This window comes from Solenopsis invicta, chromosome 13, assembly GCF_016802725.1.
Source record: "Solenopsis invicta isolate M01_SB chromosome 13, UNIL_Sinv_3.0, whole genome shotgun sequence".
Lineage (NCBI taxonomy): Eukaryota > Metazoa > Arthropoda > Insecta > Hymenoptera > Formicidae > Solenopsis > Solenopsis invicta.
Genome location: NC_052676.1, coordinates 13,217,531 through 13,505,888, shown reverse-complemented (window position 1 = coordinate 13,505,888; position 288,358 = coordinate 13,217,531). Strand labels below are relative to the sequence as shown.

Below are 288,358 nucleotides of genomic sequence, written 5' to 3'. Positions count from 1 at the left end.
AGCTGATTGGGAAAAATTCCAAAAAACTTTAGCAGAAAAATATAATTCTGACATCCCTAATAATAAAAATCTGAATAACGCGGAAATTGATAAGGCTCTAACTGAATTAGATAATAGTATACTAACAGCTATGGACCAATCTATCCCTAAGATCAAAAATCAAAACTCAACAGATAAATATTTGAATCCAAAGATTAAAAAACTTCAAAAAGACAAAAACTATATTCTCACACTGATACACAGATATAAAAAGAAAAATTATCCTGATATAACAATCACTTTTTTGAAGCAAGCTTTAAACGATTTGAGGCAAAAAATAAAAAAAGAAATCTCCAGCTCGATGAACAGTTTTTGGGAAAATAAAGTGAAAAGAATTACCCATTCCGACTCATCCCATATGTTTCCGGAGGTTAATAAAATCTTCAGGAGCAAAAAAACATCCATGCTACCAACAATAAAAATAGCAGCAAATAACGTTGAGCTTCTTCAAAAAGCGAATATTAAAAATAATGCAAATAACATAGACAGCTCTGGAAATATATTAATACAAGATAATATGCAGAAGCTAGACGTGCTGGGCGCACACTTTGCTCTCATAAACGAACAAAATAACAACTTAGGAAATAACAAACTTAGTTCTATAATAGAGAGAGATGCCAACATTATCAAAAAGGAAGCAATGATTGATAATCTCATGCACAACACAATCACTCAATTTAATAAAAATAATACAGCGGATACTCCTCAAATAATTAAGGACATGAATCTTTTTACCAACAAACTAAGTTTAGCAAAAAAATTTAAAAAATTAAATAACAAAAAATCTGCAGGCCACGACAAAATACCAAATATAGTACTAAAACACATTCCTTTTTCAGTTATTATCAAAATCACGATACTCTTTAACAATATGTTAAACAATATGTATTTCCCTCAAAAATGGAAAGAGGCAAAAACAATAGCCATCCTCAAAAAGGATAAAGACAGTTCCTCCCCCTCTAATTACAGACCAATCAGTCTGTTGCCAAACCTTGGCAAAGTTTACGAAATGGTTATTAATGACGCGATAATCTCAGCATGCATTGATAATAACATTATCCCAGAAAACCAGTATGGATTTCGTGCAAGACACTCCACCTTGCACGCAATCAATAAATTGGTCTCAGATGCACACTGGGCATTAAATGATGATAAATGCATGGGAGCATGCCTAATTGATCTCGAAAAAGCTTTTGATACAGTCTGGCTAGATGGACTAATCTTTAAACTTAAGATGAAAAAATTTTCCCCAAAACTAATTAAATTAATTTGGAATATGATTAGTAACAGATCCTTTTTCACATTCCATGGTAACGAAAAATCCACAAAAACATATATAATTAAGAACGGACTCCAACAGGGCACTATAAACTCGCCGATATTATTCAATATATACACTTGTGATATTCTGAGATTATTTGGTCCTCTTAATACTGAATGTTCTCTCATAGCGTATGCAGATGATTTAATAGTTTATACCTCAGGGCAGTCACCAAAAATTGTTCAAAAAAAGTTACAAGCCGCCTTAGAAAAGTTATTCGGATATTATCATGCGTGGAAACTGAAAGTAAACACCGATAAATGTGAATCCATCCTATTTAGACAATCAATTAGAAAAGCAAGATATTCTATCCCGCGACAATATAAAACCTTCAAACTCAAAGAAAATGCTAACGGAAATAAGGAAATCCAACATAACAGGCTAGTAAGATATCTGGGATTATGGCTAGATGAAAGACTACTATTTAACATTCACGTAGAAACACAATTAAATAAAGCAAAAAAAATCTTTTTCAGTCACGGAAAGTTGTTTTACTCTAAATTCTTAAACAGTAAAGTGAAATTAATCTGTTATCAAGCACTAGTAAGACCGATCATTACTTATGGCTGCCAAATCTGGTACAATATTGGCTCATCAGTAATGGAAAAAATTAGAATGTTCGAGAGAAAATGTATCCGTGTATGCCTAGGAAAATACAGATCCGCAAAATCTAACTATCAGAAATACTTAAGTAACAAAACAATATACAATTTAGCCAACATCCCACGAATAGACAACTTTATAATTAAGCTAATTAGAGACTACTTTGCCTACTCAGCAGAGATATCAGAAAACAGCTTGATATTCCCGATAGCATTTCCCGATCCCGAATACATAAAAAGAACACTAATCTCAGGCCACGTACCACCTGAGGCGTTCTTATATCTAGACACAAACGGCTTTATACAAGACAAACATAAAGTTCCTATCATATATCATGTTCCTAGAAATAAGACAAATAAAAGCTTTATGTATCAGAGCCACATCGATAGTAAAATCGATGTAGCGCTTCTAAGTGGCAATACAGCGATACCCGACAGAGATTACAAAGACAGGTCACACAAAGAGAACGAAAAATATTGGTGGCTTCTTGAATAATTTAAGACACCCCCCAAAGCAAGGAAACCAAGATCAGTGAGCGTAATATAACTAATTATAGCTTAATTAAGAGAAAAGATAAGCCCAACAATATCTTAAGTTTTTTTATTATATTGTATCATTACGATTTTTAGAAGTTCGAAAAATAAGCATAAAAATGTATTAACTTACCTACGTCTTGCCAAGCGATGATTACGGAAATCATAAGAGACTTAAGACTGATCCTACACACAGTCTTCATATCAATATATATTGCGTTTAGAATTACAATACCGTCTACTGTCTTCCCAACGATTATAAAGATCTCAGTATAGTTAACCTTCCACTAAGCTAGTTTTAAGCTCATACATATTTATTATTCATCTATAGTTACCCAATTCATGTTACTCTTGTTATAGTTTTAGATATTCTATCCCTCGTTAGTCCTTAATGATCCATAACATAAAATCAGTTGGTGTTTTTTATATATTTTTCACCTACAACCTAAGTGCGCCTTATGTAAGATATAGAACTATCCGATTATACGAACAAACGATTATTATCCAAATAAACACGGACTATGGCCGCGAGTGCTCCACGAAGCCGTACAGCCTAGGTTAAGATATTAATCTGTAAGTGAAATCTTCGTTTATTGGGATTGTATTTTTCACATTGTTCAAAATTTGCAATAAACATTTAAAAAAAAAAAAGGTCATCATGAGGGATCAATTCGCAGCGATCACGGAAGTCAAGCAACGTTCACCAGAGTCGCGACTTGGATGGGTGACCGCTTTGAAATTTCCGAAAAAGATTCGCAAAATTTTTTTTTTTGCAAAAAATGTTTTTTTAAAATGGTGCGCAAATATTGGTTTGTTCATTGGAATTATGTGGTGTAATAATATTTATGTGAATATTTTAGAAAAATGGGATGTTTCAATGCAATATTTCAAAAAGCGGACATCTTAATGTTGCTGCAATCTTCCAACAATGTTGCAGCAATGTTTCGCAATCAAAATGCAATATTACAATGTTTCAATGAAATCATTCTGCAATGTTTCTGGAATCTCTCTGTGCTGTATGGGCAGTTACTCCATCCGGTAGAGATTCCATAACATCACGTGAAAATCTTTTGTAGGCATATATTATTAAAAAATTAATAGATTCTCCAGTGGCAGAAACTGTACACACTTTTGCATTGTTTTTCTTGGCTAATATATATTGATTCTTTTCTCTTTTCTTTGCAAGAATTTTTAGGACATAATGACATTCCTGATTCATCTATGTTACAAATTCTCGAAGAATTTTCTAAAATATTATGTGCATCTTCTTCAATCAAATACGGCCTTAAACAAGCAAACTATTCACGTATGCCTTCTTTTGTAACAGATGCTCTGGCGTTTGATAATACTTCAGTATTCCTTAAACTAATTTCAAGATGTCTTTTCAAAAATAAATTTATCCATTTTTTACCAGGTCTATTGTTTATAAATAGATTTTCTCGTTTACTTTTTTCTAAAACAGATTTTACTGCATTTTGTACCTCACTTGTATGCATTGGGAATCCTAACTTTGCTTTGTGAATAATCCATGTTTTAATTCGTTTTTTTACTTTTGGGTAAAGAATAGGCAAAAGCCCTATTTTTCGTTCAATAGGGCTTTTTTAGGTATTTTATCGTGTAACTTATGAAAAAGGGTACCTTTTGGTATTTTATACAGCTGCAATGCTTTATTTATGCTTATTTCATCAATACGTACACTTTTAATAGCATTTTGCAATGCTTCTTGTGAATAAGTAAACCTACAATATTTTTTCTTTTAATTTTTTTTCTGATTATTTGACATCGTATTCAAGAATCTATAAAGAATGATGAAAAAAGGAAGTTAACATCACTCTCACTTTGTTTATATTTATAATAAATCTTTCGTTTTAACCATATACTTAATAATAGCTTTATAATCACAATAATTAAATTTTTAAAGTATACCAATATATAATAACAATTAAAAAGACTAATATTTACCTCTATGTATATAAATATACAAAATAACTTCTAATTTATTGATATCTGTTTGGCACTTGACATAACTGATCGTTCACTGGTACAACCGTTTCGCGTTTGGTTTGCTAGTTAATGACTGATATAGTGTTTATTGGTACAAATAAAAAAAGAATACACCAATATTTGACCTACAAAAAATATAAATAAAAACAAATAAAAAACAATAATAAATAGACAAGAAATACAATTTTAGTATTATGCTATCCTAAAACAATCGATTTTAATTTCTTTGATAATAAATATTAAATATAAAAATGTTTTCCTGTACATTCAACTTTGCTTATAATAAATTTCTGTTATAGATACATTCTTAAAGTAAGATACATATTTTCCAGTATTACTTAATATTATTACATGTTTAAATAAAAAATGATGTTTTAATCAAATCTGAATAAAAATTAGATTAAAAAAAAATATCAATTAATCTACAATTTATTATTCTGAAAATTTATTATTTTAACATATTTCTTAAATAGTTATTTATTGGTGACTATGTTTAGCGACTGATGCAGTGATTCTATATGACTATCGTATATTTGTTTTAGAAGTCGAATAATTATTGATCGAGATTGTATTTTCATGACTCACCCATTTGAACTGATGACAACTAATGAAGCCTTAGATAAATTTTTGTCCATTAATTGAAAATGAATTTCTCCTGTCGAAGTATACACTCAAACGTTTATCGTTCAACAACAACATGTGCACACAGTTTCAAGTAAGAATATATGTACTAACTACTCGGATTATCACATCTTACTTTAACGCCACATAGAAAGTCAAGCGGAATGTATAAATCATGAATAAATACATGTATACGAATATGGAAATAGTATATATAAGACAACGAAAGTCGTGTTAAGTAAAATTATAAATAAATGAGAAATAATTAGAAATAAAAGACGTAGAACTAAATAGGCGGCAAGTTAACTATTACAATTACAATGTCACAAATTGTCATGTTAAATAAAAATATAAATAAATAAATATAAATAAAAATGATCAGCGGCGAGACAACTATTACATTTAAAGCTTGTCACAATTTGTTGTGTTAGGTAAAAATATAATATAAATAAATCAATATAAATAAGAATAAATTAACAGTGAGTCGTCTATTCTCAGCAAACACAGTTGCATAACAGCAATGTTAATAGAATAAAATCGGAAGTAACACGCAATATAACATGCGCGTTACATGTAATGTCCATGTTAGTTGTAATTTCCCACTCATGAGAAAAATAACAATTACATAACAGTTGTATCATATTTGTTATACAGGAGTGATATTAATAATTCAGTTTTATAACAGTTATATTATTAAAATAAAATGTTTGTTATATAAACCTAATAAATGGCAGTTATATGACTGTTATAAGTTGTGATGTAATATCAAGAATTCAATTTTACATAACTATAATATTGCTAGAATGTAAAAATTTGTTATATACCCTTACAAAAAAAAACTACAAGAATGCGAAAAAATTATTGATATACTATATAAAAACTACAGTTTTTCAACAGTATTCTAGTAATTTTTTCGTATTTTTGTAGTTTTTTTCCGTAAGGGTAACATGATACACACAAGTTATATAACTATTATTTTCTGTGTTTGCTGGGTTACAATGAAAATTAGTCACAATTTATTATCGTATATCGTTTCGGATTATTTCTATTACAATTTATTCAATAACGAGAGATAAGCATGATGCAAACATTTAATGTCTGTTTGTAAATTAAGACTGTTATCTTGTAATTGAATATGTAGCATTTCAAATATCAACCGCCTGTCCAAGTAATATTCATTATCTAAAATTTTGGTGTTTTCCCAATCAAAATCATGATTATAATTAATTCTGTGTTCTGTAATGACAGAGTAATTATACGTATTCCAATTAATATGGTTATAATGTTCAATAATTCTTGTTTCCAATTTCCTACTAGTTTGGCCTACGTATGATGCATCGCAATCTTTACACAGAATTTTATAAACAACATTCTTTTTTAAGTTATTTGGGGAAACATCTTTCTGTACTTTGACAACCTTGCTTAATTTATTAAGACTAAAGAATGCCAATTTTATATTTAAATTGTTTGTGATAGTCTTAAATTTTTCTGAGATTGTGGGAATATATGGTAACAAAAACCACTGAGTCTTTTCATTTGTTGTCGATATCACTAACTGTTGTTTAAATGTGTTTTTGTAAAGGATTTTAAGCGGCTATTAATTGTCTCAAAAATAAATTCAGCAGGGTAGTCATTGGTTAAAAGAATATCTACAATAAACTCAATGTTCTTTCTATGGAATTTTGGGTCAGATAATAAAAATGCTCTAACAATCATTTCCATGACGGTTCCTTTTTTTTGTGACAAGGGTTTAGCCGATAAAAAATTCAAATATTTGCCTGAAAACGTAGACTTATGATACCAGTCAATAGTTAAAAAATGGTCATCCTTAATAATTATGATATCCGAAATGTTTATCTTGTCACCCTCTATTTCTACTGTGAACTGCATTCTCGGATGGAAAGAGTTAAAAGTCATTAAAATAGAATCAATTGAAATCGTTTGGGACAGCCATCATTATATCATCCACGTATCTAAAATAAATTATTTTATTATTTTAAATTTCAAATTCTTTAATTACCCTATTAAAAATCGGAAGAATTTAATTTATGTAATGCAAGCAAATTTTAAGCAGATACATTACAAACAATTATGTACTTAATGTAAAATTATTGCCGTCAAAAGTGCATTAAATTTTATGTACATAATTTTCAATTACAGATACAATAATTTTAATATGTCATTTAAAAACATTTTGAAAACGTGACGGTAGAATTCACTCGACGTCGGTACTGCAGATTGTTGCAGATTTTTCTTCGACGACTTGAGGTAAAGATAGGGGGAATAGGCTAGCACTCTTTGTCAAACGCACTTATCTGTCATTGTTATTTTGACTTTAACACCTTTAATGCAAGATCTTCGAACTACCGTCTTAAAGGCGATACTGGACCGGTCCTTATAGCCATGCATATTTTTGGACAACCATTTTTCTTAGTTAGCTTTACAAATAACAAAATCCTTTTCCACAATTAAAGTAGTAACAAAAATATATACCGGAAACTATAATTTAGTACGAAAAACGAAACTAAATTAAAAAATTATAGTTTAATTATACAGCTATATAAAAAAGTGTCATGCGCGATAGATTAGACCTATGTTTCTCTATGTATTTTGACGCTCTAAAACCGAATATGATCTCAGAATTGCGCCATCAGGTCAAGATTTCTTTTTATCTTCAAAAATAGTGTAATTTAAAGGAATTTTCGCCATTTTTTGAGGAGCGTTACCAATCCACGTGAGTGTTTGTCCAAACACTCACCAAACAGCAAAAATAAGGCATAAAGCGCCGATAATATTTTCTAATAGCGTTTTCGATTGGGTTGCACTGGCTGCACTCAGTGTCAGGCGCGTGTCTGATTGGTGGGTGACACTCTTTTGGACACAGCACGATTGGACACCAATCATCTTGACTTATCTAACCAAACCAACGGAAAAACTCTAGGTATCGGCCGCTGTGAGTGGTGGTGTCCAATCGTGCGGTGTCCAATCGTGCGCACCCCTGATTGGTAGTGCCAATGCGCACTTGGCTAGGGTCACATGTTCGTTTGAACGCATGACACTCGCATAGTGCGCACTGAATGCGCACTAAGTGGCACGACGGTGGCGACGGTGCCAGTTTAGTGCACTGGATGCATGCAAACATCAGTGCATTATTTTGAACGATAACGAAGTTTTAAATTCGACAAAATGAGCAATTCGGATTTGGCTCTCTTTAATATTTTTGGATCTTCTTTTAGTTCAAGTGAAGAAAAAATGATTACAACTCTCCAAACTAGAAAAATAATTCTAAAAACTAAATTATGTAGCGTGTGTGAAAAAAAATGGATGATGACACCATCAGTGTTATATCTTTTCATATCTCGAGATCGGATATATAAACCCGGCGATACCGAACATCACGGGTTCTTCTTTCCAAACCGTTTGTCCGCTAAGAAGTCTCCGATCTCGAACAAAGTCAAGGCTTCTGCCTTAAAGATATCAAGATGTTAAAATTCATAGGAGTACATAGGTTTAATTTTTCGGACATGCCACTTGTTAATTTTACCTTCAAAAAATGGCAAAAATTCCTTCAAATTACATTATTTTTGAAGGTAAAAAAATTCTGAGCTGATGGCGCAATTCTGAGGTCATATTCGGTTTCAGAGCGTCAAAATACATAGGGATACATAGGTCTAATTTCTCGCGCATGACACTTTTTGTGTGGCTGTGTCGGCTTCTGTAGCCAACTCGTGAAAACATGTGCTTCATATAAAAGTTTTAGACATTGAGTGTACGAAATAAGTAGCTAGCGGGATGTGAATTTAATGAAAAAACAATTCGGCGCTCGCAGAATGATCTTAGAAGCTTTAGTATAAGAGATATAAATGTTTGAAAATTGTTTATATAATTTTTACCTGTATTGGTGCGAAGAACAGAAATTGTGTTCATGGCAATTTAAAGATCTTGCATTAAAGGCGCTGAAGTCAAAAGAATAATGACAGATGAGTGCGATTGCCAAAGAGCGCTAGCCTATTCCCCTTACTCTTCATCTGAAGCGCGACCCTTAGTCCGTCAAAGAAAAATCTGCAACAGCAGTACCGCCGTCAAGTGAGTTTCACTGTCAGTCCATCATCCTTCAGTGTAGAGAAAAAGTGCAAATTACTTAAGTATTAATATCTTAAAACTTACTTCTTGAAATAAAAATTTACAAATAACTGTTATTTAAATTTTTTTAAATTTTCTTGTTATAATATTTTAAATGTTGCATTTCCTATTATCTTGTATTAACATAGATTTTACATACAATTGAGGTTAATGTATATCATTATACGTGTCAAGTATATTGGATTTCACATCGGATATCATACGATTTTGAATATGCAAAAGCATTACGCAAGCAGATAACAATGTAGATTAAATCAATATACTTTTGCATATTGGACGTACTGACACATGATTTATACAGAAAAAGACACATATGATTTAAACATATGATTAAAACACATTACAAAACATATGATTAAATATTTTAAAAACAACGTCTCAAAGAATTGTTCAAAATAAATTTGTATTTATTGTAAGTCTGAAGGACAAATAAAAAGACGGTAAAATAAGTATTCGAAAAAAATCAGTTGTCATATGAAAGTTTCCATATTTTTTAAATAAAATTATATGAATTTTTTTACATGACATAATGCCTCTAATTATTCTGCGTATAAAAGTATTTAATATACAAGGTAGGGAAAAAGTACAGGAATAGCAAAATATCTTAAAAACTAAGCATTTTAGAAAAAAGTGTTTCAGATAAAAGTTGTAGAGTTTCAAAAAATCTATTTATTAATATTATTAGTTTGACCTTGGATGGCGTTGCCAAGGTCAGATCGAAATCATATTAACTTTTTAAAATGGAACACTCTATTTTTGATTCCAGAATCTAATAGCTGGTGTCAAGACCTTTCCAAAACCATTCAAGAAAGTTTATTTTTGTTAAGTATTTTCCGAATTGTGAGGTTTGAAACTATAGTGTACTGTAACTTTCAAACGTCATAACTCGGAAAGTACTTAATGAAAAATAACTTCTGATTGAAATTTATAGGGTTACAATGGTATCACAATCTACATATAACTTCAAAAACGCTCATTTTGCCATCTCTGGGGGGTGAGGGAAGGGGGAAGAGCAAAAAAATCTTAAATGCAATGTGGAATCATGTGAGGGTTTGTTTGAAAGGATTTTTTGAGAGCTGTCTCATACTTGCAATGCGTATTAAGAGTAGTTGTCGCGGTTCGTCTAACTCAAGGAGTAGCATCCACCTTTGATGATTCGTGCTCGCTTCCCATACAGCACAGAAAATTCTAGCAACGTTGCAATGTTGCAGATTGCAATGCAATATTACGGAGACATTGCAGAAACATAAATTAACAATATGCCTGCAACATCGCATAGCATATGCCAGTAATATTCCGGAAACATTGCAATATCATAACTTTTTAATAAAGTAGTGGCAATAAAAAGCCAAAGCAGAATATTCGCGTATAATAATATATTAATTTAACTCATCCATAATTATTCATCCGCATTTAGCAAACTATTGTCGGGCGACGTTACTAAATTTTCCGCTGAATCTCTACATTCCCTAAGAGTACAACCGTCCATATATCGACTGTGAGTCGACTCATCCAAGTCAGGCTTTTAAAGCTGATTGCAAATCGACTTTGTATAGACGTTTGCAGACATCCTTCAAATGTTGATTCTAAGAAAAAGGCATGCGGTCCCGTGGTGCTGTGTGCGTCATAGTATTGTTAAGAAACATAAATATTTATATCAATAGATGAAATAGGTTCATATATGAAGAAACCTCGATCTACAGCCTAATAAACAAACAATATTTTTTAATTGTTTTCTTAATAAAAATTTTTTTATATTTAATTTAATTATTGTATTATATTGATATATATTTTCTAATTGGATCTTATTTAAACAAATAACAGAAAAGTTATTCCAGATGCTATTCTGCATTTGCAAAATTAGTAAAAAAAACTATAATTTTATATTTATTTATATAAATATTGTGCTTTAATTATACATATTTCATTTTTTCGATAACGTATATTGACCTGAACTACCAGTTACATACACATATCAGCATAAAGTGTACACAGGACATCATGAGGAATCAGTTCGCAGCGATCACGGAGGTCAAGCAACATTCACCAGAGTCGCGACTTGGATGGGTGATCGCTTGGAAATTTCCGAAAAAATATTCCCGAGATTTTTTTTTGCAAAAAATGTTTTTAAAATGTTACACAAATATTGTTTTGTTTATTGAAATTATGTGATGTAATAATATTTATGTAAATATTTTGGAAAAATGGGATGTTTCAATGCAATATTTCAAAAAGCGGACATCTTAATGTTACTGCAATCTTCCAGCAATGTTGCAGCAGTGTTTTGCAATCAAAATGCAATATTACAATATTTCAATGAAATCATTCTGCAATGTTCCTGCAATCTCTCTGTGCTGTATGGATTAATTGGTCAACCGATAAATCAAAGCATAAAATACTTTTTTCTAAAATGCTTAGTTTTCGAAATATTTTGCTGTTTCGATACTTTTCTCCCACCTTGTATGTGTGTGTGTGTGTGTGTGTGTGTATGTATGTATGTATATATATGTACCCACATAGAACAAAAACTTCTATTGGACGTCTACCGTGGAGGTTTGGACCTTCCAGTGGCCGTCCCATGGACATCCAATGGACGGCCACTAGATATCCACACTTTCGTATGGCGCACGTTCATTGGACGTCCCTTAGACATCAATGAAAGTCTATTAGACGTTACGTGGATCATTAACCCTTAAACACATAAGTGGGTCTGGGAGACCTTCCCAAAAAGATTTTACTTTAATGCTATTTTATTTTAGTTAAACAATGAAGTTGGTTGATCATAGTAGTTGATAGAGAAGACTTCAAACTTTTTTTCCACCTAGCCCTAATCTTTTTTCTCATTTCGTCTTCACACAGTAAGCAATCGAAAATCTAGGGGAATTTTCAATATGTGTTTAAGGGTTAATAAAAGGTTCATGGAGGGACGGGATCGCGCACGGTGTGATAGCCAACCAACCAATCATTTTGACTTATCTAACCCAACCAACAGAAAAACTCCTGGCATCGGCCGCTGTGAGTGGTGGTGTGCTATCGATCTCGTGTGCTATTGGGATCCGCCCTTCATGGAGACTTAGGGTAATTTTACATGAAGCGCGGAAACGCGGAAACGCGGAAATAACTAAATTCCGCGTTTCCGCGTTCCGTCGTTTCTTTCCGCGTGTTTGAGCGGAAAAGCGGAATCCAACGGAATCACACTGGTGTGTGCCGATGTACACGTGTAAAATAATTCAAGTTTGTAATGGACGGCCCTGTAAATATAATTTAAATAATTATTAATACTCAATAAACATAAAAGTGCTATTATTTTGATAGAAAAATTTTTGTAATTTCTCACCTCTTTCGACATAGATATAATTAACACGTAAAATCTAAACTAAAATCTTAGATTTTGTATACGGATTAAATACGTAAATTTTTGTAAAAAAAATTGTGCTGATATTAATTATACAAATACACGTCAATTTACATAAACAAAGTTCAATTATACATTTGACATAAGTTTTTGACCTCCAAGTTGACCATCTTTAGTAAACATAATAAATATTATAATAAAGTTGAACAGCACAAATGTTTAAAATTATATCTATTAACGATTGATACTCAATCTCTGAATTAATAAAATAATTGTAAATATTTTTGTTCACAGGCAACGAAATGTGGCTACTGCGGTTTCAATCGCATTTCCACAAGTAAATTGTCGCTATCATCTTGCAGAAGTCTTCTTCTCTCAGTAAAAATAGGCCGTATCCATATACTACGGTTTTTTCTGGTTTTTTTACAATTTTTTGTAACGCAAGTACAAATAAAACATTGGAATAACTTTTTTCTTAGTTATCTCTGCATATTTTAATTATTGGTTTATCCCTTGCTTGCATGAGATACTTCATAATAATCATCAACATGATGTTTGGATCCATATTATATACACTATTAAAACATTAAAATAATTGGAGTATGTAGAAATATACTTTCTTCTTCAATCGACTCCGGATAAAATACTACAGCTGTTGGAGCCGCATTGACAACGGATTTTTGTGTTTGTTCCGCGAATTTTTCCTCCTTGTATTACATGGAGCACGATTTGCGCGGAAAAGCGGAACGGAATGGTGAAAACTAGACATTTGTATTCGTTTCTTAAAATAATATTCACTTAATTTATTACAATTTTTAATAATATACTTATCTTTTTAGCTTATTTATTGAATACAATCATTTAAATTAATTAACACCGTTAAAAATTAATAATTTATAATTCCCCGTTCCGCTTTTTCGCTCGAAATATGCTTCATGTAATACAAGGCATCCAAAATAGACGGAACAGAACGCGCGGAAATGCGGAAATCTTAGTAAGTCTAGTTATTTTTGTCTTCCGCGTTTCCGCGCTTCATGTAAAATCACCCTTAGTGGATGACAAATTGATGTCACGTGGATCATTCGTAGAGAAACATATATCCCAGCAAACACACTAATATAACATATACATCTTATATACATAACAGTAAGTTATTCATTAGGTAACGAGTTATGTAGCAAGTAACATACATGTATTTTACATGTACTATTAAATGTTAGCAACAAAATTACGTCTCTGATCTATTTCAGATATGTAGCAGAACACTTTAAATGTTATATCTATGATATATGCCAATACTGTGATGTAACATATATTTGTCTTTAAAACATATATGTTACATCAATGGAAAATTTTGGTTCTTTTTGCTGTTCTTTTATTCGGTGTTTGTAGAATGCAAATTATATTCCGATATATACTGCTGATACACTGAGAGAAGTGAATGGTTGTAATTACCATAATTCAATTTTATATTTTTTATGTTTATATGGTTAAAATATTGGAAATTTAAAAACATTAGGTTTAATCATTATTAAATCAAAACATCTTTCACTTGATTTCATTTTCAAGGAGACTGCGCTTTATGCATAATGCACATGACGTAATCTACCTGACTTCTATAATGGAAGTAAAATTTTATGGAGCTATGGAGGTTTTATAGATTTCTAATGGACGTCCATCTGATTTCCATGATGGAAATAAAATCTCAGAGCTGTGGAAACAAACTCTGGAGCTACCCACACAACACAGAATGTCTTCAGAATATCGCTAGAATATTACATTTAAAATTTGAAATATTTTGATAAATATTTCAGAGACATTTTGTCGACGTCATCAGAATGTCTCATATCCGCACTTGATAATATTCTGGAGATATTATGTAATATTCTGGAAATATATGCACAGAATGTCTTCAGAATGTCGTTAGAATATTACATTTAAAATTTAAATTGGTGATTATCTCAGAGATATTCTGACGATGTCAGCAAAATGTCTTATGTCTGCCGCAAATTTACTTTAGAACACTATAAAAAAAATGTTTATAGTTCTGAATGTGTTTTTTGAAACAGGCATTACATATATGGAATGGGGTTTTACTTTATACCGACTTTCATAATTTTTAATAAGGTAATAAACACACGTATGGTAGTAACATGATGGCAACTGTTGCCATCGGTTTGCTATCCGCGTTTAACAACATATTGACGGCATGTTGTAAAAATGTGAAATTTTATATGGAACATCATTCCGCACACATGTCACATTTGAAAAAAATGAGAGCGAGTATTCGTATCAAGGTTATAACAAGCAGCTCCTAATTAAGATTCTCACTGAAGTTTGAGCTGGTGAGTCGGTCGCGGTGGCGCCTAGATATAACGCCTGTGGCCGCATTCGACTCACGAGATCTTCCACGGCGTGGCGCATGAAACATTCGGAAAGATTTGAAACAAAACGTCTCCAGAATATTTAGAGAATATTGCGAATGTAATATTTAAAATAGAATGTCTCTAAAATATTTAATTCGCAACATTCTAAAACATTTCAAATAAAATGTTGCCAGATTATTTTATATAAAACAATTGGAAAGATTTAAAGCGAAATGTCTCCAAAATATTAAAAAAATATTGCAAATATAATATTTAAAGTAGAGTGTCTCTAAAATATTTTATTTGCAACATTCTGAAACATTTTGAATAGAATATTTTATATGAAACGTTTGGAAAAATTTAAAGTGAAATGTCTTCAGAATATTAAGAGAATATTGCAAATGTAATATTTAAAGTAGAATGTTCCTAAAATATTTCAAATAAAATATCCTATTTGTAATATTTTTATAAGTTTACAGAAATATTTCAAATGAGATATTCTGTAAAAAGCATTTGAAATATTTTTGCAATATTCTGATGATGTTCCGTGCTGTATGGGTATGGATGTCTAATGAAAATGTCTGACTTTCATGATAAAAGTAAAATCTCATGGAGCTATGGAGATTAAGTGGATGTTTAATGGAAATCTATCTGACTTTCATGATGGAAGTAAAATTCCATGAAGCTATGGAGATTAGATGGATGTTTAATGGAAATCTATCTGACTTTCATGATAAAAGTAAAATTCCATAGAGTTATGGAGGTTTCATGGACTTCTAATGGACGACCATCTGACTTCCATGATGGAAATAAAATCCCATGTAGCTATGGAAGTTTCATGGACTTTTAATAGAGGTCTGTCTGCCTTCCATGATAGAAGTAAAATTCCATGGAGCTATGGAAGTTTTATGGTTTCTAATGGACGTCCACAATGGAAATAAAGTCCCATGGAGCTATGGAGGTCGAATGTATGTTCAATGGAAATCTGTCTGACTTTTATGGTGAAAGTAAAATCTCATGGAGCTATGCAGATTAAATGGATGTCTAATGGAGATTTATCTGACTTTCATGATGGAAGTAAACTTCCATGGAGCTAAGGAGATTAGTTGGATGTTTAATGGAGATTTAGCTGACTTCCATGATGGAAGTAAAATCCCATGGAGCTATGAAGGTTTAATGGACTTTTAATGAACGTCCATCTGCCTTCCACCGTGGAGATGGAACTATGGAAGGGCGATGGACATCCACTGGAGGTCAATTTTTATGTGGGTATGTACATATGTGTACACATATATAATTACAATAATTTATCTTTTTTCCAATAGTAGATATACATGTTACATATATTTTTATATAGTAAAAGCATTTTTTTTATTTTTTTTAAATTACCCTACCGTAAATTTGGTATGTGAATCATATATCAATAGTATACGAACGATATATGAATCATATCTGATCGATAAGAATTATATGTGAATCCTATATAAATCGTATGCGATCACATGCTAATCGCATGATTAGACATATGTTGGTATACGAATTACACCGTCGGACATTTGTTTCGGAATCACATGTGACATGTTTGACGTATGTTCCGAATCATATAAGATTGCGCATAAGGTACATACAATTTTTATATGACTCGTATGCGACCACATGGCAATCGCATTATTAGACATACGATCGTTATGCGATCACATACAAATTACATATCATGGGCGGAAATTATATTGAATCACGTGTTTAACATGCGGATTTATCGTATAAGAATCATATATGATTCTATACAATAGCACATCTATCATATACGATATACATCTCATACGAAATACATGAATATTTTGCCAAGCGTAACTCTAATTAAATCATTGAAGTCGTCATTGAAAAAGTCTTCTGAAATCGAGTTTTTTCTCGCATAACAACAATAAATGTTAACTCAATTTATAAATTATTTTACATTTGTTTATTTATTTGCAATAATTATAATTATATACATTCTAAATAAATAATTATTTTATTTTGGCTGTTACACATTGGATAATATACATATATTGTCGATGTATTTAAAATCAGTTTATTTTTTGTAATCTATGCAGTATTTGAATCTTTGTACAGATTATTAATGATATTAATAATGAAAAATATATAATTATATATATACTTTTAGACGAAATAGGTTCATAAATAAAGAAAACTTGATTTATATCGTAATGAGCAGACAATTGTTAAATGTTTTTTAATAAAAATTTTTTTATATTTAATTTAATTATTGTATTATATTAACACATATTTTTTAAAGTAGTAGATAGATATTTTGACCGTTACTGTATCAATACAAATTGAACAAGAATGCCTTCAACGGTTGCAGCTAAATCTTCGTGCTTGTATTGTTTGTGTAATTTTTATATACTTTACTTAAATCTTGTTCAATTTAGAACTGTGTTATGACTAAAAATTAACTCGGCACGCCGTTCATTGAATTTGAGTATTTTGTATATATTTTTTAGTTGCATTCTTATTTAAACAAATAACAAAAGTTATTTTAGATGCTATTTCGCATTTGTGAAAATAGTAAAAAAACTATTTTATTAACTAATAAAATTAATAATAATTTTATATATTGTATGATAAATATAAATATTATGCTTTAATTATACATATTTCATTTTTTTGATAACGTATATTGCTCTGATTTATCAGTTATATACACATAAAGTGTTCACAGGTCATCGTGAAGGATCAGTTTGCAGCGATCTTGGAAGTCGAGCAACGTTCACCGGAGTCGCGACTTGGATGGGTGACCGCTCAGGAATTTCCGAAAAAAATTCCTAAGAATGGATTTTTTTGCAAAAATTGTTTTTTAAAATATTATAAAAATATTGTGTTGCTCATTGGGATTATGTAGTGTAATATAACATATTTATGTAAATATTTCAAAGAAATTTTGCGCTGTTTTTTGTATGCGATAGATATATGAATCGTATATTATGCACATACGATCGCATCCCAAAAACACATGTGACAATATCATATACGACCGTATATGATTTCATCACATACGACTTTTACGGTAGGGTAGGTTCAAATAATTATGTACTTAAAACTACTTACTGTAATTTCATTCATTTCTGTTCATTTGTTGTGTTTTTGTTTATAGTTTTTGTATAATCTGTACTTATTGGTCTTTATCTTTGTTTTTCTATGATTAACACTTTTGAAGGGATAGAACATTTTTTAGCCCTTTTAATTGTTTAGCAGGCACATTATTTGAATGTGGTTTCATCCATTGCATTTCAAAGCAATTAACTTCAAAATGAAACTCGCATATGTTTGCTACAAATTTTATTTTATGATATATTTATTAATATAAAAAAATATTTTATATGATAATTTTTAATATATTTTTCATAATATTAGGCCTTGCATATGATGAAAGAATATTAGACATTAAAAATTAGATTAAAGGAACACTACAGATAATTAATGAGTTATGTTGTGTCATCAATAGCGCACAATATTTTGAAAATATTTTTTTTATATTTATTTAATATTAATTATTTATTGTACAATTCATTATAACAATAATATTTATTTATTAAATATTTATTTCATATTAATTATTTATTTAAAATAATAATTTGGAGAAAATATTAATTTAACATTTATTTAACGTTTATTTAATATTTACTTTTTATTAATTACTTATTTAAAACAATAATTTAAAAAAAATTTATTAAACATTAATTTAATATTTATTTTATTTTACTTTTTTTTTAATAAACGTTTTTAAACGTTTATTTAATATTGTTTAAGTATTTATTTTTCATGAATTATTTAATTGAAAAAATGATTTTAGTAAGTATTTTTTAAATATTTATTTAATTAACTTTTTACTTATTTTTTTATCTATGTAAAATTATGTTTATTTATTGTTTATTTAACATTTAACTTATTTATTTTTTAATTGTTATTGACATTAAAATTTGTTTAAAATATGTTTCAATAATATCTATGAAAATCAGTAAAAAATTAACTTAATTATATATAATTATAATAGTTTAATTTTTTATATTTTATTTTTTCGATAACATATATTGATCTGATCTATCGGTGATGTACATGTATTAATACAAAGTGTTTACAGATCATCAGGATGGATCAGTTTGCAACAGTCGCCGAGGTCAAGCATCGTTTACCGCGGTTATGACTTGGATGGGTGACAACGTTGAAATTTCCGAAAAAAATTGAAAAGAAAAAATCTCAATATTAAACAAAAATTTTTTTAATGTAAAAAGGGATATATTTCCATTCATTTTAATTTCCATTTGTTTTCGAAAAAATGTTTTATTACAAAAAATGTTTTTAAAATGTTTTTTTAAAATATTGTGTTGCTCACTTATGCTGCGTTAAAAAAAACGTTTTTTAACGTTTAACAAACATTTTCTTTAAATGTTTAAGAAACGTTTCTATAATATTTAAAAAACATTTTTTTTACATTAAAATAAACATTTTTTAAAACCCATTATTTTTAACGTTTATATAAATGTTTTTAAAAATCTTTTCTAAATGATTAATAAAAATTTTTTAAAAACATTAAATTGCTGATTGGGTCTGTGACATATTTATTTATTTATTAATTCATAAATTATACTTAACCGAATCAACTTTTGTATTTATTTCATTTCTTTGGCAAGCTTCAAGCCATTGCTTACAAAAGTCAGATTTTTTGGGGAATCTAAAAAATTTTATTTATTTGTTTTTTTATATATACCGTCTGTGCGACTTATAATTCTCGACGTAACACGTCGACACAATGAAAACTCTCTGTGGCAACTTAAAAAAAAAAATTCAAAATTCAAAATTGTAATCCTAACTTATGGAACTGGACTTAGCAACGGCTGTTAGTAGCAATATTGCTTTTTAACATTTGTGACTAATTCTGATTGCTTAATTCTATTCCATACATCAGAATTTCATGTATCAGAATTTGTGCACACCGCAAACGCTGAAAAACTGCTATGAGAATTAATAAACATTTACCGCTAATTACTTACTTAGTTTTTATAGTAATTAAGCGATAATGAATGGAATATTTAAAGTAAGGCTAAAATATTCTGTATGTACATTTCAAGCAAAAATGTTTATTAATTCAGAAGATAATTGACAGCTGTGATACATTATTAATCAAAATATCAAGAATTTATGCGCCCTGTTACGGATTCCCCCTGCTCTGGTATATAACCTCTCCAAATTCGTCGGTCTCGGTCATTATGTGCGAGTTATTCGTGGTTAATTATTCACAGAGTCATTCGCACTTAAAGTTTTGTTTTGTTTAACAATTTTGTTTGATACTTCAAACGCATGCTTAAAATTTGATTTTAATTGTAAATTTTCTTTTTTATTTTTCGGCAAAAGTGAATTGGGTAAGTAAAATTAAACATCGCCCAAGGAGAGTGATATCACGCCAGAGCGAGAAGGTTTGCTTGAATAAGTGGATACTGGGTTGCATCATTGAAAAAAAAGAGTATTTAGAAGTAACGTGCTAGTAATTGCGCATCAACTTCTGCAAGAAAATTAATTTATTACTTTTCGTGTTACAAGTTTAGTTTGTCGGTCTTAATAATTCAATAATAATTAACGTAGTGTAATTCTCCATCTTCCGCGATTTGCCTTGTTGCGTTGTAGCCATCCGAGTTCTCTGCGCATCCAAATAAGAAAACATGAATTAATTATATTTAATTAATTGTTACCGTTAACAAAAGTGGTGCTTTGTTTTTTCTTGCAGCCTCTTCCGATCACTTGAACCTTATGCGACTTTAACTAATTGGTCCGAATTCATAAATGTTTCTCAAATCTGTCTTTGTCTTGCTTGCTATGTTACCATGCACGAGACAAAAACAGATTTCAGATCTGAGATCGGAGAAACGTCTATGAATTCGGACCTAAAATTTTGCGTTTTGCGATCGTGAGTTTGTTTCCTTGCCCGCGTATTTCTTTTTTTTTTTGAGGAACGAGAGCTTATGCTTTCCGTGTTATTTTTCGTCTTATTTGCATTTCGGAGTAGGAAAGTATGGACATAATTCCTGTAATTATTTCCTGTGGCGGGTTTTGAGAGCTTTCTATAACGATGATCTTCTGTTAATTGTTTTCATTTCTTCCGATCATTCATTGTTGCTAGTTTTCTTCTTTTATTTGTTTTCCTTTGCACTGAAAAAAATGCATGCACTCCAGAGAAGAATTACTTGGTTTATATAACTAATTTGGTTACATAGTATTAATGACCAATTAATTGAATCAAATTAAAATATTATTTAGAATAATTTGCTGTTCCCTAAAAAATAAAAAATTACTTAGATTTGATATATGCAAAGTGAAATGTAGAAAATGTTTATTTACAGAACTATTTCATTAACAGTATTATTTTTAAATTAAATTTTGGTAAAATTGTGTAACTATTTATCAAATTTCAATAAAATCTTAATTTAAGTAATTTATAGTTTAAATCTTAATAAACTCTTACAAATATATCAAAATATATACTTGAATTTAATTAATCCTTTCATGAAATGTTTTATAGATTTCAAATTAACTAAACGTATTTACTTCGGAATTAAGTATCTATAGCAAAAATAAGAAAGCATTATCTTATTTCAAATTAATTTATTTTTTTAAACATAAAAAGAAAATTGAATTCAATATCTATTTCAAACTTATTAGATATTTATTGAAATGTACATAATACATTGCTTATTTAAAATAATTAAAAATGACTAAAAATTGATTTTATACTGATTTCATTTTATTTATTAAATCTCAAATTGAATGAAATATTGTTCCAAACAAAACAAAAAATCATTACAACATGAAAATAAAGTCAACGTAGCTGCAAAATGATTATTAACCCTTAACCAACTAGTGGGGTACAAATGTACCCCAAGCAATTTTATGGGGTAGAATTGTTTGAAGTAAGTTTATCAACAATTAATTTTAAGCTAATTTTAATTATTTACTTTTTGATCAATCATGATTAACTTTAATGTCAGTTTGATGTTATTGTGACTTGTTGTTCTGCTTGAGTATCATGGAATTCAGACAAGTAATGTATCCAAAAGTAACGAGCACTCAAAATCATTCAATGATTATTAATAGTCATTTAATGCAAAAAAGTACACTTTAAAATCATGTGCTGAATATGCGGTGCACAGTTTAAGTTGGAAATTGTAAAAATTAAAAACTATTATTCGGCAGTAAGAACCGCCGTGATTGATAGCGTTTTCCTAATTTTATGCTTTAAATACAAAATATAGAATAACATTTTTATTTTAAACTTAAAGTCAACTTCTTTTGCTTATATGCTAACAAAAAAATATGCATGGAATATAATTTCTTTCATAAGAAACGTTTTTTATAAACTTTATAGTTTACGAGTACACTTTATTGCAATATAATTCAATTCTTATTTTGTTTTACTTCAAACGTTTCATAATTATTGCAATAACAAACATTTTAGTATGTTTGACATAGAAAATAAATTTCTTTCAGAGAATTTACCAATATATACTTTAACTATATTTTTGCTAACGAAAAATAATAGTTATTATTTGTATAATATTATAATATTATTGCTTACGTAGAATGTACCATTGACTATAATTCATGAAACTGAATCATTATAATACAACTTATAATTATAATACAACTCGGAAAGTAAAATTTGCTTAATGTTCAAAATTTTTAATTAAAAATAATTTTAATTGCGCTGTTTCTTCAATCACTTGTAATGGAAAATCTTTGTCATTAATAACTCTATTACTAAAATACAATTAATGTTTAAGAGCAAAAGTATATAGTGGGTTTTTGCGCGAGGTAACTACTTTATTATTAGTCTTAAACATTTTACGTTTGGCTTCGAAACAAATAAGACATACTTTAACAGGCCAAATTTACGCATAAGCTGACCATTAAGGAAGTAAATTATGATGTTCTATTCTGAGTTTACTCTCGAAAATCTTCAAGTATTATAAATTCAAATATTACTAAACGATGGATGAAAAAATATCGAATGAAACAATATTAGTGATTTGACGCATCATGAGATATAATTATCATATTAGATTATCTCTAGAGACTAAATTGCCAACAAAAATATTCAAATTATGAAGATAATGGAATTTTGAAGCAATAGGAGTAACTTTATTATTTTTTATTATTTTATGTTTTTTTTTTAAACAGGAGTTAGTTTTTATCACAATTTGTACGAACAGTACACATTTTTCTGTTTAATATTTTTATAATAAAGAATTTATGTTTATCAATGAGGTTTCAAAACATTAGCCATATTGGCTCAAATATATCGTGCATAGGATCGATTGATGCGTTGCTTATTATATGATGTTCAGAGTTGTCATTAAAAATGTATTTTTCTATTATACCAAAAAAATGTTTAGAAACATGTTCTGAATAATCAAGTGTCTTTAAAATTTTCAAAATTTTTAATGTCATAGATTGTATTACTTTTTAGTAACTAGACTACAACAATATTCCACAACAATACGGTTCATTAAAAATTCTGCTGTATCCAAGAATGGTATTTAAACCTAAATTATCTTTTAATGTAACATAATTTGAAAAAAATCTTTTTCTCTTTACCATTTTTATTTATAACAATCTCATGACTTACAAGCTCTTGAATTTCATTAATAATGAAATTGTTAATAAAAATTTTGTTATTGTCCAATAATTTATGATTCTTAATTTATGCAATTAAACTAAAAATGTGTTTTCTAATCTATTTGCGTATTTGGCTGTAAACATGGAATACAGCACTGCTCCAAGTTTATTTTTACATTTTTGAGAATCCAACATATTTCGATTAAATAATTCGTTGATTTCAAAATTGTCAAAATAAATTGTTAAAGAAAGAATATATTCTTTTTCCCATTTAAAGCAAACTCCCAATACTGCCCTTGACAAATTGACCGAAAGTCTTTACTTACTTTACATTTTACAATAAATGAATTTATTGCATCAAGTACATTAGAAAGTTCCAAGAAATGTTTTAAAACAAGTTTTAAAGAAAAGAAATATACTTTACTGCAATAAATTTTGTTTTGGGAAATTTTTTGATTTTTCCGCATATTCAGGTATGTTCAAACAACTATATTTTTAGGCAAAAAGAGAAGACAATTTATTTATTCTAAATACTTGAAAGCCTTTGTCTCTAATTTCAGAAATGTAAAACCATTTTCAATTATATTATAAAATGTTTCAGTTATTGTTGTCTTTACATTGCGGTTAAATTCGTATATACATTGTTAAATAAGTTTTACTTATAATTATAATAATTATAAGTATTGCTCCTCTACTTAATGTCAATAAATTATTATACATTTTTACTACAGTAGAAAGATCAAATCTAAAAACAGTTGATTGATAAATATGAATGTCAAACTTTCCATTATTTGTAAAATTATTTGTTTCAATCAAGTTATACATTTTTTCTTAAAATTATTAAAAATGTTTACATCAAAATTATGGAATAGTTGAAGTCGCATTAGAAAAATGAAAAACACTTGTATAAAAAATACTATCATTTATTCGTTTTGAAGTAACATTTGATGCTTTCGTTTGTGATATGTAATGTTTAGTAAGCACGTGTCTTCGAAAAGAATAAATATTAGTAAACTAATCATTACAGTTGTCAAACTTATACGTAATAGTAGAATTTAACATAAATTTATATTTTAATCGTATATAGATATATTGCATGACAAGGTTTATGGTTATAAATTTATTTTTGAAAAGAAACAATTTCCCAGTCAGAAATAATTCCTCGAAATGATTTCGTTTCGGCATTCTTAAGATCGATTAAAAATTTGCATCGAAATTACATTTTTGAGTAACCAAAAGTTGCGTATATAAAGAGTAGATGAAAGTTTCATAAATTATTTATTAATATTTTTGGAATACACAGGGTGATTATTAATGAATGTCTCCACTTTTTACCATAGAAACACACATTTGTAATTTTTAATATAATAATATGTTAGAAATACGTATCCGTCGGTAAATCATGCTCCCATAGTAAAAAGTGAGGACAGTGATTAATAATTATCCTGTGTATGTAATAAATAATCTTATATTCTGAAAAAATTTGTTTAAAATCGAATTGACATCTATTTGACATCGATTCGACGATGCAATGATGTAAAAAGAAAATTAATTGCATTTCTACTTTTGTATCGTTTATTTTTATCATTTATTACATGAAAACAAATAGAATGATTTCCGTATGTAATGATTTGTAGAATCGATATTATTCAATATAGATTAACACAATAATTATTGGTTATTTGAAAACTTTTTTCAGAATTTTTATACACATTGAAATACTTCAGAAATATTGAAAAATTTATATTTTTTCTCTGAATTTTTTTATATAATATTGTTACGTTTGGGGCCTTAAAATTTCTCGGTACACCTCAACCTGAGGATATAAATACTAAACTCGGAGCAATTTTATTCCTATGGAATCAACCAATCTGGCTGAGCAATCGATAAGGCGCCCATCATTGGCAACAAACCACCGTTAAGATTGCTAAGCAAGATCACGGGCGGGAAATTTAAACTCACTATTCTATCATGGAATTCCACCAAAATCAGTTTAACATTAAATTCTATTTTCCCTCTACATACTTAATATTCCAGATTAATTTTCTCTTTCTCTAAAATTATTATACCAAAATTATTATCTCTCAATCATGTTCTCTCTGCGAAAAGAACCTATTTAAAATAACTAGAGTCAATTTCTAAAGATGAAAATAAAACAATTTTTGAAAAAATAAATTCAATTGAAAACGTTATTATCTTAAATGAACAAAAGCAAAAAAAATACCTTCAACAATAATCCTAATTTGAACCAATATCGAAAAAATCTTGATTTTTAAATCATTTTACCTAGTCAGAAATAAATCTTTGAAAAGAAAAAAAATGAATAATTTTTTCGTTCTTGATGGGATGTTCTCGGAAAACATCAAAATAACTCCTCGAAACGATGTTATCTCGATATCGAATAAAAGTCGAAAATTTTCAAAATTAACGAAAATTTTTGACTTACATTTTCGACATCGAAACGACATTGTTTCAAGGAACTATTTCTGACTGGATTATTTTGAACAAAAAACTAAAAATCTAATTTTTAAATACTTAGAAAGTAACTATTAATTTAAATTCAAAATAAAAAAAAACTTTATAAAACATAATAAACATACAGTATGGGGATCTAGACTAATTACCTCAAAAAAAGGGCTTTATATGAAGCAATTAATAATTGTACTGCTATACAAGGATTGTCTTAAAAAGCGCCCATTAATATATAACGTTATTCCTTCTTAAAAACTGAATCGAAAAGTCCTGAACCATTTTTTTCTATAATGCTTAATAAAGCAGTAATTATTAAGTAAAACTAATCCAATCAGCGTCGTCCTTTAAAAAGATATACGTCGCTGAATCGCACACCTAGTAGTGTGTGTGAGCGCTTGCCCAGCTTGCTGCATGCTAGTTGTCTGTGCACCTTTGCACTGCCAACATATGTCTTTTCAAAGGACGGCGCTTTTCGACTCAATTTTTAGCAAGGAATAAATCTATATAATTAGTGGGCACTTTTTAAGATACACCCTGTATACCATTCATGGCGTAGACGAACAATTAAAATGTTACAAATTGTCATGTTAAATAAAAATATAAATAAATAAATATAAATAAAAATAAATAGCGGCGAATTTATTATTATATACTATTATACGAGCAATTATTACATTTAAAGTTTGTCAATTTATCATGTTAGGTAAAAATATAAATAAATAAATAAAAATAAAAATAAATTAATAGCGCGCGAGTCGACTATTACAATGAAAACTAGTCACAACTTGCATATTGTTTTAAATTATTTCAATTACAATTTATTCAATAACGAGAGATAAGCATGATGCAAACATTCAGTGTCTGTATGTAAATTGAGACTGTTATTTTGTAACAGAGAATGTAGCATTTCAGATATCAATGTCTAAGTAACATTCATTATCTAAAATTTTGATGTACTCTTAATTAAAATTATGATTACAATTAATTTCGTGTTCTGTAATGACAGAGTGACTATTCGTATTCCAATTAATATGGTTACAATGTTCAGTAATTCTTGTTTTCAATTTTCTACTAGTTTGCCCTATGTATGACATATCGCAGTTTTTACACAGAATTTTATAAACAATATTTTTCTTTAAGTTATTTGAGAGAACATCTTCTTGTTCTTTAATAACTCTGCTTAATTTATTGAGACTGAAGAATGCCAATTTTACATTTAAATTGTTTGTGATAATCTTAAATTTTTCTGAGATTATGGGAATATATGGTAACAAAAATTATCGAGTTCTTTTATTTGTTGTGTTATTGTCGATATTATTGTTTGTTTAAATGCGAATAAGGGATTTTATGTGACTATTGATTGTCTCAAAAATAAATTCAGCAGGGTCATTGGTTAAAAAAATGTCAACAATAAACTCAATATTCTTTCTACAGAATTTTGGGTCAAATAATAAAAATGCTCTATCAACCATTCCCATAACCGTCCCTCTTTTTTATAGCAAGGGGTGAGCCGATAAGAAATTCAAGTATTTGCCTGAAAATGTAGGCTTATGATATCAGTCAACAGTTAAAAAATTGTCATTCTTAATAATTGTGACATCCAAAAAGTTTATCTTGTCACCCGCTATTTCTACCATGAATTGCATTTTCGGATGGAAAGAGTTAAACGTCATCAACAAATTATTTAATTAGCCTGTTAAAAATCGGCAGCAGAATTTAATGTATGTAACGGAAACAAAATTCAAGCAAATACATTACAAACATTTAATATATACCTAATGTAAAATTATTGTTGTCAAAAATGCACTAAATGTCATGCACATAATAATTTTCAGTTATAGATACAATAATTTTAATACGTAATTTAAAAACTTTTTGAATTTTGTATCATTAACAGTGTAGAAAAAAAGTGCAATATACTTAAGTATTAATATATCTTAAAACCTACTTCTTGAAATATAAATCTACAAATAACTGTTATTGAATTTTTTGAAAATTTTCTTGCTATAATATTTTAAATGTTGAATTTCCTATTGTCTTGTATTAACATAGATTATGCAACGTCTCGTCCGATTTTACATACAATTGTGGTTAATGTATATTATCATTATACGTTAAGTAAACCGGATGTCAAACCGGATACCGTACAATTTTGAATATGTGAAAGCATTACGCAAGCAGATAATAATGTAGATTAAATCTTAAACTTTTGCATATTGGGTGTGCGGACATATGATTTATACAGAGAGAGTTCCATTACAAAAAATATGATTAAATATTTAAAAAATAACGTTTGATAGAATTGTGCAAAACACATTTGTATCTATTGCAAGTCTGAAGAAGGACAAATAAAAAAAAACGATAAAAAAATTTGGCGTTTATTCTGGTTGAATTCAAAGAAGTATATAAAATCACACAAATAAATACTTGTATAGGCACTAAGAGCTAGCTGCAATCGAAGAAGGCTTTCTTACTATAATTGTGTTGTTACACTATTGGTCTAAAAACATTTGTAACAATAAAATAAATATTCGAAAAAAATCAGTTGTCATATCCGCATTTTTTAAATGAAATTATATGAATTTTTTTAAATAATATAATTCCTCTGATTATTCTGCGTATAAAAATATATAGTTAAATTAATAAAAAAATAGTTTATGACATGTCTTATTTTATTATCCCACATCATATAAAATATCTTGTAAACTTGTAATAACTTTATGAACTGTACCTTAATACTTTTCAACACAGAATAATGAGATGAGTCAATTGTAAAGAAAATAAATTGTTTTTCAAAAAAATATGTCGTTGCATATTGCAAATTGCATAACATTTTTTGAAACTAACACAGTGTATTTTTTCCTTATAACAATTGATTCATTTTAACACCGTTGCTTACAATTATTAAGGTACAATTATTCAAAATTGTTACAAGTTTAGCAGATATTTTATGTAATATGGAATAATAAAATAAGTAAGATATCTCGAAAAGAATTAAATTGTATTTACTTAAATACTTTTATAAGTAAAATCAAAAGAATTATACATTCAAAAAATTCATATAATTCCATTTACAAACAATATAAAACAAAAGTTGAGGCTCATATAAATAAATTAAAAATAGGAAATAATGAGCTCAAGAGCCATGCAGGATGACAAACGCCAATGAATAAATCCAAGTAAAAATCTTTGATAAAGCAAACGTTTTGACCTTTAATGACAGTCTTCTTCAGTACAGATTTTAACAGTCTATAAAACAAACATAACAATCGCATAATTACAATATGAACTTTTTGAAATATACAAATAAAAATAAAAATAAAATCGAGTTACCAAATAAATAGAAACTATAAGATACCGCGATGCATGGGCGGCGACTTTTGTGGGGTGTGTGTGGAGTACTCCACATGAGAATTTTTCATGTGAGGAATTCCACACATAAAAAAAAACTAAAACTAAAAACTTATAATATTGATGCATTTATGGATGAGTTTATTATAAAAAATAAAATTTGGAGTACAACGTTTGTTCTACAAAATTAAATATTTTATCAAATTTTCTTCATTAATTTTTGTTTCATGAGTTTAAGTATGTTTCAAGGTAAACTACAAATATTTATAAAATATTTACAATTTCGTTACTCATTATTGTGTATAATTTCTTATGATAAAGAGATTTTAATAAAAATTAAATAAATTCTGAAAACTTTTTGTTCCCCCCCCCTTCCCTTACTCCCAATTAAGTTGTCCAACTTCACACATGGCGAGCCGACAAGTCGCCGTCCCTGCCGTGATGTACATCTTCCTTCACGGTCTTATCATATTAAATAGCTTCGCGGAACATGTCCAAAGACAAGAATTTTGGAAAATTGGCATGACTTGATTGCTAACCAATAAATAAAAAGTAATTTTAAAATGATAAATAATAAAATTGTAACTAACAATAATAAGAAATAAATAATTTAAAGAGATAAAAGAAAATAAATAAGAATAAAATAATAAAGAGCTGTACAAATCATAAATTAAAAATGTAAAAGAGAACAATAAAAAATCAATAAAATCAAATTGAAAATACCTCTAAGCTCCAAACCCATTGTAATTCCATTAACAAAATGATGAAAGCCTTCATATGACTTAAAAAATTGAGAAATTACTTGAGAACTCTTAAATAGTTCAGCTTTTTTGAAACATTTTAAATCATTTAATGTAAGAAAAATGAGCTAGATTTGAATATTATGATTTGTTTTAAAGAGTTCATAAGTAACATTTTCAATAAAGTCTTTGTGAATTTTTCCTGGACTACAATGCCATCTGGGTTATTTATTCAATATTTTTGAATAAAAAGACAATTTAATAATAATTATTTCATTACATGTTATTATTTATTACATACACAAATTTTTGGCTTTTTGTTTTATAAAAAAAAAGGATATATTAAAATACGCATTTTTATTTAAAACTTTTAAATTAAATCTAAATTTGAATATAATATTTTAATAAAATAAAACATGTAAAATAAATAAATAATTATTATAAAATTTTTTATTTGGACACATTTTTAATTTCAAATTTCAAGTTTCTTCTACTTTACGGTTTTGTATAAATTTTTCTCATTCCATCTGTATCGATTCGATTTTCTTTTATTACTTCTATGCATCTTCACGTAACTAGAAAAATTGTTAAAAAACAAGAAATTGTTAAAAATGAAAAAAGATATGAAATATTTTTTAAATAAGAATAAATATATAAGTAGTAAAATATATAAATTGATCCATTTTACCCCATTTAAATTAGCTTTTTATTGTACGTACATAAAAACATTAATATTTTTATTTTTATTTACCTGTATTAAAATTATTTGGTAATTATGCATAATAAAGCACACCGCGCCAATAAACTTGACATATATCATAGAGGCAAGTGCATGCTATCTGCGATATTATTATTTCAAAAAAATTATGCAATTGCATATTTTTTTTTAAGCAACTATCTGTTTTTCTTTAAAATAGATTTATTTTATTACTGTGTGCAAGTAAAAGTATTGTATTTGTAGCACGTGTATCTTTATTAGCGTTAGAGGAATGCTCGTCGTTGTTACAGTCTTGTGTACGTATTATGGAATTTTTTGGAATGGATTTCGAAATTATTCTGTTTTCCCTACAAAACACAATAAAAATTTAGGGAAAAACGGAATAATTCCGATTGAAATCGATTCCGAACAAATGCATAATACGTGCCCTGCTTGCTATATCGTTCGACCTATCGAGAGCGACACGTCTCTCTGCGCGACATCTTATAGCGTTTTTCATTGGGAAAACTAGTGCGCACTGAGTGTGCACTCGCCGCTGGCAATTGGACGTTTCGGTTCGCGCGATGACGGTGCCAACGGAAACGCCCAATTACCTGCAGCAAGTGCACATTCAGTGCGCACTAATTTTCCCAATGAAAAACGCTATTACAAGATCAATAGTCGACTAGATCGATAACGGCGCGATATTCGGCTCAGTGTGCCACATATTTGCATTGTCTATAATATATATTGTAATATACGTCATTTTGTAATTTGCATTTAATTCTTTTCTTTATATCTTATATTTATGTTTATTTCTTTTAAAAATTAATAATTGCATTTTGTTCTAGAATTATCTGCTTTGATAAAATATGGATACCGTGGATAGACCTAGCTTGTATATCAACAATAATGCTGAAGAAGAAATTGTTATTTCTGGTATTGCTGGACGATTTCCTAATTCTAATAATCTCAAGGAATTTCAAGAAAATCTTTTAAACAAGAAGGATCTGGGTTCTAATAATCATGGACGATGGAATAGATGTAATGTTTTTCTCTTAAAATTGAGATGTATTTTTCTATTTTTCTATTTTAAAAATTTGTTTTTTATAAGAAAATTTATCATAATTAAAATTTAAGGATTTGAAATATTCAGTTCAATTGTTTTTAAAAATAACGTAACAATTAAAAGTACGTAATATAAAACAATATGTTAATAATTTCTTGTGATTTTTTCAAACATTTTATCATTTCTGATATCATAACTCAATGAAGACATGTTTCCAACATTTTATTATATAATATATATCAGGGTGATTATTAATGATTGTTACAACGTTTTACCCTGAAAGCATTCATACCGACAGAACTTGTAATGTATTAAGCGCTCGTTAGATGACAACTGCTCTGGCCGACACGCGCGCGCGCGTCCCGAGCAGTGCCGAGTGATACGTATAAGACCCTGCTGAAAAATTGTTCTCAGATAACTTTTATATAATTTTTTAGAATATTTGTACAATTTTATAGTTTTTTTAGATATTTTTATAAGAATTGTATTACTTTTTATAAATACTTTGAATGTCTACATCTCTTCTCAAAATTTTGAAATGTGTTAACTATGAAGTATCCTAAGATTTCTATTATTTTTTGTTCTATTATTTTTAATAAAATGTTATAAAATGTAAAACTGTTAAAAGTATTTTATAAAAATTGTAGAATAAGAAATCTCAGAACATTTCAGAATTCACACGTATGAAAAGTTTAAAGAGAAGATGTACACTTTCCAAGTAATTCTAATTATTTCCGAAAAATGTTCCAATTTGTATAAAGATTACGAGAAAAACTTTTATCAGGGATGTTTTTGGAAAAAATATGAAACATTCTCATAATTAAGACTAAATTTGCTATTTTTATTAATTTATAACTCGTTAACTATTGCGAAAATCGCAAAGTGGTATAGGACTTTATGACTCGGTTCGATCCATTTTACCTATATGCGAGAGTTGTATTAATTACTAGACACCCTGTATAATTAAAGAAATAAAATCACATAGTTTACTTTTTCAACATTTTTTCTGTATAACATCTGCTGAAAATAAATTTTTGAATTCAAAAATGAAATTTCCACGTTTTTTTTTGCAAATTTGGATAGTGAGTAGTAAACAATAGTGAGTATATTATTGATATTAGGTCATTTTACATAGGTATTACGTGCGTAGTTTCCTAAAATTGTTTTGTTTATATTTTTCTTTTCATATTTTTTTCATAATTCGGTTTGAAACATAAAATCACTGTAAATTGGTACCTCTCCGTGAGAATAAAGAATATCTGCAAAACTTTTGATGTTAAATTTGCAATGTTGTTAGGTGTTGTCAGAACTTTTTTCAGCAAATCACGCGCAAAAGGGATTCCTACAACGCAAGCAAAACCTTATCCAACTGCGTCGTCATAGCGCTAGCAAAACACTAGCACACTTTGTGCGCAATTTCAATAAGCGATATGCACGCAAAACGCTAGCACACTTTGCGCGCGATCTCAATAAGCGATATGCACGCAAAACGCTAGCACATTTTGCGCGCGATCTCAATAAGCTATACCCTGCCGAAAATGTGCTATTAAAACCAATTTAAAAAAAGTTAATTTGAATTGATCGGAATTTCCGCACCGAAAATATGGTATTAAGACCGATTGAAAAATAAGATCCAAACCCAGATAGATTTATTAAAACAGAATACATTAATGTAAACGTAATAAATGTTTAGTTTACAAAAAAAATATTTCTTGTATTCTTTTTGTTAAAAAAGATTTAAAAAAAGATTAAATTTGAATTAAACATTTAATTTATGTACAAGATTAAATAACAATACAAATTGTTATTTACTTGTAAAAATATAAAATTTTATGTGGAACAGCGTTTTCACACATACGCTATGTTTGAAAAGAATGAGAGCGAATGTTCGTCTCGAGGTTACAAAAAGCAGCTCCTCAAAGTGTCACTAAAGTATATGAGCTGACGAGTTAGCGGCGGTGGCGCCTAGATATAACGCCTGTGGCCGCACTCAACTCACGAGAAAATCTCCTGCGGCGTGGCCGCCTAGCGGTGGCGTTAGCACTCACTTGTTAAACCCATTTCAATCTGAAATTACAGAATTTCAACTTGCTGGCAAAAGTCACGCAAATCGCGTACACAGTTTACATGCATAAGACGCGCAAACTTTGCGCGCAAAGGATGTTATCTGGGTGCAAGCAACTTACGAGCAAATATAATTATCCAATACACCAGTAAATCACATGCAAAATGGTATCCATTTGCATGTGATATGCTGGTGTATTGGACAATACATGAGCTAGCCACTTGTAAGCAATATACACGATGTAACACGTTCTACGAACAAAACGCATGCAAATCTGTTACATAAGTTCGGTTTGAAACATAAAATCACTGTAAATTGGTACCTCTCCGTGAGAATAAAGAATATCTGCAAAACTTTTGATGTTAAATTTGCAATGTTGTTAGGTGTTGTCATGAACTTTTTTCATCTTTTTTTTAATATCTTAAGGTAGGAAATTACTTGTCAAAATCGGCAACTAGTAGTTGGTGGGTTTTTCTAGTAAGATGCACATATCGTATGTAAATATAGCCAAAAGATATCCTAAAAATAGCGACTATTAATTCTGAATTTGTACTCCACTCTTCTTAAAGTCTTTCTAAAAAAAAGAATATACATTGTATATCTTATAAATCTTCCTGCATAACTTTTTTTTTGCTCTAAATATGTATATGTAACATATATTTTTTAATAAAATATTTTAATTTTTAATAATAAAATAGGTTATAATATGCCTCATCGAATCGGTAATGTCAACAACATAGAGAAGTTTGATACACAATTTTTTAATATATCAGCCGTGGAAGCCCTTATGATTGATCCTGGAACTAGAATGTTCCTTGAACACACTTACGAAGCAATTATTGATGCGGGTGTGAATCCCAAAGAATTAAGGGGAACAAGAACTGGTGTTTTTACGGCAACTAGCTTATGTGATACGCTGTGTCTTTTCTGCTTTTCTAAACCTCAGGTTTGATACATTCTATATATCTAAATAATTTAACATTATTAATAGAAGAGAAGATGATAATACGGTTTCCATTTACATTTTGTACAATAACTTTGTTAATCATCAATATTTTAAATTAAAAACTTGATGATTACATTCATCATGTTGCTCAATCGATTTTAAACTTCAAAGTGTGTGCAAATGTATGAACATACACATAACCCTTTTGCATACAGACTGTAGCACTGGAAATTTATAATCCATGATGTATATAAACCACAAATTTATAGTATAACTATAAACAACTCATCAAGTGTGAAAATTTTGATATGAAAACTTTAGAGAAATGACCATTAGATCTATTAAGATATCAGTATGCTTAAAAAGAATTAACAAAAATCCTATGCTACTGATTATCTTTGCATAACTCAAAATAGGTATAATACAGCCAAATATAAAATCTCAAATAACAGAAAAAGTGTGTGTGTGTGTGTGTGTGTGTGTGTGTGTGTGTGTGTGTGTGTGTATAAGTATATGTATATATATACGAGGTGTGTTCAAAAAGTATCGCGAATTTTGAATTTTCGCGGGTTACGTATATTCGAATTTCGATCTTTTTGTGGCGTTATGTTGGTACTCATGTCTCTCACTTATGCCGACAAGCTCGGCCATTTTGAATGTTCACTTAATTGTTGACAGCTGCTTTGCTTGCACGTGTTTTGGATCGTCTTCGATTTTTACCTTTTCAAAAAAATGGATCAAAGAACCTGTATCAAATTTTGTGTGAAAAACGAAATTAAGTGCGCGGATGCATTCCGAATGTTGACTGTGGCATACGGAGAAGCTACCTTGGACCGAAGCAACGTTTATCGGTGGTACAAAATGTTCTCAGAAGGCCGAGAAGATGTGAACGACGAAGAGCGTGCCGGACGCCCGAGCACTTCAACAACAGACGAAAAAATTAATGAAGTGGAGAAAATGGTATTGGCCAATCGTCGAATCACCGTTAGAGAAGTTGCTGAGGACCTAAACATATCGATTGGCTCGTGCCATTCGATTTTTATCAATGATTTGGGCATGAGACGGGTCGCCGCGAAATTCGTACCAAAATTGCTCAATTGCGACCAAAAACAGCATCGCATGAACATTGCTAATGAGATGTTGGACTCTGTCCGCGACGACCCAAATTTGCTCCAGAGGGTCATAACTGGTGACGAATCGTGGGTTTATGGTTATGACGTGGAAACCAAAGCTCAATCATCTCAATGGAAGCTGCCGCACGAACCAAGACCGAAAAAAGCGCGCCAAGTTCGGTCGAATGTGAAAGTTTTGCTGACAGTTTTCTTCGATTGCAGGGGCGTGGTGCATCATGAGTTCTTGCCACAGGGTAGAACGGTCAATAAGGAATATTACCTGCAAGTTATGCGCAATTTGCGCGAAGCAATCCGCCAGAAACGCCCGGATTTGTGGAAGAACAAAAATTGGCTTTTGCACCACGATAACGCCCCTGCTCACACATCGTTGCTTGTGCGCGACTTTTTGGCCAAAAACAACACACTAATGATGCCGCAGCCACCGTATTCCCCAGATCTGGCCCCCTGTGACTTTTTCTTGTTCCCTAAACTGAAGAGGCCCATGAAAGGACGACGTTACGCTACGCTTGACGAGATAAAGACGGAATCGAAGGAGGAGCTGAACAAGATTAAAAAAAGTGATTTTTTGAAGTGCTTCGAAGATTGGAAAAACCGTTGGCACAAGTGTATAATATCTCATGGGGATTACTTTGAAGGGGACAAAATAGATATTCATGAATAAATAAATAATTTTTGAAAAAACACAAAATTCGCGATACTTTTTGAACACACCTCGATATATATATATATATATATATATATATATATATATATATATATGGGACGTTTCGCATTAAACGGGCCACCCCCTCCTTTCAAAAATTAACGCAACGGAAAAAAACGTTTAAGGTCTCAAAATATTCGTATACTTGTATAGTTTCGAATGGAACGTGGCGATTTGAAAAATTCAATATGGCGGCTGAAATATGGCGCCTGAAATCCACAAAAGTCACGAATGATCTTACATTATCTTCGATTAAAATGCGAAAACTTGACAAATCGGCTTGAAAATGATTACTATAAGGTTTTCGAGGTCGTTGATTACGAATCTGGAGACAAAATTACAAAATTCAAAATGGCGGATTTAAAATGGCCGGATTTGGAATCAGTACATAAAGGTGAGTATTATAAAGTGAGTTATGTATTATCGATTCTAATACTCTACAATGACCATTGGTTCAATGGCACCAGAGTATCGCATTACTTGCATTTTTTTTCCTTTAATGACAAGGAAAGCATGCCCACTTTGGATTTTCATTACTCGCGGAGCTTCAGAAAATTGTTTCGCAAGAAATTTCTGAATTTTTATATGTTTCTCTTTGCTGTAATAGAAAAATTTGATATTGATAAATTTCTTTTTTGCCCATTCAAAAAGATCTGCTGAGTTTAAGATGGCTTCTGTTGATTTAGCCTGAAGACTTGCACGGGTAGCTTTCCTCTTAAAAATGGCGCCAACACCGTCACAAGCTCCTTTGCCATGGGCTGTGGCATAACAGTGCCATTCTGCTTCTATTCCAAAATCTTCTTTATGATGGATGAGATTACTCATCTGATATTTATTTTTATAGTGCTGCTTTGCACCATCAGTAACGTAAATAATTTTTTTGACATTTGGACAGACTTTTCTGATTTCGGGAATAAGTATTTCTTGCATCACGTACACAGCAGCAGTGTCATGTGTTGTACAATTCGATAACAGTACAATGCTTTTGTGTGAAACTTCTTTTTCATTTGTATAATAAAACAACACAGGATGAACAGTACATTGATCATTATTATAATGAAATGCTTGAGCAGCATCTTGAGCGACATAAGCGTAATTTTCTGAGAAATCACATTGGACTAGTACTTTCTCTGGTCGCAAGCTATTTTTCCGCTCTGACACATACTTCGATTGATTTTTTGAAATAAAATGATGAGGTACTAATTTCTCTAAACGAGTACATAATTGAGAGACGAAATCTGTAGAGAGGCATTCTTTTATCAGAGTGCACCTATCAGTCGATTGCCACGTGCTGAAGATGATTTCTGAGACGCCTCTTTGTTGTAAAAATTTAGTAATGTAATCAGAGAATCTTCCAATATCAGGGCAAGACTCGCAATCTCTTAAATAGCAGGCAGGTGTTGGTGTTTTACATACGACAAATGGAAAACAATCTTTGAAGTTATTTACTGGATTTTTCAAGTTATTTGTCAATCTTTTTATATCAATAGCATCAAGCATCGCTTTAAAGTTTTGATGATCGGTACAAACACATACACTGTGTGTACATCTTGCCCCTGCGAGTACACAGTATTTGGGTCTAAGCTCTGAAAATCTAATCAAGCCGATTGGATGCTCAGGATTCAGTTTTTTAAATTCGATATGCAGAGATTTCACATCACTAAATAGTAATCGTTTCTGTATCTTTTTTTTGTGGTCATCAATCTTAATAGTAACTGTCTCTTTTTTATGTGGCATAATTCGGCTGTTAATATCATTCTCGTAGAAGTCGATAACTTTCTTTACAGTATTTTCGGGTAAACATTTTCTTTGTCTCAAAGCTGGCATCGCTAAAATACCTTCCGATGCCCTCAATTCCTTAGCGTTTTTTGCCATTCTCCGAGATGTTCCAAATTCCTCAGCTATTTTACGGATACTCCAACATTCAGGAGCAATCGTAAGTATTGCGACACAACATGGATCATTTTTATCTAAGTTAGAAAACTTTTCTTTAAGTCCATTCAGCATCTCTTCCAGTTCTTCTTCTCTAGACGAACATTTTTTTTTTGCTTGGAGATACATCTTCCAGTTCATCTTCTATAGACGAACATTTATTTTTGCTTGGAGATACATCTTCCAGTTCATCTTCTCTAGACAAACATTTTTTTTTTGCTTGGAGATACATCAACATCTTTACCAAGCATTATTCTACACTTTGCACAAATTTTTGCACCCTCCCGTAAATCTGGAAATTTTTGTACCATATTTTTTGAAATTGTCCGCTAATTTTTACCAACATGCTCATTACCTTTGAAAGAATTTATGCATCTATCCGATCGCACCCCGCTTTCTTGAAAAATCAAGGCCTTCTTAATTCTGGACATGTTATTTTAATAAGACAGATGGTAAAAAAAGGAATATTTGAAAGTGATATAAATCAAACATTATCAATTAATCAAATAACTAAAAATAACATAGGACTACAAAAACAAAAGATTTTAATACATTTAATACAAATAGCTCTAAAAAGGACTGATTGATAAGGTAAGAAAAAATCACCGACGCGAAAATAGAATAAACATATCCGTAATTTTAAGTTACATAGTTACTAATATTTTAGGTTGCAATGTTGTAACTTTTCTTACGAGAAAGCTCGCCTCCTAGCGGACTTGAGCGTAACTATAGCTATTTACTATAGTTATGAATCAACAGAAGCCATCTTGAACTCAGCAGATCTTTTTGAATGGGTAAAAAAGAAATTTATCAATATCAAATTTTTCTATTACAGCAAAGAGAAACATATAAAAATTCAGAAATTTCTTGCAAAACGATTTTCTGAAGCTCCGCGAGTAATGAAAATCCAAAGTGGGCATGCTTTCCTTGTCATTAAAGGAACAAAATTGCAAGTAATGCGATACTCTGGTGCCGTTTTTGACTCGATAATACACAACAATAATTATAATACTCGTGTTTTATGTACTGATTCCAAATCCGGCCATTTTGAATCCGCCATTTTGAATTTTGTAATTCGGTCTCCAGATTCGTAATCAACAACCTCGAAAACCTTATAGTAATCATTTTCAAGCCGATTTGTCAAGTTTTCGCATTTTAATCAAAGATAATGTAAAATCATTCGTGACTTTTGTGGAGTTTAGGCGCCATATTTCAGCCGCCATATTGAATTTTTCAAATCGCCACGTTCCATTCAAAACTACACAAGTATACGAATATTTTGAGACCTTAAACGTTTTTTTCCGTTGCGTTAATTTTTGGAAGAAGGGGGTGGCCCGTTTAACGCCCATATATATATATATATATATATATATATATTTATGTGCTCAACCCATATGAAAAAGTATTATTGCCGAGAAATTACAAATAAAAAATTACAAACAGAATCTGCCATTTTTTATGATTTCCTTAGATTAGCAATAATACAATTATTGCCGTATTAGATGCCAATCTAAAGAAATCACAGAAAATAGCAGATTCTATGTGTAATTTTTCGGCAGTAATACTTTTTCATAAAAGAATTAAGTTAAAAAAAAGAGAAATATATATAATATTAAATTCTGAAGTAAATCTTCGAAAGTTTTAAAATGCTTAAAAATGCCTTAAACAAGTGTTGGCTATTGTGAACCAACGCCACTAATAAACGGCAATTAAATAAATGATTCTATAATCACTAGAATTCATCACCTAGTTACAGAAACATTACGATAATACTTAGGAAGGCCATACTACCATCTTCTCTTCCAATTTACTTGAGACAATGCTGTCAGTTTTAAACAATAAGCTCAACTTTCACACGATTTATTAGGTATACATACGTATGATTTACAAAATATCAACAGATCCCTACGTACTACTACGAGATCTCACATACACATATACACAATTTGTCAAACACTATATTCTTTTAAATTAGGTTTTCCGACTCAATTTTATTAATTCAACATCCTTCATTCATTTAGTTTACAGCTGGCTCTGCTTTTATTTTGCATAAATAAGCTGCACACCGTTTTCACGAGGAAAACGTTATTTGTGAATGGACGATTTTGGTCGCCACATTAAAATAAAAGTCAATAAAAAAATATAATTTAAAAATTTTTCCTGTTTTTGGTAAAAAATAGACCAAAGCCGTATACACTCAGATAGCACATAGACGTCCATCGGACATCTATCGAACGTCCGTGTGTGGACATTGGGATGTCCAATGGATGTCCAATTATGGTCCGGACATCTATTCGAGGTACGTTTGCAAATCCGCTGGACGTCTATATAACGTCCACTGAACATCCAAAAGGACCTAAAATGGACATAATTTTCAGTACCCTTCCGAAACAAAAATTTATTTATAACAATTTATTTTAATATTGTAAAAAACCGTTTTCTTCATGTTAAATAAAATAAAAATGTTATTTAAAGTAAAAGAAATTGGAAATTTTTCTTAAGAATTTTTTTTTCGGAAATTTTCAAGCGGCTACCCCATCCAAGTCGTAACTTCGCCGAACGTTGCTTGACCTGTAAGACTACTGCAAACTGAGGCCTGGTGATGATCTGTGAACACTTTGTGTAAACATATGTATATCAAATCAATATATGTTGTTAAAAAGATGAAACATATTATATAATTAAAGCATATTATTTGTATAAGCATATACAAAATTATGTTTTTTTACGATTACGACTTGAATGGGTGACCGCTTAGAAAATTTCGGAAAAAAATCTTGAGAAAGATTCTCGATCCTTTTTACTTCAAAAGCATTGTTATTTTATTTAATGTAAAACAAACGCTTTTTTATAATATTAAAATAAGTATTTATAAATTTTTTTTTGTAAAAAAATTGTTAAGTCAGCCAAAGCAACACGTCGCTAGCAGACTTAGAAAATTTTTTAAATAAGATGGACATTTTTTAAATGTCTAAATGTAAACATAATTTGTACTTGCGACAAAAGATGCATGAAGCATTATGTCTGCGCGGTAATAGCGCGCCGATTGAACCAAATACGAATATCTTATGGACGTCCAAAAATTGGCCATTAATAAACGTCCAAAATCGGACGTACAATGGTTATCCATTTCATATCCATGGACGTGTGGACCTAAGACAGATGTCCATAAGATGTCCTGTGCTATCTGGGCATTAGTGTGTGTATTTTAATTTTGTAAAAAGAATTTTATTTCTGTAAAAGAAATACAAAGTATAATTTGTTTAATAAGAAAGTGGTATTTTTGTCGGTAATACAAACAATTCCATCATCGCTTTAAGATAGGTATTATTTCATATAAAATTTTGAATCGGAAAAATTGTAATTCTTGAGAATTTATATACGTGAAACTACCCTAGAAATAAAAAAGTTGTTAACTCGACTAAATTTTTTAAGAGAATTAAATTTTTTTCAGTTTAATGACTTATGCATTTAACTTAAATATACATAATGTTTAAATTTCAGTTTAAACATTTATATATTTAACTTATAACTATATATATATATATATATATATATATATATATATATATATGATCTAATTTACGTAAATGCTGAAGAAATTCAATTAAGAAAAATTTAGTTCAGTGACTACAACTCTTTTTCAGTGTACTATATATACTTAATACGTACAAAATGTCTAAATTGTATCTCAATATTTTTAAATATAGATATATAATTTATCTATTTTAAATTTGAATATTATAATAATATTTAAAAAATTGCGTTACTAGGTGGCTGGATTACCATGGATTGGATGTAACAAAAGTTCTTTCGCACACAGAATTTCTCATTGGCTCGGCGTTACTGGACCATCGTATAATATTGATACTGCATGCAGCTCGAGTCATTTTGCTATAAATGAGGCTTATAGACATATTCGATCCGGAGACTGTGATGCAGCTATTGTCGCTACTGCTAATCTATGTCTTCATCCTAACATACAATTTGGATTTCATTGTCTTGGTATTTTTACTTTCAATATTGTAATCTTATACTGATACGCACACATATTTATTTATTTTCATCTATTAATCTGATAGTAATTAACTAATTAATATTGAAATAAAAAGCTTCGGCCAAAATATGAAAACACAATATAAACGAAATGCCTTGAAAGGATGCTAAAGTAACAGAAGAACTTCCTCGACGTTGGTTCTGCAGATCGCTGTAGATTATTTTTCAAGAGAGACCAGGCCACGTATTACACATTTGTTCGGAATCAATTCTAATCGGAATTATTCCGTTTTCCATAGAAAATACAATAGAAATTTAGGGAAAAACGAAATAATTTACGTGCCTCGGCTATCGCTCTTTGTCCATCGCATAGATCTGTCCTTGTTTTTCTATTATTTTGCCGTCTGCGAAAAGATCTATCAACTACTGTTAAGACTCCTGACTCCTCAGCTGAGAACTCCGCGTTGACGGTAGCGACACTTCATCGCGGACAAAATTAGAACTAATACATGTGAAACGTGACAGATTGACTATGAAATGTTATCGTGCATGTCATTTTGTTATGATGTGTTTTATTGTAAAAATATGACTTGTCTCGTATTTACCAAATTCATAAAAATGGACCGCGAGTAAAGTTTCTTTGAATTTTATACATAAAAGTACATTTTTCACTCCTTTTAATAGCTATCCGTGTGTTTTCCTGTCTGAATAGACGTCACTTTACGTGCTTTTTACGACTATTTACTGACTGCTAGGCGAAAAAAGGATAGTCGTGACCAATAATTAGAAGTGTTTTAAAGCCATCTGATTAGTCTGTTTTATCCAAATTGGCATTATTTAGAAATGGCATGTCGGACAAAATTACGTGCCCATGTGTTTTCCTGTTTCAATTGCTTCACTTTACATGCTTTTTATAACTATTTACTGATTGTTAGGCGGAAAAAGGATAGTCGTGACCGATATTTAGAAGAGTTTTAAAGTCATCTGCTTAGTCTGTTTTATCCAAATTGGTTTTATTTACAAATGGCATGTCGGACAAAATTACGTGTCATTTCACGCAATTTCTCGCTTCTGATGTCACAACTTCAATATGGCCGCGGCAAGTACTCAGGAGCCTTAAGGATCACATTGCTCTGTTTATGACAGTTTAGCTTTGCTGAGCAAAATATGTATGTGGTAAAAACACATTAAAATATCTTTTTTGTTAGGTGTTTAGTTGTAATTTCACGCGATCAGTGTTCTTCGTGCATGTTTTCTGAAGTGCGCTCTATTATCATTTTGTACGTATGTCTATACAGGCTACACAATTTCTATATTAAGGTAAAGTTAACTTCAGGTGACAGCCATACGAGTGAATTTTTAATGATTGATAAATTTTTGTTCAATTTTCTTGTAAAATTGACTACGGCGCACTTTCTTTTTACGCGTATTTCAATTATAAAAAAAAATTTGTGATTCTGTAACGCCAATTCGAAGATATTTAGTGCACTGTAAATGTCAATAATTTATGGTATTTTAACATTCTCCTAAGGATCATAAAAGTTAGATCTTAATGCTAATAAATATATATGTAATTGTTATACAATTTGAAAATTCACTAAACCCAATAAATTTCAGAAACATTTCTATTACAACATTTCATGTCACAAAATTTTAGAAATATTTCTGTTGTAACATTTCGTATATTTTATAAAATCTTTCCAGAAGTATTGCACATAAAATGTAAAGGAATATAACCTTTCTGAAAGCTGTCAATAATGTAGCTATATGGGTGGTCATTAAAATAACTCCGAAAGTAAAAAATATCCACTTTTAGACAAGTGGAAAACATTTATACAATTCTTGTACTAAAAATAATAAAAAAAATATAAAAACATGCTTTATTATCTCATACGTTAAATGATTGAGTCATGTCATTTTTCAATTTTATTTTCAAAGATAAAAAAAGTCTGTAATGACAGGCTCTGGATTGGTAAAAATCCTAATTCTATCTAAAACTATACACAACATACGCATTAATACACATTTTATTTTTATTGAGTCGACCACAATAAGATTATACTTTATGCACTCTTGTGTACGTATGTGTCAAAGTGTTAAGAAATTAAAAAACATTATGTTTTTAAACTAATTCAAACTGAATATCTTATCGATAACGTTTAATAAAAACTCAATCGATCCAATTGTTTATGAGATTTGATAATCTCCTATAAAACGTAGATTTCCAAGGAATGTTTTAAAGATGTTTAGAAAACTAAAGACATTCAGACTTTTTAAAGATGTTCCTTTCAGGATAATGTGTGCTGTATAAGCTCAGGTACAACTGGATAGTTCGTGTATCATGTATTTATAAATACACGAGTCAATTTTATATTGCGCACATATTTCGCAAGATTTTGATTTGCCAAAGTATACTAAAATAGATTAAATACTTCTCGTACTTTAAAAAAATTAAAATTAAGACTTAAAGAATTTAATAGATGAATTAATAAATATAATATCGTTATTATATTTATTATATCCCGTTTAACTTAATTTATTGAATTTAATTTATTTTTTCAGGAGTTTTGTCTTTTGATGGTTATTGTAAACCTTTTGATAAGGAAGGTTCCGGATATATGCGCAGTGATACGGTTGCAGTAGTGTATTTGCAAAAGGCAAAAGACGCAAGAAGAGTATACGCAAACTTTGTACATAGTAAAACAAACTGCGATGGTTTTAAAGAAGAAGGTGTTACTTTCCCATCATACGAAACACAAAAAATGTTATTAGAAGAATTTTATGAGGAATGTGGTGTCTCGCCTGCAGAATTATCTTACGTAGAGGCTCATGCAACTGGTACTCTTGCCGGTGATCCCGTAGAAGTTAAGTCCATTGACCATGCTGTGTGCAGTAAAAGGAAAACTCCTTTATTGATGGGTTCGGTAAAATCAAATCTTGGACACTCCGAAGCAGCCAGTAGCCTTTGCCAAATTGCAAAAGTATATTTATAATAAAATAATAAGTTTTATTTTGTATGTAATTACAGCAACTTATGTTTGTATTATTATTAAACAATATCCTGATGAAAATTTTTCTCTGAGTGGGTAATAACTTTTGAATTTCGGTGTACAATCTGTTAAAAGTTCCTTGAGGTCCAATGAAGTCTGCGAAGTCTGTGAAGTCCAATAAAGTCCGGTGAAATCCGTCGAAGTCTTGAAGTTCGGTGTAGCTTTATTTTCCGAGTAGTTATCTCCTCGTTACTTTTATAATTTTTGTATGAATTGGAACATTTTTCAGAAATACTTAGAAACACTTAAAAATTTTACTTTTTTTCTCAGGAATTTTTAATACATGTGAATTTTGAAATATTTTGAGATATCTCCCCTTACGAAAAAGACGCATGGATTAGGAATTGTAATCTCTGTGATTATTGTAATATTTTTGTGTAATCCATCCTGTGATAGTACAAAAAAACTACACAAATTTATTGTAATATTTATATATTATTGTAATATTTGTGTGTGGTCATTGTAGTATTTTTCTGTATTTATTGTAGTATAAGATTACAATTTCTAGTTTGTGCGTTTTTTTCGTAAAAGGATCATCCCATAATTTCAAAAAAATACTTTAAACTTTTAGATTTTATAACATTTTATCAGAAATGATAGAATAAAAGAACTGTCACGGGTGTCTGGCGCTGATTTGATTCTCCTTGAAATATGTTGTTAAATACGAAAATTTAAGAAAGTCGTATTTTTTTATATGGGCGGAATTTCATGTTTAGGGGATAAAACACCCCTTTGAAAAAAAAAACGGTAAAGGAGAAGAGGGTATTATGACTACTATTGATAATATGGCTACTCCTATTATTTTCGTTATTAGGTGATGTATTCTAACAATTGCTTATGGAATTATTTGTTTACTAGCCCGCCGTTTCTTAGTGATGCTAATATACCAATACATAATAACTGACAAATGTTATGAGGCATTTTTACTTCTGAGCACTTTAAAATTTTTTTAAGGTACACTTTTAACCTTTAATAACATACACTTCTTCCTCTTAAACTTGACTGTATTTTCACACGAATGTACATACACTCTAGTATTTTTTTGTTATTTAATTTTTTATTTGGCCGTATACATTTTGAGTTATACAAAGTTAAAACAATAACATAGAATTTTATTAATATGGTTTTTTAAGCGAAATTTTTATATCAAAATATTTCTTGAATAAATCGATTGTTATTCTAAAAAGCGATGTTTAAAAGCATTAGAGACATCATTTTATGCTTGTTGTTTAATGTTAAACAGGGATAAAATAATATTTTTAATAAAATTTTAAATGGTATTTCTAAAGTTTTTGAACGCAGGAAAATTCTAAATTAGAAAAATTTTAAACAATAGAAAATTAAAAATATATAATTTTGTAACAAGGCACTGTTTCTTTTAAACTAAACTAATTTTTTTAAATTATTTTTATGGATAGCCATATTACAACCACTTTTTTTCTTCCACCGATTATACAGTGTATTAGATTTTTATAGTCACGTCCTAATAATAAATATTTCATTACTTTGAGTCTAGAATTTGTCAAACAACATTCTGAAGAATGTAATCGTTCAAGTTTCAATAGAAATGTTAATTATAAACAAAGTTATTTAATAAAATGGAAATGAGTGCTATATTACTCTCTTATCCTCTATTTCTTTTGGGGCGAATATTGTCGAAAATATAAGAGATAAAAAAAATTTCTTAACGAAAGTTGTACGGTTTAAAGTGTACTTTAAAGTTGTAAAAAAAAATCTTTTTGTTTTGTTTAACAAAATACTCTCACCCATAGATTTTTCAATTTTTTTTTTAGTCAAATTTGTATTGCAGCCAGCTTATTTTATTCCAAATCCAACCGTATATAACAAAAGTATATCTTACAAAATATAATGTTTGAGAATTAATTATAAACGACTTCGTATACGCTATCCGTGCTCATAGGCGTAAGTCATTACTTCGAATTGTTGAACAGTAAGACATAATTCAATAAACAAGGAAATTGTTGCGCCCATATAAAGAGATTCCGCCCATATAAAAAAATCTGGGTTCCTTAAAGTTTAACAACATATTGCAAGGAAAATCATGTATATAATTCATATATAAAATCAGATCGGCGCCGTACACCCGTAACAGTTTTCTTGTTAGAAATCTTAAAATATTTCATAATTAACATATATGAAAAATTATGAGAAAAAATGCAGATATTCTGAGTTTTATTTGAGTATTTCTGAAAAATGTTCTAATTCTAATTCTCTATAAAATCTGAGAAAACTTACAAAATTATATAGATATTTTGAAAAATTCTAAAAGAAGTTATACAAAAGAATCTGAGAAAAATTTTTACCAGGTCGTCGGTTCATACGTTGTCAGTTTAAAAAGTTATAGAATTTCCAAATAACGCACCAAGATAATCAATCATGCTATTTTATTAATGCTATTGCTTTTAATAGGATCCTTTAGCATAATACACCGTTTGGAGTATCACTCTATGGCCAGTATTCATAGTCAATTCTTATAATATTTAAGATCTCATTGATGTAGCAAGCATAATCATTTAAAAAATTCCGTTTCTTTTGAACAAACAATGTAACCATATAATGATCGTATAACGATTATTAATTATGACTGCTTTAAGATCATTAATTTATTAATCATTAATTTTTTTACTGCTTGTAAAAAGGTATGATTTCTTAAAGGTGTTAATTGCAATGGAAACTGGTATACTTACGCCTACAATATATTTCAATAGTCCACGAAAAGAGTTATCTGCTATTATCGAAGGAAGAATAAAGATTATCACCGAACCAACAGAATGGCAAGTGGGTTATGTAGCTGTTAATTCCTTTGGATTTGGCGGCGCTAATTGCCACGTATTACTAAAAGCGAATCCTAAACAAAAAATTAACAATGGAGCATCGAATGATGACTTACCTAGGCTTGTAGCCGTATCTGGACGTACGGAGGAAGCAGTTAGAATTATTTTAGATGATGTAAGCCGATATTAGTTATTTTATTTATATTTATTTCAGGGTTTTGTTTTTATGACATTTACTCTTATGTGATATAAATATAAATACGAATACAAATATAAATATAAATCATTAAAAGAGTGAGGCCAAGTTTCTATAGGCAGTTAATCCCTTTTTTTTTAACCCTTAAACGTGAACTTAGTGTTTGGTTTAATCGATTGAGTTTTTCAAGCTTATTCCGAATGTATAAGTCTCTATGCCATGCACCGTTTCAGAGAAAATGTGCATCAAAGTTTAAATTTCGTGTCTCAACTTTTTAAGGCTCATTTTCTCTGGAATGGCAAATTGCATCAACTAGAGATCTACATATTTGGAATCAGCGTGAAAAAACTCTATTGATCCATCCAATCGAGTTCACTTTCAAGGGTAAAAATAAGAGGACAAACTGTCTATAAAAACTTGGCATGCTAAAGAAAATGGGCCTCAAAAAATTGAGATTTTGTGAGATGGCGCCTCTATTACAGTGGCCTACAGACCAAAACGTTGTTTTGGCAAAACAAATAGCAAAACAATCAACAATCGATTGCTCTGCGGGTGAGTACATTGAAAACAATCAATTTTCTGACTTTTGTTTGGTGCATATTTTCTCTGGATTGGTACATGGCATCAACTAGATCATTATATATTCGGAATCAGCGTGAAAAACTTTATCGATTAAACCAAACACCGAGTTTATTTTCAAGAGTTAAAAAAGAGGGCTAACCTTAGCCTCACTCTTTTTCACGGAGATATTAGTGACCATTATATCAATAAGAATTATAATATCACCTTCTTTAACTTTAGCTCCTTACATATGGGTCTGACAGACCTCGTGTGAGTATTTATTTCTTACGATTTTGTATAACACAAAAAAAAAATTATAATTATTTGAGAGTAAAATAGTTTTGATTCGGGTTTTGCTTATCGTCTTTATCACACTCTCAGGTATCAATTTCACATATTATAAGCTAAAAAATATGCTTTCTGTTTAGAAATATAGCAAAGTTAATTTTTCCGTTCAGAGATATAGCCAAAGTTACAGGGTCGCATATACCCATATGTGGGAAGGAAGATAACTAAACATATGTGTAGGGAGCTCTAGGATTAATAATAACATTTATGAGAAATACTTATTGAATCATGTAGAGCAATAAACTCTATCTTTATTTATACACAGTTATTCTAAGAAAAATGGTGAATATAAATATACATTTTTATTAATGCAGTTACGAAGTCGACCAGTAGACACAGAGTACATATCTCTGCTACATCATATTCATAGCGCTAACATAGATGGCCATCATTTTAGAGGATATCTAATAACTGGATCTAAAACATCTTGTAATACAATTAATAAAGTGGAAAACTTTTTGCATGTAAGAAGGCCAATTTGTTTTATATTTTCTGGACTAGGATTTCAAAGGTCTCGAATAAGTAAGTAAATATATTTGATTAATTATTTTGAATGTTACAAAACATTAAGATATTTTAAAATTTATTTCTAAAAAGCTTCTTAAAATTCTAAATTTTAGTCCTGATTATTAATAGGACATTATTTTAAGATGTGTGTAAGATGTCTCATTTAAAATCATTTTAGAAATTTTAATGAAATAAAAATTAGTTACGCAAAGTGCATTAACGAGAAAAAAGCACGAAAACAGAGGATTTAATTGATTTTTTATTCTTTTGGTATGGAGTAAGCAGAAATGCGTCAATAAAAATCAAGAATTGAAAACAGTGCTTATCGCATTTTTTTATTTGCGAGGCCGGATTTATGAAATTGTGTCTCTATGGACTAAACTGATGAAAGAAAATTTGATATTTTAGAAAATTTGAAATGACTTTTACGATTGGGTCTCGGGAATTAAAAATGCATTGTCTTCATTCTTGATTTTTTGACAGATAAACTGCCTTTTTGTTTGCAAATTGTATGTGAAACACTATTTGCTATCAATTATAATTGTTTAAAGAATTTTTTCTTGATTCACGCTTTTCCCATTATAAAATTAAAACCACAGAAAAAACGTTCTTATTATCTAACTACTATTTTGGCAACGACGAAACTTATACAGGGTTTCAGAAATAGTTGGCTAAACCTTAAAAGCACATTTCTCTCATTGTAAGGATGAAAAAAAGTCATATAAACATGGGTTTGGAAATGCTTCCTTTCTAAGTTATAAACATTTTTAATTGACTTTAGAGAAATTGCTGGAAATGATTTCCTTCCGCATCAATGCATGCTTTGCATCGATTGTCGCATGGATTGTCGAAGACGTTCAAAAATTTCTGAAGTATTTCGTATTTTTTACACGCAGCGATAATATGATTTCGGAGTACTTCTACAGTAGCAATAGGATTATCATACACGAGAGTTTTAAGATATTTTTGACAATCTATGCGACGTCGATGCAAAGCATGCATTGATGCGGAAGGAAATCATTTCCAGCAATTTCTGTAAAATCTAAAAATGTTTATAACTTGGAAAAAAACCATTTCCAATTCTATATTTACATGACTTTTTTCATTCCTACAATGAGTAAAATATACTCTTAAAGTTTGGCCAACTATTTCTGAAACACCCTGTACATGTTGAACATAAGGTTTTATACTAATTTGGCTGATATACATTCAGTGTTACTTGCCTTTCTATAAGAAAGGGAACTTTTTAGCAAACTTATCGAATTTTTCTTTTACGTATATATACATTAGGTGTACAACTTTGCTTCCACCGTTTTTCTTTTCGACATTTGAGGCTTTATTGTAAAAAATTGGTTATACATTTACGATTCAAAATATTGTCTTTTGCGGGCCACTACATTCTCCCATCTTTTGGGCAGCGTACGAATCCCGCGTCGAAAAAACTGGTCATTTTTTGAGGCGATCCACGTATCGTTCCAATGCTTGACTGCTTCATAAGATCGTAAGTGCTGGTCAGTCAGGCCATGTGCCATGATCGAAACAAGTAATAGTAAGAGGGAACAATGTCTGGAGAATACGGCGGGGGTAGGACTTCTTATTTTAACGTTTCCAAGTATGTTTTGATCGATTGTGCGACATGGGGTCGAACATTGTCATGCTGCAAAATTACTTTATCGTGTCTCTCATTGTATTGTGGCTGTTTGTCTTTTAATGCTCGGCTTAAACGCATTAATTGCTTTTGATACAGATCGCTTGTGATTGTTTCAGACAGTTTTAGCAGCTCATAATACACTACGCCGAGCTGGTCTCACCAAATACAGAGCATGACTTTTGAACTGTGAATATTCGATTTGGCCGTCGACGTGGAAGCTTGGCCGGAAAGTCCCCATGATTTTCTGCTTATGTTATCGTAATAAACCCATTTTTTGTCCCTATGCGTCACAATGCGATGCAGAAATCCTTTCCGCGCAGAAGTCTTTCAAGCAGCTGTTCACAAGCAAACAAACGCCGTTCAACGTCTCTCGGCTTCAAGTTGTACGGCACCCAATTTTCTTGTTTCTGAATCATTCTCAAGGCTTTCAGGCGTTTTGAAATGACTCGTTGAGTCACTTCCAATGATCTTGCCAATTCTTCTTCCGTTTGACTTCATGAAACAATTTCTCAAATTCTGCATTTTTGAGAACCTTCACTCTTCCATCGTCATGCCGGTCCTCGATGTCAAAATCACCGTTCTTGAAGCGTTGAAATCACTCACGACACGTTCTTTTACTAATAGCAATCTCGCCATAAGTATTTGAGACCATCAGCCGCAGATTTCTTTATATTGAAGCAGAAAATTAAAACCTTCCGCAAATGATGAGAATTTGGCTCGTAAACTCACATTTTCAATCGAGAATAACTTTACGATGCGGACCCAAATTGCCTAACGTTTTGATGGGGTTATGTGATAAATATCCAAGCTTATTGTATGACGTCTACGTATGTTTATTTCCACCACCACGTATATACCGCTAGTCATTTATTGAAAAATGGTAGAAGCAAAGTTGTACACCTAATATGTATTGCTTGCATGTGCGTTAGTACACAATATAAAAAAAAATTACTCTATTTTAATAGGTGGAGCTTTAATGAAATTTTCAACGTTTGCTAGGGCAATTAACAAATGTAATACTGTTTTGAAACCTTATGGTATATATCTCACAGATATCTTGATAAATGAAAATAATGTTTCCGAAAATATCGTGAATTTATTCTTAGGCCTCGTTGGACTACAGGTAAGGAAAACTTTGGATTTTTGTAAATGTATTCTGTTTTTGATCACTTTAGCTTCAAGCGGGGAGTCATCACGACGTCAAAATGATGTCAAAGTGACTGCAAAATGATCATTAAAAGTTACTTTTTGGTTGATTTCGATTCACTTTGATGTCATTTTGACATTATTGGACTCATTGTTCTGCTTGGGTAAGGGGATGCCGGACTGACTCAATTACAGACATTTCTTTTCAAAGCAATTTCGTTGAATTGGGTTTACTGAATTAAAAATTTTTTTACATATTTAGAGCACACATATTAATTTTAAATGAAAAGGTCAATAGCATGTCAATAACAAAAAATTTAAAAGTTACATTAATAATTATTTATACGCACTTATCTACACCGTAGAGCTGTTCAGTCACGACAATGTCAGGTTAATTTGACAGTTCTACAGGTTTCCTGGACAAGATAAAACATTACCACTCTTCGGACAACGTGCTAGAATAACATTAAATTATCGAGTCTTAAATCAAAAGCTTAGAAAAGAATATATGTAATTATGATAAAATTATGTGCGTAAGTGTACGCAAAATATAAGTGCAGAATGGTAAATAGAACGCTTGTATCTATACTTGATTCACTGCAGGATTGTATCCAAGTCTGTGTATACGGACAGAATAGTAAAGAGAGCATAGCGTATTCACAATAGTACCGTGTACTTAAATACTTGTATATGGTTCGCACTTATACTCGTATATATTTATGTTAAAGAACCAAACAGGTGAAATAATCTTTATATTTCAATGTTATTATTTCACAATTGTAATGTATTTAAATTACACAACTGATCTATTTACAAAATAGTTAAATCTATAATATAAACATATTTTTTATTAAAGATTGTTTTTATTGAGTATTACAGTAATAATGATACACAAAGCAATAGTATGAAAAATAAAATTTTATGAATAAATAATTAAAAATTAAAAAAGAAGCATAAAAAACTTTATTACAAGTTAAATAATATAAAATAACAAAATAAATCTTATTTTCATAATTTTATTACAAGAGTCATTAATGGACTAATAACAAAAAAATGAAAAATTATTATAAAATAAAAAAAACGTTTAAATCTGTCATGTTATAATATTTGTTGAAAATAGAGTAAACACAAACAAGAAACGTCGAGACACTTAATGTCCTTTTGCAAATTCGATTTATTAAATATGTAGCATTTCAGAATATTAATTTTGAATATTATTTCTGATTTCTAATTAATAATTAAAAATTAATATGTCAAGTCGATTCTCTTATGTTAGCCTTTAAAGAAGCAAATATGCAAACCTGAGCAAGAAACTTCTTCTCTGGGGAAATATGCGCATAACGCGGATAAATTTTTGTCCGCGCTGAGTATAATCTTGCAATGAATCGAGTATATAAAAATAGAAGATTAGTTTCTGGGTGCCGTGATAGATGGCATTAAAATCGAAGAATAAGGACAGATGATATATTTACATTCATGAGTATGCTGAACAATTAGTATTATTTTATTCAGTTGGCCTTAGGGCTATTTCTTTTCCCCGCGTGTTGCTTGATTCTCGCTTAAAAAAAGAATTTTGTAATATAGACGTCGAGAAAGCTCGGCCTTAGGTCCAATATTCCCTTAAGTTTTTATTAATATATTGTGTCATATACATAAAATAAACCAACAATTTATTTTATAATATTAATTTTTGTTAAAAATAAAGATGACTTAAAATAAAAAGCATTTTCTTTACATGTCTTACAGATTGGAATAGTTGATCTTCTATCATCTGTTGGTATTGTTCCCGACCTTATAATTGGTCATTCCATTGGTGAATTAATCTGTGGATACGCCGATGGATGTTTGACAGCTGAAGAAACAATTCTGTTGGCATATTTTATCGGTTTAGCGCTTTATGAATCAAAAATAATCAACGGTTCCATGGCAGAAATTAATTGTGATTATGAAACTATAAAAAATATGTGTCCTTTGGATATTGATGTAGCTTGTTACAATAGTTCATCTAATTTTATCGTGAGCGGGCCAACAGAATCTATGAGAACATTTCTTGCTGATTTACGGGTACATTATTATTTAAGCAACAATGCAGTACTTGGAATTAGTTGCACATTTCAGATCAATTTCTAAGATTAATGCTTCCTTTCCCTCACCATTATCATTTACGATTTGATAATCGAGCTGCCGATTGTGCATGTAACCTCAAGAGTGTCCCGATGTGAAAAGTATACCAGAGTTATACCTTTCGTATGAAATGTGCAATTATTTCCGAGCACTGACATAATTAAAAAGTTGAATGAACTTATTAAGTGAAGTTCGACTATAATTGTGCTGTCTTGTCCAGATGGATATAGTGTAGTGTGCTTCTTAGCGCATCAACAAGAGATTTTAAGCTCGAAGAGCGCGCATGTGTCGCGCTACTGCCGTGCGCGGGGCCCCCGCCGCGTGCGCGCTTCATGTCTTTATGACATTCCGATTAATCAGAAAAGAAATGTGTTAATTCCTCTATCCGGTATACGGAACTGAGATGTTCATACACACCTGAGACCTGAGTGTGGATCTCATAGCCTTTCTTGATCTATCGAAATGGCTTTCGCTCGATTGTCGCCCTTATTCCTAGCGTTGACCCTTAAACTTGTTTGTCACCTATCTCTCACACCTCCTGGAATGTTTGCTCTACCTGCACAGATGAAAAAAGGGGAAAGGGCATAGGATCATAACCATACTTTTGAGAAAAACCTCAATAAGCTGTGATAACTTATCTTCCAGGCCCGCGAGATAATCTCAGATAGACTCAGATCGCTTCCTTTTTCTTGATTTTTGATTGGATTTACCTATCTAGTTTCTATAATTTACTACATGGAAGGACCGAAAATTAACGCACTGTTGATGCTACGCACAACAGTAAAACAATGAAGCGCGCGTGCGGCGGGAGCCCCGCGCACGGTAGTAGCGCGGCACACGCGCGCTTTTCAAACTTTAAAATCGCCTGTTGATGCTTGCGCCACCGACGAGAGACTATTAAAGATCGCTAACCTTACGGGAGTTTGTGTGACTGTTAAATTTTAATGATAAACTGACAATACAGTACTAATTTTATAATTTACTGTTATCCTAAAGTTTCATAGATATGCTTATGTATTTGTAACCCGAAAATTCTCGATTTTTATTAAAAATTGCAGTTTTGATGTTATCATCTAAGTTTGATTATTGATAAAGATAATAACTGATCAAAAAGATTTACAATTTTAAAACAATATACAATGATGTTATTAAATATAAGTATGCATACTTGCTTATGAAGTATTTGTATAATAAAAAAATCAAGATTTTAATAATATATTACTCAAATATTTGTATTAACAATAATATAGTCGATAACGTCATTGCTCTTCAATTACCGCCGGGCCTCTGGGGTCCCATTGACGGCCCCAAAAATTTATCTAGGGTTGACGGCCTTTAATAATCTTTCGTCGGTGCTTGTGCTAAGGAGCAAACTACACTGCATCTATCCGGACGAGACGTTGCATAATCAGTGCTCTGCAATTATGTATACAAGCGGTATTATGTAACACAGTGTACAACTCAGTAGATTCCAACTATAGCACAAGTCAACAAGATTGCATGCTTGTCAAATGTAGCTCTGATTTTTTTTATTCAGGCCTTGTCCAGTAATTGTACAAATAATTCTTGTGAAGCCAGTACACACATACAAGGACACACCGCGTAATAAAAGACTCGATGATATCAATACGATGTTTGCCATAAAATTCGAAGTTGGCTCACGTCGTACTTTTCTTAAAAAAATTCAAAGAAGTCCTCGCACTATTTCAAAGAGTATAAAAGACTGCATATAGGAGAAAATTACGTTACAATATCCGCACGCGTATTTGTGCTCCGATTCGGCTCCAATTATTCTGAATTCAATTATGCTTTTTTGCCTACTCTAGCGCCAGCGGTAAACACCATCTTTTAACTACATTTGCCTGTTGCTTCAATCGATCAATCGATCATAAGATTAATGATCAATCGATAATAGGATCTAGTAGAATTTTACAAAATCATATACATATAATTAAAACACTATGTAGTTTTATGTCACTTTGTGGATACCAACATTTTTATATTTGATATCACTAAACGGATATTACATTTAATATTACTGGAATGAATAGCCGTTTTTCCTAGTAAATATTCTTAACCTTCAGTTTCTGCGTGATTTTGAAAACTACGTCAAATGATTGATATTTATTAACAGACGGTTGAATACTAGCTTCAACAGAAACAGTGTTTCAACAACAAGTCGCCACTGTGTAACACTGTGTGACATGACTGTGTTACATTACTGGAAAGCACTTAATGTTTTCAATTTAATTTCTCTAAATCTGTTAAATTAAATAAATAATAATATTTCCTTGAATAATAATATATTTTTGTATATTTTTTCAGACTAACAATATTTCTGTAAAAGAAATTTTTTGTGGCTACATACCTTTTCACAGTCGTTACATTAAACCTGCAATAGTCAAGTGTAGCGAGTATTTGAAAGGAATGATACCACAAAGAATATTTTGTAGCTCAAAATGGCTAACTACATTTGCTCACGAATATTTGAATAAACCCTTTTTATGTTCAGAATACTATATAAACAATTTATCATCTTCGGCACTATTTGCAGAGACATTAAGTTTAATTCCAAAAAACACGGTGACGATTGAAATATCACCTGAGAATATTCTTCAATGTATTTTAAACGATTCTTTATATTCTACAATAACAAATATAGCGTTATTTGAACGTACAGAGAATCACAGTGATGAAAAATTTTTAGAAACAATTGGAAAACTCTATAATACAGGATTGCAACCACAGATTGCAAATCTGTACCCGACAGTAGAATTTCCTGTAAGTCGCGGCACACCAATGATTTCTTCTCTTATAAGGTATAGTATGTATATATTATATCCAGATATAAATGGGCAAATTACTTGTTGGAATTATTTAGAATTTGAACTTGCGCGTGCTTGAGCCTTAGTGACCTGCGGATGCCATCTCTAGGCTATTGTGCTTAACGCTTTTTTATATGTGTTTCTCCGTTTATTTTCGTCAGTTGAACACCGACCCGTGCAAGTAACGGCTACGTATAAGCAACGTGTTACACGTTATAATTAAACCTAATTGTTGAATAAATATCCTGATAATATTAACTTCTAACTTTTATAAACAATTGGTGTTTGATGTTGTATTTCGGATAAAACTAAATATTTTTCCTGTGTACGTGTCGTGTGAAACACATGGTCAAGCTTAAGATAGCTAGTGAAAAGATTTCGCTATGTAACATCGTAAAGTTCAACAAAACGAATTTTCAGTCGTGGAAATTTCAAATGAAAACATTGTTCTATTACAATAATTTATTGGCTATCGTCGAGGGAAGTGAGATGCTTCCTGAAGAAGCTACGGACGTGAATGCAGCGGTGAGAAATTCCAAGCGCATGGCCTGGAAAAAAAGATACGCAAAGACGCGCTTCCTCATAATTACGGCGTGAGATATAAATGGAATATATTACAGTGTGATACTGCCTATGATATGTGGAAAAAATTATCGATGATCTACGAACAGCGATCATCAACGAATAAGGTGTCGTTATTACAGTATTTTCATGGGTACGCGATAGAGCCGGACTGCACTACGGCGTAGCACGTGGCAAAATCTTGCCTTCCGATTATGTGATTTTGGGAAGAAGATCGATGACGACACGATCATGACCAAAATTACGTCAACGCTGCCGTCAAAATATCGTGCTTTTAAAATTACATGCCAATGTTCCGGAGAGTGCGTAAACTATCTCAAATTTGTTTCATAAATTATTACAAAAAAAAAAGAATATACTCAAGGAGAAACAAATCAGTGAAGAGCTCGCGGCTATGGTGGTCAATCCAGCAAAAGGCACAAGGGGCAATGTGGAAAATAGAGGCGGAAATAAGGGTAAGCAATTCAAGTAACCCGAGAAGAAAAAAAATGCTAGATGTTTTTGATGCTCTGAAAAGGGACATTTTGCATGGGAATGTCCGACGAAACCAAAGAAGAAGCCTGCTGAAAATGGCGGTGTTTCAGGTAGTGCGACAAGTGGCTCTGGTGCAGCGTGTGCGTTCACGTTCCCAGCCATGTTTAATCATGAGAATGTGGCGTTGGTAAACACGTGGTTTTTGGACAATTGTGCATCACTACATTCCACGTTTCGTCGAGAGTGGATTAGAGACTATAAAAGTAAAGCACTTGAGAACATAAAAATGGTCAACAACGGAATTTGTCCTGCGAAGGGATGTGGATAGGTCAAAACAATAAAATGCGTCGATAGAAAATACGAAAAGGTTTGCATCGATAATGTATTTTTTATGTCAATTTTACGTAGAAACGTTTGTCTGCAAGACGTTTAACAGACAAAAACATACGCATGACTCTCACGGAAAGGAAGGCAGAACTAATGCACAATGGCTTCAAGGTAACTGAAGATGTGAAAACGTCGAATAATGTGTATCGCTTAGCATTTAAAACTATACCTTGCAACAAGGCGAATGCTGCGGAGTATGACTCACAAGGGGAGCACCAGACATTGTCCCCTCCGATTTCGTTGAACTTTATATATGTTATAAACCTATCCTCCCACTAATTCATCTTAAAGTAATAGGACCCGCCTCTCAAGCATTCGCGAGAAAAACGCGTTTAAAGATTTACGTGTGCGTAATGTATCGTGTAATAAGAACAGATTGACACCTAAGCAGCGTAGCCTAGTCGGTAAGGCGCCTGACTACATATTACTGGTTCGAATCTTACTTTTTCCATTTTTTTTTGTTTTTAATTTCCTCGCAACGTACTATTGTGTGTGATGTATGTTTTTAAATACACTACTCAAAAAAAAATAGGGAACACTTTCCAGACACCAAAAATTAGGCTACTTTCAAATGACTGTAACTCGGTGAAAAATCATCGTAGGTAAAAAATAAAAAAAGCATTTTGAAGCTTGAAGATCGAGCTTTAACGTTCTACTAGCAGATTTTCAAAATTCTTTTAACTTCCTTGTCTTACGCAGTAAAAAAACACACCTTGTTTTGTTCGTTAAAATTTTGTATTTTTGACACTTTGCAGATCGACCAACAAATTTTTTTCGAATAATTCAAGTAAAATTTCATAAACTACAACATTTTACCTACAAAATGCTTTTTCAAAAATTTCTCTACGATTTGTTTTGACCGAGTTACGCTACTTTGAAGCTAAACCTGCATTTTTTACAAATGATATCCGTACTCCGTGAAAAATCATCGTAGACAAAAAATCAAAAAACCATTTTAAAGCTCGAAGTTTCAGCTTTAACATGCTATTAATGGTTTTCAAAAATTTTCTCAATTTCTTAGTACTATGCCCCAAAAAAGATACACTGTTTTTTCCTTAAAATAACATATTTTTAACAGCCTGTAGCTAAAAAAAAAAATTTTTCTCGACAAATCCAATGCAAGTGCCATAAAGTATGACATTTTCTCTACAAAATGCTTTTTTTAAAGTTTTTTTACGATTTTTTTTGACCGAATTACAAGACTTTGAAGATATACATTTTTTACAGTACATTTTTCCGAAAAATGACGTCTACCGCCGACATTAGCATTACCCAATGTGCACCACGTGGAGATTGTCGGTCGGATTTTTGCACATCGTGTGTGTGAGTGAGTGAGTGAGTGAGTGTGTGTGTGTGTGTGTGTATGTGTGTGTGTGTGTGTGTGTGTGTGTGTGTGTGTGTGTGTGTGTGTATCACAGCAGAGATAAGGATCCCGCAGTTCGTCACTTCTGCAGTATTTAATGACTCCAAACCCTCTCTGCTGTGTGTGTGTGTGTGTGTGTGTATGCGTGCGCGTGCATGAGTGTTCAATAGTGTGTATTTCCTCCTCTCTGATCAATTACTGCTTGCAAGCGTTCTCGCATATTTATACATCTTGCAATACGATCTTGCGGAATGTTGTGCCAAATTTCCGTTAAAATTTCTCCCAATTCTTCTAAATTTCGCGGCTGTTCCTCGCGACGCCTTAATCGTCGTTCCATTTTATCCCAAATGTGCTCGATTGGATTTAAGTCCGGGCTATTGGCGGGATGATTTAACAGTCTAATTGCGTGTCGTTGAAAAAAACGTCGCGTTATATTCGCTGTATGAGGTCGAGCGTTGTCTTGCATAAAAATAAAGTTCCGACAGATTCGATTTAATAGCAAAACGTGTGGTCGTAGAATATCATTGATATAACGAACACCCGTCATTGCCGGAGGTGGTAGGATCACTAGATCACTTCGTCTTGTAAGTGATATACACCCCCACACCATCACGGAACCGCCGTTGTAGGATCGTATTGGCATAACGCAACGTCGATCATAGCGTTTATTTCGTCGACGCTAAGTACGTATACGAGCATCATTGCCATAAAGGCAAAAACGTGATTCGTCGAAGAAATATACATTTCTCCAATCCCTAGCGGTCCAATTTATGTGATCGCGCGCAAATTGATAACGTACTTGGCGATGTACGAGTGTGAGTCTTGGTACTTGTGCACGAACACGAGAACGAAGACCGGCTTCTCTCAAACGGTTGCAAATTGTTTGTTCGCACACATGGCGCAAATGAATGTCATCGCGAATGTTTCTTGCGGTAATTATTCGTCTTTTTAATGCATAACGAACAATGGCTCGATCTTGTCTATTTGTCGTTAATTGAGAACGACCACTACCTTCACGTCTCGTGTAATTTCCTGTGTCTTGATATCGTAACCAAGCTCTACTCACTACGGACACGGATGCACCAATATCTTGCGCCACATAACGCATACTAAAACCTTGTTGCAAAAGCGCAATTATGCGTGCAACTTCTACGGCCGATAAATGTCTACGCGGCATTTTGAAAATTCCGTGTCGCTTATCACACTGCGAGAATCGCCGGCGTACTAAACAAAATTTTATTGTATTGAGCATGCAATGTTTACATATGGTCATCTTTGTCTAAAAAGAGATTTTTTTTAGACTAAGACGACTGTAAACATATAGTCGTCTTAGTCTAAAAAAAAAAAACGACAAATAGACAAGATCGAGCCATTGTTCGTTATGCATTAAAAAGACGAATAATTACCGCAAGAAACATTCGCGATGACATTCATTTGCGCCATGTGTGCGAACAAACAATTCGCAACCGTTTGAGAGAAGCCGGTCTTCGTTCTCGTGTTCGTGCACAAGTACCAAGACTCACACTCGTACATCGCCAAATACGTTATCAATTTGCGCGCGATCACATAAATTGGACCGCTAGGGATTGGAGAAATGTATATTTCTTCGACGAATCACGTTTTTGCCTTTATGGCAATGATGCTCGTATACGTACTTGGCGTCGACGAAATGAACGCTATGATCGACGTTGCGTTATGCCAATACGATCCTACAACGGCGGTTCCGTGATGGTGTGGGGGTGTATATCACTTACAAGACGAAGTGATCTAGTGATCCTGCCACCTCCGGCAATGACGGGTGTTCGTTATATCAACGATATTCTACGACCACACGTTTTGCTATTAAATCGAACTTGTAGGAACTTTATTTTTATGCAGGACAACGCTCGACCTCATACGGCGAATATAACGCGACGTTTTTTTCAACGACACGCAATTAGACTGTTAAATCATCCCGCCAATAGCCCGGACTTAAATCCAATCGAGCACATTTGGGATAAAATGGAACGACGATTAAGGCGTCGCGAGGAACAGCCGCGAAATTTAGAAGAATTGGGAGAAATTTTAACGGAAATTTGGCACAACATTCCGCAAGATCGTATTGCAAGATGTATAAATATGCGAGAACGCTTGCAAGCAGTAATTGATCAGAGAGGAGGAAATACACACTATTGAACACTCATGCACGCGCACGCATACACACACACACACACACACACACACACACACACAGCAGAGAGGGTTTGGAGTCATTAAATACTGCAGAAGTGACGAACTGCGGGATCCTTATCTCTGCTGTGATACACACACACACACACACACACACATACACACACACACACACACACACACACACACACTCACTCACTCACTCACTCACACACACGATGTGCAAAAATCCGACCGACAATCTCCACGTGGTGCACATTGGGTAATGCTAATGTCGGCGGTAGACGTCATTTTTCGGAAAAATGTACTGTAAAAAATGTATATCTTCAAAGTCTTGTAATTCGGTCAAAAAAAATCGTAAAAAAAACTTTAAAAAAAGCATTTTGTAGAGAAAATGTCATACTTTATGGCACTTGCATTGGATTTGTCGAGAAAAATTTTTTTTTTTAGCTACAGGCTGTTAAAAATATGTTATTTTAAGGAAAAAACAGTGTATCTTTTTTGGGGCAAAGTACTAAGAAATTGAGAAAATTTTTGAAAACCATTAATAGCATGTTAAAGCTGAAACTTCGAACTTTAAAATGGTTTTTTGATTTTTTGTCTACGATGATTTTTCACGGAGTACGGATATCATTTGTAAAAAATGCAGGTTTAGCTTCAAAGTTGCGTAACTCGGTCAAAAAAAATCGTAGAGAAATTTTTAATAAAGCATTTTGTAGGTAAAATGTTGTAGTTTATGAAAGTTTACTTGAATTATTCAAATATCATTCGAAAAAAATTTGTTGGTCGATCTGCAAAGTGTCAAAAATACAAAATTTTAACGAACAAAACAAGGTGTGCTTTTTTACTGCGTAAGACAAGGAAGTTAAAAGAATTTTGGAAATCTGCTAGTAGAACGTTAAAGCTCGATCTTCAAGCTTCAAAATGCTTTTTTTATTTTTTACCTACGATGATTTTTCACCGAGTTACAGTCATTTGAAAGTAGCCTAATTTTTGGTGTCTGGAAAGTGTTCCCTATTTTTTTTTGAGTAGTGTATTTAACCTATAAAATAACTGTTTTAATTATACAATTAATTATATTTCAGAAATTATGAAATTCATTTATTTATTAATGTTTTTAAGGTTTGGTGAATAAAAAATAATATAATTTTATTATATAATTTTATGTGTCGGTATGTGTCCCTCAAACCATGCAATTGCGTTGGTTAAAATTTAAGCTTCAATTGTCAGAATTAAACATTTTACAGATTTTGCGGTGCATAAAATTTACCGCTGAGCTGCAACTCGTGCAGATACTTGAGTTCTGTGACATCAGCGAACGTGCTTACGGCGTGTGTATTTACGTCTGAACGGAGGACGCCAATGAATATTGTATTGAACTCCTATTCTTAATATCTCGTATTGCACCTCTTACGGCCGTCTCGTTACCGAGACTAGAATTATCTGCTGTGCTATTCTTAGCACAGTTATTAGAAAAGGGGGAATCTATTGACTTATCGCGAATGAACATTTTTCTTTGACCAGATTCTACAATTGCCATTAAACCGGTTGACATCTCCTTCTCAAAAGTGGTCGGCTTTTGTCGCCAATTGGGTCGGCAAGATCCAACACCTAACAAAACTAGAAAATTGGCGACATATCTTATCTTCAAATAATCCCGCGGACATGTTGTCGCGTGGACTCGATCCTTGCAAATTTACAAACGCAACCCTGTGATGGCATAGTCCTACATTCTTGCAATCTGAGCAAAAGCATTGGCCCAGTGGAAAATTTTCTCAGCTAGGAGATGACATTCCCGAAGGACGGGAAGTTTTCGTAGCCATTGCCACTTTTGACTGTTCAGCAATGGACAAATTGATGAGTAGAGTCTCTGGCTTAAACAAAGGGAGGATCCCGATAGCGCACGGGATCGATAGTCCACCACCACTCACAACAACCAATGCCTAGAATTTTTTCGTTGTTTGGGTTAGATAAATTAAAATAATTAGTTGGTGGGCTATCGCATCATGCGCTATCGAATCCCCTCCTTAAGCAAAATGTGTCCCATTTTGGTCTATTGGCAACCTCTAGTTCCTTCTTGCCAGACATGTTCTGATGCGGATACTTCGAAAATCTTCCGAGGAGGGATCACCGCAAGCCTCGTCTACACGGACAGACACCACGGCACTTCTTTCCCCGGCAAGGCGTTGAGAGAGCGGTCCAACTAGTATGCGGAGCTGCCCCTGCCCCCCCCTTCCTTCTTCCTCGACCCCACGTCAAGTGGAGTCGGTCGCGTCTGCTTTACTATAAGTTTGGGCAAAAGTGCTCAGCAAGAGCCGCCCACTTCCATCCTTTGTTTTGAGCAGATAAGCCGGAGTTAAAGAGGGACGCTAACGCCCTCCGTCACCGGCCTCCGCTCTCTGGGCCCTAGTTTGAGCTCCAACAACCGCCGCCCTTTTCATCCCGCTACGCGTCCCAAACGCGAGTTAGTCCATCTGAACGCAGCCTTATAAGAATTGATAGGCGAAATTGTAAGGAAAAAACAAGTGCAATTATTAAGAGAGCTAAGTTCAGAATCAAAGAACAGATATATGTATCGATACAAGTATCAAACAATAAAAATGTGTGTTCCTAAGCAAGGCAGCTGTGACTGAATCACTTTTATGTCTTAGGAAGCATGGTTTGTCAATAAGCTCTCTTTATATCTTTTTACATTTATGGGCCTTGTACTCGTTTTTTTGCGCGTGTCTCTTGAAACTGCGTATCTTGCTTGCTCTTTTATTTTGTCGGTTGCTTTTTTGTCCTCCCTTGTCACTCTCGATCAACTATTTATTGAGATATCAATAGGCCTTTGACACGATTGTAGGCAAGCGCCCATTACATCGAAAATGTGAAAGGGAGAATTCTCGAGGCAATGACTATTACTGTAGACAATAACGTGTTTTACATAAAAATTTTGAGACTTAAGCCTGGTTTATGCAGAACGTCATTGTAAGAAATTAACCAATAATCGATTATTCTTCTGTAAATCAATTATGATTGTCCAATTTTTTACGATTACAGCCTGCATAAACCAGGCTTTAGACTTCTTAAGATATCTTGTAAGACACGGAAAAAAATACTTTTTTAATACAGTACTTATCCAAGTTATCGATTAAAACTACTCAAAACATTATCAATTGAGCTGTTACTAAAATTCGATAATCTCGAGTGCTTGGAAATTGCTGGTTTGGGTAAAGTGACGTGCATTTCTCGTGCTATGCGTTTATTTGGTGCGAGACACTATCGTGTTACATAAAATCAAGTTTTTGATAATTAATTTTATTATTCTTTATCTCTCTTTAGAACATGCAATTTTTATCTAAAGTGTTTATCTATGTCTTCTATATTTGTTGAAAAATTTTTTTAAGAAAATAAATTATATATTATATATACAATAATAAATCTTAATGTTTGTAGGTGGGATCATTCCGAACATTTACCTTTAATACAAAATAGAGGAGAAAAAGTACTTTACAAAAGAGAAATAAGTGTTGATATTGATGTAATTGATGAAGTATTTGCATACTTAGCAGGTCATGTTGTCAATGAAAAAAATTTGTTTCCAGCTATGGGATATCTTTTTCTTATTTGGGAAATGGTCTCATCGTTGAGAAAACAAGTCGTTAACAATGTACCAATTGTATTTGAAGATGTTAATTTTATTCGTGCTATAATGCTATCACCAAACAATAATATCAATTTAATCCTTTCTCTTCAAAAGGGTAATATTATTATATAATTAATTAGTTTCTTTAGTTTCTTATTTAAAGTTTAAAATTTTTTTTTAATTAAAAAATTAATTTTATGTCTCTTATATAGTATTTAAAAAGTCGGAAATATCATGTAAAGATAATTAGAAACTCAAACCTTTTCTTTTTAATTACTTTAATTTGTTACCCATATTGGTGTTTTCTTGTCCGCTAAATGTATTACAAATGTTACGTAAAATATTTAAATAGATTATATTTGTACTTAGGTAGTAACAGGTTTGAAATAATCGAAGGAGATAATGCTGTTGTTACCGGAACAGTACGAATTCCAAATAATATTGAAAATGAAAAAGATTTGTCTAATTCTATTGAATACATTGATGAAAAAGAAGATATGAATATGAAAGATATCTATAAAGAATTAAGGCTTCGTGGTTATCAATACACTGGCGTATTTCGTGGATTAAAAAGTGCATCAGTTACGGGATCAAACGGCCATATTGCGTGGACAACTAATTGGGTGGCATTTATGGACAATATGTTACAGATTATGATTTTAGGGGAGACTTCAAGAAGCCTTTCGGTTCCGACAAGAATTCGTAAATTAATAATCGATCCAAAGTATCATATGCAGCAAATTCAGAATGGTCAAATTGAAGAAATACGTGAGTAATTGTTGAAGAATGACATTTCTTACGGAAAATAAGTATTAAGGTTTTACTACTTAGTTAACATTACTAGCCAATTTAGCAATACTAAATTGACCAATTCTTTTTTGGCCAATCCTTAGTATGTGAAAATGCTCCGCACTTGGGCACAAACCTATTGGTAGTCTGTTGAAACAGAAGCATCTGCATGGCGTAATAAATGTGGTGATGAGGTGGCAACATTGACATAAAGATATTTGATAGTACCTTTTATTTGCATCCAAGGGCGAGAACCATTGATCTTCTCATAATCAAGCGAGATTTTCCTCCACGCTAGGCATAATATGGCGGTTTTGTACAATGCTCTTGTTGATTTCTGTGTTTACACAAATTCGTACATCTTTTTTATTAAATTTCAGTACAGCATCGGCGCGCACCATTCTGTTGGTTCAAAAACTCGCCAAATGACTCCTATTTTTTCCAACCGCCTCAATTCTTTTTTTATTTTTATTTTTTTATTTTTTTTTACTAGGTGCAGCAAAATTCTGCGAGGCGCTAAAACTGCATATGGCTTGACATTATCTTTGAGACAGATATGATATAGCTTACCTTTTTTGAAACATCCTAGCCTTTAAAACATCTGGACAAATCCACCTTCAGGATCAATGTTTATTGATAATGATGTCTTTTCTTCCAGTCTAACATGCTCAATGCTTTGATGGCAGGTCGACCGAGTAACGGTTGAATTGGTTGCATGTTCTCTTTTACAACATACACCTGATCAATGATTGCTTCTTTCTTTCACTCAATTTTCGCTTGCGCCACACCCAGCACTTTGAGCGGTATAGAGTCTCCTACTCGCAATTCTTTTCGTGCTTTTGTTAATGCTGTACCTTCTAAATATTGCTTGTAGAGCTTTTTACTTACTACAGTAACGTTAGCTCCTGTATCTATTTTAATAGTCATCTTTGTTCCATTGATGCTTATATAGACTAACCACGGAGGTTTAGAATACACTGTCTTTAATTCTCCTTCTAATATTTGTCGATGCTCATCTGTGATCTTTTGTCAGTTATACCACCACTCTTCTTTTTATTTTTATTTATTCATAGCTCGCACACCGTCTAAGTAGAGATCTTCCTTCTCATTGTCTTTTTCTTTTTTATTGTTAGCCTTCTTTATTTTGTGCACAACTTTTTTTTGCACATTGCTGCCCCGTGCCCTTTTTTCTTACACTTATGGCATTCAGACTCCTTAGCTGGGCACGAGAAAAATGCATGTTGCAGTGTCATGCCGCACCGGTTGCAGCACTTCATTCTTGCTGTTCTTTCCTTGGTTCGTTGTCGTGGTACACCATATGACTGCTGTCGACCACGACCTCTTTGTAGACTTTAACTGTAGACTTTAACTGTGGATTCTATCAAGATTACTTGACGTCTCTGCTCCTTGCAGGACTGTTTGTTGGCTTCTGATTTCTTCCTTTGTTCTTACCTTTGTTATTGCTTTTTCCAACGTAAGGTCAGGATCACACTGTAATGTTTCTGACAGTATCTGCTCTCGACTATCTGCTACAACACAGTCTCTAATAAGTTCGTCTTTTAATGCACCGAAATTACATGTCTCTGCCAACCGATAGAGATCCGCAATAAAATCTTCTACTGTTGTTTTATTCTGCTGTACGCGCCTATTAAATAGTGCTTTTTCTAAAACTACGTTCACTTGAGCCCCAAAATGCTTTTCCAATTTTCTCTTTATTACGTTATAACTCTTAGCTTCTTTATCGTTCAACTTAAACGATAACAAAATGTTTTCTGCTTGCGGCCCCATTAAATACACAAATTGATTGGCTTGTGTCTCTTCAAGCTGACTTACCAATCCGCTTCCTTATAGGTAACGCTCCCATTTGGTGGACTACCGTTGCCATTCTTCTGAATTTGAAAGCTAAAATTCGGTGGCGGAGATAATTGCGCAATTGTTGCCATGCACTGAGAGGGTTTTTGACTGCCGTCGTTGTCTTCCGGCATCGTGCTCGCTTAACCTTACTTTTTCGTTCTTGCACTTGCTGCGTTGCACCTTTTATTATTATGCCTCAAATTACTTGTAATGGGTTCTTTACCACGCTTCCATCATGTTGTGGTATTAGGTCTCCACAAACGACGTCTCGTGTACTTTAATCAAGTGCTTTAATAAGTACGAACAACATACGTGTTATGGGCCTTGAACAAGAGTGCGCGCGCGCGCGTGTGTGTATGTCGGTAACGACTAGGCAGACTACTGCCATCTCTAACGGCTCCTTCAGCCTTGCGCAACACTATACGATTATTAACGAAACATTAAGTTGATTCAATTGTTATTTAGTTTCACAAAAAAGATATATTTTATCCATGTCAACTATTCAAATATTCAACCAAGATTTAAACAAATTCAATATATTGTTATACATATCGGACTAATATTTTAGTTTCTTAACCAATTTTTATAAAAATTATGTGCCTACAATGCTTTAAAAAATAAAGGTTAAAAATAAAATAGAAAAGAGTAGAAACGATCAACGATAATTTGTATTATTTGTTTACATTATTACTTGATTGTTTAAAAAATTACGAGGTTTCAGCAATCAGCAAAGTCGCGAATTTCATCTAATTTCTCAAAGAATTAGTCATATTATATTTCTAATCCTTTTAATACGTATTGGCGCCTCTACATTATTATGATTATTAATTAAAGTATTCACCAGAACTAATTGTCAATTATTCAGTATTTACCAATACTTAACTATTCCTAATACATAAGTATTGATCAATTTCTAATGACCTCAATTTCTAATTACTAGTTTCTAATATTTAGTATTCACAAAAACTAACAGTTAATACTTAACCTTTATCAATATTTACGTATTCATCAATACTGACTTTCAATACTCACAATCAGTATTACAACTTAAATACTAACAAAAGACATGTCACAAGTGGCCGGCGCCAATTTGATTCCCCTTGAAATATGTTGGTAAACCGAAAATTTCAGAGACTTGTATTTTTTTATATGTGCAAAATCTCAAATTTAGGAGGTAAAACCTCTTTGAAGAAGAACGAAATTTCTCTTTCAAGGCGAATATCATCGAAAGTATAAGAGATACAAAAAAATTTTTTTAACAAAATTTATTCTGTTTAAAGAGTATTCTAAAGTTGTAAAAAAAATACTTTTGAAAAATTTTCTTTAACAAAATACTCCCTCAATCCAGTTCTTTTTACATTAAAAAATTTCTTTTAAGACAATTTAAAGATTATTTTTTTCCAAATTCAATCATAGGGTGTTGAAAAAGGGTCACATATTTCGATAGCAAGTAATGTTGATCAAAACAAGAAGAAAAAGTCTAATTAACATGGGTCCTAAGACTAATATTTTCACAGATATAAGCTATTTTGTTATTTGAGCTCTTTGTCATTTTTTTATCAGTCGTGTCATCTTTAGAATATAATGAACAAAGGAGTTGGCTTGTCTATTGCGAACAAAACGTAAATATCAGGAGAAAGAAATAAAGTTAGAATGCCTGATTTGAAAGAGTGCGTGATTCTCTATGACGTAGGGCTGAAACATGCGTGAGAGTAAATGGCAACCACACATAGCAACTCCACTAATGCCAAGTCAGCATTAAATCTTTTTGTTTAAAAAAAAAATTTTTTTTTATTTTGTCATCGTACATTTAGTTTTTTTACTACAGTTTTTTTATGGAAGATAAATAATTACATTTCATATTAAAATAAAAATTGTTTTTTTATCTCTCTTTGTTTATTTTTTATTTGTCAGGGCATCTAGCAAAAAGACATTCTCATTTTACCTTACTCCTTTGTTCATAACATTCTAAAGATAACACGACTAATAAGAAAATAACAAAGAATTCAAATAACAAAATAGCTTGTATCTTTGAAAATATAAGTCTTAGGACTCATGTTAATTAGACATTTTCTTCTTGTTTTGATCAATACTACTTACTATTATAATATGTGACCTTTTTTTTCAATACCCTGTCTAATAAAAGTATCTTACAATATAGCATTTTTGAGAATTAATTATAAATGCCTCTACACACACACGCACGCACGCACGCACGCACGCACGCACGCACGCACGCACGCACGCACGCACGCACGCACGCACGCACGCACGCACGCACGCACACACACACACACACACACACACACACACACACACACACACACTGGCAATGGAATAAAAAGTTACAATGGCAATGGTCTATTAATGTTTGGGCTGGTATGGTAGGAAGATTAGTTTATTAGTCCATATTTCTTCAAGCAAACATTAAAGCGCAAAATTATTTAATTTTTTTGCAAAATCAGTTACCGATCCTTTTAGAAACTATTGATCTTTAGACCCATAATAGAATGTGGTTTATGCAAGACGGGGCGCCCGCTCACAGAGCACGCAACGTCAGGGACTATTTAAATAATGTTTTCGGAAGACAATGTATTGGTTTCAAACTCAGGAGTGGCCTCTTAGATCTCCTGATCTGACGTTATTGGATTTTTTTCTCTAGAGATATGTTAAAGAAAAAGTGTACAAGACTGAGCCGACGACTATTGAAAATGTGCAATACGTATTCGTAACGTTTTCAGAAGCATAATACCAACTGTTCTTAATAGAGCGTAACAATTTTCATAACAAATTGTGTTTATGTATTTAACAAGGTGAATGTGTTTTCAAACACCTTCAATAAAATACCTAATTATTTTTAAATACTTTCCTCCCTTCATACACACACACATACACACACACACACACACACACAGCAGAGAAGATTTGGAATCATTAAATACCACGGGAGTGACGAATTGTGGAGTCCTTATCTCTGTTGACACCCGCACGCACGCACGCACGCACGCACGCACGCGCGCGCGCACACACACACACACACACACACACACACACACACACACACAAGAGATGTAAATCTGACCGTGCAACCTCCAGTAGCTTTGGAAAAAATTCAAAATAAACTACAAAATATGCAATAAGAGATACAATGTTAGAGTATTGGTAGTTCCCTAATTAAAGGGTATCGGTACTTCCCTAACATTCTATATTTTTTTATTGCATTGTCTTGTAGTCGATTTCGAAACGGAAATATTTGGGGTGATAGATTAAAATGGGACACCCTGTATATGGTTTGATTTGGAAAAAGATAACCAATAAATTTGGCTGAAAAAAAATTTTTTTAAATTGAAGAAAACGTTGAGTGGTGCGGGTATTTTGTTTAACAAAACAAAAAAATTTTTTTTTTTCACAACTTTAAAGAATCCTTTAAACTATACAACTTTTGTTAAAAAAGTTTTCTTCTACCTCTTATACTTTTGACGATATCTCCGAAAGAAAAATACCGTTTTTTTTTCAAAGTTTTATTTCCTAAATATGAGATTCCGTCCATATAAAAAAATACGAGTCTCTTTAATTTTCGTGTTTAACAACATATTTCAAGGAGAATATCGGCGTCGGACATCCGTGACAGTTTCCTTGTAAGTATTGAGCATCAATATTTATTTTCCGTAAGAAATAGGTAAATGTAACAGTATGCGATTGTATAATATTATAATTGTACGACAAATCAATTCTATTTAATACGTTGTAGAATTTCCTGTTCGTTATTATAAATCATTGGACGCTGTAATATCCGGAGGAATACAAATTTTTGGTACCGTAACTACTCCTATAATTCACCGACAGAAAGCAGTTAATGTCGTTCTTGAAGAATACAAGTTTATTGACCATCATGATTTAGAAACTATGTCGTTATGCGATGCAATAAGAATGTCGATACATATTGCACTCGAATGTTGTAATATAATAAATATTAAAATAATTGAATATATCGATGATAGTGATAAAATAACACCAGAAGACCTAAATTATCCAATTGTTAATGATGTATTAAGTGATTTACCTCAGATTCGACATCATACTAAGTTAGTAACAAATCATGGAAGATTCAAAAATATCTCTTTGTCAAACAACGTTTCTACAACAGAGATTACTAAATTGTCAAAAGACGAAAACTGTTTAATGATCATTGGTTATGATATTTTGACTAAAAATAACAAGAAATTATATAGACAATTATTGTCTCTATTAATGTCGCAAGGTTTTCTACTTACTTTGGAGAAATCCGATTCAATCTATGATTATTCATGCCTGAAAACATACGGGTTGGATGTTATACTGAAAAAACAAGTAAATAAAAAGACACTTTTATTGTTAAGAAAAACACAAAATATTGTTAGAAAGCAGTACCAGATTGTACACGTAAATAATTACGAATTTACATGGATAGATAAACTGAAATCAATCATGAATGTGGAAAATCAGACTAATGTGAATACAAGAATAATACTTGTCGCAGAAAAAGACTTTGAATGCGGATTACTAGGTCTTATTAATTGTTTACGAAAGGAATTGGGCGGTGAAGTAATCAGAGGTGTATTTATTCAAGATGACAAAGTGCCAGCTTTTTCTTTGCAAGAACCATTATACGCGAATCAACTGCAGTTGGACCTACCTATCAATGTTATACGTTCAGATAACGTTTGGGGATCCTACAGGCATTTTTCATTGCCATCGTTGGAACCAAAACTTGTACAACGTGCTTTCGTTCAACAGAAGGTGCGTCAAAAAGTTTTTTTATAAACTTTATTATAGGTAAACATTTATACACAACTAATTAGAGAGTGAATTTTATTCAGTCAAAGGTGGATCTTATAACTAGAACTTAATATTTTTTGTATAATTTTATATACATCTCCGAGTTCATTAAACTGTGAATAAATGTTTTAGCTAAAACGCCTGTCCCGCAAAGTAGGGAGGTTTTCAGAGTGATTCAGAATAACCTTATGTCCTTGAAGAGACATATTCCTGAGATTATTCTGAAACAACTTTTTATTTGGCAAAGTTTGTCCAAAGCTTAATTTTTAAATTATAAAAAGAAATAGTTATCCAATAACCAGGCGCGTATAGCGGTGAGACAGGGCCGGTACAATTCATTGTTCGTTATGGGCAATTACGTGAGGCGATCACAATGATCAGCTGATCAAACACTGCTTTCCCTCCCTCCCGGCCTTCACTCTCTTTCTCTCTCTTTCTCTTTCTCCTGCTCACTCAAAACCTCTCTCCCATTTTCATTATCATTTTTTTCTTATTTATTTATGAATTCATGCATTGACACTAAAATAATGCTAGAATTAGAAACCATATTAATTATTTGACGTCTTTTAATAATTTTGTACAAGTAAAAAAATATTCTTTTTAAGTCAAAAATAGCATATTTAAAATGCGGGATTAAAAAATTAAAATGCAGAGTGAAAGAGAAAAAAAGAGAAAGAGAGAGAGACGAGTTCAATCAAATTTGAACGTGTATACTCACTTATCATCTTGCACAGCAATCAGTTTTATCTTCACAAAGACAGAATATTCATATTAAACTTAAGATTTTCTTCTTTTCTTCTTAAATCACATCACTTGTTACATTCACTGCAATCATTTTTTCGATTAAAAATTACTAGCGCATCACTTTATACAAATCACTATCGTCAATCACTATTATTCGCTACTAATAACGTGTAACAATTAAAAAAAAGGAACACGTGTTTACACGACGAACACACGACACGTGTTCATAACAGAGGTTAGGTTATATCCTCTTTGCTTTACGAGCGAGCAGTCGACTCGTTTTATTGTTCGCGGTATCACTGTGTAATCAACGTTCTAAATGTCAGAAGGCAATAATTAAAAATTAAAAATACTATTGCACTTGTGACCATGAACTCGAAGATTTCACGGTCATCCTGGACGAGCCAAACGTAGCACTCGCGGCGCATTCACGGCTCACGTTTCTCAAGCGACTGTCTCTTGTTTCATATCAAAACTCAGTCATTCAGCCGTCAAAAACAGGAATGACCTTGAAATCTTTGAAATCATGGTCACATGCACGTGTTTCATTTTTTGAGTAATTCTCATGCGTGATTACTAGTGAGATTAATAGTAATTGACAATAGTGATTTGTATAAAGTAATGCGTTAGTATTTTTCGATCAAAAGAATGATTGCAGTGTATGTGAGAAATGATGTAATTTAAGAAGAAAAGAGAAAAATCTTGAGTTTAATATGGATATTTTGTTTTCGTGAAGATAAAGGCTGATTGCTGTGTAGGATGATAAGTGAGTATACACGTTCAAATTTGATCGAACTTGTCTCTCTCTCTCTCTCTCTCTCTCTCTCTCTCTCTCTCTTCTTTCACTCTGCATTTTTATTTTTCAATCAGGCATTTTAAATATTTTTGACTAAAAAAAAATATTTTTTACACTACAGAATTATTAAAAGCAAGACGTCAAATAATTAAATATCGTTTTTAATTCTAGCATTATTTCAGTGTTAGCGTATGAATTGATAAATAAATAAAAAAAGAATGAGAATGAGAATGGGATAGACCAGGGGTCGGCAACCTGCGGCTCGCGAGCCACATGCGGCTCTTTGGATGTGAAGCTGCGGCTCTTTAGTTCCATACGCAAATATTATTTATTTTATCAAAAAAAAACATTTAAAAATTGTTCTGAATCGATTAACGAAGATTAGGCACCGATTCTATCTCTCAGCCACTTATACTCGCTTTTCACCGCACCTCTCCCCTGTGACACGCGTCGTCACTGTCGCCAGTCCGTCGGAAGCTCTCGAATGACGCCGTCGTTGGATGTTTCTATGTAGGTTTTAATTCGCTTTCGACGCAAGACAATTTGGCGTCTTCAACAGTGCTTTGGCTGTGACGTATAGTTTGTTGTTTCAAGTAAAAGAGTTAGAAGCAAATTATCTTCTCAAAGTTATGTATGTACATATATATATATATATATATATATAATAACAATAAAAAAACCGAAGTAAAGGTAGGTAACATATTATACAGGGTGTTCAAAAAGTCCCGGATCAGCAAAATATCTCGAAAACTAAGCATTAAAAAAAAATATATTTCAGATAAAAGTTATAGGGTTTCAAAAGATCTATTTACTGATCTTATCAGTTTGACCTTGGATGGCGTCGCCAAGGTCAGATCAAAATCACATTAACTTTTTTAAATGGAACTGCCTACTTTTTATTGCATATTCTTGTAGCTTATCTCAAGACCTTTCCAAAACACTATAAACAAATGTATTTTCGTTAAGTATTTTTCGAGTTGTAAAGCTTGAAAGTTACAGTACATTACAGCTTTCAAGCCTCACAACTCGGAAAATACTCAACCAAAATAAACTTTCTTGTAGTGTTTTGGAAAGGTCTCGAAATCGATTACAAGAAAATGCAATAAAAATGTATTTTTAAAATAAATATTATACATATTTTTTTCCAAATAAGATACCTAACTACTTTTTTGAAGTTAATAAGAATTGTCAAAAAAGAAACAAAGTACTACTGTTGGATATTACCGCGAAAGTGTTTTTATTAAAATATATATTTAATAAATTACTTATTTTATTATTTATCTATTTTATAGCTTTTATTATTTAAAAATTAGCGTTAAAATAATAATTATAAGTGTAAGTACCTGTAAACTGTTATTTAATAAACTTATTTTCGAACTCTGAGGATCAAAGTAGGTAGATATTTGCAGTTTTAGATTGTTTATATGTTTGGCAATTTTCATTGATTTCGGCATAGCTGGGCATAACACCTTTACTCGTAAACTAAGTATCTAATATTTGCCAAAATTAAAAAAAAAAACTAAAATGTGCAGGCTGCGTCGTGATAAACACGTTCTGACAAGTCCGTTCGGCGATCACCGCACACGGGAAGCGACCACAAATGCGGCGAAATTATGTACTTAAGTCAATCAGTACGTGAGAAAGTGAGACAAACAGTGTTTTGTGTCTAAATTATTTATTTTAATAATTAAATTATTAGAGAATTATTTATTTTATTTAGGTAAGTATTTTTAATTGGGAAATATCGTTGTAAAATGTTTTTTGATAAATTATATTTCATTATGCACAGCTTCTCGTATGTATTTACTTAGGTATACGTTGACATAGTAAATAATTGCAAAACTTGTCATCTGCTGTTTTGGATACCTAAATAATAATTTAAAAAATTTTTTATTACAGCTTCACCGCAAGCATGGCACCTACAAAAAAAAGGGGAAGAACTGAAGAAGAGCATCGAGAATTCAATCGGGATTGGACGGAGTCGTTCGCTTTCATATGCAACTCAGATGGCCTTTCGATTTGTCTCATTTGCTACGAAAAACTTGCACACAATAAGAAATCAAATTTAGAGAGACACTTCACTAAAAAAACATACTCAGTTTGCTAGTAAATATCCAGCCGGCAAAGAACGAAAAAAAGCTGTCGACAAGCTCCAAAAACAAAAACAGCAATCAAGTTCCATGTTAAATAACTGGACGCAATCTACAAGTAATGTTAATCTGGCAAGCTTCGCGGTGTCACTAGAAATTGCAAAAAAAGGCAAACCATTCACAGATGGTGAGTATGTCAAAGATTGCTTCATACATGCATCTGACGAACTGTTTCGTGATTTCTAAAACAAACCAGAAATCTTGAAAAAAATTAAAGATTTGCCACTATCCGCTAAAACAGTACAAGATAGAATAGCTAAAACAGTACAAGATAGAATAGCTAATATGTCTTCAAATGTAACATATTTGCAGGTGGAAGATATTCAACTTTCTTTTGCCTTATCACTTGCTATTGATGAGTTTTGCGACATAAAAGACACGGCACAAGTTGCCCTTTTTGTCAGGTATATGTCTTCCCAAGGTCCAAAAGAAGAACTTCTAGGATTGCTACCGCTCTCGGGACAAACTAGAGAAGATATAGCGAATGCCGTGAAAAAATGCCTTGAAAACAATAAAATCGATTTAAATAAAATTGTTTCAATAGCAACTGATAGAGCTAGATGTATGACAGGAAAAAATAAAAGGGCAACAACGATTCTTCAGAGCAAAATAACCACGAAATTCTTACGTTTCACTGCATAATACACCAAGAAGCGCTTTGTGCCCAAACATTTCCGGCCAAAATAGTTGAGGTCATGAATTTGCTAATCAAGATTGTTAACAGCATCTTGTCAAAAGCACTCTACCATCGTCAGTTTAAAGAATTCTTAAACAAAATGGAGGCTCAGTATTCTGACCTCCTTCTTCACAATAAAGTGCGATGGCTTTCCAAAGGTAAGGTGTTGAAACGTTTTGTTTTGTGCTTGAATGAAATAAATATATTCCTAAATGAAAAAGGCATTAATCACTCTGAATTAGAGAACGACAAATGGTTGCAAAAATTTTAGTTTATGGTGGATATCACAGCAAAATTAAATGAGCTAAATCTAAAACTGTAAGAAAAAGAAAACTCAGCCTATGTTTTGGTAGAAGAATTGGTTTGTTTTAAAGAAAAATTAATTCTTTTTGCAGAAGATATTCAGAGCGGTAAATTACTTCATTTTCAATTTCTAAAGCAATATCGCGATAAAACCAGTGCAACTGTTGACACGAATTACTTCAGCACAATTATAAAAAAAATTAAAGATGAATTTGCTGACAGATTTGAGCAATTTAAAACCAACAAAACCACTGTAGCATTCATAGTAAATCCTCTCAACACAAATAGTAACGAAATCCACATTGAGCCATTTGAAATTGATACTGGATCTCTAGAAATGCAATTGATCAATTTAAAAAGTAAAGCTTGTGGAGTGGAAAATTTACAGAGTTGAAAAGCAAGTTGGAAGAGTTGGAGGTCCAGAAATGTATGTACGTAACGCAACAAAAGTGGACAGCTTTAAAAAAAATGCCGCGAGTTGAAGCACTTATATTCGACGCATGGAATAGTCTTTCAGATTGCTACAGTGAAGTGAAAAAGTTGGCATTTGGAGTGCTGACTATCTTCGGATCGACATATTTGTGCGAGCAAGCGTTCTCTTGCATAAATATAATTAAAAGTAAAGTAAGAAGTCAACTAAAAAATAAAAATTTTGAGTCGTGTTTGAAACTTAAAACAACAAGTTATGAGCCAAATTTATCCAAACTTTCTAAAACCATGCAAAGCCAACGCTTCCATTGAATTTGTTTGCTCAAATGTATGTTATTGTTTTTTTTATTTTAAGTACAAGTTACATTGTTTAATAAAGTTTAATTTAATAAAATATGTATGTTAAATGCGTAATACATGTCAAAACATTTTTTTGAAGAATATGTTCAACAAACTATTTGTTATACAATTTATTTTGTTAATGTTTTTATCTAATAATCTTCTTTTATACCCATGACAAACATCTCGTAGTTAATTTTTCCCCATCGCTACGAGGTTAGCCATGGAAATTAAATAACTGAATGAACAAATAGATTAAATAATTGAATTAAACAAACGAATAAATAAATAAATAATAAAAAGAATCAAAAATATTCAAAAATTAGATAAATTTGCAAATTATTTTTACTCATTTACCTATTTATTTAATTATTTACCTACTTATTTATCGATTTATTTATTTATTTATTTATTAATATAAAAAATTAGAATAACATTTTAATCGGGAGCATGTTTACAGTAAGCGCGAGGAGTCCCACGGCACGCTACGCTTCTGGGCGCTTCGGCTGAGCGCAATCTGATTGATCAACTTTAACCATTAATAAGTCGGTAAATAATAATCTGAGCCAAAATGGGCAAAGAAACTTTTAGTTCAAAATTTCATCCTTTTTCGATCCCTGAAATATTTATGAAGCATTACGGGAAATCCAATATACATATATTATCTAATTTGTTGTAAGAAACACTACTTATATATGAATAAATAGATATTTTTTCTTATGAATAAATAGATTAGTTTTTTTTATTAAAAAACTTTATTTATGCGAGTACTATTTATTGTTGGCAAAAAAAAATTTTGTAGCTCTTTAAAAACTTTGAAATTTTGTAAATTGTAATTTTTGACTCTTCCGACTCAAAAGGTTGCCGACCCCTGAGATAGACGCTTTGAAAGAGCGGGAGAGAGAATGAAAGAGAGAGAGAAAAGGGAGAGAAAGCAGTGTTCTAGCTATCAGCTTATAACTGCGATCGCCTCATGCAATCGCCCGTATCGAACGGTGAGTTACGCCGGCCCTGCTTCACTGCTATAAGCACCCGGTTATTGGATAACTATTTCCTTTTATTATTTATATTGGTAATATTAATTAATATGCGATCTCGAGAAACACTTTATATCAACGATAAGTTGTTAGATATACAAGAAGTAATGTCTTCTGTTTAAGTGTTTAATTTCATGTAATTTATGTATTACTTAGCAACGTTGTTGTTTCTCTGTATCTTTTCTCTTACAAGATTAAAAGGTTATTATCTCTTATTCAAGTAATTCTTTAATTCTTAATATCTCGCGACAGGAACGCTAAAACTCAATTTAATTTACCAACATTGGTTATGGGCCCAGATTGGTCAGTTCGCGAGTAAATTACTTGTTATTTTTTGAAAGTAAAAATATTAAGTGACAACCATGAGTAAGATGTCAGAAGCGTTTCTTCCTGTTACCAAATTACGAGGCAGAGAGAATTATACAACATGGAAAATAGACATGGAGTAATTCTTTAATTCTTAATATCTTGCGACAGGAACGCTAAAACTCAATTTAATTTACCAACAATTTAAAAACTACGCTTCAGAGAAATTTTTGTCAAAAGAAAAGTTGTTTCAGAATAACCTTAGGAATATGTCTCTTTAAGGACATAAGGTTATTCTGAATCACCCTGTATATTCTATCTTAGCTAAAGTAAAATTTTTTACAGGAGTTTAAGGGATGAGGGTTTTTATTGTGGCATCATTAACATAGATGCTTATTAGCATCATTAATATAAAATTGATTATTATTTTAACTTTTGGAGTAAATTTATTTTTAAAATTTTACAACTTTTCTTTACGTAACATTCATTGTAATTTATTGTATTATTTGCTTTGAAACATGACATTGTTTCGCTATACCTATTGACTTTCTCTAATGTTTGATATTTAAAAATTGATAAATTATCTGAAGATTTGTTATTAGTTTTTTTGTTAAATTTAATATTTTAAAAGAAGGTAATGCAAATTTTTCAATTACGTTTGCCGTTTTTTTCTATAATATTAAGGCATTTTTTTAAGGCATCTCAGAAAATTGTTGTGTCTTTAAATATGATAAAATCGTCAAATTACAATTTTTGAATTTTATTCACTAAATGAAATTGCGTGTCAGAAATGTTTGCAGAAATATTACAATGGGAACGTTTTGAAAGATGATCCTATAGACATTGTCAACACGATTGAAAAATTGAAATGTCTCTGCAATATCACTGAAATCTTTTGATATCATGATTTTTATACTTTGGTCAATAATTTTTTATTGTAATTATTTATTGTAAATATTTATATTTATTATAACAGGTACGAGGAGATTTGAGTACTTTATATTGGGTGCAAAAAAATATATCTTTTCATGTTAAGTACGAAGACCTTATTAATGTACTTTATGCGCCACTAAATTTTAAAGATATTATGATGGCTACTGGTAAAATCCAAATTACAGAATCATGTCTTCAAAACAATTCATCATGTGGTTTAATCGGCATGGAATTTGTTGGATTTGATATGCGTGGAGAAAGAGTAATGGGAATGTGCTCACATGGGTAAAATAGTTTTTATAAATATACAATTAATGAAAAAAAAAATTATTTATATTTATTATTATTAATTTAATATTTTATTTCAAAATCAAATTAAATTTTGTATTAAGGAAACATATACAGGGTGTTCGATAACGATTACATTTTTCGTGGACTGATAGAGAACGTTAAACTGAGCAGAAAAGTCATCTGCAATTTTCAAAATTTGTAATTAACGAAATATTAATTACTAAAAATCATTATTTAGTTTCATCTACCGCCAAATATAAGCTTGCAAAAAGATATGGCCATTATTATAATAAATATATTATTATTGATAACATTATTAATTTTTATTTTCTTAAACACTTAAATTTTGAATGTTTTGTAAGGAAACGTAAGGCAACATTTATGCAATATGAAATTATATATTTTTTAAAATTATTATATTTAGTGGATTGGCGAACATTTGTGTGGCCGATAAATATCTCAGTTGGAATGTACCCGACAATTGGACAATGGAAGACGCAGCAACAGTTCCGTGTGTATATAGTACGTGCTACTATGCATTGTACTTTCAGGGTAAAATAAAAAAGGGAAACAAAGTGTTGATCCATTCTGGTACTGGAGGTATTGGTCAAGCTGCGATTCATCTTGCACTTTATGAAGGTTGCGAAATATTCACGACAGTTGGTACTAAAGAAAAACGACAGTTTATAAGAGAAACGTTTCCTTCTATTCCTGAAGATCATATAGGAAACTCTCGAGATACAAGCTTCGAAGAAATGATTATGCAGTGTACAAAAGGTCGCGGAGTGGATATTGTATTGAATTCCTTAGCCGAAGAAAAATTACAAGCATCTGTTCGCTGCTTAGCAAATGGTGGACGTTTTCTAGAAATAGGAAAATATGATATGTTTTCCAATAATTTATTAAACGTACATGCTTTTTCCAAAGGCATAAGTTTTTACGGAATTATATTAGACAACTTATTGACTCGAGACTCAGAACAAAAGATAAAACTGTGGAAGAAAATAACAACAGTTTTAAAAATGAATGTTATTAAACCACTGTGTAGAAAAGTCTTTAAACGAAACGAGATAGAAGCTGCTTTTAGATACATGGCTACTGGAAAACATATTGGCAAGGTATGACTTTTTTTTAATTTATAAGGTGTGTGTGCACATGTGTGCGTGCATGTGAAAGACTTAGGCAACTTTGAAAAATTATAATTTTGGTTCTACCTTTTAATATATACAACAAAACTTTGTTTAAATTTTTCAAAATTTATAATCTTAGAAATGTCACTGAATAAACGACATATCCAAAAAATGATATAATATGAAATTAGAGGATAGAAGGGGATCAAATATCATTTAGTTTTTTTTAAATAACTCAATAAAAGTTAAAACACTACACAATTCTTATCAGCACCAGTTTATTAGAGTTCTAACAATCACCTTATAAGTAAAAGTTTATTGGGTAGAACAAACGTAATTTACAATTTACTAAAAAGGAAAAAAAGGATGCGTTTCCTCTTTTGCCATTCTTTTTTCACGGAGCAAAACATTAAAACTTTGTATAGGTCTTGCAGATTCATATATTATGTTCTAAGATTAATAGAACTTGTTTCATCAAAACATTGTTCAGTACAAATAATAGTCGATTTAGATATATTATTGTTCTCATTTCTAAGAGTTTGATTGAAAACTTTATTCACTTGTACTTAAGATATACGCAACTATTTAGTAAGCATTAGTTTTTAATAAAAATTCCCAGTCAGAAAGGATAACAAAATTGTAATATTAATCCTATAAGAAGCATGTATAATATCCTCGCTTTTCGGAAAAACTGTAGTATTACTATTCCTGCTTCAAGTCCGATGAATATGCGGAGCGCAGTTCAAATAGCCTGGAGTCAGTAAAAATTAAAAATTTTTATTTGGTGCCAAGAACCGCTGTGACAGACATAGGCTTTCTATTTTTGTGTTTTATAAAAATAATAATAAATAATTAGTAAAATACAAAACAATATTAATAAGAAAATAAAAGAAAAATACAATTGAATCTATTCAATTCTAATTTATAGTGACAAATGTATATTAATTAAATGTTTAGATAATAATAAAAATTCATGAAGACGATCAGACCTTGGATACTCCTCTACTCGCTTACCCACAATATTACTGCTTGGATTATAAATGTTACATTATTTTGGGTGGACTGGGCGGTTTTGGTTTAGAGTTAGCAAACTGGTTGATTCTTAGAGGTGCAAAAAATTTGATATTGACATCACGATCTGGGATAAGAACCGGTTATCAACAATCAAGAATAAAGTTGTGGCAATCTTTTGGTGTAAATGTACAGATTATTACAGTCAATGATACTTTAAAACATGAAGATTGTGAATCTATATTAAAATTGGCTGAAGGAATAGGGCCAGTAGATGCCATATTTAATCTTGCAGTTGTGCTTAAAGATTGTTTATTCGAGAATCAGTCACTGCAATCGTTTGAGGATTCATTCAAATCAAAAGCATGGATGACGAAGAAAATGGACGAATTGTCGAGAACGATCTGTCCCCAACTTCGACATTTTGTCGTGTTTTCTTCCGTTTCGTGTGGGCGAGGAAATGCGGGCCAAACAAATTATGGAATGGCTAATTCCGTAATGGAGAGAATCTGTGAAAAAAGAATGAAAGAAGGATTACACGGTTTAGCAATACAATGGGGTGCTATTGGTGATGTGGGACTCGTCGCAGATATGCAGGAGGATAACAAAGAGCTTATTATTGGAGGAACATTACAACAAGGAATATCTTCTTGCTTGGATACATTAGACACATTCTTGCTGCAAGATGGAGCTATTGTAAGCAGTATGGTTGTTGCTAAAAAAGCAAGTATTAGCGGATCAATGAATATTTATGAAACAATTGCTCATATTATGGGTAAGTAAACTTCTAAGACAATGTCTTAGCCCAGATAACCAAACGTGATATAGCGTGCTAAACAGCATAAAGTTGATTGTTAGCCAACTATCAACCAGGATAAGAAGTATGAAGTTAATTTCAAAGTTACACTAAAATTTGTATATAATGACTTTCTGATTTAAATTTTAAAGTTTCAAAAAAAGTAATAAGACAGTTTCCTAATATATTTTATTATTTGAGCATTTGAAAGTTATCTATACTTCTTTAACCTATTCTTCTCAAAAATTACTTAAAGAAATCTACACTTTACTGTATAAATTTCATTTTTGTTACTTTTATTATATATTTATCATATATCTTTATTAGGTAATTCTTTTAATCTTTTATATCAAGTAACTAAATTCTAAAGAGCTATTTAAAAAATTTAAATAATGTAACATACAGTTTACTAAAATATCTTTCTTAATTTGCAATAGGATTGAAAAATTTGAACACAGTGGCGCATAACACATCACTAGCCGAACTGGGTATGGATTCGATGATGGCAGTAGAAATTAAACAAACATTAGAGAAAGAGTTTGATATTTTCTTGACAGCACAGGATATTAGAAATCTTAATTTCGATAAAATTAGACAAATGACAGATACAACCGAAAAAGAAAACACGCATGACATAAATAAAATTAGTACGACTGTTTCGGAAGGTTTAAACATGATATTTCGAATGATTAACAATTCAGACTTGGTTCCAGATGTTCTTGTAGAACTTGATACAAAAAAAGAAGTTGATAAAGGCAATGTATTTTTCTTACCAGGAATTGAAGGATGTTCAAGCATATTTAATTCAATAGCATCGGGAATTAAATATTCGGCAATCTGTTTGCAACACAATGTACTTAATATTCCGAACCAAAGTCATTCAGTAACTAATTCAGCTGTTTATTTGCTGCCTGTATGTAATTTTAAATTATTTTAAATGTTTTATATTTTAATTAAATAATTCGTATATGTGTGTACTCTATGAATAATATATATTATAATAATTATGATATACAATAATTATATCCATAGCTTCAGGACAAAAGAGTAAAAAATTTTGTCATTAATTATTTCAGAGGTTACTTAAAGAAAATGTATTACTTAATTAAAGATTATCTATACTTATGTAGCAACAACAGAATAAGTGATACTTTAATTTTTTTAGTGTAATGTATACGTGGGCTGTTCAAAAAATACATAACTTTTATAATATCAGGCCAACATGACCTATGTTCCTTATTGCTAATAATAAATACATGTTGCTTAAGGTCAACAGTTTCACAAATGCCACTAAGAGCCGACACAGGATAAACATGTGTGAAATCCAATTTATTAATTGAAGTAATTAACAAACATTTCGATCCTCGTTTAGGTTATCTTCAGTGTCTGCAATTATTAATAAGAAAAAAGAAAGTACTGAAGTCGCAAAATTAGAAATGGTGCTTCGTCAAAATTTGACAATCAGACAAATAAAAACAAGTCAAGTAACGTGTATCCACATCAAAGATCGTCGCTCCAATTAATAAATTGGATTTCACACACGTCCATCCTACGTCGGCTCTCATTGGCATTTGTGAAACTGTTGACCTTAAGCAACATGTATTTATTGTTAACAATGTTACATTGTATTAATGCTAAGAGACTAAACAGTGTCACTAGAATATATAATTAAGTTATTATTAGTGCGCTAATTCAAAACATTCTAGAAAGTTTTGGACAGATTACGTATACAAGTAGTATTTTGATTCGTGAATTACGGAATAGCTTATATGTTTATGTTTGTATTTTTAGTATATATTGGAAAAAATAAAAAATCAAAGAGAATTTCTAATAGTGGGATATTCGTTTGGATCCTTAATTGCTATCGAATTAGCGAGACTATTAGAGGCTAAGAATTTTTCAGGACGCTTAATACTTATAGACGGAGCTCCTGATCAATTGAAATTTTGGATGGACCAATATTTGTTCTCTACTTCTCAACAGAAGTTACAAAATATTATATTAATTAGTTTGATGGATATATATAATACAGTTGACAAAGAAACGGTTAGTAAATTATAAAATCACTATAAATTTTTATTATAAAAATTATTTATATGAACATAATCTTATATACAATAAGTAAATTGAAATGATATATATCAAATAATTTTACAGTTTTCATTAGAACTGGATAAATGTGATACTTGGGAGGAAAAGCTAGAAGTATTTCATTCTTACTTTCCTGAGAAATTAAATATATTAACCACAAAAAATCAGAAATTCACATGTTCTACAATTTACGATCATATAATTGCTGTACAGAATTATAATGTGACTTCATTACCTCGTCTCAAATCATCCATAACTTTACTGAAACCTACGCTTGCAATTATTCGTTTTGCAGAAGAGGATTATGGTTTACATAAGGTAAATCTAATTTAAATATTGTAAAACTTTTTCTCTTGGAATAGTCAAAGCACATTGTTCAAAATTTTGGGATCAACTCTCATTGCTCTTACTCTTTCTATATATGTATTGTATATACACACACGCATATGCACACGCACATATATTATGGAAAGAAACACAAGAGAGCAAAAACTTTGTTTAATACGACTTCTAAACAAACTATATGGGCTGAGTCTCAAAATTCACTGCGCTAAAAGTCTATTGCGTTGTAATTTGCGTTGTATACATTATTTATTTTTCGTGCTGGCAGTGAATTTTGGAAAGCGGTTAAGAAAATATGAGATAGATATTGTTGTCTTTTTTAATTAATTCCGCCATTTTTAGGTCACGTCTGCAATATGCATATGTGTAAATTATGTTTTTAACATCTATAATATATGTATACTTATAGTATAAATATAGATACATACATCTACAAGGTGGGGAAAAAGTTAGTATTTCTGAACAACTCGCGAAATGTAAATTTTATAGAAAAATGTTACAAACAAAAGTTGTTGGTCTTGAAAAAATCTATTAAAAGCTTGTCAAAACATTATAATAAAGTACATTTTTATTAGGTACTTTTCGTGTTGTAATGCTTGAATGTATGCTTGTTATTAGTATTGTACCATGCGGAGGGTGTCCTATAGAGTTATACTTCTTTTGTATCCAGTGAGAAATGATATGTTGAAAAGACGTCTATTCGACGTCAATGTCGTCGATGGTCGATATTAATAAGTTAAAAAAACGTCAATGTCGTTGATGGTCAATATTAATAAATATTTCAACTACTTTTCAACCACTCGGAAATTTTTTTTTTATTAGACGTAGTTTTGCAAATATATAATTAACAAAAATAATTAACGTCACTTTTTTCTTCTCTTATCTAGATAACATAAAATTGAAAACTGTGTCATGTAAGACGTCTTTTATTAACCCGACTTCCTAACTGTTTTTTGTATTTAATTTAATTATTGTATTATATTGACACATAATTTCTAGTTGCATTCTTATTTAAACAAATAACAGAAAAGATATTATTCCAGATGTTATTCCGCATTTGTGAAAATAGTAAAAAACAATAATTTTATATATTTTTATATAAATAATATTCTTTAATTACATGTTTCATCTTTTCGATACAATATATTGACCTGATTTACAAGTATCAGTACAAAGTGTTCACAAGTCGTCACGGAGGGATCAGTTTACGATATTGGAAATCAAGCAACGTTCACCGCGGTCACAACTTGGATGGGTGGTTACTCGGAAATTTCCCGAAAAAAATACCTGAGAATTGTTTCTTTACGAAATGTTTTTTGAAATATTACAAAAATGTTGATTTGCTCGTTGAGATTATGTGGTGCAATAATATAATAGTTATGCGGATATTTCAAAGAAATTATTAGAAGACGTCTAATAATTGTCCAATTTTGATGACACAAATGCGTGTAATTGACCAAATTGTTTATATCAACTGATATTAGACGTTTACGATGATTTAACATCTTTTTAACCTGTCATTTCTCACTGGGATATTATTTGTGTAAATCCGATACAAAAGAGGTATAAATTACACCGGGCAATTTTCACGCCTTAGATAATGGTAATGTAACGATATTGTAAGTTTCAAACGCTTTATAATCCAAAAATTATTTAATGAAAATAAACTTCTTTACTGTGTATTGAAAAACTCTCAAATTAAACTATAAAAATGTGTAATAAAATTTAGATGGTTTATTTTAAAATTTCAAGATGACTTTGTTCTGACTTTTGTAATGCTACACTCGGAAAAAAAATTATAGTGATGGCAACTATAAAGGGACAATCATACAAATTTTGTTAATAGAATTATAATATATAGTTAAGTAAATGTTATAGTTACCGCAACTAAATTTGTGGGTAAAAGAATTAAAAAAACATTGTTATAATAACTATATAAGAAGAACAATCTAGATTATATATTTTTAATATAAGTATTTTTTTAATTATGCAATTATAGTATACAAATATCACATACTTTTTTTCTTTGCATACTAGTATAAAAAACCGTCATTTATGGCGTTTTATTTTTTGTAAGAAAGGAAACACATAAATGGTATAAAAGGAGCATTATGAGATTTTTCACCATTGCTGTATTTTAATAAAGTATATTTTTTGATGAATTCCCTTAAAAATGAAATCAAGTGAAAGATGTTTTGATTTACTAATATGATAAAAACTAATTTTTTTAAACTTCCAAAATTGAAACCATATAAACATAATAAATGTAACTAATTATACAAAAGAGGTAGAATATTATAATTCTCTTCTCTCAGTGTATAAAAATGTATAGTTTTGGTAATAAATCATGAAATTAATTAGTGCAACTATATATGTATATATATAATTGTACTAATCATAGCATTTAATATGTGTGATAATATTTCTATACTTGCATTAACTACAGTATCATAATTTCTATAACCTATAAAAAATAGTTGAGGTGCGTTCACATTTTTAGTTGTTGCAACTATTTTTTTTCTGAGTGCATCCAAGGTCAAACTGATAGTATTAAGAAATGGATTTTTTTACACGCTACAACTTTTGTTTGAAACATTTTTCGATAAAATATATTTTTCGTATTTTTCAGAGGTATCCACATTTTTTTTCTCACCTTGTTTATAGTATTTTATTATGATGTACATACAGGATAGGCCAAAAATCTTGAATAATAGAATAACTCGTAAAGAAGAAAAATACTTTGTACAAAAGTTGTAGGATTTTAAGTGGCATGTCACATTACAATTTTGAATAGCATTGTTAAGGTCACATAAAAATTACTTTGAATATTTTACATAGTAACTACTATTTTTGGGTACTATTCTTGTAGCTTGTGTCTAATTTTGGGAACATTTCAAAATATGTAGTATAATAAAGTTTCTTTTATTTAGTATTTTCCGAGTTACGGTCAGATTTACAGTTCTTGTGCGTGCCTGCGTGCGTACGTCACAGAGATAAAACTCCACGGTTCGTCAGTTTCACAGTATTCAATGACTTTAAATCCTTTCGTGTGTGTGCGTGCATACACACAAAAATATTTTGAGTCATTACTCTAATTTTGTACATTGCATTCATATTTTCAGTGTTTCTTTAGAAAAAAATGTAATGTGCTATTTAAAATCCTACAACTTTTGTATAAAACAAACTGGGCAAATAAAATACTGAATAAAAAATATCATTATAAAACGTCATCGGCGGAATCAGATTTTTAATTGCCTGTGTCGAAACAAAATTTTGTATAAAACATTCTCAAAAATGCTTTCTTCATGAAATATTTGATTGTATCCAGACTTTTGGACCACCCTTAATGTAAAACCATAATGGACTTACAGTGAATTCGTTCCACTTTTCTTATAGTCACTACAATGGTTTTTATTACGTAAATTTCAACAGTTCTGATCTTTCCAGTAAGATTCTAACATTTAATAATAACTTTATAAGAAATATTACTTTCAGATTACCGAAGGTAAAGTGCAAATTCAGTACGTGGAAGGTACTCATATCACAATAATGGACAACGATAAAATTACATTAGTTATTAACGAAGCATAGTTGAAACAATGATATTTTTACTTCAATATATATTTCAATATATATTTAAACCCATACATATATTTTAATACATTCGTCAACAAAAAATAGTGAATACTTTCCAGACATCAAAAATTAGGCTATTTTCAAATAGCTGTAACTCGGCAAAAAATCATCGCAAATAAAAATAAAGAGAGCATTTTGAAGCTTGAAGTTTCAACTTTAATGCTACATCAACAGATTTTTAACGTTTTTTTTAACTTTTTTGTCTAATGCAGTAAAAAAGCACATCTTGTTTTGTTTCTTAAAATTTTGTATTTTTGACACTTTCCAGCTTGACAAACGAATTTTTTTCAAACAATTTAAGTAAAGCTTCATAAACTACATTTTGCCTACAAAATGCCTTTTTAAAAATTTTTGATGTTTTTTTGACCGAGTTACGCAGCTTTAAAGCTAAACCTGCATTGTTTACAAATGATATTTGTACGCCGTGAAAAATCATCATACACAAAAAATAAAAAAGCATTTTAAAGGTCGAAATTTCAGCTTTAACATGCTTTCAATGGTTTTTAAAAATGTTCTTAATTTTTCATTTTTATGCCCCAAAAAAGATACACTGTTTTGCGGGGTCCTTATCTTTGCTGTGACATACACACACGTACGCACGCACGCACGCACACACACGATGTGCAATAATCCGTCTGACAACCTCCACGTGGTGCACATGAAGTAATGCTAATGTCGGCGATAAACGTCAGTTTTCGGAAAAATGTACTGTAAAAAATGTGTTTCTTTGAAGTCGTGTAACATGAAAGAAATCATAGAAAAATTAAAAAAAAAACATTTTATAAAAAAAATGTCACACTTTATGGTACTTGCTCTGCATTTATGGAGAAAAAATTGTTTTATTGAATTACAGACTGTCAAAAATACGTAATTTTATGGAAAAAACAGTGTATCTTTTTTGGGGCATAGCACTGAAAAATTAAAAAAATTTTTGAAAACCATTGATAGCTTGTTAGAGCTGAAACTTCGAGCTTTAAAATGTTTTTTTTATTTTATGTCTACAATGATTTTTTACGGAGTAGAAATATCATTTGCGGAAAATGTAGATTTAACGTTTAAACTTTAAAGTTGCGTAACTCGGTAAAAAAAAAATCGTACAAAAATTTAAAAAAAAGCATTTTATAAGCAAAATGTTGTAATTCATGAAGCTTTGTTTGAATTGTTTGTAAAAAATTCTTTGGTGTCTGGAAAATGTTCCCTATTTCTTGTTGACAAGTATGTATATCCACATGCTTATATTTTATATAATAATAATCCAGCAATAAAAGATAAAGTTAAGTTAATAAGTTAAATGATTTTAACTTAACTTAGTTATCTTTCAAACATCTAACTTTATTTAATTACTTTTTATCGGTAACTATTAACTGTCAACTTAATTTTCTTGAAGTTAAATATGCCACAAAGAAAGACTGTCTTATAAGTAAAGCCGAGAACACTTTTGTATAACGCATAATTCGTATGCATAATAGAATTTATCAATTAGAGTTCTATTTCTATACTAACAATAAGAAGAGAAATATAACACATTGTATTTTAGAAAAGCACGTGCAAATGCATAAAAGAAATCTTTCTGCCGCAAATGTATCAGTCAATAAGAAAGTTTGAATAATATCGATCAGTTATAATCAAGTTTTTGTTTCAATTTTGCTCTGGTGTTTTATTATTAAATATAAAAAAACTCGTGGGTTTTATATAAAACAAGTTTTCTGGATGTATGTACTTGAACTGCATGATTTTACTATAATACCACCAATCACGTCACACAGAATGGTCTATTTCGCATGCAAACAAATTCGTACGAGTTCAAGAATCAAGTTCTCTACAATATAAGGTTAAGCCAGCAGTATAGACATTTACATAACACGTAATGTATAACGCATAAGAAAATGTATCAATCAGAATTTTTTATTTTTCTTTTTAGTATAGAAATAGAAATCTCTAATTGATAAATTCTAATATACGTATGAATTATGCGTTATACAAAAGTGTTTTCGGCTTTACTTATAAGACAGCTTTTCTTTGTGGCATATATATTTAACTTCAAGACAATTAAGTTGACAGTTAATAGCTACCGATAAAATGTAATTAAATAAAGTTAAATATCTGAAAGATAACTAAGATAAGTTAAAATCATTTAACTTTTTAGCTTAACTTTTATCTTTTATTGCTGAATTATTATATAAAATATAACCATGTGGATATATACACTTGTCAATTTTGAAATTATCTTCACTCATATTGAATGGCTATTCAATGCATAAAGTCTCGTTTTTGACAATCTTCAAAGAAAAATGTCCGATAAAAACTTCGAAATGGCTTTATTACTTAAATTTAACAAGTATAGATAACAAAATATATGTATAGAGTTTGTCTATAATTAAAGATTACAATTGTTATTTCCGTTATTAATAAGACTAAAATAACACAAATTAACGTTTAATTCTTTAACGACATTTCTTATTAACTTAATTTTAATTCAATTAATTTCATTATGGGTTATATAATGTAAATTAAAATTTCAATGTTAACTTGATTACAAAAATTAATTCACAAACCTGTAAATAATATTATTATTGTAAATAATAATATTATTGTAAATAATAATATTATTATTGTGAATAGAGGTAATATTGGACATTTGTATAACAATTTCTGGATTTGAAGTATCTTAAAAAAAATTTGTCAAAATTCTATAAAAGAAATGTTAATATAATCGAGATTCATATTTGATTCTTTATTTTCAAATTTCTTATGTTATTATTTATATGTAAATTGTGTATTATGTATCATCTCACATTTTATTAAAAGAAAAATAAAGAAAATATATAATACATAAGATGTATATTATTTCTGATCATCTTTTCTTATGTTAATTCTATCTTACAAGGAAACACAGAGAAGTGTCCGCCTCAGATTAAAACGAGTTTTTAATATGTTGTACAGATAAAAATAAGGGACACGTATTTTTTTATACATACGCACATACGCACTTTAAGGGGGTGAAACACCTCTTTGAAGAAAATCGGTTTTTTTCTCTTGAAGCGTACGCCGTCGAAACTATAAGATAGAAAAAAATGTTTTAAATGAAAGTTAAATGGCTCGAAGAGTAATTTATAACAAAAAAAAATAAAAGCAAAAAAAAATATAAAAAAATTTTTTTTAATACTTTCCCCCATCACTTACCTACTTTTTTTCAAAATTTTTCATTTTTTTATAAGCAAAATAAAGCTTATTTTATTACGAATTTAACGGTATATGATAAAGTTACGATACATTCCCATTTTCCAAAAATAATTAAAAACCTCTCTATACGCACGGTACGCGCACCCGTCCGCGCGTTCGTGCACTACGGAAGTGACTCCCTCCGATTTCGATGTGCCTTTAACATGTTGTACAGATTAAAATATGAGACACGTATTTTTTACACATGTCCTAATACACTTTTAAGGGTGAAACACCCTTTTGAAGAAAATCGGGTTTTTTCTTTCGAAGCGTGTATCGTCGAAACTATAAGAGATAAAGAAAAATGTTCTCAATGAAAGTTGAATGCATGTTTTTTTCGCATAAGATGACAAAAACATTTTGAGGACAGTCTGTGTCTAACATGAAAACGCAGACATTGAGAAAAACATTTACTACAAAATAAAACGATACTACACTAAAGAATAACAACAATTACGGTATTGTAAGACATTAATTTCTTGTTTAGAAAATAATATGTAATTAATATAAGTTAAACATTTATTTACTGGTCTACATGATTCGATTAGAATATTTGTTCTCTTCAACATTTTATAAAGTGTAGATTAGTGTAGAAATATGCATAACCACGCTACTGGCGCGTGCACTTTGGGTCATTTCCTTACATACGTAACTCTTGAATCTATACATGTCAATACTGCCGAGACGTAAATATTCAATTTCAAGATAGGAAATGACCCTAAGTGCGCGCACCAGTAGCGTGGTTATGCATATTTCTACACTAATGGAATTTAATAAACACTTTAATTGAATTGTATAAATGCAGTATAAAAAATGAAAGTTCTAACTAATTTTTTAATTAGTTTTATGTTAGTTCTCTTGTTGTTAGTTGATGAGCTGGCGTTAGATAGTGAAGGTATGGAATGTGTGAGTAATAATTTTTTGTAATCCAAGTCTCCTTATTTATAAAATGTTGAAGAGAACAAATATTTTAGTCAAATTATGAAGACCAGTAAATAAATGTTTAACTTATATTAATTACATATTATTTTCTAAACAAAAAATTAATGTCTTACAACACCGTAATTGTTGTTATTCTTTAGTGTAGTGTCGTTTTATTTTGTAGTAAATGTTTTTCTCAATGTCTGCGTTTTCATGTTAGACAAAGACTGTCCTCAAAATGTCCTTTTTGTCATCTTATACGAGAAAAACATGCATTCAATTTTCATTGAGAACATTCTTCTTTATCTCTTATAGTTTTGACGATACACGCTTCAAAAGAAAAAATCCGATTTTCTTCAAAGGAGTGTTTCACCCTTAAAAGTGTTTTAGGACACGTGTAAAAAATACGTGTCCCTTATTTTAATCTGTACAACATATTAAAGGCACGTCGAAATCGGAGGGAGTCACTTCCGTAGCGCACGAACGCGCGGATGGGTGCGCGTACCGTGCGTATAGAGAGGTTTTTAATTATTTTTGGAAAATGGGAATGTTGTATCTAACTTTATCATATACCGTTGAATTCGTAATAAAATAAGCTTTATTTTGCTTATAAAAAAAAATAAAAATTTTGACATAGGTAAGTGGTGGGGGAAAGTATTAAAAAAAATAAAAAGAAAAAATTTTTTTTTCGCTGTCATAAATTACTCTTCGAGCCATTCAACTTTCATTTAAAATATTTTTTTCTATCTTTTATAGTTTCGACGGCATACGCTTCGAAAGAAAAAAACCGATTTTCTTCAAAGGGGTGTTTCACCCCCTTAAAGTGCGTATGGGCACGTATAAAAAAATACATGTCCCTTATTTTTATCTGTACTACAACATATTAAAAACTCGTTTTAATCTGAGGCGGACACTTCCCTGTGTTTCCTTGTAAGTAACATTCATTATCTAAAATTTTGATGTTTTCTTAATCAAAATCATGATTACAATTAATTCTGTGTTCTGTAATGACAGAGTGACTATTCGTATGTCAATCAATATGGTTACAATGTTCAGTAATTCTTGTTTTTAATTTCCTACTAGTTTGCCCTATGTATGACGCATCGCAGTTTTTACACAGAATTTTATAAACAATATTTTTCGTTATTTGGGAGTACATCTTTCTGTTCTTTAATAACTCTGCTTAATTTATTGAAATTAAAGAATGACAATTTTACATTTAAATTGTTTGTGATATTCTTAAATTTTTCTGAGATTGTGGGAATATAATTGGTATGGTAACAAAATTTACCGAGTTCTTTCATTTGTTGTGTTACTGTCGATATCATTGACTGTTTGTTTAAGTGCAAATAAGGGATTTTAAGCGGCTATTGATTGTCTCAAAAATAAATTCAGCAGGTCATTGGTTAAAAGAATGTCAACAATAAACTCAATGGTCTTTCTACGGAATTTTGGGTCAAATATTATAATAAAAGTGCTCTATCAACCATTCCTATAACCGTCCCTCTTTCTTATGGCAAGTGGTGAGCTCATAAAAAATTCAAGTATTTGGCTGAAAACGTAGGCTTGATATCAGTCAATAGTTAAAAAATTGTTATTCTTAATAATTGTGACATCCAAAAAGTTTATCTTGTCACCCTCTATTTCTACCATGAATTGTGTGGGATAGCTTATGGTATCAGAAGGTTCCACAAATAAATGAACGTTATATGTTCACGTGTTCTTTAATAAGGTTGCTCTTTGTTACAAATGTACTTTGCGTAAGTGTGATCTTTCTCTTTGGTAGTGGCTTAGGCGGCGCCCGGAGCCGCCTAAAAAAGTCGGTCAGTTGCCAAATAAATTGCATATTAGTTTGTCCTTCTTCTTTTTCTCCCGCTTTTCTGTGGGGAGAGATCGCCCTCACGTAATAGGACGCGGAGAACGCGGCGATGGAGCGACCGGGACGATGACGACGCTTCTGGGCCTCGGCGAAGTGCTCGTGGCAGGCGTAGGGAACGTCTGGATACCGCTGGACGTAGTCGAAGCGGGTGGAGACGTTTGTGTCCCTTGACTCCTCGTCACGGTGCACCGGCGTCGAGGATCGTCTTGACGTGGTAGCTCTACTCCCACTTCCAGGGAAGGAAGCTACTCCTTGGTCGGGTATGGAAGTACCCTGACAACCGTCGGGACAGATGCAGCCCGGACAGTCCGGATGCGGGTAGGGACCGGGACGGTCCCGTCGAAAACGTCGACGAGGCAGTTTGGCGTGCCACGAATCTCTTCGACCAAAAAACTGAGGGCCCTGGAGGAGCGCACCTCGTGTTACACCAAGAGAGAGGGCTCGTCAAGGAGCGCACGTCGGGTTATACCAAGAGAGAGGGCCCGGAAAGGAGCGCACCTCTGAGTACACCAAGAAAGAGGGCCCGTAAAGGATCGCATCTCAAGTGACGATTCTCGAGATCGAAGGGACCAAAGGGAGCTCAGCCTCGATCGGAGGATGCGTGCTTGACGGGTTGCGGTCGCGTATTATATGCGCTCGGTGGATGCATTTGACTCCCGAGAAAGCAGCCGCCTAGCGGCGGCGCCTGAACTAACGCCGGCGCTCACGCCCGGCTGGCGTCCGCGGCTTGCCTGCGCGCTCGCTCGCGCGCGTATGTTGGTGGCGGATTTTGGTTCGCCACAAATTGCATTCTCGGATAGGAAGAGTTAAAAGTCATTAACACAGTACTAATTAAATCATTTGGGATAACCATCATATCATGCACATATCTAAAATCAATTATTTTATTATTTTAAATTTCAAATTATTTAATTACCTTATTAAAAATCGGCATCAGAATTTAATGTACGTAACAAAAACAAATTTCAAGCAGAAACATTACAAACATTTAATATATACTTAATGTAAAATTATTGTTGTCAAAAGTGCACTAAATTTCATGCACATAATTTTCAGTTACAGATACAATAATTTTAATACGTAATTTAAAAACTTTTTGAATTTTGTGACATTTAACAGTGTAGAGAAAAAATGCAATATACTTAAGTATTAATATATCTTAAAACCTATTTCTTGAAATATAAATCTACAAATAACTGTTATTGAATTTTTTGAAAACTTTCTTGCTATAATATTTTAGCATTATTATATAATGTTGAATTCCTATTATCTTGTATAACATAGAATTTTGAATTTTCGCGGGTTACGTATATTCGAATTTCGATCTTTTTGTGGCGTTATGTTGGTACTCATGTCTCTCACTTATGCCGACAAGCTCGGCCATTTTGAATGTTCACTTAATTGTTGACAGCTGCTATGCTTGCACGTGTTTTGGATCGTCTTCGATTTTTACCTATTCAAAAAAATGGATCAAAGAACCTGTATCAAATTTTGTGTGAAAAACGAAATTAAGTGCGCGGATGCATTCCGAATGTTGACTGTGGCATACGGAGAAGCTACCTTGGACCGAAGCAACGTTTATCGGTGGTACAAAATGTTCTCAGAAGGCCGAGAAGATGTGAACGACGAAGAGCGTGCCGGACGCCCGAGCACTTCAACAACAGACGAAAAAATTAATGAAGTGGAGAAAATGGTATTGGCCAATCGTCGAATCACCGTTAGAGAAGTTGCTGAGGACCTAAACATATCGATTGGCTCGTGCCATTCGATTTTTATCAATGATTTGGGCATGAGACGGGTCGCCGCGAAATTCGTACCAAAATTGCTCAATTGCGACCAAAAACAGCATCGCATGAACATTGCTAATGAGATGTTGGACTCTGTCCGCGACGACCCAAATTTGCTCCAGAGGGTCATAACTGGTGACGAATCGTGGGTTTATGGTTATGACGTGGAAACCAAAGCTCAATCATCTCAATGGAAGCTGCCGCACGAACCAAGACCGAAAAAAGCGCGCCAAGTTCGGTCGAATGTGAAAGTTTTGCTGACAGTTTTCTTCGATTGCAGGGGCGTGGTGCATCATGAGTTCTTGCCACAGGGTAGAACGGTCAATAAGGAATATTACCTGCAAGTTATGCGCAATTTGCGCGAAGCAATCCGCCAGAAACGCCCGGATTTGTGGAAGAACAAAAATTGGCTTTTGCACCACGATAACGCCCCTGCTCACACATCGTTGCTTGTGCGCGACTTATTGGCCAAAAACAACACACTAATGATGCCGCAGCCACCGTATTCCCCAGATCTGGCCCCCTGTGACTTTTTCTTGTTCCCTAAACTGAAGAGGCCCATGAAAGGACGACGTTACGCTACGCTTGACGAGATAAAGACGGCATCGAAGGAGGAGCTGAACAAGATAAAAAAAAATGATTTTTTGAAGTGCTTCGAAGATTGGAAAAACCGTTGGCACAAGTGTATAATATCTCATGGGGATTACTTTGAAGGGGACAAAATAGATATTCATGAATAAATAAATAATTTTTGAAAAAACACAGTTATTGAATTTTTTGACAACTTTCTTGCTATAATATTTTAGCATTATTATATAATGTTGAATTTCCTATTATCTTGTATTAACATAGATTTTACATATAATTGAGGTTAATGTATATTATCTCTCTACGTATCAAGTAGGGGAGACCGGGGCAAATCGTTAGACCTTTTTATCTTTTGTGTCTCCTGAGTCCTATATTAATTAAAAAAAAAAAAAAAAAAACATGAGCCGGTTTGAAAGGTTGAACCTTTCCCTTCACAATGCCAATATAAATAAAACATGCAAATGTACTTGCTTTAAAGTACATATAAAAATGTCGACCAATGTCAAGAATTAAGAATTGCCCCAAGCCCGGGGTAATTCGTAACTAGTCCGGGAATATTCTGAAATTTGTATTTTAAGTTGAAAGTCTGTAAAAAACTGTTGTTAAGACTTTCTTTTATTTTAAAAAGGATGTAGGTATACAAAAAACAAATGCAAACATACACGTTCGCATGTTCTTTTATGCCATCGGTGTGACCGATTTTCTAACCTCACAAGTGTCAATCTTTAACGCTTTATAACTTTTTACCTGCTTAAGAGCGACGATTTTATATTCATATGCATGTACTAAAAGACACAATATTATCATGTTTGAACTAAATCAATGAAGAACTTTACCTCTGTTGTTTAACTCTGCGTAGCGCAGACGTTTGTAACACAGCCGAAGGGTTAGAGTTACCCAACTTAGGTTAGGCGCTGCAATCAGTATTAACCAATCGGTGCTCGGTATTACGAATAACCCCAGCATCAACTGTGCGCATTATTGCGTATAATCGACAAAAATAGACTTTACACAGCAAAAAGTATACACGAAATGTTTCAAATACGTTCAACTGAACACGATATATTCAAAGTTTTCAAAAAACCTTATTATCTTATTTAAATTTCGAAGAAATGCCGACTATCAAAAATTACTTTGACTATCGCAAAGCACTTTTTTCACTACTACGACTTCAATATGACGCCGTTATCAACAAATCTTTGTTAGCAACATCGTTACATTAGCACGTGTTTACAGTGTTTAAAGTAAATTTTTAATATGTAGCCATGAAAAGATATTTCCAATTATCGAATTACCCCGTCTAACGATTTGCCCCGGTCTCCCCTATACCGAATGTCACACAGGATATCATACGATTTTGAATATACAAAAGCATTATTCAAGCAAATAACAATGTAGATTAAATCAATATACTTTTGCATATTGGGTGTACTAAAACATGATTTATACAGAGAAAGACCCTTTACAAAACATAAGATTAAATATTTTAAAAATAACGTTTGATAGAATTGTGCAAAACAAATTGGTATCTATTGCAAGTCTGAAGAAGGACAAAAATATATATGTAAATAATAAAAAAATTTATTTATAAAAATTATATAAAAAAAAAATTTTTTTGACAAATTACTCAAATGGTACGCTACCAGCGTGTTTTTCACTCAGAGACGCTCCTGATGTAGAGCGCCAGCCGCGTGATCATCGGTTCGATCGTCAAGCGGCGAGCGGTAGTGAGGGAATAGTGGGCGACTCTTTAGGAATTAGCTCGAAATGAGCAACTAACTCCGAGCATTGACTTACAAGATCAGTAGTTGACTAGATTGATAACAGTGGGATATTCGGCTCAGCGTGCGACATATTTTACATTGTCTGTATTATATATTGTAATCTATATATATACAGGGTGTCTAAAAGAAAGGGTCACATATTTTGATAGCAAGTAGTATTGATCAAAACAAAAAGAAAAGGTCTAATTAACATGGGTCCTAAAACTAATATCTTCAAAGATACAAGCTATTTTGTTATTCGAGCTCTTTGTCATTTTCTTATTAGTCGTGTCATCTTTAGAATGTCTCCTGATATTTACATTTGCAATAGATACTACAAGTCAAATGACATTGCGTAGGGCTTGACGAATGTGAGCAGCCATAGTAAACAAAAGAGTGTTTACTACTGTTGCTATACGAGAGTTCGTCAGTACGAAATTAATCGTCTCAGTCAGCATTAAAATTTTTTCTTTTTTGTAAAAAAGGGAGTTTTTATTTTGTTATCATATGTACATACATTTAATTTCTTTATTTCAGTTTTTTTTATAGAAGATTATAGATTACATTTCATATTAAAATAAAAATGATTTCTTTATCTCTTTTTGTTTTTCATTTTTTATTTTTTAAGGCACCTAGAAAAAAGATATCCCCATTGTACCCCACTTTTGGACCCATGTTAATTAGACTTTTCTCTAGTAGCACAGTACATTGGCTTTACATTGGTTAACATTGGCGAAACATTGGTTATGTTGGGAGTACATTGGCCAATATTTCCCAATAAAAAGCCAATATTGGTCATAGCATCAATTGCACATGTACTTGTAATATTGCTCGCCAATTAATAAACAATATTGCATTTACATTGGAGGTGCATTGGCCAAGATTTGCCAATGTAAAGCGAATATTGTTTATTAAAGAAATGGCAATGTGTTGCCAATATTACGAGTCAACAATTTTACAATATTGCTTTTACATTGGAGGTGCATTGGCCAAGATTTGCCAATGTAAAGCGAATATTGTTTATTAAAGAAATAGTAATGTACTGCCAATATTACAAGTCAACAATTTTATAATATTGCTCTTACATTGGAGGTGCATTGGCCAAAATTTGCCAATGTAAAGCGAATATTGTTTATTGAAGAAACGGTAATGTGCTGCCAATTTTACGAGTTAACAATGGTACAATATTGCACTTACATTAGAAGTGCATTGGCCAATATTTGCCAATCAAAAGCGAATATTGTTTATTGAAGAAACGGTAATGTGCTGCCAATTTTACGAGTTAACAATGGTACAATATTGCACTTATATTGGAAGCGCATTATTGGTCAAGATTTCCAAATCTAAAGCGAATATTGGTTATAAAAGAAATATTAATGTGCTGCCAATGTTACGAGTCAATAATTGTATTGTAAATATCAATAAACGAAATAGGTCCATAAATGAAGAAACCTTAATCTACATTCCAATAAGCAAACAATATTTTTCAATTGTTTAAAAATTTTTTTTTTTTATAAAAATTTTTTATAAAAATTTTTTATATTTAATTTGTATTATATTGACATATATTTTCTAATTGCATTCTTATTCAAACAAATAACAGAAAAGTTATTCCAGATACTATTCCGCATTTGTCAAATTAGTAAAAAAACTATAATTTTATATTTGTTAATGTAAATAATGTGCTTTAATTATACATATTCCATTTTTTTGATAACGTATATTGACCTGATCTACCAGTTATATACAAGTATCAGCACAAAGCGTTCACAGTTCATCACGAAGGATCAGTTCGCAGCGATCACACAGGTCAAACAACGTTCACCGGAGTCGCGACTTGGATGGGTGACCTCTTGGGTTAAAAAAAAATTGGACTAATATTGGTTAAAGTGTCAACTTTCTAATATTGGACCAATGTTGAAAACCCAATGCACAACCAATATATAATATCGTTTTTTTTTTTTCAATATTGGTTAAATAAGGGTCGATATCATACTTTGCAATATTGGACCAATATTGAAAATCAATTCATATCCAATAGATAATATTGGGTTGACATGATTTTTCAATATTGGACCAATATTGCAACTTCAAGATTGGTTAAATAAGAGTCGATATCATACTCTGCAATATTGGACCAATACTGAAAATCAATTCATACCCAATATAGAATATTGGGTTTACATTATTTCCCAATATTTTGTGCTACCAGAGTTTCTTCTTGTTTTGATCAATACTACCTGCTATCAAAATATGTGACCCTTTTTTTTAGACACCCTGTATATACATATATTTTGTAATTTACATTTAATTTTTTTCCTTATATCTTATATTTATATTTATTTCTTTTAAAAATTAATAATTACATTCTGTTATAAAATTATCTGCTTTGATAAAGTATGGATACCATGGATGACTTGTATATCAACAATAATGCTGAAGAAGAAATTGTTATTTCTGGTATTGCTGGACGATTTCCTAATTCTAATAATCTAAAGGAACTTCAAGAAAATCTTTTTAACAAGAAGGATCTGGGTTCTGATAATCATGGACGATGGGATTCATGTAATGTTTTTCTCTTAAGATTGAGATGTATTTTTATATTTTAAAAATTTGTTTTTTATGACAAAATTTATCGTAATTAAAATTTCAAGATTTGCAATATTCAGTTCAATTATTTTTAAAAATAACGCAACAATTAAAATTACATAATATGAAGCAATATATGAATAATTTCTCATGATTTTTTCAAACATTTTATCATTTTTTATATCATAACTTAATAAAGACATAATTTCAACTTCGATCTTTTTGTGGCGTTATGTTGGTACTCATGTCTCTCACTTATGCCGACAAGCTCAGCCATTTTGAATGTTCACTTAATTGTTGACAGCTGCTTTGCTTGCACGTGTTTTGGATCGTCTTCGATTTTTACCTATTCAAAAAAATGGATCAAAGAACCTGTATCAAATTTTGTGTGAAAAACGAAATTAAGTGCGCGGATGCATTCCGAATGTTGACTGTGGCATACGAAGAAGCTACCTTGGACCGAAGCAACGTTTATCGGTGGTACAAAATGTTCTCAGAAGGCCGAGAAGATGTGAACGACGAAGAGCGTGCCGGACGCCCGAGCACTTCAACAACAGACGAAAAAATTAATGAAGTGGAGAAAATGGTATTGGCCAATCGTCGAATCACCGTTAGAGAAGTTGCTGAGGACCTAAACATATCGATTGGCTCGTGCCATTCGATTTTTATCAATGATTTGGGCATGAGACGGGTCGCCGCGAAATTCGTACCAAAATTGCTCAATTGCGACCAAAAACAGCATCGCATGAACATTGCTAATGAGATGTTGGACTCTGTCCGCGACGACCCAAATTTGCTCCAGAGGGTCATAACTGGTGACGAATCGTGGGTTTATGGTTATGACGTGGAAACCAAAGCTCAATCATCTCAATGGAAGCTGCCGCACGAACCAAGACCGAAAAAAGCGCGCCAAGTTCGGTCGAATGTGAAAGTTTTGCTGACAGTTTTCTTCGATTGCAGGGGCGTGGTGCATCATGAGTTCTTGCCACAGGGTAGAACGGTCAATAAGGAATATTACCTGCAAGTTATGCGCAATTTGCGCGAAGCAATCCGCCAGAAACGCCCGGATTTGTGGAAGAACAAAAATTGGCTTTTGCACCACGATAACGCCCCTGTTCACACATCGTTGCTTGTGCGCGACTTTTTGGCCAAAAACAACACACTAATGATGCCGCAGCCACCGTATTCCCCAGATCTGGCCCCCTGTGACTTTTTCTTGTTCCCTAAACTGAAGAGGCCCATGAAAGGACGACGTTACGCTACGCTTGACGAGATAAAGACGGCATCGAAGGAGGAGCTGAACAAGATAAAAAAAAATGATTTTTTGAAGTGCTTCGAAGATTGGAAAAACCTTTGGCACAAGTGTATAATATCTCATGGGGATTACTTTGAAGGGGACAAAATAGATATTCATGAATAAATAAATAATTTTTGAAAAAAAATAACGTAACAATTAAAATTACATAATATGAAGCAATATGTGAATAATTTCTTATGATTTTTTCAAACATTTTATCATTTTTGATATCATAACTCAATAAAGACATAATTTCAACTTCTTATTATATAATATACAGGGTGTTCATTAATGTTGTCCCCACATTTTACATAGGAGCACGCATTTATTATTTCTAATATAATAATGTTAGAAATACATATCTGTCGGTAAATCATATTCCTGTGATAAAAAGTGGGTACAACTATTAATGAACGCCCTATATATACAGGGTGATTATTAATGACTGTTACAACGTTTTACCCTGTTAGCATTTGTATTGACAGAACTTGTAATATACTAAGCGTTTATTAGATGACAGATGCTTCAGCCGGTACGCGCGCGTCCCGAGTGATACGTAGATATAAGGCCTTGCTGAAAAATTTTTCTCACATTACTTTTATGTAATTTTTTAGAATATCTGTATAATTTTATAGTTTTTTCAGATATTTTTATAAGAATTGGATTACTTTTTATAAATACTTTGAATGTCTACGTCTTTTCTCAAAATTTTGAAATGCTTTAACTATGAAGTATCATAAAATTTCTATTATTTTTTGTTCTATAATTTCAAATAAAATGTTATCAAATGTAAAAGAGTTAAAAATATTTTATAAAAATTGTAGGATGAGAAATCTCAGAACATTTTAGAATTTACACATATGAAAAGTTTAAACAGAAGATGTAGATTTTTCAAGTAATTCTAATTATTTCCATAAAAGTTCCAATTCGTATAAAGATTACGAACAAAACATTACGAACATAACATCAGGGATGTTTTCGAGAAAAATATGAAAAATTCTCATAATTATGGAATTGTTCTAAAAAATTAAAGTATTTTTTATTTTGTGTTGGAGAAAGATTTAAGAAAGTGTTAGAAAATTTGAAAAATTTCAAATAAATTTTCAGAACAATTCCATAATTATAAGAATTTTTCATATTTTTCCCGAAAACATCCTTGATAAAAGTTTTTCTCGTAATCTTTATACAAATTGGAACATTTTTCGGAAATAATTAAAATTATTTGTAAAGTGTACATCTTCTCTTTAAACTTTTCATACCTGTGAATTCTGAAATGCTCTGAGATTTCTCATCCTACAACTTTTAGAAAATACTTTTAACTGTTTTACATTTTATAACATTTTATTTGAAATTATAGAACAAAAAATAATAAAAATCTTAGTATACTTCATAATTTACACAATTCAAAATTTTGAGAAAAGCTGTAGACATTTAAAGTATTTATGAAAAGTAATCCAAATTTTACAAAAATATCTAAAAAAAAACTATAGAATTATACAAATATTCTAAAAAATTATATAAAAGTAATGTGAGAAAAATTTTTCAGCAGGCTTTTATACGTATCACTCGACACTGCTCGGGACGCACGCGTGTCGGCCGAAGTAGCTGTCATCTAACAAGCGCTTAGTATATTACAAGTTCTGTCGGTATAAATGCTCTCAGGGTAAAACGTTGTAACAGTCATTAATAATCATCCTGTATATATAAAGTAAATGTACTGAATTACGCCACTTTAAACAAAGACTAATTTTGAACGAATTATAAAAAAAAAGTTAGGTAGGACTTCAAATTTTATTCAAAGTTAGTATTATAAATTAACGAGACCATATACAAGGGGCAATCCAAAAGTAAAGTTACATAGCCTGCAGTGAAGAGGGAACGTTTTATTCAGAAAAACTAATGTATCTACATTGAATTATATCTCTAACATTATTTTTCGACATAGTCGTCAAAGCTGTTTAAGCATTTGTCGCTTCGTAAAATGAGGTTAAAAATTTCTTTCTCATAAAATTTGGGCCCTTGCTCTTTCAGCCAAGTTTTTGCGAAATCTTTCATCTCCTTGTTCAAAGTAAATTGTCGGCTTCTTAAGTGCTCTTTGAAGTGAGGGAACAGCTGAAAGGATCGGGCTGTAAAGAGGGTTGATGATATCCCAGCGGAACTGCTTCAACAGCGTCGTAGTTTGCTGGGACGTCATCTATCACCCTCCTTACAGTCCAGATCTCACTCCAAGTGATTTTCACCTGTTCCCTCACTTCAAGGAGCACGTAGGAGGCCGACGATTCACTTCGAATAAGGAGGTGAAAGACTTCGCAAAAACTTGGCTGAAAGAGCAAAGGCCCAAATTTATGAGAAGGTAATTTTTAACCTCATCTCACAAAGCAACAAATGCTTAAACAGCTATTACGACTATGTCAAAAAATAATGTTAGAGATATAATTCTGTTACGTCCTGTGGAGTAACGATTCTTTTCCTCCATGAACTGCGGATGTACTAATAAACGAGGCCGAGCAACAATGATTTATTTAGTATTTACTCTCGCCTTAATTCTAAGAATACATAGGATGTCATAAATTAAGAAACCATAAATTCAGTAATTTCCGGGGAGTTTGAGATGACACCGTTGCTCGACGCCGGAGTTCATTGTTAAACCTATTGCTTTCTCGGGATAACAATTACCGAGAAATATAAAAATGTCATAAAACCGAATATTGCACGTGGGAGTATTAATAAGTAAATTGATGCACACGGCCCTTCATAGGACAAAGAAAATCATAGACAAAAGCGGTATAAATAGACGAGTTTTCTAGCAAAAAGCGCAGTTCTTATTCTATCTTAATCCGACTCACAGTCCGTGACATCTTGTATGTCCAAGTCTGTGTCTTTTGGATCCGCGGTCTTCAACTTCAATCCGTAACTCGCGGTCGACAGGTAAAAACCGACTTTGGGTTTTGTAAATTATGCATTGCACCCGAAGCCCACTGGACCAGCCGTCTCCCGCTGGGACACGGACCAGATTCTAGACCTACGGGCCAAGGGTCACACATTATCAGTTCCAACACCATTAACACCAACACTACAACCACCAAGTAGTAAGTTCCAAATTACCCGTTTATTTCTTATTTTTGTTCTTGTTTTCTGACCACTTTTTCTCTCTCTTGCGAACAACTTTGTTATAAACATATATATATAATAAATTCATTACCCTTTTTCTCTTAACTCTCTCTCTTTCTCTCTCTCTCTCTCTCTCTCTCCCTCTCTCCCTTTCTCACCCTTTCTCTCCACAATCTTTCTCTGGATTCACTCAAACTCTGTTTAAATTAATCCGAAAGAATCTTTTATATCATTCTCTTTCTTTCTTTGGATTTAATCGAACTCTGTTCGAGTTAATCCAAAAAAATCTTTCATTTTATTTTCTTCCTTTCTTTGAATTCAATCAAACTCCGTTCGATTTAATCCGAAAGAATCTTTTATTTTCAATTTCTGCCTTTCTTTGGATTCACTTGAATTCTGTTCGAGTTAATCCGAAAGAATCTTTTATTTCATTCTTTCCCTTTCTCTGTATTTATTCGAACTCTGTTCGAGTTAATCCGAAAAAATTTTTATTTCAATTTCTGGATTCAATCGAACTCTGTTCAATTTGATTCAAAAGAACCTTTTAATTTTAATATAATCCTTCGCAAAACCAGAGAAAAAGTTATTTTTATTTTATTTTAGTGAATAACCTAAAAGTATCTAAAGAACACAAATAATTCGCGAGTAGCCAACAAACACCGTCGAAACCGTCGCCATCGTCGAGACGAGAAACCCCGGAAGCTTACCGTGTCATTAATTCAATCGCTAGAACAAAATATAACTCACTCCTCACCACTCAAGTTTTCTCAAAAAAATACACCCTCCTTCCCTCCAGCTTCCCCCGAAGACGCAGAAAATTTTGTTAATAATCTGTCATTAGAACTTCTCGAAGAAGTAGCGAAAGTTTTTTCCTCCTTTCGATAAAAAGAATAATCCTAATTGCATATATGCACCACTCACACATACACATACACATATTTATATATACTTTGTAACAATTGTTTAATAACCTATAAAATTATAATTAATTGATTAATATTGTAACAATCAAATAATATTATTTAGAGTATATGTTTAAATTATAAATTATCAAATATATAACGTTCGCAAATCATCTATTTTATTTACAATTTAATGAGAAAAATTAACGTTAAACCAATACATCCCTAGCAATAAATAAATGCAGTAAATCGAATTCTCAAATGTAAAATCTTCTTTTCTCATTTATAATATATAATAATTATTCCATTATGTAAGATAGTTTTAAAAAATATGTTATACTAATTTTTATAAAGAAACTTAATTATTAAAACTTATTTTATTTTCTCCTCAAATTAACCCGTCTCGTTCAACCCCTCTCCTGGTAAAAGATCACGCGAGGTCCGATCCCGAGTTAAAGAAATTAGATTCTCTGACTCAAATCAGGACCGACAATCGCACGACTCTCGGAAGGGTGTTAAAGCTTGTCGTGACACGTTGACCCAATTTCCAGAGTCATAAAAGTGCCTTCGCCCTCGTGTCGTACGTCTGTCTAGTACGACCACGAATAAAAGGATTTTGTTGCGTCCTTCCCTGCTTTCTCTAAATTCCAGATGGCCTTTCCTTAACCATCTTTCCTTTAAGGCTAGACATTTCAATGTAGATACAATGTAACAATTCAATGTAGATACATTGGTTTTTCTGGAATAATACGTTCCCACTTTACTGAAAGCTTTGTAACCTTACTTTTGGATTGCCCCTCCTATATAAAAATTGAGAATATACAGAAATATTTTTATGTACGTGTTAAATATGGACTGCAAATGTCCTGAATTACGCCAAGTTATTCCAATTTACGCCAGTAATATGTACAAATCACGCCAGCCTAGCTGTGTGTTGACAACCAGTATTATATTTTACAAAAACTATATAATTATGTGATTCTTTATTATTTTATCATTTTTTAAAATAGATTACTCATGATAAACTAACATTTTGTATTATAATTCAAAATTATTTTATTTTATTATTTTATAAGTTACATTGTCATAATAACAATTTAAGAATGAATTTAGCCAGGAATAGTTAAAAGTGATAGATTCTTGATATGAGTTTTTGAAAACCACTTTTCACAAAAATCACATTGTGTGCGTTTATTTATTTCAATAGAGCCATTTGATACTTTGACTACTGCTTTCCGATAATGTATAGTTACTTTTAATCAGCTGTGTTTTATTATGAACACAAAACAAATTATGGTGACGTCATGCGAGTCAGTGGCGTAATTTGGTACATTTATTTTGTATATATTTTTTATGTATTATAATTAATAAGGATATATCATATATACAATCCCTGAAAAGTCAATTGGAAATGTGTGTTAATTTATAAGAAGCTTACACATTAGCGCATATTTAATGATGTCAAAACTCAACATTGCAAATTTTTTATCAAGAAACGAAAGAGATAATAAGTAAGATGTTTAAGATTTAATTGTAGAAATTACAGTTTATATTACTTTCACATTTAAATATGATTAAAAATAATAGAAGAAAGTCGCCAATATTGGCATAGCCCTTTTAAATCGACACTTCCTTATTTCTCGGAAACTAAACATTTTACATTAATTGTAAGTATATTGATAGAAACGTTATCTGCTTATACAGGGTTTCTGATAATTAATACGACAACTCTCGCATATATTATAGGTAGAATGGATCAAACCAAGTCGTAAAGTCCTATACCACTTTGCGATTTTTGCAATAATTAACGAGTTATAAATTAATAAAAATAGCGGATTTAATCCCGCCTGTCGCCAAATCCAACCGCGCGATCATGGTTACCAAGCGCGAGGAGAGTTGTTTTTTTCTAACAGCGATGGCTGCGCAAGAACGGCGCGTAACGCTTGGCCCCCATTCTGCGTCGTTAACGTACTCTGTCATTTTTATCAAAACGAAATCTTTTAACCGTATAGAAAAACTTTTGTGCGTATATGTAGGCGCGCCATATTATTTAATGTTAAATAATGTTTTAATTAATATACTATAATGTAAAATCATTTAAATTAATATTATGTTGAATAGTATTTTCAAAATGTTAATGTAAATATGTATTTTCTTAAAATAAAATTAAGTTTACGTACAAAATGGAGTACGTAAAATACGTTTCGTACCACAAAAAAAAGAGTTTAAATGTACCATTTATTATTATTATTATAATTGTATAAAGAAACATTTATTACTTTAAATCTCAAAACTATAAGAATATTTTTATAATATTACATTAATGAATATTAAAGTAATACATCAAGAATATGTAAATGAACATGTAACATGAATAGAATAGAATATTTCTGTGATACTAAAAAGTATTAAATAATATTTGTGGAATATTTATAGTAATATTATTTTAATTTTTAATAATATTTATATAATATTCTAGGAATAATAATTCTATGAACGCTTGTTTTTCTGCAACGCAAAATATAAAGAAAGAAACAGCAAATTTACGAGCAAATTAATTGAACTTATAATTTACATAAATATTAACTGATAAAATAGTGTTGTGTCATCTTCGGAACACAGTGCAATGTACAAAGACATTTCTGACAATACTATTTCATCAGTTTAATTTTTTCTGACATTGTATTAATTACTTTAAAATGCCTAAAAAACCAGTTATAATTTCTATTGAAATTTATTGGTTTTACTTTTTAACGTACGTACTATCTTGATTTAACGAAATTGTCGCCTCCGATCGACGAATAATATTACGGGAAATTTTTATCTCTTGAACCCTGTTGACGACTTCTAACAACCCGTGCTAAATCTATGTGTTGTCATATATGTTTCAGCACGCTCGATATACGCAGCTCAAAGTTGTTATTCCATTATGCGGGTTGAAATAATTTCTGATGAAAACTGATGAAAACTTGTATAGTTGAAACGTCCGTGTAATACTTTGCAGAAGAATAAATTCTTAGCTTATGTAATTTACAAGATCAATTAATTTGTTCCTAAATTTGGCTGTTTTTTACATTTTTCTTTGCAAAACAACAAAAATTCATACAGCCATTATTTTTAGAATATTATATCAATATTATTAAAAATTAAAATATCAGTATAAATATTACAAAAATATTTTTTAATACTTTTTAGTATCACAGAAATATTCTGTTAATTTTAGATGTTTATTTACACGTTCTTGACGTGTTACTTCAATATTCATGTAATATTATAAAAATATTCTTATATAATAGTTTTGAGATTTAAAGTAATAAATGTTTCTTTATACAATTATTATAATAATAATAAATGGTACATTAATTTTTTTTTGTGTGGTACGAAATTTTATGTACTCTATTTTATACGTAAATTTTATTTTATTTTAAGAAAGTACATTAATATTTCGAAAATACTATTTAACATAATCTTAATTTAATTAATTTTACATTATAGTATATTAATTAGAATATTATTTAACATTAAATAATGCGCGCCTACATATACGCACAAAAGTTTTTCTATACGGTTAAAAGATTTCGTTTTGATAAGAATGACGGAGAACATTCATGACGCAGAATGGGGGCGTTACGCGCCGTTCTTGCGCAGCCATCGCTGTTAGAAAAAAAAAACAACTCTCCACGCGCTTGGTAACTACAATTGCGCGGTTGGATTTGGTAGCAGGCGGGACTAAATCCGCTATTTTTATTAATTTATAATTCGTTAACTATTGCGAAAATCGCAAAGTGGTAGTTACTTTTTGACTCGGTTTGATCCATTTTACCTATATGCGAGAGTTGTATTAATTACCAGACACCCTGTACAATTAAAGAAGTAAAATCACATAGTTAATATATTCAAAATTTTTTCTGTATAACATCTGTTAAAAACAAATTCTTGAAAAACGAAAATAAAATTTGCACGTTTTTTTTTGCAAATTTGGATAGTGAGTATTAACAATAGTGAGTATATTATTAATATTAGGTCATTTTACATAGGTATTACGTGCATAGTTTCCTAAAATTGTTTTATTTATATTTTTCTTTTAATATTTTTTTCATAGTTTAGTTTGAAACATAAAATCACTGTAAATTGGTATCTCTCCGTGAGAATAAAGAATATCTGCAAAACTTTTGATGTTAAATTTGCAATGTTGTGAGGTTTTATGAATTTTTTTTATTTTATTTTTTTTAATATTTTAAGATAGGAAATTACTTGTCAAAATCGGCAATTAGCAATTGGTGGATTTTTGTAATAAGATGCACATATGTAAATATAGTCAAAAGATATCCTAAAAATAGCGACTTTTAATTCTGAATTCGTACTTCACTCTTCTTGAAGTCTTTCTAAAAAAAGAATATACATTGTATATCTTATAAATCTTCCTACATAACTTTGTTTTTGCTCTAAATATGTTTATGTAACATATATTTTCTAATAAAATATTTTAATTTTTAATAATAAAATAGGTTATAATATGCCTCATCGAATCGGTAATGTCAATAACATAGAGAAGTTTGATACACAATTTTTTAATATATCAGCCGTGGAAGCCCTTACGATTGATCCTGGAACTAGAATGTTCCTTGAACACACTTACGAAGCAATTATTGATGCGGGTATGAATCCCAAAGAATTAAGGGGAACAAGAACTGGTGTTTTTACGGCAACTAGCTTCGGTGAAACGCTGTGTTGTTTCTGCTTTTCTAAACCTCAGGTTTGATACATTTTATGAATCTAAATGATTTAACATTATTAATAAAAGAGAAGATGATAATACGGTTTCCATTTACATTTTGTACAATAACTTTGTTCATCAATATTTTAAATTAGAAACGGTTTACCAAAGGGGAACAGCCTCTGACGACATTAACCTTGATATATGTTATCAATCAAAAGGTACTCAGTGACATACAAAAGGTTTTGAGTAATGCTTATCTCTTATTAAAAAAAATATCAGAGAAAGAAGAAACAGTTTTTCTTAATTATTTCAAAAAGTATTTATTTTATGGAAAAATGTATCAAATAAAAAATGAAGCTTGCAATAAGCTCTATAAAAAAGGTCATATACATATTTTATTTAACTTTAATACTTTAGTCGTTATAGTAGAAAAACTGTTTTAAAGTTTTTTAAATTCTCAATATTGCGCGAAAAATAGATGCTTGGGCGGAGGAGAGGCTCCGCCTTCCACTGCACCCTCTCTTCTATTTTTTCTAACCTAACCCATTCTGTCTCAGTCGGTGCACTAATGTCGGGGTGCGGGATGGGGCAGACCGTTACATGTGTATGTACTTGTTTTGCTCCCCAAACAAGGGGGGAGGGTGGACCTTGCTTTGTGTGGCCATTTAGTACAAGCATTTAGGAAAGTCTATAAATAAATAAATATTAGGTTGTAATATAATAAATAGAAAATTTAGGGTTGAATTGGGTTGTACACACATACATCTAACGGTCCACCTCCGTATCCACTCCGACATTAGTGGACCGACTGAGACGGGGTGGATTAGGTTAGAAAAAATACGAGAGACAGTGCAGTGGAAGGGGCAAAGCCCCCCCCCCCCGCCCAAACATCAACTTTTTACGCAAAACAGTTTTTCTATTATAACGACTAAAGTATTGAAGTTAGATAAAATATGTGTATGACCTTTTTTATAGAGCTAATTTCAAACTTTATTTTTTGTTTGACACATTTTTCCGTAAAATAAATACTTTCTGAAACAATTAAGAAAAACTGTTTTTTTTTCTCTAATATTTTTTTAATAAAAGGTGAGCATTATTCAAAATCTTTTGCATGTCACTTAGTACTTTCCCATTCATAACATATATCAAGGTTAAAGTTGTCAGAGGCTGCTCCCCTTTTGTAAAATTTTACCTTAACAACTTAATGATTACATTTATCATGTTGCTCAATCGATTTTAAACTTAAAAGTGTATGCAAATGTATGGACATACACATAACCCTTTTGCATACAGACTGTAGTACTGAAAATTTATAATCCATGATGTATATAAACCACAAATTTATAGTATAACTACAAACAGCTTATTGAATGTGAAAATTTTGATATAAAAACTTTAAAGAAATGACCACATTAAATTTATTAATATATCAGTATGCTTAAAAGGAATTAACAAAAATCCTATGCAATTGATTACCTTTGCATAAATCAAAATATGTATAATACAACCGAATATAAAATCTCAAATAACAAAAAAAGTATATATACATATATTTATGTGCCCAATCCCTATGAAAAAGTATTGTTGCCAAAAAATTACACGTAAAAAATTATAAACAGAATCTGCCATTTTTTGTGATTTCCTTAGATTGGCAATAATATGATTACTGCCGTATTAATGTCAATCTAAAGAAATCACAGAAAATAGCAGATTCTATGTGTAATTTTTTCAGCACTAATACTTTTTCATAAGGGAATTAAATTAAAAAAATATATATATTGCGATCGCACTCACGAGCGTGGTGCAACTACGTTAATTGCTCGTGGCGCTAGTTAGGTAGCCAGGGGGTTCGCGAAGTCGCTCACATCAAGTGCACGAAATTAGACGATACGATTGGGCGCCAGGCACGAGCGAGCGTGCCGCTCTGACATCGGGACGTGACCGATCTCTCGATTCACGCCCGAAAAGAAACGCGAAAACACTCTACTTCGTCACGAGCAATAACGAGCTCCCTTAATCGGTAGCTCAGCGACGGAATTGGCAGAGGGGGGTGGTTTGCGACGGACGGGGTGACTGAGGAGAGCGAGGGAACTTAGAGAAAACGCTTCAGTCCGATAGAGAAATGAACAATATATTTCCGAGAGATAACGCTACTGACAAGGTTCTGCGATGGGGCCTCGCGATCCGGACGCGAGCGGAAAATCTCACGCGGTCGTCGGTACGAGCTCACCGAACGGAGAGAGTCACAATTCTATTCTGAGCAGCGGCAGACAAACACCGTGCACTCTCGCCACTCTACACACGCACTCTCAGTTCACGCAAAATTATGGCGATTCGGCACGAAGCAAGCGTTCGGAAGTACGCTGAACAAAACGGACATCGCCCAACAAAAACGCATACATACGCTACTACAGACGACATACAAGAATGTATCACAATTAACGCGACTTGGCTGTGGTGTCGGCGACGCTCTCAATAAACGGAACCGAACGAATCCCGACGTGACTTAATCGGATGAGGCGCACGGCGGCCGAGCACGCGGACAGCACGCGATCACTGGCGTGTTCCCGGCGGAGGATTTTACGGCGAACGATAACTCTAACGGCAGCTACCGCGCGCGCGACTCATCCGACCGGCGAAATCGGTGGCTTTACACAAAAATCGTTCGTCTCACCACGACGCTGGCCTGGCTCGCAAATCGTCCTCGCACGGGGAAGTGGCACGTCCTCGGCTCCCGTCGTCTCGGCTCGTGGCGGCGCACTCGCGACGATCCACAGCGAAGTGATCGATAGCGCGAGGAAATTCGGCAGGCGGCACGCAGGATCTCTCGCCCCACGCACGGGGGTTCGTCGCGCCGCGCTATTGGTTCCGCCTTATAACGCGGTCCTCGCGACCCTCTAATCAGGCTGTCGCGCTGCGGCGCGCAATTCGAGGTAGGTCGGTCTCTTTGGGCAGCTCGCGACTCTTCCCGTGGTTTTCCCGAGGCCGGATGGCTATCCCTACGGACTCTTCGACGTCCGGTGCCCCCGCGCTCGGGACCACGTCAGGAACTTTCTCTCGCAGCTCCTCGTTCGGGGTCTCCTACGCGATGATCGGCGTGGAGTGTCGACATCCCCTACGCCGGACCTTCCCTCTTTGTGTCCTGCAATTTCAGCGGCTTTACTGTTGCGTACAGGCGCGACGGTAAGAGATAACGTAATTAAAATGAAGAGAGATCACCTGTCGTGCGCGCTACTGCGATCCTGCGCACGGTCCGGAAGGTCTCAAGTGGCGGAAGGTCCTCCTTCTTGTAGTCTGCTCGCCGGGTGAGATTTCGTCGATACAAAAATTGAACATTCGCTAGCCGCCGATCCGCAAAACGTCGCTAAAATTAACGGACGGACACACGCACACAAAACAAAGACGCGAAATTGCAAGCGCACTCGCCGACACGTCCGACTCCGAGCCGAGAGGACATAAAGCCGCAGCGTGCGCTCCCCGTTCGGATCCCACGATCCCTGTGACGGACAGCCAAACGGGATGTCACGTCACAATATATAATTAAATTCTAAAGTAAATCTTTGAAAGTTTTAAAATGCTCAAAAATGCTTTGAACAAATGTTGGCTATTGTCAACTGACGTTACTGATAAACGGCAATTAAATAAATAATTTTATAATTATTAGAATTTATCACCTAGTTTTGGAAACATTACGATACTACTTAGGAAGGTTATACTACCATCTTCTCTTCTAATTTACTTAAGACAATGCTGTCAGTTTTAATCAATAAACTGTAACAATACGACTTTTCTCGTGGTCGCGGATTAGCTCGTTGGCGCCAGGGTCGAAAAAAGAAGGAACTCCGATTTGAAAAGGAATTAACAAAAATATTTATTTTAAACAAATATTTCCCCACACTCCGTGATACAAAATAAAAATTTGATTATAAAGGGAGGAAGTTGACACCTTCGGAACTCGTATTCCCCGGAACGTTAGTTACACGCGGAGAGAACTTAAAACTAAATTACAACGCTCGCGATGTCAATTGAAATCTTAAGTCTAAATACAAAACGCGGATCTTACAAACTAACGCATGGAAAATATTACAAGAAAACGTGGACTTAATGCTAACGCAACTAGTTTCGCTCGCCTGAGAAAAGGGTCAAGATACGCTCGCTTTGCTAGGAGGGCGCTTGTTTGGACGGTTCCGTCCGTTCGCTCGGGACGGAGGATATCCGAGGAAAATCCGGCGAGGAAGTTGGAACTCCGGGTAAACGCGTCGTCGCCGACCAAGTAGAATTATTTTAAATTTGCTCTGAAAATAAAACAAAAATTAAGAGTCATAATTACAGGATAGATAACAAGTAAAGAAACGGGTAACCGTTTCTTTACCTGTTATCTATCCTGTAATTATGACTCTTAATTTTTGTATAACAGGTAAAGAAACGGGTAACAGTACGCCCGGTATCAGGAAGCCGAGAACGCCCGGCACAGGAAACCGAAAACGGCTGGTTTCAGGAAGCCGAGAACACCCGGCGCAGGAGTGCGGTATGGAATAACCGAGTACACCCGGTATCAGAGGGGCCGTGAACGGTTACTGGGCCGTGAACTGTGTTGTCGGTTCCATCAAGGGCCTGGGCCTGAGGGTGGCCTCGGAAAAAACGGAGGCCGTCTTCTTTTACGACGGCCCCGCCAAGGCACCGCTCCGGGCTTTCATACGGGTGGATGGAACCCGAATCCAAGTGGGGACAACCCTAAAGTATTTGGGTTGCTACTGGACGGTTGCTGGGCCTTTGTCAAACATTTCGACAAACTGGCCCAGCAGTTGGGCTTAAGGACAAACGCCCTCTTGGGGTTGATGCCCAATCTCTGGGGTCCGAGGGTCGGTGCGAGACGCGCGTACGCCTACGCGGTGATGGCTGGGGCTCTATATGGAACCCCAGTCTGGTTCCGCGAGGCACTGGCCGGCCGCCGCATACGCGAGATGTTGCACGCTGTGCAGCGGCGGCTGGCACGTAGAATAGTGCTCGCGTATTGCACCGCCCCTAGCGCGGCGACCATGGTCCTGGCGGGACTCCCCCCGGCGGAATTTACGACCGACGCTCTGGCCTGGTGCTACGCCAGAGAGAATGCCGTCCGCCTGCAGGGGGGAGAGGTTACCCCCAGGGTCGCCGCGCTATTACGGAAAAGGGCACGCCGGCGGGTGATGAGAGCTTGGCAAGAGAGTCTCGTCAACGACCCGCCGGCGGCAGGATTTCGGATCTTGGAGGCCGTCCTATCCCATTTGGACGAATGGGTGGGCCGCCCTTGGGGCGGCTTGTCCTACCGGACGACACAGGTGCTCACCGGACATGGCTGCTTTGGTGAGTACCTGTGCAGGATACGTAAGGAGACGACGACGCAGTGCCATCACTACGACGCCGACAGGGACTCCGCGCAGCACACGCTGGAAGACTGTCCAGCGTGGGAGAAGCTGCGTGGAGTCCTGAAAGAAGAAATTGGCGAAAACCTCTCCCTGCGGGCCATCATTAGCCAGATGGTTAGCAGGGAGAGAGCATGGGTCTTCTCCGTCTGCGAGCAAGTAATGCGGCAGAAGGAGGAGGCTGAAACAGCAAGAGAGAGGAGGCCGGGGGGACGAATGCTCCCCGGCAAAGACAACGAAGACAGGGGCGGCCGGGAGCCATGACCCCCTTGGCTCCCTCCCCGGCCGCCCCGAAGAAGAAGGCCTGGCCCCCCGCCCCCGGGCCATCGCGGCCCGTCGGCTAAAAGGCGGCGGGGGGGCAATAGATCAGCCGCGGTCGCCCCCTCTCTCCCCACTATTGAGGAGGAGGAGAGCGACAACGCCTCCATGGAGAGGAGGCGACCCCTCTCCCCTGCGGCTGCTGGCCGCGCCTTCGGGACACGCAGTCGCGGGAGGAGAGCCCCTCACATTAGCGAGCCCGGCGAAGCAGATCCGACCTGACAGTTCGGGGGGAGCGACCCTGCGACGTAACACAAAGTCGCTGCCCTCACTGCCTCGCCGGGGTGGGGGGAGAGGGAAGGATTTTCTCCCCCCCCCAGGGTAGGAAGTAGGGTCGCGCCGCCGTCAGTGCGGCGCGAAGAGGCCCGGGGTTACGGCGGAGGCCGGATACCCCGGGCTTTACCCCCAAAACACTAGGGAAAGTGGCGGGGGGAGATTTCCACGAAGTAAACGTTATCTGCGAATAGATGATTTCGGTCGCGACATTAAAATAAAAGAAAATGTAATTTAAAAATTTTTCCTGTTTTTGGCAAAAAATAGACCAGAGCCGTATATAGTACATCCAGAGAGCACATGGACGTCCATCGGACATCCGTCAAACGTCCGTCTATGGACATTGGGATGTCCAATAGATGCCCAATTAGGGTCAGACGTTAGGGATGGACGTCTATTCGAGGTACGTTTGCAAATCCGCTAGACGTCTATAGAACGCCAATTGAACATCCAAAGGACCTAAAATGGACATTGTGGGGTAGCTTATTGCGTCAGAAGGTTCCACAAATAAATGAACGTTTTATGTTCACGTGTTCTTTAATAAAATTGCTCTTTGGTACAAGTGTATTTTATGTAAGTGTGATTTTTATTCTCTTTGGTAGTGGCTTAGGCGGCGCCCGGAGGCGCCTAAAAAAGTCGGTCAGTTGCCGAATAGGTTACGGATAAGCTTGTCCTTTTTCTTCCTCTTCTTCTCTCGTTTCTCCGTGTGGAGAGATCGCCCTGGCGTGTTAGGACGCAGAGAACGCGGTAACGGAGCGATAGGAACGACGACGACGCTCTTGGGCCTCGGCGGAGTGCTCGTGGCAGGCGTAGGAGACGTCTGTGTGCCGCTGGACGTGGTCGAAGCGGGTGTAGACATCTGGGTTCCTTGACTTCTCGTGGCAGTTGCGGTGAACCGTCGTTGAGGATTGTCGTGTCGTCGTAGCGCAAATTCCACTAGCGTCTAGGGAAGGAACGCTACTCCTTGATCGGATATCGGAATACCCTGGCAATCGTCAAGGCAGATGCAGCCCGGACAGTCCGGATGCGGATATGAACCGGGACGGTCCCGTCGAAGACGTCGACGAGGCAGTTTAGCATGCCACGGAGCTCTTTGACCAAAAACTGAGGGTCCTGGAGGGAGCCCTCGGGTTACACCAAGAGAGAGGGCCCGTACAGGAGCGCACCTCTAGTTACACCAAGTTAGAGGGCCCGATAAGGAGTGCACCTCTGATGACGATTCCCGTGATTGAAGGGCCCAGAAGGAGCTCAGCCTCGATTGGAAGATGCGTGCTTGACGGGTTGCGGTCGCGTATTATATGCGCTCGGTGGATGCATTTGACTCCCGAGAAAGCGGCTGCCTAGCGGCAGCGCCTGAACTAGCGCCGGCGCTTACGCCCTGGCAGGCGCCCGCGGCTTGCCTGCGCGCTTGCGCGCGCTCGCACGTTGGTGGCGGATTTCGCTTCGCCACAGACATAATTTTCAGTACCCTATCAAAACAAAAACTTATTTATAACAATTTATTTTAATATTGTAAAAAATTGTTTTCTTAATGTTAAATAAAATAAAAATGTTTTAAAGTTAAACAAATTAGAAATTTTTCTCAAGAATTTTTTTCGGAAATTTTCAAGCGGCTACCGATCCAAGTTGTAATTTTGCCGAACGTTGCTTGACTAGTAAGACTGCTGCGAGCTGATGCCTGGTGATGATCTGTGAACACAAAAAAATAAAACATTATATAATTAAAGCATATTATTTGTATAAACATTTTTAAAATTGTTTTTTTACGATTACGACTTGGATGGGTGACCGTTTGGAAAATTTCGGAAAAAATTCTTGAGAAAAATTTTCGATCTTTTTTACTTTAAAAGCATTGTTATTTTATTTAATGTTAAGAAAACGTTTTTTTACAATATTAGAATAAATGTTTATAAATAAATGCTTTCTTTTGTAAAAAAAATTCTTAAGTCAGCCAAAACAACACGTCGCTAGCAAACTTAGAAAATTTTTAAAATAAAAATTAAATATTTTTAAAAGTTCTAAATATAAACATACTTTGTATTTGCGACAAAAGACACATGAAGCATTATGTTTGCGCGGTAATAGCGCGCTTTCCAAATGACATCCAAATACGAATATTCCATGGACGTCCAACAATTAGCCTTTAATAAACGTCCAAAATCGCCCGTACGATGGATATCCATGGACGTGTGGACCTAATACAAATATCCATAGGATGTCCTGTGCTATCTGGGCATTAGCGTGTGTATTTTTATTCTGTGAAAAAAATTATATTTCTGTGAAAGAAACACAAAGTATAATTTGTTTAATAAGAAAATGATATTTTTGTCGGTAATACAGATAATTCTAATATTGCTTTAAAATAGGTATTATTTCATATAAAATTTTGAATCGGAAAAATTTTAATTCTTAAAAATTTATATACATAAGTAGTATGACTATGCCGGTTCTAACTACGGAGCAACGAGGGGGGGTGAGGTGCGCGGGGGAAATGTAGGTGCGGCGGGACTTACCCTTATCTGTTTACATAATCAGTGATAACCGTTATCTATTTATGTAGATAACCGTTATTTGTTTATGTAAGTAGATAGGGGGGGGGACCCTCATTGCTTCCGAGTTAGAACCGACATAATATATATAATTCGCGGGCCTGACGTCACCGCAGGGCAATATCGCGGGCCTGACGTCACCCTTGAAATTCGCGGTGATTATTCGCGGAACTGTCCTTTGCCGCCACCGCCGCGCGAGACAAAGGATATATATATAAAAATATTTTTGAGACTCACCTTCTTCACTTGCCTCCACCCCCATCGATAGCGCAGCGGCCCGCCGTCACCTTTCTGCCGCCGCCGCCACCACCACCACCCCACCACCACTCCACCACCGCCACCACCACTAATTATATCTTTCGTCTTTCGTCTTTGTCCTCCTTCCCGCCACCACCACTAATAGTCCTCTTCCCCCTCCTCCTCGTGGAGGATGAGTTGTACCGTTGAAATTATATGTATTAATATAAAATCTGGTAGAAAAGAGAAGATCTCGTAGAGGTTATTTGCGTAAAGTTGGGCTCCTTCCTCTTCTTCTTCAGCTTCCTCTTCTTCAGCTTCCTCTTCTTCCTCGCTTTCCTCTTCTTCCTCGCTTTCCTCATTGTATACAGGAGGAGGAGGAGAGGGATGTCCGTTCAGGACAGCTCGTGCTGTTTCAAGCACTTCGCGTAGAATATCGTTGGGAAAGTGGGAGAAGAGATTGTGCAGGTACTCCTGCATTGATTCTTCTCCAAATTCCATATTTATTATTATTACTTTATATTACGCACTTAAGATCACTCACTTGCGGCGAAGTACCTTACGGATTGAGAGCACGGCTACGACTGAGGAACAAAGGGCTGTGCGAGAGCGTCCTCCGTCGCAGCGCGTATTTACAATTGCGGCGTACGTTTCATCTTAATCTTTGACCGTCATTCAATACTTTTGAGAGTAGACGCAACTGTATGCTGATTAATGCAATATATATCGTTGCCTTTTTACCGACACCGCCGCCACCACCACCGCCACCATCACCACCACCACCACCACCACCACCACCACCACCACTATTGTCATTGTTGTCCCCGTCCGCGACTTCCCCGTCCGCGACTTCCCCGTCCGCGGCTTCCTCGTCCTCGTCCTCGTCCTCGTCCTCGTCCTCGTCCTCGTCCTCGTCCTCGGGGGGAAGAGGATAGAAAAAATATTGGATTGTCATCCCCCTCCTCCATCATGTCTACTTCTTCCTCCACTTCTACCATCACCACTTTCTCCTCTTCTCGCACCACATTTTCTACCCGGATCTGTTGGGCTTCCTCCGCATCCTCTATCAAGATGCGTCGGGATATGTCCCAAAACATCATCACAATAAATGATGGGAGTAAGGTGAAAATGTTAAATAAATTTCTAATATATATATCGTCTTGAGGAGGAGGATGTCTGTGAAGGACGGATTCCGCGGCAGCGATAATTCTGTCCAATGTATGGACGGGGAGAAGACAAAGAACTCTGTGCAGGTAATCCTGCATCAACTCAAGTCCATTGCAGAGTTCTGAATTCATTTTTAACTCACTTATCACTCCCGATAGTACTGAAGCGAGAGCGCGATCAAAACTGAAAAGCAAAGGGCTGTGCGAGAGCATCTTCCGTCGCAGTGCGTATTTACAGTTGCGTCTAATCTCGAAAGTATTGTATGACGGTCAAAGAAATAAGATGAAACATACGCCGCAACTGTATGCTGGCTAATGTATATAATATCGTCGCCAGCACAACTCACCACCGTTTGTCACTCGTCGTTCCGAAAAGTATCTATTTTTTTTATATTATATTTTATATTATATTTTATATTATATACTGTCTCTCGATAGAGAAGCCTGACGTCACTTGACGCGAGTCCATCGTTTTATAATGTGGAAATGATGAGAGAAAGTAATTTCTGAGCGTATGTTTAAATGCATTTATTTTATTCAGTGTACTCGTACAATGCATCGTGTACAATAATATCAATAGCATAAGCAATTAATTCACACTCGATCTGCGAACTCTTATCGTAAGATTTGCGCAACATATGTATAGCTTCGCGTTTATTGACGACACAATTTTGACGCAAAAAGTTTACGAAATATTTAAATTTCTCAGTCACGATAGCGATGCTTTGATATAACGTAGAATATACATGTTCAATGCAATGCTCTAGCTCGTATAAGAATAGCACGGTTGCAGGCTTGAGATAAATACATACATTGTGCAACGTTAATTTAACAATACTTTGTTCGTTCAGTTTAACAAGTTGCATGGTAAGGTCGTGTATCGTTAACGATGATGTTGTCTCCGTTGACTGGACGAATCGCTCGATGTCAACACGTTTCTCGATCAGAGTTCTCCATGTTCTGTATGGTAGAATAATCCGGTTGCCGCGTGTATCGCCGAGCGATATCTCCACAGAGCATGAAACTGATGTCACGCTGATGTCGATATCAATCCATTTGTAGGATGTTAAGGTTAACGAGAACCTTCTGCCTAGAATGCGCGGCGTATACCGCGAATCTGAAGACGTGCTGAAAAGAAATGGAGATGAGTGAAACGTACAATAAAAAGTAATTGAATAAAAAAATATAATTTGTATGTATACAATGATACTTACGGTTTATCACACGCTTCAATCGGAACGTAATAAAGTGCCATTGCGCTTATTTCAAGAGCGTTGTCTGAACCGTTCGAACGAGCAACTGATGCAAGACTGATTGCAAATTGTGACGCGTCTTTTTTGCGATTAATGTTACTGAAAGTTTTGAAGAAGGAGAAGGGGAAGTCCCTCCCCTCTTTTCAGTAATTTTTTTTGTTATCACTAGAACATGTCACGACACGTTTTTTCACGGTCCGTTGCACATGACGTTTTTTTTGTGATTAATGTTACTGGAATTTTCTAAGAAGGAGAAGGGGAAGTTTCCCCTCTTTCCAATAATATCATTGTTATCACTCGAACATGTCACGACACGTTTTCGCGGTCTGACAACGTGAAAGAAACGTATAAGAACGTAGATGAAATAAATATGATCTGTTTTTCAAATACATGATCCCCGATATGTGGGGGTAGATTGTTTTTCGCAAAACGATAATGATTCAAGACAGGTATCAACTGTAGTTGGATGATGCAAGCTTAGACAAAGAAGTCGCAAACGCCGGTGCAAACATCCCCGATATGTGAGGTAGATTTTCATGAAACAATGATTCAAGACAGGCACCGACAGGTTGCAATAAACAAATCGCGAGGCAATGACGATGCTTCCCCTAGATGAATAAAGGGACAAAGGAATTGCATATGAAGTATATAATAAGTCAATTAGCGCTCAGACCTCAGTAGATGTCTCGGAAGCATACCGAATCGATCGCAATATGCAGCCGTAAAAGAAAATGGCCAACCATATTGATGACATAGACTCGGACGATAGTATGGATATTGAGTTTGAAGATTTAGATCAGAATTTAGTGGACGAAGACGAAGAGGTCATATTATCTGACGATAGTGGATGCAACTCTGTTCAAAGTGAGCACTCTGAGGATCTCGTGGAAAGAGTTTTATCAAATGCACAATATAATGCATTAAATATAAATACAAGGTGTTGTATGATGCAATTTTATTACACGTTCGACGATTATTCTCAAATAATATGTGTATCATGCATGTTTGACGGTGGGCCCGTGGACTTGGGAGTAGTGCGCACCGTTCGACATCACGAAACTGATACATTCATTGTTCTTCAAGGCAAGTATTGCGACTATTGCCGAAGACCAACATTTATGTACATTCCATGCAACATGTGCCCAATCTGTGTGTTCACACAATAATAATAAAAATGGCTAATCATATCGCGGATGAAGTTCTTGAAGTTTCGTCTGACGAAGAGTTACCTGGGGATAGCGGATGTGACAGTGATCTAAGTGAGCATCCTGAGATTCGTGTTGTATCAATTGCTGAACTACGCGCTTTGAATCGCACGAAACATTGCATGATACAATTTTACTACTCGACGGGTGGCGCCCTTGCCGTTTGCGCATCATGCATGATTGAACTTTCTGACATCGAATTGGACTCAATGGACGCCGTTCAAATGCACGAAACAAATTTCCTCGAACAACTTGACGGACGTATCTGCTCTAAATGCCGCCAACCCATGTTTGTATATATTCCAGCTAACATGTGCAGAGTGTGCTTACATTGAACAATTATTTTTTTAATACGCTCAGTGAAAAAGAGCATGGAAACCACTAATCATTCTTGTTTGTTAGTGCATCTCCTTCGTGGTCGAGAATTTGGATTTGATAACGCGCTTGCCTCTGATACAAGTAAATACTGTGCTACCTTAACACGTCAACATGAAAATAGATTGTTTCGTTGTTCTCTACATGGCAGATACCATTATCGTACATTTATTGATATATCAAATTATAATGGTAATTGTGGTGATGAAATAATCTCAAAGCTTTATACGTGCAATCACATGATTCGTGGCAAGCTTTCTGACGAACATAGTGAAACTTCACCACTGGAACTTCGTTATGATACTATACTTCCTTAACATGAAAATATTGTGATAGACATTTTTGAAAATTGAAAAAATGGAGAACATTGAACGTGAATTACTCGAGCAATGCTCACAGGTTGCAAATTTAGCGGAATGGTTCACGTGGTTGCAACGATGCGACGAGTGCCTCGTGCAGCTCGAAGAATTTTGTAGTGTCAAACGTCCACGACTCACCGTCGGCTCTAGACAATCCATAGTGGCGAGAATCGCGCGACTCGCGGGTGCAAAAGCGCAGTTAGAAAGGCGTTTTGTGCACGTTGGTGGTGGTGCGCACGCTGGTATTAGCGCCGGTGACAAAAAATCGCTCGTGTGGCGCGAGATCGACGCTGCGTTTGAGTCACGTATTCTTACGGGTGCTGTAATAAACGCGGATTATATTGAGCCGCGACATTTCTTGGAAGACGCTAGTGATTTAGTGATCGAACAAGTGCGAGACGCTATCGCGAAACATGGAAGTGTAAAAGTGAACACTGTATTCAACGGTGAATTTGTAAACATTCGTGATGACCGCGATAATAAAAGTCTGGCGACGAAAAACTACAACTGAATTGTATAGAGCATCAAATTTGCGCGAGTGGTATGAACGACGCGTTATTGAAGTAATATTAGCGATGCTCGATGAGTTTCAGGAACGCGATAGTGGTTGGGCGTTACACCGAATACAGAACTTGATGGTGAATATAAACAAACTTAATCCCATGCACGCGGGGTGTTACTTTGAAGTGCCGCTGTCGGTAAGTGACAAACGTGCGGTAATTAATGTGCAATCGAAAGACAATGCTTGCTTCGCGTGGTCAGTGGTGGCTGCCCTGTACCCAGCTGAAAGAAATGCATCCCTGGAGTCGTCGTATCCGCATTATTCGACTGTTTTAAAGTTTGACGATATACAATTTCCAATGAAAGTGAAAGACATTGGAAAATTTGAACGATTAAACGATGTGTCGGTGAACGTGTACGGTACCGAACTTGATAGAAAAGAAAAGATACAGTACGTTGTACCGTTACGCCTGACTGAAGATAAAAAGGAGAAACACGTTAATCTTTTCTACGTGGAAGATAAACATGACGTCACCCACAACCACTTTGCGTGGATTAAGAACCTGTCGCGACTGGTCAGTTCACAGCTGAGCAAAAACGAACACAAGAAATTCATCTGTGATCGGTAAGTGTAATAATAATAATAATAATAATAATATATAATATAAGATAATATTAATAATACATGTATTAAAAATATTTATTACAGATGCCTGCATTACTTCCACTCTGAAGAAAAATTGCAGTCGCATGTAGTGGAGTGCAAGAAAATAAATGACTGCGCCATCATTCTACCGAGAGAGGACCAGAAATGGCTAGAATTCGACTCATACAACAACAAGGAGCGCGTCCCCTTTGTAATTTACGCCGATTTGGAGTGCGTATTGAGGAAGATGGAGAATGAAACAGAGAACACGTTGAGTTTCGCGTATCAACATCACAAGGTATTTAGCATAGCTTACTATGTTAAATGCTCGTTCGACGACGCGTTATCAAAGTATCGCTTTCGCCGCGATAAGGACTGTATCGCGTGGTTCGCGAAAGAATTAGAAAATTTGGCGCATGACATGAAAGCCCGAATATCCGCCAATGTTCCAATGGAACAATTAACTATACAGCAACAAGAGGCATTCTTGAACGCGACGAAGTGCCATATATGCGAAAAACCGTTTGTATCAGATAAGCGCCTTATCCGTAACGAGTGGCTTGATAATCAACGGGTGCACGATCATTGTCATCTGACCGGCAAGTACCGTGGTCCCGCTCATAATAAATGTAATCTGAATTATAAGAATACGTACGTTATTCCAATCGTTTTTCATAATTTGAGCGGTTACGACGCGCATTTTATAATAAAAGAAATTTCTACCGCGTTCGAAGGCAAGATTGATCTACTACCGGTAAATAAAGAAAAATATATTTCTTTTACTAAACATGTCGCAGCTACTGGCGTGGGAACAAAATCAGGCGAAGTACGAAATTGTATACGATTTCGATTCATTGATTCATATAAATTCTTAAGTTCGAGTCTCGAAAAATTGGCGTCATTTCTAAATATTGAACAATTAAAAATTACTCGTTCTGAATTTTCATCGTTATCGAACGAGGATTTCGAATTGCTCACACGCAAAGGTGTCTTTCCGTACGAGTACGTTGATAATGTCGACAAACTTTTAGAAACGCGTTTACCTCCGCGTGAATCGTTCTACAGTTCACTCACCGAGCAGACGGTATCAGAGCATGATTACGCTCATGCCGAGAACGTATGGCAGCGGTTCGCAATTGAAACCCTGGGCGAATACAGCGATTTATATTTGAAAACGGATGTTTTATTATTAGCCGACATTTTCGAAAACTTTCGTGATAAAAGCATGCAGAGTTACGGTCTGGACCCTGCGCATTACTATACATTACCAGGCTATACATGGGATGCAATGTTGAAAAAAACTGGTATAAGATTCGAATTGCTTACGGACATAGAAATGGTACTTTACGTGGAACGTGGGATCCGTGGCGGATTAAGTCAATGTTCGGGCAGATATGCAAAGGCCAATAATAAGTACATGAAATCGTACGATCCGTCAAAACCATCAATATATTGTCAATATTACGATGTGAATAATCTTTATGGATGGGCAATGTGCCAGCCGTTGCCATACGGTGAATTTAAATGGGTCGAAAACGTTGAAAATTTTGATGTAAACGCGATCGCATTGGACTCTAACACCGGGTATATATTGGAAGTCGACCTTGCATATGAGAATCATCTGCACGATCGACACAGTGACCTACCGTTCTGTCCTTCGAGCGATAAGCCTCCAGGGTCAAGGCAAAGTAAGCTTTTAGCGACAGTGCATGATAAAGAGCGTTACGTCATCCACTACCGCAATCTTCAACAGTGCACGCGTCATGGGCTTCGAATCGTAAAAATACATCGCGTACTTCAATTCGCTCAATCCACTTGGCTCAGAAATTATATAGAACTAAATACAGAATTTCGAACAAACGCGAAAAACGATTTCGAGAAAAATTTATATAAATTAATGAATAATGCAGTTTTCGGTAAAACAATGGAAAATGTACGTAATCATGCTGATATTAAATTAGTAACGCAATGGGAAGGCCGTTACGGGGCAGAGGCCATGATCGCTGCTCCGAATTTTCATAGCCGCAGCGTTTTCACAGAAAATCTGGTTGCCATAGAAATGCGTAAACTCTCGGTAAAATTTAACAAACCCATATATGTCGGCATGTGTATTCTCGACATTTCAAAAACCTGCCTTTACGAATTTTACTACGATTATATGCTACCATTGTATCAAGATAAATGTCAGATACTCTACACAGACACAGACAGCATGGTGATGGCCATCGAGTGCGATGATGTGTACATGGACATGAAACGTGATATCGCGAGATACGACACAAGCGATTATCCCGCGGACAATGTATACAATATGCCTCTCGTTAATAAGAAGGTTCCCGGGCTAATGAAGGATGAGAATTGCGGCATGATTATGACTGAATTTGTAGGGCTAAGAGCGAAAATGTATGCTGTGAGAGTAGAAGGGAAAAGAGATACGAAAAAGGCTAAAGGTGTAAAGAATAATGTAGTGGCGCGAACTATTACTTTTGAAGATTATAAGCGATGCTTGCACGACGATATAGAATTAACTCGCCGCCAAACATGTATACGTTCAAAATTACATGAGGTGTATACTATTAATGAGAAGAAAGTTGCGCTTAATTCAAAAGACGATAAGCGATACGTTATCCATGATTCAACAAAAACATTACCGTGGGGACATTGGCGTATACCATTGTAATATATATTTAATGTGCCACGTTTTATTATAAGTTGTATCAGTATCAGTATTATACGATGTATTGTTATATGTTTTTATATTTAGAAGTAGTATTTACTATTTTTTTTTCATTAAACCTATTTTAATACGTTTCTTTATATTGAATGTACGTATGCCTCACGTTGTATGTGTGTGTGTGTGTGTGTGTGTGTGTGTGTGTGTGTGTGTGTGTGTGTGTGTGTGTGTGTGTGTGTGTGTGTGTGTGATATCTTCTAATTCATGTGTAATAATTGTATTAAACGAGGACAAAGAGAGAAAATAAAAAAGTATAATCATATATTTTTTTCATGTATTTATTGTTCACAATATATATGTTTCTTACAAAATTAAATAACATCATTTTTATTTATCCACGAATTATGCGATGCATCGAATCCCAGCCATTTCACGTAAACTTTGTTTCCTTTCTTCTTTAAAATTTTCTGCACTAAATAAACATCAGGATATTTCGCTTGATGTAATTCATGTTCATAAAATGCACCCGCGACGCTTTTTCCGCGATAATCTTCCAATAAATACGTGATGGGATTTGTATGCTGCACTTTAACGATCGTAAACACCTCGGTTGTCCAATTTGGAGTATAGTTTTTTTCAAAAATTGTCTTGTGTTTGCTCACGCGTACCTTAGCTCCAACCTTGAATTTCGCAGGTGCAGGGATCTTAACGTGGCTATACACCGTGTCGAGGAGCTTTTTAGCCAATTCTGGCGTTACATCCACGGGTCGCATGCTTATCGTACGATGAAACGCGCGGTTGTAATCTGAAACCAGACGCGGTAGTTCGTCGACCCACTTGTAAGATCCTTGCAACGTAAACATTTTCCACATCTTCTCCTTCAAAGTTCTATTGAAGCGCTCAATTATCGATGCTTTCATCACCGAATACGTGGAATAATGATTAATGTTGTGCTTTTTCAAAAGTTTCTGCACATCGACGTTGTAAAACTCCTTGCCCATATCCGTTTGCAAGTTGCGTGGACATCTTCCGCTCTTCCGAATTATCTCAGCGATGACGTCAGCTGTCTCTTTTCCGCTCTTGCTCTTCATCGCTACTGCCCATGCGAATTTGCTCAACGCATCAATGACCGTTAGTATATAATGATGACCTTTGTTAATATTTGAATATGGACGCATCTCGACGATATCAGCTTGCCACAGATCGTCGAATCCTTTGATTATAACACGTCTTCTTGGAAAATGTCGTCTCGCTGGAGCGTGTAATTCCTCGACGAGACGTCGTCTTTCGGAGCTAATTTTCTTTGATGAACTCATGTTTTTGTAAACTCGCGATGTAATGTAAAATCAGCTTCGTTTATTTTCTATCACCCTTCAGTAACCATTCTTTGTCCTCCGGTTTCTGTCGATTAGATAATTTTTCATACTCATTCTTCCGATTTACGCTCGTTCGATAACCATCTAATACTCGATCTCGAGATTTTTCACAACAATCCTGAGCCGCGTGATAATTATCCGTCAATCGTTCCCCAACCGTCCGATTTTTATTTAAGAACCGTTCAAAGTCATTCGTTAGACGTTCGTACCCGTCTTTTCGGCGTTCATTGCCGCTCATTTTTTTTTTTATCGCACGTCCTTTTCGGACAAAGTCAGCCTCCTGTCTGACTCGTTTCGCGGGATATGCGTTTAATTTATAATTATACCGGCTTCGCGAAGTTCCTCGATGATAGACAACATCTCGTTGCCGTGAGCATCGTTGCCGGCTCTATATGAAGCGTCAAGCAATCGGAGTCGATCCACCAACTCATTGGGATCGTCCCAGTGCACGTAATCGATCTTATTATCGTTCAGTATCATAGCGCGAGGTATTCCCTTTCCGGATTTATTCTTTCTCTTTGGTGTAGATTCAATTGACATCAATGGCGCAATCACGTATTTATACTTGTATCCTCTGTTGCCCCGTAGTCGACTCTGCGCGGTGAAATTTTTTCTATGTACGTTTGTAGCCAACAATATGCTCTTGTACTTTTGCAAATCGTCCTCCTTATAGAGAAAATCATCGGGCAATCTTTTAAAAATCAACTCATAAAGACCGGGTGTGCCAACGTATCGCACGCCGTCGATAATGATGTTATCATCGATGTCCACGTCAAACTTTTTATTACCAAGCATCATTTCGTCCCTGTCGAGACGAACGCCATATATGGTGTCTATACTTTTCTCCGATCCACCACCACCGCTGAGGAACTCGCCGATGTACTTTTGACCGAGCGGACCCAAATGTTGCGACAACGTTTTTCGACCTTCCAACGTTTGCATCTGATGTTGAACAGTTGTTCCGAATGAATCGTCTGTGGTTTCGAAGACATCCTCGAGAACCTTATTCGTTCATTTTGCCGCTCCAATCGTAGGTGTTTTCGTCGACGGTCCTGGCGATTCTATCATTGTAGAATGAAGCACAGGTGAATCCAACGCGACGTTAGAACGTTTCCTTTCTCCCGATGGTAATTTTGAATATTTGTGAGATGCTCCATCATCGTCGTCGTCGTCGTTGTCGTCGTCGTTATCCCTGTGTTTTTTCTTAGTATGTTTCGACTTTTCCTCTTTGATATCTTTAACCTCTTTCTTAATCGGCTGGGATTCCTCAACAATCTGTTTCAGAGGTTCAACGATAGGCTTGAAACGTCTCTCCATAGCGATCTCTTCCTCAATTCGACCAGTTTTCAGAGCGCGATGTTTCTTGCGGATCGCCTCGCTCGTTTTTTCAATCTCCATCGCGAGTTTTTCGCGATTACGCACATTAGCCATGATGAACGTCTCTGTTCAAGATATCGAGAACAACTAATCGTTTCACGGTACCGCGAACTTGTTAAATCCTTTTCTGTATCGTCCATTAGTGAGCGAACTATCCTTGTCTATCACTAGAAATCCGTACTCACGCTGCCAACAAGCACGACATAATGCGCAAAATTCGTCGTACGACATGTCGTTGTTCACGTGATCGTTGTAAATATGTTTCAGGTTAGTACCATCCTGTTTAAACAGGATTAGGAGATTGGCATTATCGCGTATCAGATGTTTCGGTATCCTCGCGTACGTTTGACACAGCAGTAAAAGCAGTCGACATTCGAATGACGACCCATCGAAAAGTATTCTCTGATCGCATCCTGCTTATCGCATGCAACGTCGTCGAAGACAAAGATCGAATTCGGACGCGACTCGCTCGGCGGAACGACATCGCTGTTATTTGAGAATGTAAAGTATCCGATTTCATCGATCGATGTCAACAGATTTTCGAGATATCGATATTTTGGTTGCATTAGCGACTTGGAATAAATATAAACATTTTCAAAACGTACACCGTGCGGACTTTCGAGCAGGCTTATAAGAACATTAGTCTTGCCGCACGAGGATGGCCCCGCAATTATAGCGCGGATGGTACTCGGCAACAATTCACCGTGCTTCCTCAACGGCGCGCTGCCCCCAATCATTTGCAATTTTTCGTCACAGTTTGTGACGCGTATCGTACGCGACTGCCGCACGAATTTCATGATTCACACTAAACTCGCGTGACACGTCGAGCGCCTATTTATAGGCGCGCGGAACCGCGAGTTGCTCAGTAGTAAAAATATTTCTCACGCTGTCACATCCCTGTGATATTTTAGATTTGAGCGCTGAGCAGTTGGAATATATACCGAAAGTCGTATTGTTACACGTATACGGCAACTACGTCGATCACGTGTGGGACAGGCTTCCGAAGCATATAAGAGCGGACCCGGAGGTTGGAACGTATCGTCGCTGCGACGAGCATCACAATCAGCCGTGGCAGAGAACGCACATTGACGGTCCCGCGCCGAGAATTAAAGATTGCGGCGAATGTCAGCGTCGAGCAAAGGTTGCGTCGGAGGTCTGCTGAATCGAGCGATAAACGCGCTTCCTTTCGAATTACATATTCCCGGCTATCAATTTTGCGGTCCGGGCACTCGGTTGAAGAAACGATTAGCTAGAGGCGACAGAGGCGTAAATCCATTGGACGCGGCGTGCCGCGAACACGATATTGCGTACTCTCTTAGCAACAAACTCGTCGATAGACACGCGGCGGATAAGGTGCTCGCCGATAAAGCGCTGGGACGCGTCATCGCAGGAGATTCGACTATCGGCGAAAAAGCCGCCGCTGCAGCCGTTTGGACAGCGATGAAGGCCAAGACCAAGATCGGCATGGGTATGAAGGCGAGAAAGAAGAAAGCAACGACAAAGAAAACGATGAAAAAACGAATACTTCCGTCGGCGAAACGAGGCGGTGTGTTACCGATCCTGCCAATGTTAGGCGTGCTCGGATCTTTAATCGGTGGTGCAGCCGGTGTAGCGAAAGCGGTAAACAACAGCAAAGCCGCGCGACGTCAGCTCGAAGAGCTGCAACGTCACAATCGCGCAATGGAACAAGGTCGTGGGCTTTATCTTGTTCCGTACAAGCATGGACGAGGATTGTATCTTGGACCATATAAACGCGGACAAGGAGTATCGGCGAAGAAAAAAAAAACGTCGAAAAAACGGTAAAAATACCCGAGGGAGTGACCACCGATGTGCAATTAAACTGTCTGGCGAAACGTATGCGCATACCATATTTTAGAGGAGTGTACATGCGTAATGCTTTACCGACCAGTGGCGTACGAAGAAACGAAAGCGGTATTGTCAATCTAGACGATATCGCGGGCCCTGGGACTCATTGGGTCGCATACGTAAAAAGGAGCAACCGCGTAATTTATTTCGATAGTTTTGGTAATCTTCGACCGCCTCGAGAACTGGTGCGATATTTCGGAAGCAATGTTACGATTGAGTACAATCGAACGTCCTATCAGACGTACGATCAAAGTTTCTGCGGACAAATGTGCTTGCGGTTTCTTCAGACTGTCGACCTTTAAAAGACCGACGAGATACCGCAAAGTCTCAGTATTCGTCGAGCGCTTTTTCCATCATGTCGTTTACCCTAACGCTGAGCGGAAAGAGCAACGTTCTCGCTGCAAATTACTCTCCGGCGATAGATTTAACCGATGCCGAATACGAACTCGGTCTAACGCTTTTTGAAACTTACAACACGATACCGAACGTGAACGCCTCGAACAATAAATTCTATTTCGGCAAAGACGATGCGGAGATTACGATACCCGAAGGATCGTACGAGCTGCCGGCCATAAACAAATTTTTGAAACGCGCAATTTCGCAGAAACGTCCACGACGCAACGCACCCGATACCGGTGACGTTGTCCGCGGCGATATCGGCGTGTTCAATGATGACAACGAGGAAGAAGAGTTCCCGATAGTGATTCGCGCAAATTATAACACAATGAAGTGCGAGATTAAATGTTCATACACAATAAACTTTAATAAACCAAACAGCATTGGATCGCTGCTGGGATTCTCGAAGCGCGTACTGCAACCGCGTAGATGGTATGAATCGGACCAGTCGATCAACATAATTAACGTAAATATAATTCGTATTGAATGCAGTGTAACTGCAGGTGCATACAACAACGGTGCGCGTGTGCATACGATTCATGAATTTTCGCCGAGTGTGCCTTCAGGATATAAGCTCAGTGAAAAGCCAAATCAGATCATTTACCTTCCAGTAATCGTACGGAGCATTACGACTCTCACCATACGAGTTGTCGATCAAAACGGACGATTGTTGGACTTTCGCGGAGAAGAGATTACAGTTAGGTTGCACGTTCGAAAGCGAGCGTGACACATGAGATGCTTGTGTTGAGTGGAGCCGAGCGCGCACGGAGAGATATCGCATTCTTTACAAGGACGGTGACATCATCGATTGATAATCCGACTCGGTCAACTGAGAAGAAAAAGCTCAGCGCATCAAACGTTAAATTTTTACAATCACTGGGATTCGCGGTACGAAAATCTTAAAAATGACTGATATTCTAAACGTCAGAGACGAGCCGATCTTTGACGATCGAATCGTCAAGATTGAAACCCACGCTTATTCGCCGTATGCAAACACAACGTACGGGCACAGCGATGAGATAAGAATACCCATACAACAACAAGATTTGTATACATTGCCGTACGAGAGTTTCCTATACGTCGAGGGGAGAATTACGAAACAGAATAGACCTGAAGGGGCCAGCGGTGACGTGGTATTGGGAAATAATTGTGTTGCGTTTATGTTCGACGAGATAAGATACGAGTTGAACGGCGTCGAAATTGATCGTAATAGAAACGTGGGCATAACCAGCACGCTGAAAAACTATGTAACGCTGTCATCCGACAAAAGCGTGATTCTGCGAAATGCCGGCTGGGAAACGCAGATGACTACCGCTGACGGGTATTTCAATTTCTGTGTCCCGCTCTACGTGCTGTTGGGATTCTGCGAAGATTATAAACGCATAGTGATCAATGCTCGTCACGAGTTGATCTTGATACGAGCGCGCAACGATAACAATTGTCTGAAGGGTAATTCGGCGTTGGAGCCCGTTCTCGAGTTGTTTAAAATTCAGTGGCGAATGCCGCATGTGCTCTTGAGTGATATAAATAATTTTCGATGCTGCGCACTTTGGAGAGCGGACGATATCTCAGCATGGCTTTTCGCTCGTGGGATCTTTACGAGTATCCACTATTGCAATGCACTACCAAGCATTCGTGGGCTATCAAGACCGCTACTCAGCTCGAGAAACCGCGTTACGTCATTTTCGCTATGCAAACCGGCCGAAAAAATAACATGTCTGAGGACACGAGCCGATTCGACCATTGCAATTTGACCAACGTGAAACTTTATCTGAATTCTGAATCTTATCCCTACATCGAAATGGATCTTGATTTTACCAAAAACAAATGGGCTATTCTATACGAGATGTACGCGCGTTTCTGCAAAAACTACCTCGGATACGAGTATCTCGAGCCGAATCTCACCGTCACCAACTTTCTAAACAGAAGTCCGTTCTGCATAATTGATTGCAGTCGGCAAGTCGAATCGATTAAGAGCGCAACCGTTGACGTGCGAATAGAATTCGAAACTAAAGATAACGTGCCGGAGAACACCGGCGCATATGCACTCATAATATACGATCGCGTGATTCAATATAACCCGTTGACAAACATTGTGCGCAAAATCACCTAATTCTGCGCATATATATTATACGATACATCGACATGAACCACAGTCTTCGTTTCGACCGCGACATGTCCGTGCCGACGTTCGTGGATCTGCAAGGTTTTCCCCTTGGACGATTGAGAGGTTTCATCGTAAAAGAATTTGCGGCGTTAAGAGGGGGAAACGTTCTCGCGCATTATATCTTTGACAGTCCCCAGCCATGGGATTGGTTGATGAAATCTGAAAGATCCTGTGCTTCCTGGCTCACTGCCTGTCATCATGGACTAAGATGGGGCACCGACGGGGTGGTTCCGTACCGGAAAGCGAGACAAGTGATTACGACTGCAGTACTGGGTGCTGAAAATCCTGACGACAAGGAGATTGTGTACGTCAAAGCGCACGAGAAACGAGAATGGCTGGGAGAATTACTTCTGGACAGTCGACGAGAATACGCATACATCGAGAGACTGGATGTGGATTACGAAGACGTGGATAATTTAAATAATCTAGATGATGCTAATACTTTTCATCAATGTGGACAACACCGTACGAATAAACATTGTGCAATGCAAAATGTATTCAAACTTTTCAATTGGTGGACACAATTACATGAATAAACATATGTAATATACGAGATACGTTTTATTCCTTTCCCTCCATTACATCAACGTTATTTTATGTTTTGTTCATTTCATTTACATTCTTATACGTTTCTTTCACGTTGTTAGAGCGCGAAAAAACGTGTTGTAACACGTTCGTGTGATAACAAAGAAATTATAAGAGGAACTTCCCCTTTTCCTTCTTAAAAAAGTTCCAGAAACGTTAATCGCAAAAAGCGTCACAATTTGCAATCCGTATTACATCAGGCGGCGGTGTCGGTAAAAAGGCAACGATATATATTGCATTAATCAGCATACAGTTGCGTCTACTCTCAAAAGTATTGAATGACGGTCAAAGATTAAGATGAAACGTACGCCGCAATTGTAAATACGCGCTGCGACGGAGGACGCTCTCGCACAGCCCTTTGTTCCTCAGTCGTAGCCGTGCTCTCAATCCGTGAGGTACTTCGCCGCAAGTGAGTGATCTTAAGTGCGTAATATAAAGTAATAATAATAAATATGGAATTTGAAGAAGAATCAATGCAGGAGTACCTGCACAATCTCTTCTCCCACTTTCCCAACGATATTCTACGCGAAGTGCTTGAAACAGCACAAGCTGTCCTGAACGGACATCCCCCTCCTCCTCCTCCTGTATACAATGAGGAAAGCGAGGAAGAAGAGGAAAGCGAGGAAGAAGAGGAAGCTGAAGAAGAGAAAGCTGAAGAAGAAGAGGAAGGAGCCCAACTTTACGCAAATAACCTCTACGAGATCTTCTCTTTTCTACCAGATTTTATATTAATACATATAATTTCAACGGTACAACTCATCCTCCACGAGGAGGAGGGGGAAGAGGACTATTAGTGGTGGTGGCGGGAAGGAGGACAAAGACGAAAGACGAAAGACATAATTAGTGGTGGTGGCGGTGGTGGAGTGGTGGTGGGGTGGTGGTGGTGGCGGCGGCGGGGTGGCGGCGGCGGCAGAAAGGTGACGGCGGGCCGCTGCGCTATCGATGGGGGTGGAGGCAAGTGAAGAAGGTGAGTCTCAAAAATATTTTTATATATATATCCTTTGTCTCGCGCGGCGGTGGCGGCGGCGACAAAGGACAGTTCCGCGAATAATCACCGCGAATTTCAAGGGTGACGTCAGGCCCGCGATATTGCCCTGCGGTGACGTCAGGCCCGCGAATTATATATATTATGTCGGTTCTAACTCGGAAGCAATGAGGGTCCCCCCCCCCTATCTACTTACATAAACAAATAACGGTTATCTACATAAATAGATAACGGTTATCACTGTTTATGTAAACAGATAAGGGTAAGTCCCGCCGCACCTACATTTTCCCTCGCGCACCTCACCCCCCCCTCGTTGCTCCGTAGTTAGAACCGGCATAGTCATACTACTTACGTAAAACTATCTTTGTTGCGGACGCGATTTAAAAAATCTCGTGATGTCCGCGTACGCCGGCTTCGCTTAGTAAAGCGCCAAAGATGCTGTGCGTGTCAAACGACACGTCGAGATTCAGCCGAGTTGATCGTCAGAAGGACCGTGATGCCAATTGAGCACGGTCGCGCTCTGGCTCATACCGTCGTATCGAGACGAGCACCGAAGTTATCCTTTCAGTCTCAATATCAGCAGGGTCAGAAGGCGTAGTCGTCCAAGAAGAACTCTCGCATAATTTGCCGATCGGACGCTTGTACTCGGACGACGCCGTTTTGACAGTCACAACGCGAACCAAATCGTCGAGACCCGGGTGACACCGCACAACGCGGCCGAGCTCCCACTTGCAAGGGGGCTGTGGGTTGCGAAGCAAAACCAGCTGCCCCACCCGAAGGTTCGGCTGCTGACGTCGCCATTTTTCCCGTTGCTGCAGCGTGTTAATATAGTCGCTCTGCCACAACTTCCAAATGCGCTCAGTGAGCTGCCGAACCAGCTGCCACCGAGATAGGCGATTCTCTTTTACCTGCAGCAGGGACGGTTCCGGACTCGCGTTGAGCGCAGCTCCAATGAGAAAGTGCCCTGGAGTCAGCGGATCAAAAGAGTCAATCGAATCGAAGAGCGGCGCTATCGGTCTGGAATTGAGGCATGCCTCGATATTGCAAAGGAGCGTGCAAAACTCCTCGAATGTCAGCGTGTGCGCTCCCACCACTCGGCAAATATGGTATTTTACGCTTCTCACACCAGCCTCCCATAAGCCGCCGAAATGAGGGGCAGAAGGAGGCAGAAAATGCCACTCGACATTGTCCGAGGCCGTCTTGTTCAAGAAGGTGGGATCGCGAAGTGCCGCCCGAAACGCGGCGGCCAGCTCGCGATCAGCTCCGACGAAGGTGGTCCCGTTGTCGGAATACATCGACGTCGGGAGACCCCTTCGAGCCACAAATCGCGAGTAGGCCCCCAAAAATGCCGGAGTGGCATATCCTTCGACCAACTCTAGATGTATCGCGCGCGTTGCTAGACACACGAATATGGCGATATATGCTTTTCGGGAAGTTACTCCGCGGCCAGACCTTGCTTTGATAAGTATCGGACCGGCGTAATCCACTCCGCTGTGAAGAAATGCACGCGCGGGAGGAGAGACTCTTACTTGAGGGAGGGTCCCCATTTGCTGTGTCGGGACGGCAGCTCGCTCGCGAGTGCACGCCACACACTGATGGATGACCGCTCTGACTGCACTGCGAGCTCGGATTACCCAGAAATTTCGCCGTAAGGTAGCCAACGTAAGCTGAATGCCGGCGTGGAGATATCTCATATGGATATCTTGTATGAGAAGTCGGACGAGGGGATGAGAAGCGAGGACGATCGGGTGCCTCGCGCGGGTCGGGATGGACGCCCGCGACAACCGCCCGCCAACACGAATTATTCTGTCTTCGTCCAAATACGGAGCGAGAGGCAGAAGTGTACTTTTCACCGGAAGTGCGTCTCCTTTTTGAAGCGCGGCCAGCTCGCTCGCGAATAGCGCCGATTGAATGGTTGTCACCCAAAATTTCGTCGCACGCCGAAGCTCGCGGACTGTCAGGGACGAAGGAGTCTCAACGTTCTCAGCCGGTACAGCCCCATGTCCGCGAGCACGCGAGATAAATCGCATGACGTATGCGGTAATGCGCATTAGCCTCGACCAAGACGAGTAGCGCGCGGCGAGGTCCCACACTCCACTGTCGTCCGGCATCGCGACGAGAGCACACGTCCTCAGATTATGCTCCATTGAGGTCTCAGGGGGGGGACCGACAATCATGGGCCACTCGGAGCTCGGAAGCCTAAGCCACGCCGGACCATGCCACCACAGGGGATGTGATGCGAGCCGGTGTCCGGGAATTCCGCGAGACGCGCAGTCGGCGGAGTTATCGGTGGTAGGCAGGTGCCGCCAAATAGCGGAGGGAAGTCGGGTCTGAATTTCCGCGACGCGATTGGCAACGAACGTTCGCTACCTCGATGGATGTTGTGCAATCCACGCAAGGACGACCGTAGAATCCGTCCAGCAGTAGCACGGAACCTCCGGAACATGAAGAGACGCGATCACGAAGTTCATCAATCTGGAGAGCAGTACCGCCGCTGCGAGCTCCAAGCGTGGAACACTCAGTGTTTTGACGGGCGCGACCTTGGACTTTCCGACGAGGAGCATCGAAGAGACCTCGCCGGAGATCGAAAGGATCCGCAGATAAACTACGGTTGCATACGCCTGGGAGGACGCGTCCGCGAATCTGTGCAGCTCGTAAGCCGTCGTCTCCGATCCGCGTCGTACCCATCGATCCAGCTGAAGGCCGTCAAGCGCCAGAAGCGACGCTCGAACAACCTCCCATTCCTTCGCAAGGTCGGCGGGAAATTGGTCATCCCAATCGAGCCGCGATTGCCATAGTCGTTGAAGAAATAATTTTGCCGTAATTGTGACCGGAGCACTCCATCCCAGCGGATCGAAAATCCGCGCGACATTCGAGAGAATCGATCTCTTCGTTATCGAGACAGAGGGAGGACAGGATACGCGGAACTTAAACACGTCCTCTGCGGGATGCCAGCAGATTCCGAGGACTTTCACCTTCTCGCCAGGTTGCAGGTCTTTGCTGCAGGCCAGGCCGTGGTCGCGGTCGTCAATGTCGCTCAGAAGAGCCGACGAATTGCTGGACCACTTGCGCAAATTGAATTGGCCATAGCGGAGTAACGAGCACACTTGGTCGCGCACCTGTCGAAGAAGAGGGACATCGTCGGCGCCGAACAGGACGTCGTCAACATACATGTTATCCGTCAGGACCGGGACGGCTAAGAATGGGACGGAAAAGAATGTCCTTCGTTGCGAACTAACTGGCGCAGCACTCGCAGCGCTAAAAACGGCGCCGACGCTGTGCCATACGTCACGGTCAGGAGCTGATAATCCTGCACGCGCTCCGTCTTACCGTCCATCCATAAGATGCGCTGATAATCGACGTCACGCGAATCAACGACGATCTGCCTATACATCTTGGCGACGTCGGCCGAGTGCACGTAGCGAAACTGTCGCCATCGCATTACAACCGCCGCCAGATCCGTCTGCAATTTCGGTCCGGGAAGCAGATGGTCATTGAGCGATTTCCCGCTCGACGTAAGACTCGACGCATTGAATACCACGCGCAAATGCGTGGTCGCACTGCCGTCGCGAAAGACGGGATGGTGGGGGATATACACGCACTGAGAAGACTCTGAGAGGGGCAATGCTTTTCGCATGTGTCCCAGCGCTTCGTATTCCCGCATGAAATTTGAATATTCTTGTTTGAGAGCGGCGTTAACTTTAAAACGTCGAAATAAACCTTTTAAGCATCGTTCAGCGATATCGCGAGACCGACCGACAGTGATGGGAGGACCACTCTTGAATGGAAGGCGCACAGTGTATCGGCCGTCGGAACAACGCGAATGAGTAGTAACAAAGTGATCCTCGCATCGTTGCTCTTCCGAGCTGAGCACAGTCTGTCGCGGAACCTCCTCGATCTCCCAAAATCTTCTCAATTCGCGATCGAGCGCAAGCGACGTTGAGTCCGAACAATGTTGAACAGTAATTGCTCGGCGGGCCGGATTCGACACCTGTGTAGGGCCGGATAAGGCCCATCCAAAAATAGTCTTCAACGCATAGGGCTGCCCGCGTGCTCCCCTCCGCATCTCGCCAAGAAATATCTCGCCATAGATATCGGCGCCGATGAGAAGCTCAATGGGATCAGAGTTAGTGAAATGCGGATCTGCTAACGCGAGATCCGCTAGATGGTCCCAGTTGAACTCAGCTCGATCGAGCCTCGACGAGTAATCAGCGAGAGACGGTAAGATTGACGCGATGACCGCTAGACGCGGCTCAGTTTGACGTGGCGGCAAGATTATAATATGAGCGGCAAACTTGCAGTTGCCGGCCTTGAGGCCTCCGATGGCTGAGAGCGACAATGGATCGCGGAAGCGACGCAGTCTTAAAGTTTGCGCGAGCCGGGCGGAAATGAAGGTGATTTCAGATCCCGTGTCGAGCAACGCTCGGACGTTTGCGTCGCGGCCCGCTGGTGAACGAACTGTAACGTGCTGTCGCCAGACTCACCGGAGCTCGAGGCGATAATTTGTTTGAGGCAACCAACGCGACCGCCTCGCGACCATCCCTCGTTTCCGCCGGCGGAGTCGGTTCAGTCGATGTTGCCGTTGTGGCAGCGCATGAGACCGAGTCAACATGGAGCAACGAATGATGCCGTTTCTGGCATTGACGACAAGTGTACTGACTTGGACATGAAGACAGAGCGTGTTTCGCACTGAGGCAATTAATGCACCTGTGGTGCTGCTTAATAAACTCCATGCGTTGACTCGGGTCCTTCTTAACAAATTGCGGACATTTAGTCAGGTAATGGAGCGCTTTACAGATCGGACACGAGACTTGAGACGTGGTGGCGGCGTTTATAGACGCGGATTTCGAAGACCGTGCGGGCCTGGCGGAGTTATGAGGCGTGAGTTCTTCCAAGGCTCGCACGCGCGCGGAGAGAAATCGATCTAAGTCTTCGTACCTCGGAATCGCGGACTCATCGCCTCCTTTCAATCGCCACGCTTTGTGCGTAGCGTGATCAAGCCGCTGAGTGACGAGATGCACTAAGACGTCACTCAAAATTTCGTCCGATGAACGGAGATTCCGAAGCGATGCAATAGCTCGATTGGCTTTATCCTGCAACTCGCGAAGTTCGATAGCTGATTCGCGCGTGACGCTCGGCAAGTTACACAGCGCGGAGACATGCACGCCGACCAATCGCCTTTTATTATCGTACCGCGAGACCAGCAATCGCCAAGCTACTTCAAAATTGTCTGCGGTGACTGGAACCGTTCGTATCGACTCAAGAGCACGCCCGGAGAGACTAGACGCTAAGTAATGCATGCGTGAAAATGGAGTTAACTCCTGGTTTTTAATTATGAGCGACGTGAATCGATCGCGAAAGCTCTCCCAATCCTCATGGTTTCCCGAGAACGGCGGTATATTGATAGGCGGTAAGTGCGACAAGGAAAGTAACGCAGACGGATTACCGTACGCCGGAGGACTTGCCAATGGTGTTGAGTTGAGAGGGGGCTCCAGCTCCTCGACGCATTCCGTCATGTAGTCCGCTGCCCTCTGGAAGATCTCCTCGTGATCGTCGAACTCCGTGTTGTCGAAGTAGCTGAGGCCCGTCCGTTTAGCCGTTGGAACTGCATGTAGCAGCGCAGCGTGGGAGGCCGCGCACAGTGACCAGGCTTCCTTCAATCCAGTTAATCGCGCTCGAATCAGCGCTGGCGTGTAGTTGTTCTTGCCAACCTTTTTGAAGTTCGAGAGCGCTCGAGCCACTGAGTGTAGCTGCATCTGCTGCGTGGCCAGTAATTGATCGGTCATGATGCATTCAGGTCTATGCCCCTGTGGTCACCTCTGAATGGTCGCTGAGCGCACACAATTCCTTAGATCCGGCTCGAAGGACCAACAATGTTGCGGACGCGATTTTAAAAATCTCGTGATGTCCGCGGACGCCGGCTTCGCTTAGTAAAGCGCCAAGGATGCTGTGCGTGTCAAACGACACGTCGAGATTCAGCCGAGTTGATCGTCAGAGGGACCGTGATGCCAATTGAGCACGGTCGCGCTCTGGCTCATACCGTCGTATCGAGACGAGCACCGAAGTTATCCTTTCAGTCTCAATATCAGCAGGGTCAGAAGGCGTAGTCGTCCAAGAAGAACTCTCGATTTGATGGAGTCAAACACTGATACTTTTATTTAGACTTTACAATGGGTTTTGTTACAAACTCCCGCTTCCGACACTCCGTGGCACTGTGGCGATGGAGCCGTGAGCCGTCGCGCTGCGCTTGAGTCAAAAGAGCGGTAACACTCGACCCGTGATTCCGAAGGTTCGATGTCGCTCGTTCTACGGTGCTCCGGTGAATCTCCCGACTATATCGCGCGTACTTCGGTGGTGCCCGAAAATCGGATCGAACAGGCCCCGTTGGAGGGGACGGGATTATTGGCGCAAAATTCTGTCCAAGGGTCAATATTGTTCTGACCTCGGTACGGAGAGATTAACGTGCTATTTTGAAAATAAGCACGCTTGACATATTAAGCTATGACATCTAATATCTAAACTTACAAACTAGTTGAACGAAAACAAGCTCCAATATTGATACAGTTATGTGTCCGCTTTTCCAGATTTTGAATTACGAACTGCCTGTTTCTCAACAATCTTATAAATAAAAAAATTATTAACTTGACTAAATTTTTCAAGAAAATTAAATTTTTTTAGTTCAATAACTTATGCATTTGACTTAAATATACATAATGCTTGAATTTCACTTTAAGCATTTATATATTTAACTTATATATACATAATGCTTGAATTTCACTTTAAGCATTTATATATTTAACTTATAACTATATATATATATATGATTTAATATATATATGATTTAATTTACGCAAATGCTGAAGAAATTCAATTAAGAAAAATTTAGTTCAGTGACAACAACTCTTCTTCAGTGTATATACTTAATATGTGCAAAATGTCTAAAAAAATGTATCTCAATATTTTTAAATATAGATATATAATTTATCAATTCTATATTTTAATATTATAATAATGTTAAAAAAATCGCATTACTAGTTGGCTGGATTACCATGGATTGGATGTAGCAAAAGTACTTTTGCATACAGAATTTCTCATTTGCTCGGCGTTACTGGACCATCATATAATATTGATAGTGCATGCAGCTCGAGTCAGTTTGCTATACATGAGGCTTATAGACATATTCGATCCGGAGACTGTGATGCAGCTATTGTCGCTACTGTTAATCTATGTCTTCAACCTAACGTACAATTTGGATTTCATTGTCTTGGTATTTTTACTTTCAATATTGTAATCTTATACTGATAGGTACATACAAAACACATGTTTATTTATTTTCATCTATCAATCTGATAGTAATTAACTAATTATTATTGAAATAAAAAGCTTCGGCCAAAATATGAAAACAGAATATAAACGAAATACCTTGAAAGAATGCTAAAGTAACAGAAGAACTTTCTCGACGTCGGTTCTGCAGATCGCTGTAGACTATTTTTCAAGCAAGACTAGGACACGTATTACGCATTTGTTCGGAATCGATTCCGAACGGAATTATTCCGTTTTCCCTAGAAAACACAATAGAAATTTAGGAAAAAACGGAATAATTCCGATCGGAATCGATTCCGAATAAATGCGTAATACGTGCCCCAGCTATCGCTCTTTGTCCATTGCTTAGATCTATCTTTGTTTTTCGATTATTTTGCCATCTGCGAAAAGATCTATCAACTATTGTTGAAGACCATATTGCTCTGTTTTTGACAGTTTAGCTTCGTTGAGCAAAATATATATGTGGTAAGAACACATTAAGATATCTTTTTTGTTAGGTATTCAGTCGTAATTTCACGCGATCAGTGTTATTCGTGCATATTTTCTGAAGTGCGCTCTACTGACATTTTGTGCGTACGAGCTACACAACTTCTGTATTAAGGTAAAGATAACCTCAGGTGACAGGTATATGAGTGAATTTTTAATAATTTATAAATTTTTGTTCACTTTTCTTGTAAAATTGACTACAGCGCACTTTCTTTTTACGCGTATTTCAATTATAAAAAAAATTTTTTGTGATTCTATAACGCCAATTCGAAGATATTTAGTGCACTGTATATGTCAATAATTCACGGTATTTTAGCATCCTCTTAAGGTCATAAGATCATAAAGATCATTAGGTCTTAATGCTAATAAATATGTATGTAATTTTTATATAATTTGAAAATTTATTGAACCCAATAGATTTCAGAAACATTTCTATTGCAACAGTTCATATCACAAGATTTTAGAAATATTTTTGTTGTAACATTTCATATATTTTATAAAATCTTTTCAGAAGTATTGCACATAAAATGTTAAGGAATATAACCTTTCTAAAAGCTGTCAATAATGCAGCTATATAGGTGGTCATTAAAGCAACTCGGAAAGTAAAAAGTATCACTTTTAGACAAGTGAAAAACATTTATACAATTCTTGTACAAAAATAAATAAAAAAATGCTTTATTATCTCATACGTTAAATGGTTGAGTCATGTCACTTTTCAATTTTATTTTCAAAGATAAAAAAGTCTGTAATGACAGACTTTTGATTGGTAAAAATCCTAATTCTATCTGAAACTATACACAACGTACGCATTAATACATATTTTATTTTGAGTCGACCACAATAAGATTATACTTTATGCACTCTTATGTACATATGTGTAAAAGTGTTAAGAAGTTAAAAAGCATTATGTTTTTAAACTAATTCAAACTGAATATCTTATCGATTACGTTTAATAAAAACTCAATCAATCCAGTTGTTCATGAGATTTGATAATCTCCCATAAAACATAGATCTTCAAGGAAAGATTTAAAGATGTTTAGAAAACTAAAGATATTCATACTATTTAAAGATGTTCCCAGAACGTTCTTTCAGGATAATATGTGCTGTATAAGCTCAGATACTCACAACTGGGTAGTTCGTGTATCTTGTATTTATAAATACATGAGTCAATCTTATATTGCGCACATATTTCGCGTAAGATGGTATCATCGAGTCTTTTAATTTGCCAAAGTATACTAAAATAGACTAAATACTTCTCGTACTTTTAACCAAATAAAAATTGAGAATTAAAGAATTTAATGGATTAATTAATAATTATAATATCGTTATTACATTTATTATATCCCATTTAATTTAATTTATTGAATTTAATTTATCCCTTCAGGAGTTTTGGCTTCTGATGGTTATTGTAAACCCTTTGATAAGGAAGGTACCGGATATATGCGCAGTGATACGGTTGCAGTAGTGTATTTGCAAAAGGCAAAGGACGCAAGAAGAGTATACGCAACCGTTGTATATAGTAAAACAAACTGCGATGGTTTTAAAGAAGAAGGTGTTACTTTCCCATCATTCGAAAAACAAAAAATGTTATTAGAAGAATTTTATGAGGAATGTGGCGTCTCGCCTGCCGAATTATCTTACATAGAGGCTCATGGAACTGGTACTCCTGCCGGTGATCCCGTAGAAGTTAAGTCCATTGACCATGCTGTGTGCAGTAAAAGGAAAACTCCTTAATTGATGGGTTCGGTAAAATCAAATCTTGGACACTCCGAACCAGCCAGTAGCCTTTGCCAAATTGCAAAAGTATATATATAATAAAATAATAAGTTTTATTTTGTATGTAATTACAGCAACTTATATTTGTATTATTATTAAACAATATCCTGATGAAAATTTTTCTCCGAGTGGGTAATAACTTTTGAATTCCGGTGTACAATCTGTTAAAAGTTCTTTGAGGTTCAATGAAGTCTGCGGAGTCTGTGAAGTCCGATAAAGTTCGATGAAGTCTATGTAGACCGGTGAAATCCGTCGAAGTCTTGAAGTTCGGTGTATAGCTTTATTTTCCGAGTAGTTACCTTCTCGTTACTTTTATAATTTTTGTACGAATTGGAACATTTTTCAAAAATACTTAGAAATTTTACTTCTTTTCTCAGGAATTTTTAATACATGTGAATTTTGAAATATTTTGAAATATCTCCCCTTACGAAAAAGACGAATGGATTAGGAATTGTAATCTCTGTGATTATTGTAATATTTTCCTGTAATCCATCCTGTGATAGTACAAAAAAACTACACAAATTTATTGTAATATTTACATATTATTGTAATATTTGTGTGTGGTTATTGTAGTATTTTTCTGTAGTTATTGTAGTATAAGATTTCTAGTTTGTGCGTTTTTTGTAAAAGGATCATCCCATAATTTCAAAAAAATACTTTAAACTTTTAGATTTTATAACATTTTTCAGAAATTATAGAATAAAAAAAAAGGAACTGTCACGGATGTCAGGCGCTAATTTGATTCTCCTTGAAATATGTTGTTAAATACGAAAATTTAAGAGACTCGTATTTTTTTTATATGGGCAGAATTTCATGTTTAAGGGATAAAACACCCCTTTGAAAACAAAAAAAACGGCAGAGGAGAAGAGGGTACTATGGCTGCTGTCGATAATATGGCTACTCCTATTATTTCCGTTATTAGGTGTATTCTAACAATTGCTTATGGAATTATTTGTTTACTATCCCGCCGTTTTTTAGTGATGCTAATATGCCAATAATGACTAACAATTGTTATGAGGCATTTTTACTTGTGAGCACTTTTAAATTTTTCTAAGGTACACTTTTAACCTTTAATAATATACATTTCCTCCTCTTAAACTTGAGTATACTATCACACGAATGTACATACACTCGAGTGTTTTTTTGTTATTTAACTTTTTATTCGGCCGTATACATTTTGAGTTATACAAAGTTAAAACAATAACAGGAAATTTTATTAATATGATTTTTTAAGCAAAATTTTTATATCAAAATATTTCTTGAATAAATCGATTGTTATTCTAAAAAGCAGTATTTAGAAACATTAAAGACATCATTTTATGCTTGTTGTTTAATGTTAAACAGGGATAAAATGATATTTTTAATAAAATTTTAAATGGTATTTTAAAAGTTTCTGAACAAGGAAAATTCTAAATTAGTAAAATTTTAAACAATGGAAAATTAAAAATATGTAATTTTGTAACAAGGTACTGTGTTTCTTTTAAACTAAACTAATTTTTTTTAATTATTTTTATGCATAGCTATATTATAACCACTTTTTTTCTTCCACCGATTATGCAGTGTATTAAATTTTTATAAGTCACTTCCTAAATAACAAATATTTTATTACTTTGAGTTTAAAATTTGTTAAACAACACTTTGAAAAATGTAATCGTTCAAGTTTCAATAGAAAATATTAATTATAAACAAAGTTATTTAATAAAATAAAAATGATTGCTATATTACTCTCTTATCCTCTATTTTTTTCGGGGCAAATATTGTCGAAAATATAAGAAATGAAAAAAAATTTTTTAATGAAAGTCGTACGGCTTAAAGCGTATTTTAAAGTTGTAAAAAAAACATTTTTTTTGTTTTGTTTAACAAAATATTCCCACCTAGAGGTTTTAAAAAAATTTGTTTTTTCAGCCAGCTTATTTTATTCCAAATCCAACCGTATATAACAAAAGTATCTTACGAAATATCATGTTTGAGAATTAATTATGATCGACTACGTATACGTGCTCATATGCGTAAGTTTCATTACTTCGAATTGTTGGACAATAAGACATAATTCACTAAATAAGGAAATTGTTGCGCCTATATAAGGAAATTCCGCCTATATAAAAAAATACGAGTTCCTTAAATTTTCATGTTTAACAACTTATTTCAAGGAAAATCAGATTGGCGCCGTACACCCGTGACAGTTTCCTTGTTAGAAATCTTAAAATATCTCATAATTAACATATATAAAAAATTCTGAGAAAAATGCAGATATTCTGAGTTTTGTCTGAGTATTTCTGAAAAATGTTCCAATTTATATATAAAATCTGAGAAAGCTTACAAAATTATATAGATATTTTGAAAAATTCTGAAAAAAAGTTATACAAAAGAATCTGAGAAAAATTTTTACCAGGTCGTCGGTTCATAGATTGTCCCGGTTCAAAAAGTTACAGAACTTCCAAACAACGCGCCAAGATAGTCAATCATGCTACTTTATTAGTGCCATTGCTTTTAATAGGATCCCTTAACATAATATACCGTTTGGAGTCACTCTATGGCCAATATTCATAGACAATTCTTATAATATTTAAGATTTCATTGATGTAGCAAGCATAACCATTTAAAAAATTCCATTTCTTTTGAACAAACAATGTAACCATATAATGATCATATAACGATTATTAGTTATGACTGCTTTAAGATCATTAATATATTAATCATTAATTTTTTTACTGCTTGTAAAGAGATATGATTTCTTAAAGGTATTAATTGCAATGGAAACTGGTATACTTGCGCCTGTAATACATTTTAATAGTCCACGAAAAGAGTTATCTGCTATTATCGAAGGAAGAATAAAGATTAACACGGAACCAACAGAATGGCAAGTGGGTTATGTAGCTATTAATTCCTTTGGATTTGGCGGCGGTAATTCTCACATATTACTAAAACCGAATCCTAAACAAAAAATTAACAATGGAGCACCGAATGATGACTTACCTAGGCTTGTAGCCGTATCTGGATGTACAGAGGAAGCAGTTAGAATTATTTTAGATGATGTAAGCCGATATTAGCTTATTTTATCTATATTTATCTTAGGGTTCTGTTTTTATGACATTTACTCTTTTGTGATATAAATATAAATACGAATACGAATACGAATACAAATATAAATATAAATTATCAAAAGAGTGAGGCCAAGTTTCTATAGGCAGTTAGCGCCTTTTTTTTAACCCTCAAAAATGAATTTAGTGTTTGGTTTGATCGATTGAGTTTTTCAAGCTTATTCAGAATATATAAATCTCTAGTTGATGCCATGCGCCGTTTCAGAGAAAATGTGCACCAAAGTTTCTATTTCGTGTCTCAACTTTTTAAGGCTTATTTTCTCTGGAATGGCAAATTGCATCAACTAGTGACCTACATATTCGGAATCAGCGTGAAAAAACTCATCCAAACGAGTTCACTTTCAAGGGTGAAAATAAGAAGACAATCTGTCTATAAAAACTTGGCATGCTAAGGAGAATGGGCCTCAAAAAATTGAGATTTTGTGAGATGGCGCCTCTATTACAGTGGCCCACAGACCAAAACATTGTTTTGGCAAAACAAATAGCAAAACAATCGACAATCGATTGCTCTGGGGGTGAGTACATTAAAAACAATCAATTTTCTGACCTCTGTTTGGTGCACATTTTCTCTGGAACGGTGCATGGTATCAACTAGAGACTTATATATTCGGAATCAGCGTAAAAAACTTTATCGATTAAACCAAACACCAAGTTTATTTTTGAGGGTTAAAAAAGGGGGCTAACCTTGGCCTCACCCTTTGTCACGGAGATATTAGTGACCATTATATCAATAAAAATTATAATATCATCTTCTTTAACTTTAGCTCCTCACATATGGGTCTGACAGACCTCATGTGAGTATTTATTTCTTATGATTTTGTGTAACACAAAAAAAGATTATAATTATTTGAGAGTAAAATATTTTTTATTCGGGTCTCGCTTATCGTCTTTATCACACTCTCAGGTATCAATTTTACATATTATGAGCTAAAAAATATGCTTTCTGTTCAGAGATATAGCAAAGTTAATCTTTTCGTTCAGAGATATAGCCAAAGTTACAGGGTCGCATAAACCCATAAGTAGGAAGGAAGATAACTAAACATATATGTGGGGAACTCTAAGATTAATAATAAAATTTATGAGAAATACTTATTGAATTATATAAAGCAATAATCTCTATCTTTATTTATACACAGTTATTCTAAGAAAAATGATGAATATAAATATACATTTTTATTAATGCAGTTACGAAGTCGACCAGTAGACACAGAGTACATATCTCTGCTACATCATATTCATAGCGCTAACATAGATGGCCATCATTTTAGAGGATATCTAATAACTGGATCTAAAACGTCTTGTAATACAATTAATAAAGTGGAACACTTTTTGCATGTAAGAAGGCCAATTTGTTTTATATTTTCTGGACTAGGATTTCAAAGGTCTCGAATAAGTAAGTAAATATATTTGATTAATTATTTTGAATGTTACAAAACATTAAGATATTTTAAAATTTATTTCTAAAAAGCTTCTTAAAATTCTAAATTTTAGTCCTGATTATTAATAGGACATTATTTTAAGATGTGTGTAAGATGTCTCATTTAAAATCATTTTAGAAATTTTAATGAAATAAAAATTTGTTACGCAAAGTGCATTAAAGAGAAAAAAAGCACGAAAACAGAGGATTTAATTGATTTTTTATTCTTCTGGTATGGAGTAAGCAGAAATGCGTCAATAAAAATCAAGAATTGAAAACAGTGCTTATCGCATTTTTTTATTTCCGAGGCCGGATTTATGAAATTGTGTCTCTATGGACTAAACTGATGAAAGAAAATTTGATATTTTAGAAAATTTGAAATGACTTTTAAAACGATTGGGTCTCGGGAATTAAAAATGCATTGTCTTCATTCTTGATTTTTTGACAGATAAACTGCCTTTTTGTTTGCAAATTGTATGTGAAACACTATTTGCTATCAATTATAATTGTTTAAAGAATTTTTTCTTGATTCACGCTTTTCCCATTATAAAATTAAAACCACAGAAAAAACGTTCTTATTATCTACTACTATTTTGGCAACGACGAAACTTATACAGGGTTTCAGAAATAGTTGGCTAAACCTTAAAAGCACATTTCTCTCATTGTAAGGATGAAAAAAAGTCATATAAACATGGGTTTGGAAATGCTTCCTTTCTAAGTTATAAATATTTTTAATTGACTTTAGAGAAATTGCTGGAAATGATTTCCTTCCGCATCAATGCATGCTTTGCATCGATTGTCGCATGGATTGTCGAAGACGTTCAAAAATTTCTGAAGTATTTCGTATTTTTTACACGCAGCGATAATATGATTTCGGAGTACTTCTACAGTAGCAATAGGATTATCATACACGAGAGTTTTAAGATATTTTTGACAATCTATGCGACGTCGATGCAAAGCATGCATTGATGCGGAAGGAAATCATTTCCAGCAATTTCTGTAAAATCTAAAAATGTTTATAACTTGGAAAAAAACCATTTCCAATTATATATTTACATGACTTTTTTCATTCCTACAATGAGTAAAATATACTCTTAAAGTTTGGCCAACTATTTCTGAAACACCCTGTACATGTTGAACATAAGGTTTTATACTAATTTGGCTGATATACATTCAATGTTACTTGCCTTTCTATAAGAAAGGGAACTTTTTAGCAAACTTATCGAATTTTTCTTTTACGTATATATACATTAGGTGTACAACTTTGTTTCCACCGTTTTTCTTTTCGACATTTGAGGCTTTATTGTAAAAAATTGGTTATACATTTACGATTCAAAATATCGTCTTTTGCGGGCCACTACATTCTCCCATCTTTTGGGCAGCGTATCCCGCGACGAATCCCGCGTCGAAAAAACTGGTCATTTTTTGAGGCGATCCACGTATCGTTCCAATGCTTGACTGCTTCATAAGATCGTAAGTGCTGGTCAGTCAGGCCATGTGCCATGATCGAAACAAGTAATAGTAAGAGGGAACAATGTCTGGAGAATACGGCGGGGGTAGGACTTCTTATTTTAACGTTTCCAAGTATGTTTTGATCGATTGTGCGACATGGGGTCGAACATTGTCATGCTGCAAAATTACTTTATCGTGTCTCTCATTGTATTGTGGCTGTTTGTCTTTTAATGCTCGGCTTAAACGCATTAATTGCTTTCGATACAGATCGCTTGTGATTGTTTCAGATTTTCAGCAGCTCATAATACACTACGCCGAGCTAGTCTCACCATAGCATGACCTTTAAACTGTGCATATTTGATTTGGTCTTCGACGTGGAAGCTTGGCCGGAAAGTCCCCATGATTTTCTACGCTTGAAGTTATTGTAGTAAACCCATTTTTTGTCCCCAGTCACAATACGATGCAGAAATCTTTTTCGTGCAGAAGCCTTTCACGCAACTGTTCACAAGCAAACAAACGCCGTTCAACGTCTCTCGGCTTCAAGTGGTACGGCACCCAATTTTCTTGTTTCTGAATCATTCCTATGGCTTTCATGCGTTTTGAAATAACACGTTGAGTCACTCCCAATGATCCTGTCAATTTTTCTTGTGTTTGACACAAGTCTTCATGAAGTAATACCTTCAATTCTGCATCTTTGAGAACCTTCTCTCTTCTATCGCCATGCCGATTCTCGATGTCAAAATCACCGTTCTTGAAGCGTTGAAACCACTCACAACACGTTTTTTCACTAATAGCGATATCGCCGTAAGTATTTGAGAACATCAGCCGCAGATTTTTTTATATTGAAGCAGTAAATTAAAACCTCCCGCAAATGACGACAATTTGGCTCGTAAACTGACATTTTCAATCGAGAATAACTTTACGATGCGGACATAAATTGCCTAATGTTTCTGGGGTTATGTTAACAAATGCCCAAGCTTATTGTATGACGTCTACATCTGTTTATTTCCACCACCACGTATATACCGCTAAAGTCATCTATTAAAAAACGGCGGAAGCAAAGTTGTACACCTAATATGTATATTGCTCGCATATGCGTTAGTACACAATATAAAAAAAAATTACGATATTTTAATAGGTGGAGCTCTAATGAAATGTTCAACGTTTGCTAAAGCAATTAACAAATGTAATACTGTTTTGAAACCTTATGGTATATACCTCACAGATATCTTGATAAATGAAAATAATATTTCCAAAAATATCGTGAATTTAATCTTAGGCCTTGTTGGACTACAGGTAAGGAAAACTTTGGTTTTTTGTAAATGCATTCTGTTTTTGATGATTACCCAAGCAGAACAGGAAGTCATCATGATGTCAAAGTGACTGCAAAATGGTCATTAAATTTACTTTTCCATCGATCTCGATTTACTTTCATGTCACTTTGACATTATTGGGACTCATTGTTCTGCTTGGGTAAGGGGATGGACCGACTCAATTACAAACATTTCTTCTTAAAGTAATTTTGTTAAATTGGGTTTACTGAATTAAAAATTCTTTACTTAGAGCACACATATTAATTTTGGATGAGAAGGTCAATAGCATGTCAATAACAAAAAATTTAAAAGTTACTTTAATAATTATTTATATGCACTCATCTACATCGTAGAGCTGTCCAGTCACGACAGTGTCAGGTTAATTTGACAGTTCTACAGGTTTCCTGGGCAAGATGAAATATTACCACTCTTCGGACAATGTGATAGAATAACACTAAATTATCGAGTCTTAAACCAAAAGCTTAGAAAAGAAGATATGTAATTATGATAAAATTATGTGCGTAAGTGTACGCGGAATATAAGTGCAGAATGGTAAACAGAACGCTTGTATCTATACTCGGTTCACTATAAGATTGTATCCAAGTGTATACGGACGGAATAGTGAAGAAAGCGTAGCGTGCTCACAATAATACTGTGTACTTAAATACTTGTATATGGCCCGCACTTATTGTTAAAGAATCGAACAGGTGAAATAATCTCTACATTTCAATGTTATTAAGACACAATTGTAATGTATTTAAATTACACAACTGATCTATTTACAAAATAGTTAAATCCATAATATAAACATACGAGAGTCATTTTTAAAGTAAGAACCGATTGTGTATCGCGTCCATGACGGCTGTTACGCGACGTCCGTTTAAGGTTAGCCACTCTTGATCAGTCCCTCACTATGCCTCTATTAAGTTTTACATCTCTGCCGATGTTGGTTATACTAATTTGTTATTGTTATACTAATTTGTTTGTCGCCATGTCAGTTAGTAATTCCGTTGATTGTGAAGTGCGCTCTGTTATTCATTGAGAATTATTGGACATCCACCATATAGCCCTGATTTAGCACCATCGGACTTTCATCTTTTTCCAAAACTTAAGGAATTTTTTGATGGAAAGCAATTGGAAAATGACCGATTAAAAAAAATTATTACTAACTGGTTTAGTAATAATTTCTGTCAGGCGGCAGAGTTCTTTGATGAGGGGATTCAAAAGCTGGTGTCACGACTTAATAAATGTTTAAATATTAATGGCGATTATGTTGAAAAGTGTAAAAATGTTCATATTTTAGGTTGTGATATAATTTACGTTCATAATTAAAGTTTCTCTTACTCCATTATAAAACGGTTCTTACTTTAAAAATGATCCTCGTATTTTTATTGAAGATTGTTTTTATAATTGAGTATTACAATAATAATGATACACAACGCAATAGTATAAAAAATAAAATTTTATGAATAAATAATTAAAGATTAAAAAAGAAGCATAAGAAACTTTATTACAAGTTAAATAATATAAAATAACAAAATAAATCTTATTTTCATAACACTATTACAAGAGTTTTTATGGATTAATAACAGAAAAATTAAAAATTATTATAAAATAAAAAAAACGTTTTAATCTGTCATGTTATAGTATTTGTTGAAAATAAAATAAACACAAACAAGAAACGTCGAGATATTCAATGTCCTTTTGCGAATTTAATTTATTAAATATGTAGCATTTCAGAATATTAATTTTGAATATTACTTCTGATTTCTAATTAATAATTAAAAAATTAATATGTCAAATCGATGCTCTTATGTTAGCCTATAAAGAAGCAAGTATGCGAACTTGAACGGAAAGTGTTCTTTTGTGGGGAAATATGGGCATAACGCGGACGAATTTTTGTCCGCGCTGAATATAATCTTGCAATGAATCGAGTATAAAATAGAAGATTAATTTTTGGGTGCCGTCATAGATGGCGTTAAAATCGAAGAATAAGGACAGATGATATATTCACATTCATGCGTATGCTGAACAAATAGTATTATTCTACTCATCTGGCCTTAGGGTTATCTCTTGTCCCCGCGTGCTGCTTGATTCTCGCTTAAAAAAAGAATTTTGCAATATAGACGTCGAGGAAGCTCGGTTTTAGGTCCAATATTCCCTTAATTTTTTATTAATATATTGCGTCATATACATAAAATAAACCAACAGTTCTTTTATAATATTAATTTTTGTTAAAAATAAAGATGATTTAAAATAAAAAAACATTTTCTTCACATGTTTTACAGATTGGAATAGTTGATCTTCTAACATCTATTGGTATTGTTCCCGACCTTATAATTGGTCATTCTATTGGTGAATTAATCTGTGGATACGCCGATGGATGTTTGACAGCTGAAGAAACGATTCTGTTGGCATATTTTATCGGTTTAGCGCTTTATGAATCAAAAATAATCAACGGTTCCATGGCAGAAATTAATCTCGATTATGAAACTATAAAAAATATGTGTCCTTTGGATATTGATGTAGCTTGTTACAATAGTTCATCTAATTTTATCGTGAGCGGGCCAACAGAATCTATGAGAACATTTCTTGCTGATCTACGGGTACATTATTATTTAAGCAACAATGCAGTACTTGAAATTAGTTGCACATTTCAGATCAATTTCTAAGATTAATGCCTCCTTTCCCTCACCATTATCATTCACGATTTGATAATCGAGCCGCCGATTGTGCATGTAACCTGTACCTCAAGAGTGTCCCGATGTGAAAAGTATACCAGAGTTATACCTTTCGTATGAAATGTGCAATTATTTCCGAGCACTGACATAATTAAAAAGTTGAATGAACTTATTAAGTGAAGTTCGACTATAATTGTGCTGTCTTGTCCGGATGGATATAGTGTAGTGTGCTTCTTAGCGCATCAACAAGAGATTTTAAGCTCGAAGAGCGCGCATGTGTCGCGCTACTGCCGTGCGCGGGGCCCCCGCCGCGTGTGCACTTCATGTCTTTATGACATTTCGATTAATGAGAAAAAATTGTGTTGATTTCTCTGTCCGGTATACGGAACTGGGATGTTCATACACACCTGAGACCTGAGTATGGATCTCATGGCCTTTCTTGATCCATCGAAATGGCTTTCGCTCGATTGTCGTCCTTATTTCTAGCGTTGACCCTTAAACTTTTTTCGTTACTTATGTTTTGCACCTCCTGGATCATTTGCCCTACCTGCACAGATAAAAAAAATGGAAGGGGCATGGGATCATAACGTTACTTTTGAGAAATACCTCGATACGCTGTGATAACTTGTCTTCCAAGTCCGCGAGATAATCCCTGGACTCAGATCTTTTTCTCTTTTTTGATTTTTGATTAGATTTACTCATCTGGTTACTATAGTTTACTACAAGGAAAGACCGAAAATCACCGCAATGCTACGCACAACAGGAAAACATTGAAACGCCCGCGCGGCGGGAGTCCCGCGCACGGCAGGCACATGCGCGCTTTTAGAACTTTAAAATCGCCTGTTGATGCTTGCGCTCAGGGGGGAAGGAGCTCACTGCACTGCATGAATCCGGACAAGACGTTGCATAATTAGTGCTCTGCAATTACGTATACAAGCGACATTGTGTAACACAGTGTACAACTCAGTAGTTTCCAACTATAACACGAGTCGACAAGATTGCATGTTTGTCAAATGTAACTCTGGTTTTCATTATTCAGGCCTTGTCCAGTAATTGCATAATTAACACTTCTGGAGCCAGTACACACATACAAGGACACATCGCGTAATAAAAAACTCAATAATATCAACGTTATACAATGTTTCGTTATACGATGTTTGCCATAAAATTCAAGGTTCGCTCACCTTGTACTTTCCTTAAGAAATTTAAAGAAGTCCTCGCACTATTTCAAAGAGTATAAAAGACCGCTTATAAGAGAAAGTCGCGTTACAACATTCGCACGCGTGTTTGTGCTCCGATCCGGCCCCAACCATTCTGAATTCAATTATGCCCTTTCATTTCTTGCCTACTCTAGCGCCAGCGGTAAACACCATTTTTTAACAAAATTTACCTGTTTCTACGATCAATCGATAATAAGATCCAGTAGAATCTTACAAAATCACATATAATTAAAACGCTATGTAGTTGTTTTGTGTCATTTCCCCGAAACCAACATTTTTATAATTGATATCACTAAATGGATATTACATTTAATATTACTGGAATGAATAGTCGTTTTTCCTAGTAAATATTTTTAACCTTCAGTTTCTGTGTAATTTTGAAAACTATGTCAAATGATTGATATTTATCAACGGACTGTTTGCGCCAACAGTGCGATCTAAGTAAAGCCCGAACGGGTCCGTAAAAAGACCTGCGAGATGGCGCTACACGTCAGCGGAGAGAGAACTAGGAGAAGTACGAGAGTATGTTTAAATTCGTCAATGTATAACTATACAAGATTACAATAAAATATCAGAGTGAAATCGATCAACGAGAGTTTTCAATATCACGCTGAAACAGGACGGTTGAACACTAGTTTCGACAGAAAGAGTGTTTCAACAATAAGTCGCCACTGTGCAACACTGTGTTACATGACTGTGTTACGTTACTGGCAAGCACTCAAAGTTTTCAACTTAGTTTCTCTAAATCTGTTAAATTAAATAATTAATAATATTTCCGTGAATAATAATATATTTTTGTATATTCTTTCAGACTAACAATATTTCTGTAAAAGAAATTTTTTGTGGTTATATACCTTTTCATAGTCGTTATATTAAACCAGCAATAATCAAGTGTGAAGAGTATTTGAAAGGAATGATACCACAAAGAATATTTCCTAGCTCAAAATGGCTAACTACATCCGCTTACGAATATTTAAATAAATCCTTTTTATGTTCAGAATACTATATAAATAATTTATCATCTTTGGCACTATTTGCAGAAACGTTAAGTTTAATTCCAAAAAACACGGTGACGATTGAAATATCGCCTGAGAATATTCTTCAATGTATTTTAAACGATCTTTTATATTCTACAGTAACAAATGTAGCGTTATTTGAACGTACAGAGAATTACAGTGACAAAAAATTTTTAGAAACAATTGGAAAACTCTATAATACAGGATTGCAACCACAGATTGCAAATTTGTATCCGACAGCAGAATTTCCTGTAAGTCGTGGCACACCAATGATTTCTTCTCTTATAAGGTATAGTATGTATCTAGAGACGCGGTCACGTCTCGCGCCAAGTCCACGCTTTAACAAGACCGACCCTCTTTTACGCGAGTCAGCGAGTTCAAGCATAACGAGATTATCAGATCTTAGTAATGGCTGAATCGATCAAGTTCTGATTAGTCTCAATCGATAGCTTGGGAGCGAATTGTATAAGAAAAGTGTTTTTGTTTTTTCTCTCCATGCTCTACGTGCGGAGGTATCGCGACGCAAAGTCCAAATCTTGGCATCTTTTTTTCAAGATACGTCATCATCGCCAAGCGAATTTTGTCCAGTACATCTTTTCGACACGAGTAACGAGTGGCGCTCGTTACTACACTATCAGCCCACATGCGACCATGTGATACATCACGTGGCCGCGACCATGATTGCTGTGATATTCGATATGATGGGTTTCCTAACCTGTAAACTCAATCATCAATAATATTTCGGTTCGCGAGGCAGACGACACATTTTTTCTGCCGAATTCGTTCGTGTGGTGTAAAAACGCGTTGAATGGGCCTATAATAAATACGTGCAGAAAAAAATATACATTTTGCATTAAATAGAGTCAATATTATACTCTTACGAGTGCTGTGCATTAAATTTTCTAAGTGTTATACGCATGATTAACAAGTGCATATGAATGAAGATAACAAAACAAAGCTAATTAGACCGAATGCTCATTATTAAATCTGGTTTTCTCTTCCTACCTTCCTCCAATGCGTATCTCATTTCCCAGATCTGTCTCAAAGTCATAGGCCTAGTTTACACCGAGCACTTGATACGCGTACTAACTCGTAACTTTCTATTAATTTATCTTACTGTCGACAATGCGTGTATACATAATACATATATTTAATTATCTTGATTCATATTACCAATTTAATATACTATTTTTTAAATTTATTGCCAAAATTAAGATAATTTAATAGAAAATTACTAGTTAGTACGCGTATCAAGTGCTCGGTGTAAACAAGGTCATAATTTTTTAACTCTAGCGTTAATGTAAATGTATATTTTGAATGAATTGACGTTTGAAACAAGTGTCAAATGATTGAATAAAGATATGAAAATAATTCTAATGCCTGTTGTACATGTAATTTTACAAGTTGAGTTTTAGAAGTCTTAACGCTGTGTGTTCTCTCTGGTTTTAGAAATTTGTGACTGTAATAATTTGTAACGCTGGTACTTTCTCGGTGTCGGTTACGGGAATTTAGTTCAGGATCGGTTGCTCGGATGTGCTCGCCGGATGTCCGGGTTCGTATCAAATGATAACGTCGTGATTTGGTAGTGAAAACGATATAGTGTAAATATATTTTGAGACGTTGGTCTAATACAAAAATAATCATACAGTTCCGATATCGTTATCGGATAATACTGAACTCCTCGAATAGCATTACGGCACTCAATTGCGCGGTCGTCGGTCCGCGTGAAACCAAGAGAACGATCACAATGTATTCGAATAGTATTACGGCACTCCATTGCGCGGTCGTCGGCCGGCGTGAAATCAAGAGAACGGTCACAATGTATTCGCGCGGTACTTAATATCTAAACACTTAGAAGAAACGGTCTCGACAGCTAGGTAAACGACTGACGAGTACTTAATATCTAAACGGAACGGACTTTAGAAATTCCGGAAACGGACGGACAGTGACTATGCGCTCTGCACTCGGAGGTAGCAATCGAGGTTGCTCGGTTAACAATCGCGGACAAGAAAAATATAATTCGCGGTATCACTTAGTGTTAGGGAACGGACTCGGATAGTTTAGAAACGGACGGACTTGGGTGCGTCGTGCGATCTACGGACGGATTCGGCTTACGCTCTACGCGTATAGTCTCCGTATTTAGAGTGGTCGCGCGGCGCCCAACTCTAATGCCGTGCTCGGGGCGTGATTGGCCCGTGCGGTTGACCGGTTACGGTCTCGGATGCGACGGCTCGCGGCGCGGCGGACAGTTTCCGCGCTGCGCGAGGGTCGTCGCCGGTGTCGGCCTGGGCGGCCTCATCTCGCGGGGAAAACTCCCCGCGAGGTACGGTAGGCGGACACAGGAACGGTGTCGGCGCGGACAGTCCCCGAGAATTCCCGGGGACACTCGGAACGGTCTGGTCGGAATAGCTTGACGACGAGAATGCCCGTCGTCCGGCTGAACGGAACGGATAAGCCGTGCGGTGAGAATTCCCGCCGCACGGTGTAATGGATGCGGATTGGACCTGACCGGACGTACGAGAATACCCGTCGTCCGGCGGAACGGTCTGATTGGCCGCGCGACGAGAATGCCCGTCGCGCGTCGGAGCGGATCGGAGCGGCCGAGCATACCCGGCCTCGGGGACGACGGTTATACCCGTCGCGGGAAGGCAGGAACGAGTATGCCCGTTCCCGAGGAGGTGCTCGAGAATCCCCGAGCTAGGAGGCGCCGAGTATGCCCAGCGCTGGAGATGATCCGGGGAGATCGGTTGTTCGGAGGGATCTCTCTTACGTTGCCCACTGCCGGCTTATATATCGTTCCGCGCGGCTGGACGCACCAATCAGCGCGCGCGGACGGTCCGGCTAGAGTGGGAGCGCTTTCGGAACGCGGCGCGTAGCGCGTCGGTCGCGCGCGGTAGCACGCGGTGGTCTTACGTAAGCCGATCGTACGCGCGTGGGTCTTACGTAAGATGCACGTGCTCGGCTGCGATGCGTCCGACGGTTGGTCGGTCTGGAGTGACGGCACGGTGGAGGGGCGTATTGTTACAAATTAATAAGTATGGTAAGTACATTTTGAATCCTGTTTATTAAAGTTAACAAAATAAGTGTAACTTTTACAATGTATATAGAGTTCACTAAACTAATTAAAATAATATATGATATTAAATATGATCACTCGTGTTACAAAATGAACTATCTTTTATAAGAGAGAATACCTTTTATAAAACGCTTAGTAACATTATTAAATATCAGATAACATAGCGAGATTAACAAACATATTATCATATTAATTTACAATTAACATTCACTTTGTAACAGCGAGCATATTTAATATCATGTATTATTTTAACTAGTTCAATGACTTCTATATACATTGTAAAAGCAACATTTAATTTTTTTATTAATTTTAATAAACAGGATTTAAAATGTACTTGCCATACTCATTAATTAATCCAGTCACAAATTTCTGAAACCAGCGTGAACATGCTGCGTTGAAACCTCCAAAACTCAACTTGTAAAATTACACGTACAACAAGCAATAGAATTATTTTTATATTTTTCATTTAATCAGTTGATACTTGTTACAAACGTCAATTCATTCAAAATATACATGTACATTAATGTTAGAGCCAAAAAATAATGATTTAGAGGCAGATCTGAGAAAGCAAAGCACATTTTCCTTGAGAAAAGTAAGAAGATACCCAAGAAAAGTAGGAAGACAAAAACAGATTAAATAATGCACATTTGATTTAATTAGTTTTGTTTACCATATTCATATGCACTTTGTCAATCATATATTAGCTCAATATATGTCACTCAATAAGCTCTCTTTATATCTTTTTACATTTATGGGCCATGCATAAATGTAATTTGTTTTTTTGCGCGTGTCTCTTGAAACTGCGTATCTTGCTTGCTCTTTTATTTTGTCGGCTGCTTTTTTGTTCTCTCTCGTCACTCTCTCTCGATCAACTATGTATCAAGATATTGATAGGCCCTCGACACGACTGTAGGCAAGCGCCCATTACATCGAAAATGTGAAAGAGAGAATTCCCGAGGCAATGACTATTACTGTGGATGATGACGTGTTTTACATGAAAATTTTGAGATTTAAGCCTGGTTTATGCAAGCCGTAACCGTAAGAAATTAACTAATAATCGATTATTCTTTTGTAAATCGATTATGATTGGCTAATTTCTTACGATTATGGCCTGCATAAACCAGGCTTTAAACTTCTTAAAATATCTTGTAACGATACGACCCTCCACCGTCCGTGCGCCTCCGTTCCGTCCACCGAACGACGAACGCCAAGCGTCGCAGGGGACCACGTGCGCGCACGACCGAACTTCGCCGTGCGACCACGCGGCGACCAGTGTTGCCAGATGTTTATCGTAAAAAGTCGCCGAACGATGGCGCTCAAGTAGCCCAAAGTAGCCGATTTTGAAATGTAAACGCCTGAAAAGTAGCCAACACAAGTTTCTAATAAATTTAAAGACAAAAAATTTTATAGTCTTATCTGAAAAATAAAATTCCTGAAAAATTGGAAATTTTTGTACAAAATTTGAATAAACATTTTGCTTAAGAATTATATTTAAAAAAAACTCTTATTATTTTAGATTTATATTATTTTAACAGTTTTTTTTAAAGACTCTCAACTGCTGGTGCTAGCAACTAGCGCTGTTAAACGAACAATAAATCGAGCGTTACTAATATTAATTAGAGTTGAGATTTAAAACAGAAAATACTTGTTTCCATAAGAGAACTATCATAAGAGAGAAAAATACAAGAGAATTATAAAAAATTTAACACTCTTAACATGTGTTCAGTTGTACCATCACAAGCACACTCTTCCTAATAATCTTAATATAAAATGTATTATTACAAATATAATATAAAATACACAGAAATACACCCAAAAAACAAAAAGGTTTATATTCAAAATGTACGTTTACAAATATCACTTATAAAATACTGAATAATTTTTTTGTCTGTACATTCGATGTGTGCCCAACTTGCACATTTAACACACTGTATTATACTCAATCTTCGTTGAATGACTTTTTCAAATGTTGTATTTAAAGACTTGATCAAAGTCTAGTTTACTCTTTATTAAATTTTTTTCTTATTTACTTTTTGCCCTAATTTCCTTCTGCTTTGATTTGTTTGACTTTTCATTAATTTCTTCTCAGCTTCTCTTTTATCTATCTTTTCTCATTGCTATCACTTTCTTTTATTCTTTCTCATTTCTTCTTTTTTCTGTATTCAACTTTTTTTCTTTAATCAGTTTCTTTTTTTCTAAAATCTAAGAAAGTTGTTGATGTTAGAATCTCAGATGATCTCAAATTGACATTATATTAATAACTTTTCCGTTTTTTGGAAGAAAAAATTTTACCCATTACTGTTTTTTATGAATCAATTGTTGATTCTGCTGATTCGATAAGATTTAATGACTCTAAAAGATCACAGTCATCGGAATTGTTGGAAGATTCTGTTTGTTTACAATCTACTATATACATGTTGCTGTTAAATAATTGTAACATATATGGTGTTGGACAGTAACTTTTACAGCACAGATTAAGAACGTTCGTGTGTATGCGAATGCGCATAAGAGCAACCAGCATAGGCATCGACAAACGATTTCTTAATTTTGTTTTAATCACTGCCATTATGCTGAAAACACGTTCTACGACTGCATTGCTGATTGGCAAAGAAAGAGCACGAAAAGCAAGTTCTGCCAAGTCCTTAAAACATTTTACGCCATTTGAATTAGTCATTCTTCTAACAGCTACCCAAAAATCTACGATTTCAATATTTCCTATTTCAACATTATTGAAAATTGGAGAAATTTCGTGGATTCTTAAAGTCTGCAATCGACGAAATTGAGACTCGATGGCATCTCGATCAAGATCTTTTCCTGAAAAATAATATTTAACAATGTATATAGACTTAATTTATAGATGTATAATAATTATAATAATCATAAATGTATATCAATATCATAAACAAAATATACCTGCTAATTCCCATGGTAAATTTTTGTATGTATTTATTTGGTTTAGACACATTTCAGGTGTCAGGTAACGCAAACTTTCTACTATCGGAAGATTCCGTGGTAATCTTTTTACAAGTTCGTTGCAAAGGCGAATCGTGTAGGCTACACATCTTTCTTGAATAAGTCTTAAAGACGCTTGTGAAATAGTCTTCTTTGTAGCATACGATTCAAATCGATGTCCAAAGTCTACCGATTCGAGGGGAAGAAGAGAATTTTCAAAATCTTGATGCACCTTTTCCAATGCGCTCTGTACATTATTTATGTCTGCTTGATGCAGCATAGAATAAGAAGCCATTTCACGATGTTTTAAATAAGAAGGTTTTATGATCCTCTTTACCAACGACATTAACAGCATGTGTAAATCGGTATACAATTTTGTGATGTCAGCATTCGTTTGTTGAAATGCAAGATTTAAATTGGTAATGTCTTTTAAAATTCCATCTAAAAAAAGCAAGTATAGTAAATTACTGTCATCTTCGTACATTTGTACAAGCGTTCTTGCTGTATAACATTTATCATCTTGAGATTTTGCAGCCAATTGAAAGTGTTGTTTCAGCTCTTGCCATTGCTTAATATTTGTAGAAACAGCTTCACTCCAAGCAAGCCAACGCGTCGAAGATAACTGAATCAATTTAGGCGGCTGTTTTCCAGCATTAATCAATTGATACATTTTGCTGTACCTCATTTGACGAAGAGGACTATGAGAGAACCATTTTCTCGTCTCTCGTAATAAATACTCAACAGTACATGGTAATTCGTCACTTGCGTTAGAAGCACATAGATTTAGCGAGTGGCAAACGCACTGTATCAATTGTAAATGTGGAATCTTTTTTTTTAATAACGTGTATAAGCTATGATTTTTCCCGCAAAGATTGCTTGCACCATCCGTTCCTATGCCAATCAAATTGTTATGGTTTAGTCCTACTTCAGACATAAATTCCATGAAGTGTTCGTAAAGTTTGTCGGCAGTGGCTTCAAATATTTCGCTGAAACCGAGAAAATCTACTACGAATAAATTCAGTCTCTTATTGAAATATCGCACACAATATGCCATATATTTAAAATCGGACACATCAGTAGACTCGTCTAATATTATTGAAAAAGGCTCATTTCCAATATCTTCAATCATTTCTTTTAATATTGCCGGAGATATAACTTTCAATATTAATTTAGAAGTTTTTGTTCTATGCAGCTTCAGTTTTTCCAAATCACTACCCTTTCCACATTCTTTCAATAAATCACTCAAATGATCTATGCTTCTTATTGAGCTATGTGCTGCCACGTGCATGCACAATTTGATTTCAATTATTTTAGTATTATTACTTTGAAGTGATTGAACACCTATAAAATTATTTTAAAATATTACTATATGTAGAATATTTACTACTGAATAAGAAATTATTTATTTATAAGGATTTATTACTGAATATAGAATATTTCTTACAGAATAAATTTTATAGAACATAATAAAGAATATTAATATAAATAAATTAAAAAAATTTTTTTTAACCAATAATCTCACACAGCACAGTCCTCCTGAAAACGTGCCTTAGATGTTCATACGTCCAATGGATGTCTTTAGGAGATCTGCGCTGTATGGAATGTGAAGCTTATTATTTAGTTTAGTTCAACATTAAAACCAATAAAATAAAACAATGTGATTATAAATAGAGAACTTTGACCAAAATGTAAAAACACAATATAAACTATAGTCATAGCTAGATCTGAAGTTCAATCCCTGAGGTGTTATTTTTTTATAATAAATTCTTTACAGTTTTTTAAAAGAGAAAAGGTTGTCACATTTAGAAACTTGTTAGCATTATTTATTAAATTGACTTTCAATTTAATAAATATATAAAATTAATATCAGCACTAAGATCTAGCTATAACTATTAAAGCATTTCGTTTTTAATATAATATGATTATCATTTAAATGTTAAATGTATACCACAAACTGCTAGCGACTTTTGCATTTTAACGTCCAATGCCGCTGCCCTGTTTTGATGAGATTTGGTTAACAAATGTTTTTGTAAATCAGATTTATGGGCACGTATAGCTGATTGGCAAATTTTACAATAGGCCTCGCCTTTTCCATTCAGTATTAAAATCTCTGGTGCACGACACAACCATCCTTCAAAAAAATTAAGTTGCTGTTATATTAATTGCATTGCATTAAAAATATTTTTAACCTAAATTTTTTAACCTAACTTCCAAATCAACAATAAATAATAAAAAACCATGGCTAGGGATAAAACATATAATTTACCTTTAAATTCCTTTTCTTTTTCCCATTCTTCACGGTAATGTTTTGTATATTTTGCATATTTACCCATTTTTAATAAGCACAATATTATTTGAGATAGCACATATGAATTAATAGGTGCCCGTCTCTCTAACGTAACGGAGGAACAATATGACCATATTTCGAAATATAAATGTAGAGAATATAAAAGTGGAATCAAAAGAATAGCTGCGTTACAAGTAAAATCTAATGATAGTGTCAGTAATCCTACAAACAATTTTTGTAACGGACAACACATCTGAACACGCACACGGACTCTCACAATATACGAAGAAACAAAAGAAGCGTATTTCAAAAATGTGATAACATAAATAGATGTCTTACATTAATTTCATATTTAGCGGTTAGCGCCACCAAGTCAATATTGCGTTCACTGAATGGCTGCGTTCCGAAATTCACTGCCAGTACTGAAATGCTATAGTATACGTAAAGTAAACTATAGATTTTCAGTACTAATAATAATTTTTAGAACAGTAATAATAAATTTCAGAACACAGCCATTATAACGGATTATTATAAGTGCTTGCATTAATGTATTCTTTTCTAGATTTCAGGTTTGTACGTACGTACAATGCGATGCATTTTAATAATAGCGTTTTCGAGTGCAGTGGGTTTTAACCTATGTTCGACGCCATTTGCCGGAATCATTCAATTAGAACGTCCAATCATCCGTTCTAATTGGATGATTCCGGCAAATGGCGTCAAACCTAGGTTAAAACACATTGCACTCGAAAACGCTATAAGATTCTTGAGTGTAGGAACCCCAGCAATCTCAGCCAATCCCGTGTTGCTATCGGCATAGTAATTTTGTCTGATTGGCTGAGGTTGAGTGATTGCTACACTAATTATGACAATAGAACATTTATAGCGTTTTTCATTGGGAAAACTAGAGCGCATTGAGTGTGCAATTGGCGCTGGCAATTGGACGTTTTGGTTTGAGCGATGGCGGTGCCAACGAAAACGCCCAATTACCTGCAGCAAGTGCACATTCAGTGCACACTAGTTTTTTCAATGAAAAACGCAATTATTAACCACCAAGTAGCCCAATTGGTGACACTATTAATTCGCTGAATAGCCCAATTGGCTACTGGTAGCCAACAACCAAAATTCACTAGCCTCTCAGCATGTTAAGTAGCCCAATTGGCGATAAGTAGCCCAATCTGGCAACACTGGCCGCCATCTGCAATTCCTAAGTAACGGTATGCGAAATTACCAACAACGCTCCCACTCCGACTTGGCCGACCGAGCGCGCGGATTGGCTTGCCCAGCCGCGCGTTCGGATATATAAGCCGGCAGTGGGAACGCACAAGGCAGATCCGTCCGACTATTCGACCCGTCCACAGACCGAGCATTCTCAATTGCTTCCTTAAGACGAGCATTCTCGTCGCCCTTCGATATCCTCGACGGGCATTCCCGTCGATATCCCCGGCCGAGTATCCTCGACCAGTCTACTCCGATATCCTCGACGAGCATTCTCGTCAGTATCACCGGCCGAGAATTTTTGACCAATCACGTCCAAGATCCTCGACGAGCATTCTCGTCATCATCACCGGCCGAGCATTCTCGACCAATCACGTCCGAGATCCTCGACAAGCATTCTCGTCATCATCACCGGCCGAGCATTCTCGACCAATCACCGTCGTCCTCGAGTACCTTCACTGCCGCACCGACATACGGCCACGTTTCGTAACCTGTTCATCGGCAGGGCATAAGCAACCTGTCGGTCGAGCGCCCCACTTGCACGGGACGCGCTCGGGCGAATCGCAACGACCCGCACTTGCGCACGCGCTTACACCACCGCGGTAGCCAACCCCGCCACGCCCCGCGATTCCCCGACCGTACGGGCGAGCAGCCCGCACAGTTCACCGCGTAGTATCCGACTACACACTAGCTAAGCCTAAGTATGTAAATAAGTAGTTAAGTTCTTTTGTTTAGGTATAAATCGGGAATAAAACTTTAGTCTCCGAAGTCACTCCGCCGCGCAACTAGCAATCCGATTACCAGCGATTGGCTGGACGCCGACGAGCTCTCTTTATTTTTATCTCTTTTATTTTTTCTCTCGTTCATTTTGTTAATTCTTTCTCGCAATTGTTATTTTGTCACAACTACCACTCATGTTCTCAATAAATCATTCTCTATCTTTTTCTACTTAAAACACTGGGTATAATCATTACGGACACCTGACCAATCGACGAGCCTTATCCGGTCTGATTCCGAAGTTCCCGCACCGCACCGAACCGACCGAAAACGCGTACCGTTACAATCTTGTAGGACATGGAGAAAAAAATATTTTTCTAATACAATTCTTATCCAAGCTATTAATTAAGCCTATTCAAAACATTATCAATTCAGCCGTTACTGAAATCCGATAATCTCGGGGGTGCTCGGAAATCGCCGGTTTGGGTAAAGTGACGTGCATTTCTTGTGCTGTGCGTTTATTTGGTGCAAGACGCTATCGTATTACCTAAAATCAATTTTATAATAATTAATTTTATTATTTTTCATCTCTCTTTAGAACATGCAATTTTTGTCTAAAATGTTTATCTATGTCTTTCATATTTGTTGAAAAATTTTTCCGAGGAAATAAATTGTATCTTATATTATATATACAATAATGAATCTTAATGTTTGTAGGTGGGATCATTCGGAACATTTGCCTTTAATACAAAAAAGAGGAAAAGTACTTTACAAAAGAGAAATAATTGTTGATATTGATATAGTTGATGAAGTATTTGCATACTTAGCAGGTCATGTCGTCAACGAAAAAAATTTGTTTCCAGCTATGGGATATCTTTTCCTTATTTGGAACATGGTCTCATCGTTGAGAAAACAAGATATTAACAATGTACCAATCGTATTTGAAGATGTTAATTTTATTCGTGCTGTAATGCTATCATCAAACAATAATATCAATTTAATTCTTTCTCTTCAAAAAGGTAATATTATTATATAATCAATTAGTTTCTTTAGTTTTTTATTTTATGTTTAAAATTTTTATTTAAATTAAAAAATTATTTTATGTCTTTTATAGAGTATTTAAAATGTCGGAAATATCATGCAAGGATAATTAGAAACTCAAACCTTTTCTTTTTTATTACTTTAATTTGTTACTCATGTCGATGTTTTCTTGTCCGCTAGATGTATTACAAATGTTACGTAAAATATTTAAATAATTTGTATTTGTACTTAGGTAGTAACAAGTTTGAAATAATCGAAGGAGATAGTGTTGTTGTTACTGGAACAGTACGAATTCCAAATAATATTGAAAATGAAAAAATATTGTTGAATTCTGTTGAATACATTGATGGAAAAGAAGATATGAATATGAAAGACATCTATAAAGAATTAAAGCTTCGTGGTTATCAATACACCGGCGTATTTCGTGGATTAAAAAGTGCATCAGATACGGGATCGAACGGCCATATTGCGTGGACAACTAATTGGGTGGCATTTATGGATAATATGTTACAGATTATGATTTTAAGGGATACTTCAAGAAGCCTTTCGGTTCCAACAAGAATTCGTAAATTAATAATCGATCCAAAGTATCATATGCAGCAAATTCAGAATGGTCAAATTAAAGAAATACGTAAGTAATTGTTGAAAAATGATGTTCCTTACAGAAAATAAGTATTAAGGTCTTACTACAAGGAAACACAGGGAAGTGTCCGCCTCAGATTAAAACGAGTTTTTAATATGTTGTAGTACAGATAAAAATAAGGGACACGTATTTTTTTATGCCCATACGCACTTTAAGGGGGTGAAACACCCCTTTGAAGAAAATCGGTTTTTTTCTTTCGAAGCGTATGCCGTCGAAACTATAAGAGATAGAAAAAAATGTTTCAAATGAAAGTTGAATGGCTCGAAGAGTAATATATAATAGCGGGAAAATTTTTTTTTTTAATTTTTTTAAATATTTTCCCCCACTTATCTATATTTTTTTTTAATTTTTATTTTTTTATAAGCAAAATAAAGCTTATTTTATTACGAATTCAACGGTATATGATAAAGTTACGATACAACATTCCCATTTTCCAAAAATAATTAAAAACCTCTCTATACGCACGGTACGCGCACCCGTCCACGCGTTCGTGCGCTACGGAAGTGACTCCCTCCGATTTCGACGTGTCTTTAATATGTTGTACAGATTAAAATAAGGAACACGTATTTTTTACACGTGTCCTAATACATTTTTAAGGGTGAGACACCCCTTTGAAGAAAATCGGGTATTTTCTTTCGAAGCGTGTATCGTCGAAACTATAAGAGATAAAGAAAAATGTTCTCAATGAAAGTTGAATGCATGTTTTTCTCGCATAAGATGACAAAAACATTTCGAGGACAGTCTGTGTCTAACATGAAAACGCAGACATTGAAAAAAACATTTACTATAAAATAAAACGAAACTACACTAAAGAATAACAACAATTACGGTGTTGTAAGACATTAATTTCTTGTTTAGAAAATAATATGTAATTAATATAAGTTAAACATTTATTTACTGGTCTACATGATTCGACTAGAACATTTGTTCTCTTCAACATTTTATAAATAAGGAGACTTGGATTACAAAAAATTATTACTTACACATTCCATACCTTCACTATCTAACGCCAGCTCATCAACTAACAACAAGAGAACTAACATAAAACTAATTAAAAAATTAGTTAGAAATTTCATCTTTTATACAGCATTTATACAATTCAATTAAAGTGTTTATTAAATTCGATTAGTGTAGAAATATGCATAACCACGCTACTGGCGCGTGCACTTGGGTCATTTCCTTACATACCTAACTCTTGAATCTATACATGTCAATACTGCCAAGACGTAAACATTCTATTTCAAGATAGGAAATAACCCAAAGTGCACGCACCAGTTGCGTGGTTATGCATATTTCTACACTAATGGAATTTAATAAACACTTTAATTGAATTGTATAAATGCAGTATAAAAAATGAAATTTCTAACTAATTTTTTAATTAGTTTTATGTTAGTTCTCTTGTTGTTAGTTGATGAGTTGGCGTTAGATAGTGAAGGTATGGAATGTGTAAGTAATAATTTTTTGTAATCCAAGTCTCCTTGTTTATAAAATGTTGAAGAGAACAAATGTTCTAGTCGAATCATGTAGACCAGTAAATAAATGTTTAATTTATATTAATTACATATTATTTTCTAAACAAGAAATTAATATCTTACAACACCGTAATTGTTGTTATTCTTTAGTGTAGTGTCGTTTTATTTTGTAGTAAATGTTTTTCTCAATGTCTGCGTTTTCATGTTAGACACAGACTGTCCTCGAAATGTTTTTGTTATCTTATGCGAGAAAAACATGTATTCAACTTTCATTGAGAACATTTTTCTTTATCTCTTATAGTTTCGACGATACACGCTTCGAAAGAAAAAACCCGATTTTCTTCAAAAGGGTGTTTCACCCTTAAAAATGTATTAGGACACGTGTAAAAAATACGTGTTCCTTATTTTAATCTGTACAACATATTAAAGGCACGTCGAAATCGGAGAGAGTAACTTCCGTAGCGTACGAACGCGCGGACTGGTGCGCGTACCGTGCGTATAGAGAGGTTTTTAATTATTTTTGGAAAATGGGAATGTTGTATCGTAACTTTATCATATACCGTTGAATTTGTAATAAAATAAGCTTTATTTTGCTTATAAAAAAAATAAAAATTTAAAAAAAAATAGGTAAGTGGTGGGGGAAAGTATTAAAAAAAATTTTTTAAAAAAATTTTTTTCCCGCTATTATAAATTACTCTTCGAGCCATTCAACTTTTATTTGAAACATTTTTTTCTATCTCTTATAGTTTCGACGGCATACGCTTCGAAAGAAAAAAACCGATTTTCTTCAAAGGGGTGTTTCACCCCCTTAAAGTGCGTATGGGCACGTATAAAAAAATACGTGTCCTTTATTTTTATCTGTACTACAACATATTAAAAACTCGTTTTAATCTGAGGCGGACACTTCCCTGTGTTTCCTTGTTAGTTAACATTACTGGCCAATTTAGCAATACTAAATTGGCCGATACTTTTTTGGCCTTAGTATGTCCTTAGTAATCTTTAGTATATAATAATGCTCCGCACTTGAGTACAAACCCATTGGGACTCTGTTGAAACAGAAGCGTCCGCATGGCGTAATAAACGTAGTGATAAGGTGGCAACATTGACATAAAAATATTTGATAGTATTTTTTACTTGCATCCAAGTGCGAGAACCATTGATCTCCTCTTAATCGAGTGGGATTTTCCTCCATGCTAGGCATAATATGGCGGTTTTGTACAATGCCCTTGTTAATTTCTGTGTAGTCTACACAAATTCGTCCTTTTTATTAAATTTCAGTACAGCAACTATCGCCACCATTCCGTTGGTTCAAAAACTCGCCGAATGACTCCTATTTTTTTCAACCGCTTCAATTCTTCTTTTACCTTTTCTACTAAGTGCAGCGGGATTCTGCGAGGCGCTAGAACTGCATGTGGCTTGATATTATTTTTGAGACAAATATGATATGGCTTACTTTTTTTGAAACATCCTAGCCCTCGAACCACCTGCACAAATTCACTTTCGGGATCAATGTTCACTTCATTGATAATGATGTCTTTCCTTCCAGTCTAACATGCCCAATGCCTTTATGGCAGGACAACCAAGTAACGGTTGAATTAGTTGCATGTTCTCTTTTACAACGTACACCTGATCAATGATTGCTTCTTTTTTCCACTTAATTTTTGCTTGCACCACACCCAACACTTTGAGCGGTATAGAGTCTCCTACTCGCAATTCTTTTCGTACTTTTGTTAATGTTGTATCTTCTAAATATCGCTTGTGAGCTTTTTACTTACTACAGTAACGTCAGCTCTTGTATCTATTTTAATAGTAATTTTTGTTCCATTGATGCTTATATAGACTAGCCACGGAGGTTCAGAATACGCTGTCTTTAATTCTTCTGACGTTTGTCGATGCGTATCTGTGATCCTTTGTCAGTTACACTACCACTCTTCTTTTTATTTATAATTATTCATAGCTCGCACACCGTCTAAGTAGAGATCTTCCTTTTCATTGTCTTCTTCTTTTTCATTGTTGGCCTTCTTTATTTCGTGCACGACTTTTTTTGCACATTGCTGCCCAGTGTCCTTTTTTCTTACACTTATGGCATTCAAACTCCTTAGCTGGGCACGAGAAAAAAGCATGTTGCGGTGTTACGCCGCACCAGTTGCAGCACTTCATCTTTGCTGTTCTTTATTTGGTTTGTTGTCGTGGCATACCATATGACTGGTGTTAATCACGACCTTTTCGTAGACTCTATCTGTAGATTCTAACTGTGGACTCTATCGAGATTACTTGACGCCTGCGCTCCTCTCAAGACTGCTGGTTTCTGATTTCTTCCTTCGTTCATACCTTTGTGTTTGCTTATTCCAACGTAAGGTCAGGATCATACTGTAATGTTTCTGACAGTATCTGGTCTCGAATATCTGCTACAACACAGTCTCTAATAAGTTCGTCTTTTAATGCAGCAAAATTACATGTCTCTGCCAACAGATAGAGATCCGCAATGAAATCTTTTACTGTTTCTTTTTTCTGCTATACGCGCCTATTAAATCGTGCTCTTTCTAGAACTATGTTTACTCGAGCCCTGAAATGTTCTTCCAATTTTCTCTTTATTACGTTATAACTTTTAGCTTCTCCGTCGTTGGCTGTTTAAGCTGTTATCGTTTAGATAACAGAATGTCTTCTGCTTGCGGCCCCATTAAGTACACAAATTGATTGGCTTGTGTCTCTTCAGGCTGACTTAACAAACCGCTTCTTTGTAGGTAACGCTTCTATTTGGTGGACCATCGTTGCTATTCTTCGGAATTCAAAAGCTAAAATTCGGTGGCGGAGGTAATTGCGCAATTGTTGCCATGCACTGAGAGAGTCCTTGACTGCCCTCGTTGTCTTCCAACATCGTGCTTGCTTAACCTCACTTTTACGTTCTTGCACTTGCTGCGTTGCACCTTTTATTATTATGCCTCAAATTACTTTTAATGTGTTTTTTACCACGCTGCCATCATGTTGTGGTATTAGGTCTCCATAAATGATGTCTCGTGTGCTTTAATTAAGTGCTTTATTAAGTACGAACACATACGTGTTATGAGCCTTGAGTGTGAGGGCGCGCGCGCGCGCGCGTGTGTGTGTGTGTGTGTGTGTCGGTAACGACTAGATTGCTGCCATCTTTAATGGCTCTTTCAGCCTCGAGCAACACTATACGATAATTAATTAAACATTAAGTTGATTTAATTGTTACTTAGTTTCACAAAAAAGGTATATTTTATCCATGTCAACCATTCAAATATTAAACCAAGATTTAAACAAATTTAATATATAGTTATACATATCGGACTAAATATTTTAGTTTCTTAACCAATTTTTATAAAAATTATGTGCCTACAATGCTTTAAAAAATAAAGGTTAAAAATAAAATAGAAAAGAGTAGAAATGATCGAGCATAATTTGTATTATTTGTTAACATTATTACTTGATTGTTTAAAAAATTACGAGGTTTCAGCAATCAGCAAAGTCGCAAATTTCATCTAATTTCTCAAAGAATTAATCATATTTCTTATCTCTTTAATACGTATTGGCGCCTCTACATTATTATGATTACTAATTAAAGTATTCACCAGAACTAATTGTCAATTATTCAATTATTTACCAATACTTAATTATTCCTAATACATAAGTATTGATCAACTTCTAATGACCTCAATTTCTAATTATTAGTTTCTAATATTTAGTATTTACAAAAATTAACAGTTGATACTTACCTTCATCAATATTTACGTATTCACCAATACTTACTTTCAATACTCACAATCAGTATTACAACTTAAATACTAACAAGGGACATGTCACAAGTGGCCGGCGCCGATTTGATTCCGCTTGAAATATGTGTTAAACCAAAAATTTTAGAGACTTGTATTTTTTTATATGTGCAAAATCTCAGGGTGCAAAATTTTAGGGTGTAAAATCCTTTTGAAGAAGAACGAAATTTCTCTTTCAGGGCGAATATCATAGAAAGTATAAGAGAAAAAAAATTTTTTTAACAAAAGTTACACGGTTTAAAAAGTGCTCTAAAGTTGTAAAAAAAAATAATTTTTTAAAATTTTCTTTAACAAAATACTTCCACAACCCAGTTTTTTTCATATTAAAAAAATTTTTTTTCAGCCAATTAAGATTATTTTAAAGATTATTTTTTTTCAAATTCAACCATATACAGGTATTGAAAAAAGGGTCACATATTTCGATAGCAGGTAGTGTTGGTCAAAACAAGAAGAAAGGTCTAATTAACATAGGTCCTAAGACTAACATTTTCACAGATACAAGCTATTCTGTTATTTGAGCTTTTTGTCATTTTCTTATCAGTTGTGTCATCTTTAGAATATAATTAACAAAAGAGTAGGCTCATAGTATCTATTGCAAACCAAACGTAAATATCAAGAGAAAGAATTAAAATTAGAATGCCTGATTTGAAAGAGTGCGTGATTCTCTTAGACGTAGGGCTGAAACATACGTGAGAGTGAATGGCAATCACACAGAGCAACTCCACTAATGCCAAGTCAGCATTAAAATTTTTTGTTTTTCTTTTAAAAAAAGTTTTTATTATGTTATCGTACACTTAGATTTTTTACTTTAATTTTTTTATGGAAGATAAATAATTACATTTCATATTAAAATAAAAATTGTTTTTTTATTTCTCTGTGTTTATTTTTTATTTTTTAGGGCATCTAGCAGAAAAACATCCTCATTGTACCCTACTTTCCCCTACTCCTTTGTTCATTACATTCTAAAAATGACACGACTAATAAGAAAATGACAAAAGATATTAGTCTTGGGACTCATGTTAATTAGACATTATTTTCTTGTTTTAATCGATACTACCTTCTATCACAATATGTGACCCTTTTCTTTCAACACCCTGTGTAATAAAAGTCTCTTACAATATACCATTTTTGAGAATTAATTATAAACGCCTCTGCACACACACACACACACACACACGCACACGCACACGCACACACACACACACATAAGAGATGTAAATCTGACCGTGCAACCTCTACGTGGTATATCTCGGATAACGCTAATGCTGGTAGTATTGTAACTTTCAAGCCTTATAGCTCGGAAAGTATTTATTTGAAAGTAATTTATTTATACCGTTTTGGAAAGCTCTTAGAATAAGCTACAAGAATATGTAATGAAAAATAGTAGTTTCAATTTAAGACATTGAAGGTGACCTTTGTGTGAACTTTAAATGACTATGCAAGGTCAATGACCCCTTTGAAACCATGCAACTTTTGTCTGAAACATTTTCTTGTAAAATGCAAGGGAATGGAAATATTTGGCATAATATATTTATTAAAATGGGACATTCTGTATATGTACATATACGTACACTAACCCTACTATTTCTTTTAAATTTAATTTTTTCTACGAATAGAAGTTAAAGACAATTTTATTACAAATCCATTCTTTTATAATATAATTATTACATAAAATTAAATTCAAAGTAATTACTCACACATATGAGATAGTGTATACGGAGACCTTTATAATTAATTCTCAAAAATAGTTTTTTGTAAGATACTTTTATTATATATGGTTCGATTTAGAAAAAGATAACCTTTAATTTGGTTGAAAAAAATTTTTTTAATTTAAAAAAACGTTGAGTGGTGGGGATATTTAGTTAAACAAAAGAGTATTTTATTAAGCAAAACAAAAAAAATTGTCTTCTTTACAACTTTAAAGTATTTTTTAAACCGTATAACTTTTGTTGAAAATGTTTTCTTTTATCTCTTATACTTTCAACGATATCCCCCCCAAAAGAAAAATACTGTTTTTTTTTCAAAGGCGTGTTTCACTCCCTAAACATGAGACTCCGTCCATATAAAAAAATACGGGTCTCTTTAATTTTCGTGTTTAACAACATATTTCCAAGAATCATAACGGCGCCGGACCTTCGTGACAGTTCCATTGTAAGTATTGAGCATCAATATTAATTTTCCGTAAGAGATAAATGTAACAGAATACGATTGTATAATATTACATTTGTACGACAAATCAATTTTATTTAATACGTTGCAGAATTTCCTGTTCGTTATTATAAATCATTGGACGCTGTAATATCCGGAGGAATACAAATTTTTGGTACCGCAACTACTCCTATAATTCGCCGACAGAAAGCAGTTAATGTCGTTCTTGAAGAATACAAGTTTATTGCTCATCATGATTTAGAAACTATGTCGTTACGCGATGCAATAAGAACGTCGATACATATTGCACTCGAATGTTGTAATATAATAAATATAAAAATAATTGAATATATCGATGATAATGATAAAATAACATTAGAAGACCTAAATTATCCAATTGTTGATGATGTATTAAGTGATTTACCTCAGATTCGACATCATACTAAGTTAGTAACAAATCATGGAAGATTCAAAAATATCTCTTTGTCAAACAACGTTTCTACAACAGAGATTACTAAATTGTCAAAAGACGAAAACTGTTTAATGATCATTGGTTATGATATTTTGACTAAAAATAACAAGAAATTATATAGACAATTATTGTCTCTATTAATGTCGCAAGGTTTTCTACTTACTTTGGAGAAATCCGATTCAATCTATGATTATTCATGCCTAAAAACATATGGATTGGATATTATACTGAAAAAACAAGTAAATGAAAAGACACTTTTATTGCTAAGAAAAACACAAAATATTGCTATAAAACAGTACCAGATTGTACACGTAAATAATTACGAATTTACATGGATAGATAAACTGAAATCAATCATGAATGTGGAACATCAGACTACTGTAAATACAAGAATAATACTTGTCGCAGAAAAAGATTTTGAATGCGGATTACTAGGCCTTGTTAATTGTTTACGAAAGGAACCGGGTGGTGAAGTAATCAGATGTGTATTTATTCAAGATGATAAAGTGCCAGCCTTTTCTTTGCATGAGCTATTGTACGCGAATCAACTGCAGTTGGACCTACCTATCAATATTATACGTTCCAATAACGTTTGGGGATCCTACAGGCATTTTTCATTGCCGTCGTTAGAACCAAAACTTGTACAACATGCTTTCGTTCAACAGAAGGTGCGTCAAAAGTTTTATTATAAACTTTATTATAGGTAAACATTTATACACAACTAATTAGAGAATGAGTTTTATTCAGTCAAAGGTGGATCTTACAATTAGTGCTTAATATTCCTTGTATGATTTTATCTACATCTGCAACTTTATTAAACTGCAAATAAATTTTTTAGCTAATTGTAAGACGACCGTCCTGCAATGTAGGGAGATATATACATATTCTATCTATAGCCAAAGTAAAATTTTTCACAGCAAATTCTTTACAAGGATTTAGGTTGGAGGTTTTTATTGTAGCCTCAATGTTATGGATGCTCATTAGCACAATTAATATAAAATTGATTTATATTATTAATTTAACTTTCGGTGTAGATATATTTTTAAAATCTTACAACTCTTCTTTAAGTAATATTTATTATAATTTATTGTATTACTTGCTTCAAAACATAATATTTTTTCGCTATATCTGTTGGTTTCCCTTTCTCTAATGTTCGGCATTTAAAAATTGATAAATTACCTGAAGATTTGTTATTAGTTTTTTTGTTAAATTTAGTATTTTAAAAGGAAATAATGCAAATTTTTTAATTACATTCGCCATTGTTTTCAATAACATTAAACCATCTTTTGGAAATTTTATAAATTTTATTTCGGAAAAATGTTATGTCTTTGAATATGATAAAGTCCAGTTATTTTTTAATCTCATTCACTGAATAGAAATGTGTGTCAGAAATGTTTGCAGAAATATTGCAATAGGAATGTTTAAAAAAAAAAGATCTCATAGACATTGTCAATACGATTGAAAAATTGAAACGTCTTTGCAATATAACTGAAATCTTTTGATATTATGATTTTTACATTCCGGTCAATGATTTCTTATTGTAATTACTTATTGTAAATATTTATATTTCTTTATAACAGGTGCGAGGGGATTTGAGTACTTTATATTGGGTGCAAAGAAATATATCTTCTCGTATTAAGAATGAAGACCTCACTAATGTAATTTATGCGTCTCTAAATTTTAGAGATATTATGTTGGCTACTGGTAAAATCCAATTTACAGAATCATTTGTCCAACGATTTTTCCACCAAAACGATGCATCATGTGATTTAATTGGCATGGAATTTGTTGGATTTGACATGCATGGACAAAGAGTAATGGGATTGTGCTCATATGGGTAAAATAATTGTTTTTATAAATATATAATTAATAAAAAATAACTATTTACATTTAGTAGTATCAATTTAATATTTAATTTCAAATATATTAGATTAAATTTTATATTAAGGAAACAAATACAGAGTTCGAAAATGATTACACTTTTTGTGGGCTGATAGAATCAAACTGAGCAGGAAAGTCATCTGCCATTTTACAAAATGTCTACTAATTAATGAAATATTACTCATTAAAAATCATTGTTTAGTTTAATCTATCGCCAAATATAAGTGCATGGAAAAATAAGATCGTCTGGCGACAGAGGCGCGCGGAAATTGTTTATTACAAGCGGTTTATTACGTAGCCTCAATTTGAAAGTTAACTTGAGTGTTAAGTTGAATAGGATTAATATTCATGATGTTAGAAACCATTTGAAGCAGCTTTTATGAATAAGTGGCAATTTTATTGTTTATTTATTTTTTGTGTATGCACGTGTGTGTTTGTGTGTGTGTTTGTGTGTGTGTTTGTGAGTGTGTGCGTGTGTGTGTGTGTGCGTGCGTGTGTGTGTGTGTGCGTGCGTGTGTGTGTGTGAGTGATTTAAGAACGAATTGGACTCTAACATCGTGAACATTGGCCATTATACTAAAGTATAAGTAACAATAAGTAACAATTTTTATAACAATTTTTATAATAATACATCTTATAGTGTATTATGTTACTAACAATTAATAAAACATTATAATAAATATATCATTATTGATAACATTATTAATTTTTGTTTTCTTAAACACTCAAATTTTGAATGTTTCGTAAGGTAAAGTAAGTTTTACGCAAAACAAAATTATACATTTTCTAAAAATTTATTTTTAGTGGATTGGCAAACACTTGTGTGGCCGATAAATATCTCAGTTGGAATGTACCCGACAATTGGACAATGGAAGACGCAGCAACGGTTCCGTGTGTATATAGTACGTGCTATTATGCATTGTATTTTAAGGGTAAAATGAAAAAGAAAGACAAAGTGTTGATCCATTCTGGAACAGGAGGTATTGGTCAGGCTGCGATTCATCTTGCACTTTATGAAGGTTGCGAAATATTCACGACAGTTGGTACTAAAGAAAAACGACAGTTTATAAGAGAAACGTTTCCTTCTATTCCTGAAGATCATATAGGAAACTCTCGAAATACAAGCTTCGAAGAAATGATTATGCAGTGTACAGGAGGTCGCGGAGTGGATATTGTATTGAATTCTTTAGCCGAAGAGAAATTACAAGCATCTGTTCGCTGCTTAGCAAATGGTGGACGTTTTCTAGAAATAGGAAAATATGATATGCTTTCCAATAATTTATTAAACGTACATGCTTTTTCCAAAGGCATAAGTTTTTATGGAATTTTATTAGATAAGTTATTGACTGTGGACTCAGAACAAAAGATAAAACTGTGGAAGAAAATAACAACAGATTTAAAAATGAATGTTATTAAACCACTGTGTAGAAAAGTCTTTAAACGAAACGAGATAGAAACTGCCTTTAGATACATGGCTACTGGAAAACATATCGGCAAGGTATGATTTTTTTTTAATTTATAAGGTGTGTGTGTACATGTATGCATGTGGAAGACTTAGGCAACTTTAAAAAGTCATAATTTTTGTTCCACTTAATAATATATTCAACAAAGCTTTGTTTAAATTTTTCAAAATTTAGTATCATAGAATTGTGGCTGAATAAACAACATAGCCAAAAAATGATCTAATATGAAATTAGAGGATAGAAAGGGATTATATATCATTTAGTTTTTTTAAATAACTCAGTAAAAGTTAAAAAACGACACAATTCTTATCAGCACCAGTTTATTTGTGTATAGAGTTCTAATATTCACCTTATAAGTAAAAGTTTATTGGGTAGAACAAACGTAATTTACAATTTACTAAAAAGGAAAAAAAGGAAGCGTGTGCTCTTTTCTCATGCCCTTTGTCACAGAGCGAAAGATTAAAACTGTATGGGTCTCGTAGATATATTAGGAGTACTAATTGAAAACCACCGTTTTCCAGTAGATGGCGCCAGCAGTAAATGCTGGCGCCAAACGTTAGATCAAAAATTTGAAATGTAAGGTTGGGCATCTGGCAACAATTCCTTATCATTGCAGTTGTGAATTTTTATCGGCGTTATATATTTTTTTGTGATCGAAAATGTCGAAATTTGTGCCCAATAAGCGTCATTTGCGGGAAGTTTTGCTTTTTGCCTTCAATTCGAAAAAATCTGCGGCTGAGGCGCGTCGAATGATTGTAAAAACTTATGGTGAGGCTTCCATTAGTGAAAGAACGTGTCGAGAATGGTTCCAACGCTTCAAAAGTGGTGATTTCGGCGTAGAAGACAAGGAGCGTCCCGGACAGGAGAAAAAGTTTGAAGACGCACAATTGGAAACATTACTGAATGAAGATTTATCTCAAACGCAACAGGAGCTTGCAGATTCATTGGGCGTGACTCAACAAGCTATTTCACATCGTTTGAAAACCATGGGAATGATCCAAAACATGGACACTGGGTGCCATACGAATTAAAGCCGAGAGATGTCGAACGGCGTTTTTTCGCGTGCGAACAGCTGCTCCAACGGCAAAAACGGAAGGGTTTTCTGCATCGTATTGTAACCGGCGATGAAAAGTGGATCCATTATGATAATCCAAAGCGAAAAAAATCGTGGGGCTACCGCGGCCATGCATCAACATCGACGGCCAAGCCAAACATCCATGGCTCGAAGCTCATGCTGTGTATTTGGTGGGACCAGCTCGGCGTGATTTATTATGAGCTGTTGCAACCGGGTGAAACCATCACAGGAGCTCGCTACCGAACACAACTAATGCGTTTGAGCCGAACATTGCAGGAAAAACGGCCACAATACGAGCAAAGACACGAAAAAGTGATGTTGCTGCACGACAACGCTCGGCCACATGTTGCTCAGGTCGTTAAAACCTATCTGGAAACATTGAAATGGGACGTCTTACCTCATCCGCCGTATTCTCCTGACATCGCCCCTTCAGATTACCACTTGTTCCGATCAATGGCGCATGGCCTGGCTGAGCAGCACTTCCATTATTACGAAGAGGCCAAAAACTGGGTCGATTCGTGGATCGCCACAAAAGACGAGCAGTTTTTTCGACGCGGGATTCGTATGCTGCCCAAAAGGTGAGAGAAAGTAGTGGCCAGCGATGGACAATACCTTCAAGAATAAGTATGTAACCATTTTTCAACAATCAATCCTCAAATTTTGACAAAAAACGGCGGTTTTCAATTTGTACTCCTAATATATATTATGTTTAAAGATTAATAGAACTTGTTTCATCAAAACATTGTACATTACAAATAGTAGTCGATTTAGATATATCATTGTTTTCATTTCTAAGAGTTTGATTGAAAACTTCAATCACCTGTATTTAAGATATACGCAAGTATTTAGTAAGCATTAGTTTTTAATAAACATTCCCAGTTAGAAATGATAATAAAATTATAATCTTAATGCTATAAGAAGCATGTATAATATCCTCGCTTCCCGGAAAAACTGTAGTATTACTATTCCTGCTTCAAGTCCGATGAATATGCGGCGCGCAGTTCAAATAGGCTAGAGTCAGTAAAAATTAAAAACCTTTATTCGGCACCAAGAACCGCTGTGACAGACATAGGCCTTCTATTTTCGTGTTTTATAAAAATAATAATAAATAATTAGTAAAATACAAAACAATATTAATAAGAAAGTAAAAGAAAAATAAGATTGACTCTATATTATTTCGATTTATAGCGATAATTTTATATTAATTAAATGTTTAGATAATAATAAAAATTCATGAAGACGATCAGACCTTGGATACTCCTCTGTCCGCTTACCCACAATATTACTGCTTGGATTATAAATGTTACATTATTTTGGGTGGACTGGGCGGTTTTGGTTTAGAGTTAGCAAACTGGTTGATTCTTAGAGGTGCAAAAAATTTGATATTGACATCACGATCTGGGATAAGAACCGGTTATCAACAATCAAGAATAAAGTTGTGGCAATCTTATGGTGTAAATGTACAGATTATTACAGTCAATGATACTTTAAAACATGAAGATTGTGAATATATATTAAAATTGGCTGAAGGAATAGGGCCAGTGGATGCCATATTTAATCTTGCAGTTGTGCTTAAAGATTGTGTATTCGAGAATCAGTCACTGCAATCGTTTGAGGATTCATTCAAATCAAAAGCATGGATGACGAAGAAAATGGACGAATTGTCGAGAACGATTTGTCCCCAACTTCGACATTTTGTCGTGTTTTCTTCCGTTTCGTGTGGGCGAGGAAATGCGGGCCAAACAAATTATGGAATGGCTAATTCCGTAATGGAGAGAATCTGTGAAAAAAGAATGAAAGAAGGATTACACGGTTTAGCAATACAATGGGGTGCTATTGGTGATGTGGGACTCGTCGCAGATATGCAAGAGGACAACAAAGAGCGTATTATTGGAGGTACATTACAACAAGGAATATCTTCTTGCTTGGATACATTAAACACATTCTTGCTGCAAGATCGAGCTGTTGTAAGCAGTATGGTTGTTGCTAAAAAAACAAGTATTGGCGGATCAATGAATATTTACGAAACAATTGCTCATATTATGGGTAAGTAAACTTCTAAGACAATGTCCTAGCTTAAATAACCAAAAGTGATATAGCGTGCTAAACAGCATAAAGTTGATTGTTAGCCAACTATCAACCGGGATAAGAAGTCTAAAGTTAATTTTAAAGTTACACTAAAATTTGCATATAATGATTTTCTGATTTAAATTTTAAAGTTTCAGAAAAAGTAATAAGGCAGTTTCCTAATATATTCTATTATTTGAGCATTTGAAAGTTATCTATACTCCTTTAACCTATTCTTCTCAAAAATTACTTAATGAAATCTACACTTTACTGTATAAATTTTATTTTTGTTACTTTTATTATATTTATCATACCTCTATTAGGTAATTCTTTTAATCTTTTATATCAAGTATCTAAATTCTAAAGAGCTATTTTAAAAATTTAAATAATGTAACATACAATTTACTAAAATATCTTTCTTAATTTGCAATAGGATTGAAAAATTTAAACACAGTGGCGCATAACACATCACTAGCTGAACTGGGTATGGATTCGATGATGGCAGTAGAAGTTAAACAAATATTAGAGAAAGAGTTTGATATTTTCTTGACAACACAGGATATTAGAAATCTTAATTTCGATAAAATTAGACAAATGACATATACAACCAAAAAAGAAAACACGCATGACACAAATAAAATTAGTACGACTGTTTCGGAAGGTGTAAACATGATATTTCGAATGATTAACAATTCAGACTTGGTTCCAGAAATTCTTGTAGAACTTGATACAAAAAAAGAAGTTGATAAAGGCAATGTATATTTCTTACCAGGAATTGAAGGATGTTCAAGCATATTTAATTCAATAGCATCAGGAATTAAATATTCGGCAATCTGTTTGCAACACAATGTACTTAATATTCCGAACCAAAGTCATTCAGTGACTAATTCAGCTGCTTATTTACTGCCTGTATGTAATTTTTAATTATTTTAAATGTTTTATATTTTAATTAAATAATTCGTATATGTGTGTACTGTATGAATAATATATATTATAATAATTATGATATACAATAATTATATCCATAGCTTCAGGACAAAAGAGTAAAAAATTTTGTCATTAATTATTTCAGAAGTTACTTAAAGAAAATGTATTACTTAATTAAAGATTATCTATACTTATGTAGCAACAACAGAATAAGTGATACTTTAATTTTTTTAGTGTAATGTATACGTGGGCTGTTAAAAAAATACATAACTTTTATAATATCAGGCCAACATGACCTATGTTCCTTATTGCTAATAATAAATACATGTTGCTTAAGGTCAACAGTTTCACAAATGCCAATAAGAGTCGACACAGGATAAACGTGTGTGAAATCCAATTTATTAATTGAAGTAATTAACAAACATTTCGACCCTCGTTTAGGTTATCTTCAGTGTCTGCAATTATTTAATAAGAAAAAAGAAAGTACTAAAGTCGCAAAATTAGAAATGGTGCTTCGTCAAAATTTGACAATCAGACAAATGAAAACAAGTCAAGTAATGTGTATCCACATCAAAGATCGTCGCTCCAATTAATAAATTGGATTTCACACACGTCCATCCTACGTCGGCTCTCATTGGCATTTGTGAAACTGTTGACCTCAAGCAACATGTATTTATTGTTAACAATGTTACATTGTATTAATGCTAAGAGCCTAAACAGTGTCACTAGAATATATAATTAAGTTATTATTGGTGCGCTAATTCGAAAGTTCTAGAACGTTTTGGACGGATTACGTATACAGTATATGACGTAGCATTTTGATTCGTGAATTACGGAATATCCTATGTTTATATTTGTATTTTCAGTACATATTGGAAAAAATCAAAAATCAAAAAGACTTTCTAATAGTGGGATATTCGTTTGGATCCTTAATTGCTATCGAATTAGCGAGACTATTAGAGGCTAAGAATTTTTCAGGACGCTTAATACTTATAGACGGAGCTCCTGACCAATTGAAATTTTGGATCGACCAATATTTGTTTTCTACTTCTCAACAGAAGTTACAAAATATTATATTAATTAATTTGATGGATATATATAATACGGTTGACAAAGAAGCGGTTTGTAAATTATAAAATCATTATAATTTTTTATTATAAAAATTGTTTATATGAAAATAATATTATATAAAATAAATAAACTGAAAAGGTATATATCAATTATTTTTACAGTTTTCATTAGAGCTGGATAAATGTGATACTTGGGAGGAGAAGCTAGAAGTATTTCATGCTTACTTTCCTGAGGAATTAAATATATTAACCACAAAAAATCAGAAACTCACATGTTTAACAATTTATGATCATATAATCGCTATACAGAATTATAATGTGACTTTATTACCTCGCCTTAAATCATCTATAACCTTATTGAAACCAACGCTTGCAATTACTTGTTTTGCTGAAGAGGATTATGGTTTACATAAGGTAAATCAAATTTAAATATTGTAGAACTTTTCTCTTGGGATAGTCGAAGTACATTGCTCAAAATTTTGGTGTCAACTCTCGTTACTCTTATTCTTTTTATATACGTATTGTACACACACACACACGCGCGCGCTCACGCACACACACACGCACGCACGCACACATCTACAGGGTAAGGAAAAAATCAGTATTCTTGAAAAATTCGCGAAATATAAGTTTTATAGAAAAATGTTTCAGACAAAAGTTGTAGGTTTTGAAAAGATCTATTAAAAACTTGCCAAAACATTATAATAAAGTTATAATAAAGTTCATTTTTATTTAGTATTTTTTGTATTGTAATGCTTGAATGTTATTAGTATTATCCAATGTACAGTCGTGAGCTAAAAGGTTGCAACACATTTTCTTTGATGTCATCAATCGGCAAACGTAATTAGCTGGATTTACAGGTAAGAATAAATTACGTTCGCTGTTTGATAAGCAAGTCTACATTCCAAAAACCATCGAAGAAAATGTGTTGCAACCTTTTAGCTCACGACCATACAGTTGGGTGTCCTATCGAGTTACACCTCTTTTGTATTGTTTGTGTAAATCCAATACAAAAGAAATATAAATCAGATCGGGCAATTTTCATGCGGTACACCTTAAGTAATGCTAATGCAATGATACTGTAAGTTCCAAATGTTTCATAACTCAAAAATTATTTAACGAAAGTAAACTTCTTTACTGTGTATTGGAAAACACTCAAATTAAACTATAAAAATGTGTAATAAAATTTAGACGGTTTTATTTTAAAAATTCAATATGATCTTGTTCTGACTTTGATGGTGCCCTCCAAGGCCAAACTGATGATATTAAGAAATGGATGTTTTTACACGCTACAACTTTTGTTTCAAACATTTTTTGATAAAACGTTTTCCGAATTTTTCAAAAGTGTGGTATATCGAGTCACTCGGTATATGGAGTTTAGCTTTCACGTGACGACGTGCGCTTAGAGAGAGATAGAGTACCGTAACCATGTTGCGCTATGAGCCACGCTCGTAAACCCTAACGTAATTATCTCTTTGTCAATATAAATAAAGACTTTTATTCCGTGCTATTAATACTTTTTCATAAGTTATCTAACTTTTCACTTTGACACGACAAGAAGTATCTATTTTTTTTTACCTTATTTATATTGTTTTATTAAGGTATACAGTGTGTTGCATTGATGCCAGGGGTACCGATTTCAGGGACAACATTTTTTTCTTGGTTATTTTTACGTTCCTGACCGAATGCTGCGGTGATCGTTAACGCAGCATTTGGTCATAAACGTGAAAATAATTAAGAAAGAAACGTGGTCCCTAAAATTGAACCTCAGGCATCAATGCAATGCACTATACACGCATAGAATTTGATTCTGTCCATGAGAAAATTTTTAAAAGTTATCACTTTCTACATACTCGCAGTTTATGATTAATGTAACGACTAGAGCTTATTGGTCGTTACGTTAATCATAAACTGTAAGTATGTAGAAAGATAGCGACTTCTTAGTTTGGAAAATTTCCCCATGGACAGAATCAAATTCCATGGGTGTACATACAAGATAGACCAAAAATCTTGAAAAATAGAATAACTCATTATAAAAAAAATTACTTTGTACAAAAGTTGTAAGATTTTAATGTGGCATGTCACATTACAATTTTGAATGCATTAAGGTTACGTAAAAATCACTTTGAATATTGTACATAGTAACTGCTATTTTTGATTACATATTCTTGTAACTAACTTCGAGAGCTTTTCAAAATATGTAGTATAATAAAGTTTCTTTTATTTAGTACTTTCCGAGTTACTGTCGGATTTACAGTTCTTGTATGTGCGTAAGTGCTTGCGTGTGTGCGTGTACGTGTGACAGAGATAAGACTTCGCGGTTCGTCACATCCACAGTACTTAATGACTCTAAATCCTTTTGTGTGCATGCATACACAAATATTTAGAGTCATTAGTTTTGTACACTGTAAGCATTCAAATTTTCAGTGTTTTTTTAGAAAAAAATTGTAATGTGCTATTTGAAATCCCACAACTTTTGTGTAATACAAACTGTGTAAATGAAGAACTAAATAAAAAGTATCAATATGAAACATCATCCGCGGAATCAAACTTTTAATTGCCTGTGTTAAAACGATATTTTTTAATAAAACATTATTCTCAAAAATGCTTTTTTATAAGATATTTGACTGTATCCAGACTTTTGGACCACCCTGTATGTAAAACCATAAAATGATAGACTTCCAGTGAATTCGTTCCACTTTTTTCATAGTTACTATAATGGTTTTTATTAAGTAAACTTCTATAGTTTTGATTTTTCAAGTAAGATTCTAACATTTAATAATAACTTCATAAGAAATATTAATTTCAGATTACCGAAGGTAAAGTGCAAATTCAGTACGTGGAAGGTACTCATATCACAATAATGGACAACAATAAAATTATATCAGTTATTAACGAAGCATAGTTGGAACAATGATATTTTTACTCTATTTTAATACATATTTATATACATATATACATACATACATACATACATATATATATATATATATATATATATATATATTTTAGTATATATCCCCATGGTTATATTTTATATTATAAACCAATAAAAAAAGGTAAAGGTTAATTAAGTTAAAAGTTAAATGATTTCAACTTATCTTAATTACCTTTTAGACATTCAATTTTATTTAATTACATTTTATCGATAACTATTAACTGTCAATTTAATTTTCTTGAAGTTAAATATGTCACAAAGAAAGGCTAGCTTATAGTAAAGCCAAGAACATTTTTGCATAATGCATAAATCATAATGCATAAAAAAATTTATCAATTAGAGTGTTACGTCCAGCCTCAAGGGAAAGGTAGGAAGGGTAGACTACTTGAGGTACAAGTAAGGCGAGAGGGACGCAACAAATGCTTAAACTCGTACTGATCGGACGTACGGCACGAGGACATACGCACTTTATTGACTCAGAAGTAAGTCAACGTGTGAAGACACGTTTTAACACCTCTTCAGAAGTCGTGCGATCGTCGGCCCTGTTTTGAATCTCTTTAACTCGGGATCGGGCCTTGAGTGATCTTTTTAGCCAGGAGGAAAAGGAACGAGATGGGTTTAAGAAATCAAAGTACCTTTAAAATTAAAAGTTAACATATATTCTTGTAATTATTTGGAAATGGATACATTACATAATTAGTTATTATTATTAAAAACTCGAACAAATGTTTGGAAAATAACATAAAGAAAAAATTATGAATACTTAACTAGAAAGTTAAAATTAGTATACATTATCATTAATTAGTATAAATAATTAATGTAATTAATATCGCAAGAGGAGATGGAGCTGATTTATTTTAAAAATATTTGAAAAATTACATCAAATTTATTTGACTATACCTATTGATGTTTGTGGAAATAATTGTAGAAGAGTGTGTGCTCTGCGGGAGAGGAGCGGTCATGGTCAGGAGGGGTGTTTACTTCTTTAAGAATTCCACGCTGGGCGTGGAATTCGTGGTTGAAGAAGGAGCAAAGACTTCCTTCAAGAATTCTACACTAGACGCAGAATTCGTGGGGAAAGGAGGGGAGGAGATTTCTTCTACCAGTTCCACGCTGGACGTAGAACTCGAGGGGGAAGGAGGGTCCTCGAAATCTAACGGGACCGGGGAGTAAGAAATACTCGAGATGGAAAGCGGAGGAGTGTTGGGATAAATTCGGTACGTAAGCTGGGAAGAAATTGAAGGGGCCGGAGAGGGTGGCGGAGGAGGAGTTGCGTTCTTGGTTAATTAGAGAGGAGGACAAAGAAAAATCAAATGGGGGCGTTTCTAAAAAAATCGCCCATCCTGGAAGCGGTTCCTTATTTCGGTTTACGCGCCTCCCTGTTAGCAAGATTGCCCAAAGTAACTTGAGGAGTCTGACTTGGCGTAGTTTAAGAGGTGATCCCCGCGGTGGCGACTGGATCGCGACTTTCTTGGAATGTACACTTTGCCTACTGATAATAACGATTACTAAATTAGAGAAATTTGGCAAGATGTTAAGAAATAAATAACTTACTTGTTGATTGTTGATGAAAGAGGAAAAACAAGAGACGGCGAGAATTCCTTGGACTGGCTCTCATGTGTAGCTCGGAAGCGTTAGGCTGCTAATTGGTAGCGGTGGTGCGGCTGAAGATATGCGCGTAGTTGTTTGGAGCACAGATTTTAGATAACTCGAGCTTAAGTCGGTTTTAAAATATTTGGCACAGCTTCGACTCTAACTTCAAGGAACCAAATGATGATGAGTGTTAGGAAGTTGGACATTTTATAGGACTTGAAAAGAAGGGCGTAGTAAGTCGAGCGGGTGGAATGGAGATTTTATTGGTAGGAGATTTGGGATTGTTATAAACTTTATAGTTTTTCTTTAGACTCGACTTGTCGTTGGCTAGTTCGTTAATGAACCTTGGTAATCATCCTCCAGGATGATCTATCATTGGTTAGTTCTCCATCTTCTCTCAAGTTTCCTCAATTCTAAGTGGGGCGAGTTGTGGGATCGCCCAATTGTTCGAGGGCTTTCTTATCGATAGTTTTTCCTTTTCCGAGGGTTTACAATCCCGATATCTCGTGTCATTTATTGTTTTTAGGGTTTGTTGTTTGTGTCGCGACGTCCACGGGAGCAAACAGAACTATCTTCATAAATTTTAGTTTATAGTTTGTTATTTTCCTTGACCAATGTTCCGACTCTGAGCTATTTTCTACTCGGCGCCAGGTTAAGATAAACTTGAATTTTTTCTTTTGAATCCTGGCTTTTCCCGTTCTTACGACGCGAATATTGTTCCCGATTGCGTTGGGACTCGTGCGTTTGAACAGGTAAGTTAAAGTCGTAAATTATAATTTCGACACTTTCTTTTCGGTATTTGCTTCAAATGTGTCTCCCGTCGGTCCCTTGTCTTTAAATAATTTCTACGGGTCCTGTTTGTCTTCACGTTGCGTCAGGATAAACACGTTTGTTCCATATATTTAATTTCCTTTTATATTTTTGCGTTATCATTTCGGTTGTATTCTTAAGAGTTATATCTCTCGAGACAGATATCCTGCGTCGCCGATTTTCTTTACGACACGGCGGGGAATTTTATTATCGGCGAAAGGGGAAATCGTGAAGTCTGCTGGAGTTTTTTATTTCTATACTAATTGTAAGAAAGGAAGTAAAAAATTCTGATTGAGAAATTCTTTTATGTGTTATACATTATGTGTTATGTAAATGTCTATACTGCTGGTTTAACTATATATTGTAGAGAACTTGATTCTCAAACTCGTGCGAATTTTTTTGAATGCGAAACAGGCCATTCCGTGTGACGTGATTGTTCGTATTATGATAAAATCATGTAGTTCCAGTACCTCCAAAAAAGTGGTCTTACATAAAACCCACGAGTTTTTTTATATTTAATAGCAAAACACAGAGCAAAATTGAAATGAAAACGTGATTATAACTAATCAATATTATTCAAACTTTCTTGTTGACTGATACATTTGCAGTAGAAAGATTTCCTTTATGCATTCAAACGTGCTTTTATAAAATATACTAGGTGTGTTCAAAAAGTATCGCGAATTTTGTGTTTTTTCAAAAATTATTTATTTATTCATGAATATCTATTTTGTCCCCTTCAAAGTAATCCCCATGAGATATTATACACTTGTGCCAACGGTTTTTCCAATCTTCGAAGCACTTCAAAAAATCATTTTTTTTTATCTTGTTCAGCTCCTCCTTCGATGCCGTCTTTATCTCGTCAAGCGTAGCGTAACGTCGTCCTTTCATGGGCCTCTTCAGTTTAGGGAACAAGAAAAAGTCACAGGGGGCCAGATCTGGGGAATACGGTGGCTGCGGCATCATTAGTGTGTTGTTTTTGGCCAAAAAGTCGCGCATAAGCAACGATGTGTGAGCAGGGGCGTTATCGTGGTGCAAAAGCCAATTTTTGTTCTTCCACAAATCCGGGCGTTTCTGGCGGATTGCTTCGCGCAAATTGCGCATAACTTGCAGGTAATATTCCTTATTGACCGTTCTACCCTGTGGCAAGAACTCATGATGCACCACGCCCCTGCAATCGAAGAAAACTGTCAGTAAAACTTTCACATTCGACCGAACTTGGCGCGCTTTTTTCGGTCTTGGTTCGTGCGGCAGCTTCCATTGAGATGATTGAGCTTTGGTTTCCACGTCATAACCATAAACCCACGATTCGTCACCAGTTATGACCCTCTGGAGCAAATTTGGGTCGTCGCGGACAGAGTCCAACATCTCATTAGCAATGTTCATGCGATGCTGTTTTTGGTCGCAATTGAGCAATTTTGGTACGAATTTCGCGGCGACCCGTCTCATGCCCAAATCATTGATAAAAATCGAATGGCATGAGCCAATCGATATGTTTAGGTCCTCAGCAACTTCTCTAACGGTGATTCGACGATTGGCCAATACCATTTTCTCCACTTCATTAATTTTTTCGTCTGTTGTTGAAGTGCTCGGGCGTCCGGCACGCTCTTCGCCGTTCACATCTTCTCGGCCTTCTGAGAACATTTTGTACCACCGATAAACGTTGCTTCGGTCCAAGGTAGCTTCTCCGTATGCCACAGTCAACATTCGGAATGCATCCGCGCACTTAATTTCGTTTTTCACACAAAATTTGATACAGGTTCTTTGATCCATTTTTTTGAATAGGTAAAAATCGAAGACGATCCAAAACACGTGCAAGCAAAGCAGCTGTCAACAATTAAGTGAACATTCAAAATGGCCGAGCTTGTCGGCATAAGTGAGAGACATGAGTACCAACATAACGCCACAAAAAGATCGAAATTCGAATATACGTAACCCGCGAAAATTCAAAATTCGCGATACTTTTTGAACACACCTCGTAACGCGTCAAAATGATCTTCATTCATATTAAACGGCTATTCAATGCAAAAAGTCTTGTTTTTAACTCTCTTCGAAAAAAAATGTCTGACAGAAACTTCGAAATAGTTATATTACTTAAATTTAATAAGTATAGGTAAACAAAATATACGTACAAAGTTTATTTATAAGTAAAGGATGCAATTGTCATTTCCGTTATTAATAAAATCAAAATAACATAAATTAACTTTTAATTTTTTAACTACACTTTTTATTAACTTAATTCAATTAATTTCATTATTGATGTTCGGTACGTAATCGAACGACATAACGCCTTGCTCGGGGCACCGATCGCGGTGACCCCACTTTGTTATCTTTTCTCGTTCGGGGAAATCCGACGGGTTCCGGGAAAAGAGATGCGTGGGGAAATGAACCGGCAATCGTTCTCGATCATTTTCTTGATCTCACTCCTGCTCCAGACTTCGAAGCGATAACACTCTTGACTTCAACTACACGCGAGCGAACGCAAATTGTACATCGATCTACTCTGGCACTGTGACAATAAATCTTGTTTTTAAGATCTGAATTTGTTGCATGTGTTGCGTGGAAACCCCGTTACACTTAACGTTGGCGAGGCAATACTATTAACTCAAGGCAATACTCGCGCTCACGCATACGACTCAACTGTCGTACAATACATTTTGGTCCTTCGAGCCGGATACTCCGGAGAGACAGTGCTAGTGACAATCAAGATCGAGTCGAAGTTGAGGTGGACAGGAGGGTGTTCGCTCGTGGTAATGCAGACAATTTGACCATTCGGAGGGAGGTGGACGAGGCGCTTACTGCCAGGCGTTGGGTTGCAGTGCGGTACATAATCGCGGGTCGCTGAGGACGATTCCGGATTCGAGGCAGCATCCTGAGCCGTGACGTGGCACGCTGGCGCAAGTAGGGTGACAACGCAGCTGGTGAGTCTGTTTGCCTGCACCAATCCATTGCTAATTATAAGTTCAATTCGCGCGAATTCGAGAAAATGCCGATGACCGATCGTAGCCCAACGGCGGGCTTATCTAGCGCAGTGACACCGCGTACAGTATCCGACTTGGCGGCTTATAAACGACGGCGCGGAATGGTGAAGGGCTCGTGCACGCGCATGGAAACGTTTTTAAACGACATAGATACATTAACCGACGATGCCCGGGCGCAAGTAGAAATTCGGCAAGCTCGCTTAGAATCATTCTGGGAGGATTACTGCAAAATACAAACGCAGATCAAAATGATCGATGAGGAGGAAGTGACCGATAGAATCGCGTTCGAAGAGATGTTCTATTCATTGTGCGCGAGATTTCGTCGACTTCTAAACAGCGATAATACATCGGGCGCGCGAAGAGGTTCCACGCAGAGTGCAACAAGAGCCGATAACGAGACTATATCTCATGTACGCTTGCCAAAAATCAATTTGCCTACTTTTTCGGGAAGATACGATGACTGGTTCCCATTTCGAGATACTTTCGTAACAATAATCCATAACAATACATCGTTGAGCGACATTCAACAATTTCAATATTTGCGGGCAGCGTTAACGGACAAGGCACTTGACATTGTAAAACCGTTAGAGATCTCCGAAAACAATTACGACCTTGCGTGGAGCCTCTTAAAGGAGCGATAATAAACGCGTGATTGTGCAAACTCATGTACGGGCAATATTCGAGTTGCCAGTTTTAACTAAAGAAAATGCGGGTGACCTTCGGCAATTAGTTGACGGGGCTTCGATGAATATTCGCGCGCTAACGGCGTTGAATTGTAATGCCGATAAATGGGATGCCTTACTTATCCACATCATAACTTCGAAATTAGATACAATCACGTCGCGTGAGTGGCACGCGTCGTTGCAGGGCTCTAAATTGCTCACATTTAAAGAGCTGATTAATTTTCTTTCGCATCGCAGTCAAATTTTAGAGGAATCCGCGAAAAGGAATTCGGTTTCGTCCGTCCGCTCCGACTCTCGATCGCAATCACGTTCTAACGTTGGACGGCAAGCATTGCACACGACTATCGAGAGGGGCAAGTGCAACTATTGCGCGGGCGAGCATTTAATTTATTTTTGTAGGGAATTCCTAAAACTGTCGATTAATCAGCGAATCGCGGAGATGCGTAGCAGGAAAATGTGCCTCAACTGCTTACGCAGTCAAAATCACGTAGCAACCAAATGCCCTTCTGGTAGTTGTAGAATGTGCAATTTAAAACATGTTGTTACATATATCCAAGAGCGACGGTGGGATTGACGACGCGGGTGCGCCTTCGGCGTCGACCGATTCGGCGCCAGCCGCAAGCGGGCGATCAGCTGTCGCGACTCATAGCGCGGTCGAGCGAGGCATTACGGAGTCGCTGCTCTCAACGGCGGTCGTTTACGTATATGATGCGAACGGTGTCCGCCAGACATGCCGCGCATTGTTGGATTCGGGAGCACAGGCGAATTTTGTGACAGCCAAATGCGTGAGGTCGTTGGGTTTAAGAACGCGATTCGAGAATATTTCGTTTTCAGGCATGGGATGTCTCGCGTCCGTTTCAAACGAAATGATAGACATCAAGTTACAATCACGATTTAGTGCGTTCACGGCCGAGACCGAGTGCGTCGTGACGGAGCGAATCACAGACAAGCTTCCGTTAAGCACTATTAGACGTGAAACATTTAAACTGCCTCCCGGCGTCGGATTGGCTGATCTGCGATTTAACGTGTCATCCGACATCAACTTGTTAATTGGCGTCGATCTATTTTGGCAGTTGATGTGCGTGGGGCACATCCGAGCGACGGTCGGTCATCCGAAACTTCAAAAAACACGTCTGGGGTGGATTGTGGCCGGACGCACATGCGTGGGTGCGTCGCGGCCGGGGACCGGGCTGTGCTCGTTTCACGTGACAATTGGCAATGCAGAACTACATAAACAAATCGAACGGTTTTGGCGGATCGAGGATCCGGCCAATTCAAATAATTATACCAGGGACGAGCACGCATGTGAAACCCACTTCATAAACAATGTGTCAACCAACAGCAAGGGCAGATACGTCGTGATGTTGCCTATCAAGGGCGACGTGTTGCAGCAGTTGGGAAACTCGCGCGAAATAATGATGAAGCGATTCTTCGGCCTTGAGAAGCGACTCGAACATGAGGACTTTATACGTTCAATTTTTGCGCGAGTACCTGGCATTGGGACACATGCGGCTCGTACCTACACATGCGGTCGACAGAGAATCCGTTTATTTGCCTCACCATGGGGTGTTTAAGGGGATCGGCCGCAAAATTACGCGTGATATTTGACGCATCGTGCAAAACCACGACAGGGATTTCTTTAAATGACGCCTTGATGATAGGTCCTAAGATTTAGCAGGATTTAATATCAATCATTCGATTCCGCACGTTCGCATACGTTTTCACTGCAGACATAGTTAAAATGTATCGTCAGATACTGATTCACGAGTCGCAACTGCATCTGCAACGGATATTATGGCGCGAAAGTCCGAGTTCGCCGGTCGACATATATGAACTGCTTACGGTTACATACGGCACGGGCTCGGCACCGTTCCTCGCGACGAGATGTCTTCAGCATTTGGCGCAAAAACATGCTCTCGACTATCCCGCGGGGGCACAATGCGTTCTTCGAAACTTTTACGTGGATGATTTGCTCGCCGGCGCCAATACATTGCTCGATGCGAGGCGCATACGTGACGAGGTCATAGCATTTTTGAGACGTGAACGGTTCGAGCTTGGCAAGTGGGCATCGAACAGCCGAGAATTATTACAAGGTGTCAGTAACACAACGAGCATAGAAGTGTCATTGAGCGACGAGGCGGATTCGAAAATATTGGTGGTGGCATGGAGTCCGCTCAGCGACGAGTTTCGTATTAAATGTAATTGCGGCGCGCCAACGAATAATATAACAAAGCGAACAATCTTGTCGGAGATCGCAAGTCTCTTCGACCCGCTGGGATTGCTGGGGCCGCTGACGGTCGTGGCAAAAATGATCATGCAGGATGCGTGGCAATCTCATGTCGGGTGGGACGAGGCGTTGCCGCAAGATTTGCATCAGCGGTGGCTGGACGTAAAGCGGCATTTGGCGCGCCTTCACGAATTGCGTGTGCCACGCTTCGTCGGATTTCGGGCCAACGCGCGCGATTTACAAATACACGGCTTTTGCGACGCAAGCGAGCGCGCATACAGCGCGTGCGTATATATGAGAACGCGCGATTCCGACGGGTGCCGCGTACAATTATTAATCTCTAAATCGCGAGTAACACCGCTTAGAGCGGTTTCATTGCCGCGTCTGGAACTGAGCGCTGCGTTACTGCTGTCTGAATTGATTGAAAAGATTCGCGCATCGATTAGCGTATCGAGCTCAGAGGTGATTCAATGGACGTATTCCACAATTGCAATACATTGGATATCGTCATCGTCCCGTAAGTGGAACGCGGCCAATCGCGTCGGCGAGATTCAACGCCTGACCGAGAGATCGAGCTGGCGACACGTGCCGTCTGCTCACAATCCCGCGGATATCTTATCGCTCGGCGTCGATTTGGCGGGCTTAATAGAATCGGCGATTTGGTGGAACGGACCTACGTTCCTGCGATTAACTGAGGAACATTGGCCGGCCAAATTGCATGTCGACTTGTCGGGCGAATTGCCGGAACAAAAAAGAGTAACCGCGGCGTTAGGGTCCTTGGAACAATCGATCGTAAAAAATTTATTGGACAAGCATTCCGATTTAAACAAGGCATTGCGAATCATCGCTTACTGCCTGCGAGTGGCACATTCGCGGGGAACCCGGCATCAGACGATGTTTATTTCATATCATGAGATAGCAGTCGCTCTGCGTGTCGCCGTAAGATGCGTACAGAAGCACTCCTTCCCAAGGGAATACAAACAGTTGATCGAGGGTCGGAGCGTTGACGGCGGAAGTCGAGTTTTACCGTTAGCTCCGTTTATGGATGAGCACGAAATCATTAGAGTGGGGGGCCGAATACGCAATGCAGCGTTGCCATATGACGCGCGACACCCTGTGCTATTGTCGAAAAGTCACCGATTGACGATTCTGATCATACAGCGAGAACATGTAAAAAATCTGCACTCGTATCTGCAGGCCACGATGCACGCGGTGCGTCGGCGATTTTGGCCTCTGGCGGCGCGTTCAATTGTGCGAAGGGTAATTCACGATTGCGTGACTTGCTTCAAGTGTAGGCCGGCTGCATCACAGACACTGATGGCAGATCTGCCCGTACAGCGTGTTACGGTCTCGAGACCGTTTATTCATTGCGGGGTGGATTATGCTGGACCGATGTTACTAAAAAAGAGCAGGAGACGCAATGCCAGATTGCACAAGGCATATATTTCAGTGTTCGTTTGTTTTTCGACCAAGGCCGTACACCTTGAAATTGTAACGGATTTGACATCAGAGGCCTTTCTCGGAGCCTTTAAGCGCTTCATGTCGCGCAGAGGCAGACCGTCGTGCATGTATTCTGACAATGGCACAACATTTGTCGGCGCGCGTAAACAGATAAAGGAGCTCTATAACTGTATTAATGATCACGATACGCGGCTTGCGATGCAGCGTTTCATGCGAGATAACGAGATTGAATGGCGTTTCATACCACTTCACGCTCCGTATATCGGTGGGTTGTGGGAGGCGGCCGTGAAGTCGGCGAAATCTCATATTAATCGAGTATTAGGTAACGCGAATCTCACATATGAGGAGATGCAAACCGTGTTATGCGAAGTAGAAGCGGTTTTAAATTCGCGACCGTTGACCCCATTAAGCGAGGATCCAAACGATCTGCATTGTATCACACCGGGGCATTTTTTGATTGGTGCAGCGCTAAACAGCTTTCCAGTTGCAGATCTCACAGAGGAGAATCCGGGCCGACTGCTGCGATGGCAGCGTGTGGAGCAGCTTTGGCAACATTTTTGGAAAAGCTGAAGCGCCGAATATTTGCCCTAATTGAGCGACAAAAAGGACTAGCAAAGGCCAGCAATTAAAGGTCGGTCAACTTGCCATGGTGCAGCAACCTGGTTTAGGACCGATGGTTATTGGGCAGGGTGCAACAACTTCATCCGGGCTCTAACGGTGTTATAAGGATGGCTACACTAAGGACCGCCAAGGGTCAAATAACAAGGCCGCTGACAAAACTGGCCATCCTTCCGATGAACGAGGCATCTGCCGATTAACGCGTGTCACATTCTCAATAGTCTTTAACTTACTTATTTATTTATTGTAATTCATTTGACCAATTTAAACCGAGTAGATCGATCGCGAAATATTGATATTATAATAATCTATTGTATCATCTTGACGAAGCGAATTGTTACATTGCAGCGCAGCGATTATGTTTCAATTTCTATTTATATTTGCATATTCTATTATGATCGCGATGACTATTCATCTTCGTTGAAGGTATGTCCTTCAAGGGGGGCGGGATGTTCGGTACGTAACTGAACAACATAACGCCTTGCTCGGGACACCGATCGCGGTGACCCCACTTTGCCTTCTTGTCTCGTTCGGGGAAATCCGACGGGTTCCGGGAAAAGAGATGCGTGGGGAGATGAACCGGCAATCGTTCTCGATCATTTTCTTGATCTCACTACTGCTCCAGACTTTGAAGCGATAACACTCTTGACTTCAACTACACGCGAGCGAACGCAAATTGTACATCGATCTACTCTGGCACTGTGACAATAAATCTTGTTTTTAAGATCTGAATTTGTTGCATGTGTTGCGTGGAAACCCCGTTAACTTAACGTTGGCGAGGCAATACTATTAACTCAAGGCAATACTCGCGCTCACGCATACAACTCAACTGTCGTACAATACAATTGATTAAGTAATGTAAGTTAAAATTTCAATAGAATGGTAAACGAGGTCGAGTCGAGCAATTTTTAAATCTAATCAATAAAGGAGAAGAGGATGTTATGGCTACTGTCGACAATATGGCTACTCCTATTATTTCCGTTATTAGGTGACGTATTATAACAAATGCTTATGGAGTTATTCGCTTACTAGCCTGCCGTTTTTTAATGATGTAATATGCCATGATTTAATATGCCAATACATAATGAGTGACAATTGTTATAAGGCATTTTTATTTTTGAGCATTTCTAAACATTTTCAAGGTACACTTTTAACTTTTAATTACACTTCCTCATTATTCTTAAACTTGAGTGTATTATCACACGAAGGTACATACACTCAAGTGTTTTTTGTTATTTTACTTTTTATTCGGCCGTACATTTTGAGTTATACAAAGTTAAAACAATAACATGGAATTTTGTTAATATAGTTTTTAAAGCAAAATTTTTATATCAAAATATTTCTTTTATAAATCAATTGTCATTCTAAAGAGCAGTGTTTAGAAACATTAGAGACATCATTTTATGCTTGTTATTTAATGTTAAACAGGGATAAAGTAATATTTTTAATAAAATTTTTAATGGTATTTCTAAAGCTTCTGAACGCGGGAAAATTCTAAATAATGGAAAATTAAAAATATATAATTTTGTAACAAAATACTGTGTTTCTTTTAAACTAAACTAATTTTTTAAAATTATTTTTATGGATAGCCATATTACAACCACTTTTTTTTTCACCAATTATGCAGTTCATTAGATTTTTATAATTCACTTCATTCAGTTATAAATAATAAATATTTCATTACTTTGAGTCTAAAATCTGTCAAACAACACTCTGACGAATATAATCGTTCAAGTTTCAATAGAAAATATTAATTATAAGCAAAGTTATTTAATAAAGTAAAAATAGGTGCCATATTACCCTTTTCTCTTCTAATAAATTAAATTTATGATATATCTAAGAAACAGATTTAATACATAAATTTTTTACATAAGCATGTTTCGGACTTAGTTGTCCTTCTTCATTATGTTGCAATTTAAAATGTGTTGCTTACAGACATATAATGATTTAGTCTGAAAACGTGGCGTAATGATTCGAATACATAATTAAATAATCAAAGGTAGAAAAACACCCACATAAAAGCAGTTGTTCAATACTATAGTTTCACTGCATATATTAACCACTTGAAAGTCGCGCTAGGGTTTCGCCATCTTATCCCCAAAGGGAAAGGTAACTAGCGCATCTGCGGCGCTCGACAGGGCGCGCTCGCTGCGGCATTACGCCTTCGACTTGCATAGTCACGACTCACGTTACAGATCTCGATCGATTCTTGTATAAGAAGGTCCGCGTTCCACACGCCATTTCAACCTGATAAAATTGTAACTCGGTGACTGCTAAATAAAGTGAGATAAAAGGAAATTTAGAGAAGTCTAGTGATTCTCGACCACGTATTCCTCGACGCATTCCTTCCACGGAAAACACGTGGGGTTACGACGTGCGTTTCTCTCAAGCGCACGGCAACGTACAAAACAAACCATTGGTCCTTCGAGCCGGATGTTCAACATCCAGAAGCGCAGCATCGGCCAAAGGTTACGGCAGGATCGACAGCGAGGTAACCGAGCATCTCGAACTCAGTATGGCGCCACGTGGCCAAGTCTCCGCACGAGCCGCCATTACGGCATAAGCGGATCGACGTATCTCTCGAGACCGAGATCGCAGCAGTCAAGTGCGATCCTTCGACATTGGGGAACCACGACGCCTGTCCGGACGACGCATCTTTTGGGACTGAGATCGCAGTATTCGAGTACGATCCTTTGACATCGGGGACCCACGACGCCTTTCCTGGACGACGTCATCGGCAGGGAAATCAACTGCGCCTGCGCGCGCATGATGACGCTTTCTTACTCTCGCCTACGTTTGTCGCATCAAGATACGCGTAACCTCTCCGCCTCGTTGCTAACCGATCATCGCGCCGCACAAGCGTTTCTCTTTGTTTCTCTTTCTCTCTCTCGCGCGCGCTTGCGTTACCACGTACACATAACTTGCCGAACGAAATGGATCCGACCACACTCAAAAGACAGCGCGGGGTAGTAAAAAGCTCCTGCACTCGCGTCAGAACTTACTTAGAGTCACTTACGGACTCGATTACACTCTCGATAGTAGCTCAACACGAAGAGCGAAAAAAGAGGTTAGACGACTGTTGGTCGGAATACAATGCGTTGCAATCTCAATTAGAAGCGCATGACGAGGCCGAATCCAGCGATCGGGCCAATTTCAAAGAAACATTTATTACGATATCGGCCAAGATCAAAGAGCTATTACGGACGCCGGCACAAGCTAACATCGAGTCAATCCCTTCGACCTCGCATGGCACGACTGATTCTAGATCTTATGTTAAATTACTCAAGCTAAATCTTCCGACGTTTTCAGGCAAATATGACAAGTGGTATCCATTTTTTAATACGTTTCAAGCCGTGATACATTCAAACTCGTCATTAAACACCATTCAAACGCTTCAATACTTGAAGACTTCTCTTACGGGCGAGGCGGCCAACGTCATCGAGTCGCTAGAGTTTTCAGATGCGAATTATGATGTAGCGTAATTAATACTTTGCACGCGGTATGATAACAGATGCATTATTGTTCAAGGCCACATCGAAGCAATAATAGCGTTGCCTTCCATGAAAAAAGAAAACCATTCCGAGTTAAAACAAATCTCTGATGGTGCCACAAGGCATCTGCATGCTCTTCAAGCATTAAAGCTTCCCACCAATCATTGGGACGCCTTCATAATACATATTCTTTGTTCCAAGCTTGATCCTCTCACATCGCGCGAGTGGCAAAATTCGCTCCGGGCACCGAACTGCCCACTCTAAAAGAGTTTTTTGAATTTATTACGCACCGTTGTCAAATGCTAGAGACTACAATTAAGTTGAGTGTGTCAAGTACAAAGAGCGACAAGGCACGACCGCAGTCTAACACTAAACGACAAACGACGTGCTTCACAACTGTCAAGTCTAAATGCAGTTATTGCTCAGCAAAGCACTGCATTTACTATTGCAAAAAGTTTATAGCCCTTTCTGTTCCGCAGAGATTATCCAAGATTCGCAGCCGCAAGCTTTGTCTCAATTGCCTGCCGGTCTTTCTCTCACTCTCCAAGCATATGCACGTCAGGTCAGTGCAAAATGTGTCGAGGAAAACACAACACTCTTCTTCATTCTGACGCTGTTCTTCCACAGGCGTCAAGCAACTCCAATAGCGGCTCAGATTCGAATTCTTCCGACACCGCTTCTGAAACGGTAACGCACGCCTCAGGATTGGTTGGTCGCAACCACGTCATTCTCTCCACGGCAGTGGTCCGTGTAGCTGACAGCAAAGGATCCCTAAGGCCTTGCCGTGCCCTGCTCGATTTGGGCGCCTAAGTTAATCTCATTTCAGGGAGACTTCTGGCCAGTTTACGTATCGAGCCACGACCGTTAAGCTTAGCCATTTCCGGTGTTAATGGAATATCCTCAACATCCACGCAAGTGGCTCGAATAAATTTGCAATCGCGCACAAGCACCTACTCAGTCTCATTAAATTGCATCATTGTGGACCAGGTAACTGACAAACTTCCCGCCTTCGCATTCAAGCGGAGCAAGTTTGACATTCACAGCAACATTAAATTGGCAGATCCAAAATTTCATGTGTGTGCTGACGTTGATCTCATAATTGGTCAGGAATTCTTTTGGGATTTGATTTGCGTCGGACAAATCAAGGCCTTGGGCAAACATTCAACCTTACAAAAGACGAGATTAGGCTGGATAGTTGCGGGACCTTTGGCCGATGTTAACCAGTCTCCTCCCAAGGTGTAGTCATTGCACGCTACTATTACCAACGAGCAGCTCCACGATTAGTTAAATCAGTTCTGGCTTGTGGAGGATATACGCGAGCTGCCTGACAATTACACGACTGAAGAAAGGCGGTGCGAGCAACATTTCCTCAGCAACGTTACGCAAGACTCTGAAGGCAGATACATAGTCAAACTCCCTATACAAAAGGACGTTCTCAAGCTCGGGGATTCTCGAAGCATCGCGTTAAAACGATTGATGAACCTTGAACAGCGTTTCAAGCGCAATCCCACTTTAAAAGCGCAATATGTGCAATTTCTAGATAATTACCGATTGCTTAGCCATACGCGATTGGTAGAACCTTCTAATGACATTTCGCCTTCTTTTTAATTACCTCACCATGGGGTATTCAAACGCACGAGTCAGTCCTCTAAAATTCGCGTTGTTTTTGATGCATCATGCAAGTCGACTACTGGAATTTCCCTCAACGATGTTCTCAGGAGTAGGTCCGGTTGTACAATCAGACCTAGCAGACATTCTAATGCGCTTTCACAATTTTCGCTGTGTCATCTCAGCAAATGTCATCAAGATGTATAGACAGATCTTGATCGACCTTTTGCAAACGTCTCTGCAAAGAATATTGTGGCGAAGCAATCCCGCTTCAAACGTCGACACGTATGAGTTAAGCACGGTAACCTATGGTATCTCATCGGCGTCATACTTGGCTACAAGATGCCTCAATTATCTAGCGGAGCAAAACTCATCCAAATATCTCCTCGGAGCAGCACACGTCAAGCGTAACTTTTACGTAGACGACCTGCTTACTGGAGCAGATTTTCTCAACGAAGCAAGGCAAATTTGTGATGAAATAATACAATTGTTGCATCTGGGAAAATTTGAGCTAAATAAATGAGCGTCAAATTGTTGGGGTGCGCACGATTGGACACCGCACGATTGGATATCACCACTCACAGCGGCCGATGCCTAGAGTTTTTCCGTTGGTTTGGTTAGATAAGACAAGATGATTGGTTGGTGTCCAATCGTGCTGTGTTCAAAAGAGTGTCACCCCAAATTGTCCGTAGCTACTCAAAGATGTACACCAGCGACAGGACACTCCTATAATAATTGAAAATGAAGATCGCTCATCCATCCTAGGATACTTCAATAAAAACAATCCGAGGACGTATTTTGTTTCTCGTGTAACCTCGATTCCTTTGGAAACGCAATAACCAAACTATCCGAGGCGTCTCGACTATTCGACCCGTTAGGTATCCTAGATCGGATCACTGTTGTAACCAAACTTCTTCTACAAGAACTTTGGCAATCTGGAGTTCATTGGGACGAATCCGTTCCTCAGGATGTCTACTCTCGCTGGCTCAAATTTAGATCCCAGTTGAACAAATTGAACCAATTACAAGTACCATGCTGCGTCAAGTTTAGCTCTTACTCTCAACATGTGCAGTTTCGCGGCTTCTGCGACGCTAGTCAAAATGCGTACGGAGCCTGCATTTATGTCCGCTCGTATGTCAAACCTGATGGATACCATACGGAGTTGCTCTGCTCTAAATGGGAGGGTTCCGATAGCGCACATCCCGATAGCCCACCAACCAATCATCTTGACTTATCTAACCCAACCTACGGAAAATCTTTAGGCATCTGCCGTTGTGAGTGGTTTGTGTGCTATCGGGATGTGCGCTATCGGGACCCGCCGGCTCTAAATCACGGGTTGCCCCTATCAAGGCCGTCTCTCTTCCTCGGCTTGAGCTGTGTGTAGCAGTATTATTAGCGCGCCTGATACACAGAGTTAGTGAGGCCCTTGATATTGAACGACATCAAATCTTCCTGTGGTCAGACTCCACCGTCACCTTGAACTGGATATCATTATCCTCCCGAAGATGATCGGTCTTCGTCGCTAACAGAGTCGGCGAGATACAACGATTGACCAACCAAATGCCTGGCGACATGTCTCGGCAAACAACCCCGCTGACATCCTGTCACGCGGATTAGATCCCGCTGACTTAGCAACTTTATTCATGTAGTGGCACGGTCCCGCCTTTCTGCAAAAGAAGGACGACCAATAGCCTAGCAGCAGCTTTACCCGACTAGAAGACGACGTTCCAGAGCAGAGATGGTTGCGGTTGCAACCACCTTAGCCAATTCGCGCATAGTCGACGAGGTATTGAATAGGTGCTTCAAATTATACGAGGCATGCCGAGTTATAGCCTATTGCTTGAGACTTATTAAGAGACGCGGTAGCGTCTTGCGTTAAGTATATTTTTTTATTAATTTTTTTTTAACCAAGTAAATAAAAGACGCTATCGTGTATCATTTACAGGAAGGAACTCAGTTTTTTAAAAATAAATGGTTGTCTTTTTTAAACAAATTAATGTTATTAAAAAATGAATGTAGGGGGGGGGTAAGTGTTGATTTTTCCGAGCACAATGACACAAGAATGATGCCAGTACGTGCATTTGATTCTGAGATATGATAGCATGTATTTTTTAGCCCAATTTATGTCATTCAGATACGTCGTTGTCGCCGTCGTCTTCCTCTTCGCAAAATTTCAAAATTGTTGAAAATTACCCTTTGGTGGTAATTTTGAAAAGCTATATGAATATATATAAAAAATATTTCAAAAACTTGGTCTCCCTCTCTGTTTCTCATTCTCTCCTTTGCTTGCTCTAGTTCTTCGTCTCTTTCTCTTTCTCTCTCTCTTTCATTCTCTTGATCTGTACCGTTCTTCTTTGCTCTCTACCGTTCTTCTACGCTTTTTCTCCTCGCTCTCCCATGCTTTGTCTCGTTGTTTATCGTTTTTTCTTACTCTCTCTCTCGCTCTTCTTCATTCGTTTTTACCATTCTTTCTCTCATTCTTTACCGCTCTCCCTTGTTATTGACCGCTCTCCTTCGCCCTCCCCCGCTCTTCTTCACTCTCCGTCCTTCTCTATCACTTTCCTACGCTCTCTATCGCTCTTCTTCGCCCTCTATCGCTCTTTCTCGCCTTCTACTGCTCTCCCTCGCTTTCTACCGTTTGCCCTTGCTTTCTTTTGCTCTCCCTCGCTCTTTCTTGTTTTTCGCCATTCTTTTTTCCCTACCCTTGCACTCCTTCACTCTCCCTCCCTCTTTATCGCTTTCCTACGCTCTATACTGCTTTTCTTCGCCCTTTCTCGTTCTTCATCGCTCTCCGCTCTTCCACGCCCTTATCCCTTGCTCCTTATCACTTTTCCTTGCTTTCTTTTTCGCCGTCTGCTCTCCTTCGCTCTTTATTGCTCTCCCTTGCTCTTTACCGCACTTTTTTGGTTCTTTTTTCCTTGTGTCCAGATAATTTTTTTTGCGACTGTTTACAAAACATATACATTTTTTTTGTGTCTATATAACCTTACTTTGTCTATGATACCTATATTATTACTGTAACAAAATATTTAGCAAAAATTCGTGAAATATCACATACCGTTTTGTGATTAGTTTATGATTTCTTAAAATAGACCAGTGGAAGTATCTCTACAACATGATTGTAGCATAGACTTCCAAGGATGTAAGATTACTAGATTTCAATAACAACTAAACCGATCAAGTTTAAATAATCTGAAACAATAGCTTAGATAAAGTGGCATTATAAAAGTGTTCTTATTTTTTCTTTTTGTACCGTGCGTGTAGTTTTTATTTATACAGATAGAAAAACTCACTTAAAAAAATATTAAAAATGTAAAAAGACCCCTAAGTATATTTTTTTTGTAATATTATTAATGTAACAAAATTCTTAGCAAAAATTCGTGAAATCCACCTAAAAAAACATGAAAAATTAAAAAAAACCGTTAAGTATATTTTTTTGCAATATATTATTGAGGTAACAAAATTCTTTGCAAAAATTCGTGAAATCCGCCTAAAAACAAAACATTAAAAATGTAAAAAATACGTCAAGTATATTTTTTTAAATAAAAAACCAAACTAAACCAAACCAAAATTGCAATGAATGAAATCAAATATAATACCATCAAAAAGAAGTGAAATCAAAAATATTGAAAATATATTTATTACCGATGGGGTGGAAATCTATTGACCACGTTGCGATTGATCACCAACCACTTACAGTGTTAAAGAGTGGAAAAACTCTAAGCACCGCTTTAAATGACTGTGATCAACCGCAACGTGGTCTAACGGAACACTCCCGTACCAATGAGCAGCAAATTATGTGACAGATAAAATTAAAGATGGGTAAAATCTCTAGCAGCAGCATACTTAACGCGCCCGTTTTTTTTATATAACTAATACCGTTAAAGTTATATTTTATAACGATTTAGTAATAACGTTTTATGATAAGTAATAATTTTTCACTACATTAATAATAATTATAAAATAACAATAATTTTTACTAAGATTATTAGTGCAGAAAATGTCATATAAAGTTCATTTAAATGCACTAGCAAACTTATTAAATATTTATTCAAATTGAGATTCATTGTAAGCCTAAAATTTATTTAACAAAATCTTTTCGAAATATTATGTTTATACTTGTAATAAAATTTATTTTATAAAAGAAGAAATTTTATAGTAAGCAAATTGTTCACACATTACTTCTTCATGCTTTATTCAGTAAAATCTATACGAGGTGTGTTCAAAAAGTATCGCGAATTTTGAATTTTCGCGGGTTACGTATATTCGAATTTCGATCTTTTTGTGGCGTTATGTTGGTACTCATGTCTCTCACTTATGCCGACAAGCTCGGCCATTTTGAATGTTCACTTAATTGTTGACAGCTGCTTTGCTTGCACGTGTTTTGGATCGTCTTCGATTTTTACCTATTCAAAAAAATGGATCAAAGAACCTGTATCAAATTTTGTGTGAAAAACGAAATTAAGTGCGCGGATGCATTCCGAATGTTGACTGTGGCATACGGAGAAGCTACCTTGGACCGAAGCAACGTTTATCGGTGGTACAAAATGTTCTCAGAAGGCCGAGAAGATGTGAACGACGAAGAGCGTGCCGGACGCCCGAGCACTTCAACAACAGACGAAAAAATTAATGAAGTGGAGAAAATGGTATTGGCCAATCGTCGAATCACCGTTAGAGAAGTTGCTGAGGACCTAAACATATCGATTGGCTCGTGCCATTCGATTTTTATCAATGATTTGGGCATGAGACGGGTCGCCGCGAAATTCGTACCAAAATTGCTCAATTGCGACCAAAAACAGCATCGCATGAACATTGCTAATGAGATGTTGGACTCTGTCCGCGACGACCCAAATTTGCTCCAGAGGGTCATAACTGGTGACGAATCGTGGGTTTATGGTTATGACGTGGAAACCAAAGCTCAATCATCTCAATGGAAGCTGCCGCACGAACCAAGACCGAAAAAAGCGCGCCAAGTTCGGTCGAATGTGAAAGTTTTGCTGACAGTTTTCTTCGATTGCAGGGGCGTAGTGCATCATGAGTTCTTGCCACAGGGTAGAACGGTCAATAAGGAATATTACCTGCAAGTTATGCGCAATTTGCGCGAAGCAATCCGCCAGAAACGCCCGGATTTTTGGAAGAACAAAAATTGGCTTTTGCACCACGATAACGCCCCTGCTCACACATCGTTGCTTGTGCGCGACTTTTTGGCCAAAAACAACACACTAATGATGCCGCAGCCACCGTATTCCCCAGATCTGGCCCCCTGTGACTTTTTCTTGTTCCCTAAACTGAAGAGGCCCATGAAAGGACGACGTTACGCTACGCTTGACGAGATAAAGACGGCATCGAAGGAGGAGCTGAACAAGATAAAAAAAAATGATTTTTTGAAGTGCTTCGAAGATTGGAAAAACCGTTGGCACAAGTGTATAATATCTCATGGAGATTACTTTGAAGGGGACAAAATAGATATTCATGAATAAATAAATAATTTTTGAAAAAACACAAAATTCGCGATACTTTTTGAACACACCTCGTATTATTTAAACTTTGTATTCAATACGAAATTTTGTATTTTGTATAAAGCAATATAATCCACTTAAAAAATAGAAATGTTATGTCAATAATAACTTCTATTGTTACCATAATAAAGTTTAAGAATGAATATCTTTTCAATTTAGACATAAAATGGTCATTTTATTTTCCTTGTTATTTAAGGAGTAACAATAGTAAAATGAGCTGTGTGTGTATGTGTGCGTGTATGTTGACTTACATCACACGCATGTGCATATACATATATACATATTAATTTAAAATATAACCTACACTTTAATCATTATTTACAAGACTTGTTAAATAATGATTAAATTAATTTTCAGTACTGGCATTGATTGGAACATAGTTCTAATAATAACATTAATATTTAACATAATTAATCCAAATTTTAGTAAAAATGATGTTATAAAATGCAGTATGCTAAAAAATTATTAGAAAAATTATTAGATAAGTTTAACATAAAGATAAGCTTGTTGAATGTACAGAATAGTTTAGTTTAAATTTTTACAATATTTATCATTACATTTAATATCAATCGTCAAATAATGTAATTTAAAAATCTCGTGATTTACTAGAGCATTACAAAAAATAATAAAACAGTACTTGTTAAGTTCTAAATAATTATTATTGTTATAAAAATTTATAACGTTATTACTAAATCATTATAAAAGATAATGTTAACGGTATTAGTTATATAAAAAAAAACGGGCGCGTTAAGTATGCTGCTGCTAGAGATTTTGCCCATCTTTGATTTTATCTGTCACATAATTTGCTGCTCATTGGTACGGAAGTGTCCCGTTAGGCCACATTGTGATTGATCACAGTCATTTAAAGTGACCGGTGCTTAGAGTTTTTTCACTGTAAGTAGCTAGTGGTCAATCGCAACGTGGTCAAAAGATTCCCACCCCATCGGTAATAAATATACTTTCAATATTTTTGATTTCACTTCTTTTTGATGGTATTATATTTAATTTCATTCATTGCAATTTTGATTTGGTTTAGTTTGGTTTTTTATTTAAAAAAATATACTTGACGTTTTTTTTACATTTTTAATGTTTTTTTTTTAGGCGGATTAAAAGATATAGACCTGACGCACCAACCCTCGTTGTCCTTCCCCTCGAAATATCTCGTGCTTCGGATATCATATGCAAATCTGTCCAGAGGCGGGTTCTTTTCTTCTGAATACAAAGCGTTGAGTGAAAGAAAGGTTATTTGTTCCGCCAGTAGACTTCTTTCTCTTTCCCCATTCTTGGACAAAGGGGGTTTAATGAGAGTGGGCGGAAGGCTGCGCAATTCTACCTTACAGTTCGACACGAGCCATCCTATACTGCTACCTCGCAAACACGACTTAACTCGACTCGTGGTAGAGCATGAACACGCGCGAAATATGCATGCAGGCGTCCAAGCTACCATGGCTTCGGTCCGAGAGCGTTTTGGTTTCTAACACTTTATCTCAATGACACTGTCATTGAGATAAAGTGTTAGAAAGTTTATCAAGAATGCATAACATGCTTTAAAGAAACCGCGCCACTCGGAAGCGATTATGGGCTCTTTGCCTACCAGTCGAGTCACTGTCTCTCGACCCTTCTACCACTGCGGAGTAGATTACGTCGGCCCGGTTATATTGCGAGAAGGCAAAAGGCATAATGCACGTAATCACAAGTCCTACATTGCCGTTTTTGTTTACTTTGCCACTAAGGCAATTCATATTGAGTTAGTCAGTGATCTAACCACTGACGCTTTCCTCAGAGCGTTCAAGCGTTTCATTGCTCGACGAAGTCGACCCTCTAATATGTATTCAGATAACGGCACCACTTTCGTGGGAGCTCAGAGACAGCTCAAGGAAATGTACAAGTTCTATTTAAGTCAGCAGACACAGGCCGACCTCGAGCGGTTTTTGAGCCACTAGGGAATCATTTGGAATTTTATTCCCCCAAACGCGCCGCACTTCGGCGGACTGTGGGAAGCGGCGGTTAAATTGACGAAACTTCATATGTCGCGTATCGTTGGCAGGGCTCATTTAACATTTGAGGAAATATCCACCGTATTGTACGAAATAGAAGCGATTCTTAACTCGCGGCCGATTACTCCGTTAAGTGAAGATCCGAACAACATGTCATATATTTTTCTCGGACACTTCCTAGTCGGCACCACCCTTAACAGACTACCTCAGCCTGACCTGACTGACGTCAATGAAAACAGGTTAGTCCGCTGGCAAAGAGTAGAACAGCTCAGACAGAACTTTTGGCGAAGATGGAGCGCGGAATATTTGCATTCTTTGCAAGAACGAAACAAATGGAAGAGCAACAAGGGCATTCAACTAGAGCCTGGTCAACACGTCCTCATCAAGCAGCAAAATTTAGCCCCACTGCAATGGGCGATTGATCGCGTCCAGGACGTTCATCCTGGTCCCGACAACGTTGCGCGCACCGCGACTGTTCACACCTTCAAGGGCTCTTTCGTCAGGCCTTTTTCCAGGTTTGCGATATTAATATAAATTTGTAAAAAAAAAAAATTTGTTTGCTAAATCTAATTATTTAGAATTAATTAAGTAACTGCTACATTGTATCCGCACCGAACGAGTTTGTAATCTAACGTAAGTTGTTTAGATCACCGCTTCCTACAATTAGCGCCATACTCACCAGAGTTCCTTCGTGCAGTCATAAAGACACGCGATTTAATTATAAGCATTTGTTGAAAGCTTAGCCTTTCAACGGGGGCGGCGTTGTTCAATACTATAGTTTCACTGCGTATGTACAGTAAGTGCCAGGTATGCCTGGGGTCCGATTCTAGGGTCCACGTTTTGTTCTTAATTGTTTTTACGTTTATGACTATTATAAGCGGATGCTGCGTTAGCGATCATGAATGTATCGTAGTGTTAGTAAATTATGTGTTTTGACAGTCGGCGGATGTAACCTCAGTTTTGATCGGTGAAATCTCAAAAATATTCCAAAGCTTAATTAAAAGGAAGCGGATCAAAGCCTTTGATAATTATTGTCACAAACACTCCGTTGTTGACTATCCTTACATTTATTAAAGAATACGGTAATGTCTTGCACCAAGTCTTATTATTACCTGTAATTGTTAGAAAAACAGCTCACAAAGTATATTTTCTTATTGTCAAATAATAACACTTTTTATTTTTAAAACTACAACTTATCTGATATATCAAAGGCTTCGATCCATTTCTTTTCAATTAAGCTTTGGAATATTTTGGAGATTTCACCGATCAAAACTGAGGTTACATCGGCCGGCTGTCAAAACATAATTTACTAACACTACGATACATTTATGATCATTGACGCAGCATCTGTTTATAATAGTCATGAACGTAAAAACATCTATGAACAAAACGTGGACCCTAGAATCGGACCCCAGGCATACCTGGCACGAACTGTACATTAACCACTTGAAAGTGGCGCTAGGGTTTCGCCATCTTATCCCCAAAGGAAAAGGTAACTAGCGCATTTGCGGCGCTCGACAGGGCGCGCTCGCTGCGGCATTACGCCTTTGACTTGCATAGTCACGCCTCACGTTACAGATCTCGATCGATTCTTGTATAAGAAGGTCCACGTTCCCCACGCCGTTTCAACCTGGCAAAATTGTAACCCGGTGACTGCTAAATAAAGTGAGATAAAAGGAAATTTAGAGAAGTCCAGTGATTCTCGACCACGTATTCCTCGACGCATTCCTTCCGCGGAAAACGCGTGGGGTTACGACGTGCGTTTCTCTCAAGCGGACGGCAACGTACAAAACAGCAGTGTTTTAATCTAATTAGCAATCATCTTTTTCTAGTTTATTGTGTTGTCAGATTACGTTATTAATGCAATGAGATTATAAGGATGTTGAGCAGAGTTGAGGAAGTGCAATAACATAATATTGTGTATGATCTTAACATACCGGCGGCTCGATCTCAGTTAAAATTTTATTGTTAACTTGATTAAAAAATTAACTCATATAACTCTGTAAATTACATTATTATTGTGACAATAGAGGTATTATCGGAAATTTGTATAACAATTTCTGCATGGATTTGCAATATCTTAAAAAAATTTGTCAAAATTGTATAAGAAAAATATTAATATTGTGTTCAAGAATCATATTTGGTTCTTTATTTTCAAATTCCTTATGTGATTACTTATATGTAATAAATTGTGTAATATATATCATCTCATATTTCATTGAAAGAAAAATTCAGAAAAATAAAAAAAATATAATACATGATGTAACGACGAGAAATGCACATCGCGCACACATATGCGGATGCAATACGTGCATCACATCGAATAGGCGACGGTCGGATGACGCGGCATAACAAAGCAGCAAAAAAGGGACACAAATAAACAAAGAAGCGAAGCTTGGACGGGTTCGAATCTTTCCGGGTCGCACGCGGTTATCACCCAGCCATAAACATCGTCTAAACGATGCGGCGCCGATATTACAATTGCAGGGCGATTGTAAATAATTGTCCTGTGACAATATCGGCGTCACTAGTCCTGGGACCGTCGGCAATCGTTCGTCGGCCGATCGTCTTTATTCGCTGCGCTTGGAAACCGAACATCCGAATCGCCCAATCGGGCGAGGATCTCGGAAATCGGAACCAAGTGGGGTGAGAACGTGGCGATTCCTGAATTAATAAATAAGGGTCTGGAAGGCTCTCCGTTACCTTTTTCAGTTCCGACTTCGTCGCGGTAGCAATCAAGTGTTCGCTCTCCCTGCCGTGCTTCCGCGAGCTCGCCTATTCGATAACCAAGCGAAGAGTCGTACCTCTAATACGAACTCGGGGCGAAATACGCTCCCGAGCCGATAACAAAGGACGATCGTCGCATGACGTCGTAGCCCTCTCGCTCAGCGAGAATACTCGGACCGCGCAACTGTAGTTAACGTGATAGTGTAACGCGATAATATAGTAGAAGAAACGCACTGTAAGTGGTAATTCTCAAAACAAATAAATAAACGAAAACACAGTGACGAAAATTAAGTTTTTCCCACTGAACATTATTTGGTGCCTCGCCAAAAAAAAAAAAAAAATGAATATATCCCAAGTGGGTCTGCTGCTATAAATGAATCCTTAAAAAGGAAAAGTTTATTCCGTTTTTACCAGCAGATGAAGTTTCTTGATGACGTTTAAGTAAAATCTGTGTAAGTATAATGCAATTGCCACCATGTTATTATTAGTCATTGAAATAATTTTATATTTATGGATTGTGCACACTGGACGTAATCAGGGTTATGTAATAGTCTGTCTTCGATTTTAGGACGTGCAGCAGTCTATCAAGTACAAGTATTAACCTTTAAACACACCGATCCTGTAAAATACGGAAACACATTTTCGGGACTGAGAGACTTTTTCAAATTTGAGAAGCTATAACTTTGATTATAATTAATATTTTTCAACAATTTTTTTTAAATGAAAGTTCAGAATCTCAGGAGTGTGACTGCACAATCGGCATTGCAGAAAAATAATTTATTGTGAAGTTATAAAGGAAAAATCATTAAGCAAGAATGAGAAAATTGCGTCAAAAATTCACTTTTCCTTCGAAAAATCATATCTTCGCAACAAAAAACTTTTAAGGACTTTCAAATACGGCGTTTTAAAGCTAAAGAGTCACACTTTCAAAATAAAATTTGGCAATGTTATTTCTTTTAAAAAGTATAATTATGTAACATGGAGAATATAAGGTATTTTTGAGCATCTAAAAATCCACTTTAAAGAAAAAATCAATTTGTTGCAACAAAAAACAATTTTTAAAGACTTTACAATACGGCGTTTTAAAGCTAAAGATTCATACTTTCAAAAAAAATTATATCATTGTCATTTTTATTAAAAGATTTACTTACGTAACAAGGCAAATGTGAGGTATTTTTGATTAAATCGTATCTAAAATTGAAAATTGATGTGTTTCATGATATATTTTGGAAAAACTTTCTTTTCTAGAGCATTCTATAGTATTCCAACTTTAGACAGAGTATATGCGAATAACATCCGCGAATCGACCGGTTCGAACGTATTTTGTCCAGTTTTTTTAATAATTGAATACATTTTTCCCAATATCTAGTTTTCTACTTCGCGGATATGGTCTCATCATATAAGTCGTTAGTGGAAATGCTTTATCCGCGACTAAAACATAAGGCAGGGCTGATCCCGTCATTTCGCCTTGCTTCGGCTTTGACAATTTAAATGTTAAAATGTTTAAATTTTTTAATTTAAAAATGATCAAATTTAAAGAAACAATTTTGTCAAATTAAATATAACTTTTCTCTGTATATTTGACATGCAGAAGAATTTTGATTGTAGAAAATTAAGGATGTTGTTAAGACTTTTAATCCTTAAAAGGAATGTTTGGTATTAGTTATGATTAACAAGATATTCATGATTAAATGTGGAGTAAATTAGATCATTGACAATTTGCCTATTAATTTTCAATTAAGTATGTTTATTTAAACTTGAGGGTTTTTTAGGTCGCCGAATACAAATCTAGTATCAAAATTAACAAATTCAAGACGGTAAATTCAATATGGCGAATATCAAAACATCAGAACCCGGACATTTCCTGAGTTTTTACATCCGCCTTATTGAATTCATCATTTTAAATTTGTCAATTTTGATCATCAGATTTGTGTATTCAGCGATCTAAAAAACCTTTAAATTTAAGTGAACGTAATTAAAAAATAATTGACAAACGCAATAATCAAATTTGCAGCTTTTCCGCAATTTACCCGCATTTAATCATGAGTATCTTATTAACCATAGTCGACACTAAAAATTTCTTTTGAGGTCTGAAAGTCCTAACAATATATTTAATTTAGATTACAGTCAAAATTTTCCATCACGTTTTATACCGTAATTACAATATGATAAAATACGTAAAAATAATCCTGTTTGCAATTTTAATTTATTTCAATACCAAACTAAGATTGCGTAATTTTCTGATAGTTTGAAACTATTTCAATAGAAGACTCTTGGTTTAAATCCTCAAATAGGTTCGAAATAATGAAAAATAAAAATGGATCTAAATAATTCTAATAAAAAGAAAATTGCAAAACTAACAAAAGACGAAACAAATTATATTTATTAGTAATAAAACTAAATTTGTCAGTTGTTTCAGTTGTTTCCATAATAAAATTCGTTTATTATTACAATACAGCACTAGACATTAGAACGCTAATTAAAAAAGAATTTCTCATAATATCGTTATTTGGGGACAAAATTGAGTTGAAAAAAAATCTAAAGGATTACTCAAACTACCCAAAATGAAGGACTGTTTTTTACAATAAAGGACATAGAATCACTGTAATAATACGATAAAATTAAGATTGTGCTCATCATATGATTTTTATTTTGAAAACTTGTCTTAGTATAATAAGTAATATACATATAATATACCTCTTCAATTTTTTTTCTTTGAACGACGACTGTAAAATCATATGCATACATAGAGCATAATGTGAAACGTTTCCTTGACTCGGATATCGACGATTCGAAAAGCCGTCTCGATCTCGAAATACGATAAACTTACGATAAACCGATTAACTTAATTTACAACATCGGCCGCTCGGCTAAAAATCAATTGATGTCGCCGCTTAAACTTAAGGCAATCTGAATGTAATGCTCGTTAATTTGGAGATTTCATTGCAACGGCGCAACATGGTCGATTTTCAACAACCGTCATAATTTCTTAACAGTGATCTCCTAAGAGTAGGCGATCGTAGATTTACAATTGCCTGATAGACGGCTGTTCATTCGCTGTAAAGTTCCGCATTTGGGAATACAGATGAGTAAGAAACGGATACGTTGTAGCGATATCAAAGCGCGAATAATCAGCCTACAATAAAATGTAATTATGCAATCGGCAAATTGCGTCATCCCGTGGTGGCGTATTTATGGGCCGGAATGTGTGTTGTTTTCAATTTTTTTAAGTGTCTGCGGCGAACTCGTCGGGCCTGCTCGATAATGCTGGAAACTTGTTCTAAAAATCGGCGAAGTTCCGTTTAATCGACGCCCGTACGAGCAAATCTGTCAACATCAGGGTCGTCTCCCGGCCATGAACGTTACAAATTACGACGTTCACCTCGTCTCCTTAATTCCTTCTCTCTTTATTTCTTTATCGCCGAATGGCCTTTCCTCGTTCGATCGCGAGCACGACGTTGAAAGGAACACTCGTCTTTGCTAATCTAGACCAGTGAAAACATAAATTTCTTTGACGCTTCTCTTCTGCTTCTCTCTTTCTTTCTCTAACATCGTGAATAACGGGAATTTCATGTCTTTCCCGTCGCGATAGATTCCTCTCCGGTTTTCTTTCGCCCGTTCTGTGTTCATAATGACCTAATTTACACCGAACACTTGACACGCATACTAACAAGTAACTTTCTATTAAATTGTTTTAATTTCGACAATACGTGTAAATGTATACGTGATATCTATATTTAATTAATTATCTTAATTCATATTGTACCAACTTAATATACTATTCATTAAATTTGTTACCGAAATTAAGATAATTGAATAGAAAGTTAATAAATATTGCGCCTATACGGGCGATATACGGGATACCACGGTTGGTCGCGTACTGTTTTAAATTTTAATTGCATAAAAAAGTTTACTCGGATACAAAGATTTGTTTGAAAAATAATGTAAATAGAATTACGATTTTTATTAATTAATTAAAATTATGTCATCATGGCAATACAGCTTCAATTCTTGGGATTGTTACTTTATGTCAAGACATAATTTTAATTAATTATTAAAAATCGTAATTCTATTTTCCAATATAACCGATGGTTATCATGAATCGTCTTAATAAAATTTATCGTCCCATTCCCCGATCGCGGTCGACGCTACACTCATCCAAGACTACAATACGGTCCATCTTATTCGAAAGCCAATATCGACTTCACGTCGACAGCCCGGCCGTCTCGCACGGATGCGGCGTGCCTCTGCCGCAGCCGTCCCGACGTTTAGCACGTCCAATTAATTAACGTTCTCTTGTTTTCTTATTTGGCAAGAATCGCGCGCGATTTCTCGCAACAATAAATCATAACCGCTTTTTGATCGGTCTGTTTGTACGAATCTAAAGGCCACGTCCTTGGCCGCGTGAATAAGATGTCTCGTTTATTAATAAACGAGCAGGCCCGACGAGTTCGCCGCAGACACTTAAAAAAATTGAAAACAACACACATTCCGGCCCATAAATACGCCACCACGCGATGACGCAATTTGCCGATTGCATAATTACATTTTATTGTAGGCTGATTATTCGCGCTTTGATATCGCTACAACGTATCCGTTTCTTACTCATCTGTATTCCCAAATGCGGAACTTTACAGCGAATGAACAGCCGTCTATCAGGCAATTGTAAATCTACGATCGCCTACTCTTAGGAGATCACTGTTAAGAAATTATGACGGTTGTTGAAAATCGACCATGTTGCGCCGTTGCGATGAAATCTCCAAATTAACGAGCATTACATTCAGATTGCCTTAAGTTTAAGCGGCGACATCAATTGATTTTTAGCCGAGCGGCCGATGTTGTAAATTAAGTTAATCGGTTTATCGTAAGTTTATCGTATTTCGAGATCGAGACGGCTTTTCGAATCGTCGATATCCGAGCCAAGGAAACGTTTCACATTATGCTCTACGTATGCATATGATTTTGCAGTCGTCGTTCAAAGAAAAAAAATTGAAGAGGTATATTATATGTATATTACTTATTATACTAAGACAAGTTTTCATATAAAAATCATATGATGAGCACAATCTTAATTTTATCGTATTATTACAGTGATTCTATGTCCTTTATGGTAAAAAACAGTCCTTCATTTTGGGTAGTTTGAGTAATCCTTTAGATTTTTTTTCAACTCAATTTTGTCCCCAAATAACGATATTATGAGAAATTCTTCTATAAAAAGCTTTAGAACTATCGCAGAACTATCGGATGATGCCATAGAGCCGCCCAGAACTCGCATTAAAATGGTACTTTACTCTTGTGTCGAGTGCCAGAATTTTGGTTTAAAAATTGTTTAAAGATATGTAAACGCCGGAACTCTTGACAGAATCTATAAAAAGCTTTAGAATTATCGCAGAACTATCGGAAAATGCCAAAGAGCGATCCAGAACTCGCATTAAAATGGTACTTTACTCTTGTGTGGGGTGCCAGAGTTTAGGTTTAAATATTGTTTAAAAATATGTAAACGCCGGAACTCTACACGAAACCTATAAAAAGCTTTAGAACTATCGCAGAACTATCGGAAAATGCCATAGAGCCGCCCAGAACTCGCATTAAAATGGTACTTTACTCTTGTGTCGAGTGCCAGAATTTTGGTTTAAAAATTGTTTAAAGATATGTAAACGCCGGAACTCTTGACAGAATCTATAAAAAGCTTTAGAATTATCGCAGAACTATCGGAAAATGCCAAAGAGCGATCCTGAACTCGCATTAAAATGGTACTTTACTCTTGTGTGGGGTGCCAGAGTTTAGGTTTAAATATTGTTTAAAAATATGTAAACGCCGGAACTCTACACGAAACCTATAAAAAGCTTTAGAACTATCGCAGAACTATCGGAAAATGCCATAGAGCCGCACAGAACTCGTATTAAAATGGTACTTTACTCTTGTGTGGGGTGCCAGAATTTAGATTTAAAAATTGTTTAATAATAAGTAAACGCTGGAACTGTTTACAAATCCTATAAAAAGCTTTAGAACTATCGCAGAACTTTCGGAAAATGCCAAAGAGCGATCCAGAACTCGCATTAAAATGGTACTTTACTCTTGTGTGGGGTGCCAGAGTTTAGGTTTAAATATTGTTTAAAAATATGTAAACGCCGGAACTCTACACGAAACCTATAAAAAGCTTTAGAACTATCGCAGAACTATCGGAAAATGCCATAGAGCCGCCCAGAACTCGCATTAAAATGGTACTTTACTCTTGTGTCGAGTGCCAGAATTTTGGTTTAAAAATTGTTTAAAGATATGTAAACGCCGGAACTCTTGACAGAATCTATAAAAAGCTTTAGAATTATCGCAAAACTATCGGAAAATGCCAAAGAGCGATCCAGAATTCGCATTAAAATGGTACTTTACTCTTGTGTGGGGTGCCAGAGTTTAGGTTTAAATATTGTTTAAAAATATGTAAACGCCGGAACTCTACACGAAACCTATAAAAAGCTTTAGAACTATCGCAGAACTATCGGAAGATGCCATAGAGCCGCACAGAACTCGTATTAAAATGGTACTTTACTCTTGTGTGGGGTGCCAGAATTTAGGTTTAAAAATTGTTTAATAATAAGTAAACGCTGGAACTGTTTACAAATCCTATAAAAAGCTTTAGAACTATCGCAGAACTGTCGGAAAATGCCAAAGAGCGATCCAGAACTCGCATTAAAATAGTACTTTACTCTTATGATAAGATGTCTTCGTTTGGATTTTTAAAAATTGTTAGAACTATTAAATATGCAGAACTAATTTTAAAACTTATCAAGAACTATAGAACTCTTCGAGAACTATAAGATTTTGTGATTTAATTTATTTTTTTCGTAACTTGGGGTGCCAGCGGTCAGATTAAAAAATTGTTTAAAAATATTAAATATGCAGAACTATTCTTAAAATTTATCAAGAACTATAGAACTCTTCGAGAACTATAGGATTTTGTGATTTAATTTATTTTTTTCATAACTTGGGGTGCTACGGGAAGTTGGCACCCCATATTTTTAAAATTCAATTTTTTTGCTCAAATCGACAGAACTATTGTTTTAATCTATCAGGAACTGTAGAACTATTGTGGGTGCAAACGGAACTCTGATTAAAATGTTTATTTTCTAAAAATGGGGTGCCAACTTCACACCGGCCTCAAACATTTACTTCATACAGCAAAACCATAGAACCGGCTATTCAGGCATTCTCGAGAAAATAATAAAATATTTCTATCACCTATAATAACATTACGGAAGAATTACTAGTTAGCTGCATAGCATGCGTGGAAAAACGTTGACTACTATGATCGAGTTTCCAGATTCGATCCTGAGAATGAAAATAATTATTTTTCGTAAATTTTGTTCTCTTTCTGAAAAAATGTATTGCATCGATTCTCGAATTATCGAATTTATTGTTGTCGCTTTTCCGAAGTGCTGATTGGTTCTATCGCTGTGCTAACTTCGTGATCGGCTGTCACAGCGAAGATCGTGTTAACAGTAATAGTTATAATAACTGTTACATGCACAAAGAGGTTAATAGTGTAATATTATTCTATTATTGAATTAATTATTACAAATTTATTTATTGGTTCTGTTTCCTGCGTCTAAAGATTTTTCCTTTTCTTTGGAGGATTTCATGATCGTTTTAGATAAGTTTTATTAAACGTCTTTATTTATGGTTGTAAAAATTCTCTTTAAAAAGAATTGATACTTTGTATTGTACTTTATTTTCAGATAGCGATTTTGTTTAACATTTATTACATTATGGTTGTTAAAATGTTCATTTGTATATAAACATTATTATTGTGAGGTTGGATTAGAAAAAGTATAAAAATGAATTAATGACAGAAGGAAGAAGAGTTTTGAAGTGGCACTAATACAGAAAGGAGAAGGGAATTTAACAAGGTGAAAAAGGTAATGATTTAAAGATTTTTAAATAAAGGAACAATGGGTAAATATCATGTGATATTTGATATTTTGTGTAAAAAAAATAAAAATTTCTCTAATAGATTGTTATCAATTTTAGTAAATATTTATAAATTTTTAAAATTTTTCTCTAATGAAATTTTATCTATTTTAGTAAATATTTTTAAAAATGTGAAATGATTATAAAGAAGAGAAGAGGAAAGAAATAGTATTTCATAATATGAAAAGGAAGGAAGGAAGGAGGAAGGATCAAAAGAGTTTAGAATGGAAATAAAATTAAAAAGAAAAATGAATTGAAGGTGTTGGAGAAGGTAAAGATTTTTAAATAAAGGTTGAATAAAATACGGACATCAATTAAACATCAGATTAAGAGTTTTTTTAAATAATGGGCAAATATTACATGGTATATTGATATTTTGTGTCATAAAAATAAAAAATTCTGTAATAAAATATTATGTATTTTAGTAAAATTTTTTAAAAATAAGAAATGATATAGAAAAAAAGAGGAATAGAAAAATATAAAAAAAAAGATCACAGAAGTGTAGAATGGAAATAAAATTGAATAAAGATAGGAATTGAAGGAGTTAAAAAAGATAAAGGTTTCTGAATAGAATAATACGAAAAGGAAAGAAGAAAGCAGGAAGGATCAAAGAAGTTTAAAACGGAAATAAAATTAAAAGGAGAAATGAATTGAAGGTGTTGGAGAAAGTAAAGGTTACTAAATAAACGATGAATAAAGTAAAAACATCAATTAAACACCAGATTAAAGATTTTTTTTTACTAATGGGCAAATATTATATGATATTTTGATATTTTGTGTCATAAAAATGAAAATTTTTCTAATAGATTATTATGTATTTTGGTAAAATTTAAAAAAAAATAAAATGAAAATATAAAAAAAATAGTAATAGAATAATATAAATAGAATAATATTAATAGAATAATATAAAAAGGAAGGATCAAAGGAGTGTTGATTGGAAATAAAATCAAATAGAGGTAGGAATTCAAGGTGTTGTAAAAGGTAAAGGTTTTTGAATAAAATATGAAAAAGAAGGAAGGAAGTAGAAAGGATCAAAAGATTTTAGAATAGAAATAAAATTGAAAGGAAAAATGAATTGAAAATGTTAGAGAAGGTAAAGATTTTTAAATAAAAGATGAATAAAGTAAAGACGTAATTAAACAGCAGATTACAGGTTTTTTTTTAATAATGTGTAAACGTTACTTGATATTTTGATATTTTGTGTCATAAAAATGAAAATTTTTCTATTAGAATATTATGTATTTTAGTAAAGTTTTTTAAAAATAAAATGAAGATATTGAAAAAAAGGAATAAAATAATATAAAAAGGTAGGATCAAAGGATAGAAATAAATATAGGATAAAGGATAGAAGTAGATATAGAATGTAAATTAAATTGTATGGAGAAAAGAATACAAGGTGTTGGACAAGGTAAAGACTTTTGAATAAAATAATATGAAAAGAAACAAAGAAAGGAGGAAGTATTTGTTACGTCCAGAATTCTCGAAATAAGTCTCTCGGGTCGGTTGGCAGGTAGAGACTTAGGGAAATAATTCGAGCGACGTAGGAAGGACGGAACAGGCCTAATCTCTCGCACACATGTCTCCGGGCGAGTGCGACGAGTCGAATGCGTCAGGTGAGTCAGAATGTAGGTCAGGTGTCGAGATGACGACCTATGACTCTCATTCAGACTCTTGCATTCGTGTAGTCCTTATTTTGCGTAAACGAATTGAATCGCTTTTACGCGGGATCGGACTAAGTGCAATTTTATCGGAGCGGGAATTAGAGGTGATTGAAATAAAGAGAAATTATTGAAATTAAGAATTACAATTAATTTTAACATAATAAAAGAAATAACCAATTACAATGATAGGTGATGACTAAAATAATAATTATTAATTTACAAATAACATTTTTGTTAGTAGAAAACATATATAATAAAAAGACGAAAAATCTTATGATCTTAATAAAAAATGTAATTATACCTTAAATTTTAATTGGTTACATTCGTGCTTAACGAGATATAAGTGTGCATGTGTAGGTGTATTTTATGATCAAGGGATTTTTAGTTGTCCAGGTAGGCTTTGGAGCGAGTCGAAGATTTCTTCAAATTCATTGAGTACTCTTCGATTCGCTTCAATATTTTCATTTACTATATTCTCTACCTGTTCGGGAGTAAATAATGAATCGGAATGCGGGTTTTCTTGGGGAAACTCTAGCGCGGGGGAATATGGATCTTCCGGAGGTCTTCGAACAGGTGAATCGGAATTACGATGAAAAAAATCGGGGGAAGGTGTAGGAGGAAAATCTGTAGGAGAAAAGGTTGAATCCCGAGGAGATGCTAAGGGCTCTGCAAAAGGATCGAAGGTAGAAGACGGTGACCCTGGTGGTTGTTTAAAATCTGGTTCTACATGAGATACAGGAGAGTAAGAGGGGGAAGGATAACGACAGGGGGAAAGAGAGTGTGATTCGGGGGACGGGTTTGAGACTGGCGGAGATGAGTCGGTCGGTTCGTCGGAAGTACTCAAATTAATTAGAGCGTTAGGCAAAACAGAAATTTTTGCTCGCTGATTGCGTAATTTTCCGCAGAGCGATAACGATGCGCCAAGCCTCCGGAGCTTCTTATTTCGGCGATTCCGACAGTTCTTAATGGCTCTTCGAGTTTTATGGTCAGGGACTCGCTTACGCACTAAAATGAATTTGAGAATTAAGGCTACGTTCTCTCTTTCTTATAAAGGGAAATAAAATTTATATTATAACTTCTTGAAAGAAGAAAAAAAAGAAAAGCAAAAGGAAAAAGTTTGAATTAATAAAAGGAACGGAATTCTTCGTTTCCGCTGGAAGCAAAGAAAACTGCGAATTCAATCGAACGAGAGTTCGATTGTATCCAGCAGGGAATAAGGAGAGTCGCGGACCCAATCGCGAGAGCTCGATTGTATCCTGCGGGAAATAAAGAGAGTCGTGGACCCAATCGAAAGAGCTCGATTGTATCCTACGGGAAATAAAGAAGGTCGCGGACCCAATCGAAAGAGCTCGACTGTATCCTGCGGGAAATAAAGAGAGTCGTGGACCCAATCGAAAGAGCTCGATTGTATCCTACGGGAAATAAAGAAGGTCGCGGACCCAATCGAAAGAGCTCGACTGTATCCTGCGGGAAATAAAGAGAGTCGTGGACCCAATCGAAAGAGCTCGATTGTATCCTACGGGAAATAAAAAAGGTCGCGGACCCAATTGAAAGAGCTCGACTGTATCCTGCGGGAAATAAAGAGAGTCGTGGACCCAATCGAAAGAGCTCGATTGTATCCTACGGGAAATAAAAAAAGTCGCGGACCCAATCGAAAGAGCTCGACTGTATCCTGCGGGAAATAAAGAGAGTCGTGAACCCAATCGAAAGAGCTCGATTGTATCCTACGGGAAATAAAGAAGGTCGCGGACCCAATCGAAAGAGCTCGACTGTATCCTGCGGGAAATAAAGAAAGTCGTGGACCCAATCGAAAGAGCTCGATTGTATCCTACGCATGGTGGAAGGGATAGCATGGTGTGCTCAATTTGCAGCCTTCTTTCTCTAAAATCTGCGCTCTCCGTCGTTTTTCTGCTTCTTATTCCAGAGGGCTGCCAAATGTGAAAAGTTGAAGTATTTCACTTTCTAAAGTCTGTACACCTGATATAACTGTCTTTGTCGGACGTTTTCTATTTTCACTCTATCTCTTTTCTTGCAGATAGTTACCGCTGTAAATAAATGTTATTAAATACAACACGACACAAAAGACTAATTGCGCTCATTGTAAAAAATTAATAAAAATTAAACAGTTTGTGTAAAATATAAAGATTAATAGTATTGAATAATAAAATAATATTTGAAATAACACTACAAATATAAATATCGTAATAAATTTTACGGTAATTTTAATAATAAAAAATAAAGTTCTTAAAAATTTAAAAAACAACTATTGATATACAAGAATTTTTTCCAAAACAAGAAATAAATAGAATTATTAAGTCCACAAATCATTACAGAATATTAATTTTTTGTAAATAAAAAATTATTGAAATTTGAAGATATTTTTTCATTAAAAATGAAAAGAAAAAAATAGTTAAGATAGTTAAATTGAATTAAATAATATTCATTGATTTTATGCTTGAGCCACGTGTTGGTGTTTTTGAATGAACTGACTAAGACAATCTCTACCGACAAAATGTGAAGAAATAAGTCATTATTTTTTATGCAAGTTTCATGATAAATATAATAATTTATTATACACAATTCTTATATTATACAGTTTTTAGATACACATAATTATTTATTATTTTATACATTTCAAAGTTAAAAAACTAAGAGCTAAAAATTCTATTTGATTTTTTTCATTTTTTTCTTGTTTTTGGTGGCGTTCAACACATTGCATATGTTTCCTCCAGCCTTCGATTACTGTAATAATAAAACAAAACATCATTGTTTATTGTATATACCAAGAATTTTGTGGTAAATTAAGATAGCAAATTACTATCATCAATAATCGTTCAATGTTGTTCTTACCTTCTAAATCGACCCTTCGGTGATTCTGCATCTATCATACATTCCTGTATATTCGATGGATCATCAGGGCTGACGAGTAACTCGGAAGACTACATGTACATTTTCGTGGATGACGGGAAGCGGAAAATCTTCGGCTATGACTTTGAAGTCCATATTACTTTCATTGTTACTAAAATAGAAAATATAAATGTTACTTTGATAATGTTATGCAAAAAAAGGAATGTATTTTTCAGTAATTAATACATCAATTATTATTTATTCATTTTTACCTATTTTCCGTTTTTGGTAACAATAATGTTGGAACTGCACTCGGCAAAAGCGACTGTCTTCGAATGTCCATAGGAGGTCGAATCTTTTTACTTCTCACAAACAAATCTTCTGTGAAGTGTGCTAAGCATATATTTGCTGAAAATTCAAATGACAGAATAATAGTTAAGTTAACTAACAATTAATAAGTTAACAATTGTCTTAGTTTACATCAAGCACTTGATGTGTGCTATGTAACTTCCTATTAAATTATTTTAATTTCGACAATACGTATAAATGTATACATGATACGTACATTTAATTATCTTGAAACATATTGTATCAGTTTAATATACTATTCTTTAAATTTATTGCAAAAGTTAAGACAATTAAATAGAAAGTTGTTGGTTAGTATATATATCAAGTAATTGGTGTTAGGTTAGGTTGCTCTATTAAGATACAAATATTTACAATATTTTCTTTTGGAACAGTATTGGAATGTTGTGTGTGTGCCTGTATGTGTAATACAAATTGCAATGGAAATAATGTCATTACAAAAAATTGGCTAATAATATTTAATAAGACTTACTATTCTTAATATTTTTGGGCATAAAACTCTCTCCGATTCTCTGAATTCAGCATTCACGCATTACTGCATTTTCCGGAAATCGGAAAAAGCTTACTTGCGCCGGCAAGTACGTTTCGTTGCAATTTTTACACGATTTCACTACACAATGTACCATTTTCACTTTATTTTACAATAAAGTTTAAAAAATAACCTCAAAGCACGTGTTGTTACTATGGACGCTATGAAGCAAAGACACTGAAATTGGAGCAATGACGCTGGCGGCGCTGGTATGACAGAAAAAGACGCAATGCACGCACTCGTACGTGTGACAAAGATGCGACCATCTAGGTTCAGCAACTTTCCGACATTAAATATTTCATTTTTTCACAGTTGGCAGCCTTCAGGAATAAGAGACACTTTGCCGTGAAAAGGGGCGTGGTTTAGCCAAATTGAGCACACCATGTTATACTTCCACCATGATCCTACGGGAAATAAAAAAGGTCGCGGACCCAATTGAAAGAGCTCGACTGTATCCTGCGGGAAATAAAGAGAGTCGTGGACCCAATCGAAAGAGCTCGATTGTATCTTACGGGAAATAAAGAGTCGCGGACCCAATCGAAAGAGCTCGACTGTATCCTGCGGGAAATAAAGAGAGTCGTGGACCCAATCAAAAGAGCTCGATTGTATCCTACGGGAAATAAAGAGAGTCGTGGACCCAATCGAAAGAGCTCGATTGTATCCTACGGGAAATATAAAGAAGGTCGCGGACCCAATCGAAAGAGCTCGACTGTATCCTGCGGGAAATAAAGAAAGTGAGAGTAATAGAGGGAGGAAAGGAAGGGTGGTGCAATAATACTGAGTATATGAGTGTTTTGAAAAATATAATAAATATCTTATTAGAGAGAGAAGGTAGTCTTATGAAAAGTAAAAAAAAAAAAAATAATAATAATGGACGGCTGAGACTTACTGTTGGGTGAAGTTTTGAAGGTGCGAACAATTTAGTGGTTGGCGGAGCGGATTCAGCTTACAACGGCGGACGGTTGGTCGACGGTTGGCACTCAGAGTGTTCGGATCTCACAATGCCGCGTCAAATTTAAGTACAATAAATACGAATCCGAACGTCACAAACTCGGACATATAATGTCACGGAATGTGCGCCGGATCGAACTAGAGTGAATCGCGAACGAAAAATGAGCGATTGATCAGAATGAAAAAGGTGCGGTATGTGCTCGTAAGTGACTGTAAATGACTGTAAGAAAGTAAGTGCTGAGTAAGTGCTCGCGAGCTCCGAAGCTCCTTCCTTTTATACCTGATTCTGCCTATGGTTCCTATGGGATTTTAATCCGCAGGTGTACCGTCTCTTATTATTGCCCACGCCCTACCTATTAATTGCGCGACAAGTGTTTCGAGTCGGTGGGGTCAATCATCCGCGTTTCAACGCTTGCTTCCGCCCAAAATCGGCACGTTTCAGGGGTAGACCAACCGTATTGACTCGACCGGACAATTTTAGCGTATCCGCGCGATTAAGATAGGCCATCTTTTCGCAATTTTTCGGTTGCTTGGCTGCATCGATTTCGAAAGAAAAGAATTGTTACTCCGCAGGACGTTTCACCCCCCGCCTTAGACAAATGTTGGGGGTACACAACATTTGCAGAGTAAGAAGGATAATTCTTTTCTTTCGCGGGAAATTTCCTTTTCAAGGGAGGACCCACATGTAAGATTTCTCTTAGATGTGCGTCCTGAGGTTCTAAGGAAAGAGCAAGAAGGGAAAAATATACAGCTTTCTCTTAATCCCTTCGTACTCTTTTTACAATATAAATTTCTTTCTCATTTTTTTTTATTATAGTATATATTTATATATATCTATATAAATATATATAGTTTTCTTATACGTATGCGGATTATTGAAGTATTTCTTTCTCTTTTTCCAAGGTGTTTTTACCTGAACCCGTCTTTCGAGATAGTGTTTTGTTCAAGCTTTATTTACTCGTCGACCTGCGTGGGTCCACCTGTCGGCATCTGCTTGCTGCAGGTGACGGAAGAATGCGCATTTTCTTCACGCTACCGTTTTTCTTTTACGGTGGGTCTTTAAATTCAGTTAAAAGTTCGATCACTATCCAGAAAATAAAGAGAAAGAAATGTAAACTCTCGTTTTGATACAGAATTAACTTATAGTTATCTTAATTTTAAGTTATCTAAAATTCGTCGTTGGACGCTTTCTAAGTTTAATAGTTATTTATATATGTATGTATATAAATTATGTATATATATATATATATATATATATATATATATATATATATATGTATATATACTTTTTATTATTATTCCCTTCATTTCTTATTTTTATATATATTTTGCTCTCTTATATGTATATACGTATATTATCTATTTATTTATTTTACTTATTTATTTTTTATATAATTTCTTTGAAAGGAGAAGGTTGCATGGGATACTTAATAGTAGATAAAAAAAAAAAGGTTTTTATTGAAGAAAAAAAAATAAAAAAATTTTTATTGTTATTTTTTTCCTTTTACAATAATTGTATATGTATGTTTATTATTATTATTATTTTTTTTTTGTTACGCAGCGGGGAAGGTGTTTTCTGTGACGCGATTCTCCTCCCCTTGTACGTGCCCTAGGAGTATCAGGGCCTCCCTCAGGTGGATGGTTTTCCTTAATGCATGGCCGCTCCTGGGTCCGAGGATGGTGGCGGTTACTAGTGCTGCTCCCGGCCTGAGTGGGTACTGGAAGCGTATCCACCCTCTTTCTCCTTCCGCCAGAATGCGTAATAGGGCCCTTGTCCTTCCGGGCCATGTGTCCGTGGATGTTGGCTGAGCCACATGCGCTAACCCGCATGCAATGGCTTGCCAAGGGAGCTTCCGGAATCTTTCTTCGAGCTGATAAAGTTCTCGGAAGGGTCTCCAGGTGGTACGGCCCCAATCGGCAAGCGCGACCATGGCTCTTCTGCGAGTCCGGTCTACTTTCAGGATCTCGCCGCGCTGCCATTCGCCCCGGTCGTCCCTGGTTGCCACTGCCTCCCCTGTGGTGATTTGGTTGGGCCAGAGGCTCATTTGTCGTTCTCGTCGGCCCATGTATATCATAAGGTCGATGATCAAATCCGTTAGAGCCGCTTCTCCAGTCTTGAGCCGTACCCAGAAGAGCAAGGGTGATTCAGTCCGGATAATTTGGACTTCATGTCGTCCACGGCTCAATTTCGCTATGTCGATATTCTTGATGACGGCTTCCATTCTCGATTGTTCAGCTGTTTGGTAGTCTTCCTTGGCAGACCTTAGACCTTGGTTGCAAGAAAGATTTAAAGTGACGGTTTCCCTGACTTCCTTGAGTATTTATACTCTTTTCTGATGCTCTCTCTCCTTTTCCCTCTTATCCTCAATATTTTGATCTGTTTTTCATTCTGGGTGTACGGAGTAGCTTGAGGGATTACGCTTTCCATATGTTCTCATTGAGGTGAGCGCATTTTGTAGATTTTCGGACTTCTCGCTATATTTGTTCTTTGGCTCCAGTTTTACATCGCCCTGATGACGGTTAGCCGCCCGTTATCCTTCCGTTGGTAGTCGGCTTATCGTTTTGGCCAGGTGAGCGTCATCGAGTTTAACTCCGCATAAGATAATGCGCATGACGTTGCCTTTTAAATTGCGGAAGCATTCTTTGAGATGATACACTCTGCATGTGGATTTTTTGGATTATGCGTCCTCAATCTCTTAAAACGACAGATACGCTTCCGTCTTATATATATATATGACAAATGTGGTGCCCATCTGTCGTCAGCTGTCTTCTTAGGTGGTTATGGCTAATTAATTCGGTGATACAGCTGCCTCGTTTGCAAACTCCTCTTGCCTTGGGACTCGAGTGATAATTCTTTAAAAGTTTCTTCTCTTACAAGAAGTTAGTTTCCTTATTTTGCTTGCTTATTATTTATGTATATATATATATATATATATATATATATATATATATATATATATATATATATATATATATATATGTGGATATATATATACATATGTATATTTTTTTATTTTTTTTTTATGTATAAGAATACATGTATGTATACGCTGATAGTTTGATAAATCACAATTACTGATGTGGCATTCGGTTAATTAATATAATAATATGAGACTTCCTCTTACTTCAGAAATGATATTATTGAACTATAAGTTCGAATATCGGAACACGTGTATGTTCCGGGGTTTTACTGTCTAATCCTTACATCCCTTTTTTATCTCACCGTTTTTTCACACCTTCTGGTCTTACCTGGGCGAAGCATCTGTGGCTTCCCCTACCCTTAGGGTCTTACTCCGTGTTTGCAGGCCCACGGATGCCGTTTTCGATGCAGTTTAGCGTCAGTTTGCCAGCGTGGGCATCGCAGTGCATCTCGTCGAGTTTTTCCTTTTTCGTTAAATATGAGTGACGAGTGCGGGATTGATTGGCTGGTTGACGCGGATAAAAGTGGTTCAACTAATTTTACTTAATGTATGGATTTGCGAGGTTTCTTACCTCGCATGGAATGTAAGGGAGAGTGACAGCAATGGAAGGAAATCCCCCTATTAGAAAATCTCGAATGATTTTTGTTGCAAGAAGGAGAAAGTCTCTACTAGTTCAAATTATATGTATATGTATATACTTTTTATTAGTGAAGTGATTGTGCCATCAAAGGATTATTTAAATCAAGGTATTGTGATTTACGTAACCATCATCTTACTAATAATTCTCGCTAAAAGACCTATTTTTTTTGTCTCGTATAAAAAATCATTACCTTTCGACAGAAAAATTTGTTGAAGTTATGCGTTCTGGGCGATAGTTAATATTACAATTGTTTAATCGTTATTCATAGGTACTTAACAATTGTGCTTATTGCTCGCGATAATCGGCATAACAAATTTTTGCTGTTCTTAAGCTTATCTTAGCGATCTTTACGATTTAGTTTACCTATTTACTCGTGTAGATAGGTATATCTGTTTTATATAGAAACAGGAAAGTAAAAGGCGACCACCAAATCCCCTTCCTTGTTTCTTTCGTGTTCCTGGTTACTTATTTATTTGTCAATTACTTTACAATATTTAAGACGCTTACAGAGTTTCTACATTGTTTTGGCGAGGTCAAGTATACAGATACGGTTTTTTTTTTTTTAATGTGGTGGCGTACATGTCCCCCCATTATTATTATTATCATTATTTTTATAGGAGGAAAACTTCTTATATTATTTGTTTCTATATAACTTATTCGCTGTATCATTAGTTTAAACATACTTATCTATGGGTTTTTTTTCTTTATATATATTTATGAATGAATGGAATTAGAAAAGGAAAAACGGCCTTTGGCCCTCCCTTTCGGTTTCTTTTGTGATTGTCAATGGCTTATTCCTTTGTTGCTAATTACTCGACTATTCAGGTACGCTTGTGAAGCTCTGCGTTGCTCTCTTTGTTAGAGAGTAATTCTTTGGTGAGAAGGGAGTTTATTCATATATTTATATATATATTAATGATAATCAAATGCGTACTGCTTTTTCCCCGTTTATCATTAGTATCATTCTCTTATAATTGTTTATCTATATACTTTTCTTCGCTATATACATACATTTTGTTCGGGTGAAAACAGGAAAGAAAAAGGGTAATCATCGAATCCCCTTTCTATGTTTCTCTCGTGTTTCTAATTATTTATTTATTTGTTATTATTTACTTAACTATGAAGACACGCTGGTGGAATTAAAATAGCACATTAAAAATGATTTTTCGGCGATGTACGTATCGTATGTTTGTGTACATATTCTTTACGCTTACTTATCTATCTATTTATTTGTTTGTTTACTATCTATTTATTTGTTAACTACTTGGCAAAAGATATATTGTGCGGATATGGCATCTCATGAACTGTGAATAATTGTGCTAGGATTAGAGCAAGCTATTTTATCGAGATGCAATCTCCACACCATTTTTTTTTTTGTTGACGGAGGGGAAATGCGTTACCGCATACCCCAGGCCCCGGGGGAGGCCTGGCGGTTATGTGGGGCTCTCCCCCGCCGTCGACGTGACGACGGGGGCATACCCACTAAAACCCCTCCGGGTGTCCGGCTCTGGTCCTTGACTGGGGACTCCGGGAACGCGTGCAGCATGCTTCCGGAGCCCCCCGGACCGGTCGGCCGAGGCCGACTCAGCACGCCGGGGGGACCCTAATACAGGTCCCCCGGCAGGGCCGTGAGGCCAAGCCGGCCTCAGGTCGGGGGAGAGGGACACCAGCCCTCCCCCGCCTCTTCACCTTGAGGTGTTTACGGGGGTAAAGCCCGGGGGTCCGGCCCCCCGGCCAGATGTCCCGGGCCCCTACGCGCCGGACTAGTCCGGCGCGGCGGCTTCTCCTTCTCAGTGTTGGGAGGGAGGAGGTAGGAAGAAGTTCCTTCCACTCCCCCACCAGCACCTCGGCGAGGCGCTAAAGGGGGAGCGATGGCGCGTAGTAGCGCGCGCGATCACTCCCCCGGACCGTTAGGTCAGATCTGCCTCGCCAGGCTCACTAGCGCGGGGGCCCTCCTCCCGCGGCTGCGCGTCCCAAAAGCTGGGCCGGCAGCCGTAGGGGAGGAGGGTCGCTCCCTTTCTTCATTCCCGTGGCGGTCGCCGTCGTCCCTCTCCTCCACGATAGTGGGGAGGGAGGGGGCAACCGCCACGGCTCTTCTGCCCCGCCGCCGAACGGTGGAACTCCGGGGCCGGGGGGGCCACTTCTTCTCCGTCGGGGCGGACGGGGCGGGGGTCGAGACGAATTGTGACCCCCGTCTCCGCCGCCCCTTCTGTTCCTCGCATCGCCTGGGGGCATACCTCCCCCAGGCTGACGCTCCCGCACCTTTTCAGCCTCCTCCTTCTGCAGCATGACTCGCTCGCAGAAGGAGGAGACCGCCTTCCAGGCGCTCTCCCTGCCGACCATCTGACTAATGATGGCCGGCAGGGAGAGATCACTTCCAACTTCAGCCCTCAGGACTCCGCGCAGCTCTTCCCACGCTGGACACTCTTCCAGCGTGTGCCGCGCGGAGTCCCGGGCGGCGCCACAGTGGTGGCACTGTGTCGTCGGCTCCTTCCTTATCCTGCACAGGTACTCACCGAAGCAACCATGCCCGGTGAGCACCTGTGTCGTCCTATAGGACAAGCCGCCAAACGGGCGGCCCACCCACTCGTCCAGGTGTGGTAGGACGGCCTCCAAGATCCGAGATCCGGTCGCCGGCGGGTTTTCGATGAGGTTCCTCTTCCATGACCTCATCACCCGCCGGCGGGCCCTCTCCCGTAGCAACACGGCGGCCCTGGGGGTAACTACCCCCCCCCCTCAAGGCGGATGGCTTTTGCCCTGGCGTAAGTCCAGGGCATCGGCCGTGTACTCCGCCGGAGGGAACCCCGCCAGGGCCATGATTGCCGCGTTGGGAGCGGTGCTAAACGCGCGCGTTATCCTTCGCGCCAGCCGCCGCTGCACGTCGTGCAACACCTTCTTGATGCGGCGGCTGGCCAACGCCTCGCGGAACCACACCGGGGCTCCGTACAAAGCCCCGGACATGACCGCGAGGGCGTACGCGCGTCTAGCACCCGCCCTCGGACCCCGGAGGTTGGGCATCAACCCATTGAGGGCATTCACCCTCCTGCCCAACCGCTGGGCCAGCTGGTCAAAGTGATCAGCGAAGGCCCAGCGACCGTCCAGGTGCAACCCAAGGTACTTCAGGGTTGCACCCACCTGAACACGGGTGTTGTCCACCAGGACGAAGGCCTGGGGCGGTACCCCGGAGGAGCCATCGTGAAAGAAGATGGCTTCTGTCTTCTCCGGGGCCACCCTCAGGCCCAGGCCTTTGATGGCGCCGACGACACAGGCCACGGCCCAGTCGCCGTTTGCGACTGCTCTTCCCCAGGAGGTCCCCCCGCTACTATGAACGTGTCGTCGGCGTAGCCGACTACGTAGCAACGGGGGGGGAGGGCCGTACGGAGCACTTTGTCATATGCGGCGTTCCATAGCAGAGGGCCCAAAACAGACTCCTGCGGAACGCCGCATGACACGTCCCTCCGCTGCTGGAGTCCGTCTTTGTCGCGGAACTCCAGCTCCCTCTCCCGGAAATAGTCCTGAACAATGGCGACGAGGTAGGGCGGCAGGCGAAAGTGCTCGCTCAGCACCGCCACCACCTCGCCCCAGGGGAGACTATTAAAGGCGTTGGCGATATCCAAGGATATCGCCAACGCCACCATCCCGTCCCCCGTTAGGGACTCCGAGAGGGACCGAACCTGACGTATCGCGTCAATTGTCGATCGCGCCTCTCGGAACCCGTACTGTTCGGGGGACAGTTCAGGACCGTTCCCGGCCATATGCCGGATGATGCGGTTAGCGATTATTCGCTCAAAAATCTTGCCCGCATCATCCAGCATACAGAGGGGCCTGTACGCGGAGGGACTCTCCGCGGGCTTGCCCTCCTTTTTAAGGAGGACAAGCCGGGCCCTCTTCCACCTCCTGGGGAAGGTACCTTCTCGGAGGCACTTCGTGTACATGGCACGAAGTGCCTCCCCTACGATAGGCGATGCCCGGGCCCAGATCTTGGCATAATGCCGTCTGGCCCGGGCGCCTTCGCCTTCTTGCCTCTAATGCGGGCAAAGGCCGCGACCATTTCATGCCTGGACACCTCCAGTTCCTCCGCCCATCCTGGGGGAGGGCCGGATTTTTCCGGGATATCCCTCCCCCGGGTGGGGAACAGTGTGTCCACCACCCTTTGGAGGAACTGGGGGTCCAGCGTCTCCGAGACTGGAGGCGCCCATGGGCGAAACCTTTTCATCACTATGCGGTATGGCTTGCCCCATGGGTCGCGGTCCAGCTCGGAGAGCATATCTTCCCAGGCCGCGGCCTTCGCCCGGGTTATGGCGGTCCTCAGGGCCTTTCTGGCGTCCCTGAGGACCGCTATGGCGTTTATCAACGCTTCCTCCATGCCCCGCCGCTTGGCACGCGTGTGCGCCCGCCTGGCGGCCACGGTGGCTCGCCTGAGTTCAGCGAGCTCCGTGGACCACCAATAGGCGGCGCGACGCGCCATCGGTCGGCTGCGGGGCATGGAGGCGTCGCATGCGCGCGACATTATCTCGCATAAGCGCTCCGCCTCCTCCTCGGCTCCGAGGTCAGCCTCTCCTCCCGGCCAGGTAGATGTCAGAAGACTGACCTCGAGGGCTTCCGGGTCGAGCTTCCTCAAGACCCATCGACGTCCATCACGTTTGCGGCGGCGTAGCTCGCGCACCTCCGCGGGGGGGGGGGGGAGACGAGCTCCATGGAGATCAGTCTATGGTCAGACAATTCCACCAAGGAACCCGCCTCCACGCGCCATCCCTTCACCCTGTTAAGGGCGTTGGGGGAAGCCCACGTTATGTCAACGATGGACTCCCCCCCGGCCCCCACGTAGGTGCTGACCTGGCCCCTGTTCAGCAGGACCAGGCCGAGCCCCGCCGCAAACTCCAGGGCGAGGTGGCCCCTAAGGTCTGTGCGGGGGGAACCCCAAGCCACAGCGTGGGCATTGAGGTCTCCCCCCACGACGACCGGCCTAGGAGAGCGAGCAATGATCTCGCTCTCCATGGCATCTAGGACCTCCTCGTACTACCCCCTATTAAGACTAGGGGGGAAGTAACAACCCACGATGTCGATAGGTCCATATTCGACCATCACGAAGCCCTCTCCGGCCGATATCGGGATCATCGGCGGAGCGCTCGGCACATGATGGCTGGCCATCGCCACCTTCCCCGAGGGATCTCCAACCCAGTTGGGGTTGCCCTCGGGGATCCTATACAGGTCGGCGACGATGGCCAGCCCGCCACCCCCCTCCGCCAGGCACTGCGCAAGCATGTCTTGCGCAGCCCTGGCGTGGTTGAGGTTGAGCTGGAGGAGCCTAAGGGGCATTTTCAGTTGTCCCCTGAGGCTCCTCCACCTCCATCTCGGTTTCGCGGGTTTCCGCGTTCGTCGTTCTTATGTTCCTCTCCCTTTGCGGGAGAGGAGCTTCCTCCTCAACTACAACCATGGGGACCGGAGCAGGGGGCGGGGTTGGGACTAGAGTTGTAGCTGGCCCCGCCTCCTTCCGGCCCTCGGTGCTCGGGGGTGCCCGTTGCGGCTTGTTCGCCAGGCACCCCTTTGCGCCTATCCTATGCTCGGCGGGTTTGCCCGCGTCTCGACAGACCGGGCAGCCCGCCTTTGCAGTGCATGCCTTGGCCAGATGGCCAAGGCCTCCGCACCGGTAGCAGCAGCCGGATCTGTCGATCAGACTGCTGCATCTGGCCTGTACGTGGCCTTGGGCCAGGCACTTGTGGCACTGCAACCCCCGAGGGGAAAGCAGCACCATTCGGCAGCTCGACTAGCCCACCCTAACGCGGGGGGCGGCCAGAGCTGCCTTACCGGTCTTGGCTGGGACACGGACCCAGCAAGTGCCTAACCCGTTGGGAGCCATTCGGATCTCCCCCACTTTGATATCGTGGGGGGAGCATCCCAATCTCCACACCATATATGTCTACAGTAAACATTTCTAAATATTCTGTTACCTATTAAACTTTGTTTATAATATATATATATACATATATATATTTTTTTTTTTTTTTGCTAAATAGATATGCTTGTTGTAAATATTCTCAAATATCGCCTCTAAATATTAAGTAATATATTATAATGTGGCCCCCTTTTTATACTTGCTAAATAGATATTCTTACAAAGACATATACATTTTTTGTATAAAATTTTTTTAATTATTGATATATAAATTTATTTATTTATATATATATATATATATATGTATATATATTTTTTTTTTTAACATAATAGGTCTTTTCTTTTGTTTATTGAATATATTGTATATATATTTTTCTGCGTAGATCAATTATTTTTTTGTCGTTTCTTCTTTTGTGTTTTTTTTCTTTTTTTTTGCATTGGTATTTACAAGACTATTTAAGCATTGTTAACAGCGAACGGCGGTCACACTTCGGTTGGTTTGGCCGGCTCTCTGGCATTTATTTGGTTTAATACATGGGTAACCCCACCCAAGTTTCAGGCGTATGATGTCTGCATGCTCAAATGTGTTAAGGCAGTCCTGACATTCCTCGGCGTCGTTATACCTTACCATCTCTTTTCGATAAATAGCGCATTTTTCTTGATTATAGAGAAAATTCATATGAATCAGGAGATGTGGCGCCACGGCCACGTGTTCCTTTTGCATTTCGTTTGACATTGTTATATAGCAATTTTCGCAAATCTTGCAATGGTTGCCGAATCGTTGATACATCGGGCGTCCGCTTATCGTGGTGACGCATTTGAGATCCATTATAAGTCTAGCAGTATTCAGGGCGCGCAAAGCCTCTTTTGTTTCTTCTCCTCGGTTTCTTCTTGGCCAACAGGAGTTGAAAATGACCGACATCCTTGTGTACTGCAATCGACGATCAAGTAGTTATTATTGAAACCTTTAGTACAAGGGAGGAAGACCTCTCTTCCCTTGTTTTCTTGAATTAGTTCGGTATGTTCGAGAGATCGGATTTCAATTTTGTTCTTAATTTAATTTTATGCACCTCTCGTTACATACGTAATACTACGGTCGCACAGATCTCGGATTTCGCTTAGAGTCGCTACTACCGGTATTCCGTTTCCGGCATTTAGAAACGCTCTATCGGCTTGCTCAAATTTTTGGAGGCAGCCTTCACATCGTTCGACTGCTTTGACTGTTACAGTTATCCTGTAGCAGATAGCACAGTAAGTCTGATTGCGTACCGCGTTTATGTGGACTAAATGATGTTTATAGAGGCATTCATATTTAAGTCGCGTAGCAGAAGACAATGTTAAGTAACAATGGTGACAAATTTTTGAACAATTTTCAGAATATTGAAATATCCTCGAGTTTCCTAAGCTGGTAACGCACCGAAGGTTGCTCAGGTACACAAAGTCTTCCCAGAATAATTCGCGACATTCCCTTTCTAGTTCAGGCCAATCGCGACAGAGAGCCTCCCTCATTCTATATGTATTTGCTGCAATAGGAAATTCATCGCTTTAGGTATACATATATATATATATATATATTTATGTGTTTGTAATACGTATGGCCTTCCATTTTTATGTATGCAAAAAAAAAAATTTTTTATAACTCGATGAATTTCCTAACCGGGGAGTCCCTTTTTTCGACGTGTGTCGCGCTTAATGCTTAACATTAATTACCCTACTTACTTGATGAATAATAGTTACTAATACTAATGTTATTATTTATACGCCTTTTTGTTAAACCGAAGGGTATGCATATGCCAGGATTCTTTCGGAGTCTTGAGCGTGGCCTAGTTTTACGAGGATGTCCTTGACGTCAAGTATTCCGCTCCCACATTCGTTTCTTATCTCCATCTTCACGAGCGCCGCTTCTTCTTCTACGTCCCCGACAATGCTGATCCATCCTTCCCGTTGTTCAATTAAAAATTTTAGAAGATCTCTGGCCCGCCGGGGCCATATTCTTTTTACTGGGCAAGGTTCTGTATATGCTAATGCGCAAGGGATTGCCCGCCATTCAAAATCACGGAATCTTTCTTCGAGTTGATAGATTTCGCAATAGGGCCGCTCGATAATACGGGCCCAATCTTTTAGAAAAATAGTGGCTGTTCCATCCTCATAGGCACTAAGAATAACGCCACGTTGCCATTTCCGTCTATCGTGAACGGCGACAATTTAATCTGCTTTAATGTCGTCGGGTCGGTGATGCAGCAGTCGCCCTCGTCGCGTCATCCGGCGTTGGAGTTCCTCTAACATTTCTTCGAAATCGTCTGCAGAGTTTTGTAGATGAACCCAAATCAAGGTGGGCGAGTCTACCCTTATTATTTTTACTTTCAGAGGGCTTCGAGTCAAAGTCCCCGTATTTATGTGGCCGATAGCAGTAGTCATCTATAAGAGAACCACGGACTCATTGGTGCAAATGTATGGTATTGTTTACATTAGAGATAGAGGGATAAGAATGGAAGAGAAATACTTTTTTTTTTTTTTTTTTTAGTTTTTTAACTCGAGAGTATACGTTGAATTTTCTTTAGGCGGGAGCAGGGGGTAATTGTGCTGTTCCCGTCTAGGGTCCTCTTGTAGTTCTGAGAATCTTATTGCTTGCGATCCTGACTCGTCAGGTGCTGAGGGAGATGGATTCCTTAATTTACAACGGTCCTTTCCTAGGTGTAACAAGAGTTGGGTGATTGAGTCCCATATTGCTCCTACCAAATATAGTGACCACCCGTACACGGTGTGCAGGGTATATCCGCGCACAAAAGTATCTATTATTAGTTTTACAACTCTTACTGACATGTATATTCCGATTATCCCCGCGCTGACATTCCCAAAGATTAGAAATCGATTCCAGAATTTTTCCCATGCAGATGTAGCTATTTTCTCTATGGAGGCTTCGTCCAAAAGGTTAGAGATAGATCCTCCATTTATGGAGCCCGATTGCCCCATCATTCCTCGGGCTACCGTGTTAAGCAAAGCTGGTCGTTCGGCAGGAAACATTATATGATCCCTAAGCGTTTCGAGTTCATTTTCTGTATATATTCCGCTTGTGGCAAGCGAGCCGGGACTAATATATTTCCATGTTGGTTTAGTCATGGGCTTCATAATTATCGGAGGTAGCGTCTCGACTGGTTTGGGTGTGAATTTATACCATGAGTCTCCGAGAAGATACATGGCGGGTGCGAGTGAGTTACAAGTAACCTCCGTCCCTTGACGCAATAAAATATGAGTTTGTGGGGTTAAAAATAGACTCTCGTTATTTCGTAGTACTGGTAGCTGATCATAGCATTTTCCAGTGTGAGCAAGTTTCACTTCGACAGGTACGCATTTCACTATATGTATCACTTCTCCGGCTAACAAAGCCATATATCCTGGCCCTTGCATTATGTGGTAGGCGAAAGCGTCTGGGGCGTGAGTGGCGAGAGCCAATGCGTTTTTTAGTACCTTTTGTTCGAGGGTGCATTGTTGTTGGAGGACATTTCGATATAATTTGTTTACCTGAGTGCGTACGTCTTTTTCCACATACAAAAACTTGGAGTTTATGTAGGCAAAAATATCGAGGTTCTGCGGGCGATATTCCTTACCGAATATTGAACTCCCGAAGGTTGTTTCATAGATCAATAATTTCGGGTGTTCGGTTCTTATGAGCGTGTATCCACAGTGTGTATATTGTCCTCTCATTGTCAGTGCAAAGGTCGTTTCTTCAGAATTTAAAGAGTAAACTACCTGTGATTCTTTGCCGGTATCATCTACTAGTACATCCGCGAATCCATCATAAAGTGACCCGAAATTAGAAAGTGCACATTGACTCGGGGGGAGTGGGTCCCAGTAGGTGTTTCCTCCTTCTAGATCTACGCATTGGGTGGACTTGAAATCGCAGGTCACTCCAGACCGGAGCACTATTCGATTTGAGTTGAGTTGGACCGTGGCCTCATAATCTTGGAGTGTGATTTTTACAGTTGCGAGCACAATCACGTTGGGCCAACTTCCAAAAGAATCGGAATAACTAGTCCCGTGGCACGTTCCTGCGTTATCTATGTGCCCTGCTAAAGTTACTGGCCGTGAGACTGATTGATTTGCCTTTAAATCGGATATCACAGTATTTCCGTGACGATAGGTTCCGATCCATTGCATTTTCATGCAAGTTTCACGGGAGGTTTCTTCTATGTATGAGTATTTGCCATTAAGCACGTCACCGGTGTGAGAGAACATTCCGCATGTTTTTACTGTCCTATCGATCTCAACTTTGCATTGAATAACTTTTACTGTTTTAAATTCATTGATCTGTAAGAGTTGTATATATTTTTTGGTCTGGTTCACGCGTTGGAGAGGTATATCGCATTCTTCTGTATTAAGCAAGGACATTGTTGTTATATTTGCCATCGGTGATCCGCAATCGTAGCCTATTATTCCGGCTGTTTCGCGGGCCCATGCTATTATTAGTATTATAGCCATAACCCGGGGATCCATCTGAAATTTTGATTGTTGTTACTATTTATTTTAATGGTTAAGGGTGGGTTTTATATGGGAAACTCTCAATCGATTGGGATGTACAATTCGGCTATTTTTCTTTATTCTTATTTTAACGTTCTTTCTATTTATTATTTCGAGAATTTCGTGAGGGCCAGTATAATGGTCTCCGAATTTACCGGGTTTAGGCCCTTTTAATAAGAATACGTAATCTCCAGGCTTAAACGTCTGTGGGTTAATTTTCTTGTCGTAGTGTTTTTTCGACTTAATTTCCGCATTAATAACATTTTCGCGGGCGTTGGTTTGGATGCCGTGAAGTTGCGTAACTAAATTTATCAAATAGTCATCGTAACTTGCTAATTTATCTTCTGGGCCTAAGAGTTCATTAGACGGAATTCTTGCTATTTTGCCGAATACTAATTCATATGGCGTGTGCTTCGTGGCTTCGTGGACGCTGGTATTGTAATTAAATATTGCGAGTCCGATCCATCTATCCCATTGCTTTTGTTCATTAGCATACTGCTTTAAATATTCTCCTAATGCATGATGCGATCTTTCTAATGAGCCTTTCGATTAAGGGTGGAAAGCCGTTGTGCGAAATTTGCGAATTCGGAACAGCTTTGCTATTTTCTTCATTAATTCACTAATGAAATTTCTTCCTTGATCGGTCAATATGGCTTTGGGCGCTTCTAATACACAAATAAATTTATCTACAAAGGCTTCCGCTATTGTTTCGGAAGTCTGGTCAGGTAAAGGAATCCCCATACAGAATTTTGTCAGCTGATCCTGCAGGGTTAGAATGTATTCATTTCCTCTCATGGTTTTAGGTAACGGCCCCACTATATCCATAGCAACTTTGTCGAAAGAAGATCCTGGCGTGTCAGTTATCATCATGGGTTGTTTAGTTTTTACCCTAACTAATTTTATCAACTGACACTGCAAACATTGCTGTATATAATGCTGGACATCTGTCTTTAAATTTTCCCAATAGTAATTATGTTTGATTCTGTTATAAATTTTTGTAACGCCACGATGTCCTCCAGTAGGCAAGCAATGTGTTTCTCCGATTATAATAGGTCGAAGATCTCTTGGAGGGTATTTAACTAATCCATTGCAAATAATTAATTTAGTCGTGGAGTTGATAAATGTTAATTGCAATAGTGGTTTAATGTTATTCCATGGTACATTGTTAACAATATCCGTTCTTGCAATACTAAGAGTTTCTAGTTTTAATTTTTCGGCCAAACACAGAGATCTTTTAGCACGGCTGTTACCTGAGTTAAAGTCATCGTTGGACCCTCGCGCTGTCCCTCGCTAATCGGCAACGCCATATGGTAACGTTTTTTATATTTTATAGCCTTAACCCTGCCTAAGGTAAGATCTTCCAAGTTTGGAAGCTCATTTCTTTCGAATAATTTTTGAGAGCCTGAATCTAAAGGCTTTCCTGTAGTATCTACGAAATATGCCACGTTATCCTTCCGCGAGAATAATAATTCTCGAGAGTCGAAAACGTTGCTTTTAATTATTTGATCTTTAATAATAGTAGGCTTTGCTTTTCGTCGTTTATTTATTTCGCTAATTTTATTTGCGTCATTTTCACTATCGCTTTCTTTATCCGGTGGATCATTTCTATTTCTTGTCTCGTCGTTTTCTTCTTCTTCATTCTCTGTTTCCTCGTTTTGGCTTTCCATTGTCTCGTCGTCAGTATTATCGGCTTCTCTTGCTGTCGGTCCGTTTCTAATCTTTGATGATTCGGTTTCGTCTGTTGAATATTTATGAGCGGTGTCTTTAATCTTCGCTGTCTGGCTTCTCGTTTGTATTTTGTCGCGTGTAGGAAAGTCTTGAGTTACTTTCTCTCTCATTGTAGACACAGGCTGCGTGGAATCCATATGGTTACTATACAGATCCGACGGCGGATTCTCAAATTCCTCCTCGTCTGAGAGATACAATTCAAAGTCTTCGTCTTCTTCGTCTGTTTCTTCTAATAAATCGGCTATAATTTCTGCGTCTTTCGGGTCATTAGGATTTAAGATTTTATTATGCTTAACTACATTACAGATTCTTTCATCGTAATCTACTGGATTTCTAGATAAAGCGTCGGCATTTACATTAGTTTTCCCGGCTTTATATACTATATCGTAATCATATTCTGCTAATTTAAGTCTCCAGCGAAGTATACGCATATTTGCATCTTGTGCATTTTTGAACCAGAGTAGGGGTTTATGGTCTGTGACTAGCGTAAATTTGCGTCCGTATAAGTATGGACGAAAATGTTTGACGCAGTATATTATTGCTAATGCTTCCTTTTCGTAGGTGTCATATTTTATTTCATTATCGGTTAGTGTTCGAGATGCGTATGCTACTGGTCGATCTTTATTTATTTCTCCTTGTGACAAAATGCCTCCCACGGCTATTCCAGATGCGTCGGTAGTCAAAATAAATGGTTTAGAAAAATCAGGATATTGCAATACTGGTTCTTCGCATAATTTCTCTTTCAATGCTTCGAAAGAATCCTCTTGAGCGGATGCCCATTCGAAGCGAACGTCGTTTTTTAACAAGTTAGACAGTGGTTTGGCTAGCGCAGAAAAATTTGGTATAAATCGCCTGTAATATCCCGCTAGTCCAAGAAACTGTTTAATATTTTTCGGAGTTTTTGGTCGAGGAAATTGTCTTACGGCTTCTAATTTTTTCGGATCGGGCTTAACACCGTTTCTACCTATTATATGCCCAAGGTATGTCACTTCAGTCTTCAGAAATTCACATTTATCAGGTTGTAATTTTAAATTTGCTTTGCGGAGTCGATCCATTAATAGTTTATATTTTCTTTCATGCTCTTCCAGTGAAGTAGCATAAATAACTATATCGTCCATATAGACGAATAATTCCTTGCCTTGCAATCCGGATAATACTAAATCCATTAAACGTTGGAAAGTCGCAGGTGCATTTTTTAATCCGAATGGCATTCGTTCGAATTCATAATGCCCGAAGGGAGTAGTAAATGCCGTTTTGTGACCATCGGCGGGGGCCATTTTTATTTGATGGAAACCAGAAGCTAGATCGCATACGGAGAAATATTCCGCTCCTCCTAATTGATCCAGGATGTCAACAATGTTAGGTAATGGATAAGCGTCGCCAATGGTTTTTTCATTTAAAGCGCGGAAATCTAAAACCATTCTCCAGCGTTTGTTTCCCTTTGAATCTTCCTTCTTAGGCACTAAGTAGGCTAGTACCACTATGGGTAGACGACTGTGACGTCACTGGCGCCGTACCCCCACTTTCTTATCATGGCGCACAGCATCACAGTCGTCCCCCCATAGTGATACTACGAGGCGATCTCTCCCCACTACAGATAGTTACCCGGCGGCGTTATTATAGCGACGTTACTCATCTGGTTGTCGGTTTTATTTCTTACGCCTTATAGCTGTTTTAATAAAAATGTAAAAAAAATTTTTTTTTTACTGCAAAAAGGAGGCTGCACTATTTATCTACTAAATAATTTTTTTCATTTTCTATGTCTTATAGTTACTTTAATAAAAAATTTTTTTATTTACTGCAAAAGAAGATTCAATTTTAACCTAATTTATGGGAGGTTGGTTTTAAATTAAGCACACTATTTAATATATATATATTTATTTATTATACATTCTTAAAAATACAGTAATAACAAAAGTAACATAATTAATTATGAACATTTATTGATTACATATCGTTCAAAATATACATCAATTCATGTAATTGTTAGGTGGTTACATATTTGTGTGGAATGTAAGATATATTATTTTCGTGAATAACAACTTTGAGGCCGCAGCGACCCGTACAAATTTGAAATACCGCCACCCGTAAATTGATTTTTTTTAGAAATGTAATGCTGATGACGTTTTACATACGAATTATAATAATCGCGAACTATTTTATCATTTTGTGATAAATCGTTCGAAAAAATATTACGAAACTTATGCATGCCAAACCCAGTACACATAAGCTGCGCAAACATGACACAAAATTGTCCACACACGTCAGAAGTGTTGCTTTGAAATTGTTGAGGGTTGTAGAGTATGAGTTTCTTCTAAGTCGTTTGAGATGTTGGGGGATGATGGGTGGCAACCCATAGCTGTCGAAATAGTGTCCGATGCCGTCCTTTCGGACGTACATAGCGACCCAGTGTGTCCCGGGTTTTGTATGATCATCGGTATTAGCAATAATAGCCGCGGGTTTACTCCATACAGCTGGTATCTCGTCAGAGGCGTAAACGCCTATGGTATCGCACGGTATATTTTGTAGAGCTGCCCGTAATTGGTGGGTGTTCATAACCACCAAGAATTGACTGGAGAGATATCTTCTTCTTCTTCTTCTTTGATATTATGATGATTATTACGATTACACCAAGTCGTAGAAAACGATGGTGCGGGTGGTGATGACGGTGATGTCAATGATAATAATGATGTAGAATCCAAAAGACCGTATTCTTTAAGCCATTTTCCAAGGCGTAATGCGTTATTTAAAGCACATGTATATTCGCAATTGTTTGTCTTACTTTTTATGTTATATATAAGGCAGGTCTGTTCTAATCGCGGTAATTGATGAAATGGCGGACATTCTTTCTCTTCTTCTAAATTTATAACGTTTCTGCTGGTAATACGATGAAGAAATGTTGATTTATCAAACCCCCGAGTGAATATGCGGTTGGTAAACTGTGCAATCGTTCTCAAATGACGTCGTAAGTTTTTATATGGTGTATCTCCTTCATACCACTCAATACCGTGGAAATTTTTACTAAGCCAATTATTTTGAGATTTTGAACGATCTGGTAGTTCAATAAAAGAACATGGTTGCGCGATGATCCAATGAGCACAGTGGGTTGTGTTTATAGAGACAATAGCAACTTCTTTTGGAAAGAAAGATTCTTCAGCGTCTTTGAAACCTTGTATATCGACAACGATATCCATATTTGTAAGTGTGTTTGTAAAAGAATTGTTATCTTGAATATAAGCTGTAGTACTATACACGATCAAAAACCGATACAGACTGCCGGGTAAATATATGCGTTCTTTGTTTGAGGCGTCGTTGTTCCAGTAGTACCCGTTTCCATAGTGCGTTTATTTCAGCTCTCGGCAGCGTTTATCCCCCATAGTCTACAATTACCTGTCTAGAAGCATCGATTTCTAAAATATTATCATATTCGGCGTAAATGATACAATTTACCGTAGTTTTTAACTCTTCTTCAAAACGCACATCAATTCTAACGTTCCCGTGTTTCATTAAATTCCAGTGCGTATTGTTGTTTGCCGAAAGGTCCGGTGTGAGGTCAAATGCGAAAAGACAGTACCCATTTGGATAATTTTCACGAGAAATAGAATTACCTTCGTTTAGAAAATGTATACCCGTTCCAGAAAAGAGTGTGTGATAGGTATCCATATACAGGCCTTCTTTTGTAAAATCTGGTTGTAGCGGTTTACTAGGTATTTGTGTGCCGTCAACGTATAAAGATAAATAATTAATTTTGTAATGATGAAAATTAAAAGGATTAAGCGTGCGATTTCCGTTGAATGCTCTATTATCGACAAAACCGGTTATTAAACGTTTTGGTATCTGACCAAGTATCACATTGTCGAGCGTTTCACCATATATACCGCTATGTATAGATATAGATTTTACTTCAACACGCGTAAGAGGATACTTTGCTGTAGTTTTTGAAAGAGCTTTAGCGTGGGCTAATAATATACCTGGTGAAATTTTTGAACGTCTGACAAGTAGCGTAGCATCGAGTATATGAACTTCGAAATCTCGTTTGGTTTGATCCATAAGGCAGAAAGCGTCTCTTGATCGCACCATCCGCAAACGCATTTCTACGCCGTTTATCAGAAACCTTTCTTGATTGAAAACATCGCAATGTAAATGACCCATAAGGTCAATCTTCAGCATTAGCTGTTAACAAACACCGTTTTAGAAAACTGGCGTTTAAGATAGATGGTTGCGCTATTTCACTACCCGTATCGCTATACCACAACACACTTGTTAAATGAGAGTTTTTTGCAGCAGGGCCATAATTAAGCAATGTTTCTATATAAGCTCTGTAAGCGTACGCATTATTTGGGGGTGTTACAAGTTTTTGATTGAAAAATACATCTACCTGTTTGAATAACGAATGCATAAAATTATTGACGGGTCCTACTAGCTTATCAACAGCACCTGAAGTCTCTTCTTTTTTTGGAATTTCTTTGAAAACGGTCGGTCTTATTTGAACACTGATACATAACATGGTAAGTGGTAAGTCGATGTATTCTTCCCCCTGGCCTGGTATAACAAATTCTATAGGTGAATCATCGGTTAACGACGATATTGGTTTGTAATGTAACCATTGCGAGTTTTCAATTGTTGCTTGCGTTGGTGGGACGGTGAATAATTCCAATTCTGATTTGAGACACTCGCACGAATGAGAGTGTAAAAAGGCCATGGCGTCGTCTGCTTTACGTCAAATATGTTATTGAAAAATGTCAACTATAGTTCGTTTATCGCGAATAGAGCTCTTTTTCTTTTTTATCTTCTTCTTCTTCTTCTTCTTCAACGTGTTTGTCTTAGTTTTCGGTGTTTTGCTACTGTAAATCTTTTTCTTTTTCTTTCGACGCCTTACGATATGATCGTTGTCGCGAATGTTAATTAAATGCTGTATATTTGACTTTCTCGACGTTTTATAGCCCGAACCCTCCATGAGAATATCAATTTTTTTTTCGGCTTTCCGTTTTAGGTTCTCAGCTGAATCTTTCATACGGCTGTTAAAAGCTTCTTTAAACGGTATATCTCTTTGAATTACATCGCGAGCTACATTCACACCAGAGCGAGCAACTTCTTTACCGATGGCTCTGGCTCCTTTTGATAAAAGGGGTAAAACACGTCGAAAGAGACCACCAAGAAAACTACCGATTCCATGATCGCGTTGCTTTGGGGCGCCTACATAGACGCGTTCGATGCCACTTTGTCTACCTCTACCGTGTTGAATATCGAAACACGCATCGTAATATGTCATTTTTAGTCTAATCTCTTAAAATGTAGTGTTACAGTCAATGTACCATATTCGAATGGTATAGGTTGTCCAAACTCATCTCTTATATCAATCTCGATTGTTTGCAAAGCAGTGTGTATTAGCGGTATATATTTAGCTGTTGCAAAACTTTTATACTTAACCGAACCATAAACATACGATTCTATATCTAGAGGTACTATGCGAAGTAGAGGTGTTTGCACATCACCTGTAATGTACGATTCGCATATATCGGTATATACAAACAGCGTTGTAGGTAATGCTCTGATTAAACTAGCCGGTCTAGATGCCGGCCAAGACATTTCACCAGCCAATATATGACATTGAGTTTCATAACCGAATATTTGAGCCAAAGTTGGCGATAGGCGGAAACCTGTGTTATAGCCATACAATCTGTACATGAACGCTGTGCTGTGACATAACCAAGCCTATTTAATGTAAAAATTAAATGTTTCTTCAGCGTTGTTTTGTTTACTGTTTCGATAAGATCGTCAATTGTCTGATATAGTCCTTGTGGTACTATATGATGTTCTAAACCCATTTTTAACTCCTCTTCTTCTTCAGGCGGTTCATTGATAAAATTTTTTATTTTCACTAAAGTCTTTTCATCTTGTGAAAAATGAAGAAACGTCATAGGTATTTGAATATCAGTTAAAGAAACACCCCACTCCCCTTGTAAACGTAATGCTTGTAGTAGACGTGTAATAAAATGAGTTGTTGTGTTATCCTGAAAATATGAAGAACTGCTGTTGCTAGGTAAAACCACGTAAAAATTATCCCTCATTATAATTTTTTAAATCGTTAGGGTTTATCCACTTATTAAAACTTTCTGGAAAACCGCGCCAACTAACGAGGATACGGCTTGCACTGCCTCGTCCTTTACTACGAATTATTCTTTCGACCATAAGATCGGTCTTTGCATAATCTCGCCGGATCCTGCTCAATTCTTCTTCATAAAAAATGCCGTCGATATCTTCACCATGAAGGTCTCGTAAAAAATATACAGGTGGTTGTGGATGTGTGGAAATGCGTATTATAAGAAATATTTCTTTGCTCCAGCCGCCTTCATAACCTTTCGCGAACGCTGCTTTACTACTACTGATTCGCACCAGATCACCAATCTTGTATTTAGGAGCACGGGCGCGTTTACTGTCATATCTACGTGCGAGATTTGATCGAGCAAATCTTGCATTGTTCAATGTTACATCTTGCGGGACCATTTTAATACCGCTATGATACGAACGATTGTACGCATCAACAATGTTATTTAGTACATCGATATACCGCTTATTTTTTGCATAAGTGAAATATCGCCATATACGCTCCTTTAATGTCCTGTTAAATCTTTCAACAACTGCAGCTTTCACATCTGGATTACGGGCCACTCGAAAATCAATTTTTGCGTTTTTTAAAAAAAGCTGTGTGGCAGACCCCACAAATTCTTTACCACGATCTGTTTGTACAACAATAGGTCGTCTACCATTACTACGGGCCAGTATATGTGCTAAACCCCTAGCAACACTAGTACTTGTTTTATCACGTAGTTTTTCAACCCAAGCAAATTTGCTTAAAACGTCAATAACAACAAGTAAATATGCGTAATTATCATTATAATTTTTAATTACACGTAGATCTACGATATCTGCCTCCCATACATCATCGATATTATACAGATTGTAAGAACGTCTAGGATATTGGCGACGTAAAGGCCTATGCAATGTATATGCATCTTGACTTTCCAGCCAGGCAATTGTTTTGTTTTTGGGTATTGATTTTTTTGTTTCACGCAATAATTTTGGTGCTCCAGAAAAAGAGGCCGCGCGCATTGGTTCATAATAAATTTTCTCTAGCTTTTTCATGTTCTATCATGGGTTTCTTTTTTTTTCCTAGGTGATAAATTTTCCCACCTATCTGCGGTACCATAACACTTGCTGTAGGTATCGGTATCATCTGTAGGAAGCTCGCTTGAATCAGACCGCATACGCGACGGTCCCGGCGGTGTGTGTCGTTGTATTGTTAGGTACTTGAAGCGTATTGTTATTGACCGGTTCATTTAACCATAAATTTTGATTTCCTATAAATTCACGTGGGACCTTTACACTGTGCATGAGTGTGACAAAACGATTTCTGCCGATCGGTTTTGCTATTTTTCTGGAGCGCATAGCGTCGTTTATAAGGTCGACGATATTAGATTCCTTTATTTTTACACCATCAATAAAAATAACACCATATTTATCCCAAGTTAGTCTTTCAGAAGCGTTAAAATGTATATGGTTTAATAAGAGTCTAGCTTTTGGTCGATATTTTGATGGTACGCTATCCAGAATAAATAAATCGTCTAAACAATCTTTTTGTTCCGGTGTTTTTACCTCTTCATCCTCCGAATATCTTGATTGCTTTGTTTTATAAACAGTGTCAATCAAAGTATTAATAGATTTAGTAGGTATATTGCGTTTTGCTTCTTCTACAAAATACAGGTAACGTTGTAACGTTTGCAAGTAAGCTTTGCATTTTTCTCTTTCGTCCGCAAATTTGCTTGAATTGAGAATTTCAAGCATTTCTTCATCTAGTCTGCTTATCGTCGTACCAGGAGTTTGAATTGTTCTATCGTTCGATGTCCGTGTTAATTGCGTAATTTTTTCTTCGGGTATCAAGACCATTTTTTTGCGTGTTCCATTATTTTTAGTTTTCACCTATAAGGCGTGATAACACGGTGCCTAATATAGGTGCTAATAATAAAGGTAAGTAACCACCTCGCTGTACGATTAGCCGTTTCTTATTCTTCCAAGAAGCGTTTTTATCAACTAATCGTCGCAATATGCTCGCATGACGCTTCAAACGACGTTTATATGAGTGTTTAAGAGCCACATTACCGCGTAATATGTTTAAAGCACACTCACATATACACCTAATAAGTTTTGGGTCGGCCTTTTTCAAGATAGCAACACGCTGTTTATTACTGAGGTGACATAAGGCCCGTAGTATCGCGGTGTGTTTTTGACCAAATAAGATATGCGCGGGCGGTGCCATTATAAATTTTACTAAATAGCCGATCTTTTATTGTTACATTTACAACAATCTTTAATTAGCGGCGTTGGGCCATCAATATGCAGTTGCTGAGTCACTTGATTATAATGTTTTAAACAACGGCGATAACTACACACTTCTGGATCTTTCTTTATATACTCAGGAAGCTTATCCCACAGATAATCTATGTGATTACCGAATTTCCGTAGTAAAATAATTTTTGGTATAAATTGTAATTGTTCAACTGTTAACTCATCGATGGTATCGTCATTGTCTACCAAGATGAAAAACATTTTGACTACTGACAAAATTTGAATTCATGATCGTATTTAAGCACATTAAAAAACACATCTATATATCAGATAAATTTTGTAAAAGTATTAGATACGTATTATTGGTATTTCCTGTGCGGTACTCCTGTCTTTTAGTTTTTTACGTGGTATATAAACATGTTGGTACTTATCATCAGGAAATATATGGGTGCGAAAACGACAACTCTCCGGTGTGGATTGCTTTAAATCAAGTAATAAATAACCGTGTGCTGGTGTAGTTGCATCGTTATATACCTCCCGTAAGAACCGTGTATTTTCAGGGTAAACTTGGCGCGCTAAATGCTGTATTTGGGCCCGATCTCTTGGGTTTTTAAACACAACTATATAATTAGCATTTAATGAAATATCGCGCATACCACGTCCTTGGTGAAATAAATTTTGTGTAATAAAAATGACACTAAGGTTTTTATGATGACTCCCTTTCGTGAATAAATCTATAACACTGTTATCGGATGCTTCGCGCATGAGATCATCAATAACAATAAGCTTTGGCCGTGGATCATCAGCGTAGTCATCATTTCGCGGTAGACCTTCACGAAATTCGACATTATCACCATATTCGGTGTAACCTGATTGCCATTCTGAATAGTAAAATAATACGCGGTCAAACTTGGTATCACTCATAAAATTCATATTCCGAAAAAATCTTTTCACAAAAAAGGTTTTACCACAGCCTGTGGGACCGCAGATCATAGAGGTCCAAGGGTGTTTCCACCGTGTATCCATTTTTACGAATAACGCTCGGTGGCTGATGTTTTTACTTAAAAACTTTTATATTGTAATACAGGTAAATATTAGAAAAATCGATAAACTTCTGATAATACATAGATATTTTATTCACAAGCTCAAAAATACAATTATATAACAAATAATTATAAATTACAATGACCGTATGGTAACGACCCATAAGGCCCGTACCGTCTTCGTTTATCAAATGTCTGCTTACATGTTTTAGTCTCTGTACTCGTTATTACGTTATGAAGCTCCGTACGTCTGATAGAGTCAAAATGAAGCGTTATCGACGTATCTCCTTTATCTGTAACGAGTGATCTGACGGAATAATAGTTGATTAATTTATTGTTTGCAAAATTAAGAGTTATACCTTTAGCTTTGCAAATTTCTACGGTACTATCGGGTTTACGTACAAGAAATGCGTAAAATTTCGGACCAGCCGAAACAAAAGATTTAATGTAACTACCCTCACCGTAGCACGCTAATTCATTCGTCAAGTCACCCAACAATTTACCTGTTGGTGGTTCATAAGCGTTCTGAGAATTATTGCTTACGTATATACATGAATCGGTATCGCAATATAAAGCCCTATCTCCGAGGTGCTCAAGATATTCATATAATTTTAAACGCGCTTGAGTTGTCGTGTATGCAGCTATCACAACATTTGTTAGAGCGGATGGTGTTAAATTTTCATCTGTATATACATAACCAACATATAAAACATCGTCATTAACAGGTAATATACTTGTAACATCAACTTCGTTACTAGAAAGCAGTTGTATTAATCTTTTACGCGTTGTTACAATTTCAACTTTAGGTAGATTCTCACGCTGACCAAATTTTCCCCAAAAAGAATTCAAACATAGTTTTGAAACAGCTCGGAGACCAGGATTGATACATATTTTTTCAGGATCTAATTTAATACCCTCCGCTCGCTCATATTCCTCTATGTATCGTTTTTTTGACTCTTCATCGCTGCAATCAGAAGGCCAACCGCTAGCTTCTTGCTTAATTTTTAAAAAAGTATTAATATATTCTGTGAAGTGACCACCCTCCTTAGATTGGGGATTATATTGCGTTACCTCGTATTGCCAAATTTCATAAATATTTACAAGCTTATAACCAACACTTACAGCTTTGCGTATTTCTTGTACTACCCACGTACCGGTGAATTCGCGATCGGCAACGTTCTCGTGTGTACACGCTGTTTGACACATATTTTCGCAACATGTACGACATAAAGCAAACATTAATTTACCATGCATACGCACCGGTAATACAGGATGATAAAGCGTACGCGGCGGTAATATTGAACAATAAACGAGTCCTTCTATTTTATCAATTTCGACACCTGTAGGACCCGTTAATTCGTGACACTCTTCACCGACATATATTTTCGGATGTCCTACAGGAAATATACCTGTTTTACAAATATATGGGTAAAGAGAACATACATCGACATAATGTATCTTCTCATTATCCTTTACATCGTAAAGAGACACCATGTTCTCTGTACGACCACCATAAAAAGCATCGCGGGGATTTAACGCAGGCTGAGATATAGCTGGATAATTTTTTAAAAATATACGCATATCTTCTCTAGATTTTAAAATACGTTCATAATCGCACTCCCACATTTCTGTTAAAACATATCCAGCAGCTATAATTTTTGCTGTAATAAACTGAGTACGTTCTAAACGGGCATCCATTGTATCATTACCGATTCCTTGGTTTCTATTTACAGTGTAGCACCGGGTACAGCCATGCCAATAACAACCGTGGAATTGCAAAACATGTTTAATCGTCACGCCGTTATTGATTTCTTCATAATAACCGTCAACTAAAACACCTTCGGGTAATCGTGTCTCACGACCATGTCCAGCGTGAGCTATAACACGACCCAATTCGTGCTCTGTCCAAATCAACCAAGAAACAGCTTTACGCGATTGATTTTGACCCCAACGATAACCGCCCGTTGGTATAATACCAATTTTATTTTTTTGAAGAAAATTTTTACGATAAACACGTGAACAGGCTGATGCTATTGTGGTACTTTCCTCGAAAGGGCAAACCATACCACATTTAATAAACATTTTACGAAAAGCTAAGCAGGCTTTACGTAATATCGTCACATCATTTTTACAATAATGTACGATTTCTTTTTTAAAATCAAATATATAATTTAATTGTTTTGCTTTAGTAAACCAAGATAAAAACCGTTCGCGCTCATTATTTTGCATATAACAACTTGAATAATATTTCAAATCTGGTAACGGTCCTATATAATTTTGATTTTCAGGTGTATTAAATAAATGTGGGAATATACCTTTTGTAGTACAACCGTTAAGTTCAAAAGCTTTTGGTAAAGCACTTAATGGCATATGAAGATAATTTAAACTATCGAGAAATGTCGTGTGCCCTATCGTCATTACAACAATATTTGTACCATTTAGTATTATTGACGGCATCTCATTTACACCACCTCTCGTAGCAAAATGTCTCAAAATAAATTGAGCATCAAAAGCTTTCGCATTATGGGCGATACAAATTGTACGACTAAACGAGCGTAGTGGCTTTGTAGCTAAATCAACAAGTTGCTTTACAGGGTCTTGATCAAATACATATTCACGTATACCGCAATATTGACATAATTTTGTCATATCATCATCATTATCTTCTAAACAATAAGTACATGTTTGTTGCACAACACATAAATTTGGTACATGTACACGTTTTTTATCATCCCCTCTAATGCGTGTGTTTTGTTGTGTTTCAAAATCATAAAATAAAAACAATATTTTTGGTCGTTTATCGGTAGTTTGTTTTATAGGCTGTATATAGCATAAATGGTTAATATGACAAAAATCTTTACATGTTTTACAATATACCGCATTACAATCATGTTCCCTTTTTTTATCTATTGCAATAAATCTTGAGCACGTGTCACATATTTTTAATGTATCGCAAACACTTTTTTTATTTTTTTTGTTTTTCTTATTTGTGTCGTCGTTTTTTAAATGTTGTTGAAAACAATCGTTGTTATAAAAAGAGCGTTTACAAGAATTACATTTAATACGGGGATTTGCGGTTATTATACACCGTGGTTGGCCCATACAACGATTACATTTGCGCGAACATTTATGATCGCTTATTCTAGTATACGCTACATTGCAAAACACGCAAAAACCCCTACTTCCTACAGCGGCACGTAAATTTAGAATCGGCTCAAAATGGTGTAATCTTCGATAATATAGAACACGCAGAGTATGTACGACGCTGGTGAATGAATTTATTACATAAGCCATCCCATCATATAAAGGCTCTCCACCATGCCCTAGCGTTTCAACCTCGTATACAACTATAGCTACACCTGCGTTTGCTAAATATTTTTGAAAATACTCTAACTCCGATATAGAGCAACCATTAGGCGGTATATCTATTTTAGCATTTCTTACAAGCTCGAGCGCCTTTTCTTTTTGTAGTTTACCCCTAGCCAAACGTATAGCCATCCAATAACGATGTAACTCACCCGAACGAATTTCACCGCGTTCTGCATATGCCAAAGCTGTTACTAATGAACGTGGGAGGCATAAATTATCGGTGTTTGTTATCGTTAATATCGACCGTTTTGCCACATTATCATGGGTTAATTTTCTTCGCGAACATCCGTTTACTCCACGTATTACACAACATGTTATCGTACAACTATCGTTAATACAAAAATTTGTATTGCTTTGTGCGGCTCGGCTCACTAGTGCCCATAAGTCTATATATTGAAAATCGCGTACATAACGGAAAGATAACCACACTGGACCAAGTGAAAAAGTATCGGCTGTAAATGTTACACCTATGTAATCGTCAGGATCACTCGAATTTGTAAGATATGCGTGTATTTCTACAAGTACTTTATCCAGCCACATTAATGGATCGGTAGCCTCTGGAGCCTGACAAATAACGAGCGTTATTTCACGACCGTACGCATCAAACCGTTGGAAATAGCGTTGGTTCTCGTTCGATATATTAAATGTTATTGGGTCTCCGACTTCATTTTGAGCATGTTGTAACGCGTCTCTTTCTTCAATAGGATCCACATCTACAACGCCTTCTCTCCTAATCTCGTGCGACTCTTCTTTTTCCCCCACTTCTACAGAAGTAGAGCGATCACACCCCACTTGCATTGATGATATACCTGTAGTAATACATTAATGATCACTATTTTAATTTTTCTACAAGTTTTTTTTTAATATGTTTATTACTAACTTAATCTTCAAGGTGTTTAAACGAGTTTACGACCTCCGTCGTATGACTCACAGGTACAGACCCTGCATCATATAAATGATCTTATTTATTTATTTATTTATTTATTTATTTAACAATAAAACATAAATATCTTACCGTTATTAGTATCGGTGACCTCGTCTGTTATTGTCGTAGACTCCACTAAAGAGGTGCCTTGTATATCATCATCGTTCTGCACCATTTCCAACGATTTGTCTGTTATTATCACGGGTCTAACCATAGAGATACTCTGTATAGCATCAACGCCCCGTTCCATTTCCAACGATAGTTCCTGAGAAAACCGCGGAAACTCTGACCATACCCACCCAATATCATTCATTAGAAGCTTGTTAGATATAACTAATTTTATATACTCAGCAATAAAAATTGAAACTTCATACCATTATTATTATCAGCGCAAACGGCGTTATTAATTAAGCCGACATCTTGTACAGCGTCAAATGGTTTTTCATTAACGTAACCACTCTGTATCGTTTCTAACGCCGTTGATTGAGGAAGTTTTAGAAATTCCTGCCACAGCCATCCTCCACCCTCCATTAAAAATTCATTAGAGTTGTCACGATCATTATTTATATCGTGTTTGTTTTCTTCATTAATCGTACCAGTATTATCCGTAATATTTGCAGTGTTAGCAGTGTTATCAGTGATGCTATTTTCACCGATTAATTCGTTATTGTTAGGGCTCGTGGTTGGAATACAGTTTTCAAATTGCTCGATACACTCAATTAGAAATGTATCGTCCTCGTCATTCGCTAGCATCTCTTGTATGTCTAATAAAATGTAATATCTATTATGTCGATTACTCTCTTCCCTCCTCTCTTGATACGTAAGATGAGCGAATTGCAGCCAACTTCTGCAAATTTGTTATACTTACTACGTCGTTCATCATACCTGGATACAATATTTTTAACGTAAGCCGTATTGTGTAAGCCACGTCGCACAATCTCGTTATAAATATTATGTAGGATGTCACGATCACCAGAGAACAATCCGCGATTAAAACATTTTATAATATTACGTAAAGTGGTGTGATTTATTAAAAATTTAAATTTTTTTAATAAAGTTTGTCGTGAATCACTCCGTAAATGTGTACACCAGGCTCTATTACAAACACGGCGTAAATACGAAGAGCGCGGTATTAAAACACTCTGTACTTTAATTATTATTTCGCGGAGATTCATTTTACCGCAGAACTTTATTCGCTCAAAGTTCTCGATATACTAAATGTTACAAAATGCTCTCTAACGAGTTATAAGATTTCTGCAGCATCAGCTGATTCTCAGGATTTCTACTCGCTAGTTTTTTTGATGACAAGACGCAGACATCTCCGGAACGGGCTGTATAAAGTTTTATATCTGAATACATTTTTTGTAACACGGAAACAATAATAGTAATAAAATAGATTCTTCCTTCTCAGGCTATTCATTCACCTCCACCGACACATCTATCGGTGCCCTCTTCCCTACAGCTCAGCCTCAGCCGCAGTCTCAGCATCCTGAGCGAGGGTAGAGTGAATGGTGTCAATTATATCTGATGCAGCGTTTTTTAATAACTAACTAGATAAATAGCTAGATAGATAATAAAATAAATTAGATTAAGGATAGAATTTATCATTTAATAATATAATACAGGATATAAGGAAAAGATATTATATTATTAACGGTTTTAAATCAATTCTAATATTAACGTTTTTATTATCGTTTATTTGTTATTTGTCTATCTATTAAATAAAAACGCTGCTTTGCTTCACACATGATGTACAAGCCCAAACGATGACGTAATAATGTATGGGATACTCGTTTTTTATCGCGAGACGTGTAGCAGGCGGTTTCATATTACCTAACGCGTGCATGTGTTTGCCTTTATGTGTTAACTTTGGGGAGTCCGGATTTGCGGCACTATGGTATATTAAGATTTATAGATAATCCTTCTGCCCCACTATTGCACCGATCTTCAGTGTATAAGATCGACAGCACAGACGTTAGACGTTTGTTAATTAAGCTAATAAGTACCTTGCGATATATTGTACAGTGACTAACGACATGGCAAAACGAAAAACGGATAGCAGCTGTACCAATTCCGAATCATGTAAAACAAGTAATTCGTGCAAATTTGTAGAGAAACAACTTCTTCTACCTACAATATATAAATTAAATCTTTCTTTTGGTAAGAAAGTAATTATCGGATTTGAAGAGGATGAACAAAGTGGCGATTTATATCCAGCGGCTCGTTTAATCGGAAAAGATTTTATTGGCGTGTCATTTAAAACAAATGCCTGGTTTAATTTCCAGAAATATTTTAACACTATATCCGAATATTTTGATACGACTGATGATGTGGCTGAGAAAATGCGTGATCAGCAATTTATAAAAGAAGATTTCTTACTACTATTCACAATTTCATATGGTCAACGATCTATAATTATTGAGGGTTTGCAAAACTACTGCAGGGAAGAGCTTGATATACAAAATCGTCAAGACGCTGCAAAAAAGAGAAGAAAATTTAACCCCTGGGCAATAATAATCCAAAAAAACACTTTTGATAATCTTAAAGAAATATGTGTATGCATTAATGAACGCTTGAAAAAACTTGAAGCAATCACTGAATGCGTCAATTATTGTAAAGATATTTTAATCAAGCGGATAAATATAGAAGTGTCAAAAAATGATTTTAAAATGGATTTACATTCCGTAACGCATTTTAAAACTGTACGTAGTATTCTTGAAAAACAGATTTGTAACGAAGTAAATATAAAATATCCGATATTTGCCGAGCAAGAATTCCACATTATTTTTCTCGAGCTAACAACGATATACAGAACTTACACCGCCCAAAAAGTTATCAAGTAAGTATATAACTTGGTACATTATATAACTTTTTAGGTATATTTGCTACTTAATAATAATTATTATTGTTATTTACAGTGCTGCGATCAATACATCGGTTTTAGAGTAAATAAACCTGGTTACGCCGCTGTGTTCATGTGTATAATACCTGGATACCGAGCATGCTTTCCAACTGGTTAAAAAAAAATTAATTTATAAAAATTACTTTGATTATTAAACAAACTACATAAATTACTGTATTTTTTAAGAATATATAATAAATATATATGTTTAATAAATGTTTAATAATTGTGTATTTTTAAAAACAACCTCTCATAAATTAGCTTAAAAACAGTTATAAGTCTTAAGAAATTAAAAAATCAAAATTGGTCGATAGAGTAGTAGTAGTAGTAGTAGTAGTAGTAGTAGTAAGTATTCCCTCTGTATAATCGTAAATTTATTAAAGCTCTAGCATTAATAAGATCAAAGTAAAATAACAACACCGATCGCGCAACAACACCGATCGCGCTGTTGTGGGCAGCTATCTGCGGTGGTAGTGGTGATGGTGGGGAGAGATCGACGAGTAGTATCACTATGGGGAGACGACTGTGATGCTGTGCGCCGTGATAAGAAAGTGGGGGTACGGCGCCAGTGACGTCACAGTCGTCTCCCCATAGTGGTACTAGCCTACTCACTATCCATATGGGCGTATTGTAAGGTGACTGAGATAATTTTACTACGCCTCCCTCTAACAATTCTTCAACTTGTTTATTTATTTCTTCTTTATGAATTTGAGGAAATCGATATTGTCTAGTATTGATGGGTCGGTCGTCTGTTGTCGGTATTTGATGTTGCAACACGTGAGTCGCTGTTAATTTTTCTCCGGGTATGTGAAATCTATCCTGGCTGCCGGATATAAGATTTATTACGTTATCTTGGATATTTAAATGATCGAGACGTAATAACTCCATAATTTCTGCGAGCCTATTCTGCTCCAAATTTTCAGAAATTTGAAAACATTCACGAGGTATTTTATTTTGCAAATCTCGCTTCTCTTCTTCTGTTTGAATTTGTTTACTTTTAAAATTTTCACTCATTTGTTGAGTTGAGGCAACATTTTCTGCAAGAGATTCATTCTCTTTAGAATAATATAACTTACTTATTTCGGGGGTCTCGGTTCTGTTCTCTTTTGAAGGTATTTTTGTAATTGAATGAGAGATGTCATCGTTTCTTATAACCGTTTTGTTTCTAAGAGATTTTATTTTTTCTTGAGAAATAGAGGAACTCTTTTCCTTCGGTTCCCTTAAAATAAAAACCGCATCGCTTGACGAGGTTTGGTAACTTCCCTCTTCACGATCGGCAGGAATGAAGTGCTCTGAGGGAGGGGTTTGGAAACATCCCTCACTAATAATTTTTAGATTCTTGGATAATCCATTAGAAGTTTGGTAGCTTCCCTCCGTTTGGATTTGTGAATCGCTGGATAATTTAGGAGGAATTGGGAATTCTCTCTCCCTAAGAATTTTAAGATTACTGGACAATCCAAGGCAGGTTTGGTGATTTCCGTTTTCTTGAATTTTTGAATCTCTGGGCAATTCAGGAGAGATTTGGAAGCCTCTTCCTCCAAAGTTTTGGAGATCTGGATTTTTGAAATTAAAATTGTTATTCAATTCTTCATTTTCCTTTAAGATTTTATCTTCAGTTTTCTCTTTTATTTTTGCCTCATTTTTAAATTGATTTTCCTTTATATTCATTCTTTTATTTTCCTTTTCTTCGAGATTTTTCATTTTTATTTGATTACTTAATTTCTCAATTTTTCCATCCATTAAATTTACCTTCTCGTAATGTGTATTATTTCCATTATTAATTTTTTCTTTTACTTCTTCTTTGTTAGTCTTGCATTTTATTTCCATAATTTCTTCTGGTTCATTTGGCATCTCGATTTTATCCTCGTGATCGTCGAGTATATCATTCAAAGGCTTGAGATACAGTGTCGGTACTTGAACTTCTACTTCCTCATCCAAAGTACTTATAACATTAAGGTAGGCCTTTCCGTCAACGTTTTCTGCTATAGTTTCCTTTGAATAGATTCCATGGGCAATTTTTAATTTAGGTATATACCCGATTTTTATATCAGGGTTCCCTACTCTCACATAAAATAATGATTCAGACCGTGGAGCTGCGGTAATAATTTCTGGAGAAAAGAAAGGAACGTTAGTGCCTGCTACGTTTAAATAACCATTAGGATAGTCGATTTTGGAAAATGTTTGTTGAAAGAAATCGTTACCTAATATACCGGATTGTGATATAGGAAAATTACTTGACACGATCTGGAATGTTACTTCTTTCCCGAAAAGAGGGAGAACGATTTCTCCGAGAGTATAAACCGGGTATTCGTTTATTCCGCTTAACTTCTAAATATTATTGTAATTGATAACTATGCCCGTGGGTATAAAATGTTCTTTAATTATATTCGGTCCTGACCCAGTATCCAATAAAAAGGTAGTTTGCGGAATTGTTTCACAAAAATTTACCTGAACGGTAGGCACGCGACTATGCTTGTCAAGATTTATGGTTACTTGGCGGGCGGTCAACACATGCTTATTTACTTGGTTTCTTTGGCTGGCGACGGGTGTGAGATCTTTCCGGATCCCTGCTGCACACCCGACGTCGAGGGTCCATCCGCGTTTCCCGAATTGTTTGCTTTTCTACGATTGTTGCTTGCAATTCGCAGTTCGCAATTCTCGAGGAGGTGCCCCTGCTCTTTGCAATATCGACAAACTATCAAGTCTTTAGGTACCGCGTCTACCTTCGGATTTGATCGACAATTTTTTGCGATATGCCCGAAATTATTGCACATTTGACAAGTGATTTTTAATTTGTTCACCTCGCCGCGTTGCTCATTTTGTTTTTTCCAACAATTATTAGCCGTATGCCCTAGCCGATCACACCACTGGCAAACTAGAGAGGGCTTATTTTGAATATTAATTTTATTATTTCTACATGACTTAGCGTCATGCCCGGATTTAGAGCATAATTGACAATTGACGTTATTTTCCCGTATCATTCTAACAGACTGTCGAGTTTGAGGATCGCGTAACCGACATTTGTCGGCACCGTGCCCACGTTTTTTGCAAATTTGACATATTAAAATTTCAGTTCTTAAATCGGATCCGATATTACCCAGCTGAATTGTTTGAGTCAATTTTCTGCATTTTGAAGCTGAATGTCCCTCCTTGTAACAAATTTGGCAAGTTTCGCGCGGCCGACTAATAATTGCTTCTCGGTCGGCAGCGCTACCTTTGCCTTGCCGCAAGTCGGTCATTGAGCGTAGTTCGCGCTCTATTCTTAATGCATCGGATACGGTTTCTTGAACATTTAAATCTCTCGCAATTCTTTGCTCAATTTCCGGTTTCAACCCTCTAATGAAACATTTACACATGTCTTTTTCCAGTGATGTTTTTACATTGTGATCGGGTGGGCCATTTCCCCATGCTTTATATGCTTCTAATATTTGTTTTCCTAACAATTTTACTCTATTCGCATAAGTAATTACATCTTCTTCATTTTTTTTGATAAATGCACCCTAATTCCCCTTGCAATTGATATACGGTCTTAGATGCCCCGTATACTTGTTTTAAATATGCGGTTAATTGAGCAACGGTATCGAAATTTTGATCCTGAATTGTACGGCGCGCTTCGCCGACGATTCGTGTTCTAATTATGCGAGCAAATTGAAGCTCCGCCTCGGCGGGTAGCATGGACTTAGCTTCCTCGCATCCTTCAATAAAATAAGATAACGGAATATTTTGTCCATCAAAGAAAGGGACGGCCTCTACCGCGTACTTCAAAGAAGCGAACGGATTTGAGTGAGCCATTCCGGGTGGTTTAATTTTAATTATAGGCTCGGGTCCCTCTATTCTTTTTACTGTATCGTCTCCCGCAACGTCGGAGTCGTCGAAACCAGGTATTAGCGTCTCGTCGCCACCTCCCAACGAACTCTCCGAATCATGCAAAGTAAGATCAAATAATCTAGGAATTTTTTTAAAGGATGTGGTGGGAGTTGATGTCTGTGTAATCGTGACTGGTTTACATCCAGGTATACCCTGGTTTTCAACAGCAGATTTATAAATGTTATCGATATCTTCTTTATTTCATCCGGACCTCGTAGTCATTCCTGCTCTTAAAAATTGCACTTTTCATCCCGGACGAGCCCCCAAAATTTCTCAAATGGTCTGTTACGTCCAGAATTCTCGAAATAAGTCTCTCGGGTCGGTTGGCAGGTAGAGACTTAGGGAAATAATTCGAGCGACGTAGGAAGGACGGAACAGGCCTAATCTCTCGCACACATGTCTCCGGGCGAGTGCGACGAGTCGAATGCGTCAGGTGAGTCAGAATGTAGGTCAGGTGTCGAGATGACGACCTATGACTCTCATTCAGACTCTTGCATTCGTGTAGTCCTTATTTTGCGTAAACGAATTGAATCGCTTTTACGCGGGATCGGACTAAGTGCAATTTTATCGGAGCGGGAATTAGAGGTGATTGAAATAAAGAGAAATTATTGAAATTAAGAATTACAATTAATTTTAACATAATAAAAGAAATAACCAATTACAATGATAGGTGATGACTAAAATAATAATTATTAATTTACAAATAACATTTTTGTTAGTAGAAAACATATATAATAAAAAGAAGAAAAATCTTAAGATCTTAATAAAAAATGTAATTATACCTTAAATTTTAATTGGTTACATTCGTGCTTAACGAGATATAAGTGTGCATGTGTAGGTGTATTTTATGATCAAGGGATTTTTAGTTGTCCAGGTAGGCTTTGGAGCGAGTCGAAGATTTCTTCAAATTCATTGAGTACTCTTCGATTCGCTTCAATATTTTCATTTACTATATTCTCTACCTGTTCGTGAGTAAATAATGAATCGGAATGCGGGTTTTCTTGGGGAAACTCTAGCGCGGGGGAATATGGATCTTCCGGAGGTCTTCGAACAGGTGAATCGGAATTACGATGAAAAAAATCGGGGGAAGGTGTAGGAGGAAAATCTGTAGGAGAAAAGGTTGAATCCCGAGAAGATGCTAAGGGCTCTGCAAAAGGATCGAAGGTAGAAGACGGTGACCCTGGTGGTTGTTTAAAATCTGGTTCTACATGAGATCCAGGAGAGTAAGAGGGGGAAGGATAACGACAGGAGGAAAGAGAGTGTGATTCGGGGGACGGGTTTGAGACTGGCGGAGATGAGTCGGTCGGTTCGTCGAAAGTACTCAAATTAATTAGAGCGTTAGGCAAAACAGAAATTTTTGCTCGCTGATTGCGTAACTTTCCGCAGAGCGATAACGATGCGCCAAGCCTCCGGAGCTTCTTATTTCGGCGATTCCGACAGTTCTTAATGGCTCTTCGAGTTTTATGGTCAGGGACTCGCTTACGCACTAAAATGAATTTGAGAATTAACGTTCTCTCTTTCTTATAAAGGGAAATAAAATTTATATTATAACTTCTTGAAAGAAGAAAAAAAAGCTACGTTCTCTCTTTCTTATAAAGGGAAATAAAATTTATATTATAACTTCTTGAAAGAAGAAAAAAAAGAAAAGCAAAAGGAAAAAGTTTGAATTAATAAAAGGAACGGAATTCTTCGTTTCCGCTGGAAGCAAAGAAAACTGCGAATTCAATAGAACGAGAGTTCGATTGTATCCAGCAGGGAATAAGGAGAGTCGCGGACCCAATCGCGAGAGCTCGATTGTATCCTGCGGGAAATAAAGAGAGTCGCGGACCCAATCGAAAGAGCTCGATTGCATCCTACGGGAAATAAAGAGAGTCGTGGACCCAATCGAAAGAGCTCGATTGTATCCTACGGGAAATAAAAAAGGTCGCGGACCCAATCGAAAGAGCTCGACTGTATCCTGCGGGAAATAAAGAGAGTCGTGGACCCAATCGAAAGAGCTCGATTGTATCCTACGGGAAATAAAGAAGGTCGCGGACCCAATCGAAAGAGCTCGACTGTATCCTGCGGGAAATAAAGAGAGTCGTGGACCCAATCGAAAGAGCTCGATTGTATCCTACGGGAAATAAAAAAGGTCGCGGACCCAATTGAAAGAGCTCGACTGTATCCTGCGGGAAATAAAGAGAGTCGTGGACCCAATCGAAAGAGCTCGATTGTATCTTACGGGAAATAAAGAGTCGCGGACCCAATCGAAAGAGCTCGACTGTATCCTGCGGGAAATAAAGAGAGTCGTGGACCCAATCAAAAGAGCTCGATTGTATCCTACGGGAAATAAAGAGAGTCGTGGACCCAATCGAAAGAGCTCGATTGTATCCTACGGGAAATATAAAGAAGGTCGCGGACCCAATCGAAAGAGCTCGACTGTATCCTGCGGGAAATAAAGAAAGTGAGAGTAATAGAGGGAGGAAAGGAAGGGTGGTGCAATAATACTGAGTATATGAGTGTTTTGAAAAATATAATAAATATCTTATTAGAGAGAGAAGGTAGTCTTATGAAAAGTAAAAAAAAAAAAAATAATAATAATGGACGGCTGAGACTTACTGTTGGGTGAAGTTTTGAAGGTGCGAACAATTTAGTGGTTGGCGGAGCGGATTCAGCTTACAACGGCGGACGGTTGGTCGACGGTTGGCACTCAGAGTGTTCGGATCTCACAATGCCGCGTCAAATTTAAGTACAATAAATACGAATCCGAACGTCACAAACTCGGACATATAATGTCACGGAATGTGCGCCGGATCGAACTAGAGTGAATCGCGAACGAAAAATGAGCGATTGATCAGAATGAAAAAGGTGCGGTATGTGCTCGTAAGTGACTGTAAATGACTGTAAGAAAGTAAGTGCTGAGTAAGTGCTCGCGAGCTCCGAAGCTCCTTCCTTTTATACCTGATTCTGCCTATGGTTCCTATGGGATTTTAATCCGCAGGTGTACCGTCTCTTATTATTGCCCACGCCCTACCTATTAATTGCGCGACAAGTGTTTCGAGTCGGTGGGGTCAATCATCCGCGTTTCAACGCTTGCTTCCGCCCAAAATCGGCACGTTTCAGGGGTAGACCAACCGTATTGACTCGACCGGACAATTTTAGCGTATCCGCGCGATTAAGATAGGCCATCTTTTCGCAATTTTTCGGTTGCTTGGCTGCATCGATTTCGAAAGAAAAGAATTGTTACTCCGCAGGACGTAACATATCAAAGGAATTTCGAATGGAAATAAAATATAAAATTGAAATGAGACATAAATTAAAGGGTTTGACAAGGTAAAAATTTTTAAATAAAGGATGAATAAAATAAAAAGAGTAGTAAGTATATGACAGTTCAAAGCCATGGGGCAATGAGGGGGGGTGAGGGGCGAGGGGGGAATGTAGGCGCGGGGGTACCTGCGGTACGTACCGCGGAGTGGGTGATGATCCGCGAGGTCTGACATGGGAGGTGGGTGGTGACCCGCGAGACCTAACTTGGGAGGTGGGGGTCAGCCCGCTGAACTGACCCGCGCGTGGGAGTCAGCCCGCGGTCCTACCCAGGTGGGAGGGAATGATACAGGGAGTGGGTGGTGATCCTCGAGATGCAGTGGGTGGTGTCACCCACTGATCTAGAGGTGGGAGTGAAAGGTGGGGGTAAGTCGCGCGGCAGAGCGGTATATACCACCGAGGATGATGTTGGGGAGAGAGGAATCCCATGGCTTCGAACCGGCGTGTATTTTTTAAAAAATACCACGGCGGTTCTCCGCGGCGATATCCGCGGCGATTTCCGCGGCGTATTTTGCGGCGGTTTTCCGCGGCGATTTCCGCGGGGCCCGCCGCAGCCCGCGCGCAATTTCCGCGGGTCCCGCCGCCACCCGCGGGCAATTTTCGCGGGGCCCGCCGCCGCCGCCGCCGCCGCCGCCCGCGCCCGCCGCCCGCGCCCGCTGCCGCTAGCGCTCGAATTCGGCGGACAGAGAAAAATAAAAATTTCTTTAAAAAGAAACTTACCGCTGCAGCCGCCGTCGCCGCGGATACCGCCGCGGAGAACCGCCGCCACCGCCACCGCCACCACCACCGCCACCACCACCACCACCACCACCACCACCACCACCACCACCACCACCACCACCACCACCACCACCACCACCGCCACACTGTTAGTGTATTTGTTCAATATTCGTTCGGTACTATGCGTACCGAACGATGCCCCGTTGTGGTGTCCACCACAACAATGTAGTTTCTGTAATAAACTACACGTTGTCCGCTTGTGGTGTCCACCACAACGATAAGCGGGACGAATTCCCGCTCTTCCTCCGCGCGACGATCCATTTTTTTTTTTCGCGACACGATTGCGCGACGGTATAATTGCGACTGACGAAGGGCTCGCTCAGCGAGAGCATCCTCCGTCGCATCGCGTATTTTGACGGCGGCTAATCACAAAGGTATACGATTACATCGAAGACAAACGATATATGATTACATTGTAGGTGAAGCAAACGCCGCTACTCTATGCTTGCAATTATATTATATTAATTGTTTTATTTTTTTCTACCTAATTTTCGTTATTCTTCCTGCATCCACTTGGAAGACAGTATTCCACTACGTATAACTGTTCAAGTCTCGTAATTTTCTAGCCTTCCGTTCGAGAGATACAGAATATTCTTTATGCAAGTTATATTTGCCGATGCCCGATTCTTCCCCTGTGGAATGTTATCGTTCGCGTGACGCAATCAGTGTCAAGGTTATTCTATAAGAGACTAAACGCAACTTGTAACACTAATATACGTTATAACATGGGAAAGGTTTATAACGAGACAAACTCTGTTTTATACATTTCACATTTTTTATTGAGTATGTAATACAATGTGTACAATCATTCTATTAAGTAGTTAATGCGTCGTATATAATAGTATCAATAGCGTAGGCTATTAATTCGCACTCAATTTGCGAACTCTTATCGTAAGATTTGCGCAATAATTCTGTCGCGTCTGGTTTGTTCATGGCAAAGTTTTGACGCAAGAACGTTACAAAATATTTAAATTTCTCAGTCGCAGTTGCAATGCTCTGATGCAGCGTATAATATACATGCTCCACACAGTGCTCTAGTTCAAACATGAAGAGCATGGTTGTAGGCTTGAGGTAAATACATGCATCGAGTAAAGATAACTTAACAATACTTTCATCATGCAATTTCACGAGTTGTACGGTAAGGTCATGAATCGGTAACGATGGTGCTTCGGTTGACTGGACGAATCGCTCGAAATCCGCACGTTTATCTAACAGAGCTCTCCACGTTCTGTATGGTAGGACAATCCGGTTGCCGCGTGTATCGCCGAGCGATATCTCCACGGAGCAGGAAACAGATCCCACGTTGATCGCTACATCAATCCATTTGTAGGAAGTTGATGTTAGCGCAAACCTTCTGCCCAGTATACGTGGCGTATATCGTATATTCGAAGACGCTCTGAAAAAAAGAAACGGATACGAGTGAAATAAATGAATGAAATGTAAAGTCTTTATATCGTATAACAAAAGAATACTTACTTTTCTCGCGCCTCGGTTGGAACGTAATAGTTTGCCATTGTATGTATTTCAAGAGCGATGTCAAAAACTGTTCAAACGAGCGACTGATTCAATACTGATCGCCAAATAGTGATGTTTGCAGTTATTAATGTTGTATTGGAAACGTATAGATGGAGAGGGGATAGTTTCCCCCACTCCAACAATTTCATCGGTAGCCTTGAACATGTCTCGACACGTTTATTCTTCTGCAATTTTGTATAGGAGAGGGGATAGTTTCCCCCACTCCAACAATTTCATCGGTAGCCTTGAACATGTCTCGACACGTTTATTCTTCTGAATCTTTTGTATAGGAGAGGGGATAGTTTCCCCACTCTTTCCAATAATTACATCATCATCGTCGGTATCACGTTTTCGCGACAACGTTGTACAAGAACAAAAATGTTATACATAACGTGCATGGTGTACGTGAAACGCTAAATGAAACATGAAAAAACGTTGAAGAAACGTCGATGTAATAGAGAAAAACGTCGATGTAATGGAGGGGAAAGGAATAAAAAAACGTATATTACATATGTTTATTCATGTAATTGTGTCCACCAATTGAATAGTTTGAATACATTTTGTAAAGCACAATGTCTATTCGTACGGTGTTGTCCACATTGAAAAGTATTAACATCATCTAGATTATTTAAATTATCCACGTCTTCGTAATCCACATCCAGGCTCTCGATGTATGCGTATTCTCGTCGACTGTCCAGAAGTAATTCTCCCAGCCATTCTCGTTTCTCGTGCCCTTTGACGTACACAATCTCCTTGTCGTCAGGATTTTCAGCACCCAGTACTGCAGTCGTAATCACTTGTCTCGCTTTCCGGTACGGAACCACTCCGTCGGTGCCCCATCTTAGTCCATGATGACAGGCAGTGAGCCAGGAAGCACAGGATCTTTCGGATTTCATCAACCAATCCCATGGCTGGGGACTGTCAAAGATATAATGCGCGAGAACGTTTCCCCCTCTTAACACCGCAAATTCTTTTACGATGAAACCCCTTAATCGTCCAAGGGGGAAACCTTGCAGATCCACGAACGTTGGCACGGACATGTCGCGGTCGAAAAGAAGACTGTGGTTCATGTCGATGTATCGTATAATATATATGCGCAGAATTAGGTGATTTTGCGCACAATGTTTGTCAACGGGTTATATTGAATCACGCGATCGTGTATTATGAGTGCATACGCGCCGGTGTTCTCCGGTACGTTATCTTTAGTTTCGAATTCTATTCGCACGTCAACGGTTGCGCTCTTAATCGATTCAACTTGCCGACTGCAATCAATTATTACGAACGGACCTCTGTTTAGAAAGTTGGTGACGGTGAGATTCGGCTCGAGATACTCGTATCCGAGGTAGGTTTTGCAGAAACGCGCGTACATCTCGTATAGAATAGCCCATTTGTTTTTGGCAAAATCAAGATCCATTTCGATGTAGGGATAAGATTCAGAATTCAGATAAAGTTTCACGTTGGTCAAATTGCAATGGTCGAATCGGCTCGTGTCCTCAGACATGTTATTTTTTCGGCCGGTTTGCATAGCGAAAATGACGTATCGCGGCTTCTCGAGCTGAGTAGCGGTCTTGATAGCCCACGAATGCTTGGTGGTGCGTTGCAATAGTGGATACTCGTAAAGATCCCACGAGCGAAAAGCCATGCTGAGATATCGTCCGCTCTCCAAAGTGCGCAGCATCGAAAGTTTATTTATATCACTCAAGAGCACATGCGGCATTCGCCACTGAATTTTAAACAACTCGAGAACGGGCTCCAACGCCGAATTACCCTTCAGACAATTGTTATCGTTGCGCGCTCGTATCAAGATCAACTCGTGACGAGCATTGATCACTATGCGTTTATAATCTTCGCAGAATCCTAACAGCACGTAGAGCGGGACACAGAAATTGAAATACCCGTCAGCGGTAGTCATCTGCGTTTCCCAGCCGGCATTTCGCAGAATCACGCTTTTGTCGGATGATAGCGTTACATAGTTTTTCAGCGTGCTGGTTATGCCCACGTTTCTATTACGATCAATTTCAACGCCATTCAACTCGTATCTTATCTCGTCGAACATAAAAGCCACGCAATTGTTTCCCAATACCACGTCGCCGCTGACCCCTTCAGGTCTATTCTGTTTCGTAATTCTCCCCTCGACGTATAGGAAACTCTCGTACGGCAATGTATACAAATCTTGTTGTTGTATGGGTATTCTTATCTCATCGCTGTGCCCGTACGTTGTGTTTGCATACGGCGAATAAGCGTGGGTTTCAATCTTGACGATGCGATCGTCAAAGATCGGCTCGTCTCTGACGTTTAGAATATCAGTCATTTTTTTAAGATTTTCGTACCGCGAATCCTAGTGATTGTAAAAATTTAACATTTGATGCGCTGAGCTTTTTCTTCTCAACTAATCTATTATTGACCGATAAAGTCGATTGCCCGGTAAATGATGCTCTCTGCGCTCGCTCGGCTCCGTTTATTACCAGCATCACACACGCCTTCGAACATGCAGCCTAACTGTGATTTCCTCCCCGCGAAAGTCCAGTAATCGTCCGTTTTGATCGACAACGCGTACGGTGATGTCACTAACGCTCCGTATGAGCACTGGCAAGTAAATGACTTGAGAAGGTCTTTCACTGTCTTTATATCCCGGCGCGACGCTCGGTGAAAATTCGTGGATCGTGTGCACTCGCGCATCATTGCTGTAAGCTCCCGTGGTCAAGTTGCATTCTATGCGTATAATGTTCACATTCATGATGTTTATCGACACGTCCGATTCGTGCCATCTTCGCGGTCGCAGTATACGCATCGATGAGAATCCCAGCAGCGATCCAATGTTATTTGGTTTGCTGAAGTTTATTCTGTAGGCACATTTAATCTCGCACCGCATCGTGTTATGGTTTGCGCGAATCACTATCGGGAACGCTGCTTCCTCGTCCACATCGTCGTTGTTGCCGCGGACAGTGGCATCGGCAATCGTGCCATCCGCATTGGGTGCATCGCGTCGTGGACGTCTCTGCGAAATTGCACGTTTCAAATATTCGTTTATGGCCGGTATTTCATACGATCCTTCGGGTATCGTTAGTTCCGTGTCGTCCTTGCCGAAATAGAACTTATTGTTGGAGGCGTTCACGTTGGGTATCGTGTGATAAGTCTCGAAGAGCGTCAGACCGAGCTCATAGTCTCCATCGGTCAAATCTATTGGCGGTGAATAATTTGCAGCGAGAACGCTGCTCGTTCCGCTGAGCGTTAGTGTCAACGACATGACGGAGAAAGCGCTCGACTTACACTGAGAGTCTGCGGCACCACGTCGATCTTTTTAAAATTTTACTGTTTGAAGAAAACGCAAGCACATTTGCCCACAGAAGTTCTGAGCGTATGTCTGATAGGGCGTTCGGTTGTACTCAATCGTAACATTGTTTACGAAATAACGCACGAGATCTCGAGGTGGTCGCAGATTGCCAAAACTATCGAAATATTTGACGCGGTTGCTCCTCTTTGCAAACGCTACCCAATGAGTACCAGGCCCCGTGGTATTGTCTAGATTAACGATGGCGCTCTCGTTTAAACGCACGCCATTCGACGGTAAAGCATCGAGCATGAAAACACCTCTAAAATACGGTATGCGCATACGTCTCGCCAATTGTTTCAACTGCACGTCAGTAGTCACGCCTGTGGGCATTCTTATCGTCTTTTCGGCGTTTTTTTTTCTTCTTCGCTGATAAACCTCGTCCACCGTTATATGGGCCCAGGTACAATCCTCGTCCGTCTTTATATGGAGCTAAATGTAGACCGCGACCCTGTTCCATCGCGCGATTGTGGCGTTGCAGCTCCTCGAGCTGGCGTCGCACGGCTTTGTTGGCGTTTATCGCTTTCGCTACACCGGCTGCTCCTCCGACTAATGATCCAATCGCGCCCAAGATTGGCAGGATCGGTAACATACCACCTCGCTTCGCCGACGGAAGTATTCGTTTTTTCTTTGTCGTTGTTTTCCTCTTTTTCGCCTTCATACCCATGCCGATCTTGGTCTTGGCCTTCATCGCTGTCCAAACGGCTGCAGCGGCGGCTTTTTCGCCGATAGTCGAATCTCCTGCGATGACGCGTCCCAGCGCTTTATCGGCGAGCACCTTATCCGCCGCGTGTCTATCGACGAGTTCGTTGCTAAGAGAGTATGCAATATCGTGTTCACGGCACGCTGCGTCCAATGGATTTACGCCTCTGTCGCCTCTAGCTAATCGTTTCTTCAACCGAGTGCCCGGACCGCAAAACTGATAGCCGGGAATATGTAATTCGAAAGGAAGCGCGTTTATCGCTCGATTCAGCAGACCTCCGACGCAGCCTTTGCTCGACGCTGACATTCCTCGCAGTCCTTAATTCTCGGCGCGGGACCGTCAATGTGCGTCCGCTGCCACGGCTGATTGTGATGCTCGTTGCAGCGACGATACGTTCCAACCTCAGGGTCCGTCTGTATATGTTTCGGAAGTCTTGGCCAAAGATGATCGATGTAGTTGCCGCACACGCGTAAAAGTACAATCTTCGGTATATACTCCAACTGCTCAGTGCTTAGATCAAGAACATGGCAGGGAGATGACAACGCGAGAAACATTTTTTCGCTAATGAACGCTTCAAGGTTTCGCGCGTCTATATATAGGTGCTCGAGGTATCACGCGAGTTTAGTTGTAAACATGATATTCGTGCGGCAATCGCGTACGATACGCGTCACAAACTGCGACGAAAAATTGCGAATAATGGGGGAGAGCGCGCAGTTGCGGAAACATGGCGAAATGCTGCCGAGTACCATCCGCGCCATAATTGCGGGCCCATCTTCGTGCGGCAAGACTAACGTTCTTATAAGTCTGCTCGAGAGTCCGCACGGTGTACGTTTCGAGAATGTTTACGTATATTCAAAGTCGCTACAGCAGCCAAAATATCGATATCTCGAAAATCTGTTGACATCGATCGACGAAATTGGATACTTTACGTTCTCAAATAATAGCGATGTCGTTCCGCCAATCGAGGCTCGTCCGAACTCGATCTTCGTCTTCGACGACGTTGCGTGCGATAAGCAAGATGCGATCAGAGAATACTTTTCAATGGGTCGCCACTCTTCAGTCGACTGCTTTTACCTTTGTCAAACGTACGCGAGGATACCGAAACATCTGATTCGCGATAATGCCAATCTCCTAATCCTGTTTAAACAGGATGGTACCAACTTGAGACACGTTTACAATGACCACGTGAACACCGACATGTCGTACGACGAATTTTGCGCATTGTGCCGTGATTGTTGGCAGCGCGAATACGGATTTCTAGTGATAGACAAGGATAGCTCGCTCACTAATGGACGATACAGAAGAGGATTTAACGAGTTTGCGGTACCGCGAAACGATTAGTTGTTCTCGATACCTTGAACAGAGACGTTCATCATGGCTAATATACGTAATCGCGAGAAACTCGCGAAAGAAATTGAAAAGACGAGCCAGGCTATCCGCAAGAAGCATCGCGCACTAAAAACCGGTAAAATCGAGGAGGATATCGCGATGGAGAGACGTTTCAAGCCTATCGTCGAACCTCTGAAACAGATTGTCGAGGAATCCCAGCCGATTAAGAGAGAGGTTAAGGATATCAAGGAGGAAAAGTCGAAATATACTAAGAAAAAACACAGGGATAGCGACGAAGACGACGACGATGATGGAGCATCTCACAAATATTCAAAATTACCATCGGGAGAAAGGAAACGTTCTAACGTCGCGTTGGATTCACCTGTGCTTCATTCTACAATGATAGAATCGCCAGGACCGTCGACGAAAACACCTACGATTGGAGCGGCAAAATCAACGAATAAGGTTCTCGAGGACGTCTTCGAAACCACAGACGATTCATTCGGAACAACTATTCACCATCAAATGCAAACGTTGGAAGGTCGAAAAACGTTGTCGCAACATTTGGGTCCGCTTGGTCAAAAGTACATCGGCGAGTTCCTCAGCGGTGGTGGATCCGAGAAAAGTATAGACACCATATATGGCGTTCGTCTCGACAGGGACGAAATGATGCTTGGTAATAAAAAGTTTGACGTGGACATCAATGATAACATTATTATCGATGGCGTGCGATACGTTGGCACACCCGGTCTTTATGAGTTGATTTTTAAGAGATTGCCCGATGATGTTCTCTATAAGGAGGACGATTTGCAAAAGTACAAGAGCATATTGTTGGCTACAAACGTACATAGAAAAAATTTCACCGCGCAGAGTCGATTGCGGGGCAACAGAGGATACAAGTATAAATACGTGATTGCGCCATTAATGTCAATTGAATCTACACCAAAGAGAAAGAATAAATCTGGAAAGGGAATACCTCGCGCTATGATACTAAACGATAATAAGATCGATTACGTGCACTGGGACGATCCCAACGAGCTAGTGGATCGATTGCGATTACTCGAAGCTTCATATAGAGCGGGCAATGACGCCCATGGCAACGAGATGCTGTCCATTATCGAGGAACTTCGTGAGGCCGGCATTATTATAAATTAAATCGTGTACCCGCGAAAGGAGTCAGACGAGAGACTGACTCTGTTTGAGAAGGACGTGCGAGCATTGTAATACAAAATGAGTGGCAAAGAGGAACGTCGCAAAGACGGGTACGAACGATTGACGAATGATTTCGAACGGTTCTTAAATAAAAATCGGACGGTTCAAGAACGGTTGACGGATAAATATCACACGGCTCAGGATCGTTATGAAAAGACTCAAGACCGTGTAAAGGATGGATATCGAACGGTCGTAGACCGGGTGAAGAATGAGTATGAAAAATTATCTAATCGACAGAGACCGGAAGACAAGGAATGGTTACTGAAGGATGATAGAAAATAAACGAAGCTGATATACATTACATCGGGAGTTTACACACCGAAAAAACATGAGTTCATCGAAGAGAATTAGCTCCGAGAGACGACGCCTCGTCGAGGAATTGCATGCATCTGCTCGAAGACATTTTCCACGAAGACGTGTTATAATCAAAGGATTCGACGACTTGTGGCAAGCGGATATCGTCGAGATGCGTCCGTATTCAAATATTAACAAAGGTCATCATTATATACTTACCATGATCGATGCGCTGAGCAAATTCGCATGGGCAGTAGCGATGAAGAGCAAGAGCGGAAAAGAGACAGCTGACGTCATCGCCGAGATAATTCGGAAGAGCGGAAGATGTCCACGCAACTTGCAAACGGATATGGGCAAGGAGTTTTACAACGCCGATGTGCAGAAACTCTTGAGAAACCACCATATTAATCATTATTCCACGTATTCGGTGTTAAAAGCATCGATAATCGAGCGCTTCAATAGAACTTTGAAAGATAAGATGTGGAAGATGTTTACGTTGCAAGGATCTTACAAGTGGGTCGACGAGCTACCGCGTCTGGTTTCCGAATACAACGACACGCTGCATAGAACGATAGGCATGCGACCTGTGGATGTAACGCCGGCGTCGGCTAAAAAGCTGTTGAACACCGTGTATAGTCACGTTAAGATCGCTGCTCCTGCAAAATTCAAGGTCGGAGCTAAGGTACGCGTGAGCAAGCACAAGACAATTTTTGAAAAAAACTTTACACCAAATTGGACCACCGAGGTGTTTACGATCGTTAAAGTGCAAAGAACGAACCCCGTCACATACCTCCTCGAAGATTATCGTGGAAAAAGCATCGCGGGCGCTTTCTACGAACATGAGTTACATCAAGCGAAGTATCCGGACGTTTTCCTTGTCGAGAAAATTTTGAGAAAGAAAGGAGATAAAGTCTACGTGAAATGGCTGGGATTCGATGGATCGCATAATTCGTGGATAAATAAAAGAGACGTTGTTTGATTTTATACATATATATATTTGTAAGAAAAAACATTGTAAAAAATGTATTCAAAGCAGCGTTAAAACTATACACAAACGTATACAAAAGAGCGGAAAGAATATACTCGTACTAAGTCACGCAAAATTAATCTACATTAAATGTTATTACAACAATAAGTCACGCAAAAATGTCGCTTTTCATTTTTTTTACAATAAGTCACACAAAAGTATCACCTTTTATTGTTACAATAATATTGAGTCATGAAATATTATCAACTTACATTGTTATATACTATATTGTTTAATAAGTCACGCAGAATCAACTTAAATTAGTAATAAGCATCGCATTAATTGTCTTATTGTAATACACAATGTTATAAATAAAGTATTAAAAAAGTATAAAAATGTGTTACGATGTTATACGCCAATGTCCCCAAGGCAATGTTTCAGTAGAATCAGGCAAGATGTAACGCTTGTCATCGAACGGGCTGAGAGCAATCTTTTTCTCTTTGATTGTGTGTACATCGTGGAGCTTCGAACGTATACACGCTTGCTGACGAGTCATTTCTATCCCGTCGTGCAAGCAACGCGTATAATCTTCAAACGTTATAGTTCGTTCTACAACGCTATTCTTTACACCTTTCGCCTTTTTTGTATCGTTTTTCCCTTCTACTTTTACCGCATACATTTTTGCTCTTAGCCCTACAAATTCGGTCATAATCTTGCCGCAATTCTCGTCTTTCATTAGCCCTGGAACTTTCTTATTCGCAAGAGGCATATTATATTCATTGTCGGCGGGATAATCGCTCGTGTCGTATCTCGCGATATCACGTTTCATATCCATGTACACATTGTCACACTCAATGACATAGATGAGGCTGTCTGTGTCTGTATAGAGTATCTTACATTTATCTTTATACAATGGCAGCATATAATCATAGTGAAATTCGTAAAGACAGATTTTCGAAATGTCGAGAATACACATACCGACATATATTGGTTTGTTAAATTTTACCGATAGTTTACGCATTTCTATGGCAACCAGATTTTCTGCGAAAACGCTGCGACTATGAAAATTCGGAGCAGCAATCATGGCCTCTGCCCCGTAACGGCCTTCCCATTGCGTTACTACTTTTATATTAACGTGATTACGTACATTTTCCATGGTTTTACCGAAAACTGCATTATTCATTAATTTGTATAAATTTTTCTCGAACTCATTTTTCGCGTTCGTTCGAAACTCTGTATTTAATTCTATATAATCGCGGAGCCAGGTGGATTGAGCGAATTGAAGTACGCGATGTATCTTTACGATTCGAAGCCCGTGACGCGTGCACTGTTGAAGATTGCGGTAGTGGATGACGTAACGCTTTTTATCATGCACTGTCGCTAGTAATTTCTTCTGCCTTGACCCTGGAGGCTTATCGCTCGAAGGACAAAACGGTAAGTCACTGTGTCGATCGTGCAGCTGATTCTCATATGCAAGGTCGACTTCCAGTATATATCCGGTGTCCGAGTCAAATGCGATCGCGTTTACATCGAAATTGTCAACGTTTTCGACCCATTTAAATTCACCGTATGGCAACGGTTGACACATTGCCCACCCATACAGATTATTCACATCATTATACATCAAATAAGTCGACGGTTTTGACGGATCGTACGATTTCATGTACTTATTATTAGCCTTCGCATATCTGCCCGAACACTGGCTTAAACCGCCACGAATTCCACGTTCCACGTAAAGTAGCATTTCTATGTCCGTAAGCAACTCGAATCTTATACCCGTTTTCTTCAACATTGCATCCCACGTGTAGCCTGGCAATGTATAGTAATGCGCAGGGTCCAAACCGTAACTCTGCATGCTTTTGTCGCGAAAGTTTTCGAATATGTCGGCTAATAATAAGACATCTGTTTTCAAATATAAATCGCTGTATTCGCCCAGCGTTTCAATTGCGAACCGTTGCCATACGTTCTCGGCATGAGCGTAATCATGCTCTGATACCGTCTGTCCGCTCAGTGAACTGTAGAAAGATTCGCGCGGTGGTAAACGCGTTTCTAAAAGCTTGTCGGCATCATCAACGTACTCGTACGGAAAAACGCCTTTGCGCGTGAGGAGTTCGAAATCCTCGTTTGACAACGTGGAAAATTCGGAATGAGTAATGTTTAATTGTTCAATACCTAGAAACGACGCCAATTTTTCGAGACTCGCACTTAGGAATTTATATGAGTCGATGAATCGAAATCGTATACAATTTCGTACTTCGCCCGATTTTGTTCCTACACCGGTAACTGCGACGTGTTTAGTAAACGAAATATATTTTTCTTTATTAATCGGTAGTAGGTCGATCTTGCCTTCGAACGCGGTAGATATTTCTTTTATTATAAAATGCGCGTCGTAACCGCTCAAATTGTGAAAAACGACTGGAATAACATACGTATTCTTATAATTTAAATTACATTTATTATGGGCAGGACCGCGATACTTGCCGGTCAAATGACAGTGATCACGCACCCGCCGATTGTCAAACCACTCGTTACGGGTAAGACCCGTATCTGGTATAAACGGTTTTTCACATATATGACACTTTGTCGCGTTTAAATATGCCTCTTTCTGCTGTACAGTTAATTGTTCCATTGGAACATTGGCGGATATTCGGGCTTTCATATCGTGCGCAAGATTTTCTAACTCTTTCGCGAACCACGCGACGCAGTCCTTATCGCGGCGAAAACGATACATCGATAACGCGTCGTTGAACGAGCATTTGACGTAGTAAGCTATGCTGTATACCTCGTGGTGTTGATACGCGAAACTCGACGTGTTCTCTGTTTCGTTCTTCTCCATCTTCTTCAATACGCACTCCAAATCAGCGTAAATTACAAATGGTACGCGCTCCTTGTTGTTGTATGAGTCGAATTCTAGCCATTTCTGGTCTTCTCTCGGTAGTATGATGGCACAGTCATTTATTTTCTTGCACTCCGTTTCGTGCGATTGCAATTTTTCCTCTAAGTGGAAGTAATGCAGGCAACTGTAATAAACAAATTATTTTTTACTAAACATTAATTGAAAGTGTGAAAAAATTTTTTTTATATTATTACACTTACCGATCGCAAATGTACTTTCTTCCATCATGTTTGTTTAGTTGTGAGCTGACCAGTCGCGACAGGTTTTTAATCCACGCAAAGTGGCCGTGGGTGACGTCGTGTACATCTTCCACATAGAAGAGATTGACATGTTTCTCCTTCTTATCTTCGGTCAGTCGTAACGGCACAACATATTCTATCTTTTCTTTTTTGTCCAATTCGGTTGTGTACACATTCACAGACACGCCGTTTAAACGTTCAAATTTTCCAATGTCTTTTACTTTCATTGGAAATTGAATGTCTTCAAACTTTAACACAGTCGAATAATGCGGGTACGATGACACTCGGTTTGCATGATTTTCGGCGGGGTACAGGGCAGCAACCATGGACCACGCGAAGCAAGCATTGTCCTTCGAATGTACATTAATTATTGCACGCTTGTCACTTACCGACAGCGGCAATTCGAAGTAACATCCCGCGTGCATGGGATTAAGCTTGTTTATATTCACCATTAAATTTTGGATTCGGTGTAACGCCCAGCCGCTATCGCGTTCTTGAAACTCGTCGAGCATCGCTAATATCACTTCGATTACACGCTGCTCGTACCATTCGCGCAAATTTGACGCTCTGTATAGTTCATAGTTCTTCGTCGCGAGACTTTTATTATCGCGGTCGTCACGAATGTTTACAAATTTACCGTTGAATACGGTATTCACCTTCACATTTCCATGTTTCGCGATAGCGTCTCGCACTTGTTCGATCACCAAATCACTAGCGTCTTCCAGGAAATGTCGCGGTTCAATATAATCGGCGTTTATGACAGCACCCGTAAGAATACGTGACTCAAACGCGGCCTCGATCTCGCGCCAGATGAGCGATCTTTTGCCACTGATGCTAGCGTGCGCACCACCTCCAACGTGCGCGAAACGTCTTTCTAATTGCGCTTTTGCACCCGCGAGTCGCGCGATTCTCGCCACTATAGATTGTCTGGAGCCAACGGTGAGTCGAGGACGTTTGGCACTGCTACAACATTCTTCGAGATGTGCGAGGCACTTTTCGCATCGTTCCACCCATGCACGACACTCCTCCTGAGTAGCGATCTGCGAGCATCGCTCGAGCAGTCCGCGTTCAATGTTCTCCATTTTTCTTTTTCCGTTATTAGTACAGATCACACGTTGACTCGGGGCACTCGCAAATTAATGCTTTACATGATTTCCAGTACCGCTGTATGTGCAGAGCGCGATATTGATCTCGTGCGAACTTTGCTTCAAAAAAGCGAGTTGTTATTTCCGGCCACTGATCAACTCGATCCAGCAGAATTTGGTCGTCGTCGTCGTACAAGTAATTATATTGATTCACTGGAATTTCGTCGCATTTAATATAGTATGCATTACGCCACTTCATATACGCACGATTCCATTTAGGTTCATCGTCGTTGTAGAACCATGAGTATACGTTTATCGCCAGTAATTCGGTGCACTTTCCATTACCAGCGGGAATTGTAATTTGCAGATAATCTTGGAAATAGGCATGGCGTTTAATTTCCTTTGCCACCTTGTATTTCTTTTCAACAGTTTTGCGAGCATTGTATACAATACGAGTATGTCCATATTCATTGCGATACATATCATATTCATCATCAAAATTGTTAAAAGTGCACAAATTTTTTAGTGTCCACGTATACACTTTTCTTCGCGCTGTAAATGACAAATCGCCACAAGGCACGTAGTCAATGCTAACACCCTGTCTCACGGCACGTTCATTGGTCCCGCGTATACCCAATTCTCTGTTGCGTAAGAAATTTACCACAGATACTTGTTGATCGTTTTTTTCCGGCACAGTTTCGAGAACTTCCAGGATATCTTCTACATCAAAGTCTACATCGGGCATTTCTCCATCAAACTCCATTTTCATCAAATATATTGTCTATATATTTCTACATATTGGGCACATTTTGGTAGGAATGTACACATACATGGGTTGTCTGCAGTTGGAGCAGTAATCACCGTCAAGTCGCTCGAGAGAATCTGTACAGTGAGTTTGGATAGCGTTCATAGATCCTAGATCAATGTCATTGAGTTGAGTCATACAATATGCACACACAGATAGAGCTCCTCCAGTCGAATAGCAGAATTGAATAATGCAGTGTTTCGTGCGATCATCCAAAGCGCGTAATTCCACACTAGGTAAGGTAAACGTCCCAGTGGCCGGACACGTCCCAATGGCCGGACAAATTGGAGAAAAATATTACTATTTATTTAAACAATTAAAAATGAAAATAATAATTATTGTAAAAAAAACTTTAATATTTAACAATTAATTGGGAAAAAGAAGTAAACCTAATTAAACATTTTTGTATTTAAAAAAATTGATTAAATGAGCATGTGTCTGTTTTTTGTGAAAATGATGGCCAATCGTTAACAAATTCGTTAAGCGCAAGCATATAGCTAATAGTATAAAAATTGGATATTTAATTATATTTGTAAATAAATAATCAATTATCTAATTTTAAAGATTAGTTAGAAACTCGTTTTGACGAAATTCATCCTAAAAATCACAATTAAAACGATAATTTTGAGTGTCCGGATATTGGTACATTAAAAATATCAGTATTCCCAATCGCCGGACGCATGTGCGAGCGCAATTTGAAAGGTTAGTGTCATGCAGTGTCGCTTGTTGGAATCGATAGATTTTTGCGGTAAGTGTAATAATTACATGTTTTTAAAGGCATTTAATTGCATATGAGACTTTTTAAAACTACTCACCGACAATTTATCTTCATTTATAAATGTTAAAATAAGTTATTAATTCATAATAGCTATTGTTATAATAATCAAAGTCAAAATTTATTTTTTATAACCTCCTTGAGTGGAAAGTCTTTTTAAAATTATGAATAAATATATTAGAGATTAAAAATACTCAATTAATTAATAGAAAACTAAATTTTTACTTTTATAGGTAAAATGAAGACAAAAAAGCAAGTAAGAGACAATGATGCTCGGTCATCATTGATGAATGCACTGCATGATGTTCGTCGAGGGATTCCGCTTAGACAAGCCAGCAAAATGTACGGAATATCAAAAAGTACGCTACACGATAAATTAAAAAACAAATCA

At 36.4% G+C, this 288,358-nt stretch overlaps 14 protein-coding genes, 2 long non-coding RNA genes and 1 other non-coding gene across 17 annotated transcripts in view; 9 read left to right on the top strand and 8 right to left on the bottom strand.

The window, feature by feature from the left end:
* Window positions 1-6,106: 6,106 nt before the first annotated feature.
* Window positions 6,107-10,547, bottom strand: LOC120359417. Its single transcript, XR_005576177.1, has 3 exons — window positions 10,352-10,547; window positions 9,015-9,183; window positions 6,107-7,094 (listed from the first exon to the last, which is right to left on the bottom strand). It is a non-coding gene; the product is annotated as an uncharacterized LOC120359417 (long non-coding RNA).
* A 9,714-nt stretch (window positions 10,548-20,261) lies between these two features.
* On the top strand, window positions 20,262-91,330 carry LOC105203128 (fatty acid synthase). Its single transcript, XM_039456803.1, has 20 exons — window positions 20,262-20,408; window positions 31,767-31,959; window positions 34,748-34,995; window positions 42,537-42,768; window positions 45,322-45,740; window positions 48,486-48,779; window positions 50,024-50,231; window positions 52,833-52,990; window positions 54,760-55,077; window positions 57,463-57,956; window positions 66,376-66,680; window positions 66,935-67,333; window positions 72,960-73,987; window positions 81,783-82,024; window positions 82,455-83,148; window positions 84,118-84,946; window positions 85,405-85,880; window positions 86,759-87,013; window positions 87,125-87,376; window positions 90,896-91,330. The coding sequence occupies exons 2-20, from the start codon at window positions 31,788-31,790 to the stop codon at window positions 90,989-90,991; spliced, it is 7,119 nt and encodes a 2,372-aa protein (XP_039312737.1). The 5' UTR covers window positions 20,262-20,408; window positions 31,767-31,787; the 3' UTR covers window positions 90,992-91,330.
* On the top strand, window positions 76,949-79,485 carry LOC120359413. The gene is made up of 3 exons (XM_039456809.1): window positions 76,949-77,843; window positions 78,029-78,550; window positions 78,788-79,485. Exons 2-3 carry the CDS (start codon window positions 78,412-78,414, stop codon window positions 79,087-79,089), a joined length of 441 nt encoding a protein of 146 aa, XP_039312743.1. The 5' UTR covers window positions 76,949-77,843; window positions 78,029-78,411; the 3' UTR covers window positions 79,090-79,485.
* Window positions 91,331-103,481: 12,151 nt separating the features above from the next.
* LOC120359412 (fatty acid synthase-like) lies at window positions 103,482-148,022 on the top strand. The gene is made up of 4 exons (XM_039456806.1): window positions 103,482-103,761; window positions 113,604-113,851; window positions 146,561-146,792; window positions 147,846-148,022. Exons 1-4 carry the CDS (start codon window positions 103,596-103,598, stop codon window positions 147,866-147,868), a joined length of 669 nt encoding a protein of 222 aa, XP_039312740.1. The 5' UTR covers window positions 103,482-103,595; the 3' UTR covers window positions 147,869-148,022.
* Window positions 148,023-148,940: 918 nt separating this feature from the next.
* LOC105204773 lies at window positions 148,941-192,515 on the top strand. Its single transcript, XR_005576174.1, has 16 exons — window positions 148,941-149,137; window positions 151,852-152,145; window positions 153,397-153,604; window positions 156,219-156,376; window positions 158,682-158,999; window positions 161,106-161,599; window positions 172,275-172,576; window positions 172,831-173,229; window positions 180,768-181,795; window positions 182,708-182,964; window positions 183,813-184,506; window positions 186,764-187,592; window positions 188,047-188,522; window positions 189,407-189,661; window positions 189,773-190,024; window positions 192,420-192,515. It is a non-coding gene; the product is annotated as a fatty acid synthase (transcript).
* LOC120359410 lies at window positions 166,194-170,810 on the bottom strand. The gene is made up of 3 exons (XM_039456804.1): window positions 169,287-170,810; window positions 167,300-168,679; window positions 166,194-167,200 (listed from the first exon to the last, which is right to left on the bottom strand). The coding sequence occupies exons 1-3, from the start codon at window positions 169,309-169,311 to the stop codon at window positions 166,692-166,694; spliced, it is 1,914 nt and encodes a 637-aa protein (XP_039312738.1). The 5' UTR covers window positions 169,312-170,810; the 3' UTR covers window positions 166,194-166,691.
* Window positions 192,516-197,934: 5,419 nt separating the features above from the next.
* On the top strand, window positions 197,935-198,570 carry LOC120359352. The gene has a single exon (XM_039456496.1). It carries the CDS (start codon window positions 197,935-197,937, stop codon window positions 198,568-198,570), a length of 636 nt encoding a protein of 211 aa, XP_039312430.1.
* A 1,783-nt stretch (window positions 198,571-200,353) lies between these two features.
* On the top strand, window positions 200,354-202,870 carry LOC120359351. Its single transcript, XM_039456495.1, has one exon. The coding sequence runs from the start codon at window positions 200,354-200,356 to the stop codon at window positions 202,868-202,870; it is 2,517 nt and encodes an 838-aa protein (XP_039312429.1).
* A 2,981-nt stretch (window positions 202,871-205,851) lies between these two features.
* LOC120359350 lies at window positions 205,852-206,400 on the top strand. Its single transcript, XM_039456494.1, has one exon. The coding sequence runs from the start codon at window positions 205,852-205,854 to the stop codon at window positions 206,398-206,400; it is 549 nt and encodes a 182-aa protein (XP_039312428.1).
* An 8,713-nt stretch (window positions 206,401-215,113) lies between these two features.
* LOC105198989 lies at window positions 215,114-216,067 on the top strand. Its single transcript, XM_011165865.3, has 2 exons — window positions 215,114-215,463; window positions 215,584-216,067. The coding sequence occupies exons 1-2, from the start codon at window positions 215,114-215,116 to the stop codon at window positions 216,065-216,067; spliced, it is 834 nt and encodes a 277-aa protein (XP_011164167.3).
* A 14,506-nt stretch (window positions 216,068-230,573) lies between these two features.
* LOC120359415 lies at window positions 230,574-231,020 on the bottom strand. Its single transcript, XR_005576175.1, has 3 exons — window positions 231,006-231,020; window positions 230,737-230,905; window positions 230,574-230,628 (listed from the first exon to the last, which is right to left on the bottom strand). It is a non-coding gene; the product is annotated as an uncharacterized LOC120359415 (long non-coding RNA).
* Window positions 231,021-246,410: 15,390 nt separating this feature from the next.
* On the bottom strand, window positions 246,411-250,837 carry LOC120359349. The gene is made up of 6 exons (XM_039456493.1): window positions 250,545-250,837; window positions 249,388-249,775; window positions 247,804-249,276; window positions 247,174-247,465; window positions 246,709-247,065; window positions 246,411-246,529 (listed from the first exon to the last, which is right to left on the bottom strand). Exons 1-6 carry the CDS (start codon window positions 250,835-250,837, stop codon window positions 246,411-246,413), a joined length of 2,922 nt encoding a protein of 973 aa, XP_039312427.1.
* Window positions 250,838-251,647: 810 nt separating this feature from the next.
* Window positions 251,648-252,433, bottom strand: LOC120359348 (uncharacterized protein F54H12.2-like). The gene has a single exon (XM_039456492.1). It carries the CDS (start codon window positions 252,431-252,433, stop codon window positions 251,648-251,650), a length of 786 nt encoding a protein of 261 aa, XP_039312426.1.
* Window positions 252,434-252,437: 4 nt separating this feature from the next.
* LOC120359347 (uncharacterized protein F54H12.2-like) lies at window positions 252,438-252,983 on the bottom strand. The gene has a single exon (XM_039456491.1). The coding sequence runs from the start codon at window positions 252,981-252,983 to the stop codon at window positions 252,438-252,440; it is 546 nt and encodes a 181-aa protein (XP_039312425.1).
* A 4,816-nt stretch (window positions 252,984-257,799) lies between these two features.
* LOC120359346 lies at window positions 257,800-262,896 on the bottom strand. Its single transcript, XM_039456490.1, has 4 exons — window positions 262,833-262,896; window positions 262,339-262,728; window positions 262,055-262,249; window positions 257,800-261,848 (listed from the first exon to the last, which is right to left on the bottom strand). Exons 2-4 carry the CDS (start codon window positions 262,715-262,717, stop codon window positions 257,800-257,802), a joined length of 4,623 nt encoding a protein of 1,540 aa, XP_039312424.1. The 5' UTR covers window positions 262,718-262,728; window positions 262,833-262,896.
* A 29-nt stretch (window positions 262,897-262,925) lies between these two features.
* Window positions 262,926-266,534, bottom strand: LOC120359411. The gene is made up of 2 exons (XM_039456805.1): window positions 265,304-266,534; window positions 262,926-263,059 (listed from the first exon to the last, which is right to left on the bottom strand). Exons 1-2 carry the CDS (start codon window positions 266,532-266,534, stop codon window positions 263,013-263,015), a joined length of 1,278 nt encoding a protein of 425 aa, XP_039312739.1. The 3' UTR covers window positions 262,926-263,012.
* A 20,597-nt stretch (window positions 266,535-287,131) lies between these two features.
* The window catches only part of LOC113005811, a 3,387-nt gene continuing 2,160 nt past the window's right edge, over window positions 287,132-288,358 (top strand). The window contains exon 1 of the mRNA XM_026141696.2: window positions 287,132-288,358. This exon is cut by the window's right edge and continues 1,836 nt beyond it. Within this exon, the coding sequence (XP_025997481.2) occupies window positions 288,206-288,358 (153 nt within the window). The 5' untranslated portion in view covers window positions 287,132-288,205.

Coding starts and splice junctions, on each gene's coding strand:
- LOC120359412 (XM_039456806.1), top strand. CDS start 103,596: ATGGATACCATGGATGACTTGTATATCAACAATAATGCTGAAGAAGAA. Junction 103,762..113,603: donor TCATGGACGATGGGATTCAT/GTAATGTTTTTC, acceptor ATAATAAAATAG/GTTATAATATGCCTCATCGA. Junction 146,793..147,845: donor ATTTGGATTTCATTGTCTTG/GTATTTTTACTT, acceptor AAATCTTTTCAG/AAGTATTGCACATAAAATGT.
- LOC120359413 (XM_039456809.1), top strand. CDS start 78,412: ATGAATTTGCTAATCAAGATTGTTAACAGCATCTTGTCAAAAGCACTC. Junction 78,551..78,787: donor AGTGCGATGGCTTTCCAAAG/GTAAGGTGTTGA, acceptor TTCTTTTTGCAG/AAGATATTCAGAGCGGTAAA.
- LOC120359351 (XM_039456495.1), top strand. CDS start 200,354: ATGTATCGTCAGATACTGATTCACGAGTCGCAACTGCATCTGCAACGG.
- LOC120359346 (XM_039456490.1), bottom strand. CDS start 262,717: ATGCTAGCGAATGACGAGGACGATACATTTCTAATTGAGTGTATCGAG. Junction 262,250..262,338: donor TTGCGCTGATAATAATAATG/GTATGAAGTTTC, acceptor GGGTATGGTCAG/AGTTTCCGCGGTTTTCTCAG. Junction 261,849..262,054: donor GGTCACCGATACTAATAACG/GTAAGATATTTA, acceptor GTATTACTACAG/GTATATCATCAATGCAAGTG.
- LOC120359349 (XM_039456493.1), bottom strand. CDS start 250,837: ATGAACACCCACCAATTACGGGCAGCTCTACAAAATATACCGTGCGAT. Junction 249,277..249,387: donor TCGTCTATATGGACGATATA/GTTATTTATGCT, acceptor GAATTTCTGAAG/ACTGAAGTGACATACCTTGG. Junction 247,466..247,803: donor CAACGATGACTTTAACTCAG/GTAACAGCCGTG, acceptor CAATGTTTGCAG/TGTCAGTTGATAAAATTAGT.
- LOC120359410 (XM_039456804.1), bottom strand. CDS start 169,311: ATGCAAAAGTCGCTAGCAGTTTGTG. Junction 168,680..169,286: donor AAAGTCGCTAGCAGTTTGTG/GTATACATTTAA, acceptor ATAATTTTATAG/GTGTTCAATCACTTCAAAGT. Junction 167,201..167,299: donor TTTACCATGGGAATTAGCAG/GTATATTTTGTT, acceptor ATTATTTTTCAG/GAAAAGATCTTGATCGAGAT.
- LOC120359411 (XM_039456805.1), bottom strand. CDS start 266,534: ATGAATATAAAGGAAAATCAATTTAAAAATGAGGCAAAAATAAAAGAG. Junction 263,060..265,303: donor TGCCCACAACAGCGCGATCG/GTGTTGTTGCGC, acceptor TGTTTGTAATAG/AGCCTGGTGTACACATTTAC.
- LOC120359347 (XM_039456491.1), bottom strand. CDS start 252,983: ATGGCCTTTTTACACTCTCATTCGTGCGAGTGTCTCAAATCAGAATTG.
- LOC105198989 (XM_011165865.3), top strand. CDS start 215,114: ATGGGCTCTTTGCCTACCAGTCGAGTCACTGTCTCTCGACCCTTCTAC. Junction 215,464..215,583: donor ACACAGGCCGACCTCGAGCG/GTTTTTGAGCCA, acceptor TATCGTTGGCAG/GGCTCATTTAACATTTGAGG.
- LOC105203128 (XM_039456803.1), top strand. CDS start 31,788: ATGGATACCGTGGATAGACCTAGCTTGTATATCAACAATAATGCTGAA. Junction 57,957..66,375: donor ATGATTTCTTCTCTTATAAG/GTATAGTATGTA, acceptor TAATGTTTGTAG/GTGGGATCATTCCGAACATT. Junction 82,025..82,454: donor ATGGGAATGTGCTCACATGG/GTAAAATAGTTT, acceptor TATTATATTTAG/TGGATTGGCGAACATTTGTG.
- LOC120359348 (XM_039456492.1), bottom strand. CDS start 252,433: ATGGGTCATTTACATTGCGATGTTTTCAATCAAGAAAGGTTTCTGATA.
- LOC120359352 (XM_039456496.1), top strand. CDS start 197,935: ATGCCGATGACCGATCGTAGCCCAACGGCGGGCTTATCTAGCGCAGTG.
- LOC120359350 (XM_039456494.1), top strand. CDS start 205,852: ATGGATCCGACCACACTCAAAAGACAGCGCGGGGTAGTAAAAAGCTCC.